At 46.8% G+C, this 249,515-nt stretch overlaps 9 protein-coding genes across 13 annotated transcripts; 8 read left to right on the top strand and 1 right to left on the bottom strand.

The window, feature by feature from the left end:
* Positions 1 to 5,869: 5,869 nt before the first annotated feature.
* Positions 5,870 to 19,955, top strand: LOC119939554 (C-type lectin domain family 2 member B-like). Its single transcript, XM_038759649.1, has 5 exons — positions 5,870 to 6,064; positions 10,130 to 10,237; positions 13,763 to 13,941; positions 17,308 to 17,411; positions 19,523 to 19,955. Exons 1-5 carry the CDS (start codon positions 6,001 to 6,003, stop codon positions 19,635 to 19,637), a joined length of 570 nt encoding a protein of 189 aa, XP_038615577.1. The 5' UTR covers positions 5,870 to 6,000; the 3' UTR covers positions 19,638 to 19,955.
* A 17,312-nt stretch (positions 19,956 to 37,267) lies between these two features.
* Positions 37,268 to 47,148, bottom strand: LOC119939510 (C-type lectin domain family 2 member B-like). Of its 4 annotated transcripts, none has more exons than XM_038759572.1 (5): positions 47,025 to 47,148; positions 43,916 to 44,008; positions 39,650 to 39,858; positions 39,024 to 39,127; positions 37,268 to 37,535 (listed from the first exon to the last, which is right to left on the bottom strand). In XM_038759572.1, exons 1-5 carry the CDS (start codon positions 47,071 to 47,073, stop codon positions 37,367 to 37,369), a joined length of 624 nt encoding a protein of 207 aa, XP_038615500.1. In that variant the 5' UTR covers positions 47,074 to 47,148; the 3' UTR covers positions 37,268 to 37,366. The 4 variants fall into 4 exon arrangements, with proteins under 4 accessions (XP_038615500.1, XP_038615501.1, XP_038615503.1 ...); XM_038759573.1 differs by having other exon boundaries at positions 39,650 to 39,846; XM_038759575.1 differs by having other exon boundaries at positions 39,650 to 39,735.
* An 18,894-nt stretch (positions 47,149 to 66,042) lies between these two features.
* Positions 66,043 to 82,192, top strand: LOC119939519 (C-type lectin domain family 12 member B-like). 2 transcript variants are annotated; one of them, XM_038759585.1, is made up of 6 exons: positions 66,043 to 66,233; positions 74,574 to 74,672; positions 75,790 to 75,969; positions 77,710 to 77,861; positions 80,136 to 80,245; positions 81,552 to 82,192. In XM_038759585.1, the coding sequence occupies exons 1-6, from the start codon at positions 66,143 to 66,145 to the stop codon at positions 81,697 to 81,699; spliced, it is 780 nt and encodes a 259-aa protein (XP_038615513.1). In that variant the 5' UTR covers positions 66,043 to 66,142; the 3' UTR covers positions 81,700 to 82,192. The 2 variants fall into 2 exon arrangements, with proteins under 2 accessions (XP_038615513.1, XP_038615512.1); XM_038759584.1 differs by having other exon boundaries at positions 75,790 to 75,981.
* Positions 82,193 to 97,845: 15,653 nt separating this feature from the next.
* Positions 97,846 to 112,498, top strand: LOC119939653 (C-type lectin domain family 12 member B-like). Its single transcript, XM_038759807.1, has 6 exons — positions 97,846 to 97,999; positions 105,984 to 106,082; positions 107,066 to 107,242; positions 108,968 to 109,116; positions 110,388 to 110,494; positions 111,846 to 112,498. Exons 1-6 carry the CDS (start codon positions 97,909 to 97,911, stop codon positions 112,021 to 112,023), a joined length of 801 nt encoding a protein of 266 aa, XP_038615735.1. The 5' UTR covers positions 97,846 to 97,908; the 3' UTR covers positions 112,024 to 112,498.
* A 17,920-nt stretch (positions 112,499 to 130,418) lies between these two features.
* LOC119939593 (C-type lectin domain family 1 member B-like) lies at positions 130,419 to 138,629 on the top strand. Its single transcript, XM_038759706.1, has 6 exons — positions 130,419 to 130,520; positions 131,069 to 131,176; positions 133,916 to 134,053; positions 135,260 to 135,411; positions 136,413 to 136,519; positions 137,916 to 138,629. Exons 1-6 carry the CDS (start codon positions 130,442 to 130,444, stop codon positions 138,061 to 138,063), a joined length of 732 nt encoding a protein of 243 aa, XP_038615634.1. The 5' UTR covers positions 130,419 to 130,441; the 3' UTR covers positions 138,064 to 138,629.
* Positions 138,630 to 144,962: 6,333 nt separating this feature from the next.
* Positions 144,963 to 159,214, top strand: LOC119939469 (C-type lectin domain family 12 member B-like). The gene is made up of 6 exons (XM_038759513.1): positions 144,963 to 145,131; positions 150,268 to 150,387; positions 151,928 to 152,041; positions 154,224 to 154,375; positions 157,282 to 157,382; positions 158,750 to 159,214. Exons 1-6 carry the CDS (start codon positions 145,041 to 145,043, stop codon positions 158,895 to 158,897), a joined length of 726 nt encoding a protein of 241 aa, XP_038615441.1. The 5' UTR covers positions 144,963 to 145,040; the 3' UTR covers positions 158,898 to 159,214.
* Positions 159,215 to 166,431: 7,217 nt separating this feature from the next.
* LOC119939389 (C-type lectin domain family 12 member B-like) lies at positions 166,432 to 181,775 on the top strand. Its single transcript, XM_038759390.1, has 6 exons — positions 166,432 to 166,511; positions 167,201 to 167,299; positions 169,143 to 169,328; positions 176,801 to 176,952; positions 179,854 to 179,954; positions 181,311 to 181,775. Exons 1-6 carry the CDS (start codon positions 166,433 to 166,435, stop codon positions 181,456 to 181,458), a joined length of 765 nt encoding a protein of 254 aa, XP_038615318.1. The 5' UTR covers position 166,432; the 3' UTR covers positions 181,459 to 181,775.
* A 7,215-nt stretch (positions 181,776 to 188,990) lies between these two features.
* Positions 188,991 to 204,066, top strand: LOC119939390 (C-type lectin domain family 1 member A-like). Its single transcript, XM_038759392.1, has 6 exons — positions 188,991 to 189,070; positions 189,760 to 189,858; positions 191,703 to 191,888; positions 199,357 to 199,508; positions 202,762 to 202,862; positions 203,919 to 204,066. Exons 1-6 carry the CDS (start codon positions 188,992 to 188,994, stop codon positions 204,064 to 204,066), a joined length of 765 nt encoding a protein of 254 aa, XP_038615320.1. The 5' UTR covers position 188,991.
* Positions 204,067 to 222,064: 17,998 nt separating this feature from the next.
* Positions 222,065 to 242,396, top strand: LOC119939392 (C-type lectin domain family 1 member B-like). Its single transcript, XM_038759394.1, has 6 exons — positions 222,065 to 222,173; positions 230,338 to 230,436; positions 235,672 to 235,776; positions 235,923 to 236,071; positions 239,039 to 239,145; positions 242,057 to 242,396. The coding sequence occupies exons 1-6, from the start codon at positions 222,065 to 222,067 to the stop codon at positions 242,196 to 242,198; spliced, it is 711 nt and encodes a 236-aa protein (XP_038615322.1). The 3' UTR covers positions 242,199 to 242,396.
* Positions 242,397 to 249,515: the final 7,119 nt, after the last annotated feature.

Here is a 249,515-nt window from a genome sequence, read left to right as displayed (position 1 = left end):
TATTTATTTATTTATTTATTTATTTATTTATTATTTTATTTATTACTCTATTTTATTAATGATGTGGCTATAGCTATAATTCTATTTATTCTGATGGCATTGAAGCCTGTCTACTTATTTTGTGTTGTTGTCTCTCCCCCTTCTAGACTGTAAGCCCATTGTTGGGTAGGGACCATCTCTATATGTTGCCAATTTGTACTTCCAAAGCGCTTAGTACAGTGCTCTGCACACAGTAAGCACTCAATAAATATGATTGAATGAATGAATGAATTTTAGAAGTGGGTATCTTTGGTTGATTCACTTTTCCTTTTTCTTCATAGAAAGGAATAAAACAATTTATCAAGTTTCCACCTTACATGGTAGTGTACGCTAAGCATATTGCGAAGACCTAATCCCTGACGCCGGCAAGGAGCTTTCAAAGCGCAATGAAGAATAGTGGTTTAGAAAGTCAAACACAGGCACCAACACAGTCTATACAAACAGCAAGACCAATATTAAAATGATTCATGTCTGCAATACATTCAAGGCTGCAACCCGGCAGCTCTCTACCCTTCCTGTTTAACTAGACACTTGTTCTCTCAGTGCAGAGAAGAAAACAGGATCAGCTCCTTTGTTGAAATATTACTTTCAGAGAACCACAAGGAACTGTGTTTCTCTGAGTCGGCCTGAGACACTGAAGTGGACTGCCAAAGCTTTAATGATTTGACCGAGTCCAGAATCAGGCTGCCAGAGGTGAATCAATCAGTGGCATTTATTGAGCAGTTATTGCAGGCAGATCCCTGTATTAAGCACTTGGGAAAGTACAGTGTAATGGAGTTGATAGATGTGATTCCTGAATGGAAATTAAATTAAATGGAAATTAAACCTCCCAGTAGCCCAGTAGAAACAATCAGTGGATGTTATCGATTGTTAGGAACTGCGACTTGGTGGATTTGTGGTATTGTGAATGAGGGCAGCTGAATAAACACTCTTGTATTCCTTTGTCTGGGTGAGACTGGTCTCTTTAACCTGGACTTCTACTGAGGGTGAAAGTTGAATCCCCAAACCCAGGTCCTAGCTACTGGTGACAGCAGTGTGAATACTCCTCCCCTCACCGCCCCCCCCCCCTTTTTTTAAAAATGGCATTTGCTAAATGATTACTATGTGCCAGGCACTCTTCTAAGTGCTAGGGTAGATGTAATATAATCAGTTTGGACACAATCCAAGTTCCTCGTGGGGCTCACAGTCTTAATCACCATTTTACAGATGAGGTAACTGAGGCACAGAGAAGTTAGGTGACTTGCCCAAAGTCACACAGCTGACAATGGGCAGAGCCAGGATTTGAACGCATGACCTCTGACTCCAAAACCCGAGCTCCTTCCACTGAGCCACACTGCTTGGGGTGGGAGGAGGGTTTGGGGAAAACTAGTCATTCATTCATTCAATCATATTTATTGAGTACTTACTGTGCAGACCATTCATTTATTCAATCATATTTATTGAGCACTTACTGTATGCAGAGCACTAGAGCACTGTACTAAGTGCTTGGAAAGTATAATTCAGCAACAGAGACAATCCCTGCCCACAATGGGCTCACAGTCCAGAAGTGAGGAGACAGACATCATAACAACTTGTAGTTTCCAAGCACTTAGTACAGTGCTCTGCACACAGTAAGTGCTCAATAAATACAATTGAATGAATGAATAAGTAAGCAGGCATCAATATAAATAGAATTATAGATCTATACACATCACTGATATAAATAAAATTATAAATATGCACATATATACACCAGTGCTGTGGGGAGAGGAGTCCTGGAGGGCTTCCTGGAGGAGGAGGTTAGGTGCAACTGGGAAAAGGAAGGGGGCTGTGAGGTGTGTCCCTCTGAGGCTGTGAAGAGGGTGGGGAGGGAGGTCCAGAAAGAAGAGGACGAAAAACTACTCGATTTCTCCCCGGTCCCAATTTGAGTCCCAAGGACCCCCGCAACCTTTCACCCTGACTCCCACCTTACTTGGTTTAGACTTGGACCTGTGCCCCATGATGATGATGGTGGAAGTGCTGTAGCACTTATTACAGTGCTTTGCACACAGTAAGTGCTCAATAAACACAATTAAATGCTGCTGCCACTACTGGCCTAGCCTTCTGGCCCACTCTCCTTTTCACTGCCAGCCTCGGTGGCCCCCACGCCCCTCCCCAAACCATGACCCAGCTGTTAACCCTCCCAGTGCCAGCCCCCAGCTGTCCACCCTGTCTGGGCCCCACCCCCTGACATTAACCCTTCCAGCTGCAAACAGCTTAAAGTTTCACTTTCTCTTCCCGGAAAAACGGCTGCTGGGGCCGGGGAATGAACCTGTAGTGAATTTGAGATGCGATTTTGATCCAACTGATTTGGAACTCTTGTTATTAATAGTAAGGATGGCCTACTGGCTACAGTATGAGCTGGGGAGTCAGAAGGACCTGGGTTCTAATCCGTACTCCCCACCTCATCTGCTGTGTGACCTTGGGCAAGTCACTTCAATTCTCTGGGCCTCAGTTCCCTCATCTGTAAAATGGGGATTAAGTCTGTGAGCCTCATGTTGGGTAAGGACTGTGTCAAACCAGATTTGTCTTTATTCACCCCAGTGCTTAGTATACAGCATAAGCACTTAACAAATGCCACAATTATTACTATTTGTTGATGGCTTACTATGTAATAATAATAATAATTTTGGTATTTGTTCAGCACTTACTATGTGCAAAGTACTGTTCTAAGCGCTGGGGAGGATACAAGGTGATCAGGTTGCCCCATGTGGAGCTCACAATCTTAATCCCCATTTTACAGATGAGGTAACTGAGGCACAGAGAAGTGAAGTGACTTGCCCAAAGTCACACAGCTGACAAGCGGCGGAGCCGGGATTTGAACCCATGAACTCTGACTCCAAAGCCCGGGCTCTTTCCACTGAGCCACGCTGCTACTAAGAGGAGCGTTAGATACAATAGAATCAGATCAGACACGGTCCCTGTCCCACATGGGGCTCATGGCCTAAGGAGGAGGGGGAACAGGCATTGTATCCCCCTTTTACAGATGAGGAAACTGAGGCCCTGAGAAGTAAATGACCGGGCCAAGGTTGCATAGCAAATGAGTGGCAGAGCTAGGATTAGAACCCAGCTCCTTGACTCCCCACCAACCCCGCCTGTCTTCCCAAAGCCCTTGTTTCACTTGGGAACAGATTTCACCTATTCAGAGAGCAAAAATAGCAGTATTTACTGAGCATCATTGGGTATGATGTACTGTACCGAGCTTTTTGAAATTACGGATTGAACAATATGTTCTCTGCCATCACAGAGCTACGTCCCCAGTGGGCAGTCCGCTCACTTCATTCATTCATTCGATCGCACTTACGAGAGCTTACTGTGTGCAGAGCACTATGCTAAGTGCTTGGGAAAGTACAATACAACAATTAACAGTGACATTCCCTGACCACAGCGAGCTCGGAGTCTAGAGTGGGGAAGATAGACATCAGCACAAATAAAATAAAATTACAGATATGTACATAAGTGCTTTGGGGCTGGGAGGGGGGAAGTTCTCCCTTCCTCCTGAATATCATGAGAAGTACCTCCTCCATCTTCTCCGGACCACTGCCAGCTTGGACGTTCAGTGACATAATGATTTAAACTGTGAGCTGACTGATGAGTAGCCATTGAAAACCACTGGTTTCTCATAGCATTATGAAGGATTTAACCCGAATACTGTTCTGTAGAGCAAAAAGTGCCACCCCCTTATGGTACCCCTATTTTCCTCTGGGTTGGGGTGAAGACTCTTCCCATATCACCAAGCCCAGTCAGCCTCTCCTCATGTGTCACTGTCTCTGTTTCAAGAGGGGAGGGGAACCCCGAATGGATCCGAGGTTACCTCCAAATCCAGGCAGGGTTCGTTCAATTGTATTTTCATTCAATTGTATTTAAGCACTTACTGTGTGCAAAGCACTATATGAAGCGTCTGAGAAAGAACAATACAACCATACAGAGTGACAATCCCTGCCCACGAGCTCACGGTCTACAGCTCAGTGTCTTCCAGGTAGATGGAAGTACTAAAGACATGCTTCTTTCTTTCTGCTGAAAGCAGGGACTTGAAGACGAGCAAGATATCCTGTGAGGAGGTTGGGGTGACCCTTCCTATGGTTTCCAGCCCACGGTTCGTAGGACATTGGCTCAGTTTGCTCATTTCTTTGGCTCAGCCCAGGCTAATCCTTTATGCTTGAGCAAAAACCAGGATTTCCCCCCTAGTGCTCACATGAAAGCACAAGTTTTACTTCCTGATGAAACACTCTGGAACAGAAATCCCTAGATGGTGATGGGTCTCTAGAGCAAGCAACCTCATTCTCCCTCATCCATCTGAAAAGGTTGGCCTACTGCCTTCATTTCCACCAACGGTGCTAAAGCAAACTGTTGGGGATGATCAAGGGCTGTGGGTTCATTCATTCAGTCAATTGCATTTATTGAGCACTTACTGTGTGCAGAACACTGTACTAAGCTCTTAGGAGAGTACATTTAGCAATAAAAAGACACATTCCCTGCCCACAAAGAACTTACAGTCTAGACGGGGACAGACATTGATAAAAAAAAGATAGGTACTTAAGTGCTTTGGGGCTGAGAGTAGGGATGAATAAAGGGAGTAAGTCAGGGCAACACAGAAGGGAGTGGGAGAAGAAGAAAGGAGGACTTAGAGAAGGCCTCTTGGAGAAGATGGGCCTTCAGTAAGGCACTGATCTAAGCACTGGGGTAGATACAAATTAGGTTGGATAAGTCCCTCTCCTATCTGATTAACTCATATCTACCCCAGTGCTTAAAACAGTACTTGGTAAGCAGCGCGGCTTAGTGGATAGAACGTAGGCCTGAGAGTCAGAAGGACCTGGGTTCTAATCCTGCTCCGCCACTTGTCTGCTATGTGACTTTGGGCAAGTCACTTCCCTATACCTCAGTTACCTCATCTCTAAAATGGGAGTTAAGACTGGGAGTCCCATTTGGATTGTGTCCAACCTGATTTCACTGTATCTATCCCAGCACTTTAGAACAGAGTCCGCACATAGTAAGCGCTTTAACAAATACCATCAAAAGACCTTTTCATCTCTACTGTACTCACCCAAGTGCTTAGTATGCTACTGTGCTCACACTAGGTGCTCAGGAAATACTATTAATTAATTTCATTCACTTGGCTCCTCATTGGCTCTTCCTCCCTTCAAAGCCCTACTGAGAGCTCACCTCCTCCAAGAGGCCTTCCCAGACTGAGCCCCCTTTTTCCTCTCCTCCTTCCCCTCCCCACAGCACCTGTATATATGTTTGTACAGATTTATTACTCTATTTTACTTGGACATATTTACTATTCTATTTATTTTGTTAATGATGTCCATTTGGCATTAATTCTACTTGTTCTGACGACTTGACACCTGTCCACATGTTTTGTTTTGTTGTCTGTCTCCCCCTACTAGACTGTGATCCCGTTGTTGGGTAGGGACCCTCTCTATATGTTGCCAACTTGTACTTCCCAAGCGGTTAGTACAGTGCTCTGCACACAGTAAGCACTCAATAAATACGATTGAATGAATGGTAAAATGATCAGGCTCAGAGTAACTTTAGGACTACAAGCAATGCTGCTGCTACTGCAGCAGAAGTGTGAGCCATTCTGCTTAGCTTCTGCTTCCAGTACTGGCAACAGGATTTTCCCTAAGTACGAGATTCCCTACGGGCTTAATTACTGTAAATTTCAAACCTACAACCGCCCCCTCTCCGGAAGTCCCTGACTGATCTCATGTGTCTGAAGCTGGCAGAAGTTTGAAAGATCAACACACGTCACCCACAGACTCTATTTCCTCATCTTCCTGCCCCGGCTCAGCTTGCCCTGGGGACCTAACAAAGGAAGTCGGCTCGAGTGTCCAGCGAGAGTTCTCTCCGGGTGGCTGGAGGGTCTCGTCAGGGAGACCGTTTCTTTCCGTCTCTGTGACACCAGGCCTGAAAAACTCACTCTGAAAGGAGGGCAGGAAGATGGTGACAGAAGATGACACTAACAAGGAGAATAATCAGACTCCATCTTCCGGACCCTCTTCAGGTACCGGGTGGGTTGGGAGAGGGCAGGGGAACAAGCTGATCACTTCTGTCTGTCACGGAGGCTATAATTGATCAGATGGTAACACAGATAGGTCCAGACACTGAGTGTGAATTTAGGGTGACAATGCGCAGACATAACAGCCTGTCTGTGTCTATGTGTGTGTGTTTGTATGTATGCATGAGAGACAGAGAGAGAGAGAGAGAGAGAGAGAGAGAGAGAGAGAGAGAGAGAGAGAGAGAGAGAGAGAGAGAGGAAGAGATAAAAAGGAAGAAACAAAGAGGTGGGGGAAGAGGGCACAGTGGCTTTGTCTTTGTGAATCCAAAACCAAGGCCAATTTAAAATACAAAAAATCCATAATGTTTCTCAATGGGGCGAATGTACCTCAGATTTTCTCCAAGGGGAAAGACGGCAGTGAGACGGGGCCGGCTGTCACCTTAGCCATGGGGTGCGGACCTGGGGTTGGGCTGTGGTGTTTGGGACTTCCTGTGAGGGGTTGTTTAGGTTGGGCTTGTGCCTTGGGATCTGGTGGTCCCCCTCATTTCTGAAGTGGCCGTGAGGCTGCCTCGGTGAGAGCTCATGCTTGTCTCCCCCTGTCCCTCCTCCCCTCGTTAGAGAAGTGGCAAGTGGGAAGTAGCCCAGAGGGAAGCATGTTTTATGTCCTTCCGGCATCTGGATCAGATCATCCTGTTTCATCCCAAACCCAGGGCAGCGCTGCTCCTCTGAGGTCTGTAACGGTGGCAAACACCAAAGTGATTTCTCTCAGTGTCCCAGGGGGCGAACTCTTCCACCCCAAGACAGAGGGTCAACATTAAAACCGACTATGACTCAGACTCTTCTGAAATTCCTTTTTGAGTTTCCCGTCTCCATTTTGAAAAATATAATGCCTTCAGTTTCATCTTCCTCTTTCCCTTTCCCCTCCTGTTCTGTAACGACAAGAGATATGGGGCAAAACGATCTCATACTGAAGCTCACCCTTCCCTGATTCCTCCACCTTCCAAACCAGCCAGAAGCCCAGGGCCTAAATAGAAGCTCTGAAGGCACGGTAAGATCATCTGCCAGTCAAAGGGGCATGCTGAGCTCGGGGTGTGGACAGCCATCTCTGTTTGGGCTTTGTGGCTTCTGACACATCTCCTCTGCCTGCATAGGCCTCCTGTAGTAGCAATAATAATAATTATGGTATTTGCTAAATGCTTACTCTGTGCCAAGCACTGTTCTAATCGCTGTAGTAGATACAGGTTAATCAGGTTGTCCCACGTGGGGCTCACAGTTTTAATTCTCACTTTGCAGATGAAGTAACTGAGGCACAGAGAAGTGGCTTGCCCAAGGTCACACAGCAGAGCTGGGATTAGAACCCAGGAACTCTGATTCCCAAGCCCCTGCTCTTTCCAGTAAGCCACGCTGCTTCTTGACTGGTTGACAATAATAATAATAATCGTGGCTTTTGTTAAGCGCTTACTATTCATTCATTTGATCGTATTTATTGAGCGCTTACTGTGTGCAGAGCACTGTACTGCGTGCCAGACACATGGCGTAGTGAATATAGCACAGGCCTGAAAGTCAGAAGGTCATGGGTTCTAATCCCTCCTCTGCCACTTGTCTGCTGTGTGACCTTGGGCAACTCACTTAACTTCTCTGTGCCTCCGTTACCTCATCTGTAAAATGGGGATCGAGACTGTCAGCTCCACTTGGGACAGGAGCTGTGTCCAGCCCAATTTGCTCGTGTGCACCCCAGTGCTTGGCACATAGTAAGCGCTTAACCAATACCATGATTATTATTATTATTACTACTAAGTGCTGGGGTCAAGCACTTAGTACAGTGCTCTCCACACAGTAAGCACTCAATAAATTGATTCAAATACAGGTTTTCAGAGGATTTGTACCCTAGAAAAATACCTCCAAAATGTACATTGTTTTGTGCCCCTGAGTCCAGTAATTGAGAGAGTCCACAGGAGGCATAGTGAGAGAGAGTTGAGAGAGAGGAGGCAAAAAACAAAACAGAGTGATGGGGGAAAAGGTGGATATTGAATGAGCTTGTGGATGTGGTGTGTGGATGGACACACCACACACTAGACTGTGAGCCCACCTTCTAGACTATGAGCCCACTGTTGGGTAGGGACCATCTCTATATGTTGTCAACTTGTACTTCCCAAGCGCTTAGTACAGCGCTCTGCACACAGTAAGCGCTCAATAAATATGAATAATAATAATAATAATAATGGGAAGGTGAAGTGAGTTCAGTCGTACTACAGCATGGGTCTGAGAACCCAAGGACCTGGGTGCTAATCCTGGCTCAACTACTTGTCTGCTGTGTGACCTGGGGAAAGTTACTTAACTTCCTTGCACCTCAGTTTCCTCATCTGTCAAATGGAGATCAAATCACTCTTCTCTATCCTTCATAGACTGTGAGTCATGTGGGACATGGACTCTCTATCTGATCTGATTATTTGGTGGCCAGGAAAGGTAAAGGAAGAAATGACAATGAATACGTTTGTACATATTTATTACTCTATTTTACTTGTACATATCTATTCTATTCATTTTACTTTGTTAATATGTTTGGTTTTGTTCTCTGCCTTCCCCTTCTAGACTGTGAGCCCACTGTTGGGTAGGGACCGTCTCTATATGTTGCCAACTTGTACTTCCCAAGCGCTTAGTACGGTGCTCTGCACACAGTAAGTGCTCAATAAATATGATTGATTGATTGATTGACAACATCTCAACATCTAGAGAAGCAGCTTAGCTCAGTGGAAAGAGCCCGGGCTTTGGAGTCAGAGGTCATGGGTTCAAACCCCAGCTCTGCCAGTTGTCAGCTGTGTAACTTTGGGCAAGTCACTTAACTTCTCTGTGCCTCAGTTACCTCATCTGTAAAATGGGGATTGACTGTGAGCCCCCTGTGCGACAGCCTGATCATCTTGTAACCTCCCCAGCGCTTAGAACAGTGCTTTGCACATAGTAAGCACTTAATAAATGCCAAAAAAACCCCAGAACTCCCCTCCCCTGCCTGCTTCACTCTTTCGTTTCAGTTCCATTTTCTTTTAATGGTATTCGTAAAGTGCTTACGATTTGCCTGGTCCCGTATTAAGCACTGGGGTAGATACAAGCTAATCAGGTTGGACACAGTTCACGTCCCATATTTATTTATTTATTTATTTTATTTGTACATATCTATTCTATTTATTTTATTTTGTTAGTATGTTTGGTTTTGTTCTCTGTCTCCCCCTTTTAGACTGTGAGCCCACAGTTGGGTAGGGACTGTCTCTATATGTTGCCAATTTGTACTTCCCCAAGCGCTTAGTACAGTGCTCTGCACATAGTAAGCGCTCAATAAATACGATTGATGATGATGATGATGATGACTCACAGTTTTCATCCCCATTTTATAGATGAGGTAACTGAGGCAGAGAGGAGTGAGGTGACTTGTCCGAGTTCACACCGAAGACTAGCAGAAAAGCCAGGATTAGAACCCAGGTCCTTTTGACTCTATACAATAGGCCACACTACCCCTCACTTCCCTTGTGTCATTTTTTCGCTTGGAGCTGTATCCTTTGAGCATCCGGCATATACCCCGCCCGAACCCCCACAACACTTATGTACAAATCCACAATTTATTTATATTAATGTCTGTTTCCCTCTCTAGATGATAAGCTCATTGTGGACAGAGAATGTTCCTGCGAGCTTGTCTTATACTGTACTCTCCCAATTGCTTAGTACAATGCTCTGCAACGGCAAGCTCTCAATGAATACCAGAAGTTGATTAACTGAAGTCAAAGAATGGACAGTTACACTCAAAGGCTTCACCTCCTTCTCCCCATCAGTCGCTAACTGCCATTTCTAAGAAGTCATAGTAACATTTGTTACATAGTAACATTTGCGACGACCTTCTTGAGCTAAGGATGAAGGGGAATAAAATTTGTCTCCTGTCAGATGGCTTTTGATTTTGCAGTCCTCTAGCCACCTCAGTGCTTCTTCCAAGATGTGTATTGAGATGAGTCGGTAAGTCAGAAAAAGAGCTGATATCAAATATCCAGGGTAAACTAGGAGAGTACTTTGGTTTGTGTTTTTCAGGCATCTGGCCCCTATCGAAAAAATATATTATCATATTAATTGTGGTGATAGCACTCATCGTTTTGGTTCTGGCGATTGTCCTGGGAGTGACTTTGGGACGTAAGGGAGGTAAGTAAGCCTTTGACTGAGTTCCTTGTGTCCCTGGTTTAGAGCTGGGCCTGACTTCATGCTGGTTCTGCCCTCCTTCATCTCCCCACGCAAGGCAGCCGATCCTGGGATCAGTAAGGATTCTCCCAGCAGCCCACGCGGTGCCTCCCTCACATCACTTTTCCCTTCAGACCTGAAGCACGGAAGGGTTTGTAGCCACATTCAAAAGGCCGAGTCCTTACAGGCCCAAGCTCCGCTCTCCCCAGGCCTCGGTTCTCCTTCTCACACCCTCTGTTCTCTCAGGACAGGTGGGCCCTGGAAGTGGGGGCGAGGAGGTCTAAATTCCTCTCTCACCCTCTCCTCTCCAGCCTCCGTAAATGCCGATTGAGCAGCCATTGAGGTAGAACTAAGTGGTACAGGCCTTTCCAATCAATCGGTAAATCAGTCGCATTTACTGAGCGTGTGCAGAGCACCAAACTAAGTACTTGGGAGAATAAAATACAACTGAGTTGGTAGCTATGTTCCTTGTCCACAAAGATTTATTTTATTTTGTTAATGTGTTTGGTTTTGTTCTCTGTCTCCCCCTTCTAGACTGTGAGCCCCCTGTTGAGTAGGGACCGCCTCTATATGTTGCCAACTTGTACTTCCCAAGCGCTTAGTAGAGTGCTCTGCACACAGTAAGTGCTCAATAAATACTATTGATTGCTTGATTGATTGATTGATCCTACAGGCTAGAGGTCTCCTTCACAGGCTCCTCCTCTGCCTCCCATTCTCTAACTGTGGGGGTCCCTCAAGGTTCAGTTCTGGGTGCCCTTCTATTCTCCATCTTCATCCACTCCCTTGGAGAACTCATTCAATCCCATGGTTCAACTACCACCTCTATGCGGATGATACCCAAATCTACATCTCCGGCCCTGGTGTCTCTCCCTCTCTGCAGTCACATTTCCTCCCGCTTTCAAGACATCTCTACTTGGATGTCCTCCCATCAACTCAAACTTAACATGTCCAAAACAGAACTCCTTATCTTCCCATTCAAATCCTGTCCTCCCCGTGACTTTCCCATCACTGTAGACAGCACCACCATTCTTTCTGTCTCACAAGCCAGTAACCTTTATGATATCCTTAACTTCTCTCTCTCTCATTCAACCCACATCTTCAAACCATCTCTAAATCCTGTCAGTCCCACTTTCACAACATTGCTAAAATCTGCCCTTTCCTCTCCAACCAAACTGCTACTACGTTAATACAATCACTCATCCTATTGTGCCCGGATTACTTTATCAGCCTCCTTGCTGACCTCCCAGCCTCCTGTTTCTCCCCACTCCAGTACATACTTCACCCTACTGCCCAGATCATTTTTCTAAAAAAAATTAAGGACATGTTGCCCCACTCCTCATGAAAGTCCAGCAGTTGTCCATCCACCTCCACATCAAACAAAAAGTCCTCATCATTGGCTTTAAATTACTCAATCACTTTGCTCCCTCCTACCTCACCTCACTATTGTCCTACTACAACTCAGCTTTCACACATCACTCTAATTCTAACCTTCTCACTGTGCCTCAGTCATGTGTATCTCACCTCCGACCACTTGCCCATATCCTGCCGCTGGCCTGGAATGCCCTTCCTCCTGAAATCCGACAGACAATTACTCCCCCCTCCTTCAAAGCTTTATTGAAGGCAAAACTCCTACAAGTGACCTTCCCCGACTAAGCCCGCATTTCCTCTTCTCCCATTCCTTTTGTGTCTTCCTGACTTACTTCTGTAATGTATTTATATTAATGTCTGTCTTCCCCTCTAGGCTGTAAGCTTGCTGTGGGCAGGGAATGTCTCTGTTTATTGTTATATTTTACACACCCCAGCGCTTAGTACAGTGCTCTGCCCACAGTGAGTGCTCAGTAAATATGATTGATTGAATTCATGCATATCTGTAACATTCATTTATATTAATGTCTGTCTCCCTCCTCTAGCTGTAAACTCGTCGTGGGCAGGGAATATGTCTGTTTACTGTTGGATTGTACTCTCCCTAGCACTTAGTACAGTGCTCTGCACACTGTAAGCACTCAATAAATATGATTGAGTGAATGAATTGGATCCCAGGTTCTCTGAATCCACACTGCTTCTCTGTGTTAGTGTGTTAGTGTTTGTGTAGTTTTCTGATTTGTCTGGACCATTTCCTTTTGGAAGCTCCTAAAATACATCCTTGTCAAATGATCTGTACATCACCATGTAAATATGGGCTTTTATAAATACTTAATTCTTTATTTCTTTGTGACAAAGTAAATTGACAGAAGGTCAAAAAATTGAATGTTAGCTAATACAGTCAATTATGTGGATAAAAATTATCCAAAATGACTGTCTACCCAAACTAAGGCTGTTCCAGAAAAGCAAAAAAAAAATAACAAAAAAATTGAGGAACTCCTGAGCAGAAATTCCTGACGATTAAACCAGTCAATCAGCTCTCTCCCTCCTACTTCTCCACTCTTTGCTTTCACTACACTCCAATTCTCAGTTCTCCACTCTTTTCTTCCACTACCCTCCATTTCTCAGTCTTCTCTGCCCCCAATCTCATCTTCTTAGTATGCCCAATATTGGAATCTCCTTTTTCCAACCCCTGACTCCTGCTCTTTATCCTGGATTTCTCTGCCACTTCCAATTTGCCGGTCCTCAATTCTCCCCATCTTCCCCAATTCTCCCCATCTTCAAAACCCTTCTGAAATCCCATCTCCTCCAGAAGAGGTTTTCCCGGGTTAATTTTTCTTAATCCCAATTTTGCATCTGAAGTAACAGAGGCACAGAGAAGTTAAATAACTTGTCCACGGTCCCACAGCAGACGAGTGGTGGAGGCAGAATTAGAACCCAGGTCCTTCTGACTCCCATGCCTGTGCTATATCTGCTAGCTTCCCAATTAGCATCCTAGGAATTTTACACCACCACCTCCCTCACGCCCTGGCAACTTCTCACAGCAAGTTTGGAAGTATCTACTGGAAGCAGCGTGGCTCAGTGGAAAGAGCCCGGGCTTTGGAGTCAGAGATCATGGGTTCGAATCCCGGCTCCACCAGTTGTCAGCTGTGTGACTTTGGGCAAGTCACTTCACTTCTCTGGGCCTCAGTTACCTCATCTGTAAAATGGGGATTAAGATTGTGAGCCCCCTGTGGGACAACCTGATCACCTTGTAACCTCCCCAGTGCTTAGAACAATGCTTTGCACATAGTAAGCACTTAATAAATGCCATTATTATTATTATATTTTACTATTTTAACCCTAGATTTCTGTGGGCAAGGAACTTATCTACCAACTCATCGTATCGTATTCTCCCAGGAGCTTAGTACGGTACTGTTCATCCATTCATTCAGTTGAGCACTTACTGTGTGCAGAGCACTGTACTAAGCGCTTGGGAAGTACAAGTCGGCCAAATATAGAGACGGTCCCTACCCAGCAATGGGATCCCCCAGGGCTGGGCTAAACACTCTTCCCTTGTCGCCGAGAGGATCAGTCCTCTTCCTCCTCCCCTCAGTCTCTCCCCATGCATCTCCGCCTCTGTTTCAGATCCATCCGTGCACCCCGGACCGACCCAGGCACCGTGTCAACCTAATTGTTCAGGCGACTGGGAGTTGGTAGAAGCGAAGTGCTTCTTTCTGTCCTCTGAAACCAGGGACTGGGACACCACCAAGGAGATCTGTGGAGAACATCAGGGGACCCTTGCTGTGGTTTCCAAAGGACAATTGGTAAGGAACGTGACTCGGTTTGATTTTCTCTCGACTTCAGTGAGAGCAAGTCCTCTAATTTTGGCCCACAGTGGAGATTTCCACCCAGTGCTCAGACAACAGTGCAGATATTTTGTCTTTGCTTCTTGTCGAAGCATCCCTTGATAGGGATGGAGACACATCACAACCCGAACCTCCTTCCTCCTCTCTTGTCAGTCAATCGTATTTACTGAGTGCTTATTGTGTGCAGAACACTGTACTACTTGGGAGAGTACAAAACAAGAATAAACACACAAATTCCCTGGCTACAACAAGCTGAAAGTCTGGTTTCTGCCCTTCCCCACTTTTCTCTTTGTATGAAGCCTCCCCCTCCTCTGTTCCCTGCCCCTTTCCCTCACCCTTTCTTCCCTCCCTAACTGGCTCTGGCTTTCTTTGCTTATTAAATTTTCTTTCCCCGCTACTGTGATTCCTCCCCTCTGCAACTCACATGCATGCCCCGTCCCGTATCTGGGCCACCCCCAGTTTGTTCTCTGCTGGGCTGGCCAATCCCTTCCTCACCCCCAGAAAAGCCAGGGCCTTGGAGCCAAGATGGGGAGGGTCAGAGGTCAACGGGCAGACCGCTGCCCTCCTCCTTCCCACCCAGTCTGACCACACGCTCTCTGGTCCCACCAGTGGGGACTGGGAGCTGGGGAAGAGGTCAGCAGTAGGGACAAAACAAGTTAAAAATCATGGACAATCTCCATTGGGTGGGTCCAGTTGTGGGCCCCCAGGGAGGGCAGGAAGGGCAATCCACGGAGATGGCGAAGGAGGTTTGGGGAAGCGGGAAGAGGAGTGGGGTAGAGAAATTCAAGGTGGTGTCAGAAAGAAAGAAGGGATGGAGAGAGAAAGAAGCCAAGGTGGAGCTGGTGATGGGCCCTGGGCCGGTCCAGCAGTGGGGGTGACCACGGGGATGGGAGGGAGCATGGAAAGAGGCACGGGGCAATGGAGCCATAGGGAGTAGGGAGGGTGGGAGAAGAGGGTCAGGAAAAGGAGGGCAGGGTTGGCATACGTGGTAGCAGGTAAATCGGAAAAAAATGTGCTCCTGTGGCCTAGCAGAAATAATTCATTTCTTGGTATTTACTGAGCATTTATTGTGTGCAGAGCACTGTACTAAGCACTTTTAAGAGTCCAATACAACAGAGCTGATTGACGTGTTCCCTGCCCGCAATGAGCTTACATTCTATAGGAGGAAACAGGCATTAATATTAATAAATAAGTCACAGGTGTGTACTTCAGTGCTCTGGGGCTAAGGGGAGGGTGAATCTCAACATCAGTCCTGGAAGGAACACAGGCCTGGGATTCTGGAGAAATGAGTTCTAGTCCTAATGTCAACACTTATCTGCTTTGTGACCTTGGACAAATCACTTAATTTCTCCATGCCTCAGCTTACTGATCTATAAAATGAGGATAAAATGCTTGTTCTCCCTCCCTCTTAGACTGTGAGCCATAGATGGGACTGTGTCTGATACTATTACTATGTATCTATCCTAGAGTTTAGTCCTGTGTTTGCCTGATAGTAAACCCTTCATGAATACCATTGTTATAATAGTTGTTGTTGCCCAGAAGTGAGATTCCCCAGGTTGTTGCAGAAACTGTCCAAAGGCCAATATCCGGCCCATTCCACATCACAAGCTCCAGGCCAGAGGCCATTTCCTTCTTCCCTATTAGGATCTCACACCCATTTCACTTCCCGGACAATGACCAAGGTGTTCATGGTGCAGTGCGGAACCCCGTCCCATCTTCCCCCCTAAATCTTACCCCTTTCAACCAGTCATCCCCGACCACCCTGACCCTCCCTCTCCCCTGGTCCTGCCTGTGGCCTGTGTTCCTGGGATCTCTCCATCTGCATTCCATGGGGCTTTCCAGGCTGCATCCTAGTGGATGAGCAATAGCTTCCTTACACCCCACTGGTCTGGCTCCATCTTCCAGCCCTTTGACTGTGTGTGTGTTTGTGTGCGTGTGTGCACATACGTGCACACTCACATGTGGAATGGGGTGTTCTGGATAGGAGGACTTGGGGAAGAAACTTCAGAGACTGTCAGAAGGAGACAGCCTTCCTTCTTCATTCATTCTTCCGTTCCTCTCTCCCTTTCAGTCTCAGGGACCTGCCTCAGTCTCATTTTGATGGCCTCTGACACTCAGTCCCCTTTGCCCTCTCCTTTTCCCACCTCTTATGTCCCTCTCTTCATCCCTTTTCTCCTGCACTTCCAACTCCCAAGCTCTTAGTACAGTGCTCTGCACACAGTAAGTGCTCACTAAATACAATTGAATGAATGAATGAATAACTCCCATATCTGAGCCACAGGGTCCTAGTGTCACTCAAACTAGCCACCTGTCAGTCTTCTAGACTGTGAGCCCGTTGTTGGGTGTGATCGTCTCTGTTATCAAATTGTACTTTCCAAGAGCTTAGTACAGTGCTCTGCACACAGTAAGCACTCACTAAATACGATTGAATGAATGAATGAATGAATGAATGAATAACTCCCGTATCTGAGCCACAGGGTCCTAGTGTCACTCAAACTAGCCACCTGTCAGTCTTCTAGATCGTGAGCCCGTTGTTGGGTAGTGATCGTCTCTGTTGTCAAATGGTGCTTTCCAAGGGCTTAGTACAGTCCTCTGCACACAGGAAGCGCTCAATAAATATGATTGAATGAATGAATGAATGAATAACTCCTGTATCTGAGCCATAGGGTCCTAGTGTCACTCAAACTAGCCACCTGTCAGTCCTCTAGATTGTGAGCCCGTTGTTGGGTAGTGATCATCTCTGTTGTCAAATGGTGCTTTCCAAGCGCTTAGTACAGTCCTCTGCACACAGGAAGTGCTCAATAAGTATGACTGACTGAATGAATGAATGAATGAATAACTCCCGTATCTGAGCCACAGGGTCCTAGTGTAACTCAAACTAGCCACCTGTCAGTCTTCTAGATTGTGAGCCCGTTGTTGGGTAGTGATCGTATCTGTTGTCAAATGGTGCTTTCCAAGCGCTTAGTACAGTCCTCTGCACACAGGAAGCCCTCAATAAATACGATTGAATGAATGAATGAATGAATACCTCCCGTATCTGAGACACAGGGTCCTAGTGTCACTCAAACTAGCCACCTGTCAGTCTTCTAGATTGTGAGCCCATTGTTGGGTGTGATCATCTCTGTTGTCAAATTGTGCTTTCCAAGTGCTTAGTATAGTCCTCTGCACACAGTAAGCACTCAATAAATATGATTGAATGAATGAATTAACTACAGCTCACCTGGTCCAGCTGGGACAGAGTGGGTGGGAGCTCAGCAGCTGGGTTGAGGGGATGGGACTAAGGGAGAACAGGCGGGAATGTGGACTCATCTGTGCTTGTCCCAGGAAATCCTGAAGAAGCGTGTGGGCAGCTCTGACTACTGGATTGGGCTGAGAAAGAAAGTTAATCAAGACTGGCAATGGGATGATAACACGCCATTCAAAAACGAGTGAGTTCTGATACTTGTCTTCCCTCCCCCAGGGCTGAGGCACCTAAGCCTCCCTCTCCTCGAGGACCCCAACCTCACTACCACCTACTGACTTGAGGTCAACCCAAGTTTGTGGTGGGCTGCGGGGTGGTAAGCGGGGTAGGGGTGCGCTCTATTCCTACAGCTAACATATTCATGACTTGCAGAGTTTGCCTCCATTGATGACTTTCCTTAATGAAATGTTGTTCTGGGAAGTTGCCATCCGGAGAACTGACCAATCAGGGTAGCAAATCTTCCCCTTAGTCTAATCAACCAGAGGAATTTATTGAGCACTTACTATGTGCAGAGCACTCTTCTAAACTGTCAGAGACTGGGGAGAACTATTCCCTCAGACCCCGAACTCTGGGATAAAACTGGGAATCTCTGCCCTCCACTGGGAGTTGGCCTGGACTACATCAGTAATAATAATAATAATAATAATAATAATAATAATAATAATAACAGCATTTATTAAGCACTTACTATGTGCAAAGCACTGTTCTAAGCACTGGGAAGGTTACAAGGTGATCAGGTTGTCCCGTGGAGGGATCAGAGTCTTAATCCCCATTTTACAGATGAGATAACTGAGGCACAGAGAAGTTAAGTGACTTGCCCAAAGTCACACAGCTGTCAATTGGGATTTGAACCCATGACCTCTGACTACAAAGCTCGTGCTCTTTCCACTGAGCCACCCTGCTTCTCCATCATGGTGTTTGAATCTCAGTCTAGGCAGAGGAGGAGGGGGTTTCCAGGTTTGGGCTGTGTGGGAAGGGCCAGAGACCCCGTAGTGGCTGGGGGCCATCCAGAATTTGGAGCAAGGGCAGGACAAGGAGGTCGAGCCCTCCCCTCTCTGGGACCACTGGGGCTCATCCTGTTTCCCTCACAGTGCAGGGGCCATTTTGGATCACCTCAGTTCCAGAAAGGAGAGGGTGGACTTTCCCCCATCTATGGATCCATCTTGTCGCCTAATGGATAGAGAATGAGCCAGAAAGACCTGGGTTCTAAACCTGCCTCCGCCTCTTGTCTGCTGTGTAACCTTGGGCAATTTACTTCATTTCTCTGTGCTTCAGTTACCTCATCTGTAAAATGAGGATTAAGACTGTGAGCCTCATATGAGAAGCAGCATGGTTCAGTGGAAAAGAGCCCGGGCTTTGGAGTCAGAGGTCATGGGTTCAAATCCCGACTCTGCCAATTGTCAGCCGTGTGATTTTGGGCAAGTCACTTAACTTCCCTGTGCCTCAGTTACCTCATCTGGAAAATGCGGATTAAGACTGTGAGCCCCCTTTGGGACAACCTGATCACCTTGTAACCTCCCCAGCGCTCAGAACAGTGCTTTGCACATAGTAAGCACTTAATAAATGCCATCATTATTATTATTCCCTGCCCACATCAGTGATTTATTTTCATATCTGTCTCTTCCATTAGATTGTAAGCTCATTTAGGGCTGGGATCATCATGTCCACTAACTCTCTAGTTCTCTCTCAGGTTCTTAAAACAGTGGTTTGCATAGAGAGAAGCACTCAGTAAAATTACATAGATTGATTAATTGGCCATAGAGTAAGCACTCAATAAATTACATTGATTGATTAATTGATTGATTGGCCCTGAACCACACCTGGAGAATAATAATAATTATGGTATTTGTTAAACGCTTACTATGTGCCAGCACTATGCTAAGCACTGGTGTGGATACAAGCAAATTGGGTTGGACATAGTCCGTATCCCACATATTCATTCATTCATTCAATCATATTTATTGAGCACTTACTGTGTGCAGAGCACTGTACTAAGCACTTCGGAAGTACAAGTTGGCAACATAGAGAGACGGTCCCTACCCAACAGTGGGCTCACAGTCTAGAATATACCACATATATCATATATATCACATATCCCACAGCCTCAATCCCCATTTTACAGATGAGGCCCAGAGAAGTGAAGTAACTTCCCCAAAGTCAAACAGCAGACAAGTGGCGGAGCTAGGATTAGAACCCATGACCTCCCAACTCACAGGCCCAGGCTCTAACCACTACACCGTGCTGCTTCTTTCACACCATCCACTGACACCTCTAGACTGACAATGTGTTCCATTTCAGGTTTGAAATCAAGGGAGCTGGGGACTGTGCCTATTTGGATTCCAGCAACGTGAACAGTGCCGGATGCAGCCAGCCCAGAAGGTGGATTTGCTCCCGGAATCCCAGTTGTCCGTAGGGCTGAGAAAATGCTCCACCGTGGGACCCGCACGTTAAACATTGTATAAGGAGGTTTCGGAAAAGCGACATAAGGCTCATCTTTGCTCCTGGACATTACGTGTTTCAGGCTGCTACGAGGCAACGTGGACATGATTCTCGTGTCTCCTCCCACGCGACAGCAACTACAGGTCTTCCCTCTCAGGTCCTGTGTCCAAGATATTCTTTCATTTGCAAAAATTTCCCCCTTCAGCTGTTTGGGGGAAGGAGAAGTCCCTTCTTCTCAGGGCCCCCCACCCCTCTGCACCAGTTCAACCCAATAGGTGAGGCAGGCTTCCATGGCTATCTGCATTTAATAATGACAGTATTTATTATGCTCTTTCTATGTGCAAAGCATGGTGCTAAACGCTAAGGGAGATACCAGATAATCAAATCAGATACAGTCCCTCTCCCACATAGGGCTCACACTCTGAGAAAGAGGGAGACCATTTATTGCACCCCCATTTTACACAAGTGAAAACTGAGGCATGGAGAAGTTGAACAAGTCAAGGTCACAGGGCAGCCACAAGTGGCCGAGCTCTGTCTACAATCCAGGTCTCCTGACTTCCAGTCTGCTGCTCTTTCCACCAGACTGTCTCTCATTCTGGTCATTTCTAGCCTCAGCTCTTCCCCTTCCTGTGGCGATCCGGGGGGCAGACAAACTAGTAACTGACCCTTTGGGTGCTGGACACGGTCACAGAGTGACAGACTCCCAGGGGCCCCGGGCAGTGCTAAAGAACCTTATTGAAAGCCTCCCACATAAGCTAAAGATGGGTAGCAAACCCCCCCGGCCGGAAGCAGGATGGTTGGGATCTGGAACCAACAAACACTTTAGTCAACTTGTTGGCAGCATCTGGCAGAGATGAAGAATTAAGTGTCAAACCGAAATTAAACTCACAAATCCTCCTCCAGCTGGAAGCACACATTTATTGGGAAATATCCACGTGCCGTATTCAGGTGCCACGGTAGATAGTGAACACAAGATGGAGGAACGGGGCCGTTCGCTTTGAGAGCTCTTATTCCTGACAGGTCGGCATGCTGACTAGCTCCGTGGGGCCACGGCGGACCCCCAAAGCCCATGTATAGAAGGAAAGGGGCTTCCCTGGAGTGGATAGACAAGGTGGAGGAGCTGGTGAGGGGGCTGGAGCCCGAGTACGGCCTCGCTCATCCAGGGCCCGGAAGTCTCCCCCGCTCCATTAAAGGACAAGATTAATTGGCTAGAAGGGCATAATGGATGCATTCCCTTTGCGGCCCGAGTCCCAGAGAATCCCGGCTCTAATGGGAGTCCGACAACCGCAGGGGATCGCCCCGGCTCAGCCAGCGGAGGTGCTGAGGGCGGGGAGATCAGTGAAGGTGGGGTGGAAAAGCTGAGGAAGGGGATGCCCAAATCGGGTACTCAATTACAGAACGTTTGTTTCGGGGAATGGAAATATTTGTACATAAGAAAGACACAACTAGAAGTCACATGGTATCCAGACACTATTTGGAAAAATGGCAGTTCTGCATGACACAGAGGAGGGCTATGGTAGCTCATTCACTCATATGGTTTCAGCACTCTCTGTGGCTGGCTCCTACCTCGCTACCTCAGCCTCTCTCCTCTCAGTCTATCAATCAGTGATATTTGTTGCGGCACCTCTGAGTGCCAAGTGCTGAGCTAAACAGGAGAGCACAGCAGCTGCAAGAAACATATTTCCTACTCAAGAGTTCACAAACTCCCGTGACAAAATCCCATATTTTCCCCGCAAAGAGGGACTCTTTGGTAAGTCACAATCAGCCCATCTAATGTCACATGTTTCTTCTTAAACGTACTCCTAACTTTTCCCTCACAATCAATAATAATAAGAATTGCAGTATTTATTAAGAGCTTACTATGTGCCAAACACTACACTAAGTGCTGGAGAAAATAGAAGATGATCAGATTAGACACAGCTCCAGTCCACATGGGGGTTATAGTCTAAGGAGTGGGGAGAACTGGAATTGAATTGCCATTCTATAAAATAGAGATTAAAATTGTGAGCCCCATGTGGGGCAGGGACTTGTATCTACCCCAATGGTGGTATAGTGCCTGGCACATAATAAGCGCCTTAATAAATACCACAATTATTATTATTATTATTGTTAATATTTTAAAGAGGAGTGAACTGAGTCCCTGCCTGACTTCAAAAGGCATTAACACTACTTTTCTCCCTTTCCATCTAAACTCCAGTCACATGTATAGTGCCGACTTCCCAAGCGCTTAGTACAGTACTCTGCACACAGTAAGCGCTCAATAAATACGATTGAATGAAATGAAGGACTTGTACTTTCCAAGCGCTTAGTACGGGACTCTGCACACGGTAACCACTCAATAAATATGATTGAATGAAGGAATGAATGTAAACTGCTATGGATTCAGTCCTGGGGAATGTTTCACTGGTTTTTATACACCAAACCACCAGTCTCCCACCTTCAAAGCCTTATTAAAGTCACACCTCTTCCAAGAGGCCTTCCTCAATTTAACCCTCAGTTTCCCTATTCCCTCTCCCTTCTGCATTGCCTACGCATTTGGATCTTAACTTTTAAGAACTTGATCCTAACTTTTAAGAACCCCACAGCATTAATGTACATAACCCAATTTATTTATTTATATTAATGGCCATTTCCCACTTTAGACTGTAAGCTCTCTGTGGGCAGGGAACATTTCTACCAACTCTACTGTATTGTACTCTCCCAATCACTTAGTACAGTGCTCTGAACACAGTAAATGCTCAATAAATTTCACTGATTGATTGGTGGATCAATCGTCCATATGCAATAATAATAATAATAATGGTATTTATTAAGCGCTTACTATGTGCAAAGCACTGTTCTAAGTGCTAGGCAATGCCATCTAGGGTCAAATCAGTCAGAATTCTGTCTTCAACGGGGACAAAGTGTAGCTTGGAGGAACTGTGTGATGGTTGCTGTGTTCAGGACACCCACGTTCATGTCTAAAGATGGACTCCTTAATATTTCTATTTTTTTTTTAAATGATTTTTGTTAAGCACTTCCTATGTGCCAGGCACTGTACTAAGTTCTGGGTAGATACGAGATAATCAGGTTGGACACAGCCCATATCTCACATGGGGCTCACAGTCTTAATCCCCATTTTACAGATGAGGGAACTAAGGCACAGAGAAGTAAAGTGACTTGACAATGGTCACACAGCAGATGAATGGCGGAGCCTGGATTAGAACCCAGGTTCTTCTGACAGAAAATTCAAGTGACTTACCCAAGGTCACAGAGCAGACAAGTGGCAGAACCAGGATTAGAATGCTGTGCACTTTTCATTAGGCGACTCTGCTTCTTTCCCTCTCCTTTCATAATTCTGCCTCTAAGAGCCCCTTATGAGTCACTTTCCCATAAACCTAACCAAACCTCCTTGAGACCTACCAAAATTTCCAATGTAGATATCCAGGCACTGGGATTATGAGCTGAGCACTGGCTAATTCTTCTGATTCATTCCAGAAGTGGGAGGACTCCGAGAGAGTGACATAAATGGGAGAATTGATCCATCAGTGGCATTTACTGTCCCTCTCAGGGTCACACCTGGAGAATCTCCAGTACTCTACCAATCTCAGCTACGGGAGGGAGAGTCGAGCGGAGGCCTACCCATTCCCTTCCTAGCTTGGGCAGTGGCTAGCGAGTGGAAGGCAATCCACTACAAGTCAGAATTCACCTGTGCTGGAAAACAGCGTAATGGGAGAGAGTCGAGGGTAGAGACTCGTGTTTACTGCATGGTAGGAGGGAATGGTAAGCCGCTTCCTGATTTTTTTTACCAAGAAAACTCTATGGATACACTACCAGAATGATTGCAGATGGAGGTGAGGTGTTCTGGGAGAGATGTGTCTGTGGTGTCACTATGAGTCGGAAACGACTCGACGGCATAGGGCAAGACAAGACAAGGTATTTATTGAGTGCCTACTCTGTCTGCAGCACTGAACTAAGCACTTGGTAGAGAACAATACAACCAAATTAGCAGACATGTTCCCTGCCCATAACGAGCTTACGGTCTTGAGAAGAATGTAATAGTGACCTGATCCCACAAGAAAAGCTTAACCGGAACCTGGTGTGGGGTTTAGCCTGCAGAAGGCTGAACTGTGGATTACTAATGTTTTTCAGAAACAACAGTTCCCAAGAGGAGGGCCCTGACAACTTCTCTATCTCCCCAGAGACCAGAAAAACAGGAAATGAGATTAAATGCCGGAAGTAGAGCAAGTGGTCAGAGGGGTGAATTGTTAAAAGGATTTTTTTTTCCCCATTCTGAGAGGTCACCTGTTTCCAATGTACAGAAAGTACTGGGAAATCCTCAAATGGGTTTGAGAGAGGACTTCTGGGAATTGTAGCTCTAGAGTGGGCTTAGGGCATGTGTTTGGGGCAATAACTCAGTGCTCGCACTTCCAGCCAAGAATTAGCCCCAAACTCGGGATCCTGGAGTTTGTTATCCATGGGGCCAGGATCTTGGGCCCCTAAATGATTGGACTGAACGTGTCTACCAGCACTGTTGTGTATTGTATCAATCAATCAATGAATCATATTTATTGAGCACTTGCTAAGTGCAGAGCACTGTACTAAGCTCTCGGGTGAATACAACAGAGTTGGTAGACATATTCCCTACTCACAATGAGTTTACATTTTAGAGGAGTGAATTTAGTCTCTCCAAGTGCTTAGTTCTGGGCTGTGCACACAGTAAGCCTTCAGCAGATGAAATTGATTGATTTCACTGGCCAAACTGGGGGCCCTGGTACTAACTGACCAATAAGATACAATGACCATGGAGGAGTTTTCCCAGTCTTCCTGGCCAATTTTCCTTCGTTTCTCTCTTTCTGCCTGCAAGGAGCCTGAGGTCTGTCTGGAGTTTGAGTGTCATATTCTGTTTTCCAATCTGGGGCCGCAGAGGATACAATTGGGCATTAGTTCTATGGCAGTGATTCTAGTAGGAAGAATTTCCGTATGAGATTATTACAAATAATTGGAGAAAGGCTAATTAAAACAGGTTCCATAAGCTTGCCGTGGGCAGGGAACGTGTCTGTTTATTGTTATATTGTAATAATAACAATTGTACTTGTTAAGTGCTTACTATATGCTAAGCACTGTTAGACACAGTCCCTGTCCCACAGGGGCTCACACTCTTAATCCCCATTTTACATAGGAGGTAACTGAGTCCTAAAGAAGTTACATGACTTGACCAAGGCCACACAGAAGATATGTGACACAGCCAGAATTAGAAAGCAGGTCCTTCTGACCCCCAGGCTCGTACTCTAACCACCAAGCCACACTGCTTCTCTATGGTACTCTCCCAAATGCTTAGTTCAGTGCTCTGCACACAGTAAGTGCTCAGTAAATACAATTGACTGACTGACTTCACAAACTGGAAACAGTTTTAATCTTCGCCTTGTTTAGTCAACGACCTTATCTAATGCCATTTCTGGGTTACGCCAATGGCCTGATCCTCAGGAAATCCTGGCTGGAAGAGATGCAGAAGATGTGACTCTTTCCCCTCCTCCCTGCCCTCCGTGATATAACTCTATCCTTCAGATGTGTGGAGTTCACTTTATCCTTTCTTGGCCTGGGCCGTACCAAGAGTTTCCCAAGTGGCCTGGCCTCACACATGGCTTGGGTGTCAGGTAAGTGAGGAGACGGGAGGCCTCCCTCTCTTTTAGGAGCCAACTACCCCTCTCAGGAAGCTCCGTGGCTGAAGAGTGGAGTTGCAGAGGAGGGGGAGGGAAGAAGGGAGGTTGGCCAGTGATGCCTCAGGCGTCTTCCCAGCTCTGACCCTACCCACAGTGTGGCATCATCTCAGAGAGTGTTCTGAGGACAAATGAGATAATTCCTTGGAAGGAAAGGGGAAGATGCTAACATCTTCTTTGAAAAGTGGATTGAGCAAGGGTGAGGAGCTTCCCAGATCCCAATCTCAACACCACACAAGCCAATGCCACAAGCCACGCATGGAAATCCACTCCCTAGTCGGTCTTGTGTTTTCTGATGATGTACACGATCTGAGACTGGTCCTATTTAATTTAGCCCTTTGGGGTTCAAACTCAAAAAAGCATCCCCGAACCAGCCTGTGAACCTCAATTTTCATGGCTCGTGTCTCCGTCAGAGCTGTAGCGCAATACAACAGGTGTGAAATTTCCTGGTTACCCATCTGCATATATCAGCCAACAACAAGATTGTTTGTTGATTTCATGGTCCGTGTTAAGTGCTTACTATGCATCAAACACTAGTCTAAGCGCTGGGGTCTGGTCTTGTCTTACGGCATCGATTCATCTCCGACCCAATTGCGACACCATGGATGTATCTTTCCCAGAACGCCCCACCTCCATCTGCAATCGTTCTGGTAGTGTATCTGTAGAGTTTTCTTTGTAAAAATAGGGAAGTGGTTTACCATTGCCTCCTTCCACGCAGTAAGCCTGAGTCTCCACCCTTGACTCTCTCCCATGCTGGGTACTTGTTAAGTGCTTTCTACGTGCCAAGCACTGTTTTAAACACTGGGGTGTATACAAGTTAATAAGGTTGGACACATCCCTGTCTCGCATGGGCTCATGCTTTTAATCCCCACTTTACAGATGAGGTAAATGAGGCCCAGAGAAGGTAAGTGACTTGCCCAAAGTCACACAGCAGGCATGTGGCAGAGCTGGCATTAGAACCCAGATCCTTCTTACTCCCAGGCCTGAGCTCTGTCCACTAAACCAAGCTGCTTCTTGGCTTCTAAATATGAAGTTGCTCTCCCTTCATATTGCTATTACATACAGAAACTAGGATCCAAGCTCTCTCAAATCATCACCCCCACCACCACCCACCTGAGTTACAGTAATAATAATGATAATTGTGGCATTTGTTAAACACTTACAATGACCAAGCACTGTACTACAGAGAAGCAGCGTGGCTCAGTGGAAAGAGCACGGGCTTTGGAGTCAGAGGTCATGGGTTCAAATTCTGGCTCTGCCAATTGTCAACTGTGTGACTTTGGGCAAGTCACTTCACTTCTCTGAGCCTCAGTTACCTCATCTGTAAAATGGGGATGAAGACTGTGAGCCCTCCGTGGGACAACCTGATCACCCTGTAACCTCCCCAGAGCTTAGAACAGTGCTTTGCACATAGTAAGCACTTAATAAATGCCATCATCATCATTATTATTATAATCAATTCAGATACTGATGAATCCCCATTTTACCGTTGAGGAAACCGAGGCACAGAGAAGTTAAGTGACTTCCTCAAGACACGGATCAGGCAGAAAAGGATAAGAACTCTGGTCTTCGGGTACCCAGGGCCACGCTATTTGCCCAAAGCCCTGGGGTAGGAAGAAGTTAATTATGTCAGACACAGTCTCTGTCTCACACAGGGCTCACAGTCTTAAGTAGGAGGGGGAACAAGTATTGAATCCCCATTTTACAGCTGAGGAAGTTTAAGGCACAGAGAGTCAAGTGACTTGCTCAAGGTCATACAGAAAACAATTGGTCAGGATTAGAACCCAGGTCCTCTGAGTTCCAGGCCTGTGTTCTTGGGTTTAGATGGGCCCGTGGGAAGGAGGCTAATTGGTGAGGTGGTGGGCAAGAGAAGCAGTGGCTCAGTGGAAAAAGCACAGGCTTGAGAGTCAGAGGTCCTGTGTTCGAATCCTGACTCCACCACTTGTCAGCTGTGTGACCTTGGGCCAGCCACTTAACTTCTCTGTGCCAGTTCCCTCATCTGTAGAATGGAGATTAAGACTGTGAGCCCCACGTGGGACAACCTGATCACCTTGTATCTCCCCAGTGCTTAGAACAGTGCTTCACACATAATAAGCCCTTAACAAATACCATGATTTTTATTATATGATGCCAACCCATGTTGAGGTGGGGGTTCTAGATTGCGGGGGTGCTACTGGAAAGGGAAGAGGTTGGGCTGTGGAAATTGCCTGCCTTCAGCTTTTCAGTTCCCCACCAGATCCCTGGCCTCATTCAGGGGTCCCACCAACCCACCAAAACTGTGGCTACCTTGGGGCTTCTGCGCATGACGATGCCTGCTCCTGAGCTTCCCTGTCCTCCAGCATCGCCTAGCGAGAAGGACCCGGGGCCTGGGAGTCAAAGGATCTATGTTCCAGTCCCGGCTCCACCATATGCCTGCCAAGTGATCTTGGGTAGGTCACTTCACTTCTTGGTACCTCATTTTCCTCCTCCATAAAACAGAAATTCAATGCCTGTTCTCCCTCCTACTTAGTCTCTGTGCCCCATGTGGGACAGGGACTGTGTCCAGTCTATCTTGTATCTGCCCCAGTGCTTAGAACAGTGTTTGACCCATAACAAGCACTGAACAAACACTATTATTATCATTGGCATCATTATTATGCAACACTTCCCCCATCAAAAGGATTCAGGAGAATAAGTCTGCCCAACACGCTCTGGAGATCAGCCAAACCAACTCCTGGCTTGGAAGCAAACACGAGCAAGTCCTGATAATAATAATGATGGTATTTGTTAAGCACTTACTATGTGCAAAGCACTGTAGTAAGATCTGGGGAGGTTACAAGGTCATCAGGCTGTCCCAGGTGGGGCTCACAGTCTTAATCCCCATTTTGCAGATGAGGTAACTGAGGCATGGAGAAGTTAAGTGACTTCCCCAAAGTCACACAGCTGACAATTGGCGGAGCTGATATTTGAACCAATGACCTCTGACTCCAAAGCCCACGCTATTTCCACTGAGCCACGCTGAGAGCTACCACCCATAACTTCAAACTTCTAAAACTCCTGGCTGCGGTCACTACTGCCTGTTTTTTTCTGTGTGAGCACAGCCTGCCACAGGCCTTGGGTCAGAGTTTCCAGTCAGAACCTGACTACTTCTCTCTGTCTCTGGGACGCCGGCCTGGCAAACCCAACCTGAGGCGGGGGGCGTCACAAGCCCCCGATTCAAACCAACCAGGACCTTCCTGGACCAGGGGCACCTTGGTGACAAGTACTAGAAGTCAAACCACACCTCTGATCACCAAGGTTACTGTGTAAAGTTTTTACTTAGTTTTACCGACATGCAAGGGAGTAACACATACACTCACTCAACCACCCGAGAGTCCAATGCCAGTCTGTAGTCAAAGGAGCCCCTTCTGCCATTTCTTCTTGCTGTTTCCACTGCAAGTACGACTCCTAAATGTCCCCCGTCTTTCTGTATGCTCCCAGGTGCCTTTTATCTACCTTAGGCATGGCAGCTGTGGCCCTACGTGGCAAGGAGAGAAAGCCACGCATCCCTCCATGCTCCACCCCCACAGGTCAGCAATCACCTGCCTCAGGAAGAAGCCCATCAGTGCCTTTACAAAGTCTCCCTTGTTGTTCTTCGTGGGATCACAAACAGGCACTAGAAAGGCACCTTGCTGCGGGCTCACCGCAGCCGGCAGGAAGATGCAGGATGAAGCAGGCTACATGGAGCTTAGTCTCCAGTTCAAGTAGAATAACTCTTTCTTCCCCCTTCCAAGTACTGTTGGTCTCTCCCACTCTGCTGGAGGCATCCCAGCTGCCCTCTAGACTGTAAACTCGTTGTGGGCAGGGAATGAGTTACATTGTACTCTCCCAAGCACTTAATACAGTGCTTTGCACACAGTGAGCACTCAAAAAATACAATTGAATGAAAGAATATTTTACTCTATCAAGTACTTAGTAGAGTGCTCTTCACACAGTGCTCAAGAAATATGATTGACTGATATTGACTGCTGTTCTACTCTATGCCTGGGCCAAGAGGAGACTCTACATTAGCACTTGGCTATTCAACTATTCCCCATCTCCCCTCCGCTAGTAACATTTACATGCATATCTTTACAGTCTACTGCTTCCTCCTACCTAAAATGAATTTTAGTATCTGTCTCCCCTACACCTAGATTTTAAAATCTTTAATGGCAGGAATCACGTCTACTCATTCTATTAAATTCTCTCGAGGGTTTTAGGCCAGAGATCTGAATGAAGTAAGTTATCAGTAAATACCATTAATTGATTAATAGGTGAGGAGAGTAATGAAGGTCTCTTCATGTGTCTGTTTCAAAGGCAGGCATGGGATTAGATGGGCGCACAAAAATCCAGGCTGAGAAAGCTGACAATGGTGAAATGTAGAAGAACATCTGTCATGATACTTCAGGTCCTAGATCTGATGCAAGGAATTGATGATAATACATGTGGTCTACTCACATTATAATGATGGCATTTGTTACATGCTTACTAAGTGCAAAGCACTGTTCTAAGCACTGGGGATGATACAAGGTGATCAGCTTGTCCCACGTGGGCCTCACAGTCTTCATCCCCATTTTACAGATGAGGTAAATGAGGCACAGAGAAGTTAAGTGACTTGCCCAAAGTCACACAGCTGACAATTGGCTGAGTAGGGATTAGAACCCACGACCTCTGACTCCCAAGCCCGGGCTCTCTCCACTGAGCCACGCTGCTTCTCTACTGCTACTCACATCCGTTCACCCTCTGTTTTCCAGACCAGTGGTGTTCCCTCCGGAGAACGCCATTGTACAGCAACTCTAGGATAATGTACTGAAACTGAGGGGTGTATCTGTGTGTGTTTGTGTATGTTTATGTGCACACCAGACATTTAGAGGATCCAGGCCACTGTTACACATACACACACACACACAGAAGCACACACAGCTCTCTTCAGTTACAAAGAGCCAGAGTGTGATTTGAACAGTGTGTTCAAATGAGAGAGAATTTCAAACAGTATTCAGAGAGAGAAAGAGCGAGAGAAGTATTGCACTCTTCCAAGCACCTAGGACAGTATTCTGAACACCGTAAGCACTCAATAAAAACCATAGATGAAGAAAATAAAAAAAAAAGTAAAGGCAATGGGGATGAATCTGTGTGAGATAAAAACCAAAGCCAGTTTTAATCGAATCCAGAACAATTCTTAGAGGAGCAGATCATCAGCCAATGGTATTAATTGAACACTTACTCTGCACAGAGCACTGTACTAAGCCCTTGGGAGAGTACAATAGACTAGACTGTGAGCCCACTGTCGGGTAGGGACCGTCTCCATATGTTGCCAACTTGTACTTCCCAAGAGCTTAGTACAGTGCTCTGCACACAGTAAGCGCTCAATAAATGTGATTGAATGAATACAATATAACAATAGCAGATACATTCCCTGCTTACAGTGAGCTTGCAGTCTACTGGGGGAGACAGACATTAACATAAATAAATACATTACAGATATATGCCTAAATGCTATTCATTCATTCAATCATATTTATTGAGCGCTTACTTGTGCAAAGCAGTGTACTAAGCGCTTGGGAAGTACAAATTGGCAACGTATCGAGACGGCCCCTACCCAACAATGGGCTATGGAGCTGGGAGGGGGGCGATGAGTAAAGGCAGCAAGTCAGGGCAATGCAGAAGGGAATGGGAGAAGAAAGGAGGGCTTAGTCAGGGAAGGCATTGGAGGAAATGGGCCTTCAATAAGGCTTTGAAGTGGGGGAGAGTAATTTTTTGTTGGATTTGAGGAGGGAGGGCATTCCAGGCCAGAGGCAGGATGTGGGCGAGGGGTTGGCGGTGAGATAGATGAGACTGAACTACAGTGAGAGGGTTAGCATTAGAAGAGCAAAGTGTGCAGGCTGGATTTTAGTAAGAGAATAATAAAGTGAGGTAGAAGGGAGCAAGGTGATTGAGTGCCTTAAAACCAATTGGGAGGAGTGTCTTGTATTTTTTGATGCGTAGGTGGATGGGCAACCACTGGAATTTCACGAGGAGTGGGGAAACAAGTCCTCAACTTTTCTGTAGAAAAATGATCCTTGTATCCTATATTTCCTCCAAGAGGAAAGATGGCAGTGAGAGGATGCTCGCTGCTAGCACAGCCGCTGGGTAGTAATCCAGGGTTGCGCTGAGATCGTTCAGACTATGCCTCTGAAGGTTGGGTTTAAGCTTTGCCCAGAATTTGTCCTGCTTCCACAGGGGACTGTAGCAGAGCTCAGGAGCTCAAGAGCTCAGTGGTAGTGGAAGCAATTCATTATTTGCTACGAGCAAAGTGCTGGGGACAGATACAATTGTATTTATTCAGATCTGCTCCCTGTCCCACTGAGGGGACCTCAATCTGACACACAGGGCAAGACTCCTTTGTTGAATTGTACCTTCCAAGCACTTAGTACAGTGCTCTGCACACAGTAAGCGCTCAATAAATATAATTGAATGAATGAATGAGTCATAGGGAACAATCAGAAAAAGAAACAATAATTCAGCTACTACTGCAGCAAAAAGAGCAGTAGCACATCATTACTTTGAAGGAACAGCCTTCAGGGTCCCTGTTGCTCCAAGCTGCACTGAATTCATTCAATCATTCAATCGTATTTATTGTTTATTGTGTGCAGAGCCCTGTACTAAGCGCTTGGGAAGTACAAGACGGTAACATATGGCTTCTGAATAGCTTCCAAGGATGTCTGTGATAAAGATGGCATTTGTTAAGCGCTTACTATGTGCCAAGCACTGCCCCTTCCTATCCCCTGACTTCCAGTAGGAGTGGGATTCATCCCTGGTAATGGGAGGAGGGTGCGGCGTGAAAGCAGGAGGCATGATGTTCTCGGTTTTTGGGTGACCCCCATGTGGAACACGGAAGTTGGATGGTGCAAGATTTACAGGCTGCATAATCCTGGCTTCTGCTTTTCCCAGGTTCCAATAGAGCCGGGCACCAGCAATAATCTTGATGTCAAGAAATCTGCCCACTTGACAGATGAAAGCTTTTTAAGGACACTTTCTCTGTGCCAGGTGCTATTCTAAGACCTGGGGTAGATCCAAGCTACAGGTTGGACACAGTCCCACCTCCTCATTGAGCTCACAGTCTTAATCCCCATTTTACAGATGAGGCAACTGAGGCACAGATAAGTTCAGTGACTGGGTCGAGGTCCCACGGCAGAGAAGCAGCATGGCCTAGTGGATTGTCTGCTGTGTGATGTGACTTTGGGCAAGTCACATAACTTCTCTGTGTCTCAGTTACCTCATCTGTAAAATGGGGATTAAGACTGCGAGCCCCACGAGGGACAACCTGATCACCTTGTAGCCTCCCCAGAGCTTAGAACAGTGCTTTGCACATAGTAAGCACTTAATAAATGCCATCATCATTATTATTATAGAGCACAGGCCTGGGAGTTAGAAAGACATGGATTCTAATCCCATCCCCATCACTTGTCTGCTGTGTGACCTGGGGAAAGTCATTTCACTTCTTTGGGCCTCAGTTACCTCAGCTGTAAAATGAGAATTAAGGCTGTGAGTCCCATGCAGGGCGTGGACCATGATCAAACCGATCAGCTTGTATCTCCTCAAGCGATTAGTACAGTGCCTGGCACCTAGAAGATGCTTAACAAACACCATGAAAAAGTGGCAGGGGCAGGATTAGAACCCATGTCCTCTGGCCCTCCGGGCTCTTTCTCCTAGGCCACACTCCTTCTCTAATTCCTCCTTGCCCTATTTCCCCATCATGCTCCACTTTTCCTCATCTCCCACTCCCTTCTGTGTTGCCCTGACTTGCTCACTTTGCTCTTCCCTCCTCTCAGCCCCACAACACTTCAGTACATATCTGTAATTTTATTTATTTGTAATGAAGTCTGTGTCCGCCCCCCAACCCCAACACAGACTGTAAGCTCGTTGTGGGCAAGGAATGTCACTCTTTATTGTTGTATTGTACTTTCCCAAGGGCTTAGTACGGTGCTCTGCCTACAGTAAGCGCTCAATAAATATGATTGAATGAATGAATGAACAGAGCTTTCCAGTGATAGATCATGATTGGAAGATTTAATCAAAGAAAACTCTCTTTCCCTGGGGCAATTGGGCACTCCGCTACCATTTGAGATATTTTATTCTGTCTAATAAGGTAAAAGAAAACGCAGCCAGGGTGAGTTTTCAAAGAGGAAGGGAAAGTGGCTTTCATTTTTGGAGCAGCCTTCAATTCGGAATTTCAATTTCGCAAGCTCCTCACTGTGGTCTCTTCCTGTCTGGGCTCAGCCTATAGCTGTTGAGCCAGATATCGGCCAGAATTTCTAGTAAAAAAGTCCACTCCCTGTAGCCAGTGAGAACATTTCTCTCCGTCTCTGTGGCCCAGGCTTGGCGAACCTACCGTGAATCGGGTCCGGGATGATGGAAGAAGGAGGCTACATGGTGCTTAATCTCCAGTCCAAACAGAGCAAGTCTTCCCACCCGACTCCAGGTACACTTGATCTCTCCCACTGTACTTACAGCATTGCAATTCCTTGCTGTCATGCTCCAGGCCTGGACTGCTGAGTGCTCCAGAGAGAGGGTGCCAAAAGTGAATGAGGGTGATCTCTTCTGTCTGTCTTCGAAGGCTGTAATGGATTAACGATTAATAATAATAACTGTGGTATTTGTTAAGCGCTTGCTGTGTGCCAGGCACTGTACTAAGCACCAGCATGGATCCAAGCAAATTGGGTTGGACACAGTCCCTGTCTCACGTGGGGCTCACAGTCTCAACCCCCATTTTACAGAGGAGGGAACTGAGGCTCAGAGAAGTGAAGGGACTTGCCCAAGATCCCACAGCAGACAGGTGGCAGAGCTGGGATTAGAACCCATGACGTCTAACTCCCAGCCCAGTGCTCTATCGCAGCATGGATGTGCATGCATGTGTGACTTTGTGTGTGTGTGTGTGTGTGTGTGTGTGTGTGTGTGTGTGTGAGATAGATGGCATTGGCTGCTGCCATAGCTGTTGTTGGGAACCCAGGTTTGCACTGAGATCTCTGAGATTTCCTGTGAGGGTTTGGCCTGGGCTCCTAGCCCTGGGATCTGGTGGTCCTCCTCTTTTCCGAACAGGTTGTGAGGCTGCCTCAGTGACAGCTCACGTTTGTCTTTCCACTCTCCTCCTCCCCTCATGAGAGGGTTGCATTGCCCCAGTGTGAAGGAGGTTGATTTGTCCTTTCTGCATCGGGATCAGATGATCCTATTTCCATCATAGGCCCAGGGCAGCTCCACGCCCTGCAGGTCTGTGGTGGCAGCAAACATTAAGGTGATTACTTTTAGGGACCCAGTGGGTAGAACTTTCCCACTCACCAGACAGAGCATCAATATCAAAACCCATCACAGCTCTGGGGCTTCACCCCAAGTAGTATGGCGTAGTGGATAGCACACTGGCCTGAGAGTTCTAATCCTGGCTCCGCCAGCTGTCTGCTGTGTGACCTTGGGCAAGTCACTTCACTTCCCTGTGCCTCAATTACATCATCTGTAAAATGGGGATTGAGACTTTGAGCACCACATGGGGCAGGGACTGTGTCCAACCCAATTTGCTTGGATCCACCCTAGCGCTTAGTACAGTGCCTGGCACATAGTAAGTGTGAAGCAAATAACATATTTATTATTCTGATGCTTCTCTCTGGACCCCCTTCCCCATGTTGGGAAATGTTACATCTTCAGTTTCACAATCCTCTTTCTCTTTCTCCTCTGTACTGTGTCAGGAAATATGGGGCAGAAAGATCTCTTACCAAGGTTGCTACCCTCATCTCTCCAAAACTGCCAGTGGGATTGGGCCCAAACAGGGATTCCAAAATCACAGTTAAACCCTCATCCAATCAAAAGGATGCGCTGAGCTCAGGATGTCCACAGGCACCTCCGGTTCTGGGATCCGTGGCTTCTGGAAAATTTACTCTTTCTGCATAAGGGCTCTCCTGGAAGGGTTGGTTTGGCACTGAATAGCAACATTTTTTTTATGGTATCTGTTAAGCGCTTACTAAGTGTCAGGCCTTGTACTAAGCACTGGAGTGGATACAGGTTAGTCAGACTGGACACAGTCCCCGTCCCACCTGGGGTTCACAGTCTTAATCCCCATTTTACAGATTGAGTTGAGGCACAGAGAAGTGAAATGACTTGCCCAAGGTCACCCAGCAGACTTGTGGCTATACCAGGATTACAACCAGGTCCTTCCCAGGCCCAGGCTCTTTCAACTAGGTCACAATGCTTCCCATGGGATTTCGGGGAACAGGGCAGACAAAAGATATTTTCTTCGAATAGAAAAGTGGATTCCCTAGTGGCAGAGATGTTGTGGATTAGTCCCTTCAGATCTGCATCCGTGATTTATAAGGTGCCTGGGGATTTGGATAGAATTCATCAAGTCTGCATTCCCCCGAAGCAGTCAGAAAGATATCTGTATACACCATCTAACCCCTTGTCATTCCTGCGGGACACAAACACCAAAGGAGCAGTCCACTCTCAGACCCCACTTTTGGAGAAGAGATTTTCGGTTCCCCTTTGCCCTCTCTGGGCCAGATCCTTGAAATTGCTGCGATATTTCAGTATCTCGAAGAGATACTTCAACCCTCCAAGGACTGCAGGGTTGAAGTTAGGACCTTGTCTGGGGTGGGGTCCTTGCCTGGGATGAGGATCTGAGAGTGGGCTCAGCCCTTGATGATGAGGGTCAGAGCTCAGTCAATCAAATATATTTATTGAGCGCTTACTGTGTGCAGAGCACTGTACTAAGCATATGGGAGAGTAAAATATAACAGAGTTGGCAGACACAATCCCTGCCTACAACAGTGTTTCGTTGATGCAAAGAGCAGAGAGAACTGAGGGACAGAGCCATCCTACTGTGGTTGGAGGAACCGTGTTGTATGAAAACCAATGATGCAGAAAGAATGGGAAACCTTTCAGAGCCAAGAAAGAGCTGTGAACTACATTCAGCTGTGAGTCTTCAGTTCAGGTGCTGAGTGGAGGAGACTTCTCAGTCTTTTTCTTACTAACTCTTCTCCCCTAGCAACAGTTCCATTGGTAATTCAGAACAGTGAAAGCATCCTGCAGCGGCTGATCTTATAACAGCCCTCTCGGAGCATCGCCGAGCCCAGATACCTCCCAGAAGTTTGCCCCAGAGCAAAAATCCTCCATTTGGTGGAACTCGATCATGTCCCTGATTTTCCCATCCCCGTACCTAACAGGAATTTATTCCAATTTCGACTCTCTTCTCCAATTCACCTTGCTACTCGTCTTTCCTCAATAACTTCTTCCCCTCCACCTACCTCCTGATGCATCCTGCTTCTGAGCCAGAAAAAACCAGTGAGTAGAACTGGTTGGTGCTAATCTGACTTCCATCCCGCAAACCCCTGTAGCCGTCCTATGCGCAGAGGGTGGCACGCAATCGTTTGGGGAGAAACCACAAAACGACGTGAGTGGGTCAGGATGGGGAGGGGGAATCAGGTCTGATAGTCCCAGCTGAAGAGGAAAGAAGGGGCCCTCGCGAGAATGTCTGTTCCATTAGATTGTAAACCCCTTGAGGACAGGAATCACGTCTACTAACTTTCTTCTGCTGTACTCTCCCAAGCACTCAGTACAGTGCTCTGCACCCAGTGACTGCTCAATAAATACCACTGATTGATGATTAAAGTTCAGGGGGCCAGTCTAGGGGAACAGCTACCAATTCTGTTTTATCCGTACTCTCTTAAATGCTTGATACAGTGCTCTGCTCACGGCAAACACTCAATAAATACAACTGATCCATAATCTACGTAAACTCAGCTCAAAATCTCAACACTCCCCACGGTTTAACCAGGTTATTGTTTTAACTGATTCATTTCCCCCGCCCGTAGCAGGCCTCCGCAGAAACCTCTCCTCCCCAGAGATAAGCCACCGAGCCCTCGGTAGACTACACCCCAAAGTACTCAGTTTTATGCTTTATTGATGCGTGATGGTCTTGTCCTTGAGCTGTTATCGTTACAAGGTCCTTCCCTGCCCGATGGAGGAAACCTGGGTGAGTTCTTCCTCAGGTCCGTTCACTTTCAACCCCGTATGTCATGTGTGGAATTCCCCCTCTCTTCTGCCTGCAGATGCCTGCTTTGCTGCAAAGATATCTTCTGGGCTGGTGGCAAGTGGTACTCTTAACGCCGGTAGTGTCTAAATAGGCACACTCCCCTCCCCCACTGATGAGGAATCTGGAAGACAACACATGCACAGAGAAGTCACCATCCTTCTCTGGGAGGGAGAGGTGGCAAGGAGCAATCCATTCCTGCATCAGGAGAGGAAGTGGGAAGACATGACAAGAGTCGCTAAACTCTTGCATTCCCCAGCAACTCATCGGAAGGCATCAGTGGGGGTCGGAAACGACAACTGCATGCCAGCGATGCCCCTCAGACCCACCTAAAATACCGCTTTCCTATGCCCAGAAAACAAAGGCCGGGGGGGTTGATGCGGTTTCATTCACCCACGTCACTGCGTTGATGTAGAGAAGGTATAGATTGGGACAGTGCAGTGTTTCAGCACATCCACACCCACATACGGCCTTGCTGTGCCCTTGTTCTCCATTTCTTAAGAATCATTTGCATCCATCTTCCCGTTAGACTCAAAGATCCTTGAGGAAACGACCGTACGTCTTGCTTCAGATGCACTGTTTTACCTCCCTAACTGATAGCAGACACATTCCCTGCCCGTAACGAGTTTACAATCTAGAAACTGTACACTCCCGAGCGCTTATTACAATGCTCTGCATACAGTAAGTGCTCAATAAATGCCATTGATTGACTGATTACACTGTCTAGACCGTAATCTCATTGCGGGCAGCGAACGTGTCTACCAACTTGGTTATACTGCATTTTTTCAAGCTCTTACTTCACTGCTCTATTATAGTAAGTGCCTAATTTTCCCCCTTCTAGGTTGTACGCTCTTTGTGGGCAGGGAATGTGTCTGCTTATGTTGTATTGCTCTCTCCCAAGTGCTTAGTACAGTGCCCCACACACAGTCAGCGCTCAATCAATCAATCAATCAATCATATTTATTGAGCGCTTACTGTGTGCAGAGCACTGTACTAAGCGCTTGGGAAGTACAAGTTGGCAACATAACTCAATAAATACAACTGCAAGAAATACCACTGCACTTCAGTCAATTATAATTGTTGAACACAATGTGTGCGGAGCACTGTACTAAGCGCTTGGGAGAGTACAATATAACTGAGTTGGTAGACATGATCCCTGCCCTCATCGAACTTACAGTCTAGAGGGGGATGATGAACGGTGGCTCTGATTTCCACCTGTGAATCCCACAGTACTGACTCTGGGAGACTCAAAAGGGGAGCGAGCCTGCCCTCAAGGAGCTTACAGTTTAATGGGGAATTCCAGGGTAGCTGTTATATCCAGGTGGAATCATCTTCACACGACAATAAGCTTTCCAGCCAATGGCTAGGTACGCTCAGGATCAAATCCGAAAACCGTTCAGCTGACACAGCTGACTTGGCGCACCCCAGGTTCAGACTAACTTTGCCCAGCTGACATGCTTGGCATCGAGAAGGCGGCACGTGGGTCAGTAAATAGTGGGGTCTGGGCTCCGACCTCCCCGGGGACCCTCTCTATCTCGCTTATCTGGGACAGTGGAGCCAGGGGGCAGCCTGGGAACAAGGGCAGGAAAAAGAAGGGGAATCTCAGACTCACAAGCTGTTGAACACATCGTCGTCTGTCCACCTCCAGATTGAGTCTTTCTTCCTGCTCAGCCCGATCCAAAAGTCAAATCGGCCCACTTCTTTCTTCAGGAGATCCTGCCCCACGACACAAGTGCATTACGGGCCTGACTCTCCCTTCTTTCCCTCCCCCTCCCTATCCTATCCCCTCATCCACCTCTTCCCACCAAGTTCCCTCTCTGCCTTGGCTTCCTGGGCTTTGGTCCTGGCACTGAGTCACTTGGCTACATAATCCCATCAGCCTGACTCCTGCGCTTCCGACTCTGTATCCACCCATCCTCGGCACTCGTGTCTCTATAGGCGTGTATTTAATCGTTTATTCTGGTCATCCTAGTTGTCAATAGCTTTATGTTGGTCTCTCTGTTTGAGGGAAGCTCCTTGAGCGGACGGGACATGCGTCGCTTCGTTATTCTGCACTTCCCAGAGTGGCTACCACAGTGCACTGCACGAAGTGGGTGCTCAATAATTCTTCCTCCTACTGGAGAGGAGACTTGGTTGGGTGCCTGCTCCCCCCTTTTCACCCCTTAGCCCCATTTAGTGCTCTGAGCACTGTCCCATCTCCTGCCTGACATTGAAGAGGCTCCAGAAGTGGTTTCTTACCAACTCCTCCTTGGTGGCGATCTTCGAAAGAGTGGCTTCGAGTGAGGCGCAGAAGTGTTTGCTGCCCTCCCAGGTCCTGGCTTCGGCTGACAAATAGAAGCATTTGTTGTGGAATCGCAGCCAGCTTTTGGGGCACCTGATTAGGTTTTCCACGCAGGTGGATCTAGGGATTGGAGGCACCGTGGGGTTTCTTCCCCCTGGATCAGCGACTCGGAGACAGAAAGGATTGGAGGGAGGGGAGGTTTCAGTAGAGCAGGAACTGATACAGGGGAGGAATTTCACCCCTCAAGACTCAGGCTCAGAGGACCAGTGGTTCAGTTGTCTTCTCCTGGTTCTTCCCCTGTGATTCCTCGGACGCCGCCTCCGAGGTCACAGCCCGAGAGAAATTAGGCTGAGCCCTGAAGGAAGTTGGGATTGGGGCAGAGGAATATTTTTAAATGCAAAAAAAATGGCAATAGAACCTGAAAAGTTAGCCCTGAATAGCTCCCGGACCCCAGGTGCATCACCACTGTGATACTCCATGTAACACTAAAGGAACCCAAGGGCTAGGATGGAAGGGTTTGGGTGGGAATGACTGCAGCCAACCTATATTGAGAAGTGGTGTGGCCTGGTTTTGGAAAGTATATGAACCTGGGAGTCTGGGGAACCTGGGTTCTAATCCCAGCTCTGCCACTTTTACTGGGTGGCCTAGGGCAAATCGTAGAACTTCTCTGTGCCTCAGTTTCCCCCTCTGCAAAATGGGGATGAAATATCTGTTCTCCCTCCCCCTTAAACTGAACAGGGATGAGTCTGACCTGCCTGTATTGTACCTACCCCAAACCTTAGTATAGCGTTCAGTACATGGTGAGCACTTAACCAATCAATCAATTATCATTATCCCTGTTTTCTCTCCGTGAAAAACAGAGACCCCAGTCCTGGGTAAAGCACAAAATCAGCTTGGATTAAGGGGCTGCAAAGGACTGGAAAAAGTCCCACTTGCAGGGGGATGGGATTCATGAAGAAAGAGCCAACTGGGGCCAAGTACCTTGGAAAAACACATAGCTTCCCAAAGATCCCGGAAGGGCCTAAAAAACATCCCACCCCAATTTCATGCTATCCGGATCAGCTGCTCCCCCACGACTCATCATCATCATCATCATCATCGATATTTAAGGAGTGTTTACTATGTTCAGAGCAGTGTATTAAGCGCTTGGGAGAGTAAAATATAGGATAGGGCTTGAGAGTCAGAAGAACATGGATTCTAATCCTGGCACTGTCACCAGTCTGCTCTATGACCTTGAGGAATTCACTTCATTTCTCTCTGCCTCAGTTACCTCATCTGTAAAACGGGGATCAAGAATGTGATCCCCATGTGGGCCAGGGCCAGGGACCTGATTAGCTTGTATATACCCTGGTGCTTAGTATAGTTCCTGGCACATAGTAAGTTCTTAAGAAACACCATTAAAAAAAGTTGATATGTGCGTTCCCTAATTCCAGTGAACTTTCTCATCGTGGAGTGCTTTCCTGAATGAATGCATCTGTCTGCTCACCATTTCCAATTCTCTGCATGGGCCTTCCACGTCTACTTTGGATTTTAAGTTTCTAGAGGTCTGGGCCTGTGTCTGCCCTAATGACTATGTTCAGGCCCCGTGCTCAGCACCTGAGGGGCCCAGGACCATGAAGAATCTTTAATAGACAGAAGGACCACAGCATGAGATGGCCACAAAGGGAGGCCAAAAGAGCAGGGTAAACTACAGCAAACTCTGCAAAAACCTCCTCTATCCAAGAATGACAATGATGATGATGATGATAATTACCATAATAATTATTATAATAGCACTCAGTATGTACCAGCAGTGTAAGTGCCAGCACTTACTAAGAGTCCCTGTCCCACATGAGGGTCACGGTCTTAATCCCCGTTTTACAGATGAGGGAAATTGGGCACAGAGAAATGAAAGCATTTGCCCAAGATCACACAGCAGGCAAGTGGCACAGCTGGGATTAGAACCCATGCTCTTTCCATTTGGCCACGCTGCTTCATTGCATCGTTTCTTCTTATTTCTTGAGCTAAGCAAGCCAGAGGAAAGGGGCACGTTAGAAAAATAAACAAAAAGTCTTCACCAATGCATCCCCCCAGGGAGTGTGAGCACAGTCCCCAGAGTTCAGGGAAGCTGGTAGTGAGGGGCAAAGATCCCCCAGTGGCAAACTTCTGGGACAATCAGGAGGTATAATAATAATAATAATTTTGGTATTTGTTAAGCGCTTACTATGTGCCAAGCACTGTTCTGTATATGTTGCCAACTTGTACTTCCCAAGCATTTAGTACAGTGCTCTGCACACAGTAAGCGCTCAATAAATACGATTGATTGATTGATTGATTGATTGTTCTAAGCGCTGGGAAGGATACAAGGTGATCAGGTTGTCCCACGTGGGGCTGACAATCAATCCCCATTTTACAGATGAGGTAACTGAGGCGCAGAGAAGTGAAGTGACTTGTCCAAAATCACACAGATGACAAGCGGCAGAGCTGGGATTTGAACCCATGACCTCTGACTCCAAAGCCCGGGCTCTTTCCACTGAACCACGCTGCTTCCCCATGCATATGGTGCCGTCTTAGCAAAAAAAATCCCCCAAACCAAAAAACAACAACAAAAAAAGCTTTCGATTTTGTCAAAATGGATGCTTCCACTCGGCATAATAATAATAATGATAGCATTTATTAAGCGCTTACTCTGTGCTTAACTGTTCTAAATGCTACGGAGGTTACAAGGTGATCAGGTTGCCCCACGGGGGGCTCACAGTCTTCATCCCCATTTTACATTTTGCATTTGGGGTTTGGGGACTTACAGAGCATTCTTCCAACAGCGTGAGGTGGTTAGGATTCGGCATGCCATGTACCAGAAGGGAAAGCTCAACTGCATGCGCAATGGTGTCCGAAAGGGTGAGGAGTTTCCTTTACTCTGGGGAAGGCAGCCCTTCCCGCTAAGGGAGACATGCACCATACGTACTTGTTCTTGGACCATGGAAGTATGGCAGGAGCAGTTTTGGCCTAGTGGATAGATCGTGCAGGGAAGCAACGTGGCTCTTTCAGAGGTCATGGGTTCGAATCCCGGCTCCGCCACATGTCTGCTGTGTGACCTTGGGCAATTCACTTAACTTCTCTGACCCTCAGTTACCTCATCTGTAAAATGGGGATTAAGACTGTGAGCCCCCTGTGGGACAACCTGATTACCTTGTAACCTCCCCAGCGCTTAGAACAGTGCTTTGCACATAGTAAGCGCTTAATAAATCCCATCATTATTATTATTATTATTATTATCATGGGGTTGGGAGTCAGAAGGACCTGGATTCTAACCCCCGGCTCTGCCACTTGTCCGCTCTGTGACCTTGGGGAAGTCATTTCTAGACTGTGAGCCCACTGTTGGGTAGGGGCCGTCTCTATAGGTTGCCAACTTGTACTTCCCAAGCGCTTAGTACAGTGCTCTGCACACAGTAAGTGCCCAATAAATACGACAATGAATGAATGAATTTCTCTGTGGTCAGATGGAGATTAAGACCGTGAGCCCCACGTGGAACAAGGACCTTGTCCATCCTGATTTGCTTGTAGCCCACCCCAGGGCTTAGTACAGTGTTTGCAAATAGTAAGTGCCTAACAAATACTATTATTATCATCATCATCATGTGGGACAGGGACCGTGTCCAACCTGACTACTACAGAGGTTAGAACAGTGCTTGACACAAAGTAAGCGCTTAACAGATCCCATCGTCATTATTGCTATTTTTAGTAAGCGCTTAATTCACACCGTAATTAGTAGCGTGGCTCAGTGGAAAAGAGCCCGGGCTTTGGAGTCAGAGGTCATGGGTTCCAATCCCGCTACAAGCGCTTAGTACAGTGCTCTGCACACAGTAAGCGCTCAATAAACACGATTGATGATGATGATTTTGGGCAAGTCACTTCACTTCTCTGGGCCTCAGTTACCTCATCTGGAAAATGGGGATTAAGATTGTGAGCCCCCCTTGGGACAACTGATCACCTTGTAACCTCCCCAGCGCTTAGAATAGTGCTTTGTACATAGTAAGTGCTTAATAAATGCTATTATTATTATTATTACGGAGGAGATTCTCCTCCCAGCCCCCCAGGGAGGGGCTTGGGTGGGCAGCAGAAGGGAGAACGGGGTATGAGGACAATCCAGCGCTGAGAACAGTGCTTTGTACATAGTAAGCGCTTAATAAATGCCATCATTCTTATTATTATCCCCAAGCTGACCGGCGACCCCACACACTCACCTCCCAGAGTGACCGCCAACACAATCAGCGTTACCAGGGCCACGGCACTAATCACGATCATGAACACAGTTGTTAACTTCTGTGGCTCACAACCTAAAATTGATTACTGTTTCTGAGGCTTCGCTAAGCGAAAAACCCTGGAAATGTTTCACCCCCCGCAACGTAGCGGTCCCCTAGGGAAAGCAGCATGGAAAGGGCACAGATCTGGGAATCAGGGGGCCTGGGTTCTTTTTCCCAGCTCCGCCCTTCCCTGCTGCGTGGAATTTCGCCAGTCACCTAGCTTCTCCGGCCCTCAGTTTGCTCATACCCGCTCACACGTACCCATTTCTATGCACATGGTCCGTTCAATTATGTGTCTGCCTTCCCCATGTAAGAGTCGAATCTCCTCACGGGCAGAGAATGTGTCGCTTCTTTGTTTTGTACATCCCAGACCCTTGTGCAGCATTCCTCTAGACTGTAAGCTCATAGTGGGCAGGGATTGTGTCTACCAACTCTGTTATACCGTTATATGGTACTCTCCCATAGTATAGTGTTCTGCATGCAGTCAGTGCTCAATAAATATCACTGATTTATGCGTTTTCCCTCCCTGCTAAACTGTGAGCCCAGTGTGGGGCAGGGACTGAGCCTGACCTGATTGTAGGCTCTTGGCACTTATCTATCAATCAATCAACCGTACCAATTGAATGCATGATAATAATAATTATAATGATGGTATTTGTTAAGTGCTTACTATGTGCAAAGCACTGTTCTAAGTGCTGGAGAGCACAACAATATAACAGACAAATTCCCTGCCATAGTGCTGGAAAGGAATCCCCCTTTTACAGACAAAGGAACCAAGGCTGAGAAAAGTAAAGTGACATGCCCAGGGTCATACAGCAGACAAGTGGCAGAGCCAGGATTTAGAAGCAATCAATCAATCAATCATATTTATTGAGCACTTACTGTGTGCAGAGCACTGTACTAAGCGCTTGGGAAGTACAAGTTGGCAACGTATAGAGGCGGTCCTTACCCAACAGTGGGCTCACAGTCTAGAAGGGGGAGACAGAGAACAAAACAAAACATATTAACAAAATAAAATAAATAGAATAGATACGTACAAGTAAAATAAATAAATAAGTAGAACACGGGCCTGGGAGTGGGAAGGCCATGGGTTCGAATCCCGGCTCCGCCACATGTCTGCTGTGACCTCAGGCAAGTCACTTCACTTTCTGGGCTTCAGTTACCTCAACTGTAAAATGGGGATTCACTTTCTTTTCTCCTTCCTACTCAGACGGTGAGCCCCAAGTTCATTCATTCAATCGCATTTAATGAGTGCTTAGTTTGTGCAGAGCACTGTACTAAGCGCTTGGGAGAGTGCCATATACTCTCAGACACATTCCCTGCCCACAGAGGTCTTACAGTCTAGAGGACTGTGGCACCTGATTATCTTGTATCTATCCCAGTGCTTAGGACAGTGTTCAGTCCCTGCCCCACGAGGGTAAAATGGGGATTAAGAGTGTGAGCCCTATGTGGGACAGGGATTGTGTCCAACCTACCAACTATTTACTCCAGCGCTTAGATCAGTGCTAGGCACATAATGACAATCATTATCATTATGAGCACGGGCTTTGGAGGCAGAGGTCATGGGTTCAAATCCCAGCTCCGCCACTTGTCAGTTGTGTGACTTTGGGCAAGTCACTTCACTTCTCTGTGTCTCAGTTACCTCATCTGTAAAATGGGGATTAAGACTGTGAGCCCCCCGTGGGACAAGCTGATTCATTCATTCAATCGTATTTATTGAGTGCTTACTGTGTGCAGAGAACTGTACTAAGTGCTTGGAAAGTACAAGTTGGCAACATACCAACATACCTGATCACCTTGTAACCTCCCCAGTGCTTAGAACAGTGCTTTGCACATAGTAAGCGCTTAATAAATGCCATTGTTATTATTATTATAACTATATTATCATTAGAGTGATCACTTAACAAGTACCCTAATAATAATAATAATAATAATAATTTTGGTGTTTGTTAAGCACTTACTATGTGCCAAGCACTGCTCTAAGCGCTGGGGGAGATACGAGGTAATCAGGTTGTCCCACATGGGGCTCACAGTCTTAATCCCCATTTTACAGATGAGGTAACTGAGGCATAGAGAAGCGAAGTGACTTGCCCAAAGTCACACAGGTGATAAGTGGCGGAGCGGGGATTAGAACCCATGAACTCTGACTCTCAAGCCCACACTCTTTCCACTGAGCCACACTGCTTCTCTAATAGTAATAATTGATTCTGACTCCCAAGCTGCTGCTCTTTCCACTAGGCCATGCTGCTTTTCCCTGGCACCTAATGAGCACTAGAATGATGATTAGGTATTAGGGGGCTTCACTGGGGGCTGCCTGGGGGTGGGCGAGGGGCCGCCCACGGGCAACGATGTGCCCGGCTGGCTCAGTCGGTAGAGCCAGAGACTCTCCATCTCAGAGTCGTGGGTTCCTGCCCTATGTACCAAGTGCGGTGCTCTGCACACAGTGAGCGCCCAAAGCCCGTCCCGCCATCGACCCCCGGCTCACGTCCTACCTCTGGCCTGGAATGCCCTCCCTCCACACATCCGCCAAACTAGCTCTCTTCCTCCCTTCAAAGCCCTACTGAGAGCTCACCTCCTCCAGGAGGCCTTCCCACACTGAGCCCCCCATCCTCCGCTCCTCCTCCCTCTGCCCTACCCCCTTCCCCTCCTGGCAGCACTTGCTTCTATTTGTACATATTCCTTACTCTATTAGTGAGGTGTATCTATCTATAATTCAATTTATGGCGCCTGTCTACTTGTTCTGCTTTGCTGTCTCCCCCTTCTCGACTGTGAGCCCGTTGGTGGGTGGGGGCTATCTGTTGCCGATTTGGGGTTTCCAAGTGTGGAGTCCAGTGTTCTGCACGCAGTAAGCGCTCAATAGATAGGAATGGATGGGTGGTTGATGGATGGATGGATGGATGATGGATGGATGGATGGATGAATGGATGGATGGATGGATGGATGGATGAATGGATGGATGGGATGGATAGATGATGGATGGATGGATGGATGAATGGATAGATGGATGGATGGATGGGATGGATAGATGGATGGATGGTGAGCCCTTTACCCGGTGTGTCTTCCGGGGCATGTAGGGTGGCATGGTCACCCTGGTCCATGGTGGTCCGGGGGGCGGTGCCCGACAGGGGGTTAGGTGGTGGCCCGCTGGGGCAAGGGCAGATTTGGCATCTCCAACCGCTGCCCTCCGCAGCCTGTCCATCACTCCCCGGGGGCGGGGCCTGTCGCCGTTCGAGCCCGCGATTGGCCGGGAGCGGCCCCTCTGCCTGTCCATCACTCCCCCGGGGGTGGGGCCTGGCGCCGTTCGAGCCCGCGATTGGCCGGGAGTTGCACCTCCGCCTGTCCATCACTCCCCGGGGGCGGGGCCTGGCACCGTTCGAGCCCGCGATTGGCCAGGAGTGGTCCCTCCGCCTGTCCACTCGGGGGCGGGGCCTGGAGCCGTTCGAGCCCGCGATTGGCTGGGGGGCGGCCCCTCCGCCAGCCCCGTTTAGAGACGACGTGGGGGGGAGGGGGGGAACGAGAGAATCGCCAGGCCTGCAATCTGATTGGGCGTCTGGGCGGCGCGTCAGCCAATCAGCTCAGAAAGGAGGGGCCACCTCGCACTCCTCCAGGAGCCGTCCTCGGTCGCCCTCTGCCGGTCCCTCTTAGGAATAATAATATGATAATAATATTAGCATTTGTTAAGCGCTTACTATGTGCAAAGCACTGTTCTAAGCGTTGAGGGAGATACCTGGTGATCAGGTTGCCCCACGTGGGGCTCACAGTCTTAATCCCATTTTACAGATGAGGGAACTGTGGCTCAGAGTCTTAATCTCCATTTTACAGATGAGGGAACTGTGGCTCAGAGAAGTTAAGTGACTTGCCCAAGGCCACACGACAGACATGTGGGGGAGCCGGGATTCGGACCCATGACCTCTGACTCCCAAGCCCGTGCTCTTTCCACTGAGCCATGCTGCCTCTCATTAAGCACTTACTATGGGCTCACAGTCTTAGTCCCCATTTTACAGATGTAACTGTGGCTCAGAGAATCAATCAATCGTATTTACTGAGCGCTTACTGTGTGCAGAGCACTGTACTAAGCGCTTGGGAAGTACAAGTTGGAAGTTAAGTGACTTGCCCAAGGTCACACAGCAGACATGTGGGGGAACCGGCATTAGAACCCATGACCTCTGACTCCCAAGCCCGGGCTCTTTCCACTGAGCCACGCTGCTTCTCATTAAGCACTTACCATGGGCTCACAGTCTTAATCCCCATTTTACAGATGAGGGAACTGTGGCTCAGAGAAGTTAAGTGACTTGCCCAAGGTCACACGGCAGACATGTGGGGGAACCGGCATTAGAACCCATGACCTCTGACTCCCAAGTCCGTGCTCTTTCCACTGAGCCACGCTGCTTCTCATTAAGCACTTACTATGTGCAAAGCACTGTTCTAAGCACTGGGGAGGTTACAAGGCGATTAGGTTGTCCCACAGGAGGCTCACAGTCCTCATCCCCATTGTACAGATGAGGGAACTGGGGCACAGAGAAGTGAAGTGACTTGCCCAAAGTCACACAGCTGACAATTGGCAGAGCGTGATTCGAACCCATGACCTCTGACTCCAAAGCCTGGGCTCTTTCCACTGAGTCACGCTGCTTCTCTACAGGAAGCGCAGAACCACCGCTTTGACAGAGACAGATTCCCCTGATGGCTCAGGGGCTGGGCTCCCTTATTTATTCATTCATTCATTCATTCATTCATTCATTCATTCATTCATTCATTCAGCGCTTACTATGTGCAGAGCACTGTACTAAGCGCTTGGAAAGTACAATTCGGCAGCAGAGACAATCCCTACCCAACAACGGGCTCACAGTCTAGAAGTGGGAGACAGACAAAAAAACCCCTATTGAGCGCTTACTGTGTGCAGAGCAGTGTACTAAACGCTTGGGAAGTACAATGCAGCAGAGTGGCTTAGTGGAAAGAGCAGGGGCTTGGGAGTCAGAGGATGTGAGTTCTAATCCTGGCTCCTCCACTTGTCTGCTGTGTGACCGCGGGCAAGCCACTTAACTTAGAGAAGCAGCGTGGCTCAGTGGAAAGAGCCCGGACTTGGAACTAGGAGGTCATGGGTTCTAATCGTGACTCCGCCACATGTGTGACCTTGGGCAAATCACTTAACTTCTCTGCGCCTCATTTCCCTCACCTGTAAAATGGGGATGAAGACTGTGAACCCCACATCGGACAACCTGATCACCTTTTATCCCCCCCCAGCGCTTAGAACAGTGCTTTGCATATAATAAGCGCTTAACAAATGCCATTATTATTATTATTATTATTCTTTGTTCCTCAGTGACCTCATCTGTGAAATGGGGATTAAGACTGGGAGCCCCAAGTGGGACAAGCTGATTACTTTGTAGAGAAGCAGCGTGGCTCAGTGGAAAGAACACGGGCTTTGGAGTCAGAGGTCATGGGTTCGAATCCCACCTCCACCACATGACTGCCATGTGACCTTGGGCAAGTCACTTCACTTCTCTGAGCCTCAGTTACCTCGTCTGTAAAATGAGGATTAAGATTGTGAGCCCCACGTGGGGCAACTTGATCACCTTGTATTCCTCCCCCAGCACTTAGGATAGTGCTCTGCACATAGTAAGTGCTTGACAAATGCCATCATTATTATTATTATTATTATTATCGACTCCAGTGCTTAGAACAGTGCTGGGCACATAGTAACCACTTAACAAATACCATCATCATTATTATTATTACTATTATTAAAGAGAGACAATCCCTGCGCACAACAAGCTCACAGTCTCTGAGAGCAAAGCTCAGTCTTCTCATCTCCAGCCCGCTGTAGCTTTTCCAGGAAGCATGAAGCAGAAACTACTGACCACTTTAAGACATTTTCTTTAAGAAAGAAGCAGAGTGGCCTAGTGGGTACAGCACAGCTCTAGGAGTCAGGGGACCTGGGTTCTAATCTTGGTTCTGCCACTTGCACTCTCCCAAGCGCTTAGTACGGTATTCTGTACACAGCTCAATAAATATCATTGTCAGTTGTGTGATCTTGGGCAACTCACTCAACTTCTCAGACCCTCAGTTTCCTCATCTGTAAAATGGGGATTAAGACTGTACAGGGACTGTGTCCAACTTGATTTAACTTGTTGCTACCCCAACCCTCAGTACAGTCCCTGGCACAGAGTAAGTGCTTAACAAATACCCTTAAAACAGAAAAACACTTCACCAGCTCTCTAACCCCTACTTATCCTCACTTCTCTCCCATTCATTCACTCATTCATTCATTCAATCAATCGCACTTGTTAAGTTTCTTTTCTTTTTCTTTTTGGCATTTGTTAAGCGCTTACTATGTGCACTGTTCTAGGCGAGGGAGCACTGTGTACAAAGCACTGTGCTAAGCGCTTGGGGGAGCACAATATAAGAACAAACTGTCTCCGCCTCTAGACTGTAAGCTCACTGTGGGCACGGAATGTGCCTCTTATGTTGTTGTATTGTGTTCTCCCAAATGCTTAGTGCAGTGCTCTGTTCATAGTAAGTGCTCATTAAATCCAACTGATTGATTGATTCCTCTAATAACAACCTGCATCCCAGCCAGAGTTAGACAGAGTTGCCTGTTTGTTTGTTTTGATGTCTGTCTACCCCCGTCTAGACTGTGAGCCCATTGTGGGCAGGGATTGCCTCTATCTTTTGCTGAATTGTACTTTCCAAGTGCTTAGTACAGTTCTCTGCACACAGTAAGTGCTCAATAAATACAATTGAATGAATGAATGAATGACACATTCCCTGCCCTCAATGAACTAACAGTCTGGAGGGGGAGACAGACATTAATATAAATTAATTAATTAATAAATGACAGATAAATACAGCTATACACATATTTGCTGTGGGGTTCGGAGGGAGGATGATTGAAGGGAGCAAGTCAGGGCAATGTCTAAGGGAGTTGGAGAAAAGAGGGTGACTCCAAGCTAAACCATGCTGCTTCACGTATGTGCTGTGGGGTTCGGAGGGAGGACGAATGAAGGAAGCAAATCAGGGCAATGTAGAAGGGGGTTGGAGAAAAGAGGGTGACTCCAAGCTCAACCATGCTGCTTCACGTATGTGCTGTGGGGTTCGGAGGGAGGATGAATGAAGGGAGCAAATCAGGGCAATGTAGAAGGGAGTTGGAGAAAAGAGGGTGACCAAGCTCAACCATGCTGCTTCCCTTCAACAGACAGAAGCTCCTTACCAGCAGCTTTAAAGCACTCAATCACCTTGCCCTCGCCCACCTCACCTCACTACTTCCTCACTACCATCCAGCGGACACACTTCGCTCCTCTAATTCTAACCCTCTTGTCTATTTCACCACTAACCTCTTGCCCACATCCTGCCTCTGGCCAGTAGCTCCCTCCAGGCCTCTCTTCTTCTCTCTCTTCACCTCCCCACCCTATTTTCCCTCCCTTCCGTGTCACTTCTGCACTTGACTCCATATTCCCTAAGCTTTTAAGTAGTCATGCAGAACCCAAACCTTATAGCACTTAAATATCTTTATATCCATGTGCTTTCTCCTTTCTGTAATTTAATTGGCTAAGTTGTAAGCTCCTTCAGAGCAGGGATCGGTTCTACTAACTTTATTGGTTTCTCCTCAGTGCTCAGGATATGCTCTGCATTCCAATAAGTGCTCGATTCATAGTATTGATTGATAGGTTGAGTTAACTGTTCCCTGCTCCCAGAACTAACCCCTTCCTTTCCCCTTGCGTTCCCAAGAGGGACCACCCAATCACCCTTGTATTAGGTTAGGAGATGGGCCCCATGTGGGTCGGCTGGCGAAACCCACCTGGAACACCCTATTTTGGGACTAACAAATTCTAGGTTATTATTATTTTAATTTGTATCTCCCCCAAAGCCTAGCTTAATTGCTCAATTATGGGTTTTGCAGCTAATTTGAGTAGTTATGAATGTACTGCAGATAAACATAAAAAAGAATTATTAAACGAGCAAATGGCTGGTAGTACCACAGTGATAACTGTGGTATTTGTTAAGCACTTACTCTGCGCCAAACACCGTACAGAGTGATGGGGTAGATACAAGATAATCAGGTCAGACACAGTCCCTATCCCAGATGGTGCTCACAGTCAAGAAGGAGAACGGGTATTGAAACCCAGGTGTGCAGATGAGGAAACTAAGTCACGGAGAATTCAAGTGACTTGCCCAAAGTCATACAGCAGGCAAGTCAATATTAGAACCCAGGTGTCCTGGTTCCAAGTCTTTATTGCTGCATTGTACTTTCCCAAGCACTTAGTCCAGTGCTTAGAACAGTGCTTGGCACGTAGTAAGCGCTAACAAATGCCATTATTACTATTATTATAATTAGTGCTCTATACACAGTAAGCACTCAATAAATACAACTGAATGAATGAATGAGGAAAGCATTATAGGAAGGTGTTTATTTCTGCACCTATCACTCTCCCCACATCCCATCTCTCCACACTCCAGTTCATTCTTCACTCTGATGCCTGGGTCATTTTTCTACAGAAATACTCAGTCCATTGTTCCCCGCTCCTCGAGAACCTCCAGTGGTTGCCCACCCACTCCTGCATCAAGCGGAAACTCGTTACCATCGGCTTTAAAGCACTGAATCATCTTGCCCCCTTCTACCTCACCTCGCTGCTTTCTTACTCCAACTGAGGCCACACACTTTCCTCCTCTAATGTCAATGTCACTGTACCTCTGTCTCCTCTATCTCGCCGCCGACCACTCGTCCATGTCCTGCCTCATCGCCCTCCTTCTTCATATCCCACAGACAATTACTCTCCCCAACTGCAAAGCCTTACTGAAGGCACATCTCCTTCAGGAAGCCTTTCTTATGCCCCCATTTCACTTCTACATCACCCTGATTTACTCCCCTTATTCACCTGTATATATGTATCTATGTTTGTATGTATTTATTATTCTATTTATTTATTTATTTATTTATTTATTTTCTTTGTACATATTTATTCTATTTATTTTATTTTGCTACTATGTTTTGTTTTGTTGTCTGTCTCCCCCTTCTAGACAGTGAGCCCACTGTTGGGTAGGGACCATCTCTATACGTTGCCAACTTGGACTTCCCAAGCGCTTAGTACAGTGCTCTGCACACAGTAAGCGCTCAATAAATACGATTGAATGAATGAATGAGCCACTCCCCCAGCCCCACAGCACTTATGTACATGCCCATTATTTATTTATTTGTATTAATGTCTGTCTCCCCTTCTAGACTATAAGCTCACAGTGGGCAAGGAAGGTGTCTACCAACTCTGTTATACTGTTATAGAAGCAGCATAGTGTAGTGGATAGGGAAGCAGCGTGGCTCAGTGGAAAGAGAATGGGCTTTGGAGTCAGAGGTCATGGGTTCAAATTCTGGCTCCGCCAACTGTCAGCTGTGTGACTTTGGGCAAGTCACCTAACTTCTCTGTGCCTCAGTTACCTCATCTGTAAAATGGGGATTAAAACTGTGAACCCCCCGTGGGACAACCTGATCACCTTGTAACCTCCCCAGAGCTTAGAACAGTGCTTTGCACATAGTAAGCGCTTAATAAATGCCATTATTATTATTATAGAGCATGGACTTGGGAGTCAGAATGTCTTGGGTTCTAATCCTGGCTCTGCCACTTGACTGTCATGCGATCTTGGACAAGTCACTTCACTTCCCTGGGCCTCAGTTGCCTCATCTGGAAAATGGGGATGGAGACTGTGAGCCCCATATGGGACAGGGACGGTGTCCAACCCAATTTGTTTGTATCCACCCCAGCGCTTAGTAGAGTGCCTCACACATAGTAATTGCTTTACAAATACCATAATTATTATTATTATTATTATTGTTATTACTATTACTCTCCCAAGCCCTTAGTACAGTGTTCTGCACACAAAAAGCCCTCAACAAATATGATCGATTGATTGATTCCTTTGCTCATTAGAATTGCAGCCTTCCTCTCCCACCCTCTAGTACTAAGGACTGTGTCTCTCAACACTAACTGCCCTGGAAGAGCTGAAGAAGGGCAGAGTCAGGGTCAGCAAGGGGTGTGCTGGGGAGAACATCTTTTCTTGTATTATTATTATTAGTAGTAGTATTAATATCATTATCATATTTGTTAAGCGCTTATTATATGCCAAACCCCGTTCTAAGCACTGGGGTAGATACAGATTATTCAGTTCGGGCACAGTCCCTGTCCCACATGGGGCTCACATTGTAAGTGGTTAATGGAGCCAGGAGAGAAGAGACCCATAAAACGTGATAACCGATCTTTACCCACACATGACATCTTTCATAAAAGGCAGCTGGATCTGGGCTTTGGCGAGAAGCTCATCACTTAGCAACTCTGTCCTCTCTCCCTCGCATCATACTTTGGTTCATCTGAGATTCTGACACCTGTCATTGGATGGAAAAGTCAGGAGAGCTCCATCTCTTACTGAGTAGCGTATTTTGGGGGGGAAAGCCATTAAGCCAAAAATCTTGGTTTGGGGTTTGCTGAACGTCTCAGAAGTCAAGATGAAGTTGTTGCTGTCTGGCACCTTTCCCATGAGTGGTTCCTTTTATGCATGATTTGCATCAAAGACCACTGAAACCCAGGAAGGCTAAATTAGTCTCAAATATATGACTAGAAACTTGATCTTCTTGGTTTCACTTCAGTATTCCTCTGGCTATCCGCATGAACAAGGTGCAGTCAGTTTTATAATGTTGGATTTACATTCTTGACAAGCCGTGCATTTTTTAATAGAATTGGACTTGTTAAGTGCTTACTATCTCCTGAGCACTGTACTGAATACTGGGGAAAAAGCAAGATAATCAGATTGGACATAGTCCCTGTCCCACATGGACCTAATAGTCTAAATAGGAACGAGTAGGATTTAATCCCGATTTTATAGATGAGGTAACTTGGGCCCAGAGAAGTTAAGTGACTTGCCCAAATTCACACAGCAGGCAACTGGCAGAAGCTGAATTAGAACCCATGTCCTCTAACTCCTAGGATGATGCTTTTACCACTTGGCCAAGTTGCTTCCCAATTATCAATCAGTGGTATTTACTGGGTGCTTGCTATGTGCAGAGCAGTATACTGAGTGGGATGGAATACAATCCCACTGAGTACACTGAGTACAATAGAATAGAGTTGGTAGACACAATATCTGCCCTCAAGGGGCTGCCAATTTAATATAAGAAAAATTCACCTACCCATAGCTTCAAGGCTGTCCACCATCCCGCCTCACCTTACAGACCTGTTCTGTTCATCCGCTGTGTCCCCAAGCCACTGCTTTCACTCCTCCCAAACCAACTTTCTAGCTGCACCTCACTCTTTACTCTCCCACCTTCACCCACTTCCTTCACGCTGTTCCCCTATCTGATGGTCTATCCATCAGATAGACCACAGTTCTCCCCACGTTCAAATCTCTTCTAAAATCCGACTTCATCCCCGATTAATTTCCCTGCACGCCGAGACAAATCATCCCTTCAATCAACTCTAGCATTTATGCACTTATTCATATCCTCTTCAGCATTCATCTATATGTCTGCTCAACTTATTTATTTGGACGGTGTTGTATATCTTTTGAATTTTTGTCTTCTCCCGTTGGAGTGTAACCTCCCTTTGGGCAGGGAATGTGTCACTTCATAGTTCTGTAATTCCTGAGCATTAACACAATGCACCACACCAAGGTGGTGTTCAATAAGTGTTAGTACTACTGATACCACCTACCTTGATTGCTACCTATGAACAATCATTTCTTCCTATATCACATCACTCTTCATGTAGATAGCTGCATACTCCCAGAAGAATATCCCCTAATTTCCAAGAAGAGTTCTATCCCCAAACAATGCTATATCCCAAAACAAATAGTCTCAGTCAGAGTCAGTGAGACTTGGGATGTAATAAAAACAGGCTATGGGAGAACTATTTTCAGTGATTTAACCAATAATCAAACCAAAGAGATGTAGCAAGTACAGCTGATCACTAATGACCATAAGTAAACCTGGAGTAAATAATAATAATAATGATTGCATTTATTAAGCACTTACTATGTGCAAAGCACTGTTCTAAGCACTGGGGAGGTTACAAGGTGATCAAGTTGTCCCACGGGGGGCCTCAGAGCTTTAATCCCCATTTTACAGATGAGGTAACTGAGGCACAGAGAAGTGAAGTGACTAGCCCAAAGTCACACAGCTGACAATTGGCGGAACAGGGATTAGAACTCATGACCTCTGACTCCAAAGCCCAAATCATGACAGTGCTAGGACCTCAAGGACTGACTTTACAACATTTACTCCCTCTCTCTCTAGTGGCAAGTCCCAAACATCTACTATTTCATCATCAATGGCATCTATCGAGCAATTACTGTGTGCAGAGCACTATACTAAGCGCTTTGGAGAGTGCAATACAATAAGGGTTAGTAGACATGGTGCCTGCTTATATTTCCTCACTGATTGTAGCCAGGTCTGACAAAATAATAATAATAATGACATTTATTAAGTGCTTACTATGTGCAAAGCACTGTTCTAAGCACTGGGGTAGATACAAGGTAACCAGGGTGTCCCACGTAGGGCTCACAGGCTTCATCCCCATTTTACAGATGAGGTAACAGGCCCAGAAAAGTGAAGTGCTTTTCCCAAAGTCACACAGATGACAAGTGGCGGGACTGGGATTAGAACCCATGACCTCTGACTCACAAGCCCGAGCTCTTTCCACTAAGCCACGCTGCTTCTCTAAAATGCATGTTTGTATTCTGCATTTTGAGAAGAAGCTTGCCCTAGTAGAAAGAGGACAGGCCTCGGAGCCAGAGGACCTGGGTTCCAATCTTTTCTCTGTCACTTGCCTGCTGTGTGATCTGGGGCAAGTCACTTCACTTTCATTCATTCATTCTATCGTATTTATTGAGCACTTACTGTGTGCAGAACACTGTACTAAGCGCTTGGGAAGTACAAATCGGCAGGTTTCCTTGCCTGTAAATTGAGGATTAAACAACAATTCTCCCTCCTATTTAGACTGTGAGCTCACGTGAGACAGGGAGTGTGTCTGATCTCCAAATAGAGCATCTAAAGTGCTTCAGATATAGTAAACACTTAATAAATACCAGTACTATTACATGCGATTGCAAGAATTAGAGACCGTTCTTCCCGTAATGTCTGCCTGTCTGGATATCAGTCAATTAATCAGTGGCATTAATTGACCATTTACTGCCTGCAAAGCACTGGATATCAGGACATGAGTTTAATAATAGTGATAATAATGAAAATAATAGTCCTTGTTAAGCACTTACTATGTGCCAAGCACTGTTCTCAGAGTTGTGGTAGATACAAGTTAATCAGGTTGGACACAGTCCCCGTCCCATATGGGACTCCCACTCTCAATCCCCATTTTACAGATGAGGTTACTCCGGCCCAGAGAAGTTAAGTGACTTGCCCAAGATCACATTGCAGACATGGGATTAGAACCCAGCTCCTTTTGACTCCCAGGACTGTGCTCTGTCTGATATTCATTCACTCATTTCATTCAGTTGTATTTATTGAACGCTTACTGTGTGCAGAGCAATGTATCACATGCAAAACGGGTGGGAGCAACTGTTTTGAGCTTGCTTGTGATGTCGGTCAAGGAATGCGTAATCGGGCAAGATATTTCTGTAACACAAGGTCCTTCCGTTCTTGAGGGTAGAACGGATGGTACTGCTGATGCTGATGCTTCTCAGACAGTTCCTTTTCCCCGAGAACTTTCTGGTTATCGGGCTCCCCTCAGTTATTTCCATAAATGTAAATACTGTGGGCCCTGGCTAAAGATAGGAGCATTTAAAAACACAGAGGCCCCTAGAAGTTCAAATCCCGGGGCCCTAATAATAATGATGATGATGATGGCATTTGGTAAGTGCTTACTATAATAATAATTATGATATTTGTTAAGCGCTTACTATGTGCCAACCACTGTTCTAAACACTGAGGTAGATACAAGGTAATCGAGTTGTCCCACGTGGGGCTCACACTCTCAATCCCCATTTTACAGATGAGGTAACTGAGGCCCAGAGAAGTGAAATGACTTGCCCAAGGTCATAGAGCAGACAAGTGACAGAGCCGGGATTAGAACCCATGACCTTCCAACTCCCAGATCTATGCTCCGTCCACTTCGCCATGCTGCTTCTCTAAAAAATACTACCTGCACCGCCATATATTTCCAGTATCACATGGTTTGCCCACAAGAAGTATAAATTACTGGGTTTGTAGTACCCTGTGTTTGAGCTCAGACCTCGTGAAATGTGCTAGAAATGGGGGTGTAGGGTGGCTAGGGTCTTGGTACCGCAAGTGAATTAGAAACACAACTTCTCTTCTGCCCCAGGTTCAAATATACTTCCTTACCACAAATGGGAGTGGAGTTCAGGTTGCTACCGTTCCAAAAATAGGAGAGAGATCCAGTGTGCTGCCGCACCACAACAGGGGAGATGTTCAGTGTGTGGCTAAACCACAAACAGGAGAGGATGAAGTCAGCGTGCTACCGTACCACAAACAGGAGGGACAATACACTCTCACACCACAAACAGGAGGGACAATACACTCTCACACCACAGACAGGAGGGACAATACACTCTCACACCACAAACAGGAGGGACAATACACTCTCACACCACAAACAGGAGAGAAGTCCAATATGTTATCATACCACAGAGAGAAGTCCAGTGAGCTACTACACTATGAACAGGAGTAGATACAAGATGATCAGTTTGGACATAGTCCCTGTCCCACATCGGGCTCACAACAGGAGGGAGTAAAATTTAACCCCCATTTTACAGATGAAGGGACTGAGGCACAGAGAAGTAAAGTGCCCGAGGTCAAAGAACAGGTAAGTAGGGGAGCTGAGATTAAAACCCAGCTCCTCTGACCTCCAACCCTGAGCTCTTTCTACTAGGCCATGGTGATTCAATCAATCAATCAATCAATCGTATTTAGATTCAGAGTTCAAATGTGTATACTGCACCCCAGCCCACCCTGGTTCTTATGGATACCTTGCTGTTCTGAAGCAACGGCGCATACTTCGTTTCAAAACGCAGGGTAGCGAAAAGTTGTGTAAGCTTAAAGCATTGGTTAAATTTCCAAATGCTTCACACAGCAATGTGCCCCAACCCGAAGCACATTTCATAACCAGCTGCTAACTACCTTGTTTTCAGTTTGTTATTCTATATTTTGGGTTACTCAAGTCTAAATAAAAGAGAGAAATCCCAGGGTGCTAAAGAGGCTGCAGAAAACCAGAGTGAAAATGCTATTAATAAGGAGATAAAAATATCACTTATCTAGGGGGGGAAAGGAGGCAAGGACAAATTAGATAAATACTGTTAAAAAAAAGGTCCCCATGTTTATGTAGTGCTTGAAAAGTAATGTGGCCTGGTGGAAAGAGCCCAAGTGCAGGTGTAGATCAGCCTGATTTCTAAGCCTAGCTTTGCCACTCACCTTCTGTATAACTTTGGGCAAGTCATTAAGTTCACTGTGCCTCAGTTTCCTCCTCTGAACAGTGGGGAGTCAAAACCTGTGCTCCGCCTCCTATAGACTGTGAGCCCCACGTGGGCCAGTGATTGTGTCTGACCTGATTATCTTGTATCTACTCCAGCTCTTTGTACAGTGCTTGGCCCATAGTAAGCACTTAACAGATACCACAATAATCATTATTATTGTTTGAGGGGAAGAAGAAGAGACATTGAAATGGTCCTTGGACAGGATGAGAGTGGGAAAATGATGTTAAAAGGGAGCAGAAAGAAGAGGGGCCTTGTCATTGGCACTCTGTATATCCGCTGTAAAAGTTGCATTTTACCTTCTGATTCAGACAGGCGATTATTAACCCAAATGTCATTATTTTGCTTTCCACCTTGTCAGAATTCTCCTCCTAATTCTGGCTCTGATGCTAGGGAAAAACTTACATCTTCCTCTTCCTATGTATATATTTCATTCCTTTCCTCAGCACTCATTTATTTCTATATATATTAGCATTCATTTATTTACATACATATTTTATGGACACTTATTTTATTTATATATTTATTGCTACATTCTATTATTCATTCAGCTATTCTATCCTGATGGATATGAACTATTTTTTTCTTTGTCCTTATTCTTCCTCATCCTTTCTTATTTCAGAAATGTTAAGATGGTTTTCCCCGATCCTATTATCAGATTAGAAACTCCAGAAGTGCAGGGACCTTGAGCCTTTCTCCTGCTGAGATAATTATCATTATAAATAATAATAATAATGATAATATTTCTTAAGAGCTTGATATTCTTAAGAAGCAGTGTTGCTCAGTGGAAAGAGCCCGAGCTTTGAAGTCAGAGGTCATGGGTTAAAATCCTGCTCCACCACTTATAAGCCGTGTGAGTTTGGGCAAGTCACTTAACTTCTCTGGGCCTCAGTTACCTCATCTGTAAAATGGGGATGAAGACTGTGAGCTTCCCGGGGGACAACCTGATCACCTTGTTAACCTCCCCAGTGCTTAGAACAGTGCTTTGCACATAGTAAGCACTTAATAAATGCTATTATTATTATTATTATTAATAAGAGTTTATTATGTGCCAAGCACCGTACTAAGCACTGGGGTAGATGTACTATAAGTAGATCAGAAACAGTCCCTGTCCCACAGGGTTCTCACAATTTGAGTGGGGAGGGAGAATCAATCAATCAATCGTATTTATTGAGCGCTTACTGTGTGCAGAGCACCGTACTAAGCGCTTGGGAAGTACAAGCTGGCAACATATATTAGTTATTAACATATTTTAGGGAGAACAGGTATTTAATTAATCTCCATCTTACAGATGAAGAAACTGAGGCCCAGAGAAGGTAAATGACTTGTCCAAAGCTGAGTGACTTCTAGGATCTACTCTGTGGATCACTTTGCCATCCTCTTCCAAATGTTTAGTACAGTATTTAGTACCAACTTTGTTCCTCTAATACACTTCGTTGCTTTAACCTTCTCACTGTAGCTCCATCTGGTCTTTAAAGCACTTAATCACCTTGCCTCCTCCTAGCTCACCTCGCTACTCTCCAACTACAACCCAGTCTGCACACTTTGTTCCTCTAAAGTTTACCTTCTCACCGTACCTCTATCTCATCTATCTCTCCGCTGACCTCTTGTCTTCATCCTACCTCTGGCCTGGAATGCCCTCCCTCCTCATATCTGCGAAACAATTCCTCTCCCTGACTTCAAACCCTTATTGAAGGCACATCTTCAAGCAGCTTGAAGCAGAGAAGCAGCATGGCTTCATGGAAAGAGCATGGGCTTGGGAGTCAGAGGTTGTGGATTCTAATCCTGCCTCCGCCGCTCATCTGCTGTGTGACCCTGGGCAAGCCAATTAACTTCTCTGTGCCTCAGTTCCCTCATCTGTAAAATGGGGATTAAAATTGTGAGCCCTCCCCCCCTCCCGGGACAATCTGATTACCTCTTATCTACCTCGTCTCTATTAGAGAAGCAGTGTGGCTTAGTGGAAAGAGCCTGGGCTTGAGAGTCAGAGGTCATGGGTTCTAATCCTGGCTCTGCCACTTGTCAGCTGTGTGACTTTGGGCAAGTCACTTCACTTTTCTGTGCCTCAGTAACCTAATCTGTAAAATGGGGATTAAGACTGTGAGCCCTATGTGGGACATCCTGATAAACTTATATATGTTTGTACGTATTCATTACTCTATTTATTTATTTATTTTACTTATACATATCTATCCTATTTATTTTATTTTGTTAATATGTTTTGTTTTGTTCTCTGTCTCCCCCTTCTAGACTGTGAGCCCACTGTTGGGTAGGGACCATCTCTATATGTTGCCAACTTCCAAGCGCTTAATACAGTGCTCTGCACACAGTAAGCACTCAATAAATATGATTGATTGATTGATTGCTTGATTGTATCTATCCCAGCACTTAGAACAGTCCTCAGCACATAGTAAATGCTTAACAAATACCATCAGTTTTATTATATTATTACCTTCTCCAAGAAGACTCCCCTACTAAGCCCTCCTCTCCTCTTCTCCACTCCCTTCTGTGTCACTGACTTGCTCCCTTCATTCATCCTTTATACCATCCCTACAGAACATATGTATAAATCTGTATATAGCTGAAATTTATTTATTTATTCATTTACCTATATTAATGTCTGTCTCCCCCTCTAGACTGTGAGCTCATTGTGGACAGGGAATGTGTCTGTTTATTGTTACATTGTACTCTCCCAAGCTTTTAATACAGTGCTTTGCACACAGTAAGTGCTCAACACATATGATGGAATGAATGAATGAATCAATCAGGTTAGACATAGTCCAACTCCCATATGCAGCGCACAGTCTTAATCCTCATTTTACAGATGACAGAGAAGTGAAGCGACTTGGCCAAAGTCACACAGAAGATAAGTGGCAGAGCCAGGATTAGAACGCAGCTATTGATGCCTGTCTACTTGTTTTGTTTTCTTGTCTCTCTTCCCACTTCTAGACTGTGAGCCCCTTGTTAGGTAGGGATTGTCTGTATTTGTTGCCAAATTGTACTTTCCAAGTGCTTAGTACAGTGCTCTGCACACAGTAAGCACTCAATAAATACAATTAAATGGATGAATGAATGAATGAAGGTCCTTCTTACTCTCAGGCCCATGCTCTATCTATTAGGCCATGCTCCTTCTCGATTGATTGATTGATGAAGATATGGCCAGAAAGGGTGCTTTGCCAGGCCAGGCTGGAGGAGCATCTGAAAAGGAAAGAGGGAAGCGAGAGTGAATGGAGGCAGTTAGGGGGAGGAAGACACCTGGTAAAGGATGCTGGACTTGAAAGATAGTAAGAAAACATCTTGGAACTTCCAGAGGGAAGTGAGAATAAACAAGGTTACGGGTCCAGAGTCGTTCAATCAATTGGATTTATTGAGTGTTTGCTGCGTGTACAGCACAATACCAAGCACTTAGAAGAGTACCGTAGAGTTGTCAGACATGATCGCTGCCCTCAAATGTCTTATAATTCCTTTCAGCGCAGCTTGTTTAGCTTCACCAGGGCTGATGGCCCACTAATTGAGTGATTGATTGATCAATTGAGCTGCCTGAGCCAATCCATCACTCATCTATTCCACACTCACTCTGAACAAAGCTCTAAGACTTGGGGACAATACACTAGAGAGAGTAGACATGATCCCTGCCCTCAAAGACCTTTATAATCTAATGGGGAAGACAGGTACTAAAATCAATTACAGGTGAGGAGAAGAGCTAGACTTTAAAGTTCTAGACCTAAGTGCTTCGATGGTGGGGAAAGAGTAGATAAGTGCTTACGTGACACAGAAATACCAAAGTGGCAATAGAGAGGAAAATAGGGTGGGGAGATGAGGGATTAATCGGGGAGACCTCCTGGAGGAAATGTGATTTCAGAAAGTCTTTGCCCATGGGGAGAGCAGTGGTCGGCCAGATGTCAATGGGGAGGGAGGACAATACAAATTTTTCTGAAGTGAAGTTTAGTGCGCTGCACCCCAGCTAGGTGGTTGCTAAAAGTAGTGTAGGGGAAATGCACACCCCCAAAGGATTGCGGGGTGCGGTTGTTCTGCCACCTCTTCTGTCTCCGCCTTTCCTCCAATCGGCCCCTTTCCTCTGAGGCAGCTGAGGCCACAGTCAGGATTCCTGACCCATAACTGCAGTTAAGTTGTTCAAATCTGTAAGGGACTTAAACGAAATCGTACTGAAGGACAGTGGGAGACAGAATTATGGGTAGGCTTTCTTTAATTCTAACCTCTGTGATCACTTCCATAGACACCTCTCACACTACAAATGTCTCAGCGATTTTCATCAGAAAGCATATACCAGCTAGGTTTTGGAGCGCTGCATTATTCTGATGGAAAAGTATTTTCCATGCTTCTCTCCATACAAGTGTGTGTGCATCTGTGTTTGCATGAGACAGAGAAAGAGAGATGGGGAGAGAGAGAGGCACTGGGGATAGAGAATAAAAGAAGGAAACTGGCTTGTGAGGTGATTGACCACCTAAGCACAATATTCACAGAAGACAGAATATCGAGAGTGGGGATGAAGGAGGGACTCCAGAAGACAGGGCTAGAATGCTTATCTTAGGAAGGAGAGTAATTTAATGAAAGCAAAACCATGTAAATACAGAAAGGGCAGCAGAAGAGAAAATGTTGGCAGCATGAAAGTTTAGAGAAATGGAAGAGGCAGAAACATTTAAATCATTAAATGAGCTGGGATGAAAGATTTACCAAAGAGGGTAAAGAGCATGCAGCTGGGGAAGCAGCATGGACTAGTGGATAGAGCGTGGCCCTGGGAGGTCCTGGGTTCTAATCCCACCTCTGCCACTTGTCTTCTGTAAGACTCTGGGCAAGTCACTTCACTTCTCTGTGCTTCAGTTACCTCATCTTTAAAATACGGATTAAGACTGTGAGCCCCATATGGGAGAGGGACTATGTTCAACATGATTCCCTTGTATTTACTCCACAGCTTAAAACAGTGCCTGGCACATGGTAAGTGCTTAAAAAATACTATAAAAATGCTATTAAAAACACTGCTGATGTCTAAATTACTTGGACTATGGAATTTCTTCTTTAATCTGTTCCCTTAGTCAACTTTCCACTCTCTTGGGTTGCTGAGGTCGGACAGAGTTCACCTCTGCTTTCCTTATGTCAATCATGTCAAACATAATACCTTCAATACCACTACTGCTACTGCTGCTACTAATTCTGCTGCTACTACTACTATTATCTTTCTATTACTACCACTGTTAGTACTATTACTACTACTATTACTACTAGTCCTTCTTTTCTTCTGTGTCTATCATGAATCCCCCCAGTCCCTTCATTTATCTTTAGAAGACGTTTTAATTCCCATATGGTTACTCTTTCCCAGGGAATTTAATAAATACATATATAGTCAACTATGAAGGACACCACTGTCTGTGAATCTCACCTTTGAGTATAAGTGTGGCTGAACAGGCCAAGGCCGGATCCAGCAAAAGGTTGTCCCTTGTTGATTTGTTGTGCTTATGTTTGTGCTTCTGGTGCTGTTTACTCTTTTGCCTCTTTACCTCTCTTTCCATGTGTAGCTTTTTCTCAGAGTGTCAATCAACTGGCTTCTTGATGGCAGAGTGTCATGCTGGTCTGTACTTAAGTCACTGACTCCCAGCTTTCACTGTTCGTGGCTTGGTTTTACCATGCCCTTAAAAATTGATGAATGAATATGATCTTGTTACTGATTCGGTATTAAGCAGCTGGGCTTCAATGACAGCAGAAACAATGGCCCAAGGGAAGGGAAGAGATGAGGCAGAGACATAGAGAAAAAAAGGGGGGGGGGAAGAGAGACAATGAGAGACAGAGAAACAGATATGTACGTAGACATACACACACCCATATTCTCACAAACTTACACAAATGCTTTTCCTTTAGGACAGACAAGAGGAGGAAAAGCAGCATAGAGCCAGGGGGAAAAACCAGGCTCCAGGCCCCTGGATGTTGCTGGGCTGATTTCTGGGACCACTAGTGTCACTACCACCCTCTCCCAGGATTCTGGTCTGAGGGCACAGGTAGAACTCCCGTGGGAGCCCCGGGAACACCAGGAATCTGCAGAAGAGGCAGCATCTGCTCCTTTCAGCCAGAGTCAGACTCTGGGTGCCCACGGGCAGAGATAATGGCCATTTCAAACACTGCTTCCGTTCCCTGATTCCCTGCTGTGCCCAACAGCTAACCCCCGGGCTGCCCAGACTTTGAGGAATTGCCTCGTGCATTTCTGAGCTTCGGGTCAGAGGAACCCACAACCGCAGGCAGCTGGCAGAGTTTGGGTATGAGTCACAGTCAGTGTGGACTCCCGGAGCCAGAAACAGAGCAGGGAGACCTTGAGAGCCTCCTGTCTTCCAGTTCACTTCTCCAGACTCCCAAGGATCAGGCTGGTCTCCCCGCGGACACAGATCAGGTGGCCTGAGGAGGCAGAGGGGAAAGAGGAGGGGGAGAACGCGGAAGACGAAAAGCACTGAACCATCTGTGTTTCTCAGAAGGGGAAGTGAGGAAAGGAAAGCTAGAGAGACGGAGGCGATTGCAGGTCCCATATCGCAGGGACACATTCTCTCCTGGACCGGCCTCGGCACCGACGCTTGAAAGACTTGAATAGCAAAATCAGGCTGCCGGAGCTTCCCTCTAGATCTCTCTCAGGAGCTGCTCTGCTCGCCCTCTCAAGCACATGCTGAGGGTATTGTCTTCCCTTGCCCAGAGATGGACAATGAAGTGACCTACGCAGACCTAAAGTTTCAGGATTCCTTCAAGCCCCAGAGGATCCAGGAGTTTGACAACAGCCGTGAAATAGGTATGGGCTCAGGGATGGGGATCATGAGTTAAATGGAAAGAAGAGAAGGACTGTGGAGTGGGCGTCTGAGATTGGGCCTTTGCCTCTCTTTAGAGCTCCCCTCTTCCCTAGAGGAAACTGTGTCCTCTTCAGCAAGGGACATCAATTGTTCAAAGGGATTTACTGAGCATTTTCTCTGCGTAGAGCACTGTATTAAGCACTTGGGAAAGAACAATACAATGGAGTTGATAGATGTGATTCCTGCCCGCAAGGAACTTACTTCTTAGGGAAGGGAGAGCAGACATTGAAACAGATTATAGATAGGTGAAATTTAGTGGAGTATAAGGATGTGAACCTGAGTGCCGTGGGGCTGGGTGAGCATCAAACTGCTTAAGGGGCACACAGCTAAGTTCATAGTTGACCGAGAGGGGAGGTGGGTTGGGGACATGAGGGCTTAGTCAGGGAAGGCTTCTTGGAGTAGATGCAATTTTAGGTGAGTTTTGAAGCTTGGGAGAGTGGTCAACCATCAAACGAGGGAGGACCTGGGCAGACATGATGGAGAGTTGGTCTAGAAGGTTCTCGAGGCTAAGAAAATAGTGATGAGGTGGGTGTGGATGTGTGGGTCTCCTGCTGTACCCCTCCTAAGGTACCCGGAGAGTCAAAGCAGGGTGTCCTTTCCTCAGAGAGTCAGGGCAGAGAGATTACCCATTTTCTTCACTGGGCTACATTAGGTGACACTGGGGTAGAAAAAAGCACAGCACACCAACCGTTCCTTAGATTGCTATTAGTACCAACAGCCTTCTGTGAGTGCAACACACTGAATGGAGTGTCTATTGGGTCCAGAGCACTGTACTGGACCCCTGACCAGTGAAGAGCACTGTAGTTGACTTTCTTTGACTGTGAGCCCCGTGTGGGACAGAGGCTGATTCCAACCTGATAAACTCGTATCTACCCCATCACTTAGAGTAGTATTTGACACACAGTAAAGGCTTATTAATAATAATAATAAGCATTTTGAGGGTCATACTGTGAAATAAGCTCCCTGAAGGCAGGGATCATGTCTGCTAATTCTATTATATTCTCCCGGGCACTTAATATCAATCAATCAATCAATCAATGGTATTTATTGGGCACTTTAATGTGTGCATGACTGTTAGGCATTTTTTTCTAGTATTCGTCAAGCACTTACTATGTGTTAAGCACTCTTCTAAGCCCTGGGATAGATACAAGTCAATTAGATTGGACACAGTCCCTGTTCCACATGAGACTCACAGTCTAAATAGGAGGGAGAATGGGAGAACTGAGGCACAGAAAAGTTAAGTGTCTCACATAGTCTCACAGCAGGCAATTGTCACAGTTGGGATGAGGGCCCCAGGACCGTGCTCTTTCCGCTAGACTAGGCTGTTTCTCATGATAAGCGATTAGTACAGTGCTCTGCACACAGTAAGTGCTCAATAAATACGATTGAATGAATGAAGAGAATACAGTACAAAATCAATCAATCAATCGTATTTATTGAGCGCTTACTATGTGCAGAGCACTGTACTAAGCGCTTGGGAAGTACAAATTGGCATCACATAGAGACAGTCCCTACCCAACAGTGGGCTCACAGTCTAAAAGAGTGGGCTCACAGTCTCTCTCTTTTAGACTGTGAGCCCAAAAGACAAAAGAGAGTAGTGCCCTGTACACTAGGAGCTTATAGTCAAGAGGGGGAGGCAGACAATGAAATAAATTACAACTAGGGGAAATAATTACAGATAGGGGAAATTATCTTAGCTTAGTTGCTCTGCACAAAGGAAGAGTGCAATAAATAGCATTGACTGAATTTAGGATGGAATCCCTGAACCAGAGCCTACAGAGTAATAAGGAGGCAGTCGATGGGAACTGATTAAAGGAATTGAGATAAACCAAAGAAGAGAGTGGGGGAGAAAGGAAACGGGTAGTGCAGCATTCGTAGATCTTGCAGCTGACAGTGATCCTCTCGGTGAAAACAAATAAGGTTTAAAAATAATCCTTATTCAACTAGTAATAACTTCCCTTTAAAAAAGCTCCCGGGTCACCCCCTTTCCTCCTGTATCACCTCTTCTCTATTTTGACCAGAGTCTCTGGGCTGAAGTCACCTGCCGTTTTGACCTCAGAATGGACAAGCATGGTTTTAGGGAGTATATAAACTCACTAAGAAGAGGAAGTTGAGGAACAGGATTGATCAGAGAGGAGAGAGGAGAAAAATGAATGCAATTCCCAAGTTGTTTTTTTTTCCTAGAACAATAACAGCAGTGAAAGCAACCACAAAAAATAATGGTGACGATGCTACCTCGCCATAGTAGAGCACTTTTATTTTTCCAAAGACTTTTCCCACCTATTAGTTCATTTTACCCTCACGGCATCAGCATCGGATAAAGATAGGAAGAGATGGGAATTGTTATCCTTGTTCTACTGATAAGAAAACTGAGGCCCAGAGAGGTTTAGATTTACCCAGCTTGCCAAAACCCAGTGGCACAAATGAATAAGAGAAACAGTGTGGCCGAGCGGAGGGAGCACGGGCCTGGGAATCAGAGGTCCTGGGTTCTAATCCTGCCTCTGCCACTTTTTTATATTTATGTTAATCTCCATCTCCTCTTCTAAACTGTAAGCTTGTTGTGGGCAGGGAACGTGCCTGCTAACTCTACTGTACTCTTCCAAGTGCTTAGTACAGTGCTGTGCACATAGTAAGTGCTCAGTGAATGCCACTGATTGATTGTCTGCTGGGTGACCTTGGACAAGTCTTTTCAATTCTCTGTGCCTCAGTTTCCTCAGCTGTAAAATGGGGCTTAAGACTGTGAAACCTATGTGGGACTTGGACTGTGTCCGACCTGATTAGCTTGTATCTTCCCCAGTGCTTAGTACGGTACCTGGAACATAGTAAGCATCTAACAATTGCCATTTTTTTTTTTCAAAAAAAGAACCTCACTGAAAAATATTGTGTGCCTCTGTGTGTGTGTGTATATGCAATTGTCTATGTTTTCCAAGGATTGCAAAATTTTGAAATATCTGGGTAAATTGGTTCTTCTTTGCCAGGATGAAAATTTACTTTTTATGTGAGATATATGCTTATATGGTGGGACATAGCCCACAGTCTTGATTTTTACTGACTGTAATAGGGAGAAAATCTTACAGAGCACCTTCACTGGCAATCTTACCACAACTGATGCAGCTTCAGGATTTCCGCGAACTTCTCAAAGCTTTCAAATCTATCTGGCAGTTGTCAGAGCCAGCTCTCAGTTGATGCTATCGGATGCTTTTGCAAGGTTACACAAACAGTACAGAAGCTTTGGCCTTGCTTTCTGTACTTCTGTTTTATGTGGTTCTGCAAGTATATCTGTTTTTGTCTTTTGACCTGGATAATGGAATTGGTACTACTGGTACTACTAACAATAATAATAATGATGATGATAATAATAATAATGGTACTTGCTAAGAACTTACTATGTGCCAAGCACTGTAGTAAGTACTGGGGTAAATGCAAGATAATCAAGTCAGACATGGTCCCCGTCCCACATGGGGCTCACAAGCCCAAGAGGTAGAAAAGGTACTTTATGCCCATTTTACAGATGAAGAAACAGAGGCACAGAGAATTTAAGGTACTGCCCATGATCACACAGGAAGCATGTGCTGGAACTGGTTCAAAGGATCCTTAGTTCTGTTCCTGAAAATGGGAATTGGGATGGTGTTTTTGAAATCCCTTGGTATTTTATTAGTGTTCTATATCATCATCTTCGAGAAGAAATGTGAAAGAGCTGACTGTGGATTCTGTCACTTACTCTGCCACTCTCCATTGCTAATCTTAATCTAATCCATGCTGCTTGTGTACATCGCTGAACTAAGCACTTGGGAAAGGATAATACACCATTCATTCATGCATTCATTCATTCAATCGTATTCATTGCTTCCTGTTTGCTGAGCACTGAACTAGTGCTTAGGAGAGTACAATTCAACAATAAACATTCCCTGACCACAGTGAGCTTACTATCTAGAGGGGGAGATAATAATAATAATAATAATAATAATAATAATAATAATAATAATAACAGCATTTGTTAAGCACTTTCTATGTGTAAAGCACGGTTCTAAGTGTAGCGTGGCTCACTGGAAAGAGTCCGGGCTTTGGGATTAACGTGTTCATTAATCTTATTCATGGGTAATAACTACCAGAATAATTAGCAGAATCCTAATGGACTAGGATGGTTTGCTCTACAGGAGTGTGAAGGGAGAGGAGAATTATTTTTATTTTCTCTCAATACCAGACTCTCAGTATTGGAGAGATTTCTGTTTTAATAGTAAACAAAACAAAACAAAAGATTTAAAATGAGATAACACAGATGTCGCTAGTGGCAGGGTTAGGGAACTCCTGTTGTTGAAGATGAGGGAGACTTCTATGTGCGACTTGTTCTCATGATTCTCAGTAATGACCTCTTGTTCACTCCCTCCTTCTTGTGGGAAATCCTTCCCCCTTCACATCTGGCGGTCTACTGCTCACCCCATCTTAAAAGCCCTTCTGAAATAGCATCTCTTCCAGGAGGCCTTCCCTGGTTCATTCCTTCATTCAGTCGCATTTATTGAGTGCTTTCAGTGTGCAGAGCACTGTACACTGCTCTAAGCACTTAGTACAGTGCTCTGCACACAGTAAGCACTCAATAAATACAATTGATTGATTGTAGTAAGCTCTTGGAAAGTATAATTTGGCAACAGAGACTATCCCTACACAACAACGGGCTCACAGTCTAGAACGGGAGAGACAGACAACAAAACAAAACAAAATGAGTAGACAGGCATCAATAGCATCAGTATAAATAAATAGAATTATATATATACATCAACGGGCTCACAGTCTAGAAGGGGTGAGACAGACGACAAAACAAAACAAAACGAGCAGACAGGCATCAAAAGCATCAATATAAATAAATAGAATTATATATATACATCATTAATAAAATAATAATAATAATGGCATTTATTAAGCGCTTACTATGTGCAAAGCACTGTTCTAAGCACTGGGGAGGTTACAAGGTGATCAGGTTGTCCTTCGTGGGGCTCACAGTCTTCATCCCCATTTTGCAGATGAGGTAACTGAGGCACAGAGAAGTTAAGCGACTTGCCCAAAATAAATAGAATAATAAATATGTACATATATACACAAGTGCTGTAGGGTGGGGCAGAGCAGAGGGAGGGAGTCGAGGTGATGGAGAGGGGAGGAGGAGTGGAGGAAAAGGGGGCCTCCAGCTGGGAAGGTCTCCTGGAGGAGGTGAGCTTTCAGTAGGGCTTTGAAGGGAGGACGAGGGCTAGCTTGGTGGATGTGCAGAGGGAGGGCATTCCAGGCCAGGGGGAGAACGTGGGCCAGGGGTCGATGGCCGGACAGGCGAGAACGAGGCCCAGTGAGGAGGTTAGCACCAGAGGAGCAGAATGTGCTTGTAGAAGGAGAGAAAGGAGTTGAGGTAGGAGGGGATGAGGTGATGGAGAGCTTTGAAGCCAACAGTGAGGAGTTAATTAATTAATTAGTTGCTTAATCTCATCTCATCCGTTTTCTTTCCCTGCTGCCAATTCAGGACTTTTGCATCACCCAAGTCCTTGGAAACTACTTCAGTTTCCTCTCAGGACTGTAGGCTCCTTAGGAGCAGGGATCATGTTTACCAGCTCTGTTGTACAGCGTGGCTCAGTGGAAAGAGCCCAGGTTTGGGAGTCAGAGGTCATGGGTTCTAATCCTGGCTCCGCCACTTGTCAGCTGTGTGACCTTGGACAAATCACCTCACTTCTCTGGGCCTCAGTTCCCTCATCTGTGAAGACTGTGAGCCCCACGTGGGACAACCTGATCACCTTGTATCCCCCCAGTACTTAGAACAGTGCTTGGCACATAGTAAGCGCTTAACAAATACCAACATTATTATTATTACTGAACTTTCCCAAGCGCTTAATGCAGTATTCCGCTCACAATAAGTGTGCAATAAATACCACTGGTTGACTGTCTGATAGATAACACTTAAGTTACTTGTCCTTATCTGTAATTGATTTTATTGATGGTCTCTCCAGGTAGATTGGAAGGTCCTTGAGAGTGGGAATCACATTTCACAACTCTCTTGTACTTGCCCAAGTGCTTAATAGAGTGCTCTGCACATAGTAAGTAGCACCGATTGATTGACTGATCTATTTTCATCTGTAAGCTCATTGTGGGCAGGGAATGTGTCTGTTATATTGTCATATTGTACTCTCCCAAGTGCTCAGTATAATGTGATGCACACAGGAAGCAGTCAATAAATATGATTGATTGACTGATTGATTGTTGGGAGGAAGGAATAATGCCCAGCGGTCTGATACAGAAGTAGGTTCTAGCTAACAAGATGAGGGAGGAAAGTAGGTATAGATGGAGGGCGTCTGCTATGGGAAATATAGGGATGAGGGGCACAGAGAGGTAAAAGTTTGGGGGGGGTCTCGTCATTTAACATTGTTATTTATTCATTCAGTCATATTTATTGAGTGCTTACTGTCTGTGGAGCACTGTAATAAGCAGAAGAGTACAATGCAACAATAAACAGACACATTCCCTGCCCACAGTGAGCATACAGGTCCAGTTTAGATGACTCAGTATGAATTCTGGTGAGGTGGGAAAGGAGGATTCTTAATGGCAAACTCTTCTGTTGGATCTGTCGTCTGATGGGGAGGGAGAGAATATAAACAGGAATGAATCAATCAATAGTATTTATTGAGTGTTTAATAATAATGATGGTATTTGTTAAATGCTTACTATGTGCAAAGCACTGTTCTAAGCGCTGGGGAGGTTACAAGATGAACAGGTTGTCCCACGGGGGAATCTCAGTTTTAATCCCCATTTTACAGATGAGGTAACTGAAGCACAGAGAAATTAAGTGACTTGCCCAAAGTCACACAGCTGACAGTTGGCAGAGCCGGGATTTGAACCCATGACCTCTGACTCCAAAGCCCGTGCTCCTTCCACTGAGCCATGCTGCTTGTGTACATCACTGAACTAAGCACTTGGGAAAGGATAATACACCATTCATTCATGCATTCATTCATTCAATCATATTCATTGCTTACTGTTTGCTGAGCACTGAACTAAGTGCTTGGGAGAGTACAATTCAACAATAAACATTCCCTGACCACAGTGAACTTACTATATAGAGGGGGAGATAATAATAATAATAATAATAATAATAATAATGATGATGGTGATAATAATAGCATTTGTTAAGCACTTACTATGTGTAAAGCACTGTTCTAAGTGCAACATGGCTCACTGGAAAGAGCCCGGGATTTGGAGTCAGAGGTTGTGGGTTCAAATCCTGGCTCTGCCAACTGTCAGCTGTGTGACTTTGGGCAAGTCACTTAACTTCTCTGGGCCTCAGTTACCTCATCTGTAAAATGGGGATTAAGACTGTGAGCCCTCTGTGGGACAACCTGATCACCTTGTAACCTCCCCAGCACTTAGAACAGTGCTTTGCACATAGTAAGTGCTTAATAAATGCCATCATTATTGTTATTATTATCAGGTTGTCCCACGTGGGGCTCACTATCCTAATTCCCATTTTACAGATGAGGTAACTGAGGCTTAGAGAGGTGAAGTGACTTGCCCAAAGCCACACAGCTGACAATTGGTGAAGCCGGGATTTGAACAGATGACCTTTGACTCCAAGGCTGAGCCACACTGCTTAGATAGACATTAATATAAGTAAAAAAATTAGAGATATGTACATAAGTGTTTGGGGCTCGGAGGGTGTCAGGGAGCTGCAGAAAGGAGAGGGAGAAGAGGGTTGTGTCAGAGAAGACCTCTTTGAGAAGATCTGCCTCCAATAAGAGGAGCAGCATGGCTCAGTGGAGAAGAGCCCCGGCTTTGGAGGCAGAGGTCATGGGTTCGAATCCCGGCTCCGCCACATGTCTGCTGTGTGACCTTGGGCAAGTCGCTTAACTTCTCTGAGCCTCAGTTCCCTCATCTATAAAATGGGGATTAAGACTGCCAGCCCAACGTGGGACAACCTGATCTCCGTGTAACCTCCCCAGCGCTTAGAACAGTGCTCTGCACATGGTAAGCGCTTAATAAATGCCATTATTATTTATTTATTATTAATAAGGCTCTGAAGTGGGGGAGAGTCATTGTCAGATATGAGGAGAAAAGGCATTCCAGGCCCGAGGCAGGATGCGAGCGATAATTTGGTGGCAAGACAGACGAGATGGAGGTACAGTGAGAGGGGCTGAGTGTGTGGGTTGGAGAGTAGCAGAATTAGCAGACACATTCCCTTCCCTTAATGAGCTTTCACTGTAGAGGGAGTCCCAGGATGTGTGTATCCACCCTCTGTCCACGCTGGTTCTCCACAGAGCACCCTGCCCCATCTCCTGCATGGCGCTGGTCTGCCCTGGGTTTGCTCACCCTCTGCCTGCTGCTGCTGATTGGGCTGGCATCCTTGGGGATCCTGTGTAAGTAACCTGGAGGTAGGAGCTAGAGGGGTCAGCTTTTCAATGTTACGGCATTTTCCATTGGTTTGCTACCAGCCCCTTGGGCTTGGGGTGGGACCTGTCTTGCCCGGAGAAGCAGAACCAGAGCAGCTCAACCCGGGTCCTCGGGAACGAAGCAGGCATCCAAACCCAATCCGAATTTCTTGGAGACTCCAACCTCGGGAGACTAGGTTTATTACCAAGCCGACTCGCTACCGGCCTTGAGTTAACTGTGAGGCCTATCAATCAATCAATCAATCAATCGTATTTATTGAGCGCTTACTATGTGCAGAGCACTGTACTAAGCGCTTGGGAAGTACAAATTGGCAACACATAGAGACAGTCCCTACCCAACAGTGGGCTCACAGTCTAAAAGGGGGAGACAGAGAACAGAACCAAACATACCAACAAAATAAAATAAATAGGATAGAAATGTACAAGTAAGATAAATAAATAAATAAATAGAGTAATAAATATGTACAACCATATATACATATATACAGGTGCTGTGGGGAAGGGAAGGAGGTAAGATGGGGGGATGGAGAGGGGGACGAGGGGGAGAGGAAGGAAGGGGCTCAGTCTGGGAAGGCCTCCTGGAGGAGGTGAGCTCTCAGCAGGGCCTTGAAGGGAGGAAGAGAGCTAGCTTAGGGGCTTGAGAAGAGAGAAACTACGCAACAGAAGGGAAGGACCCCGGTTGAGACCATTACAGGAATGTGCGGTGAGCAGTGAGGGAATCCTGAACTCTTTCCCTCCCTTGCCCTTAACCCCTCCAGTAGGGCGAAGCCCCTGGGAAATTAACCGGTCAAAAATAAGGATGTTCAGAAGACCTGTGTTGCTCAGAACAGGTCAGCGGCTGTTAGGCCCGGAGGCCGTGAGCGTTAGTAGAGAAAGGTGGGGAGTGAGTGGTGTGGGGACTGTAGAATTCAGAGTCCTGTCTGGGAGCCAGGAGCCGGGGGCTCTGGGGGTCAGCCTGGTCCAAAGGTCCACCTAGAAGCCGCGGGCCACTGATTTCCACTCTGCGGCCTGTGGCTTCCACTGAGGCCTTCCACGCGGCCGCTAAGGGGCTCCGCTGTGACTCGGCCTCTTCTGCGGACTTGAGTTTTCCAGGCCCAGAAAACAAATATACGGCAGTTGAATGGATTGGAGAAAAATCTGTCACTTCAGCTGGAAGCCATTGCGGTTATCTCAAAGGAGAAAGAAACGATCCAGTCCAATCTAACACATGCCCTGCAGGAAATGGCCACCCAACTCTGCCGAGAACTGACCAGAAGCAAGCCAGGTAACCAGATTTGTGAGTTCAGCTGTCTGTTAAGGCGTCCTCTATGTCAATTTGCCCCTTCTTGGGTTTTCCATGGGTTACAGATACTCCCCTTCGCTGAAAATGCAGCCACCTCTTGGGTGGAACATGGTAGCTTCTAGATCCCCTGACATTCAATTGGCAATTACACAGGATGTGGAAGGAGATGGATGCATTGGATTGAAACTGCAAGGACCGGGAAGAAAATGAAGGAGACCAATAAAGTATTGAAGAATGCTACAGTCTAGCCCCTAGTTACCTCAGGAAACAGTTTCTCGCATACATGGGTTGAGGAGCAGCACGGCCTAGTAGAAAAAACACATGGGCTGGGGAATCAGAGGGCTCGTGTTCCAATCCCTGCTCCGTCACTGGTCTGCTGTGTGACCATGGGCAAGTCACTTCACTTTTCAGTGCCTCAGTTCCCTCATCTGCAAAATGGGGGTTAAGACGGTGAGCCCTATGTGGGTCATGGACCGGGTATCTACCCCAGGGCTTAGAACGGTACCTGGCACATAATAAACATCTAACAAATACCTTAGTTATCGTTATTAATATTAGGAGAGACTCAGAAGACAGAGGACTTTCCTCTGTATCTCCCAAGTCCTGCTCCACAGTCCCCCCGGGATTGTCGCAGTGCACGGGAAACATTGTGCTCTAGTGGACAGAGGAGGGGCCTGGGAGTTAGAAGGAACTGAGTTCTAATCCCAATTCACACAGTTGTCTTCTGTGTGACCTTGGGCAAGTCACTTAACTTCTCTCAGCCTCAGTAACCTCCATCTGTAAAATGGGGAATAAGATTGTGAGCCCTATGTGGGGCAGAGACCGTCCTCCCTAATTATCTTGTATGGCGCCCAGAGCTTAATGCAGTGCCTCGCACAGAGTAAGTGCTCAACAAATACCACACACACACACAAATAAAGGACAGAGCGCCTCGGGGGCCCAGTCCCTTACTCTGTCCCACAGTTTCCAGTAGTCTTTATCTGCCCCAGGGCTCGCTCCAACTGCAGGATACCAGGGAAAAAGGACACGCCACAAGTCTCAGGCCGGAAAGGGCCTGGGTGTCTCCCCCACCTCCCTGCACCTTTTGAGAAAACCGAACTGCACATTCCTAGGGAGACAGAGATGTGCTTGTTGCAGAAGACTCCCAGGGAGGATATACTGAGCCGCTGTGGGCTTTTTTTGGGCTTGCATCCTGGACGTTGAAGGAGCACAGGGCAGGGAGGGGAGAGTGAGAACCAGGAGTGGCAGATCCCTTTTAGACTGGGAGCTCTCTGGGAGACAGGGTTCATTTTCAATCTGCATATATCATATCTTCCCCGGGACTTAATAAAGTGTGTGGCATAAAGTAAGCACTTAGCACATATCATCATACTTTTTTCTGTGAGATGATGATTGGTTATATGTTGCCAACTTGCACTTCCCAAGCGCTTAGTACAGGGCTCTGCACACAGTAAGCGCTCAATAAATACGACTGAATGAATGAATGGTTGATCGACTGACTGCAAGTGAGTGTGCAGTGTGCTATGAGACGGAAGACAACATGCATCTCTCTGAATTGACTCAGGATTTAGGAACAACTGGAGAGAGGGAAGAATGTGGAAACAGAGGCAGTGAGGCTCCCTGTGTTCCCCAAAACAGGTGGGACGGATAACGGAGGTCAGAGAGGAGCGTTAGGGGGACTCCACACTTGTACAGGTCCCATACAGAGCGATCTTGTTTCAGACCATGCCTGCAAGCCCTGTCCGGAGACCTGGTTTTGGCATGAGAAGAGCTGCTATGGTGCATCAATAGTTAAACAAACCTGGGAAGATAGCAGGGAGGCCTGTGCTGCTGTAAACTCCAGCCTGGTGAAGATTGACAACAAGGAAGAGTGGGTGAGAACATGTGCGCGTGTGTGTTTGTGTTGTTGGGGTAGCAGGGCGGTGTCTGTCTCCCTGTCCATAGCTGTTTCTCCTCTCTCGTACCTTGGGGATGGACCACAGAGCACTGCCAGACACCCATTCCCCACCCATTCCCTTCTCTCCTTCTCCAGCCCAGCCCGCACCCTCCGCTCCTCTGCTGCTAACCTCTTCACTGTGCCTCGTTTTCGCCTGCCCCGCCGTCGACCCCCGGCCCATGTCCTCCCCCTAGCTTGGAATGCCCTCCCTCCGCACATTCATTCATTCAATCATATTTATTGAGCACTTACTGTGTGCAGAACACTGTATAAGCGCTGGGGAAGTACAAGTTGGCACATCCGCCAAGCTAGCTCTCTTCTTCCCTTCAAAGCCCTACTGAGAGCTCACCTCCTCCAGGAGGCCTTCCCACACTGACCCCCCTCCTTCCTCTCTCCCCACCCCCCAGCCCTACCTCTTTCCCCTCCCCACAGCACCTGTATATATGTTTGTACAGATTTATTACTCTATTTAATTGTACATATTTACTATTCTATTTATTTTGTTAATGATCTAGCTTTAATTCTATTTGTCCTGACGACTTGACACCTGTCCACATGTTTTGTTTTATTGTCTGTCTCTCCCTTCTAGCCCGTTGTGAGCCTGTTGTTGGGTAGGGACCGTTTCTCTATGTTGCCAACTTGTACTTCCCAAGCACTTAGTACAGTGCTCTACACACAGTAATCGCTCAATAAATATGATTGAATGAATGAACTGAATTGGAGAGACACCCAGTGCTGTCCTCCTGCTCCCTCCCTCAGTAATAACAACTGTCCTGGAGGTGATGGGCCAGGACTGTTCACTCCTCTTTGACTGGGGAAGAGAGAGAGAGAGAGAGAAAGAGAGAGACAGAGAGAGAAAGAGAGAGACTGTAAGCTTGTCGTGGACAGGGAATGTTTTTAATATTATTGCATTGTACTCTCCAAGTGCTTAGTACAGTGCTATGCATACAGTAGCAGCGTGGCTCTGTGGAAAGAGCCCGGGCTTTGGAGTCAGAGGTCATGGGTTCAAATCCTGGCTCTGCCAATTGTCAGCTGTGTGACTTTGGGCAAGTCACTTGACTTCTCTGTGCCTCAGTTACCTCATCTGTAAAGTGGGGATGAAGACTGTGAGCCCCCCGTGGGACAACCTGATCACCTTGTAACCTCCCCAGTGCTTAGAACAGTGCTTTGCACATAGTAAGTGCTTAATAAATGCCATAAAAAATACAAGAGAGAGAGAGAGAGAGAGAGAGACTCCAGTCAGCTCTGGTCCATCCCCGAGGAGCCTATTGCACCCTACAGCACTGGGGATGAGACACTTTCTGCCTGTGACCATGCCCCCTGCATAGGGGAACAGATACAGACTGAGAGTGCCTCCACAGACTGAGCAGAAAGGTTCAGGGGAATTTCAGTTTTTTGCCAGGGAGAGGGACTTTGGAGGAGAACGCAAACCAGTGGACAGCGGAATGGCCAGAAGGAGAGGAGGACGTGAATGGCAGTGAGGAGCTGGACATGTTTCTGGAAGGGCCGGGGGAAGACTCTTCTGCTGCAAAGAAACTGCCCAGAGCTCAGGAGATGCTTGGGGAAGAGGGCTTGGAGTGGGGAGGGGAGTGATGATGCTAACAATGATGATCATCACCATTCAGGGATGCACTGAGGGGTGTCCATCTGGGAAATCCAGGACTATTAGGGTGGTCAGAAGGCTCTTGGACCAGATGCCCAGGGCAGGGAGAGGCACAGCTGGCACACAAAGATCCAGCTCTAGCTCCCATTAAAGGGTATCAGGCCGTAGCAGTGTTTCTCCTACCACCCCACATCGCCACTGGTCAGAAAAATCTCAGCCTCGGTATGGCCTTCCACATTGCAGACCCAGCCATGCCGCCCTCGGTGATAAGAGAATGGGAGAGGGCAGCATTTGAGGTGGGGTCAGGGTCAGGAGATGGGGAGTCAGGGAAGCAATTCACAGTTCCCTCCTGTGACCCAAACTGCTCCCCAGGGGGCCCCTACCCCAAATGCCCCCACCTCAGCTCACTCTCCTATCCCTGTCTTCAGGCAGGCTGAAGGTGAAATTGGCCCCTGGCCCTTGGGTAGTTTCAAGCATCCATCACCCTCCTGGTGATTCTCATGCTGCTGTGTCCAAAGATCCCAAGACAGGGCGGCCTCTGCTTTAGATTCCCTGCTGAGACATCAGGGTCTGCTGTCAGATATAACCCACAGTGTCTTTTCCCTGCAGGATTTCATAGCATCCCTTCAAAATCGTCAATACCATTGGGTAGGTTTATACCAAAACCCCAACGGCAGGCAGTGGGAGTGGGAAGATGGCTCAGCACTCTCTCGTGACCTGTGAGTATGTAACTCTGGAGACATTCTGGGGAATTAAGCTGACTCTGCCCTGGGGATCACCTGGAATTTCTCAGGATCTCATCGGACCAATGGAGGCAAGCTATGAGCCCTGCAGCTGGGGAGGAGCTGGAATTCGAGCTGCCCTGAGTTTCATCAACTTTTCCCATCCCTCAGAGAAATGGAATCATTCACCCACTGATGTTGGCATCATTTCCCACCTTGATTACCACATTTCTCTCCTTCCTGACTTAATGCCTCCTTTATCTCCCCTCTCCAGTCCTTATTCCACCCTGCTGCTTGGATTATTATTCTCAAAAATCTTACTCTGTGTCTCCCCACTCTTCAATACCCTTTAATAGTTGCCAATCCACATCCACATGAAAGACAAGCTTTATACCATCAGCTCTCTCTTTCCTACCTTACCTCACTGATTTCCTATTACAGTGCAGCCCACATACTCTACTGCCCACTTACTAAGCTTACCTTGATCTCATCTATCTCGCCGTCAACTCTTGGCCCACATCTTCCCTCTATCTGGCCTGGGGCTCCCGCTTCCTTCAACCCTTACAGAATATCACTCTTCTCATCTTCAAAGCCAACGTAAATCACATCTGTCCAAGAGGCCTTCTCTGAGTTCTCCATTCCCCTACTTTCTTTCTCTCTATTCTCCATCGCCAATGCACTTGGATCCGTATCCATTGGATGGTCAACCCAAATCCAGTGTAAGGATTTACATACAGATCTTTATGCCCTGACATTTTCCGTATTTGAAATTTATAACAATGCTGGTCTCCCCCACTACACTGTAAGCTTCTTGCAGGCAGAGACCACGTCTACCAAATCTGTTGTACTGAGCTCATGCAAGCACTTAGTCCAATGCTCTGCATACAGTAAGTGCTCAATAAATACCACTGTTGGATTGATCGACTGATTGATGAACTTAGCCCAGCATAGTGCAGTGATAAAAAGGACTTTGATTTCACCTCTGATTGTCACTCTCTTGCTGTATGACTTTGACACACAGCAGGGCGGGGGGTGGGGGGTCAGGTGGCTCACCCTCCTATTCTCCCAGCCCAACCCACCCAGGGAGCAGAGGGAGAGACAGGCTGAGGAACTGAGTTACTGGGAGATTGTGGGGGTCAGGAAGACAGTGGGCCAAGAGGGAGAGTTGGGGGTTCAGAGGAACAGGCTGCAGAGGGAGGCCATGAGAGGAGATGGAGCAAAGCTTCACCGTCCCAGGTTCTGGGGTCAGTATCTGGGGATGGCGAACCCCCTCACTGATGTAATACGGAATTTTCTCTTTCAGGAATTCACTTGTCAGTGGTGATAGAACTGGAGGAAAGATGTGTGCTTACACCTATGGATCTTACTTCTACATTGATCCTTGCACAGATAAGCATTATTATATTTGCGAGAAAGTCGCTGGTCTCGTGAAGAAGCTTATAGCAGGCTGAGCTGGAGAGCAATGAAGACCCGCAAGATTTCTGTGGGCACCTGAGGTCCGAGACTCAGGGCAGACATGGAGGAGCTGAGGGACTTGTTGGTTTTGTCCTTTTCCAGACCAAATTGTCACTGCTGTACCATCTGGTCAGGACTGAGACCCATCCTGATTGGTGGTTCCCTGCTGCTCCCCAAAGCCCTTCCCTTCTCCCCATTTCAGATTTCACCTTCCAGCCTTCCTGCCCACTATACCCAAAGGGATATGTCCAGTTCCAGTCTTCCATTCCCGACACACAAACACACACACGCGCAAATACAAAAAAACACCCATAATCACAAATATTCCGTTGATCCAGGCTTCCCACCTCTACAGGCCATGTTCTCCGAAAGTCATTCGTCCATCCCTCAGGATCCTGCCCCAAAAGAAGGCTATTTTTTACAGGATTAATTAATGATTAATGATGGCATTTATTAAGTGCTTACTATGTGCAGAGCACTGTTCTAAGCACTGGGGAGGTTACAAGGTGATCAGGTTGTCCCACAGGGGGCTCACAATCTTTATCCCCATTTTACAGATGAGGTAACTGAGGCCCAGAGAAGTGAAGTGACTTGCCCAAAGTCACACAGCTGACAAGTGGCGGAGCCGGGATTCAAACCCATGAACTCCAACTCCAAAGCCCGGGCTTTTTCCACCGAGCCACGCTGCTTCCCCAAAGCATTGTTCTAAGTGTTGGGGGGAATACAAGGTGATCAGGTTGTCCCACGTGGGGCTCACAGTCCTAATCCCCATTTTACAGATGAGGTAACTGAGGCACAGAGAAGTGAAGTGACTTGCCCAGGGTCACACAGCTGACAGTGGGTGTAGATGGGATTTGAACCCATGACTTTTGACTCCCAAGCCCGAGCTCTTTCCATTGAGCCACGAGGATGTCAAACACTCTCTTGTTGACATCATTTGGAGGACAGTCCATTACAGGGAAGAAATTAGGCAAGGAGGGAAGAGCTTGGAAAAGCAGTCAAACCATTATGATACAAAGTAAAGTTCAGACGCTCTCAGAAAACAAAGAACTGTGGGAAATGCTGTTCATCGGTGGGTGGAGTTTCCTCAGGCTGAGCTACCAAGGAAGGACTGTGGATGGTGGGACCACAGGGTATGTGCTAGGGAAGGGAGCAAGGCTTCATGGGCTGGGGAAGCCAAAGGCTTAGAAAAAGTATGACTGCAAGATGATGGATAATGTGGTTTTCCCAAAATCTGATTTTTGGTTCCAGTATGCAATTTCTGCTAGTGTTGAAATCTCTATAACTAGCAAGTACCGGTAGTTGGTTTATAACCAGAATTCCAAAGTCGTTAATACTAGAGGAACCTGCTTCTTTGGATGGACTGGACATGCGAGAGAGGAGACTCGGCATTTTTCCTCCAGCCCAGATTCAGCTGCTCAACCTTCCGGGAGCAGGACTAGTTGTGGAAGCCAAGTTACTTCCCAAATTATTAGAGGGATTGGATTTAAGTGATGTTGGATGGGGACAGAAGCCTCTGGGCATCAGTAGAGCTCATCGGGGAGACCCCAAATCCCCCCGCCAAGCAAAGGGTTTGATAAAATACTGGCCAACTGGCATGTGGTGCTCCAGCTGGGAGGAATCCCTCAAAAAGTGACCAGTATGTCACAAACACCAAACACCACTCCCAATACCTAACACACGCACACACATAAAATCACCAACACACACACCCAAACACTCACCATCTTCTTGAATTAAAGAAGAAGGAATTCCACTCTTCAGGCCCTAGTTAATCAGAATAGAACACTATTCTATTCTTTTCTATTCTAGTCTGTGATGGACTAAAATTGGCAATCAGTGAGCCAACACTGGGGTCCCACTGACCAGTCACAGAGGGCCTGAATGGGGCCAGAATCTGAACCTGGGGTCTCATTGCATTGTCCATTCTCTGCCTAGTCTTGGGGTCACTGCCCAGTTCAACGACCCTGTTGCTGTCCCAGAGTGAGGCACATCAGAAGCACGGAAACAACATGACTCTGAAGTCTAGTCTAGGTCATAGGTCAACAGAGATAATCCCACATGCTAAGAAAATGACTCCGACATCAGGGAACCTCTCTCCGGGTGAATAAAAATATCTGTTGTGTTCAGGAGCTGGTGACTGTGTTGTTTGTGTGGAGAGGAGGTGGGAAATGTGGAAATGGTCTGAAGGTGGGGGCTGGCAGAGATCACATACTCACTAGCAGTGACTGGGGAGTGGAATGATTGGGAGGAGCTGTTTCAGTGAATCTGTCACCGGTTGGGGAGGTGGAGATTGGAAGCAGGAGGAGGGAATTCCTGGCACTGAGTGTAGCCTGGAAAAAAGCTATCTGTCTCCACAGCCCATAAGAGAGAATCTCCTAGATCCCTCCCTCCCCTGTACGTTAATGGATAGAACATGGGATTGGGACTCAGGAAACATGAGTTTTAATTCTGACTCCGCCATTTGCCTGTTCTTCTACATTGACTAAGTCATGGAAATTCTGTTACTCTTTCCTACTCTATCAGGGGGAAGTTAAATCCCTGCTTTCCATCACACTAGGGTGCTAGGTTCCAGGCCTCTATCTATATCCGGAAGGAGTTCTTCAGAGGCTTGTGTTGAGGAGAGATTCAGAAAGCAGAGCACTGTCCCCTCTATATCCCAGGCCCCGCTTCACAATCCATCCAGGGCTGTCCCAATGCAGGCCAAGGGGAGGGGCAGGCCCAGATCCCTGCTTTGTCCCATGGTTTGGGTGAATGTGGAGCTTCTCCAGTGTTCACTCCCATTACAGGGTACCACCAGTAAAAGCCATGGCCCCAGTCAGCAGGCCAGAAAAGGCCCCGATATCTCCTCCACCACCTGCTCCCAGCGAGGAAACTGAACTGGACATTCCCAGGGAGACACGGTTGTTGCAGAAGACTCCAGGGAATTTATATTGAGCTGCTGTGGGTTTGCTTTGAGTTTGTTCCCCAGGACAATGGAGGGCCATGGGTCAGGGAGAGGAAAGAGAGAATGAGAAAGACAGATCTCCTTTCAACAGGGAGCCCCCTGTGAGACATCCTCTGGGTTCAGTCTGCGTATATCACATCTTTCCCAGTGTTTAGTAATCTGAGTGGCACAAAGTAAGCACACAACAAATATTGCAGTATTTTTTTCTGTGAGACAGATTGATTGATTGATTGACAGCAAGTGATTGTGTGGTTTGCTATGAGATGGAGGACAAGATACATCTATGTGAAATGTCTCAGGATCTAGGAAGGACTGGAGGGAGGGAAGAATGAGGAAACAGAGGCAGCGAGGCCCCCTGGGCTCCCCAACATGAGCATGAGGGACAGTGGAGGTCAGAGAGGAGGGGGACTCCACACTTGTACAGCCCCCACACTGAACTTTGACTTAGATTCCCAACTCATGACAGGCTCAGCAATCTTGTTTCAGAGGACCCCCGCAAGCCCTGTCTGGAGAAGTGGCACTATAGCAAGAGCTGCTATAGTGTATCGACTGATAAATGAATCTGGGATGAAATCAGGAAGATCTGGGATGCTTAAAACTCCAGCCTGGTGAAGACTGACAGCAAGGAAGAGCGGATGAGGATACGTGTATGTTGGTGTTGGGGGAGAAAGTGCCTGTCTCCCTATCCATAGCTGTTTCTCCTCTCTCATGCTCTGCAGACTAAGCAAAGAGCACAGCTAGATGCCCACACCAAGACTGAAGAGGGGAGGCACCCAATGCAGGCCTCCTCCTTCCTCCCGCAGAAATAACGAGTATTCTGGAAGGCAATGAGCTTGCAGCCTGTTCACTCCTCTTCTGCTGGGGAAGAAAGAGAGAGAGAGAGAGAGAGAGAGAGAGAGAAAGAGAGAAAGAAACTCCCTACAGCTCTGGTCCATCTCAGAGGAACCCAAAGTTCCCTGCAGCCTTGGGGATGAGTAACCTCTTACCTGTGAATGTGCCCCCTGCAAAGAGGAATGGACCGAGAGTGAGCGTCCCCACGGACTGAGCAGAAACAGTCAGGGGCAGCCGGGTCCTTGGCCAGGGAGGGGACATTTGGAGGAAAACACAAGCCAGTGGATAGTAGAATGGACAGAAGAGAAAGAGGACAAAGATGGCAGTGAGGAGCTGGGCAGAGCAGAAGGAAGAATCTTCAGCTGCAATGTGAACTGCCCAGAGCTCTGGAGATACTTGGGAAGAGGGGATTGAGGGAGGCGGGGATGATGATGGGTGATCATGATGATGGTGGTGATGATAATGAAGATTCAGGGAGGCCACTGAGGGGCTCCCATCTGGGAAAGCTAGTTCTAATCCCAACTCCGCCACCTGTCTTCTGTGTGACCTTAGGCAAGTCATTTAACTTCTCTGTGCCTTAGTTCCAAATCTGTAAAATGGGGATTAAAATTGTGAGCCCTATGTGGTACAGGGACTGTGTCCATGCCACGTTCATTCATTCATTCAACAGTATTTATTGAGCGCTTACTGTGTGCAGAGCACTGTATTAAGTGCTTGGGAAGTACAAGTTGGCAACATATAGAGACGGTCCCTACCCAACAGTGGGCTCACAGTCTAGAAGGGGGACAGGAGGGGAAGGAGCATATGTCTCCCTTTTCAGACTGGTTTCTCCTTTCTCGCACTCTGGGGACAGAGCAGAGACCATCAATGGCTGAGGACATGTTTGTGGGTGGGTGGGGGCAGGGGTGAGTGTCTGTCTTCCTGTTCAGAGCTATTTCTCTTCCCTCACGCTCTGGGGATAATAATAATAATAATAATAATGGTGGTACTTGTTAAGCCCTTACTATGTACAAAGCACTGTTCTAAGTGCTGGGGGGATACAAGGTGATCAGGTCATCCCTCATGGGGCTCAGAGTCTTAATCCCCATTTTACAGATGAGGGAACTGAGGCCCAGAGAAGTGAAGTGACTTGCCCAAAGTCACAAAGCCGACAATTGGTGGAGCCGGCATTTGAACCCATGACCTCTGGCTCCAAAGCCCGGGCTCTTTCCACTGAACCACACTGCTTCTCCATCCCTGGGGGATGGATCAGAAACCAGCGCCAGTTGGCCATGCTCTGACTGTAGATGAGAGACACCCAACGTTGGGCTCCTGCTCCCTCCCCCAGGACCAGCAAGTGTCCTGGGATAAAGCCCCTGGGGTGACGGGCTTGGAGCCTGTTCACTCCCTTGGGTTGTTGAGGAGGGGGAGAGAGACAGAGAGAAAGAGAGAGAGAGATTCCCCACAGTTCCAGCCCATCGTAGAGCATCCCACTGTCCCCTACAAGATAGGGAAATAGAGACACTTTCTTCCTGCAAACTTGACCCCCAAGAAAAAGGCCACAGATGGAGAGTCAGTTTTCCCACAGACTGAGAAGAAATTGTCAGGGGCATCTGGGGTTTTGGTCAGAAAGAGGGCCTTTGAAGGAGATCATAAGTAGGGGACAGACGACTGGCCAGAAGGGGAAGAGGATGAGGGCAGTAACAGTGAGGAGCTTGGGAGGTTTCTATCAGGGCAGAGGGAAGACTCTTCTTCTGCAAAAGGGACCTGCCCAGAGCTTGGGAAATACTTGGGGAACAGGGGCTGGGGAAGGGTGAAGGCAATGAGTGCTGCCCATCTGGGGAAGTCAGGATCATTAGTGGGTCAGAAGGCTCTAGTCAGGGGAGTGAGTGGCAGACATGGAACACGGAGATCTCAGTGCTGGCTCCCGTTGAGGGCCGTCAGTAGAAGCAATGCTTTTCCTGCCACCCCGCATCCCCATAAGTCAGAAAAACCTCAATCTCAGCCAGTCTATGGCCAACCACACAGTGGCCCCACTCATGTCTTCCTCGGAGATGTGAGATGGCGCCAGGGTAAAGAGGCAAGAATTTATACATTCCCCCCACCCTTCGTTTCTCAGCCTGATCCTCCAGGGATCCCCCACCCAAAATGCCCCAACCTCAGCTCACGCTCCCATCTCTGACTTGAGGCTGGCTGAACATGAAATCAGTCCCCTGGCCCCCCGGAAGTCTCGAGCATCGATCACCTTCCTGGCGATTCCCACGCTGTGCCCAGTGGCACAGGATCTGCTGGCAAATAATAATAATAATGGCATTTATTAAGTGCTTACTATGTACAAAACACTGTTTGCAAAACACTGCAAAACACTGGGGAGGTTACAAGGTGATCAGGTTGTCCCATGGGGGGCTCACAGTCTTAATCCCCATTTTCCAGATGAGGTAACTGAAGCACAGAGAAGTGAAATGGCTTGCCCAAAGTCACACAGCTGACAATTGGCAGAGCCGGGATTTGAACCCATGTCCTCTGACTCCAAAGCCTGTGCTCCTTCCACTGGCAAACACAACCCATGGTGTCTCTTCCTGCAGGACCTTACAACATCCGAGCTATAAAATTACCACTGGGTGGGTTTATCCCGAAGCACAAACATGGGAATACAGCTCAGCTCTCCCTCCGACCTGTGAGTGTGTGTCTCTGTGGAGACATGCCTGGGGTTTTTTGGTGAATTCCGCCCTGTGGAGCACCTGGAAGCTGGGAGGATTTCCTAAGGCAAAGGAAACAAACTGTACCTTGCAGCTGGGGAAGAGAGAGAAGCAGTGAGACCCCATGAGAAACAGCTTGGCTTAGTGAGATGCACCGTGGAGATGGGAATAGAAAACTGGCCTGGGAGTCAAAAGAACCTGGGTTCTCATCCAGATCCTGCCATGAGCCTGCTGTGTGACCCTGAGCAAGTCACTTAACTTCTCTGAGCCTCAGTTACCTCATCTGTAAAAATGGAGATTAAGGCTGTGGGACATGGACTGCGTCCAACCTGATTAGTTTGCATCTACCCCAGTGCTTGCTATGTGCCAGGCAGCATAGTAAACACTTAACAAGTACCATTAAGAGAAAAAGTAAATGCCCTCATCTGGATCAGTGTCCCAATCTGTAAAATGGAAATAATGAGACATGCCCCCGCCTTCTTCCTAAAGATAATAATAATAATGACAGCATTTATTAAGCGCTTACTATGTGTGAAGCACTGTTCTAGACCGTGAGCCCACTGTTGGGCAGGGGCCGTCTCTATATGTTGCCAACTAGTACTTCCTAAGCGCTTAGTACAGTACTCTGCACACACTAAGTGCTCAATAAATACGATTGAATGAATGAATGTTCTAAGCGCTGGGGAGGTTACAGTGAGGACAAAATTGTAAGGTCCTAGAGGAAAGGGAGTGTGTTTACCAGCAACTATATTGCACTCACTCAGATGCACACTACAGTATATGTTCAATAAATACCACTGATTGGCTTAATCAGTGAGATAACGGAGGAGAGAGCACTTGGGGAAGGAAAGTAGAAGGTGAACTCCGCATTGACATCAGGGAAGGGACTGGGGCCCCTGGGCCCCTCTCTTAATAGACTGTGGAGAAATTAGCACCTCCTGCCCAAGCCAGTTCTGACCCTGTACCTCAGTGGGTCGGTGGGGTCAGGAGCTCCAGCTACTCCTCCTTCAGCCAGGCTCTTGGGGAGCAGAGTGAGAGATAGGCTAAGGAACAGACTAGCTAGGGGAGTGTGGGGCTATGGAGGTGGGGGGGTGTTGGGGGAGAGTTGGGAATGGGGGTTCAAAGGAGCAGGCTGCAGAGGGAAGTTCAGGAAGGAGGGCACAGGGGTGAGACTGTTGGATGAGGAGGAGAAAATCTTTACCATTCTAGGCCCTGGGGTCAGCATCTGGGAATGGTGAACTCGCTGACATAACACGGAATTTTCACTTTCAGGTATTCATTTTTCTCCGGTGATCGGACTGAAGGCAGGATATGTGCTTATAACTTCAGATATCTCATTTATTCGATGTCTTGCAAGAATACTAATATGTCATTTGTGAGATGGCAGGTGGTCTGGTGAGAACGGAGCTGAAAATTCGGGCATCGAATAAGAAACTGAGGAGAGTGCTTCGGTTGCTACTTGAACGCAATGAGGACTCCTCACCACAGCTTTGTAGACCTTCATTCATTAATTCAATTCATTCAATTGTAATTATTGAGTGCTTACTGTGTGCAGAGCACTGTACTAAGCGCTTGGAAGTACAAGTTGGCAACATATTGAGATGGTCCCTACCCAACAGCGGGCTCACAGTCTAGGGGGATCTACCCTCCCTTCAATAAACTGCTCTCCTCCAGTTCGTTCTTCGAAAGTCCAACCTCCCCTGCAATGGAGAAAGTGGACCACAAATCCCACATGATTCCGGCGTTTCTCACCCTTGCAACCTTCTCTGGCTAATGCGAGCTTAGGTCACTCTGTTAGTTTCTCTGTGTGTGTGTAGCCGGAGAGCCTGACACTCAAATAATTCAGAGGAGAATGGGACATAGTGGAATGCATGGAGATCTGTTCTTAAGTATGACAGGGATTGTGGTCACCTGTGGCTGTGGCTGGCAAAGCAATTATGGATGGGAAGTGGGAAGAACTAGAGCTTGCTCAGGGCCGTCTTTTCGGAGGTCATTAGACCTCAGAAGGGCTTTAAACACAGGGAGAGATGTTTTCTGTTGGATATTAGGAGTTCCCAATTGAGTCAGGAGGATGTGGGCTAGAGGTTGACAGTGACAGAAACAACCCACTCCCTTTACTCTATCCCACTTCCCCTCCCCACAGCACTTATGTATATATGTACATGGCTATAATTGTAATTGTATCTATTTTTATTAATGATGTGCATAGATCTATAATTCTATTTATTTATAATGATGCAACTGATGCCTGTTTACTTGTTTTGATGTCTGTCTCCCCCTTTCTAGACGGTGAGCCCATTGTGGGCAGGGATTATCTCTGTTGCTGAACTGTACTTCCCAAGTGCTTAGTACAGCGCTCTGCACACAGTAAGGGCTCAATAAATATGATTGAATGAATGAATGACCGTCGATCCTAGTGAGTAGGTTTACTGGAGAGGAATGAATTATGTGAGCTGGGAGGGAGTAGGAGAAAAGAGAGGATAAATGACTGGCAAAGAGTTGACAGGGTGTTTTAAATCTGATGATGAGGAATGTCTGCTTGATGAGGAGAGGAAGGAGTAACTATTGCCAGATTTGGTGAGGAAAAGGACAGTTTAGAAAATGATTGAGGCAACAGAATGAAGTGTAGACTGCAGAGGGGAGAGACCGGAGGCAGAGAAGTCAGTGAGAGTGTCGATGCAGGAGTCAAGGACTGTGACATGAGTAATGAACTCTGTGCCTGAGAGCATACACTATAAGTTAAAAGTCATAACTCCACTCTCAAGAAAGTGACATTTGAATGGACTAAAATAGGCAGACTTGAAAAGTGTACATTCAGGGGGAGCAACTCCTAATGACAAAGGATGTGGGTAATTGAAATGAACGAGCAAGTAAGTTTCCGGCATATGTAAATCGACCAGGACTGAATAGGCAACAGAGTCTGTTGGCAAAGCACCAGAGGAGGTGGAAATGGATTGGGAAATTAATCCTGATGGAGATTAATTTTCTGGAAGGATTTGAACGTGGTGAGGGCAGTGGTCTGGCAGATTTGAAGGAGGAGGAGTGGAGATGGAGAGATTGAGAGCTGTTCCACACTAATTCACGCATTGGGCAGGGGGAGTGGAGGAGTCTCTTTCACTTGGATCCGTTAAAGGCAGCTCCTTGAGAGCAGGGGTCATGTCTCCAGCAACTGTATAGCGGACTTCTTGGGCATTGCATGCAGCAAAGGCTCAATAAAGAACAGAGACTGATTGATGGGTCACTGAGGGATGGGTTTTTGTGCCCTGCTCTGGAATCAGGCTTGTGGGTGCTTTGAGGTCTCCCGGTCTTGCTGGGGTGGGATTGCACAATTGAGTTTGAGCTGAGGTCGCGCTGGCGCCTGAAGGAGAGAAACTGATCATCCGTCTCTGTGAACTGCAGTTTTCTAGGCACAGAGTCAGGAAAATGGAGAAACATCATCGGCCAGTGGCAAGCCAGGAGACCTACATCCAGACATTGGCGGGAACTGTTTCAAACAGCAGGAATTTCTCTTGTCCCCAAACTCTAGCCTGTCAGCTGGCCTGTGGAAAATGGCCACAAAACTCCTTCTGACACCGAGGGCCCATGCTGAATCTACTAGGCCATGCTGCTTCTGGATTGATTGATGAGGGGATGGACAGGGGTCAGAAAGGACAAAATTTTCAGGCCAGGTTGGGAGGAACTTCTGAGAAGGAAAAGGAGAAGAGAGAGTGAATGGAGGCAGTTAAGGGGCAGAAGACACCTGGACAAGGACCCTAGACTTGAAAGACAGCAAGAAAACGTCTCAGAACTTTCAGAGGGAAGTGAGAATAAGTAAGGTTTTTTAATCTCATGCTGTCGAGTCATCTCCTACTCATAGATGTGCCATGCACACATCTCTCCCAGAACGCCCACCTTTATCTGCAATCATTCTGTCAGTGTGTCCACAGTTTTCTGAGTAAAAACATGGAAGTGGTTTACCTTTGCCTCCTTCCACGCAGTAAACTTGTTTCTCCACCCTCGACTCTCTCCCGTGCTCCTGCTGCCCTGCACAGGTGAGTTTTGAATTGTAGCAGATTGTCTTCCACTCGCCAGCCACTGCCCAAATCAGGAACGGAATGGTTATCAATCAATCAATCAATCAATCAATCGTATTTATTGAGCACTTACTATGTGCAGAGCACTGTACTAAGCGCTTGGGAAGTACAAATTGGCATCACATAGAGACAGTCCCTACCCAACAGTGGGCTCACAGTCTAAAAGGGGGAGACAGAGAACAGAACCAAACATACCAACAAAATAAAATAAGTAGGATAGAAATGTACAAGTAAAATAAATAAATAAATAGATAAATAGAGTAATAAATATGTACAACCATATATACATATATACAGGTGCTGTGGGGAAGGGAAGGAGGTAAGACGGGAGGATGGAGAGGGGGACGAGGGGGAGAGGAAAGAAGGGGCTCAGTCTGGGAAGGCCTCCTGGAGGAGGTGAGCTCTCAGCAGGGCCTTGAAGGGAGGAAGAGAGCTAGCTTGGCGGATGGGCAGAGGGAGGGCATTCCAGGCCCGGGGGATGACGTGGGCCGGGGGGGCGATGGCGGGACAGGCGAGAGCGAGGTACAGTGAGGAGATTAGTGGTGGAGGAGCGGAGGGTGCGGGCTGGGCAGTAGAAGGAGAGAAGGGAGGTGAGGTAGGAGGGGGCGAGGTGATGGAGAGCCTTGAAGCCCAGGGTGAGGAGTTTCTGCTTGATGCGCAGATTGATCGGTAGCCATTGGAGGTTTTTGAGGAGGGGAGTAATATGTCCAGAGCGTTTCTGGACAAAGATAATCCGGGCAGCAGCATGAAGTATGGATTGAAGTGGAGAGAGACACGAGGATGGGAGATCAGAGAGAAGGCTAGTGCAGTAGTCCAGACGGGATAGGATGAGAGCTTGAATTAGCAGGGTAGCGGTTTGGATGGAGAGGAAAGGGCGGATCTTGGCAATGTTGCGGAGCTGAGACCGGCAGGTTTTGGTGACGGCTTGGATGTGAGGGGTGAATGAGAGAGCGGAGTCGAGGATGACACCAAGGTTGCGGGCTTGTGAGACGGGAAGGATGGTAGTGCCGTCAACAGAGATGGGAAAGTCAGGGAGAGGACAAGGTTTGGGAGGGAAGACAAGGAGCTCAGTCTTCGACATGTTGAGCTTTAGGTGGCGGGCGGACATCCAGATGGAGATGTCCTGAAGGCAGGAGGAGATGTGAGCCTGGAGGGAGGGGGAGAGAGCAGGGGCAGAGATGTAGATCTGGGTGTCATCAGCGTAGAGATGATAGTTGAAGCCGTGGGAGCGAATGAGGTCACCAAGGGAGTGAGTGTATATTGAGAACAGAAGGGGACCAAGCACTGAACCTTGGGGAACCCCCACAGTAAGAGGATGGGAGGGGGAGGAGGAGCCTGCAAAAGAGACTGAGAAAGAACGACCGGAGAGATAAGAGGAGAACCAGGAGAGGACGGAGTCTGTGAAGCCAAGGTCAGATAACGTGTTGAGGAGAAGGGGGTGGTCCACAGTGTCAAAGGCAGCTGAGCTGGTTATGCCTCTTCGTGACTCTCCCTCCCATAGTCGGGACTGGTAGAGTACTGGAAACTCTCCAGGTGTGACCCTGAAAGGGAAGTAAGGTTACAGGCTCAGAACCATAGTCGAGACTGGTAGAGTACTGGAAACTCTCCAGGTGCGACCCTGAAAGGGAAGTAAGTTTACAGGCTCAGAATCATTTAATCATTTGGATTTATTGAGCGTTTGCTGTGTGTAGAGTATACTTGTGAGAGTATACTAGAGTTAGACAAAATCTCTGTCTTCAGAGGGCTTACAATTCTGTTCAGTGCAGCTGGATTAGCTTCACCAGGGCTGTTGGCCTACCGATTGAGTGTTTGAGTGACTGACTGAGCTGTCTGAGTCAATGAATCATTCTCATTTATTCCACACTCACTCTGAGCAGAGCTCTAAACATTTGGGATAATACACTAGAGATAGCAGAAATGATCCCTGTCCTCAAAGACCTTTATAATCTAATGGGGGAGACAGGTACTAAACTAGGTTACAGGTGAGGAGATATGTACTTTGAAATTCTATAGATAAATCCTTCGGTGGTGGGGAGAGAGTATATAAGTGCTTACATGACACAGAAATGCTGAAATAGCAGAAGGAAGGGAAATAAAGTGGGGTGATGAGCCATTAATCAGAGAAGACTTTGTGGAGAAGATGTGATTTCAAAAGGACTTTGCAAGTGGGGAGAGCAATGGTGGGCCAGAGGTGAATGGGAAGGGAGGACAGTCCGTAGTTTTCTGAAGTGAAGTTTAGTGTGCTGTACCCCAGCTAGATGGTTGCTTAAAATTATGTGGGGGAAAGACACAGCCCCAGAAGACTGGGGCTGTTCTGCCCTCATTTCCTCCACCTCCACTCCTCCAATCAGCCGCTTCCCTCTGAGGAAGCTGAAGCCACTATCAGGAGTCCTGCTCCACATCTGTGGTTAAATTGTTCAAATCTGTAAGGGATTTTAATAAAACCATACTGAGGGATAGTGGGAGACAGAATTATGGGCAGGTTTTCTTTAATTCTAACCTCTCTGTTCAATTCCATAGGGACCTCTCATTCTATAAATTTCCAAATGATTTTCATCGGAAAGCATATGCAAGCTAGGTTTTAGACCGCTGTATTGTTTTGGCGGAAAGCATATTTCCCCTGCATCTTCCCATACACGTGTACGTTGTGTGTGTGTCTTTGCATGAGACAGAGAAAGAGAGATGGGGGAGAGAGGCATTGGGAATAGAGAACGCAGAGAGAAACAATAAATGAAGGAAACTGGCATATGAAGCGATTGACCATCTAAGCACAAAATTCACAGAAGACAGAATATTAAGAGTGGGGACAAAGGAAGGACTCCAGAAGGCAGGGCTAGAATGGATATTTTAGGAAGAAGAACAATTTAATGAAAGCAAATCCATGCCAATACCAGAAGGGTAGCAGAAGAGAAAACGTTGGTAACATGTAAGTTCAGAGAAATGGAAGAGGCAGAAACAGCTAAAGCATTAAATGAGTTGAGATGAAAGATTAACCAAGGAGGGTAAAGAGAATGCAGAAATCCATACTGGGGAAGCAGCATGGCCTAGTGGTTAGAACACCAGGCTGGGAGTCTGGAGGACCTGGGTTCTAATCCCAGCTCTGCCACTTGCCTGCTGTGTGACCTTGGGCAAATCACCTCATTTCTCTATGCCTCAGTTACCTTAACTGTAAAATGGGGATTAAGACTGTGAGCCCCATATGGGACGTGGACTGTGTCCATCCTGATTACCTTGTACCTAGCCCTACACTTAGAACAGTGCCTGGCATATAGTTAGCACTTAACAAATACCATAAAAATGCTATTAAAATACTGCTTATGTCTAAATTACTTAGACTATGGAATTTGTTCTCTAAGCTCTTCCCTTACTCAACTTTCCACTCTCTATGTTGCTCAGATCAGAGTTCACCTCCCTTTCCTTTCATTCATTCATTCAATCGTATTTATTGAGCACTTACTGTGTGCAGAGCACTGTACTAAGCGCTTGGGAAGTACAAGTTGACAACATATAGAGACGGTCCCTACCCAACAGTGGGCTCACAGTCTAGAAAGGGGAGACAGAGAACAAAACACATTAACAAAATGAAATAAATAGAATAAATATGCACAAATAAAATAAAGAGTAATAAATTCATACAATTTCCTTCATGTCAAGCATGCAAACTTAATACCTTCAATACTATTATTACGTCTATTACCACTGCTGCTACTACTGCTGCTACTACTGTTGCTACAACCACCACTACCATTTATATTACTACCACTATTACAATTATTACTACTAATAATGAGGGTATTTGCTAAGCGCTTACTATGTGCCAAACACTGTACTAAGTGCTGGGGTAGATACAAGGTCATCAGGTTGTCCTACATGGGGCTCACAGTCTTAATCCCCATTTTACAGGTGAGGTAACTGAGGCACAGAGAAGTTAAGTGACTTGCCCAAAGTCACACAGCTGACAGGTGATGGAGCCGGGATTAGAACCCAGGACCTCTGACTTCCAAGGCCGTGCTCTTTCCACTAAGCCATGCTGCTTCACTACTACTACTGCTACTACTAGTAGTTCTTCTTTCCTTATGTCTATCATTAATCCCTGCCTCATTTCATTTATCCTTAGACTGTACCACTATTGGTACTTCTTCCTTCCTTATGTGTATATCACCGATCCACCCCTCACTTTATTTATTCTTAGACTGTGTGGCCCTTGAGACCCTTGAAAGATGTTTCAATTCCCATCTGGTTACTCTTTCCCAGCAAACTCAATAAATACATATGTATATGTCCTTTGTATTTGAAGAAGACGCTACTGATGGTGAAGTTCACCTTTGAGTCTGAGTGTGGCTAAAAAGTCCAATTCCAGATCCACAAAAAGGGTGTCCCTTGTTGTTTTGTTGTGCTTACGTTTGCAGCTCCTGCTCTTGTGCCTCTTTTTACCTGTCTTTCCTCATGCCTCTTTTGCTCAGAGTGCCACTCAACACTGGCTTCCTGGTGGCAACTTGCTATGCTGGTCTGTACTCAGCCATTGATTCCCATTTTTTGGTAGGATGTGATATGGTCTGTGACTTTGTTTTACCTTGTCCTTAAAAATGAATGGATGAATACTGTTTTGGTATTGATTATGTATTAAGCAGCTGGGCTTCAGTGGGGGGTGGAGCCAGTGGTCCAGGGGAAGGGAAGAGATCAGGAAGAGACACAGAGAAGAAACACGGGGGAGAGAAACATAAATTGACACTGAGAGACAGAGAGACAGGTATGTACATATAAAATATACTGACATGCATACATACAGCCACATAGGTGATTTTCCTTTAGTACAAACAAGAGGAGGAGAAGCAGCATAGCAGCAGAGGGAGAAAGCAGCCTCCAGGTCCTAGGATGTTTCTGGAATTGGTTCTGGGACCATTACCACTGCTACCCCCCTCCCTCCCAGGTTTCCAGTCTGAGAGCATCAGAGGAGACACTCGTGGCAATGCCCAGGGAACACCTGGAATCTGCAATAGAGGTAGCACTGACCCCTTTCAGCCAGATTCAGGCTCTGGATGCCCAAAGACAGATAGAATTGCTCTTTCAAGCAGAGTTTCTGTTTCCTGCTTTCCTGCTGTGGCCAACAGCTAACCCCTGGGCTACCCAGACCTCACTCAAGGCTGCAGACTTTGAGGAAGTGCCTGGTGCATTTTTGAGCTTCGGGCTGGAGGAACCTGAAGCAACCACAGGAAGCTGGTCAAGTATGGGTGTGAGTCACAATCAGTGGGGTCTACTGGGGTACCCTGGGTATAGAAAAAGAGCAAACAGAGCAGGAGGACTTCAGAGCCTCCTTATGTTCCAGCTCACTTCTCCAGACTCTCCAGGATCAGGCCGGTCTCCCTGCGGACAAGGATCAGGCGGCCTGAAAGGAGGAGGAGGAGAAGAAGGTAGAAGAGAGGAAGGCGGAAGAAGAGGAGGACCAGTGAACCACTTGCATTTCTCAGATGGGGAAGTGAGGAAAGGGAAACTAGAGAGACGGAGGCAATCACAATCACAGGGACACATTCTCTCCCGGACCAGCCTCGGCATCAATGCTTGACAGACTGGAATAGCAAAATAAGGCTGTCGGAGCTTCCCGCTAGATCTCTCTCAGCAGTGGCTCCGCTCACCCTCTCGGGCACATGCTGAGGGTGTGTCTTCCCTTGCCCAGAGATGGCCAACGAAGTGACCTACGCCAACCTGAAGTTTCAGGATTCCTCCATGGCCCAGAGGATCCAGAAGTTTGACACCATCCAAGAAATAGGTATGGGATCTCCAAGGAGTGGGGGGCTCAGGGAACGGGATCATGAGTTAAACGGAGAGAAGAGAGGGAGTTCCCCCTCAGCTTGCAAGGCTGTGGACTGGGCGTCTGAGGTTGGGCCCTTGCCTCTCTTTTGAGCTCACCCCTTCCCCAGCAGAAGCTATGTCCTTCTCAGAAAGGGACATCAATCGACCACTGGGATTTATCGAGAAGCAGCGTAGCTCAGTGGAAAGAGCCCGGGCTTTGGAGTCAGAGGTCAGGGGTTCAAATCCCAGCTCCACCAATTGCCAGCTGTGTGACTTTGGGCAAGTCACTTCACTTCTCTGGGCCTCAGTTACCTCATCTGTAAAATGGGGATTAAGACTGTGAGCCCCCGTGGGACAACCTGATCACCTTGTAACCTCCCCAGAGTTTAGAACAGTGCTTTGCACATAGTAAGCGCGTAATAAATGCTATCATTATTATTATTATCGAGCATTTGCTGTGTGTAAATCACTGTATTAAGCACTTGGGAAAGTATAATCCAACATAGTTGATAATTATGATCCCCGCCCACAAGGAAGGGCAGAGAATCAGCGAGGCTTAGCAGAAAGAGCATAGGCGTGGGAGTCGGAGAATGTGGGTTCTAATCCTGGCTCTGCCACTTGTCTGCTGGGTGGCCTTGGGTCAAGTCACTTAACTTCTCTATGCCTCAGTTACCTCATCTGTAAAATGGGGATTAAGACTGTGAGCAGCACCTGGGACAACCTGATTACCTCCAGCGCTCAGAACAGTGCTGGCACATAGTAAGCGCTTAACAAATACCATAATTATTATTATTATTGTTATTTAAGGAGCTTACTGTCTTCATAGGGAGGGGGGAGCAGACTTTAAAATATATTATAAAGAGGGGAAATAGTAAAGTATAAGGAAATGCACTCAAGTGTCATAAAACAGGGTGAGCATCAAAGTTTTAAAGGGGCACACTGGTTCAGTGGAAAGAGCCCGGGCTTGGGAATCAGAGGTCATGGGTTCGAATCCCGGCTACACCGCTTGTCAGCTGTGTGGCTTTGGGCAAGTCACTTAACTTCTCTGTGCCTCGGTTACCTCCTCTGTAAAATGGAGATTAAGACTGTGAGCCTCACCGTGGGACAACCTGATCACCTTGTATCCTCCCCAATGCTTAGAACAGTGCTTTGCACATAGAAAGCGCTTAACAAATGTCATCATTATTATTACACAGCCAAGTGCGTAGATGATGCAGAGGGGAAGGGGGTGGGGGAGATGAGAGCTTATTCAGGAAAGGCCTCTTGGAAGAGATGCTATCTTAGAGGACTTTGTAATCTGGGGAGAGGGGTGGACTGTCAAACGTGGGGAGACCTGGGCAGACATGATGGAGAGTTGGTCTAGAAGGTTCTTGAACCTACAAAAATGTTGACGAGGTAGGTGTGATGTGTGGGTCCCATGTTGGGCACCTCCTGAAGCTCCCAGAGAGTCAGGGCAGGGTGCCTCTTTCCTAGTCACGGCAGGGTGCCTTTACCCAGAGAATCAGGGCACGGTACCTTTTCCACCGAGCATCAGGGCAGGTGCTTTTTCCCAGAGAATCAGGTCAGGATGCCTTTCCCTCAGCAAGTCAGGGCAGGGTGCCTTTTCTCAGAGAGATGGCCCATTTTCTTCTCTTGGCTACATTCAGTGACACCAGAGCACTGCATACTAACCGTTCCTAAGATTGACATTAGTGCCAACAGCACTGCAAGCCTTCTGGGAGTGTAGCACCCTGAATAAAGTGTCTACCGGGACACCTGATCAGTGAAAGCACTGTAGTTTACTGTCTTCGACAGTGAGACCCTTGTGGGACAGGGACTGATTCCAACCTGATAAACTTGTATCTACCCAAGCACTTAGAGCAGATTTGACACACAGTAAATGCTTAATAATAATAATAACATAAAAATAATAATAAACATTAGGAAGGTCATACTATGAAGTAAGTTCCCTGAAGGCAAGGATCATTAGATCTATTAGACTCTCCCAAACACTTAATATCAACCAATCAATCAATAGTATTTATTGATCATTAGATCCATTAGACTCTCCCAAACACTTAATATCAACCAATCAATCAATAGTATTTATTGAACACTTTAATGTGTACATGACTGTGCTAAGCATTTTTATAGTATTTGTATAGTATAGTATAGTATTTGTTAAGCATACTGTGTGTTAAACACTGCTCTAAGCTCTGGGATAGATACAAGTCAATCAGGTTGGAAACAGTTCCTGTCCCACATGAGGCTCACAGTCTAAATAGGAAGGAGAACAGGAGAACTGAGGCAGAGAAAAATTAAGTGATTTGCCCAAGGTTACACAGCAAACAACTGGCACAGCTAAGATGAGGACTGAGATTCTCTCACTCTTAAGCCAATGCTCTTTCTACTAGGCTATACCGTTTCTCTTTAGGAGAGTACAGTACAAAAGAGAGTAGTTCCCTGTAAGTACGGAGCCTACAGTGAAAAGTGGGGGCAGACAGCGAAATAAGTTACAGCTAGGGGAAATAATTACACATGGGAGAAATCATCTTAGCTTAGTTGCTCTGCATAGAGTATGTGAACAATGAATAATATTGACTGAAGTCGAGATGGAGTCCCTGCCCCAGAACCTACAAAGTAATACAGAGCCAGTCAGTGGGAACCGCTGAAAGGAATTGAGAGAAATTAAAGACGAGAATGAGGGTGGAAGGAAACAAGTGGTGCGACATTCATAGATTCTGCAGCTGACAGGGATCCTCTCTACGAAAACAAATCAGGTTTAAAAATAATCCTTCATCAACTAGTAATAACTTCTCTTTCAAAAGTCACCCCGGTCACCCCCTTTCCTCCTGTATCACCTCTTCTCTATTTTGATCACAGACTCTTGAGCTGATGTCAGCTGCAGCTTTGACCCCAGAAAGGCCAAGCATAATCTGGGGAGTTTGTGAATTTACTCAGAGGAAGTTGAGGAACAGGAATGATCGGAGAGAAGGGAGGAGAAAAATGAATACAATTTCCAACTTCTTTTCTCTTAAAATAAGGAAATGAAAACCACAATAACAAACAATAATGATGATGATAATACCTTGCCATAGGACAGCGCTTCTGTTTTTCTGAAGAACTTTCCCATCAATTAGCTCATTTTAAACTCACGACATCAGCATAGGGTAAAGATAGGAAGAGGTAGGAATTGCTATCCCCAGTTTACTGATAAGAAAACTGAGGCACAGAGAGGTTATGATTCACCCAGCTTGCCAAACCCAGTGGCACAAATGAATAAGAGAAGCAGTGTGGACTAGTGGAAAGAGCACGGGCCTATGAGTCAGAGGACTTGGGTTCTAATCCTCCTCTGCCACTTTTTTATATTTACATTAATGTCCCTCTCCTCTTCTAAACTGTCATCTTGTTGTGGGCAGGGAACATGTCTGCCAACTCTGTGCTTACTACAGTGCTCTGCACATATTAAGCGCTCGATGAATACCATTGATTGATTGTCTGTAGTGCAACATTGGGCAAGGCCTTTTCACTTCTCTGTGCCTCAGTTACCTTAGCTATAAAATGAGGATTAAGACTGTGAGCCCTATGTAGGACATGGACTGTGTCCCACCTGATTAGCTGGTATAGTAATAATAATAATAATGATAATGGCATTTGTTAAGCACCTACTATGTGAAAAGCACTGTTCTAAGTGCTGGGGGGATACAAGGTGATCAGGTTGTCCCACGGGGGGCTCACAGTCTTAATCCCCATTTTACAGATGAGGTAACTGAGGCTCAGAGAAGTTAAGTGACTTGCCCAAGGTCACACAGCAGACATGTGGCAGAGCCAGAATTCGAACCCATGACATCTGACTCTAAAGCCCGGGCTCTTTCCACTGAGCCACGCTGCTTCTCGGTATCTTCCCTAGTGCTTAGTATGGTGCCTGGAACACAGAAAAACTTAATACCAATTTTTTAAAAAACAGAACCTCATTGAAAAATATTTTGGGTGGGTGTCTGTGAGTGCGCGCACAATTGTCTGTGTTTGCTACAGGTTCTATTTGCTTTAGGATTTTGAAATTCCTGGGTAAATTGGTTCTTCTTTGGCAGGATGAAGGGTTGTGATTTATGTGAGATATGTGTCTATATGTGGGACTTAGCCCACAGTCCTGATTTATGGTGATTGTAAGAGGGAAAGGGTCTTAGAGACCACCTTCAGTGGCGATCTTACCACAAGTGAGGCAGTTTAAGGATTTCCAAGACCTTCTCAAAGCTGTCAAATCTATCTGGCAGTTGTCAGAGGAAGCTCTCTGTTGATGCGATCACAAGCTTTTGCAAGGTTATTCAAACAGTACAGAAGTCTTGGCCTTGCTTTCTGTAGTTTTGTTTCTCTGGTTCTGCAAGTATCATATCTGTTTTTGTGTTTTGGCCTGGATAATAAAATTGGTACTACTATTACTAATAACAATAATGGTAATAATAATATTAATGGTACTTTCTAAACACTATGCGTCATGCACTGTAATAAGTGCTGGGAAAATACAAGATAATCAAGTCTTATCATAAGTCCTATCAAGTCTTATGGGGCTCACAGCCTAAGAAGGAGAAAAGGTACTTAATGCCCATTTTTCAGAAGAGGAAACTGAGGTGCAGAGAAATTAAAGGTCTTGCCCATGATAACACAGTAATAATGATAACAATTATGGTATTTGTTAAGCACTTACTATGTACCAAGCACAGTAGACACATGGCATAGCTGGTTCAAAGGATCCTTAACTCATTCATTCATTCAATCATATGTTTTGAGCGCTTACTGGGTGCAGAGCACCATCCTAAGCGCTTGGGAAGTACAAGTTGGCAACATATAGAGACGGTCCCTACCCAACAGAGGGCTCACAGTCTAGAAACTCTCTTCCTGAATCTAGCTTCTATTTATTCTGATGACTTGACACCTGTCCACATGTTTTGTTCTGTTGTCTGTCTCCCCCTTCTAGACTGTGAGCCCATTGTTGGGCAGGGACTGTCTCTATATGTTGCCAACTTGTACTTCCCAAGCACTTAGTACAGTGCTCTGCACACAGTAAGCGCTCAATAAATACGATGGAATGAATGAAGGAAAGATGGTAGTTGGATTGGTGTTTGTGAATTCCTTTAGTATTTTATTAGTGTTCCACATTTATCATCTTCAAAAAGAAATGTGAAAGAGCTGACTCTGGTCTCTATCACTTACTCTGCCAATCTCTACCGTTGGCAAGTTCCTTACTTGGTTAATCTCAATCATGGGCAATAACTATGATCATTAGCCGAATCCTGATGGAATAGGTTGGCTTCCTCTAAGGAAATGTGAAGGAAGCGGAGAATTCTTTTATTTTTTCCTTCTCCTTGATACCAGGTTCTCTCCATATTTCAACACTGGAGAGATTTCTCTATTGACAGTAAACAAAACAAAACATTTAAAATGAGATAGCACAGGTGTTGCTAGTGCCAGGGCTAGGGAACTCCTGCTGTTGAAAATGAGGGAGATTTCTATGTGCGACTTGTTCTCATGTTTCTCACCGACTTCCAGCTCTTGCCTTCCCTCCTGTGTGGAAATCCTTCCCCATTTCACATCCAGCTGTCCACTGCTCTCCCCATCTTAAAAGCCCCTCTGAATTCATATCTGTTCCAGGAGGCATTTCCTGATTAATCTCATCTCCCCATCCTCTTTTTCCCCCTACCGTCATTTCAGAGAAGCAGTGTGGCTCAGTGGAAAAGAGCCTGGGCTTTGGAGTCAGAGGTCATGGGTTCAAATCCTGACTCCACCACTTGTTAGCTATGTGACTTTGGGCAAGTCACTTCACTTCTCTGGGCCTCAGTTCCCTCATCTGTAAAATGGGGATGAAGACTGTGAGCCCCACGTGGGACAACCTCATGACCTTGTATCCCCCCAGCGCTTAGAACAGTGCTTTGCACATAGTAAGCGCTTAATAAATGCCATCATTATTATTATTGAGAAGCAGCGTGGCTCAGTGGAAAAGAGCATGGGCTTTGGAGCCAGAGGTCATGGGTTCGAATCCCAGCTCTGCCACATGTCTGCTGTGTGACCTTGGGCAAGTCACTTAACTTCTCAGAGCCTCAGTTCCCTCATCTGTAAAATGGGGATTAAGACTGTGAGCCCCACGTGGGACAACCTGATCACCTTGTATCCCCCCCCAGCGCTTAGAACAGTGCTTTGCAGATAGTAAGCGCTTAACAAATACCATTATTATAATTATAATACAATATTATAATATAATAATAATAATAATAATAATAATATTATTTCGGGACTACTTCTTCACACCCAGCTGTCCACTACTCTCCCCATCTTAAAAGCCCCTCTGAATTAATATCTGTTCCAGGAGGCATTTCCTGATGAATCTCATCTCCCCATCCTCTTTCTCCCCCTACTGTCATTTCAGGACTACTTCTGTTTCCTCTGGAGACTGTGGGCACCTAGCAAGCAGAGAGGATGTTTTCTAATTCTGTTGTATTGTACTTTCCCAAGCACTTAATACAGTGCTCACAATAAGTGCTCAGTAAACACCACTGTTTGATTGTTTGATGGATAACACTTATGAACCAGTCCTTAAATTCCATTACTTGCCTTTACCTGTAATTGATTTTAGTCATGGTCTCCCCGGGTAGATTGTAAGCTCCTTGAAGGCAGGAATCACATCTACCAACTCTCTTGTGCTTGCCCAAGTGCTCAATAGAGTGCTCTGCACATCGTAAGTAACATGGATTAACTGTAGATTGTAAACTCATTGTGGGCAGGGAATACATCTGTTATACTGTACTCTCCCAAGTGTTCAGTATAGCGTGCTGCACATGGGAAGCACTCAATAAATATGATTGATTGATTGATTGTTGGGAGAAAGGATTGGTGTCCAGTGGTCTGAGACAGAAGTAGGCTCTAGCCAACAAAATGAGGCAGGAAAGTAGGTATAGATGGAGAATGTCTGCTCTGGGAAATATAGAAATGAGGGGGAGAGAGGCAGAAGTTTGGGGGGGGGTCACATCATTAACACTCCAAGTCATTCATTCATTCATACAATCGTATTTACTGAGCGCTTACTGTATGCGGAGCACCTTACTAAGCACTTGGGAGAGCACAATACAACAATAAACAGACACATTCCCTGCCCACAACAAGTTTACAGGCCCAGGTTAGATGACTCGATCTTCACACTGGTGAGGTGGGAAAGGAGGACTCTTCGGGGCAAGCTCTCCTGCTGGATTTGTCCCCTGGGGTGGGAGGGAGATAATATAAACAGGAATCAATCAATGAATGGTATCGATTGAGTGCTTACTATGTGCAGAGCACTGTACTGAGCGTTTGGGAGAGTATAATACACCATTAATTCATTCAATTGTATTTACTGAGCACTTATTGTATGCAGAACACTGACTAAGCACGTGGGTGAGTACAATACAGCAATAAACAAACTCATTCCCTGCCCATAAAGAGCTTAAGGTCTAGAAGGGGAGACAGACATTAGCATCAGTACATAATTTATAGATATGTATGAAAGTGCACTGGGGCTGGGAGCAGGGATAAATAAAGGGAGCAAGTCTGGGTGAAGCAGAAGGGAAAGGGCTAAATCAGGGAAGGCGTTTTGGAAGAGATGTGTCTTCAATAAGGCTCTGAAGGTGGGCAGACTCACTGCCTGTCGGATATTAAGCACTTAGTACAGTGCTCTGCACACAGTAAGCGCTCAATAAATACGATTGAATGAATGACTATTAAGAGGGAGGGCAATCGAGGTCAGAGGCAGGATGTGGATGAAAAGTCGGTGGCAATATAGATGAGATGGAGGTACAGCGAGAAAGCTGACATTAGATTAGCTAAGTGTGTGGACTGGGATGTAGTAGGAGAGTAGAAGAATTAGCAGGCACATTCCCTTCCCATAATAAGCGTTCACTGTAGAAGGAGCCCCTGGAGGTGTGTATCCACCCTCTGTCTACGTTGGTTCTCCACAGAGCACCCTGCCCCATCTCCTGCGTGGCGCTGGTCTGCGCTGGGTTTGCTCACCCTCTGCTTGCTGCTGCTGATTGGACTGACATCCTTGGGGATCCTGTGTAAGTACCCACAGGGGCACGGGAGGGGCTGGCAGAGAGGCTCACTGATGTTATGGTTTTCTTGGTTGGCTTGGCAGCATCCCCTTGGGCTTGGGGTGGGACCTGTCTTTCCCGGGGAAGCAGATCCAGAACTGCTGAACCCGGATCCTGGGGAACAAAACAAGTGTCCAAATCCAATAAGAATTTCTTGGAGCCTCCAAACTTGGGAGACTTGCTTTATTACCAAGATAACTTGAGTTAATTGGGAGGCCTAGGGGCTTGAGAAGGAGAAGAGCGAAGCTACGTAAGAGAAGGGAAGCAGTGTGGCTCAGTGGAAAGAACCCGGGCCTTGGAATCAGAGGTAAGGAGTTCAAATCCCGGCTCCGCCAATTGTCAGCTGTGTGACTTTGGGCAAGTCACTTCACTTCTCTGGGCCTCAGTTACCTCATCTGTAAAATGAGGATTAAGACTGTGAGCCCCCTGTGGGACAGCCTGATCACCTTTTATCCTTCCCAGTGCTTAGAAAAGTGCTTTGCACGTAGTAAGCGCTTAATAAATGCCATTATTATTATTATTAAGGGAAGGACCCTGATTGAGACCATTACTGGAATGTAAGATGAGGAATGAGGGCAGGAATCATTAACTCCTGAGCTCTACCTCTCCCTTCCCCTTAACTCCTCTAGTAGGGCTCAGCCCCTGGGATATTAATTAGCCAAAATCAAATATAATAACTGTTCAAAAGACCTGTAAGAGGAGCCCTGTATGTGGGACACAGCTGCTGTTGGACCCAGACTCTGTGAGGGTTTGTAAGAGAAGGGTAGGAGTGATATTCAGAGATCTGACTGGGAGCCAGGCGATTGGGACTCTGATGGCCTGCACTGTCCAAAGCCCCACCAAGAAGCCGTGGGCCACGGATTTTCTAACTGCGGCCTGCGAATTCCACTGTGGCCTCCCTGGGACGGCCAGGGGCGCCGCAGTGATTCGGCCTTTTCTGTGGACTCGAGTTTTCCAGGAAAAGAAAAATATCCAGCAGTTGAATGGGGTGAAGGAAAACTTGTCACTTCAGCTGGACATCAGTGCAAATATCTCTAAGGAGAAGGACTTGATCCAGTCCGATCTTTCAGATGCCCTGAAGAAGATGGCCACCAAACTCTGCAGAGAACTGACCAGAAACAAGCAAGGTAACCAGATTTGTGAGTTCGGCTGTCTGCTCAGACATTCTCCATGGCAGTTTGCACCTTCTTGTGTTTTCCATTGGTCGTAGTTATTCCCCTTCCCTGGTAATGCAGCCAACTCTCTGGAGGATCGTGAGAGCTTTTGGTTACCCTGACGCCCAAGTGGAGATTACAGAGGTTATGGAAGGACATTGATGTAGTGAATTGAAATTGCAGGGACCAGAAAGGAAATGAAGGAAACTCGTAAAGTACTGAAGGATGTTATGGTCCAGTCCTTAACTACTTCAAGAAACAGTTCCTTGTAGGCTTGGGTTGACAAGCACTTACTACAGTGCTCTGAACACAATAAGCGCTCAATAAATACGATTGAATGAATGAATGAACTCAGGATGTGCTCTGTGTCTCCCAAGCCATGCTCCACAGTCCACTTGGGGCTTTCACAATGCACAAGAGGTAGTGTTGTCTAGTGGATAGCACATGGGCCTAGGAGACGGAGGACCTGAGTTCTAATCCTGGCTCCCCTACTTGTCTGCTCTGTGACTTTGGGCAAGTCACATAACTGCTCTATGCCTCAGTTCCCTCATCTGTAAAATGGGGATTAAGATGGTCCCCATCTTATGTGGCTCACGGACTGATTAGCTTGTCTTACTAAGCATTACCCAGTGCTTAGTACTGTGCTTGGTGCATAGTAAGTGCTTAATAAATATCATTAAAAAAAAGGACTGAAGGGCTGAGTCCAGTTCCCTGCTCTGTCCTGTGGTTTCAGAGGGTCTGTAGCTGACCCAGGGCTTACTCTCACTACAGGGCACTGGGGAAAAAAACATGCCCCCAGTCAGTTGGGTAGAAAGGGCCCCAATGTTTCCTCCACCTCCCCACACTTGGTGAGGAAACCAAGCTAAACAATCCTGGGGAAAAAGGGATGAGCAAGTCTTCAGGAAGATTATACTGAGCTGCTGTGGGTTTAATCTTAGCTTGCTCCCCTGGATGTTGGGAGGGGCATGGAGCAGGGAGGGGAATGAGAGAATGAGGAGGGTAGCTCTCCCATAATAATAATAATAATAATAATAATGGCATTTATTAAGCACTTACTATGTGCAAAGCACTGTTCTAAGTGCTGGGGAGGGTACAAAGTGATCAAGTTTTCCCACATGGGGCTCACAGTCTTTATCCCCATTTTACAGATGAGGTAACTGAGGCACAGAGAAGTGAAGTGACTTGTCCAAAGTCACACAGCTGACAATTGGTGGAGTTGGGATTTGAACCTATGACCTCTGACTCCAAAGCCCGGGCTCTTTCCACTGAGCCACTCTGCTTCTCTGAAGACCTGAAGCCTACTGTGAGACAGACACTGTGTTCAATTTGCACATATCATATCTTCCCCAGGGCTTAATGCAGTGTGTGACACAAAGTAAGAACTATGTATCACATTTTCTGGGAGATAATGATTGGTTGATTGAGTGATTGATTGACTGACAGCAAGTGAGTGTGCGGTTTTCTATGAGATGGAGGACAAATGTGCATCTCTATGAATTGACTCAGGGTCTTGGAAGGACTGAAGGGAGGGAAGAATGAGGAAACAGAGGCAGCAAAGACCTCTGGGCTCACCATCAGTGTTATGAGGGACATTGGAGGTCAGAGAGGAGTGTTAGAGGACTCCACACTTTCACAGGCCTCACTCTGAACTGTGACCTCCATCTCCAGCTCCAGACTGCCTTAGCAATCTTGTTTCAGAACACGCCTGCAAGCCCTGTCCAGAGAAGTGGCAATGGCACAGGGATAGCTGCTATTGGATAGCTCGTAAACTCAACTTGGAGAAGAGCAGGAAGGTCTGTGCTGAAAACAACTCCAGCCTGGTGAAGATTGATAACAAGGAAGAGTTGGTGAGAACATATGCGTGCGTGTTTTGGGCTGGGGGGGAGATGGGGTGTCTATCACCCTGTCCAGAGTCAGTTCTCCTCTCTCACGCTCTGGGGATGGAGCAGAGGCCAGGGGTGGATATTCGTGCCCTGACTGTGGATGAGAGACACCCAACACTGGATTCCAGCTCCCTTCTGCAGGGCCAGCAAGTGACTCGGGGTGAAGTTCCCGGTATGATGGGCTTGGAGCCTGTTCACTCCTCTTTGGCTGGGGAGGAAAGACACAGTTGAATGTGTCTGTGTGTTTTAGGGTGGCAGAGGAGAGGGAAGAGAGAGGGAGAAAGGGAGAGAGGGAGAGAATGGGAGACTCCCCGAAGTTCCAGCCCAACCCAGAGGATCCCAATACCCCCGGGGATGAGATCCTGCCTTTGAATGTTCCCCCGAAACAATGGAACGGGCAGAGTGAATGTCTCCACAGACTGAACAGAAACAGTTAGGGGCATCACATTCTTGGCCAGGGAGAGGGAATTTGGAGGTAAATACAAGCTGGGGGATAGCAGAATGGCCGGATGGGGAAGAGGATGAAAAAGACGGTAGTCAGAGACTGGGGAGGTTGCTGAAAGGGTGGAAGGAAGACTCTTCTTCTGCATGTGTCACCTGCCCAGAGCTCGGAAGATGATTGATGAACAGGGGCTTGGAGATGGTGATGATGATTGTGATGATTCAGGGAGGGAACTGAGTGGTGTCTGTCTGGGGAAACTGGGATCATTAGGGGGGTCAGAAGACTCTTTGTTCAGATGCCCAGGAAAAGGAATGGCACAGGTGGCACACAGAGCGCTCAACCCTGGCTCCCACTGAGGGGTGTTGGGCAGTGCCAGTATTTCTCCCACCGCCCCACATCACCACTGGTTAGAATAACCTCAGGCTCAGCCAGTCTATGGCCAGCCACGGAGTGGTCCCATCCGTACCACTCTCTGTTGTAGGAGAATGGGAGAGGCTGAGGGTGGAAGGGGATGGAGATGGAGGGAAGCATGTATAGCACGTCCCCAATTCTCTGTCTGATCCCCCAGGAAGCCCCCACTCAGGATGCCCCAGCCACAGTTGCCGATCACATCTCTTACTTGAGGCAGGCTGAACGTGAAATTCACCTCTAGTCCCTGGGGATTTTCAAGCATCTATCACCTTCCTGGTGATTCCCGTTCTGTGTCCAGGGTCGAGTCAGTCTCTGCCTGAGACTCCCAGAAGGGAGTCAGCAGTGTCTGCTGATGGGCATAACTCAGTGTCTCCTATTGCAGGTCTTTGTAGCATCCAAGCTAAACCCATACTACTGGGTGGGTTTATCCCGAAACATAAGCAGCGGCCAGTGGGTGTGGGAAGACGGCTCAACTCTATCTCCTGATCTGTGAGTATCTCTCTCTGAGGAAATGTGTCAGGGTGTTTTTGTTGAATTCTACCCTGTGGAGCAGCCGGAAGCTGGGAGGGTTTCCTAGAGCAAAGGAAACAAGCTGTTTTCTGCAGCAGGGAAGGAGCTGGAAGTAGCTTGGCCTAGTGAGATAATAGTAATAATAATAATAATGGCATTTATTAAGCGCTTACTATGTGCAAAGCACTGTTCTAAGTGCTCAGGAGGTTACAAGGTGATCAGGTTGTCCCACAGGGGGCTCACAGTCTTCATCCCCATTTTACAGATGAGGTAACTGAGGCCCAGAGAAGTGAAGTGACTTGCTAAAAGTCACACAGCTGACAACTGGCAGAGCCGGGATTTGAACCCCTGACCCCTGACTCCAAAGCCCGTGCTCTTTCTATTGAGCCACGCTGCTTCTCCATTCACCATGATCTAGGGGATAGACCGCCGGCCTGGGAATCAGGAGGACTTGGGTTCTAATTCAGCTTCTGACACTAGTCTGCTATGCCCTGCACAAGTCACTTAAAAACACTGTGCCTCAGTTACCTCACCTGTAAAAATGGGGATTAAGGCTGTGAACCCCATGTGGGACATGGATTGGGTCTGACCTGATTAGCTTGTATCTACCCCAGTGCTACAAAAGTGCCTGGCATATAAGAAAGCACTTAACAAGTACCTTATAAAAACCACAACCGTAGATGCCCTGAATTTGACCAGTGTCCCAATCTGTAAAATGGCAATAATGAAACCTGCCCCTGCCTTCCTCCCAGGGACAGAGAAAGGAAAAAACCTTAAGGTCCTGGAGGAAAGACATTGTGTTTACCAGCGTCTGCATTGCACTCAGGTGCTTATTACAGTGGTTTGCACACAATAGGTGTTCAATAAATATTGATTTAGTAGGTGAGATAACTGAGGAGAGAATACTCAGGGAAGGAAAGTAGAAGGTAAATTCCAGTCCTTGGAATTAGGGAAGGGGCTAGTCCTGGGGCCCCTCAGCTAATAGACTGTGGTAGAAATTGCAGGTTCTGGGATGGCCAGTTCTGATCTTGTAACACAGTGGGTGGGAGGGATCCGGTGTCTCCCTCTACTCCTCCTCCAGGGAGCAGAGGAAGAGACAGGCTGAGGAACAGAGTATTTGGGATGTGTGGGGGCCATGGAGAGGGTGGGCCATGTGGGAGAGTAGGGGAATGGGGGTTCAGAGGAGAAGGCTTCAGAGGGAGACCCAGGATGGAGGAGATTGGAGTGAAGCAGTTGGAGGAAAAGGAGAAAATCTTCACTATCCACAGCACGGGGGTCAGTATCTGGAGATGGTAAACTCACTGACGTGACATGGAATTTACTCTTTCAGAATTGAAATATTCCTTGAGAGGAATGAAAGAGACTGGAAGTGTGCTTATGCCTATTTTCATGAATTTCTTCTGGATAATTGTGCTGGAAGTCATCCCCTTATCTGTGAGAAGGCAGCTGGTCCTGTGAAGATGGAACTGGTGAATTACGCAGTGAATATGAAAGCAGGGGCAAGCTAAGCTGGACACGGAAGATCTCGGTGGGAATCTGAAGGCCAGGATTCATTCAATCGTATTTATTGAGAGCTTACTGTGTGCAGTGCACTGTACTAAGCGCTTGGGCAGAGATGGTTGCTGGGGGTTTTGCTGGCTTTATCCCCTCTCAGCCAGAACTGTCACTGTTAAGGCACTTCCTGATTGGTGGTTCCTTGCCTTTCTCCCAAAACATCTCATTTCTCCCTGTCCCAGGTATCACCTTCCAAGCCTTCCTGCCTACTCCACTCCAGGGGCCTTATCCAAATGCTGGCTTTTTCCTCCCTCCCAAAACACACACACACATACAAAAAAAACCCCACACACAAACACACAAGCATCCTGATGGTCCAGGCTTCTCACCTTCTTAGGACAAATTCCTGGATAGTCACCTCTCCACTCCTTAGGTCCCTTCCTTGAGGGAAACCTACATTCCATAGGACACTATTTACTCTCACTCTCCATCAGCTGTAATAACTAATTGCAAAAGAAGGAATTAGTCAATGAGACAGGAGCTAAGAATGGTATTTAACCATTATGACAGGAAGTGAGATGCAGACATTAATCTGGGTTCCGGAAAGCAAATAAACTATGGGAAATACTGTTTGTCTGAGGGTGGAGTTTCATCAGTCTGGACTACCAAGGAAGGGCTGTGGATGGCGGGATCACCGAGCATCTCCTAAGGGAAGTGGAGCAGGGTTTCAGAGGATTGGTAGAAAAAAGAATGACTGCAGGACGATGGACAATGTGATTTTCTCCAAATCTGATTTAAGTTTCCAGTATGCAATTGCTGCTACTGTTTGCTGGCTTCATCCTCTTTCAGCCAGAACTGTCACTGTTAAGACACCTCCTGATTGGTGGTTCCTTGCCTTTCTCCCAAAACATCTCATTTCTCCCCATCCCAGGTATCACTAGCAAGTACTGCTCATTAGTTAATGACCAAAGTGAGTTCCAAAGTCGTTGCTATTAGAGGAATGTTGCTACTTTGAATGGACTGGCCATCCAGGAGAGAAGGCTCGACATTTGTCATTTGGCCTCAGATCCAGCTGCCAGACCTTCAGGGGGCAGGACTAGTTTTGGAAGCCCAGTTGCTTCCCAAACCATTGGAGGGACCAGGTTTAAAGGATGTTGGATGGGGGCAGAAAGCCCCCAGACAACTCTGGGGGTTATCAGTGGGACCCCCCCCCAAGCCCTTCCCAGCAACAGCTCTGACAAAGTACTGGACAATTGGAGAGTGGTGCTACAGCTGAGAATAATCTCTCAAAGAGTGTTCAGTACCTCACAAACAACACAAACACACATGCGCTCTTCATGAAGGAAAGAAGAAGAAATCCCACTCTTCAGGTTCTAGTTAACTCACACTGCGTTTACTTGCAAAGGACTACATTGGCCATCGGTGGGTCTGACACTGAGCAGAAAATGGGATACCATTGGCCAGTCATTGGGGATCCCAGTGGGGCCAGAAACTGACCCTGGGTTCCCATCTCATTGTCCATTCTCTGCCTAGAATTGATGGTCACTGCTCAGGTCAACGACCTTGTTGCTATCCCAGAGTGAAGCACGGGAGGGGCACAATCCTGAAGTCGAGGGTAGATCGTAGGTCAGCAGAAATAATCCTGCCTGCTATGGAAGTAACTCTGACAATGGTGCACCTCACTTAGTGTGATCAAAATTTCTGTTGTGTCCAGGAGCTGGCGATTGTGCTGTTGGTGTGGGGAGGAGGAGGAAACTCCTTACAAAAACTCTTCACCATTGGCCTTAAAACATCACCTCGCCCCATTCTACCTTACCAAGATTCTCTCCTACAACCCAGCCCACATACTTAGCTCCTCCATTGCTAACCTTCTCACTGTGCCTCGATTTCACCAGTCTCGCTGCTGACCCCTGGCCCGCATCCTATCTCTGGCCTAGAGTGCCCTCCCTCCTCAAATCTGCCAGACAATCACTCTCCCCTGCTTCAAAGCCTTACTGAAGGCACATCTCCAAGAGGCCTTCCTAGACTAAGCTCCACTTTTTCTCATATTCCACTCCCTTCTATGTTGCCCTAAATTGCTCCCTTTGATCCTCCCTCCCAGCCCCACAGCACTTATGTATATATCTGTAATTTTATTTATTTGTATTGATGTCTGTTTCCCCCCTCTAGACTGTGAGCTCATTGTGGGTAGAGATTGTCATTCTTCATTGTTTTTTGTACTTTCCCTAGCACTTAGTACAGGGCTTTGCACACAGTAAGCGCTTAATAAATACAGTTGAATGAATCAATGAATGGATGATAGAGTAGGCAAAATCCGTACCACATGGAGTTTAGCAATCTACCTGAGGGATTTACAGTCTGACTAGCCAGTCAGTGAGTGGGTTTCAGATTTTAACGTATACTTGAATGGAAGTAGCCAATATAAAGGAATTCTCCATTGCAAAACATTATTTTTATTAATGGTAAAACATACATTTTGATATATATTTGAGTGGGAAATTGTCATTTGAGAGAATTTCAGTGTGCTTTTGGCTTGTCTGCCCCTCAACTCCCCCCGCCTCCACCCAAAATCGGGTAGCCCTGGTTCTTGCTCTGTAAATAGAAACACACATTGAGTGTAAATTATATTTCTTAAGCACTTGCTTTGTGCCATGCTTCATCAGTTTGGACATCTCCTGAATACATCTTTTTTTGCTTAACAAACTTGTTCATGAAAAGTGCATACAGTTGTCTTTTTGTGGCTCTCTGTAATAGTGATGTCCCCTTCTTGAAGCAAATAGTTAAAATGAAGTGATGTTTCTTTTTTTGCCTGTGAATGTCATAATATTATTACATCAGTGAAGAGTATAAATTAATGCATCAGCAGCATCTGGTGATCTTGGTAAGTGAGAGGGTCTTATCTAGCCTTGTGAAATACAAATCATTTTAAGGAGTAGTGGTAGCAGTATTTATCAGGCACTTTCTGCATTCAGAGCACTGTACTAGACACTGGGAAAGAGTACCCAGTTGGGAATTGGGCACAGACCTTGTTCCTTGAGGGACTCACAGTCTTTGAACATGCATGACAAGTGGTAATAGGCCAAGGCTGCGGAGATCCAATCTGCCAGTAAACCAAGTCTTTGCATGCATCATCACTGAACAAGCTATATGGGCTCAGTGAGGAGTGAAGATGAAGATGGCCCCATTCCAGTCCATACTTCACTCTACTGCCCTGATCATTTTTCTACAAAAATATTCTGTACATGTCGCCCCACTCCTCAAAAAAACTCCAGTGGCTGCCCATCCATCCCCATATCAAACAAAAATTCCTCAGCAGCATGGCTCTGTGGAAAAAGCACAGACTTGGGAGTCAGAAGTCATGAGTTCTAATCCCGGCTCCACCACGTGTCAACTGTGTGACTTTGGGTAAGTCACTTAACTTCTCTGTACTTCATCTGAAAAATCTGGATTAAGACTGTGAGCTCCATATGGGGCAACCTGATTACCTTGTATCCCTCCCCCCCCCCCACCCAGTGCTTAGAACAGTGCTTGGCACATAGTAAGAGCTTAACAAATGCAATCTTTTTTTAAAGCACTCCATCACCTTGCCCCCTCCTACCTCACCTCACTACTCTCCTTCTGCAACCCAGCCAATTCACTTCGCTCCTCTAATGTTGGCCTTCTCAGGGTGCCTCCATCTAACCTCTCTCTCTACCAACCCCTCACCTAGGTCCTGTCTCAGGCCTGGAATGCCCTCTCTCCTCAAATCGGACAATTACTCTCCCCTGCTTCAAAGCCTCATTGAAGGCACACCTCTTACAGGAGACCTACCCTGGTAGAGAAGCAGCATGGCTCAGTGGAAAGAGCATGGGCTTTGGACTCAGAGGTCATTGGTTCAAATCCCACTCTGCCACATGTCTGCTGTGTGACCTTGGGCAAGTCACTTAACTTCTCTGAGCCTCAGTTACCTCATCTGTAAAATGGGGATTAGGACTGTGAGCCTCACATGGGACAACCTGATCACCCTGTATCCCCCCCAGTGCTTAGAACAGTGCTTTGCACATAGTAAGCCCTTATCAAATGCCAACATTATTATTATTATTAAGTCACGACTTTTGTCTTCTCTCATTCCCTTCTGCATCACCCTGACTTGTTTCTGTTGTTTTCCCCCATTTTCAGCCCGATTCTAGAGTGTAAGTTTGTTGCGGGCAGGGAATGTATCTGTTTATTGCTGTACTGTATTCTCCCAGTTTTCTTCACACATTAAGCCCTCAGTAAATACAATTGAATGAATGAAAATCAATCAAGAAAGGATGGCTCCTTTGCAGGTGAAGCTTTGAGAGGATTATGATACTTAGACAAATACTGAAAACCGGAATAAGCCCAGAAAACCCCTTAGCCCCCCACCCCTCACCCCCGGAGAGATGATTTGTGTATGAAGTAATGTTGATCTCACAGTGAACATTTCAGTTGATTTTGCCCAGAGGTCAGTTTCACTAGCAGTGACACCCTCTTCCAGAGAAGTGGAGAAGCCTAGTGGAAAAAGCAGCACGGCTTAAGTGCATAGAGCCCAGGCTTGGGACACAGAAGGACCTGGGTTCTAATCTTGGTTCCTCCACATGTCTGCAGTGGGACCTTGGGCAAGTCACTGCATTTTTCTGTGCCTCAGTTCCCTCATCTGTAAAATGGGGATAGGAGTATGAGCCCCATGTGGGACAGGGATTGTGTCCGACCTGACTGACTTGTATCTACCCCAGTGCTTATAACAGAGCTTGGCACATAGTAAGTGCTAAACAAGAACCATAATCATCATCATCATCAGAGAGTCTTGCCCAAGGTCATCCAGCAGGGATAGGTGGCAGAGTTGGGATTAGAAGCCAGCTCTCCATCGCACATTCTAAGATTCCATTTGCTCCTATGCTTTTAATCCTCATCTACAAGCAAATAAATTTGGGATTAAAACCTCCCCAGACTCTCACCAATTCAACAGACCTAAATTTCCTGCGATTTGAATTCTTTACCATTTTGGTGTTCTGTGGCCATTTCAAAGTGAAAATTGAAAACCAGAATCATTTTTCAGACTGGCAGTGGCACGCACCAAGGTACAGCAGAGATGGCAGAGGAATGAGTAACAGAGCTGTGGCACACTGAGTACCCCGAGGACAACGACTGTGGATACCAACGGCTTTGCACTCTCCTGAGGACTTAGTACAGTGCTCTGCACACAGTTATTACTCCAGAAATACCACATTTAGATGGAGTAGATTTTGCTACTTGAACATAATGAGAACTCCTCATTATGGGCTTGTAGACCCTCAGCATCCCGGGAGATCTTCCCTCCTCCTTCAAGTGGTTCACCTACAGTCTGACCTGCGACCCCCACTGAAATGGAGAAAATGGACCATGGCACTCATTTGATTCTGGTGGTCCTTATCCGTGCAGCCTAAATGCCAGCTGTCCTCAAATATGACAGGGATTGCGGTCACCTGTGGCCTCATGTGGCATGGAAGTTCTGACGAAGCAATTAGGGATAAAAAGTGGGAAGAATGAGAGCTTGCTCAAGAACAACTCCTTGAAGGTTATTAGACCACAGAAGGGCTTTGAACATGGCAATATTGGATATTAGGAGTTCCCAACTGAGATAAGAGGGTGTGGGTGAGAAAAACTGCAATAATTCATAGTGAGTTTGTTTACTAGAGAGGAACAAATTACATGGGCTGGCAGTTAGTAGAAGAAAGAGAATAAATGACTGGCAAAGAGTTGATTGAGTGCTTTAAATCTGAGAGTGAGGAGTATCTGTATGATGAGAAGAGGAAGCGGTAACCATTGCAGGCTTTGGAGAAATGGGGAGAGGTGAAGAAACAGATGGCTTAGAAAAATGATTGAGGCAACAGAATGAAATGTGGATTGCAGATGGGGGGAGACTGGAGGTGCAGGAGTCAGTGAGGGTGCTACTGTGGGAGTCAAGTACTGTGACACGAGCAATGAACTACGTGCTTGAGAGTGTATGTTAAATGTTGAAGTCGTAATGTCACTCTTGAGAAACTGACAATCTAGTAAGCGAAACAGGCAGGCATAAAAGGTATACATGTATGGGGAGCAACTCCTAAAAACAAAGATGTGGGTAATTGAAATGTAAGAACAAGTAAATTTCCAGCATATGAAAATCAATAGGAACGGAAGAGCAAAGCACCAGAAGAGGTGGAATGACTTGAAGAATTCATCCTGGTGAAGATGAATTTCCAGAGGGATTTGAAGGTGGAGAGGGTCTGGCAGATTTGAAGGAGGAAGAGTGTTGAGTTGGAGATGAAGAGACAGAGCTGTTCCACATAATTCATTTGTTGAGGGCAATGGTGAAGGAGACTCTCTGTGGTCTGTTAAGGGCAGCTCCTTGAGGGTAGGAATAATGTCTCTCAACTGTTTTGCACTCTCCTTATGTTCTGCACACAATACAAGCTCAATGAAGAGCAGTGATTGATCGAGTCATTCAATCATATTAATTTAATCTTATTGATAGGTCGGTAAGGGATGAGTTTTTGTGCCCTGGTATGGAACCGGCTTGTGGGTGCTCTGTGGTCTCACAGTCTTGCGAGGATGGGATTGCATGATTTGGTTTGGGCTTAGGCCATGCTGGCACATGAAGTGGAGGAACTGATCACCCATCTCCGTGAACTGCAGTTTCCCTGGCACAGAGTCAGGAAAATGGGGAATCATCATCGGCCAACAACAAGCCAGCAAACCTACTTCCAGATATCTGGGGAAGCTGCTTTAAATGGCAAGAATTTCTCTTGTCCCAAACCCCAAACTGTCAGCTGACCTGCAGGAAATGACCACAAAACTCTGCCAAGAACCATCCAGGCAACCAGATCTGTGAGCTTCACTGTCAGCCCAGACTTCTGGCTGGATCTCATTGAAACAGGTACATAGAATTTGATATGCAGGGACCAACAAGGAGATAGAGGTGACTCAGAAATGAAAGAATGAAGAACTACATCAGGAAACAGTTCCTTGGAGGTCTTCAGTGTTGGGAGACTCAGGGGGCAGAGCACTCTCTTCTGACTCTCTCAGGCCCTGCTCCACAATCCACCCGGGGCCATCACGGTGCACGGTCAAGGGGCTGGGCAGATCCAGTCCCCCGCTCTGTCCCATGGTTTGGAGGAGTCTGCAGCTGCCCCAGGACTCATTCCAACTGCAGGGCACCAGAGGAAAAGCTGTGCTCCCATCAGCAGGGCAGAAAAGGCTCCGGTGTCTCCTGCGCTTCCCTGCACCCTCTGAGAAAATTGAACTGCACATTCCTCGGCTGACAAGGACTAGCTTGTTGCAGAAAGCTTCAGAGAGGCTATACTGAGCTGCCATGCGTTTGCTCTAGGCTTGCTTCCCAGGACATTGGAAGGGGTCTAGGGAAGGGAATGAAGTGAGAGAATGAGGAGGACAGTTTCCCCTTTTGACTGGAAGCCCCATCTGAACATATATCTTCAGTAGGGCTCAGTACAGTGTGTGGCTCAAAGTAAGCACTTTACACATAGCATGGTAATTTTTTCTCAGAGAGAAAGATCGACAACAAGTGACTGTGCCATTTTCTGTGAGGTGGAGGACAACCTGCATCTCTGTGAAATAAATCAGGATCTAGAAAGGACTGGATGGAAGGAAGAACAAGGAAACCGTGGCAGTGAGGCTCCCTAGCCTCTCCATGATGGGTGTGAGGGACAGCGGAGGTCAGAGAGGAGCATTAGGGGAAAATCACATTTGTAAAGGCCCAGCTCCAGATGTACTCAGCAGTTCCTGTTTCAGAGCATACCTGCAAACCCCGTCCAGAGAGATGGCATTTACGTGGGGATAGCTGCTGTGTCATATCAAAGAATATACAAACTTGGGGGGCGGGGGGAGAGCAGGAAGGCCTGTGCTGTTCTAAACCTCAGCCTGGTGAAGATTGACAACAAGAAAGAGTTGGTGAGGGACGCGTGTGTGTTGGAGTTGTGTGTGTATGTTGGTAGGTGTCTGCCTCTCTGTCCACACCCGTTTCTCCTCTCTCACGCTCTGGGGACCGAGCAGAGACCAACTCCAGCCTCACATGCCGGACTGTAGATGAAAGACACTCAACACTGGGATTCCACTCCCTTGCCAGGTTTGACAAGTGTCCTGGAGTGTGATGGGCCCGGAACCCATTCACTCCTCTTCAACTGGGGAAAAGAGGGAGTGAAAGAGACAGAGAGAGACAGAGAGAGAGAGAGTGAGCGAGAGAGAGAGACTCCCTGCAGCTCCAGCCCAACCAACTGGATCCCAACGGCCCCTGTAGCACTGGGGTTGAGACACTTAACTACCTACAAATATTTCCCCTGCAAAGGGGAACATATGGAGAGTAAGTGTCCCCACAGATTGAACTGAAACAGAGTCAGGGGCAGCCAGGTTCTTGCCCAGGGAGAGGGACTGTGGAGGAGAACACAAGCCAGTGGGTAGCAGAATGGCCAGGTGGAGAAGAGGATAACGATGGCAGTGATGGGCTGCGGAAGGTTTCTGGAAAGATGGAAGGAAGGCTCTTCTGCCGCACAAGAGACCTGCCCAGAGCTCAGGAGATGCTTGGTGAATGGGGGCTTGGAGAAGGAAAGGGGAATAATAATAATAATTATGACATTTATTAAGCGCTTACTATATGCAAAGCACTGTTCTAAGCACTGGAGAGGTTACAAGGTGATCAGGTTGCCCCATGGGGGGTTCACAGTCTTAATCCCCATTTTCCAGATGAGGTAACTGAGGCACAGAGAACTTAAGTGACTTGTTCAAAGTCACACAGCTGATAATTGGCAGATCCGGGATTTGAACCCATGACCTCTGACTCCATAGCCCGTGCTCTTTCCACTGAGCCACGCTGCTTCTCTGGGATGATGATGATGATGACAATCATTCAGGGAAGCCCTGGGGAAGCCAGTATTAATAGAGGATCAGAAGGCTCATATTCCAGGTGCCCAGGGTAGGGAATAGCATAGGTAGCATACAGAGATCTCAGTGCTGGGTCCTTTTAAGGGGTATCGGGCAGTATCAGTATCACTGGTCATAAAAAACCTCAGCCTCGGCCAGTCTACAGCCATTCTCACAGCTGCCCCACCCGGGCAGCCCTCGGCGATAGAGAATAGGAGTCGGTAGGCGTCAGGGTGGGACCCACATTGTCTTTTCCCTGCAGGCTTTAATAATGTCCGTTCAAAATCGTTACAGTCACTGGGTAGGTTTAACCAGAAACATGAACAACAGCCAGTGGGTGTGGGAAGACACCTCAGCTCTCTCTCCTGACCCATGAGTGTATGTGTCTAGAGATATGTCACGGGGGGTTAACCTGAGTTCTGTCTTGTGAAACACCTAAAATTTCTCAGGGTTTCATGGGACCAAGGGAGGTAAGCCATGGGCCCTGCAGCTGGGGAGGAGCTGGAATTCGAGCTGTCCTGGATTTTAGCTGCTGTTCCCATCCCCCAGAGAAACTGAATTATCCACCAACTTATATCAGGGTCATTTTCCACCTTGATTGCTGCATTGGCCTCCTCGCTGACTTCTTGACTACTATGCCTCCCCTCTCCAGTCTATACATCACTGTACTGCCTGGAGTCTTTTTCACAAAAGTCATAGCCTACATGTCTCCCTGTTCTTCAAAAACCTCCAATGGTGCCCCAACCACATTTGAATCAAAGAGGAGCTTCATATAATCAGCTCTCCATATTTCTCTCCCTCCTGCCTTACTTCTCTGATTTCCCACTACAACCCAGCCCTCATACTTCACTCCTCTACTGCCCACTTACTGTATTTTGATCTCAACTATCTCACCACTAACTCTTTGCCCACATCTTCTCTCTAGCCTGGAACCCTCCTTCTCTTTCATACCCTACAAAATACTACTCTTTCTGTTTTCAAAGCCATCCTGAAATCACATCTTCTCCAAGAGAACATCTCTAAGCTCTCATTTCCCCTTCTCTCTCTCTCCTCTATTGCCAATGCACTTTGATCTGTATCCATTTGATATTCAACACAAATCTAGTAGAAATGGATTTACATACACATCCTTATACCCCTTTCCATAACTGAACTTTATTTCAGTATCAGTCTCCTCCACTACACTGTAAGCTTCCTTTGAGCAGGGCCATATCTACCAAGTCTATTGTACTGAACCCTCCCAAACAGTACAGTGTGCTGTACACAGTAAATGCTCAATAAATACCACTGATCGGTTGACTGACTGATGGATGAACTTAGGCCAGGATGGTCCAGTGAAAAAATAGACTATGATTGCACTCCCAACTCTGTCACTCTCTTGCTGTGTGACTTTGACAAGTCTAAACTTCTCTGGGCCCCAGTGTCTGAAACTGAGACATGGTAATAATTAAACATGCCCCTTCCTTCCTTCTAGGGATGAAATGGGGAAAAAATTCTTGCCATGAGCCTATCACAGGGGAATTGTCTCCTTTTTAGTTTCAGGCGCTCGACCCAAGGGCCTTTCGTGGGGAGTTCGCCTCACCCTTAGTTTCAGGTGCTCAATGTATGAGCCCTTCCCCGGTGATTTGTTTCCCCCTAATGTCAGGGGCTCAGTGAAAAGTTCAAAAGTGAAACCACTCAACCACTGCATATAGCGGAAAGCTTTATTCTGTACTTAATCTTCTAGAAATAGGAGTAGATGTGTACACAGACACACATACAGAATAGCTACCTATCCGACTAATTTCCCCAGGAGTCAAGGAGTCGGGCTGCCTGCACCACATCCTCATGGTTCAAGTCTTAGGAGCTTTGACTGTGGCTACAGTAGTTGTCTCAGTGCATGGCTTAGATTTTTTTTGCTGTGGCCATACGGTCCATGTCTTGACTTGGGTGGTTTCGCCACGGCCTGGGGGACCAGTTCTTTCCCACTTTTATCAGTTGTTTTGGAGTGTGGGTTGGGGAAGACTGCAGTGGGGACTGCTTAGGATTTTTTTTGCTGTTTTTCTGTTCATTACTAGGTGAAGCCAGGGGAGAAGGTGACCCTCCCCCTCCCTGCCCAACATGCTTTCCCCATGACCAAACCCCATCTGGCAACTTTGTCCTACTCAGAAGAGAAATTTATCTCAAAATCTTCTGCAAAACAATTCTGTTTCTCCTCAGCCTCTCCACTTGGTTTCAGGTCCTCCTCCAACTTCTCAGAAAAAGAATTCAGTTTCTCCTAAGCAAGTCAATTCCTCCTCAAACTTCTCAGCAAGATAATCCACTTTCTCTTCCAATTCCTCCTTTGCCCTTGTTGCTGTCAGGGTCATAGAATAGTCTCTTAGGAAATGGCTTCTGCGTTACAACATGGAGTCACTCTTGCTCACCCCAATTTTAAGGTCCTTGAAGGCAGAGATTTTTTTTACAAACAACTGCTTTGCACTCTCCCAGATGCTTACTGAAGTAGATGTTCAATAAATACCATTGATTGATTGACAAAGTGAGTTCCTGAGGGATGGGAAAGTAGAAAGTAGAATATCAATTGCAAATTAGCACCAGGGAAGGAGTTGGGGACCCTTGGCTAACAGACTGTGACAGAAATTGGCAGGTACCGGGATGGCCAATTCTGACCTTGTAACACGGTGGGTGGGAAGGATCAGATGGGTTCCCCTAATATTCCCCCAACCTGACTCCTCCGGGAGGGCGGGAGAGCCAGCCTGATGAATAGAGCAGCTGGCGGAGGATGGTCAGGGAGGGGGTGGGCCATGAGGGAGAGTGGGGGGATGTGGGTTCAGAAAAGCAGACTGCAGAAGGAATCCCAAGAAAGAGGAGATGGTAAGGTTGTCAGAGGAGATGGGGAAAACCTTCACCACCCCAGGAGGCAGCCCTGGGGTCAGTAGCTGGGGATGGTCAACTCACTCACTGGCGTAACATGAAATTTTCTCTCACAGGATTGAAACATTGCCAGGAAAGTCTAATTCACTTAGGAAGTGTGTATACCTATTGTAAAGAATTTCATCTGGGTTATTGCAGTAGTAGTCATCCCTGTATCTATGAGGAGGGAGCTAGTCCTGTGAAGATGGAGCTGGCAATTTGTGCATTGAATACGAAACCAGGGGCAGGCGGACCTGGACACCAGTGAAGGCCTAGAAGATCTCCTGATGGTCCAGCCTTCTTAGGACACACTCCTGGAAAGTCATCTGTCCACTCCTTAGGACCCTTCCCTGAAGGAAGACTATTTTCTGGAGGAAACCAATCACTCATGCTCTCCATCAGCTGTAATACAGCTAATTGCAAAGGAAGGAATTAGTCAAGGAGAAAGGAGCTAGAAAAGGTATTTAATCATTCTGAAAAGAAGTGAGATGCAGACCTCATATGGCTTCCAGAAAGCAAAGAGCTGTGGGAAAATGCCGTTCGTTGGAAAGTGGAGTTTCTTCAGGCTGAACTACAAAGGAAGAACTGTGGATGGTATGACTACAGGGAATCTGCTACGGGAAATGAAGTAGGGCTTCAGGGGATTGGGAAGCCAGAGGCTTAGGAGAAAGAGCAACTGCAAGATGATGGATAATAAAAGTTTCCCAAGATCTGATTTGTGGTTCTGGTATACAATTCCTGTGGCTGTTAAAATCTCCATACCCAGCAGGTGCTTGTTGTCGGTTTATGACCAGAGCAAGTTCCAAAGTCATTAATACCATAGGAACATGCTTTTTGGATGGACTGGACATCACAAAGAGGAAGCCTGGCATTTGTCCTTTTACCTCAAATCCAGCTGCTAGAACTTCAGGGAGCAGAGAAACAGCGTGGCTTAGGGGAAATAGCACCGGCTTGGGAGTCAGAGGTTGTGGGTTGTAATCCCACCTCCACCACTTGTCAGCTGTGTGACTTTGGGCAAGTCACTTACCTTCTCTGTGCCTCAGTTACCACATCTGGAAAATGGGGATTAAGACTGTGAGCCCCGCATGGGACAACCTGATCACCTTGTAACCTCCCCAGTGCTTAGAACAGTGCTTGGCACGTAGTAAGCACTTAACAAAAACCATCATTATTATTATCATTATTATTACAGTGCTCTGCACACAGTAAGTGCTCAATAAATACGAGTGAATGAATTACTTGTGGAAGGCCAGTTGCTTCCCAAATCATTGGAGGGACTGGATTCAAAGGACATTGGGTGGGGACAGGAAGCCCCTGAAGACTAGTGGGGTTCATCGGGGTGAGCCCAAAGTCCCCCGCAGCAATGACTCTGATAAACTGGAGCTGCTCCAAACAGCGGGACTTTCTCTTGTCCCAGAACTCCAACCTGTCAGCTGACCTGCAAGAAATGGCTACAAACTCTGTCAAGAACAGACCAGGAACCTGCCAGATAACCAGATCAGTGAGCTCCACTGTCAGCTCAGACCGTGCCTGGATCTCCTTGATGCAGGCACACAGAATTAAATATGTTGGGACCAGCAAGGAGAAAGCAGTGACACCGAAATGAAAGAATGATGGATGCTATGGTCCAGGACCGTAACTCCATCAACAACCAGTTCCTCGGAGGCCTGCGCTGAGGGGAGAGAGGGCAGAGTGCTCCATGTGGCGAGCAAGAGTGAATCCATCTTGTAACATAAAAGCCATTTTTTAAGAGACTGCTCTTTCCCGCAGTTTCCAGGAGTCTGTAGCTGCCCAAGGGCTCTCTCCCACTGCAGGGCACCAAGTCAGCAGGCCAGAAATGGCCCCGACGGCTCCTCTGCCTTCCGGCCCCCTGTGGAAACTGAACTGCACATACCTGGGGAAATGAGGATGAGTTTGTTGTAGAAGTCTCCAGTGAGGTTATCCTGAGCCGCTGTGGGTTTGCCCTGGGCTTGCTCCTGCCAGATGATGGGAGGGGCGTGAGGCAGGGAGGGGAGAGAGAGAATGAGGAGGGCAGTTCTCCCTTAGACTGGGAGCCCTATGTGAGACAGGAACTGTGCTCAATCTGCTCATATATCTTCCCCAGGGCTTAGTACAGTGTCTGGCACAAAGTAAGCGCTTAAGACATAGCACAGTAATTTCTCTGTGAGGTAGTGATTGGTTGATTCACTGACTGAAAGGAAGTAAGTGTGTGGTTTTCTATGAGATGGAGGACAACATGAATTTCTGTGAAATGGCACAGGATCTAGGAAAGACAGGGAAGGGAAGAATGAGAAAACGGAGGCAGCAAGGTCCCCTGAGCTCCCTAACACAGATATGACAGACAAACGTAGGTCATGGAGCGTTAGGAGGACTCCACACTTGTTCAAGTCTCACACTGAGCTGTGACCTCGTTCCCCTTTTCCAGGCAGACTGGGCGAACTTGTTTCAGAGCTGGCCTGCAGGCCCTGCCTGGAGAGGTGGTATTCACACAAGGACAGCTGTGTGAGGATTTTGAGGGTAAACAAACCCGGGATGAGAGCAGGGATTCTTGTGCTACTCAAAACTCCAGCCTGCTGAATATTGACAACAAGAAAGAGTGGGTGAGGCTGTGTGCACGTGCCTGTGTTTGTGTGTGTTGATGATGGCATTTGTTAAGTGCTTACTATGTGCGAAGCACTGTTCTAAGCACTGGGGGAATACAAGGTGATCAGGTTGTCCCACGTGGGGCTCACAGTCTTCATCCCCATTTTCCAGATGAGGTAACTGAGGCACAGAGAAGTTAAGTGACTTGCCCAATGTCACACAGCTGACAAGGGGCACAGTTGGGATTAGAACCCATGACCTCCAGCTCCCAAGCCTGTGCTCTTTCCACTGAGCCATGCTGCGTTAGTTGCGGAGTATCTGTCTCCCTTTCCAGAACCGTTTCTTCTCCCTCACACTCTGGGGACAAATCAGAGATCAAGAGTGGGTAAGGAGTGTGAGTGTGCGAGTGTTCGGGGAGGGTGTCTCTCTCCCTTTCCAGGGCCATTTTTTCTTGTTCACACTGGTGACGGAGTAGAGATCAAGAGTGGGTAAAGACACTTTGTGTGCCGCTGGGGATGGAGGAGAGGCAGCTGTTTGTCTCCTTGTCCAGAGCCATTTCTCCTTTCTCACACTTTGGAGCGGAGATCAAGAGTGGAAGAGAACATATTTGTGTGGGGGTGAGGGCAGGGTGGTAGGTGTCTGTCTCCCTGTTCAGAGCCGTTTCTCCTCCCTCGTGCTCGGAGATGGAGCAGAGAGCAGCATTGGCCATCCATGCCACGACTATAGGTGAGAGACACCCAACGCTGGGCTACCGCTCACTCCTGCAGGGCTACCAAGTGTTCTGGGGTGAAGCCCCTGGTGTGACTGGCCTGGAACCTGTTCACTCTCCTTGGGCTGTTGAGGAGTGGTGGGGGGAAAAGAGGGAGAGAGACAGAGACAAAGAGAGAGAGACTCCATGCAGCTCCAGCCCAGAGGACCCCTCCTTATCAGAGTTTCCTTAGCCTAAACTACCAAGGAAGGACTACGGATGGCAAGACCACAGGATATTTCCTAGGGGAAGGGGAGCAGAGTTTCAGGGGACTGGGAAGCCAGGGGCTTAGATTAAAGAATGACTGCAAGATCATGGAAAATATGGTTTTCTCAAGATCTCTTTTCAGGTTCCAATACGCAATTGCTGCTGCTGTTGAAATCTGTGCAACTAGTAAGTGCTTGTTGTTGATTCACAACCAAAGTGAGTTCCAAAGTCATTGTTGTTAGAGGAGCTTGCTACTTTGAGTAGAGTGGATATCACAGAGAGGAAGTTTGGCATTTGTCCTTTAGCCCCAAGTCCACCTACAGACATTCAGGGAACAGGAAAAGCCTAGTCACTTCCCAAGCCTTTGCAGGGAGCAGATTTAAAGGATGTTGGATGGTGGCAAGAAGCCCCCGGTGCACCTGTGGGTATCATCAGGGGTTTACTTCAGGTCGCCCCCAGCAACGGTGCTGATAATGTTCTGGCCATTCGGATTCTGATGTTCCAGCTGGGAGGAATCCTTCAAAATGTGATTGGTATGTCGCAAACACCAAAAACCTCTTCCACTAACACACACAGGCACACACAAACAGTCTTCAGGAAGAAAAGAACTAAGAAGAAATCCCACCCTTCAGGTCCTAGTTAACCAGCGCGGTGTCAACTTGTGATTGACTAGATTGGCAATCAGTTGAGCAGACAATAGCATCCCACTGACCAGTCACTGGGGGTCCCAACGGGGCCAGAGTCTGACCCTGGGGTCCCATCCCTTTGTCCATTCTCTACCTAGTGCTGGTGGTCACTGCCCAGCTCAACACTGTTGTTGTTGCAGAGTGCACAACAGAAGCACTGGAGTGACATGACCCTGAAATCTAGGCTAAGTCATAGTCCAACAGAGGTAATCCTATATGTTCGGGAAATGACCCTGACATTGGCGCACCTTACTCAAGGTGAATAAAAATTTCTGACTGTGCTGTTTGTGTGGGGAGGAGGTGAGAAATGTAGAAAGCGTCCACTGATGGGGTCCAGTGGAGATCATAGAGTCACTGGCAGTAACTCAGGAGTAGAATGATGGGGAGAAGCGATCAGTCAGTCAATTGTATTTATTAAATACTTACTAATGTACTAATCGCTTGGGAGAATAGAAAATAAAAATATAGCAGGCACATTTCCTGCCCACAATGAGCTTGCAAACTAGAGGGGGAGATAAATATTAATATAAGTAAATAAAATTTCAGCAATGTGCAAACATGCTGTGGAGCTAGAAGGGGGGATTAATACAGGGAGAAAGTCGAGGTGCTACACGAGAAAGTGGGGGAAGAGGTAAGGAAGGCCTTTTGGGGGAGATGTGCCTTCAGTAAGGCTTCGAAGTTGGAGAGGGTAACTGCCTGTCAGATATCAAGTGGGAGGGCCTTTCAGGTCACAAGCAGGATGCAGGCAACATATCAGCAGTGAGATAGAGGAGATCAAGGTACAGTGAGAGAGTTGGCTTAAGAGGAGTGAAGTTTGTGTGCTGGGTTGTTGTAGGAGAGTAGCAAAGTGAGGTAGGAGAGGTCAAGGTGATTGAAGGCTTTAAAAGCCACTAATGGTAAGGAGTTTCTGTCTGATGCAGGGGTGGACGGGCAACCACTGAAGGTTCTTGTGGAGAGGGGGAAACATGGCCTGAACTTTCTGTACAGCAATGTGCGGCAGGGTGAAGTATGGATTGGAGTGGGGAGAGACAGGAGGCAGGAAGGTCAGCAAAGAGACTGATGAATAATCAAAGCGGAATAGGATAACCACTTGGATTAACCTGGTAGCAGTTTAGATGAAGAGGAAAAGTGTGGGTTTTAGTGATGCTGTAAGGGTCAAATCAACAGGATTTAGTTATGGATCAAATATGGGGGTTGAATGAGAGAGAGGAGTCAAGGACAACCCTAAGGTTATGGGCTTGTGAGATAGGAAGGGTGGTGGTAATGGGAAAGACAGGGGAAGGGCAGGGTTTGAGTGTAAAGATAAAGATTTCTGTTTTTCACATGTTAAGTTTGTGGTGACAACGGGACATCCAAGCAGAGATATCAGGAAGGTAGGAGGAAATGCGAGACTGCAGAGAAGTTTCAGTGGATCTGTCACTGATAAGGGAGATGGAGCTTGAAAGCTGGTGGAGGGAACTCCTGACACTGAACGGGCAAAGGCTCCACGGCCCTTACCTGAGCTCTCTTCTAGATGCTTCCCTCTTCATAGGACTGGGACTCAGGAGACATGAGTTTTAGTTCTCACTCCACCACTTGCCTGTTCTGTTACTGTTTTGTTACACTGGTTAAGTCTGAAAAGTTCTGTGTTTCTCACTTCTAATCTGCCAAAGGGGAATTAAATCTCTGCTCTCCATCTCACTAGACCATATGTCCCTTGGGGGTCAGTCGCTGTATCTGATCAAATTATTCTCCATCTTTCTTGGTTTTAGGAGGGTGTTTAGCACATAGTAAATACTTAAACACCTCAGTTTTCAAAATGATCATCATTATTATTAGGGGCTTTAAGACACTCCATTTATTATTTCCCTCTTCTCTATTGCCCTAAGAAGGTTCAGCTCCCACACTCCTAGTCTTTCCCAGCTCATCTTCAAGTATTCCTCATTCCTGACAATCCCATCTCTGACCTTTGACTCATGGCCTTATTCCTGGCCAGAACTCCTTTTCCCTTTAAATACACCAGCTCATGGCTCTACCCATCTTCAACGACCTTCTGAATTTCCACTTCCTCCTCCAGGAAACCTTCCCCAATTACTTTTTCTTCTTCCTCTATCAAGTCATCCCAATGATCATTTCAGCATCTATCTCCCACCTTGCCTCTACTGCCCTTTGGGGACTATCAGCTGGGGACCCTTCCTCCAGAGCTCATAAAACCCAGATGTTTTGAGGAAGTGAGAGAAAGGGGAAATGTCACAATTTGACCTTATTACAGCTCCTTCCTAACCAATGGTCTGCTTGGATTGGCAAGTATCATGTTGCAAGACTCCTATCTTATATAATAGCTAGTTGATTCTATCTCTCCCACTTGTCTATCAAGGCATGGCAGGGAAGTTCTCTCAGATCCACCCTGACCTCGGCGGGGAATTGAGCAGAGCAGCTTCTATGCAGAAAGAGGAGGGGTACACCATGCAAAACACCCCTCGGAAACCCTCCTCCAAGGGATCTGCACCCATAGACAAAGGTATCTAATCCCCCCTTCCCCAGCCCTTGGGCTATGCTTTTGGAATGGGAGTAGAGCTCACAGCTCAAGCAATCGCGTAGAGAAGCCAGGAGACTGGGGTGGAGAAACCAGGCAGACACCGGGCTTCCTTTGAGCACTGAGGCAGTGTATCCAAAAGGGCCGGATGACTGTGTTGCTTGGGAGCCTCCAGAAAAAATGGCCCAGGCGATACCCTCAGATACCCACAGGGATTGGTCTGCTGTCGCTGTCCACAGCAATTTTACTCACTTCAACGAGACAGCTCTGGGATGATTCTCCCTGCTCCCACGTTTGGATTGGGTAGGAAGCAACCCGCAGTGACAGGGGCATTGGATCTGGGCATTAAGATGCTTGAACAGACCTGTGAAATGACACAAATGGTCTGAGAGAGGAAAAGCCAAGGAGGAAGATGGCAGAGGAGAAGGGTTTTTCTGTGTTTAGAGCTAGTTCTCTTGACAACTTGACTGTACTTGGGATAACCCTCCTACTATCTTCACTGATCCAAGATGAAATGTCCTTTCTCTTCCCAGCATCCTCAGATCTTCCTGTTCACTTCCACGTGTGGCGTCTGCTGTCTTTGCTGCTGCTCACTCTTTGCGTCCTGCAGCTGATCGGAGTAGTGGGATTCGGGATCAGGTGTAAGTTCCCACCCTGACACCGGGACTCAGCTGGAAAAACAACTCTCTGTCTCCTGATATCCGGGGTTCCTGAGCTCACCTTTCCCCTGGGGGCCTCAGTCATCAGAGAGCACGTAGGCAGCTTCTTTTCTCAGAGAATTTGTTAAGCACTTACTATGTGCAAAGCACTGTTTTAAGTGCTGGATAATAATGATGGTATTTGTTAAGCGCTTACTATATGCAAAGCACTGTTCTAAGCACTGGGGAGGTTACAAGGTGATCAGGTTGTCCCACGGGGGGCTCACAGTCAATCCCCATTTTACAGATGAGGTAACTGAGGCACAGAGAAGTTAAGTGACTTGCCCAAAGTCAGACGGCTGACAATTGGTGGATTTGAACCCATGACCTCTGACTCCAAAGCCCGTGTTCTTTCCACTGAGCCATGCTGCTTCTCATGGAAGCATTCGTGGTCAGGTACTAGGTACTATGCGACACTGAGCGACACATAAGTATATTCCTCCCGAGAGGAAAGTTCAATTTGCCCTAGAGGAATGTCTAAAATAAGTGTAATCCTTCCAAAAGAGAAGTTCATTTAGCCATATAGAATAAACTGTGCTTGGCTCAGCCTTTCTCTGACCAGTCTCTCCCTCTCACCACACAGATCCTCAAACTCATTTCCGCACGGTGGGTGAAAGGCGCAGAAAACTGAAGTGATTTGCCCAAGGTCACTCAGCAGATTCTTCCTCAAGTGGTTTTTGCAGTACACTGTACACAGTAAGCATTCAATAAATACCATTGATTCTGTTGTACTGTACTCTTCCAAGCTCTGCACGTAGTCAGTGCCCATTAAATCCGATTAAGGCCTCCAGAGATTCTCATCAATTTAACATGCCTAAATATCCTGTTCTTTGATTTCTTTGCCACTTCAGTGCTCAACAGCCTTTTAACAGTGAAAAGGGAAAACTGGTGTCATTGTAACTGGCACTAGCCCTGCCATGCACCAATGTGAAGCCCGGGCTTTGGAGTCAGAGGTCATGGGTTCAAATCCCGCTCCGCCAATTGTCAGCTGTGTGACTTTGGGCAAGTCGCTTCACTTCTCTGTGCCTCAGTTACCTCATCTGTAAAATGGGGATTAAGACTGTGAGCCCCACGTGGGCCAACCTGATCACCTTGTATCCCCCCAGTGCTTAGAACAGTGCTTTGCACATAGTAAGTGCTTAACAAGTACCATCATTATTATTATCATATGCTGAAGAGATGGCTGAGGAACAGGTAACATAGCTGTGGCACACTGAGTACCCCGAGGGCAGGGATCATGGCTACCAACTGGTATTCTCCCAAGCATTTAATACGGTGCTCCCCATGCAATAACTACTCCAGAAATATCACATTTAGATGTAGTAGATTCTCTTGTAGTCCTTTGAAATCTAGGGGGAATCTACCCTCCCTTCAACTAACTGCTCTCCTTCAGTCTGTTCATCTACAGTCTGACCTATGGCCTACAATGGAGAAAATGTGGACCATAGCCCTCACACAATTCCAGCAGTCCTCACAGATGTGGTCTTCTCTGACTAATGGCAGCTAGTATCACTCAAAATCCCTCCAGCTCCCACTGGTCTTTTCGTTTGAATCTCTGGGCATGTTTAGCCGGACAGCCTGAAATTCAAATAATTCAGAGGAGAACAGGTGGTAAGGGAATGTATGAAGATCTGTTCTTAAATATGTCAGGGATTGTGGTCACCTGTGGCTTCAGATGGCATGGAAATGCTGATGAAGCAATTACAAATAGGTAGTGGGAAGAATTAGGGCTTGCTCAGGACCATCTTCTTGGATGTCATTAGACCTCAGAAGGGCTTTGAACATGGGGACAGCTGTTTCCTGTTGAATATTAGGAGTGTAGGGGAAAGGTCAATGGTGAGAGAAAGAACAGTCAGTCCTGATGAGTAGGTTTACTGGAGAGGGACAAATTAGGTGAGCTGGGAGTAGGAGAAGAGGGGATGAATAAGAGTTGACAGAGTGCTTTGAATCTGATGGTGTGGAGTGTTTGCTTGATGATGAGAGGAAGGAGAAACCATTGCAGGGTTTAGGGAAGTGGAGAGAGGTGAACAAAAGTTTGCTTTAGCCAAATGATTAATGAACAAAGCATGGACTGCAGATGAGAGAGATTGGGGGCCAGAGAAGTCAGTGAGGGTACGGATGAGGGAATCAAGCACTGGGACATGAGCAATAAACTATGTGCTTGACAGTGTACACTAAAACTTAAAGTCATAACCATACTCTCGAGAAATTGACAATCTGATAGGTGAAAAAGGCAGACATAAAAAGTGACACATGTCAGGGGGGGCAACTCATAATAAGGAGGATGTGGGTAATTGAAATTAATGAACAAGTAAGATTCCAGTGTACGTAAACCAGTAGGAACTGAAGAGGCAACAGTGCCTGTTGGCAAAGTACGAGAGGTGGTGGAAATGACTTGGGGAACTCGTCCTGGTAAAGGTGAACTTTCGGGAGAGATTTAAGGGTGGTGAGGGCAGTGATCTGGCAGATTTGAAGGAGGAGAGATTGAGAGCTGTTCCACACTAATTCATGCTTTGAGGAGGGTGGTGGAGGAATCTCTTGAATTGTTCCTTCCAAGTGCTTAGTACGGTGCTCTGCACACAGTAAGCGCTCAATAAATATGATTGAATGAGTGAATGAATGGGATCTGTTAATGGCAGCTCCTGGAGGGCAGGGGTCATGTCTCTGTTAACTGTTTTACAGACTCCATCCTATTTCGAGGCATCTGCAGGGACTGTTTCAAACAGAAGGAATTTCTCTTGTCCCAAAACTCCAACCTGTCTGCCGACCTGCGGGAAGTAACCACAAAATTATGCCAAGAACTGATCATGAAGCAGCCAGGTAATCGTATCTGTGACCTCCTCTGTCAGCTCAGAACCCTGCCTGGATCTTATTGACACAGGCACATAGAATTCAAGATTTAGGGACCAACAAGGGATTAGAGGTGACTCAGAAATCAAAGAATGAAGGATGCTACAGTCAAGACCCCTAACTACATCAGGAAAAAATTCCTCGGAGGCACGCACTAAAGGGAGACTCCAAGGGTACAGCGCTCTCCTCTGTGTTTCCCAGGACCTGCTCCACAATCCATCTGGGGCCGTCACAGTGCAGGGCCAAGGGGCGGTGCAATTCCAGTCCCCTGCTCTGTCCTGCGGTTTTGGGGAGTCTTAAAGTGCCTTATTCCTACTGCAGGGCACCAGAAAAATAAGCTGTGCCCTCAGTCAGCAGGCCGGAAAGGACCCCGGTAACTCATCTGCCTCCCTGCACACTCCGAGGAAACTGAACATATTCCTAGGGAGACAGGGATGAGTTTATTGCAGAAGACTCCAGGGAGGATAATAATAATAATAATGGTGGTATTTGTTAAGCACTTACTATGTGCAAAGCACTGTTCTAAGCGCTGGGGGGGGCTACAAGGTGATCAGGTTGTCCCACTTGGGCTCACAGTCTTAATCCCCATTTTACAGATGAGGTAACTGAGGCACAGAGAAGTTAAGTGGCTTGCCCAAGGTCACACAGCTGACAAGTGGTGGAGCTGGGATTCGAACCCATGACCTCTGACTCCCAAGCCCACGCTCTTTCCACTGAGCACTGAGCCACTGTGGGTTTGCACTCCTGTATGATGGGAGGGGCCTGGGGCAGGGAGGGGAAAGAGAGAACGAGGAGGGCAGTTCCCCCTTAGATTGGGAGCCCTATGTGAGAGAGGGAATGTGTTCAATCTGAATATTTATATCTTTCCCAGGGCTTAGTACAGTTTGTGGCACAAAGTAGACACTTAACACATAGCAAGGTAATTTTTCTGTGAGATAATCATTGGTTGATTGAGTGACTGACTGACAGCAAGTGACTGTGCAGTATGCTATGAGATGGAGGATCTAGGAAGGATTGGAGAAGGATGAAGAAACAGAGGCTGGGCTCCCCAACACAGGTGTGTTGGGAAGCGGAGGTCAGAGGGGAACGTTAGGGGGACTCCACACTTTTTCAGGCTGCACAATTAGCTGTGACCTTGATCCCCAGCTCCAGACAGACTTTGTGATCTTGTTTCAGATCACGCCTGCAGGCCCTGTCCAGAAGGGTGGCATTGGCATGGGTACAACTGCTTTAAGATATTAATGGATAAACGAACCTGGTATGAGAGCAGGGAGGCCTGTGCTTTCCAAAACTCCAGCCTGATGAAAATCGACAACAAGGAAGAGTGGGTAAGGACGTGTATATGTGTTTATATGAGTGTGTTTGGAGGGGGGGGAGGGTTTCCTAGGAAGTGTCTACACCCTGTCCAGTGCTGTTTCTCCTTTCTCACACTCTGGGGATGGAGCAGAGACCAAGAGTGTGGACGTGTGTGTGTGTGTTTTCATGGGGGTGAGGTGCGTATCTGTCTTCCTGCTCAGAGCTGTTTCTCCTCTCACGTTCTGGGGATGGAATAGAGATTAAGAATTGGGGAGGACACTGTGTGTGTGTCTGTATTGCGAGGGTGGGAGGAGAGAGGGGTGTCTTTCTCTCTGGCCAGAACCATTTCTCCTTTCTCATGCTCTGGGGACAAAGCAGAGACCAAAAATGTTTGAGGATGTTTTTGTGCGGTTGTGTTGCCCGGGGCAAGGGAGGGCGGTGTCTGTCTCCCTGTTCAGAGCCGTTTCTCTTCCCTCATGCTCTGGGAACAGAACAGAGACCAGTGCCGGTTGCCCCTGCCCTGACTGTGGATGAGAGGCATACAATGCTACGCACACGGAGATCTCAGCTTTGGCTCCCACTGAGGGCTGTCAGGCAGTAGCGGTGTTTCACCTGACAGTCCACATCACCACTGGTCAGAAAAACCTCAGCCAGTCTATAGCCATCCACACAGAGGCCGTAGCCCTGCCGCCCTCCATGATGGGAGAATGGAGAGGGTGGGGGTGGAAGTGGGGCCAGGATGAGGGGCTGGAGATGGAGGGAAGAATTTATAGCACCCCCTCATTTCTCAGCCAGCTCCCCCAAGAACTCTCCACCCAAAATGCTCCAGCCCCAGCTCACTCTCACCTCTCTGACCTGAGGCAGGCTAATGTGAAATTGTCCCCTGGTCCCTGGGAAGTTTCAAGCATTGGTCACCTTCCTGGTGATTCCCATGCCGTGTCCAGCAGCCCTGGACACAGCTCTGCCTGAGACTCCCAGAAGGAAGTCATCAAGGTCTGCTGGAAGACATAACCCACTGTATTTCTTCCTCCAGAACCTTCTAACACCCAAGATACAAAGTTACCACTGGGTGGGTTTATCCCGAAATGCAAGCGACCTCTCACTGAAGTGGGAAGATGGCTCAGAAATCAATCCTAAAGTGTGAGTATGTGTCTCTGTGGAGACATGGCTGGGGGATTTCATTGAATTCTGCCCTGCAGAGGCCTCAGAAGCTGGCAGAGTTTCCTAGGGCAAAGGAAACAAGCTGTACCCTGCAGCTGGGGAAGAGGAGGAAGGAGAATCTAATGAGAAGCAGCTTGGATAGACCACCAGCCTGGGACTCAGAAAGACCTAGGTTCTAACCCTGCTTCTGTCACTAACCTGCTGTGTGACCCTGGGCAGGCCACTTAACTTCTCTGAGCCACAGTTACCTCATCTGTAAAAGTGGGGATTAAGACTATGAACCCTAGGTGGGACATCGATTGGGTCTGACCTGATTAAATTGTATCTACCCCAGAGCTTACATGACACATAGTAAGCACTTAACAAGTACCATTAATAGAAAACATATATACCCTGATTTGGACCAGTGTCCCAGTGGGTAAAATGGCAATAATGAGACGTGCCCCTGCCTTCTTCCCAGGGTTCAATCAATCCATCAATCAGTCGTATTTATCGAGTGCTTACTGTGTGCAGAGCACTGTACTAAGCGCTTGGGAAGTACAAGTCGGCAACGTATAGAGACAGTCCCTACCCAACAGCGGGCTCACAGAGTAAGCACAAAATTGTAAGGTCCTTCTGGAAAGAGAGGGTATTTACCAGCAACTGCATTGCACTCACTCAGATGCTTACTGCTGTGCATTGTGCATTGTAGATGTTCAATAAATACCATTAATAATAATAATGGTATTTGTTTAGCACTTACTATGTGCCAAGCACTGGGGTAGATACAAGGTAATCAACATGGGCAGAGTCCCTGTCCCACATGGGGCTCACCATCTCCATCTCCATTTTACAGATGAGGTAACTGAGGCACAGAGAAGCTAAGTGATTTGCCCAAGATGACATGGCAGACAGGTGGCGGAGCTAGGAATAGAACTCACAACCTCCGACTCCAAAGCCCGGGCTCTTGCCAATAGGCCATGCTGTTTTTCATTGATTGCTTGAGTGAGATAAATGAGGAAAGAGCGCTTGGGGAGGGAAAGCAGAAGGGGAATTGTACGTTGGCAACAGGGAAGACTGGGCCTGGGGCTTCTCATCTGATAGTCTGTGGCAGAAATTAGTGGGTCTTGCCATGGCCAGTTATGATCTTGCAAGCTTGTGGACGGCAGGCGTCAAATGGCTCCTCTACTGCTCCTATAGGCCGGGGCCCATGGGGCAGAGGGAGAGAAAGGCTAAGGCACAGAGTAGCAGGCAGCAGAGAGGGTTCCAAGAATGAGAGGACAAGGGTCAGGCTGTTGGAGGAGATGGAGAAAATCTTCACCATCCCAGGCCCTGAAGTCAGTATCTGGGAATGGTGAGTGAGCTCACTAACATAACATGAAATTTTCTCTTTCAGGCTTTTGTTGCTCTCAGACGCTAAGACGAAAGGCAGGCTGTGCGCTGTTGTATATAGAAATGACTTAAGTTTGGATTTTTGCAACAACACTTATCCCTTCATCTGTGAGAAAGCAGCTGAACCTGTGAAGAAGGAGCTGCTGACTTAATGCATCGAATATACATCTGGAGGCAGTCTCAGCTGGAGATCAGTGATGGTCCTAATGATCTCTGCGGGAGCCTAAGGGCCAGGAGGCAGGACAGAGACAGTGGGGCTGGAGACCTTGATGGCTTTGTCCTCTACCAGCCTGAACTGTCACTGCTAAGACCTCTACTGATTGGTGGTGCCCTGCCATTCTCCCATAGCCCCTCATTTCCCCTTGTCTCAGGCCTCGCCTTCCAGCCCACTCCACTCCCAGGGCCTTGTCCAACTCCTGGCTTTTGACAGACAAACAGACAGACCCCCTCTTCATGAAGGAAAAAAGAAATCCCACTCTTCAGGTCTCAAGGACAATTCAACCATCTCCTCGGGGTTCTCCCAAACATTGGCCTGTTCACCCTCAAGGACCCAAGGACTATTCAACCATTTCCTCAGGGTATCACCGGATTGAGTAGTTATTGCTGTCTTTTACCTCAACTATAAAGCTTAAACTTCACCGACCCCAGCATGACTCTTCAATATCCTCCCCATAGCCAGCCCATCTCAGTCCTCCCCTCTCACCAGAACTCAGCTGCCTCCTCCATAAGTCAATTCCTCCCCTCCTCCCTGCCCCATCCCTGTAATCCTGCCCCAGTGCCTCCCCCCCATGCCCCTGCACCGGCCTCCATCAACTAACTCCCATCCATCCCCTTCCCTGCCATCCCCTCCACACTTTCGGCCGAGTGTGGTCTGTGGAACTTCAGCTCCATCATGGGGAAGCCTCATTTCATCCTTGAACTGTTTCTGACCCAGTCATTCCTCCTCCTTGCCATTGCTGAAACTTGGCTCTCCCCAGATGACACAGTCTTCTCTGCTTCTCTCTCCAGAGGGGGCTTCATCTTCTCCCACTCCCTCAGACTTCTTGCCAAAACCAATGGCCTCTACTCCTTCCTGATTCTCCTCAACTTCTCGGCTGCCTTTGACACTGCGTACTTACCCCTTCCTCCTGGAAACACTAATCCCACTCCCTCCCAGGGAAGGCTCAGCCCATGACTGCCATTCCAGGCATGGAGCGAACCATGGACAAAGTGGTCAGTGGAATGAGCGGTCTACATACTGAGCACAGGCCTCTTACATGGGTGGGGTTTTAACACATCCTTTCCCCTTGGAACTCTCAAAGATGCTCCCACAGGAGCGAAACTTCATTAGTCCCCGAGCTGTCCATCAAGTTCCAGGGCCTCTCAGTGATGGGTGAGCACAAATTTCGCATCCCTTCTTCTCCAGTGGTTCACTGATCTCTACTTCGTAGCCCGATCTGCCATCTTAGAGCCATGTGGCCTGGTGGAGGGGTGGAAGAGTTGCCTCTTTGTTCTATGGGGCCACCTTGCACAGTGTGGGGAAACAAGGCAGCTTGAATCTCCCTCCCCTCACCTCAGGGAAGCTCAACCTAGATGGCTGTTTGGAGCCAGGGAGGGGAAGGAACAATTGAGGAAGAATCTTTTTGCCTTTAGGTGGGGCTCTGTGTTAGAAGCTGCCTGGGGATGCCCAGAGGCAGAAAAGGCTCTATGCATGGGCCTCTGGGCTAGAGACCTGGGGGGGTTAACCTCTGACCCAGATCACAAGCCTGAGGAAGGGAAGGGTAACATCTCTTTCCCCACCCCCCTAGACTGTGACTGTTTATTGTTGCACTCTCCCAAGTGCTTAGTACAGTGCTCTGCCCACAGTAAGGGCTCAATAAATACGACTGAAGAAAATGGAGGGAGTTGGAGGGATGCGACACGCCGGGGTGTTGGACTCAGATGGATCCATTTTATGATGAAAATGATGATGATGGGCAAGTCCTTTATCAAATATTGGGGTCGATACAATATAAGCTGATTGGACACAGTTCCTGTCCCACATGGGACTGACAACCTAAGGAACAGATTTTGTTAATACAGACCCCAAGCCACTCCGACCCCATTTCCCATATGCCAGCGAGGGACTCGGGACTCGGTTGGAGCAGCTGTACTTTATCTGATGGTAAGCGACACTTGTTATGTGAACAGAATTGAGCTCATTGTCTGGGTCTTCCAGCAGAAGGCCACTCTCTGCCAACGGACCGACCATAGTCAAGATTCTTGGCCTGCTTACATTTTATCCTCTGCAGTTGGCATGACCACCCTCCAGAGGGAAGAGCAAGCTTGGCTACTTCCATCTCCACCCACACAATCTACCGCATGGGCTTAAAGTGTTACACATGCTTGGCATGAGCATCCCAATGAGTTTCTCACCTCCTAAAACTCATCGTCTTTGCCCTTGGGAATGTTCAGTGGTCACTGTGAGGGCACACATCTGATAGCACGTGCTCAGCCACACCTACATCTCGGCAGTGTTCCTTGTCAATTGTCAGTTGGCACTAGCCATTCTCAGTTTTGTCTCCAGGTGTCCCTAGTACTTTATGCCCAATCCTGCCATTATAATAATAATAATAATTATAATGATGGTATTTTTAAGTGCTTACTATGGGGTCAAGCACTGTTCTAAGCGATGGGTTAGATACAAGAAAATCAGCCCAGATATTGTTCCTGTTCCACGTGGGACTCACGGTCTTCCTCCCCACTTAACAGATGGGAGAATGGAGGCACATTGAAGTGACTTTCCCTAGGTCACACAGTTGAGAAGTGGAGAGTCAGGATTAGAACCCAGGTCCTTCCGAATCCCAGACCACTAAGCCACGCTGCTTCACCGAAAATCCTTTGCCCCTGCAGACTGTAGTTTCCCTGGGAGCAAGGATTATGTCTACCAACTATATTGTATTATAATTTCCCAAGCACTTAGTACAGTGCTCTGCCCACAGTAAGTGCTCAATAAATACCTACGTTGATTGTTGCGGTATGTCTCATGTTTTCAGTGCCCGGTTCTGCTTTTTTTTTGTTGCTTTCATTTTTACTGGTATCTGTTAAGTGCTCACTATGTGCCAGGCATTGTACCAAACACTGGAGTAGATAGAAGATAATCACGTTGGACACGGTCCCTGTCCCTCATAGGGCGCACAGTCTTAATCCCTATTTTACAGATCAGCTAAGTGAGGCACAGAGAAGTTAAGTCCCAGGTTACACAGCACACAGTTGGCAGAGCAGAGATTAGCACCCAGGTCCTCTGATTCCCAAATCTGTGCTCTTTACCTTAGGCTACACTGCTTCTCCAGGAAAGATGAAATCCATCAGTACAAAATCATATCAAGGACAGTTAAATCCAGTAAATCCCGTGGCAAAGGGGACTTGTAGGAGATAAGGGCATTCAAAAACCAGTCACAAACACAGCTTCCCAAACTTGTAAAATGTGTAAATGCTTGCGAGGTTCTGCCACTTAAATTTCCCCTTCCCCGCCTCACTGCCCCAAATAAGTAGGACACCACTGCAGTCTTCCTTCCACCAGCCTTCCCTTCTGAGACTGTAAACTCATTCTCGGCAGGAAACAGCTCTGCTAATTCTGTTGTATTGTACTCTCCCCAGTGCTTAGTGCAGTGCTCTGCACATAGTAAGCACTCTATGAATACCACAGATAGATTGATATGAAGGAAGCAGGGGGTTCGGGGTCATGTGAAAGAGGCACAGCCTATCCAACTGCATCAACTTATTTGGGCTATCAATTCAAGATTAGTGTGCTTGAAAGAATTATACATGGAGATGATGAATGAGTCACTAACTAGAGTCCCTGGCCATTGGTGTCGATTGGATATGAATAAAAATTGACCCCCTTTTGAGTGATTCTCCCTTTGGCAATCCTGTGAAACCCTATTTCCCAATATGATTTCAACACTGAATTTGCTATTTCATGGAAATCGTCAGCTTCACGCTTAATCATCGCTTGTCTGAAAAACTCTTTCAAAATATTTTGCTGACACTGTTGATTATTCTCAAGGCCTCAGTAGTAAGCCTCGGTCTTGAGGAATAATAATAATAATGAAAGTAATTGTGGTATTTTGTTAAGCACTGAATTTAGCATTGAGGGTAGATACAAGATAATCAGGTTGGACACAGTACCTGTCCCACATGGGGCTCATGGTCTAAGAAAAATACAACCATTCTCCAGACTCGTGTCAAACCCATAGTTAATTTTGCAGAGGTAAGGCTACAGTGGCACAGTGAGGCTACTCCTGTAGTCCTGTGGCTATTTTTATTCTGGACAATGGCCCAATAAGATTGTACTATTATAGGAAGCGTTCAAGCAGAGCCTTTTCTTGTAATCTGTAGCACCCTATCAGGATGAGTAATTGTCAGCAGTTTAATTTTCTTCCTATCTGTAACTGACAGCAGATTGTAATCCCCTTGAGTGGAGGGAATCATGTCTACCAACTCATATAGTACTCTCCCAAGCACTTAATACAGTGCTCTTCTCACTGTAAGTGCTCAATAACACTGATTGATTGATTGAGCAGAGAAATGGAGGTGATGTGTGGTTATCAGCCAGTATTGTTCTATATTTTAGTTTATCCAATCTGGCTTCCATCCCCTTCACTCCAGAGAAACCACCCATTCAAAGGCCACCAACGATTTCCTTTCTTGCCAAATCGAATGGCCTCTATCCATCCTAATCCTCCTCAACCTCTCAGCTGCCTTCCATTATCCAGCCTTGGCTTGACGGGCACTGTCTCCTCCCTCTCCTCCTATCTCTCTGGTCGCTTATTCTCAGTCTCACTTGCGGGCTCCTCCTCTGCCTCCCACCCACTAACTGTGGGCTTCTCTCAAGGTTTAGTCTTGGGTCCCCTGCTATTCTCCATCTAAACCCACTCCCTTGGAAAACTCATTCACACAGATGGCTTCAACTACCGCCTTTATGAGGATGATACCCAAATCGACACTTCTAGTCCTGATCTCTCTCCCTCTCTGAAGTTTCACATTTCCTCCTGCCTTCAGGACACCTTTCCTTGGATGTTCTCCCATCACAAACTTAAAATGGCTAAAACAGAACTTCTTATCTTCCCACCTGTCCTCCTTCTGACTTTCCCATCACCGTAGAAGACATCATCATCCTTTCTTTCTTACAAGTCCGTAAACTTGGCATTATCCCTGACTCTCTCCCACCACCCCCATCCTCCCTCCACACACTGAATGTGTGTCTCCTTGGGGGATTTTTCCTCTTTTTTGGGTTCAAGACTTGGGTCTTGGCTTTAGTCACACAGTGCCTGGCTTTCCCCAAGAGTATATTCAATCCATCAATAAATCTTGATGGTCCCACCTTCACAACATCTCTAAAATTCACCCTTTCCTCTCCATCTAAATTGCTATCACATTAATACAAACATTCATCCTATCCTGCCTGGATTACTGCATCAGCCTCCTGCCTCTCCCCACTCCAGTCCATACTTCACTTGGCTTCCCAGATCATTTCTATACAAAAACATTCAGGACATAATAATAATAATAATAATTATGATTATAATGGTATTTGTTAAGCACTTACCGTGTGCAACACACTGTTCTAAGTGCTTGGGGGATACAAGGTGATCAGGTTGTCCCACATGGGACTCACAGTTTTAATCCCCATTTTACAGATGAGGGAACTGAGGCCCAGATAAGTTAAATGACATGCCCAAAGTCACACAGCTGACAAGTGGCAGAGCAGGGATTAGAACCCAGGACTTCTGACTCCCAAGCCCGGGCTTTTTCCACTAAGCCACGCTGGCTGCTTCTCTCACATGTCATCCCACTCCTCAAAGACCTCCAGTGGTTGCCGATCCACCTTCACATCAAACAAAACTCCTCACCACTGGCTTTAAAACACTCCATCACCTTTCTCCCACCTACCTCACCATGCTTCTCTTCTACTACAAAGCAGCCTGCACACTCAGCTCCTCTAAGGCTAACCTTCTCACTGTGTCTCCATCTCGCCAATCTCCCAGCCTTCGCCCACACCCTACCCCTGTTCTAGCACCCTCACTCTTCAAATCCGACAGGCAATTACTCTCCCCCGCTTCAAAGCCTTATTGGAAGCACATCTCCACCAGACCACCTTCCCTGACCAAGCCCGTCCTTTTCTCTTCTCCAACGTCCTTCTGCATCTCCCTGACTTGCTTCCTTTGTTCTTCCAATAACTTATGTTGCCAACTTGTACTTCCCAAGCGCTTAGTACAGTGCTCTGCACACAGTAAGTGCTCAATAAATACGACTGAATGAATGAATGATTCCCTCTTCCCAGCTCCACAACACTTATGTACATATCTAGAATTTATTTATATTAATGCCCGTCTCCTCCCTCTGCACTATAAATTCATTGTGGGTGGGGAATTTGAGAAGCAGACTGGCTTTGTGGAAAGAGCCGGAGGCTTGGGAGTCAGAGGTCATGGGTTCTAATCCTGACTCCACCATTTATCACCTGTGTGGCTTTGGGCAAGTCACTTAACTTCTCTGTGCCTTAGTTACCTTATCTGTAAAATGGGGATTAAGAATGTGAGCCCCATGTGGGACAACCTGATTACCTTGTATCTTCCCCAGTGTTTAGAACAGTGCTTGGCACACAGTAAGCACTTAAATACCATTATTATTATTATTGTTGTATTGTACTCTCCCAAGTGCTCTGTACAAAACTCTGCATGCAGTAAGCACTCAATAGGATTGAATGAATGAATGAATTCATTAGACACCTTTTGTTTGAAGAAAAAAGTGTAATGGGTGAGAGTTGATCAGTAACCTTCCCTAGATCCCCTGGACTAGCTCTCTGGTCTCCTCTCTTAAAGTCCCTTCCTGAACTGCTCTGCTCTTTCACCCACACTCTCCTGCTTCGTAGCTTCAATGTTCATGGAATCAGATGTACCACTGAGAACAGAGTTGCTTAATCTGTCACCAAGAAAAAGGGAAGATGAGGGGCGGAACATACTGGTAATGATGAGGAAGTTACTAAGAGCTCAAGAGGACATTTCCCTCCATCTTGCACTCAGTGTTCCTCCTGCTTCCTGAACGGTTCTGTGTGTGAGCGTAGCTGAGCAGTGATCTTCATGTCAAGTCCCACCTTCTCTCTCCCAAGATGAAGGAGGAAGTGACATACGCGGACCTGAGTTTCCAGAGAACAGACGATGTGGAGAAAGTACCGCAGATGGATTTAATTGAAAAACCAGGTACAGAATTCAGCATCTTGCTAGAAGAGGTGGTTTGGGGGAGTTTTAAAAGGGGCTTGGACTAAGACAGTAGGTAAACACTTTCTGGAGTTTGGAAATCTGCACAAGCATGGCTGATTTCTCCAACGAAGCCTTCTGATCTGGTGCAGTTGCTCTCATAATCAATACCTCCATTATTATTATAGTTATAGTTATTATTGCTACTACAGTTATCACAATTATGCTTATTATGTGCCAAGAACTTGTATTAAGCACTGAGTAGGTACAATCCAAGCAAACACTTTCACCCTCCCACATAGAGCGCATAGTTTTAAGGGGAAAGACTAACAGGCATTTAAAATATAGACATCCGTAAAAGGCTTTGAAGATGGAGAGAATGTGGTCTGGCGTACTTGGAGGGTGAGGAAGTTCCTGGCTAGGGGGAGGATGTAGAAAAGGGGTTGGCGGTGAGATTGGAGCACAGAAAATAAGCTGGAGCTAGAAGAATGGAGTGTGTGGGCTGGGCTGTAGTAGGGAGATTGGCGAGGTAGAATGGGGCAAGCTAATTGAATGCTTTAAAGTCAAGGAGTTTCTGTTTGATATCGTGGTGAATGGGCAGCAAATTGAGGTTCTTGAGGAGACGGGAGACATAGCCAGAATGTTTTTGTTGAAAAATGATCCATGCAGCAGGGTGAAGTATGGACTGGGGTAGGAAGAGACAGGAGGCAAAGTGGCAGATGTATAGTCAAGGAGGGATGGATAAATGTTTGGATCAGCATGGTAATAGTTTGGATAGAGAGGGAAGAGAGGATTTATAGCAATGTTCAGAAGACAGAACAGGCGGAATTTGATGACAGATTGAATATATGGATGGAAGAAGCCACCTGGGGCGTCTTGTATCGTGGACAGGCTCAGCAGGAATCCTGAAAATAGCTGGTAGGTGACAGAACCAGTAGTCAGGGCAACAATTATCTGATTTGTACTTCCCAAGCGATCAGTACAGTGCTCTGCACACAGTAAATGCTCAATAAATACGAGTGAATGAATTATAAATTGGGAATTGATTCCTAAAGCAAACCTGCATGCATTAGTTTTACCCAAATTATCCAGAATTTTGTGGGCGATTTTGCTGGAGTAGTAGCTGCATGCATTTTCTGTCGTAAACAATTCATATAGCCATAAAGATACAGTGAAAGGTATAGTACTTAGAGAAATGTGCACTGAGTAATGGGTGCTAAGTCTTCCTTGAGTACCATGGGCTGAAATGGATGCACATCTGATGGATAAAGTCTGCTCGATTGTAAGCTCAGATGGCAGGGATCATCTCTATTACTCCATTGCACTCGCCTGATGGGCTTACTGTAATCAGCTCCAAAAGCAGACATAATTAATCTTGGGAAACTTCAGTGCCAGAGCAGGCTGGGAAACCTAAAGAAAAGTGATGGGATCATGTAGAATTACCAAGCCAAATAAAAGCAGTTTCCTTCTGCTCAGGGAATGTGCCAGGAAGCAGCTAGTAACCATTTCCCCAAAAAGACCTAACAGATGCACTCAGTGTCTGAAAGGCGGCATCTCAGACTCTTGGTCCAGGCCACAGCAGCCACAAGTGATTGAGCACCGGATTGATCTTCCAAACCATATAACTGGAAGTACCAATGCTACATAGGGGAGTGGCAAACTATCAACAAGGCTAGAAAATGGAGCTTCTAGAAAATCAAAAAATCATCAAGGCTCTCAATAGTAACATTAGAGCAGTCCTACTGAAACCGGGCATTCCAACTATAAGTAATAAAAAGTGAGAAGCACTGATAAAAAGTGAGAAGCACTGTGGCTCTGGGGACAGAGCATTGGCCTAGGAGTCAAAAGCACCTGGGTTCTTATCCTAGTTTTGACAGCTGTCTGCTGTGTGACCTTGGCCAAGTCACTTAACTTCTCTGTGCCTCAGTCACCTCATCTGTAAATGGGGATTAAGACTGTGAGCCTTATGTAGAACAGGGACTCTGTTTAACCTGATTAATTTGTGTTTACCCCAGTGTTTAGTTCAGTGCCTGGCACATGATGTTTAACAAATGCCACTAAAAAAAATGAGCGCTTTTATGCACCGCCTCTACCTTCACATCTGATCCCATTGTTTTGCACCTTACTGAAGCAATATCCACTCCCTTCTTTCCTCGCTGACTGGGTTCTTCAACTGTTTGCTCTCCAGTGGCTTTTTCCCCCACAGTTTTCAAACATGCTCATGCTTCACTTATCTCAAAAAAAAGCCCTCCCTTCCAAGGCTCCCTCCAGTTATCCCTCCATCTCAGCACTTAGAACAGTGCTTTACACATAGTAAGAGCTTAACAAATACCATTATTATTATTATTATTATTATCTCCCTCCTACCATTCCTCTTTGGAGTCCATGAGGGTGTTGTCTACACCTGCTGCCTCAAATTCCTCTCCTCCACTTTTCTCCTTGACCTCCTCCAATCTGGTTTTTGCCCTCAGAGAAACCACCCTCCCAAAGGTCACAAATGATCTCCTTCTTGCCAAATCTAATGGCCTCTACTCCATCCTAATCCTCCTCAACCTCTCAGCTGACTTGAATCACTGCCCAGCACTACCTTCCCCTGGAAACATTATCCAACCTTGGCCTCACTGACACTATCCTTCCCTGGTTTTCCTCCTATCTTCCTGGCTGCCCACTCTCAGTCTCTTTTACGGGCTACCCCTCTGCCTCCTACCCATTAAATATGGGAATCCCTCAAGGATCAGTTCTGGGTCCCCTTCTATTCACCATCTACATCCACTCCCTTGGAGAACTCATTTGATCCCATGGCATCTCTCTGGGGATGATTCACAAGTCTGCATCACCAGCCCTGATCTCTCTGTCAACCATCTCACATTTTCTCCTGCCTTCAGGACATCTTTACTTGGATGTCCCAAAGACACCTCAAGCTTACATGTCCAAAACAGAATTCCTTATCTTCCCACACAAATCCTGTCCTCCCCACTGATTTCCCCAGCTATAGTCTACAGCTATCCACAATCCTTCCTGTCTCACAACCCTGTAACCTCAGCAGTACCCTTGACTCATCTCTCTAATTCAACCCACATATTGTCAATAAATGCTGTCAGTTCAAACTTCATATCACCGCTGAAATCTGCCCTTTACTGTCCATCCAAACTGCTGCCAATTAATCCAAGCACGTCACCTATTCATTCAATCGTATTTATTGAGCGCTTACTGTGTGCAGAGCACTGTACTAAGTGCTTGGGAAGTACAAGTTGGCAACAATGGGCTCACAGTCTAGAAGGGGGAGATAGACAACAAAACAAAACATGTGGACAGGTGTCAAGTCACCAGAATAAATAAAAACAAAGCTAGATACACATAATTAACAAAATAAATAGAATAGTAAATATGTACAAGTAAAATAAATAGAGTAATAATAATAATAATAATAATGTCATTTGTTAAGCGCTTACTATGTGCAAAGCACTGTTCTAAGTGCTGGAGGGATACAATGGGATCAAGTTGTCCCACGTGGGGCTCACAGTCTTAATCCTCATTTTACAGATGAGGAAACTGAGGCTCAGAGAAGTGAAGTGACTTGCCCAAGGTCACACAGCAGACATGTGGCGGAGCCGGGATTCGAACCCATGACCTCTGACTCCAAAGCCCGGGCTCTTTCCACTGAGCCAAGCTGCTTCTCTGCACAAACATATATACAGGTGCTGTGGGGAGGGGAAGGAGGTAGGGCGGGGGGATGGGGAGGATTGATTTTTGCATCAACCTCCTTGCTGCCCTCCATGTCTCCTGTCTCTCCTCACTCCAGTCCATACTTCATTCTGCTGCCCAGATCATTTTTCTACAAAAAGGTTCAATCCACATTTCCCTATTCTTCAAGAATCTCCACTGTTGCCCATCCGCCTCCCTATCGAACGGAAACTCTTTACCATCAACTTTCAAATGCTCAAACAACTTTCCCCCTCATACCTTACCTCCCTGATTTCCTATACAACCCAGCCAGCCCACTGTGCCTCTCTAATGTCAAGCTGCTCACTGTACCGCAATCCCATCTACTTCAGCTCTCACTTCTTGCCCATGTCCTGCCTCTGGCCTGGAATGCCATCCCTCTTCATATCCGACAATCATTTTCCCCATCTTCAAAACCTTATTGAAGGCACAACATCTCCAAGAGTCTTTTCCTAAGATAAGGAGTTTTGTTTTGGGCTTGTTAAGTTTGTGTTGTCAGTGGGACATCCAAATGGAGATGCCCGGAGCCACCTTTGCACGAGGATTTTTCCCTTTATTCACAACTCCCTTAGTCCCACAGCATTTACGTACGTATCTGTAATTTACACTTAGCAATTGGGAGACCACAATACAACAGAGTTGGTAGACACATTCCCTGTCCACACTGAGCTCACAGTCTAGAGGGGGAGACAGACAATATAAATCAATTACAGATATGGACATAAGTGCTGTGGGGCTGAGAAAGAGATGAATAAAGGGAGTAAATCAGGGTGATTGCAGAAGGGAGTGGGAAAAGAGGAAATGTGGGCTTCATCAGGGAAGGCCTCTTGGAGATAAATCTTCAATCAGGCTTTGAAGGAGGGGAGAGTAACTGTCTGCCACATATGATGAGGGAGGGACTTCCAGACCAGAGGCAGGACATGGGAAAGCAGTTGGCAATGAGACAGAGATCAAGGTACAGTGAGTAGGTTTGCATTACGGAAGTGAAGTGTGCTGGCTAGTAGGAAGTCAAGGTGGTAAAGTAACAGGCGGTAAAGTGATTGAGTGCTTTAAAGTCTACAGTAAGGAGTTTATGTTTGATGTGGAGGTGGTTGGGCAGCTACTGGAGGTTCTTGAGGAGTGGGGTATCATTCCCTGAAATGGTTTGTAGAAAAATGATCTGGGCAGCAGAGTGAAGTATGGACTGGAGTGGGGAGATCACCAAGAGAGTTTAATGGGATTCAGCTGATCAATTGTCCCTCTCCACTGCTGCCCCATAGTCAGCTCACTGCCGCAGCTTGGAAGCAGCTCAAAGGGCTCCCGAGGAAATTGGCCAATCTTTAGATGTTTTGGTGTTTGGGCTGGTGGACTCAAGCCAGGCGGTTTGGACTTGGGAAATACTGCTTATTCGGAGTTCTGCCTTTCGGTTCTCGACAGAACAATCTGCTCCCCTGTCTGTGAGGAGATCTGTTCCCCCGGGTCAGCTGACACTGTGTTTGCTGCTACTGCTGCTGCTGTTGCTGCTGCTGAGCGGACTCGTGGTCCTAGGGATCCTCTGTAAGTTCTTGGGCTGACTGTGGTTATTTTTCTGCTGAGGGATCCTGGGGGCTCAAGCAGGAGGAACCCCTTGTGTTTATTGTCACTACCTCATGACATTTAAGACTTACACTACCAGATGGCGTGGGAAGGACTTGGCTCCAACTAGCCAGCACTTCCCCCTGAAGTCTACTTGCCAAGGCTTGGAGAAAGCACATGTTCCCTCTCAACTATACCCCTACAGTAATAATAATAATAATGATGGCATTTTTAAAGTGATTACTATGTGCAAAGCACTTTTCTAAGCGCTGGGGAGGTTACAAGGTCATCAGGTCGTCCCACGGGGGGCTCACAGTTTTCATCCCCATTTTACAGATGAGGTAACAGGCACAGAGAAGTGAAGTGAGTTGCCCAAAGTCACACAGCTGACACGTGGCGGAGCCGGGATTTGAACCCATGACCTCTGACTCCAAAGCCCGTGCTCTTTCCACTGAGCCATGCTGCTTCTCTGTAATAGTAATTATGATGGCATTGGTTAAGCTCTTACTATGTGCCAAGCACTGTCCTAAGCGCTGAGTGGATACAAGGTAATCAGGTTGTCCCTTGTGGGCTCACAGTCTTTATCCCCATTTTACCAATGAGGGAACTGAAGCCCAGAGAAGTTAAGTGACTTACAGTATGTCTAAAGTCCATGCATCCACAACACTACAAGTCATGGACAGACAACCTAGATGGCACGGGATCTGGATTCTAATCCTGACTCTGCCACTTACCTGCTGAGTGACCTTGGGTGAGTCACTTAAATTCTTCACGCCTCAGTTTTCTCATCTGTAAAATAGGAATTCAATACAACCTTTCCTTCCTAGAGTGGGAGCCCACCGAGGGACAGGAATTGTGCCTGATATGATTGTCTTGTATTATCTCTAGCGCTTAGTAGAGTGCTTGGCACATAGGAAGCAATTAAATATTTCATTATTACTATTATCTTTTACTTATATAAGGACATAAATAGATTTAGTTTTAAATTAAATCTGGCATTTAAACAGTTCTCTCTGAAGCAAATCTTTTCCTAAGGAGTGACTACCTTCAGGATCCTTGCCATTCCCTATGTTTCTTCTGGGAGCCACTCCAGCAACGGGACTCTGGGTCAGTTTCCCTTGCTGACCATAGCCCTCTCAGTACCACCCAGCTTCAAATTCAAGCTCTCCATCACAACCACTTGAACACTCTCTAAAGACTGAGTCAACATAATGAGACATGGGGGAGAACCCCTCCTCTTCCCAAACCCTTCCCTGAAATTGACCATGATCCAATAGATATCACCAGATAAGTGACTGGAGCCATACGTAGATGAGCTTTCTCTTTGGAAAGCTACCAGAGGAGCGATTTCCTGCTTCGGAAACCTCCGAGCCTCCCCCCTACCCCATCTCTAGGAATAGGGTAAGCTTTCCTTTCCCTCCCACCGGGCTTGTGAAATCACAAGGCAAGGATGGCCACCAAAAGTGGCTTGGAGGCGGGCTTTGAGGGACAAATGTGATTGATTCTGATTTCCTAACTGAAGTTTCCCAGGAGCAGGCTGAGAGGAAAAACCTACACTCCAGGAATACAAATCTCACCCAGAGTCTTCAGCGCATGACCACTGAGTTATGTCGCCAACTCGTCGCCGGAAATACAGGTAATTCTCTTCCTGAGCCTGAACTGTGAGCACCCCACTTAGGTGAACTGCCTCCTCAACCCCTGTTTGTCCTTCCAGGATTGGGCTTAAACTAGGGGCATTTCTGTCCTGTAAGGGGTGATCCACTGCATGGGACAAAGGCACCTTTGACAGGTGTTTGAAGAGGGTCCACAGTGCCAGGTTTGAAATCTCAGGGATTATTAGCAGAACTGCATCATGGAGACTACCACTTGGGCCAAGTGCTGACCAAGTGAGGCAGGTTCCGGGGCCATGAATGGCAGTGTCGGGAACAAGTCCAGCCGCGGTGGCTCAAATTCTTCCTTCCTTCCACTGGGGCAGGGGAAGAGACATAACTTCGATAGGCAGGACTGGATTAACGGCATGGGCTCTCAGGGCTTCAGACCAGGGCCTCAGGTTTTCAAAGTCTTCGGCCAACCCTACAAAATGGAGACCCTTTTGACCTTGTGGTATGGTTTTGGTTAAGCACTCAGAATGTGACAGGCACTGTACTAATCACTGGAGGAGATACAAAGTAATCAGGCCAGACGCAGTCAGTGTCCCACATGGGGCTTACCGACAAGGTAATTGAGGCACAGAAGTTACATGACTCATCCGAGATCACGCAACAGACATGTGGTAGAGCTGGGTTTAGAACCCAGGACCTTCTGACTTCCAGGACCATGCTTTATCATCAGCTGCCCTATCAATCTAGTCACTGACCTTACCAATATATTCACTGCTTGGAGCACTCTGAAAATGGTGTTCTTAAAAGGGCCAGTACAAGGCAGGCTGTGCCAGTCTGTGTGGCTCTTTCGAGGGATGCTGCCCTTAATTAGTAGGCAATAAGGAAGCATGAAAGTGGAGCCTGCATTTCTCCAGGATTTCATCTCAGGAGGTTTAAGGTCCCGGCAACTTCAGCCTCCTCCTCAGTTAGTCCACTCCTGTTGGAGCCTTTGGGGGAGAGGAGGAGTAATGAGTAAAGCAAATAGGGACAAATCATCACCATCCCCCTTAGCTCTTCATGTCTGTGTACCCAGGAAGAATCTCGTTGATTTTTTAGTTGGGAGAGATGACTAAGTTGATGGGGAATACAGCTGTGGGGAAAAACAAGTCACAGGGTCAGGCGAGAAGAGTGAGTGGTGAAGAGAGGAGCATCAAGAAATACTACTTGGTAATAGTTGGGGTCCTAAAATAATAAGCATGATAATTCTTATTGGAATGATAGTAAAATAATGGTATTTGTTAAGTGCTTCCTATGAGCCAAACACTGTACTAACTACTGGGGAAAATGCAAGATAATCAGGACCCACACAAGGCTCACAGTCTTAAGAGGAAGCACACAGTGTTTCCACCCTTCTCCTTCCCCTTTCCCATAAAGACAAAAGGCCTTCTGCCCCCAGCTGCAGAAGTATCCCATGACTTTCCTTCATCTCTTATCAATTTATTTATTCAAATTAATGCCTGTCTCCCACTGTACACTGTAGCTTGTTCGTTCATTCAGCCATAATTATTAAGCACTTACTGTGTGCACAGCCCTGTTCTAAGCGCTTGGGAAAGTACAATACAACAATAATGAGTGACGATGCCTGCCCACAACGAGCTCACAGTCTAGGGAGGGGAACGTGGCCAACTTAGGGGAGCTCCTGTCCAGTGTGGAAGACACGTAGAGGTCAGAGGAATGCATGACCCTGTTCTTCCCTTCCATGCGCACCTCCCCGCCTCCCCCCCAAGTCCAACTCCTGTGACAAACCCAGGGAAGCTCCTCCAGCTCTGGCCTGGGCCCTTCATGGGGGCCTGGGCCATGGTCACCCCGAGTAACCAGGGTCCAGAAAAAGAGTGCAATGGTCTGTGGCCCTGCCAGCCTGCTGGTCCGCCTGGCATCCTGGTCTGGATTGTGTCTTCTAATGCCACTGTTTTGTACCCTCCCAAGTGTTTAGTACAGTGCTATGAACTGAATATGTTTTCAATGAATATGATTGACTGATCGATCTCTGTCCCCACTGGGTTGTGGTGCTACATCATCAAGGGTCATTCAGAGGGACCCCACTAGCTAGCTCAGCTCCTGCCCCAAGTTTTGACTAATGAGGACCTGGCGGAATAGGCAAACCCATGGGCCTGGACAACTGGCTTAATCTCTTCTGGACTATCCCTTATAGATGTTTCAATGGGTTTCTTTTCCCAGAATCAAAATGTTCCCCTTGTGAAAAGGGCTGGCAATGGTCTGGAGACAGCTGTTATAGAAAATTTGATATTTGGAATACCTGGCCAAAAGGAAAAAAGTTTTGCCACGACAACAACTCCACGCTGGTGAAGGTAGACAGCCGGGAAGAGCTGGTAAAGAATCAACTAATTTCCCTCTTCTATTACAGCACCTGCATTTTGTTTTTGTTTTCCTCATTCAGATGCTTAGTACAGTGCTCGGTACATTGTTGGCACTTGACAAATGCCAAAAATTGACACAAATTGCCCCGGGGATTGGACAAACAGAGGATTGCCAGTTTCGGCCTGGCCAGATTATCGCAAGGGAGCGGTGCCCTTCAGGCACTGGGCTGGCCATCATCTTGGGGTCTAGGGGAGGGGAGGGAAGAAAAGGGGAAAGGAGAAACCAAGCACCTAATGATTTTTCCTAAATTACAAGTATCTTTCTGTGATTTTTCCATTATTTGAACTTTCTCCTTGGGAGTTTCCCCATGGAGTAGTGTTCTTAAAGCAAATATCCTCAAGATATTGAAAATAAGCCTCTGCCTGGAAAAAATAGTGCTCTATTCTTATTGACCCTCATGCCTATCACCCTCACCAGTTGTTCCAGTTGTTTAACTCTTTCCTCAAACCCCCTATCTCCTCACCTCCCCCATCCCTTTTCCCTAATGACCTGGCCACCTACTCTATTGAGAAAATTGGCACTTTTAGGGGAGATGTCCCTAAAAGCTCCCCTGCCCTTCCCAAATACCACCTCCTCTCCCCCGGCCACCCCTTCTTCAATTCTCTGAGGTCCCCGAGCAGTATCTTGGAAAGCCCCTACTCCATCCTAATCCTCCTCAACCTCTCAGCTGCCTTCAAAACTCTCCAAACACCCACTTCTCCTGGAAACATTATCCAACCTTGGTTTCACCAACACTGTCCTCTCCTAGCTCTCCTGATATCTCTTGGGCCACTTATAATAATAATGACGTTATTGTGTCAAACACTGTTTTAAGTACTGGGGTAGATACAAACTAATCTGGTTGGACAATCCCTGTCATTCATTCAATTGTACTTGAGTGCTTAATGTGTGCAGAGCACTGTACTAAGCGCTTCCCACGTAGGACCGACAGTCTTAATTCCCACTTTGCAGATGAGGTAACAGGCACAGGGAAGTAAAGTGATCTGTCTGAGGTGTCACAGCATGCAAGTGACAAAGACAGGACTGGAACGCAGGTCCTTCTGATTTCCAGGCCCAAGCTCTACCTTGGCCTCCCACTGCTTAACTGTGTGCCCCCCCTCTCTAGGTTCAGTTCTGGTTCCCCTTCAATTCTCCATCTACACCCACTGCCTTGGAGTATGCATTCAGTCACATGGCTTCAAATATCACCTCAATATGGATGATACCCAAATCTCCATCTCCATCCATGATCCCTCTCCCTCTCTGCAGTTTCCCATTTTCCTCCTGCCTTCAAGGCATTTCTACTTAAATGTCCTCCCATCACCTCAAACCTGACATGCCTAAAACCGAACTTCTTACCTTCCCACCCAAACCCTGTCCTTCCCTGACTTTCGCCTCACTTTAGACACCACCACCATTCTTCCTCTTTCACAAAACCATAACCTTGGTATTATCCTTGACTCCTCTCTCTCATTTAACCCACATATTCAATTCATCATTTAATCCTGTTGGTTCCACCTTCACAACATCACTAAAATCCACCCTTTCCTCTCTATTCAAACCGCTGCCACATTAATCCAATCACTTATCCTTTCCTACCTTGATTATTGTATCAGCCTCCTTACTGACCTCCCAATATTCTTTGTCCCCTCCACTCTGGTCCATACTTCACTCTGTTGCCCGGATCATTTTTTCCGCAAAAACGTTCAGAACATTTCACCCCAGTCCTCAGAGAACTCCAGTGGTTGCCCATCCACCCCTCTCATCAAACAGAAACTCCTCATTATTGGCTTTAAAGCACTCAATCACCTTGCCCCCTCCCACCTCACTGTCCACACACTTCACTCCTCTACTGTTAACCTCCTTGTTGTACCTCGATCTCACCTATCTACCTCTGACCATTCACCTACATGCTGCCTCTGGCCTGGAATGCTCTCCCTCCTCAAATCCGACAGACAATTACTGTCCCCCACTTCAAAGCTTTATTAAAGGCACATCTCTTCCATAAGGCCTAAGTCCTTCTTTCCTCTTCTCCCAGTCCCTTCTTCCCTGACTTGCTCCCGTCATTCATCGCCCTCCCAGCCCCACAGCATTTATGTACATATCTATAATTTATTTTGTCTGTCCCCGCCTCTAGAATGCAAGCTTGTGGTGGGCAGGGAATGTGTCCATTATATTGTATAATCCCAAGCATTTACACAGTAATGACTTCATAAATAAGACTGATTTACTGGTTAGACCGTCCCTCCTCCCCATCTCCCTCCCCACCATTGTTCTACAGAGGTGGGCAGAGAGGAGAGGTCTGGATCAGGACAACGTTGTTAGAGTCTTTCTATCTCCTTCTACCACACAACCAGACACCCTTCAGAGGGGCCAGAACGGGGACGATTGTCATTTCAAGGGGTGCATTTGCTAGCCACAGTCCAAGAGCAAGTCAACGGTCAACGGTGGGTCTGGAGGAATGGAGTGGTGAGATGGAAGGCAGGAGAGCTCATCGTGGGCGGGGAATGTATCTACCAACTTAGTTATATTGTACTCTGCCAAGCGCTTAGTACAGTGCTCTGCACACAGTAAATGCTCAATAAATACCATGGACTGATTCAGTGTGGGGCGGTGGTAGGGGGATATTACTGGTGGGAGAGACAACTATGGAAAAATTCCAGGGGAAGGGGTGGGTCCCAGATAGGCTCCTGCTCCCACGAGTTATGAAGGGCCCATGTTGTGTAGTTGGGAGACAGCGAGGGGCCCCAGCTCCTGGTGACCAACCATGACCCAGGGTGATGGGCCATCGAAGAAGGCAGCTACGCCTGGGAGTGGAGGCAGGAAGGCTTTGCAGAGCAGTTTTAGAGGAAAAGGTAATCCGTTATGTTCCCTGCAGAACTTCATATCAGCGTTTAAAGATGTGTGGCTGGGATTGTCATTCAACGTGTCCAGAAGGAGTTGGCTGTGGGAGGATGGCTCGGCTCTCCGCGGCGACCTGTGAGTCCCTGGTTCTTTGGGAAAGCTCGGTACCCTGGGGCCTGGCTGTCAATTTTCCCACTGTGCTAATGGACGGAGCGCCCATCTCTTTCCCCTGTTCCTGTCCATTCTTCCCAAACAGATCAGACTGCCGACGAGGTTCCAGGCCTTTCGGAGGTAGCTGGGGAGGGAGGGGTGATAATGATGGAAATGGCTGACAGCCGGCTCTTCCGTCAGTCTGCTCAGAGCTGAGCCCAGGGCTATCTACTGCAGCTCCCCTCCTAGTTACAAACTATGCTGACAAAGCACATTCAGGATGGTTTTTTAATAGTATTTGTTGAGTACTTACCATGTGCCAGGCACTGTTCTGAACAGTAGTTGTAGATACAAGGTAATCAGGTTGGACACAGTCTTAATTCCCTTTTTTTTTTGAGGAAACCGAGACCCAGAAAAATGAAGTGACCTGCCCAAGGTCACATAGCAGACAAGTGGTGGAGCTGGGATAGACTCTACCTTCTGTGAGCTGCAATAGTTGTTGAACTAGTCCTAGGGACACTCAGGGCCAAGGCTAGACATGATCCACTGCACAGAGGGAGGCAGTGAGCTATTTATTCAGCCACCAATTTCCCTTCCTGGCACCTGTTATTTGTCTTTCATATCCCTTTAGCCGCTCTCTGTTACCATGTCAGTGACTTCCCGCCTCTCATTGCCTCTCTGAGCCTCATTTGAATGTTCCCAACTCCTTTGGTGTCAAACTCTTCACATTCAATCACCCCACCCTGAGTCCCACGGCATCAATGTACACACAATTTATTTTAATGTCTCCCACCCCCATCTTGACTGTGAGCTTCTTCTGTGCAGGGAGCAAGTCTAACAATAGTAATAACTGTGGTATTTGTTAACCACTTACTAGGTGCCGGGCACCGTACTAAGTTCTGGCAGGGAATATAAGGCAAATCTGGTTGGACACACTCCCTGTCCCACATGGGGCTCAGAGTCTTAACCCCTTTTTACGGATGAGGTATCTTGCATCTTCCCCAGTGCTGAATACATTGCCTGGCACAGAGTAAGCACTTAAATTGAACTTCAACACTAGCCTGCCCAGGCCCGCCCCAACGGGGGGAGGGAAAGAGTGTTGTGGCAGTCGCAAGTTTTTGCCTACCAGAAGGCATACATAGTTGTCAACCATCATTTTTCCACTACCACTACCCCCAATCCCCTCTCTTCACCTGCTGGCAAGGGCCCTAGGCGTGATGGGTAATGGACGGGCCAGTTCCATGTCTGCTATATCTGCTCCTCACTTCTATGACGGGGCCCTGCATTTCCTCTACTTATCCTCTGTCCGCAAAGCATTCTCGCTGATTCTCACTGTGTGATTTCATTTTCAGGATCTCGATTACGGAACCATATTCAGACCATGGGATCAATTTCTGTGCTTTTCAACAAAATCATGTTAGGTCTGCAGATTGCCTTGATTACAAGTATTTTTTATGTGAGACTGTTGCAGGTCCAGTGAGAGCAGAATCCCTGTATTGATCCTCCCAAGAGTTGGGGCCCATTGTCCCATCCCATGGGTGGCACAGCCCTGCCATAAGATCCACTCTGAATTGCTGACTGTACGATCACGGTGCTGGACTAAAGGGAAGGGATCTTCACCGGAAAATGGCAGTGAGCTAACGAATGAGATTTCAGCTTGGGAAGACCACGCTCGTGGACCATCACTTCTTCTAACAATTTAAATAGACATTTCTCCTGGCCCTTTCTTGGGCTCCTGCTGGACCGTCTTTCAACTGTGACACTATAATTGATGTAAAAGTGCTATAAAAACTGTATTAAACAAATCAGACAATTTTCGACTATTGAGTTAAATCACCACAACACAGTGTTTGTGCAAAGTCACCTCATCCTGGCTCATCGATGTGAAATGGAATCAATCCATCAACAGCATGCATTGAGGGCATGCAGACTATGTGCAGAATGCTCAACTAAGCTCTTGGGAGAATATGAGAGTTGAGAGAGAGTCATTCATTTAATCGTATTTTTTGAGCGCTTACGGTGTGCAGGGCACTGTACTAAACACTTTGGAGTGTACAAGCTGTTTGATTCTCAAGTTCTCGTTTGTCACCAGGACTACTGATAGAATGAAAAAAGAAATCAAGATTTTGCTGATTCCACAGTTCAGTTATGTACGCATTCCATCAGCTTCTCCAGGCTGCTCATACTCTATTTATTCAGTCTACTACTGCACCATGGGGACTAGATGATAATTTCAGTCTCTGTTCTGATAATCTTAATTAAACTTTTTCTGCAAATAGTCTTGTCCTGAAGGATCCAACCTGCCATCTAATAATTATTAATAATAATAATTGTGGTATTTGTTAAGCACTCACTTTGGGCCAGGCACTGTTCTAAGCAGTGGGGTAGATCCAAGCTAATCAAGTTGATCACTGTCCCTGTCCCACAAAGGGCTCACAGTCTTAACCCCCACTTTCAGAGTTGGGGGAACTGAGGCACAGAGAAGTTAATTGATTGGCCCAAGGTCACAGAGCAGACAAGTGACAGTGCCAGGATTAGAACCCATGTCCTCCTGACTCCCAGGCCTGGGCTCTAGCCCCTAGGCTGTCATGAGCCCGTCGCTGGGGATCCACCACCCCGTAATATCAGGCGCTCAATCTATAAGCCTGTTGCTGGGGATTTGTCTCCCCCCAGTATCTGGCACTCAGTGACAAGTTCCAAGTGAACCATAACCTCAAATGTATGCAGCGGAAGACTTTATTCAATTCTCAAAAGTCAAATTGAAGGAGTAAGCACATACATGCATGCGTGCGTGCAGACACACATCACATGTAGCTATCTGACTGGTTTCCCCAAGTTCGTGCACATGATCCCACTTTGCAGGAATTCAGAGAGTCCAGTCGTCACAGCACATCTTCCTCTTTGAGTCTTAGGTGTTTCCCAGAGGCTGCCATAGGCGTCTCAGTGCATTTCTTGGGTGGTCTGCCACGGCCCAGGGGCCGGCTCTTTCTCCTTTTTATCCACTCATGGGATAAAAGTTTCAGGGCGGGAGGGCAGCCAATGGGGGTCCTGATTTGCTGCTCCGATTGCAAACTGTCTCAGGCTCTTTACAGTTAAAAGCCAGTGGGGATGGCTACCCCTCCTCCCATGCTCACCCCATGGGCTACCTTTGCAAGAAACACCCCGTTGCATTTCTCCTCCAGACAGCAAGGAATTCAGCTTCTCCTCAATTCAGTTCTTCCTCAAATTCCTCCGTTGATATTTTTGTTCACTGGGTCAAAGAACTATCACCTATGACATGGTTTCTGTGTTACAAAATAGATTCACTCTTGCTCACCACAGAGACCGTGATGTTTCTCAATTTTAATAATTGTAATGTTTATAACTGTGGTATTTGTTAAGTGCTTCTTATGTGCCGGGCACTGTACTAAGCACTGGGGTGGATACAAGCAAATCAGGTTGGACACACTCCCTGTCCCTCATGGGTCTCACAGTCTCAATCCCTAATTTCCAGATGAGGTGGCTGAGGCACAGAGAAGTGACATGACTTGCCCAAGTTCACACAACAGACATGTGACAGAGTCAGAATTAGAACCCATGACCTTCTGATTCCCAGGCCTATGCTCTATCCACTACATGATGCTGCTTTTAAGGGCTCCCTCGGGGCTGCTTGCTTTCAACCACAACTGGTGGTGGATTGGCTGGGTCAAATCTCTGCATCACAAACAGCTCTGGGACCAAGTACTGGGACTGATTCTTCCTTGTGAGAAGAAGGTTCTTTAGAAACCCAGCACAGGGCTCTCAGATTGGCTGGCACACAGTAAGTGCTTGCCAAATATCAAAATTATTATTATTTTGGACTGCCAACTTCCTAAATTGAATTCCATAGAGTTACCAGGCACTGGGGGCCTGGTAATTTCTGTGAATTCTGGTAAATTCTGTTAATTTTGGTTCTTACCATTAACAAAGGGAGTTAGGAAATTTGGGATGTCATCAGAATCCTTCTCACCCACCCTAGATCGGTATTTATTGAGCGCTTACTGAATACAGAGTATTGTACTAAGCATTTTGGAGTACAATAGAGAACGTAGACGAGCTCTAGGTGCTCACGATCTTATAATCTCGTCAGGGAGGCAGGCATTAAAATAAATTAGAGTTAGGGAAAGCAACCAAGTATAAGGGTATGTATGTAATTACTGTGGGGGCAGAGTGGGCATCAAAATACTTAGTGGGTGATGATGATAATAGTAATAATAATCATAATAATTAAGCATTTACTATATGCCAACCACTGCAGTAATTGTGGTATTTGTTAAGTGTTCACTATGTGCTGAGCATTGTGTTGAGCATCGGAATGGATACGAGATAATCAGGTCCCACATGAGGCTCACAGTCTAAGGGGGGCGGGGAGGAGGTATTGAATCCCCATTTTACAGATGAGGGAACTGAGGCACAGAGAAGTCCAGTGACTTGACCAAGGTCACAAAGCAGGTTAGTGGTAGAGCTGGGTTTACCATCCAGGTCCTCTGACTCTCAAGCCTCTGCTCTTTCCACCACGCCATACTTCAAGTGCATAGATGATGCAGAAGGAAGGGAGAATAAGGTGGGGAGATGAGACATAAGTCAGGAAAGGTTTTCTGGAGAAAATGTCATTTTAGTAAGGTTTTGAAAGTGGCAAAAAGTGGTGGTTTATTGGATATGAAGTTGGAGAAAGTTCCAGGCGGGAGGGAGAGAGTAGGTGAGGAAAGGGTCACCTGCAGAATTTTTCCATTCACCCCATTTAGAATTTGAGGCGTTGAGGTATGGGTCTCCGTAGGCTTGTGAAAGGAGTTGGGAAGCAAAGCTGGAGGAAAATGAAGCCATAGTTTCTGGACGTTCTGGAGAACTTGCTTCCCTGAAAGATAAGGAACCGGTTCCTTCCGGGGACCGTAAGCCCTTCTAGACCATAAACTCACTGTGGGCAGGGAATGTGTCTGTTATTTTGTTGTGTTGTACTCTCCAAAGAACTTTAGATTGTAAGAGCCTTGTTGGCAGGGAATGATAATAACATTTTGATAATAATAATAATAGTACTTGTTATGTGCTTACTATGTGCCAAGCACTGTTCTAAGCACTGAGGTAGATACAAGGTGATCAGATTAGACACAGTCCCTGTCCCACATGGGGCTCACTCTCTTAATCCCCATTTTACAGATGAAGTAACTGAGGCCCAGAGAAATTAAGTGACTTGCCTAAGGTCACACTGCAGACATTTGGCAGAGCAGGGATTGAAACTCAAGTCCTTCTGACTCCCAGGCTTCTGCTCCATCCACTAGGAACTACTGTTATATTGTACTCTTCCAAGTGCTCAATACAATACCCTGCTCACAAGCACTCAATAAAAACCATAGACTGGTCTAGTACAGTGCTCGCACCCAGTAAGTGCTCAATAAATATGATCAATTGAGGGTGTGTGCCCGCAGTGGCGTCATCCACACTCTCATGACAAGGAAGAGTGAGACAAGTGTGTGCGCTGGTGGGGGCATAGGACGACTCGTGGATTCTGCTGGATTTTATGTCTAGCATCACATATCCCACTTCATCCTCCATGGTGGCTTTACTCCTGGCTAGAGGTGGGGGGAAGGCCCCCCAAAAATGTCACACAAACCCACCACACACTCACCCGCAACCCACTGTCCCTGTCCGTGTCCCTTCAACTCTCCTCTGAAGGAGAGGCTGATGAGTGACTCATGAGAGGCTGATGAGTGGCTTGTTCAGGAAGTTCTCTCCCTGCTGCTCAGATATAATCTAACCCTTGGAACTAAAAGAGGACTTTGTGGTGTGGTGACAGCAGAAAGGAAACTTCCTTTCTCCTCATTATCTCCCGGCTAACATCAGAGGGGAGTCCTCATTTGTTCCATTGGATTTGATAAGAAGGAGATCATTGGTGACCTCTAAGAGAGCAGTTTCTGTAGAGGGAAGGAGATGAAAGGCAGATTGGAGGGGGTCCCGGAGAGAATTGGAGGAGAGGACTCTGAGGCTGTGGGTGTAGACAACTGGCTCAAGAAATTTGGAGAGGAACGGTACAAGGGAGGTGGAGCGATACCTGAAGAGAGCCATGGGGTCAAAGGAGGGCTTTTTTAGGATAGGGGAGGATATAGGCATATGGGAAAGCAGTGGAAAACAAGCCATTGGGGAGCAAACTATTGAAGATGGCAGTTGGGGAAGGAAGAAGAGAATAGGCAAGAGTTTTGGTAAGATGTGAAGGAATGGGGTCAGATGTGCAGGTTGAGGAGGTGGATTCTGAGAGGAGGCAGGAGATCGCCCCTTGAGATACTGATGGGAAGAATGGGAGCCTTAAAGAAGCGGGAGGAGGTGGGAGGGATTGAGGAGGGGCAGGGGAGATTTTAGGGAGCTCAAACCTGATAATGCCAATTGTCCATTCTCTACCTAATCCTGGTGGTCACTGCCCAGCTCAACGACCTTCTTGCTATTCCAGAGTGAAGCACAGGAGTGACATGACCCTGAACTCTAGGCTAGGTCATTGGTCAGCAGAGATAATCCTTCATGCTAAGGAAATGACTCTAATATCGGGGCACCTCACTCAGTGTGAATAAAAATTTCTGTTGTGTCCGGGAGCTGGTGACTGCTCTGTTTGTACCGGGAAGGGGAGGGAAATTTGGAAATGGTCCATTGGTAGGGGCCCGTGGAGATCACAGAGTCACTGACAGTTACTCGGGAGTGGAATGACGGGGAGGAGTGGTTAGTCAGTCAGGCAGTATTTACTGAGCACTTACTGTGTGCAGAACACTGTATTAAGAGCTTGGGAGAGTAGAATATAACAATATAAGCAGACACATTCACCGCACACGTGAGCTGACAGTCTGGAGCTGGAGGTGGACCTTGATATAAAAAAGTAGAAACATAGATATGTACATACATGCTGTGGGGCTGGGAGGGGGGATGAATAAAGAGTAAATCAAGGCAGCGCAGAAGGGAGCAGGAGAAGAAGAAAGGAGGGTTGTGTCAGGTAACGCCTCTTGGAGGAGATGTGTCTTGAATAAGGCTTTGAAGGTGCATAGAGTAATTGTCTGTTGGGCATGAAAGAGGGAGGGTGTTCCAGGTCAGAAACAGGATGTGGGCAAGAGGTTGGTGGGGAGATAGACGAGACTGAGGTACAGTGAGAAGGCTGGCATTGGAGGAGTGAAGTGTGCAGGCTGGGTTGTCGTAGGGGAGTACTGAGCTGAAGTCGGAGGGGTCAAGGTCACTGAAGGCTTTAAAGCCGACGGTAAGGAGTGTTTGTTTGATGTGGAGGTGGATGGGCAACCAGTGGAGGTTCTCGCGGAGAAGGGAAACACGGCCTGATCATTTTTGTACAGAAATGATCCGGGCAGCAGAGTGGGTAGAAACAGGAGGCAAGGAGGCCGGATAAAGTAATCAGGGCAGGATAGGATAAGGACTTGGATTAATGTGGCAGCAGCTTGGATGGAGAGAAGAGGGTGGATTTCAGAGATGTTGGGAAGGTCAAACTGACAGGATTTAGTCATGGATTGAATATGTGGGCTGAATGAGAAGAATCAAGGATAATGCCAAGGTTATGGGCTTGTGAGACAGGAAGGGTGGTGGTGCCATCTACAGTGATAGAAAAGTCAGGGAAAAGGCAGGGTTTTGGTGGGAAGATGAGGAATTCTATTTTAGACCTGTTAAGTGTGAGTGACAGCAGGACTTCCAAGAAGTTCCAAGGACTTCTGGGAATGCTGGAGGAAATGCGAGACTGCAGAGAGGTTTCAGTGGATCTGTTGCTGATGGGGGAGATGGAGCTGGAGGAGGGAATTCGTGGCAATGAGTGTAGCCTGGGAGAAGGCCATCTGTCTCCACAGCCTTTACCTGAGCACTCTCCTAGAGCCCTCTCTCTTCATTTTCCTGTGGATTGCTGGATAGGACATAGGACTGGGACTCAGGAGACCTGAGTTTTAATTCTGATTCCACCACTTGCCTGCTCTGTTACACTGGGCAAGTCATTTCACTTCTCTGTGTTTCTTTCTCCTAATCTGTCAAAGGAATCCGTCCTTGTTCTCCATCCACACTAGATCTTCCATCCCATTGTGGGCAGACACTGTGCCTGATCCAATTATTCTTTACCTACCTTGGTCTTAGGTCTGGGTTGCCTACCAGATGTTGCCTACCTAAATGTTCAAAGTGATCATTATCATCATCATCATCATCATTAGGGGCTTTAAGACACCATTAATTAGCTCCCTTTTTTCTATTGACCCAGGGGAGCCCAGCTCACACTCTTGTCTTTCCAAGCTCAGCTACTGACTGTTTCTCATTCTCAATAATCCCATTTCTGACCTTTGACTCATGACTTTATTCCTACCTGGAACTCCTTTTCCCTTTAAATAGTGAGTGCATGGATCTAGAAGCAGCACGGTTCAGCGGAAAGAGCACGGGCCTGAGAGTCAGAAGATGTGGGCTCTAATCCCAGTTCCGCAACTTGCCTGCTGTGTGACCTTGGGCAAGCCACTCAACTTCTCTGGGCTTCAGTTACCTCATCTGGAAAATGGAGGTTAAGACTGTGAGCCCCATGTGGGACAACCTGATTAGCTTGTATCTACCCCAGTGCTTAGAATAGTGCTTGGCACATAGTAAGTGCTTAAATTCCATTATTATTAGTATTAATAATTATTATTAGCTCCCCATATTTAAAATCCTTCTGGATTTCCACTTCCTCCTCCAGGAAGTCTTCCCCTATTGACGTTTTTTAATCCCTTGTCAAATCATCCCTACGATTCCACCTCAGCTGTCAACACTTACAACCGCCCTTTGCTCCTTATCAGCGGCCGGCCCCTTCTCCAGAGCTCAGGAAACTCAGATATTTTGAAAAACTGAGAGAATGGGGAAGTGTCACAATTGAATCTTCTTGTTCCTTCCTAACCAAGGGGCTGCCAGGATTGACATGCAGCATGATGCAAGACTCTTCCCACGTGTCAGAGCTAGTTGATCCCATCTTCCCTTTTTCAAACACAGTACGACTGGGCAGGATTCTCTGAGGGGAACTGAGCGGAGCAACTGCCATGCAGGACGAGGACGGGTATACCGTGCTGAACATCTCAAAGAGACCTTTCTCCCAGGGATCTGCACTCACAGGCAAAGGTATCTAACACCCCCGATCCCCTGGGCTCTGCTCTTAAAAAAAAAAATCAATAAATCAGTCAGTGATATTTATTGAGTGCTAATGATGTGACGAGCACCTTACTTGGAGAGTACAATACAGTGAATTTTTGGGAATATTCCCTGCCCCTAAGAGGTTTTACGGTCTAGAGGGGAATGAGATGGGAGCAGAGCTCATGGCTCTATCGATTGCTGAGCCTCTTACCAGGCAGGCCTCAGGCATTCATTGGGCAGTGAGGCAGTAGATCAGAAAGGGTCAGGGGACTGGTGCTGCTTGGGAGCCTCCGGGAAAAGTGGCCCCGAGAGCTATCTTCAGGGGCTTGTTTGCTATCATTATCCAAAGCAATTTTGCCCTCTGTAATGAGACAGGTCCAGTATGAATCCACTATTCTCTCGGATTCTCCCTGCTCCCGGTTTTGGATTGGGTAGGAAACAATCCATGGTGACTCGGTTATTTTGTCTGGACATTAGCACACTGAGATGCTGGAGCACAATTGAGAAGTTTCTCAAATAGCCTCAGTGAGGAAATAGAAAGAATGAACAGGGCAGAGAAGAAGGTTTGTCTGTGTTTAGTGCTTTTTCCTCTTGACAACTTGCTGGGCCTGGGATGCACTTCCCACTATCTCCACTGATCCATTAGGACTCATCTTTTGTCTTCTTAACATCCTCAGATCCCCCTGTTCACTCCCATGTGTGGCGTCCGCTGTCTCTGCTGCTGCTCACTCTTTGCCTCCTGCAGCTCATTGGATTAGTGGTGCTCGGAATCAAGTGTGAGTACCCACCTTGACACCGAGACTCGGCGGGGACAAACAGCTCTCCGTCTCCAGATGACTGGAGTGCCTGAGCTCACCCTTCCCCTTGGAGCCTCGGTCACCAGACAGAACATAAAGAGCTTCTCTGCTCCGGGAACAGGGCTCCCAGAAGAGGTGTCCCTTCTCTCACACCATTACCTCCAGGCACCATGACCTAATAATGATAATGGCTATGGCATTTATTAAGCCCTTACTATGTGCCAGTCACTGTACTACGTGCTGGGGTGAATACAAGCAAATGGAGCTGGATACAGGCCCTGTCCCATGTGGGCTCACGGTCTCAATCCCCATTTTACACATGTGGTAACAGACAGAGAAGTGATTTACCCAAGGTCACGCAGCAAACGAGTGGCCTAGAGTAGCAGCATGGCCTAGTGGATGATGGACTTGGGAGTCAAAAGGTCATGGGTTCTGATGTGGCTCTGCCACATGTCTTCTGTGTGACCTTGGGTAGGTCACTTAACTTCTTTTGGCCTCAATTCTCTCATCTATAAAATGGGGATTAAGACTGTGAGCCCTATGTGGGACAGGGAGTGTGTCCAAACTGATTATCTTGTATCTACTCCCGGGGATTAGAACAGTGCTTGTCCCACAGTAAGCACTTCACAAAATTATTCCCCCTCCTAATAATAATAAATGATGGTATTTGTTAAGTGCTTACTATGTGCCAAGCACTGTTCTAAGTGCTGGGGTAGATGCAGGTTAATCAGGTTGTCCCACGCAGGGCTCACAGTCTTTAATCCCCATTTTACAGATGGGGTAACAGACACAGAGAAGTTAAGTGACTCATCCAAAGTCACACAGCTGATAAATGGTGGAGCCAGAATTAAAACCCACGTCCTCTGACTCCCAAACCCGCCCTCTTTCCACTAAGCCACGCTGCTTCTAGACTGTGAGCCCGTTGTTGGGTAGGGACCGTCTCTATATGTTGCCAACTTGTACTTCCCAAGTGCTTAGTACAGTGCTCTGCACACAGTAAGCACTCAGTAAGTACGACAATGAATGAATGAGGGCAATTGAATGAACAAATAAGTTCCCAGCAGAGGTAAATCAATAGGAACTGAAGAGCCAACAGTGTCAGTTGGCAAAACACCAGAGGAGGTGGAAATGGCTTCAGGAATTCAGCATGGTGAAGGTGAATTTTCTGGAGAGATTTGGAGGTGAGGGGGGCCTTGGTCTGGCAGATTTGAAGGAGGAGGAGTGTTGAATTGGAGAGATTGAGAGCTGTTCCACACTAATTAATACTGATGGCATTTGTTTAGCATTTACCATGTGTGAAGCACTGTTCTAAGCACTGGGGGGGGGGGGTGCGGTGGATACAAGGCGATCATGTTGTCCCGTGTGGGGTTTACGCTCTTAATCCCCATTTTACAGATGAGATAACTAAGGCACAGAGAAGTGAAGTGACTTGCCCAAAGTCACACAGCTGATAAGTGGCAGAGCCAGGATTAGAACCCAGGACCTCTGGCTCCCAAGCCCGGGCTCTCCACACTGAGCCACGCTACTTCTCTGCACTGAGGAGGAGTTTCTTTCTTTGGGGTCTGTTAAAGGTAGTTCCTCGAGGGCAGGGGTCGTGTCTCTATTAACTTGGGCTCTGCACAATGGATAAGCGCCATAAAGAGCAGCGATTTATTTATGGGTCAGTGAGGAATGGGTTTGGATACCCTGAAGTGGAATCAGGCTTGTGGGTGCTCTGAGGTCGCAGGGTCTTGCTGGGATGGGATTGCGTGATTCGGTTTGGGCTCGGGCCATGCTGGCACATGAAGGAGGAAAACGGATTATCAATCTCTGTGAACTGCAGTTTCCCAGGCACGGAGTCAGGAAATTGGAGGAACATCGTCGCCCAACGACAAGCCAGAAAACCTCGACATCAATGGGAGCTGTTCTAAACAGCAGGAATTTCTCTTGTCCCAAAACTCCAAACTGTCAGCTGGCCTGCGGAAAATGGCCATAGAATTATGCCGAGAAGTGACCAGAAATAAGCCAGGTAACCAGATCTGTGTGCTCTGCTGTCAGCTCAGATCCCCAGATGGATTTCATTGACACAGGTACACTAAATTGAATATTCAGTGTCCAGCAAAGAGATAGAGGTGACTCAGAAATGAAAGAATGAAGGAGACTACAGTCCAGACCCCTAATTACATCAGAAAACGGTTCCTTGAAGAACTGCACTGAGGGGAGACTCAGAGGGCAGATCGCTCTCCTCTGCATCTCCCAGGCCCTGTTCCACAATCCATCCGGAACCATCACAGCGCAGGTCTTTCAGGAAGACAGGGATGGGCTTGTTGCAGAAAGCTCCAGGGAAGTTATACTGAATTGCTGTGGATTTCCTCTGGGCTTGCTTCCCTGGACAGTGGAAGGAGCGGGGAGCAGGGAGGGGAGAGAGAACACGAGGAGGGCAGTTCCCAGTGAGTTCCCCCTTAGACTGGAAGCCCCATGAAAGAGGGGGACTGATATAGGTACATACATCAATCTGTACAGATATCTTCCCCAGGGCTTAGTACAGTACAAAGTAAGGACTTAACACATAGAACAGTAATTTTTCTGTGACATAATGAGTGGTGGAAAGTGACTGTGCAGTTTGCTCTAAGATGGAGGACAACGTGACGTGACTCAAGAGCTAGGAAGGACTGCAGGGAGGGAAGAATGAGGAAGCAGAGGCCTCGGTTTTCATACCTGCCACCCTGCTTGTCTTGGACTGGAGATGAATCACAATCCTTGAGGGGTTCTTCTCTCTTTCTCCTCCCCCTTAAGAGTGCTGAGCTTGGCCCCAAGCAGCTGAGCTACATAGCATAATGAAAGGAGCAAGGAGCTGGGAATAAGAGGACCTGAGTTCTAATCCTGCCTCTGTCAAGTGCCTCCTGCAGGACCCTGGGCAAGTCACTTAAGGTCTCGTAACCTCAGTTTCCTCGTCCGGAAAATGGAGATTCAGAACACGTTTGCCCCCTTAAACCCTGAGCCCCATGTCCCACTTGACCACACTGACTACCCCAGCACTTACTACAGTTCTTGGCACACAGTGAGCCTAATACCACAGTTATTATAATTATGGGTGGGACCAGACTCATGAAGACATGAAGAAGCACCATGCCATAACAGTAAAAAAATCCCCGGGAAGCTTAGCTAATCACCGAGGTCTGTCAGGAGTGTCAGAAACACAGGTACCAGAAACAGACAAGTGGTGGAGATGGGAAGTCCTTCTAATTTCTGGGCCCATGCTTTATCCATTCAGTACCACTCTGCTTCCCTACCACTAAAGTCATTAACCTTACCAACATAGTCACTCCTTGGTACATTATGAAGATGGTGTTCTTAAAAGGGGCACCACAAGGTGGCCCTTAATTAGTAGGCAATAAGGAAGTGGGAGTAAGACTGTTGTGGGTAGGGATTGTCTCTCTCTATTGCTGTATTGTACTTTCCAAGCGCTTAATGTGGTGCTCTGCACAACAGTACGCGCTCAGTGGAATACGATTAAATGAATTTATGAATGAAAGGAACCTGTTTTTCCTCCCGGATTTCACCCCAGGAGGGTACTGAAAAGCATTCCTTTAAGGTCCTGGCAGCCTCGGCCTCCTCCTCAGTCCACTCCTGTTGGAGCCTTTGGGGTAGAGGGGGAATAATGAGTAACACAAATTAGTGCTAGTCATCACCTTCCCCCTTAGCTCATCTTCTCTGTGTACCCAAGAGGAATCTTGTTGATTTTCTAATTGGGAGAGATGACTAGGTTCATGAGGAATACAGGTGTGGGGAAAAACAAATCACAGGGTCAGGCGAGAAGAGGGAGTGGGGAAGAGAGGTGCATCAAGAAATACTACTTGGTAATAGTGGCAGTGGGGGGTCCTAAAATAATAACACTCATGATCATTCTTATTATCATGATAGTAGTAATGGTATTTGTTAAGTGCTTCCTGTGAGCCAAATACCATACTAACTACTGGGGAAAATACAAGATAATCAGGTCCCACACAGGGCTCACAGTCTTGAAGCACACAGGGTTTCCACTCTCCTCCTTCCCCTTTCCCATACAGACAAAAGGCCTCTGCTCCCAGACAGAAGCCAACTATGGCTTTCCTTCATCTCTTATCAATTTCTTATTTATTCATATTAATGTCTGTCTCCCACTGTAAACTGTAGCTTGTCCATTCATCCATTCAATCTTATTTATTAAGCACTTATCACGCACAGAGCACTGTTCTAAGCATTTGGGAAAGTACAATACAACAGGTAAGAGTGACAATCCCTGCCCACAAGGAGCTCACAGTCTAGGGAGGGGAAGTGGCCAATTTAAAGGAGCTCCCATCCAGTGGGGAAGACACATAGGGGTCAGAGGGATGCTAGGGATCGTCTCTATATGTTGCCGACTTGTACATCCCAAGCGCTTAGTACAGTGTTCTGTCCACAGTAGGTGCTCAATAAATGCGATTGAATGAATGATCCGGTTCTTCCCTCCCATGCACACCATTCATTCATTTGTATTTATTGAGCGCTTACTGTGTGCAGAGCACTGTACTAAGCGCTTGGGAAATACAAGTTGGTAACATATAGAGATGGTCCCTGCCCAATAGTGGGCTCACAGTCTAGAAGAGGGAGACAGACAACAAAACAACACATATTAACAAAATAAAATAAATAGAATAGTAAATATGTACAAGTGAAATAAAGAGTAATATATCCATACAGACATATATACGGGTGCTGTGGGGAGGGGAAGGAGGTAGGGCAGGGGGAGAGGGGGAGAGGAAAGAGGGGGCTCAGTCTGGGGAGGACTCCTGGAGGAGGTGAGCTCTCAGTAGGGCTTCGAAGGGAGGAAGAGAGTGCTAACTTGGTGGATGTGCAGAAGAAGGGCGTTCCAGGCCAGGGGGAGGACGTGGGCTGGTGGTCGACGGCAGGACAGGTGAGAACGAAGCACAGTGAGGAGTTTAGCAGCAGAGGAGCGGAGGGTGCGGGCTGGGCTGTAGAAGGAAAGAAGGGAGGTGAGGTAGGAGCGGGTGAGGTGATGGACAGCCTTGAAGCCGAGAGTGAGGAGTTTTTGCCTGATGCATAGGTTGACTGGTAGCCACTCGAGATTTTTGAGGAGGGGAGTAACGTGCTCAGAGCGTTTCTGTGCAAAGACGATCCGGGCGGCAGCGTGAAGTATAGATTGAAGTGGGGAGAGACAGGAGGATGGGAGATCGGAGAGGAGGCTGATGCAATAATCCAGTTGGGATAGGATAGAGCTTGAACCAGCAGGGTAGCGGTTTGGATGGAGAGGAAAGGGCGGATCTTGGCGATGTTGCGGAGGTGAGACCGGCAGGTTTTGGTGATGGATTGGATGTGAGGGGGGAATGAGAGAGCGGAGTCGAGGATGACACCAAGGTTATGGGCTTGTGAGACGGGAAGGATGGTAGTGCCGTCAACAATGATGGGAAAGTCAGGGAGGGGGCAGGGTTTGGGAGGGAAGATAAGGAGTTCAGTCTTGGGCATATTGAGTTTTAGATGGTGGGCAGACATCCAGATGGAGATGTCTTGAAGGCAGGAGGAGACACGAGCCTGAAGGGAGGGAGAGAGAGCAAGGGCAGAGATATAGATTTGGGTCTTATCAGCGTAGAGATGATAGTTGAAGCCATGGGAGCGAATGAGTTCACCAAGGGAATGAGTGTAGATAGAGAACAGAAGGGGACCAAGAACTGACCCTTGAGGAACCCCTACAGTAAGGGGATGGGAGGGGGAGGAGGAGCCCCCAAAAGAGACCTAGAATGAACAGCCAGAGAGATAGGAGGAGAACCGGGAGAGGATGGAGTCTGTGAAGGCAAGGTTGGATAGCATGTTGAGGAGAAGGGGGTGGTCCATAGGGTCAAAGGCAGCTGAGAGGTCGAGGAGGATTAGGATAGAGTAGGAACCGTTGGATTTGGCAAGCAGGAGGTCATTGATGACCTTTGAGAGGGCAGTTTCAGTGGAACGTAAGGGACGGAAGCCAGATTTGAGGGGGTTGAGGAGATCCCCTCCCCGTTACAGCATGGCTGTAGAGTGTGGAGCTCTACACAGCGTAGAGAAGCTGCATGGCTCAGTGGAAAGAGCCCGGGCTTTGGAGGCAGAGGTCATGGGTTCAAATCTTGGCTCTGCCACTTGTCAGCTGTGTGACTTTGGACAAGTCACTTCACTTCTCTGGGCCTTAGTCACCTCATCTGGAAAATGGGGATTACAACTGTGAGCCCCCCGTGGGAAAACCTGATCACCCTGTAATCTCCCCAGCGCTTAGAACAGTGCTTTGCACATAGTAAATGCTATTATTATCATTATTATTATTATTATTATGAACAATCCAGCTTCTGCATACTAGCCCAGGGAAGCTTCTCCAGCTCTGGGTGGGAGCTCTTACGACTCTGGCCTGGGCCTCCACAGCCACAGGCCTTCAAGGGAGCCTGGGCCCTGCTCACCCCGAGTAACCAGGGGCCAGAAGAGTGGACCAAGTATGTGGTGGGCCTGGTCCATCCCTTCCCTGGCCTGAAATGAGTTGTGCCTGATCTGATTGTATTGTTTTGTCTCTAGCCCTTTGTACAGTGCCTGGCACATAGGTAGTAATTCAATATTACTATCATTGCTACTATGATCTTTTACTTATTTAAGGATTTAATTCAATTTAGTTTTAAATCCAATCGGGGATTTAAACAGTTCTCTCTGAAGCAAATCTTTTCCTAAGGAGTGACTACTTTCAGGATCCTTGCCCTTCCCTGTGTTTCTTCTGGGGTCCATCCCATCAACGGGACTCTGGGTCGGTTTCCCTTGCTGACCACAGCCATCTTGGCACTGTCCGGCCTCAAATTCATTATCTAGTCCCAAGCTCTCCATCCCAACCCCTTGAATACTCTCTGCAGACTGACTCAACATATTGAGACATAGGGGAGAACCCCTGCTTTTCCCAAAGGCTTGCCTGAAATTGGCCATGATCCAATTGATATCACCAGATATCAAGTGACTGGAGCCATCCGTAGATGAGATTTCCCTCTGGAAGGCTACCAGGGGAGCGATTTCCTGCTCCAGAAACCTCTGAGCCTCTCCCCTACCCCATCTCTAGGAATAGGGGAAGCCTTCCTTTTTCTCCCACCGGGCTTGTGAAATCACAAGGATGGCCACCAAAAGTGGCTTGCAGGCGGGCTCTGAGGAACAGATGTGGTTGATTCTGATTCCCAGACGGAAGTTTCCCAGGAGCAGGCTGAGAGGAAAAGCCTCCACTCCAGGAATACAGATCTCACCCAGAGTCTTCAGCGCATGCCCACTGAGTTATGTCGCCAACTTGTCATCAGAAATAAAGGTAATTCTGTTCCGGAGCCTGAACTGCGAGCACCCCACTTAGGAGAGCTGCCTCCTCAACCCCTGTTTGTCCCTCCAGGGTTGGGCTTAAATTAGTGGCATTTCTGTCCTCTGTGGGGTGATCCACTGCATGGGACAAAGGCACCTTTGACAGGTGTTTGAAGAGGGTCCACAGTGCCAGGTTTGAAATCTCAGGGATTATTAGCAGAACTGCATCATGGAGACCACCACTTGGGCCAATTGCATTGACCAAGTGAGGCAGGTCTGGGACCATGAATGGCAGTGTCAGGAAGCAGTCGAGCTGCGGTGGCTCAAATTCTTCCTTCCTTCCACTGGGGCAGGGGAAGAGACGTAACTTCGAGAGGCAGGACAGGATTAATGGCAGGGGCTCTCAAGGCTTCAGTCCAGGGCCTCAGGTTTTCAAAGGCTTCGGCCAACCCTACAAAATGGAGACCCTTTTGACCTTGTGGTATGGTTTTGGTTAAGCACTCAGGATGTGACAGGCACTGTACTAATTGCCGGAGGAGATACAAAGTAATCAGGCCAAATGCAGTCCGTGTCCCACAGGGGGCTTACCGACAAGGTAATTGAGGCACAGAGAAGTTACGTGACTCGTCCAAGATCACACAACAGACATGTGGTGGAGCTGAGTTTAGAACCCAGGACTGTGCTTTATCACTCAGCTTCCCTATCAATATAGTCACTGACCTTACCAATATATTCACTGCTTGGGGCACTCTGAAAATGGTGTTCCTAAAAAGGCCAGTACAAGGCAGGCTGTGCCAGTGTGTCTGGATCTTATGGGGGATGCTGCCCTTAATTACTAGGCAATAAGGAAGCATGACAGTGGAGCCTGCATTTCTCCAGGATTTCATCCCAGGAGGCTTAAAGTCCTGGCAACTTCAGCCTCCTCCTCAGTTAGTCAACTCCTGTTGGAGCTTTTGGGGGAGAGGAGGAGTAATTAGTAATGCAAATAGGGACAAATCATCACCGTCCCCCTTAGCTCTTCATGTCTGTGTACCCAGGAGGAATCTCGTTGATTTTTTAGTTGGGAGAGATGACTAAGCTGATGGGGAATACAGCTGTGGGGAAAAACGAGTCACAGGGTCAGGCAAGAAGAGGGAGTGGGGAACAGAGGAGCATCAAGAAATACTACTTGGTAATAGTTGGGGTCCTAAAATAATAAACATGATAATTCTTATTGGAACGATAGTAAAATAATGGTATTTAAGTGCTTCCTATGAGCCAAACACTGTACTAATTACTGGGGAAAATGCAAGATAATCAGGACCCACACAAGGCTCACAGTCTTAAGAGGAAGCACACAGTGTTTCCACCCTCCTCCTTCCCCTTTCCCATACAGACAAAAGGCCTCCTGCCCCCAGCTGCAGAAGTATCCCATGACTTTCCTTCATCTCTTATCAATTTATTTATTCAAATTAATGCCTGTCTCCCACTGTACACTGTAGCTTGTTCGTTCATTCAGCCATAATTATTAAGCACTTACTGTGTGCACAGCCCTGTTCTAAGCGCTTGGGAAAGTACAATACAACAATAATGAGTGACGATGCCTGCCCACAACGAGCTCACAGTCTAGGGAGGGGAACGTGGCCAACTTAGGGGAGCTCCTGTCCAGTGTGGAAGACACGTAGAGGTCAGAGGAATGCATGATCCTGTTCTTCCCTTCCATGCGCACCTCCCCGCCTCCCCCCCCCAGTCCAACTCCTGTGCACAAACCCAGGGAAGCTCCTCCAGCTCTGGCCTGGGCCCTTCATGGGGGCCTGGGCCATGGTCACCCCAAGTAACCAGGGTCCAGAAAAAGAGTGCGATGGTCTGTGGCCCTGCCAGCCTGCTGGTCCGCCTGGCATCCTGGTCTGGATTGTGTCTTCTAATTCCACTGTTTTGTACTCTCCCAAGTGTTTACTACAGTGCTATGAACTGAATATGTTTTCAATGAATATGATTGACTGATCGATCTCTGTCCCCACTGGGTTGTGGTGCTACATCATCAAGGGTCATTCAGAGGGACCCCACTAGCTAGCTCAGCTCCTGCCCCAAGTTTTGACTAATGAGGACCTGGCGGAATAGGCAAACCCATGGGCCTGGACAACTGGCTTAATCTCTTCTGGACTATCCCTTATAGATGTTTCAATGGGTTTCTTTTCCCAGAATCAAAATGTTCCCCTTGTGAAAAGGGCTGGCAATGGTCTGGAGACAGCTGTTATAGAAAATTTGATATTTGGAATACCTGGCCAAAAGGAAAAAAGTTTTGCCACGACAACAACTCCACGCTGGTGAAGGTAGACAGCCGGGAAGAGCTGGTAAAGAATCAACTAATTTCCCTCTTCTATTACAGCACCTGCATTTTGTTTTTGTTTTCCTCATTCAGATGCTTAGTACAGTGCTCGGTACATTGTTGGCACTTGACAAATGCCAAAAATTGACACAAATTGCCCCGGGGATTGGACAAACAGAGGATTGCCAGTTTCGGCCTGGCCAGATTATCGCAAGGGAGCGGTGCCCTTCAGGCACTGGGCTGGCCATCATCTTGGGGTCTAGGGGAGGGGAGGGAAGAAAAGGGGAAAGGAGAAACCAAGCACCTAATGATTTTTCCTAAATTACAAGTATCTTTCTGTGATTTTTCCATTATTTGAACTTTCTCCTTGGGAGTTTCCCCATGGAGTAGTGTTCTTAAAGCAAATATCCTCAAGATATTGAAAATAAGCCTCTGCCTGGAAAAAATAGTGCTCTATTCTTATTGACCCTCATGCCTATCACCCTCACCAGTTGTTCCAGTTGTTTAACTCTTTCCTCAAACCCCCTATCTCCTCACCTCCCCCATCCCTTTTCCCTAATGACCTGGCCACCTACTCTATTGAGAAAATTGGCACTTTTAGGGGAGATGTCCCTAAAAGCTCCCCTGCCCTTCCCAAATACCACCTCCTCTCCCCTGACCACCCCTTCTTCAATTCTCTGAGGTCCCCGAGCAGTATCTTGGAAAGCCCCTACTCCATCCTAATCCTCCTCAACCTCTCAGCTGCCTTCAAAACTCTCCAAACACCCACTTCTCCTGGAAACATTATCCAACCTTGGTTTCACCAACACTGTCCTCTCCTAGCTCTCCTGATATCTCTTGGGCCACTTATAATAATAATGACGTTATTGTGTCAAACACTGTTTTAAGTACTGGGGTAGATACAAACTAATCTGGTTGGACAATCCCTGTCATTCATTCAATTGTACTTGAGTGCTTAATGTGTGCAGAGCACTGTACTAAGCGCTTCCCACGTGGGACCGACAGTCTTAATTCCCACTTTGCAGATGAGGTAACAGGCACAGGGAAGTAAAGTGATCTGTCTGAGGTGTCACAGCATGCAAGTGACAAAGACAGGACTGGAACGCAGGTCCTTCTGATTTCCAGGCCCAAGCTCTACCTTGGCCTCCCACTGCTTAACTGTGTGCCCCCCCCTCTCTAGGTTCAGTTCTGGTTCCCCTTCAATTCTCCATCTACACCCACTGCCTTGGAGTATGCATTCAGTCACATGGCTTCAAATATCACCTCAATATGGATGATACCCAAATCTCCATCCATGATCCCTCTCCCTCTCTGCAGTTTCCCATTTTCCTCCTGCCTTCAAGGCATTTCTACTTAAATGTCCTCCCATCACCTCAAACCTGACATGCCTAAAACCGAACTTCTTACCTTCCCACCCAAACCCTGTCCTTCCTTGACTTTCGCCTCACTTTAGACACCACCACCATTCTTCCTCTTTCACAAAAGCATAACCTTGGTATTATCCTTGACTCCTCTCTCTCATTTAACCCACATATTCAATTCATCATTTAATCCTGTTGGTTCCACCTTCACAACATCACTAAAATCCACCCTTTCCTCTCTATTCAAACCGCTGCCACATTAATCCAATCACTTATCCTTTCCTACCTTGATTATTGTATCAGCCTCCTTACTGACCTCCCAATATTCTTTGTCCCCTCCACTCTGGTCCATACTTCACTCTGTTGCCAGGATCATTTTTTCTGCAAAAACGTTCAGAACATGTCACCCCAGTCCTCAGAGAACTCCAGTGGTTGCCCATCCACCCCTCTCATCAAACAGAAACTCCTCATTATTGACTTTAAAGCACTCAATCACCTTGCCCCCTCCCACCTCACTGTCCACACACTTCACTCCTCTACTGTTAACCTCCTTGTTGTACCTCGATCTCACCTATCTACCTCTGACCATTCACCTACATGCTGCCTCTGGCCTGGAATGCTCTCCCTCCTCAAATCTGACAGACAATTACTGTCCCCCACTTCAAAGCTTTATTAAAGGCACATCTCTTCCATAAGGCCTAAGTCCTTCTTTCCTCTTCTCCCAGTCCCTTCTTCCCTGACTTGCTCCCGTCATTCATCGCCCTCCCAGCCCCACAGCATTTATGTACGTATCTATAATTTATTTTGTCTGTCCCCGCCTCTAGAATGCAAGCTCGTGGTGGGCAGGGAATGTGTCCATTATATTGTATAATCCCAAGCATTTACACAGTAATGACTTCATAAATAAGACTGATTTACTGGTTAGACCGTCCCTCCTCCCCATCTCCCTCCCCACCATTGTTCTGCAGAGGTGGGCAGAGAGGAGAGGTCTGGATCAGGACAACGTTGTTAGAGTCTTTCTATCTCCTTCTACCACACAACCAGACACCCTCCAGAGGGGCCAGAACTGGGACGATTGTCATTTCAAGGGGTGCATTTGCTAGCCACAGTCCAAGAGCAAGTCAACGGTCAACGGTGGGTCTGGAGGAATGGAGTGGTGAGATGGAAGGCAGGAGAGCTCATCGTGGGCGGGGAATGTATCTACCAACTTAGTTATATTGTACTCTGCCAAGCGCTTAGTACAGTGCTCTGCACACAGTAAATGCTCAATAAATACCATGGATTGATTCAGTGTGGGGCGGTGGTAGGGGGATATTACTGGTGGGAGAGACAACTATGGAAAAATTCCAGGGGAAGGGGTGGGTCCCAGATAGGCTCCTGCTCCCACGAGTTATGAAGGGCCCATGTTGTGTAGTTGGGAGACAGCGAGGGGCCCCAGCTCCTGGTGACCAACCATGACCCAGGGTGATGGGCCATCCAAGAAGGCAGCTACGCCTGGGAGTGGAGGCAGGAAGGCTTTGCAGAGCAGTTTTAGAGGAAAAGGTAATCCGTTATGTTCCCTGCAGAACTTCATATCAGCGTTTAAAGATGTGTGGCTGGGATTGTCATTCAACGTGTCCAGAAGGAGTTGGCTGTGGGAGGATGGCTCGGCTCTCCGCGGCGACCTGTGAGTCCCTGGTTCTTTGGGAAAGCTCGGTACCCTGGGGCCTGGCTGTCAATTTTCTCACTGTGCTAATGGATGGAGCGCCCATCTCTTTCCCCTGTTCCTGTCCATTCTTCCCAAACAGATCAGACTGCCGACGAGGTTCCAGGCCTTTCGGAGGTAGCTGGGGAGGGAGGGGTGATAATGATGGAAATGGCTGACAGCCGGCTCTTCCGTCAGTCTGCTCAGAGCTGAGCCCAGGGCTATCTACTGCAGCTCCCCTCCTAGTTACAAACTATGCTGACAAAGCACATTCAGGATGGTTTTTTAATAGTATTTGTTGAGTACTTACCATGTGCCAGGCACTGTTCTGAACAGTAGTTGTAGATACAAGGTAATCAGGTTGGACACAGTCTTAATTCCCTTTTTTTTGAGGAAAACGAGACCCAGAAAAATGAAGTGACCTGCCCAAGGTCACATAGCAGACAAGTGGTGGAGCTGAGATAGACTCTACCTTCTGTGAGCTGCAATAGTTGTTGAACTAGTCCTAGGGACACTCAGGGCCAAGGCTAGACATGATGCACTGCACAGAGGGAGGCAGTGAGCTATTTATTCAGCCACCAATTTCCCTTCCTGGCACCTGTTATTGTCTTTCATATCCCTTTAGCCGCTCTCTGTTACCATGTCAGTGACTTCCCGCCTCTTACTGCCTCTGTGAGCCTCATTTGAATGTTCCCAACTCCTTTGGTGTCAAACTCTTCACATTCAATCACCCCACCCTGAGTCCCACGGCATCAATGTACACACAATTTATTTTAATGTCTCCCACCCCCTCTTGACTGTGAGCTTCTTCTGTGCAGGGAGCAAGTCTAACAATAATAATAACTGTGGTATTTGTTAACCACTTACTAGGTGCCGGGCAGCGTACTAAGTGCTGGCAGGGAATATAAGGCAAATCTGGTTGGACACACTCCACATGGGGCTCAGAGTCTTAAACCCTTTTTACGGATGAGGTATCTTGCATCTTCCCCAGGGCTGAATGCATTGCCTGGCACAGAGTAAGCACTTAAATTGAACTTCAGCACTAGCCTGCCCAGGCCTGCCCCAACAGGGGGAGGGAAAGAGTGTTGTAGCAGTCGCAAGTTTTTGCCTACCAGAAGGCAACCGTAGTTGTCAACCATCATTTTTCCACTACCACTACCCCCAATCCCCTCTCTTCACCTGCTGGCAAGGGCCCTAGGCGTGATGGGTAATGGACGGGCCAGTTCCATGTCTGCTATATCTGCTCCTCACTTCTATGACGGGGCCCTGCATTTCCTCTACTTATCCTCTGTCCGCAAAGCATTCTCGCTGATTCTCACTGTGTGATTTCATTTTCAGGATCTCGATTACGGAACCATATTCAGACCATGGGACCAATTTCTGTGCTTTTCAACAAAATCGTGTTAGGTCTGCAGATTGTCTTGATTACAAGTATTTTTTATGTGAGACAGTTGCAGGTCCAGTGAGAGCTGAATCCCTGTATTGATCCTCCCAAGAGTTGGGACCCATTGTCCCATCCCACGGGTGACAGAGCCCTGCCATAAGATCCACTCTGAATTGCTGACTGTAGGATCACAGTGCTGGACTAAAGGGAAGGGATCTTCACCGGAAAATGGCAGTGAGCTAACGAATGAGATTTCAGCTTGGGAAGACCACGCTCATGGACCATCACTTCTTCTAACAATTTAAATAGACATTTCTCCTGGCCCTTTCTTGGGCTCCTGCTGGACCGTCTTTCAACTGTGACACTATAATTGATGTAAAAGTGCTATAAAAACTGTATTAAACAAATCAGACAATTTTCGACTATTGAGTTAAATCACCACAACACAGTGTTTGTGCAAAGTCACCTCATCCTGGCTCATCGATGTGAAATGGAATCAATCCATCAACAGCATGCATTGAGGGCATGCAGACTATGTGCAGAATGCTCAACTAAGCTCTTGGGAGAATATGAGAGTTGAGAGAGAGTCATTCATTTAATCGTATTTTTTGAGCGCTTACGGTGTGCAGGGCACTGTACTAAACACTTTGGAGTGTACAAGCTGTTTGATTCTCAAGTTCTCGTTTGTCACCAGGACTACTGATAGAATGAAGAAAGAAATCAAGATTTTGCTGATTCCACAGTTCAGTTATGTACGCATTCCATCAGCTTCTCCAGGCTGCTCATACTCTATTTATTCAGTCTACTACTGCACCATGGGGACTAGATGATAATTTCAGTCTCTGTTCTGATAATCTTAATTAAACTTTTTCTGCAAATAGTCTTGTCCTGAAGGATCCAACCTGCCATCTAATAATTATTAATAATAATAATTGTGGTATTTGTTAAGCACTCACTTTGGGCCAGGCACTGTTCTAAGCAGTGGGGTAGATCCAAGCTAATCAAGTTGATCACTGTCCCTGTCCCACAAAGGGCTCACAGTCTTAACCCCCACTTTCAGAGTTGGGGGAACTGAGGCACAGAGAAGTTAATTGATTGGCCCAAGGTCACAGAGCAGACAAGTGACAGTGCCAGGATTAGAACCCATGTCCTCCTGACTCCCAGGCCTGGGCTCTAGCCCCTAGGCTGTCATGAGCCCGTCGCTGGGGATCCACCACCCCGTAATATCAGGCGCTCAATCTATAAGCCTGTTGCTGGGGATTTGTCTCCCCCCAGTATCTGGCACTCACTGACAAGTTCCAAGTGAAACATAACCTCAACTGTTTGCAGCGGAAATCTTTATTCAATTCTCAAAAGTCAAATTGAAGGAGTAAGCACATACATGCATGCGTGCGTGCAGACACACATCACATGTAGCTATCTAACTGACTGGTTTCCCCAAGTTCGTGCACACGATCCCACTTTGCCAGAGTTCAGAGAGTCCAGCCGTCACAGCACATCTTCCTCTTTGAGTCTTAGGTGTTTCCCAGAGGCCGCCATAGGCATCTCAGTGCATTTTTTAGGTGGTCTGCCATAGCCCGGGGGCCGGCTCTTTCCCCTTTTTATCCACTCATGGGGTAAAAGTTTCAGGGTGGGGGGCAGCCAATGGGAGTCCTGATTTGCTGCTCCGATTGCAAACTGTCTCAGGCTCTTTACAGTTAAAAGCCAGTGGGAATGGCTACCCCTCCTCCCATGCTCACCCCATGGGCTACGTTTGCAAGAAACACCCCGTTGCATTTCTCCTCCAGACAGCAAGGAATTCAGCTTCTCCTCAATTCAGTTCTTCCTCAAATTCCTCCGTTGATATTTCTGTTCACTGGGTCAAAGAACTATCACCTATGACATGGTTTCTGTGTTACAAAATAGATTCACTCTTGTTCACCACAGAGACCGTGATGTTTCTCCATCTTAATAATTGTAATGTTTATAACTGTGGTATTTGTTAAGTGCTTCTTATGTGCCGGGCACTGAACTAAGCACTGGGGGGGATACAAGCAAATCGGGTTGGACACAATCCCTGTCCCTCATGGGTCTCACGGTCTCAATCCCTAATTTCCAGATGAGGTGACTGAGGCACAGAGAAGTGAAATGGCTTGCTCAAGGTCACACAACAGACATGTGACAGAGTCAGGATTAGAACCTATGACCTTCTGATTCCCAGGCCTGTGCTCTATCCACTACATGATGCTGCTTTTAGGGGCTCCCTCGGGGCTGTTTGTTTTCAACCACAACTGGTGGCGGATTGGCTGGGTCAAATCTCTGCATCACAAACAGCTCTGGGACCAAGTCCTGGGACTGATTCTTCCTTGTGAGAAGAAGGTTCTTTAGAAACCCAGCCCAGGGCTCTCAGATTGGCTGGCACACAGTAAGTGCTTGCCAAATATCAAAATTATTATTATTTTGGACTGCCAACTTCCTAAATTGAATTCCATAGAGTTACCAGGCTCTGGGGGCCTGGTAATTTCTGTGAATTCTGGTAAGTTCTGCTAATTTTGGTTCTGACCATTAACAAAGGGAGTTAGGAAATTTGGGATGTCATCAGAATCCTTCTCACCCACCCCAGATCGGTATTTATTGAGCGCTTACTGAATACAGAGTATTGTACTAAGCATTTTGGAGTACAATAGAGAACGTAGATGAGCTCTAGGTGCTCACGATCTTATAATCTCGTCAGGGAGGCAGGCATTAAAATAAATTAGAGTTAGGGAAAGCAACCAAATATAAGGGTATGTATGTAATTACTGTGCGGGCAGAGTGGGCATCAAAATACTTAGTGGGTGATGATGATAATAGTAATAATAATCATAATAATTAAGCATTTACTATATGCCAATCACTGCAGTAATTGTGGTATCTGTTAAGTGTTCACTATGTGCTGAGCATTGTGTTGAGCATCGGAATGGATACGAGATAATCAGGTCCCACATGAGGCTCACAGTCTAAGGGGGACGGGGGCGAGGTATTGAATCCCCATTTTACAGATGAGGGAACTGAGGCACGGAGAAGTCCAGTGACTTGACCAAGGTCACAAAGTAGGTTAGTGGTAGAGCTGGGTTTACCATCCAGGTCCTGACTCTCAAGCCTCTGTTCTTTCCACACGCCATACTTCAAGTGCATAGATGATGCAGAAGGAAGGGAGAATAGGGTGGGGAGATGAGACATAAGTCAGGAAAGGTTTTCTGGAGAAAATGTCATTTTAGTAAGGTTTTGAAAGTGGCAAAAAGTGGTGGTTTATTGGATATGAAGTTGGAGGAAGTTCCAGGCGGGAGGGAGAGAGTAGGTGAGGAAAGGGTCACCTGCAGAATTTTTCCATTCACCCCATTTAGAATTTGAGGCGTTGAGGTATGGGTCTCCGTAGGCTTGTGAAAGGAGTTGGGAAGCAAAGCTGGAGGAAAATGAAGCCATAGTTTCTGGAAGTTCTGGAGAACTTGCTTCCCTGAAAGATCAGGAACCGGTTACTTCCGGGGACCGTAAGCCCTTCTAGACCATAAACTCACTGTGGGCAGGGAATGTGTCTGTTATTTTGTTGTGTTGTACTCTCCAAAGCACTTTAGATTGTAAGAACCTTGTTGGCAGGGAATGATAATAATATTATCATAATAATAATAATAGTACTTGTTATGTGCTTACTATGTGCCAAGCACTGTTCTAAGCACTGAGGTAGATACAAGGTAATCAGATTAGACACAGTCCCTGTCCCACATGGGGCTCACTCTCTTAATCCCCATTTTACAGATGAAGTAACTGAGGCCCAGAGAAATTAAGTGACTTGCCTAAGATTACACTGCAGACATTTGGCAGAGCAGGGATTGCAACTCAAGTTCTTCTGACACCCAGGCTTCTGCTCCATCCACTAGGAACTACTGTTATATTGTACTCTTCCAAGTGCTCAGTACAATACCCTGCTCACAAGTACTCAATAAAAACCATAGACTGGTCTAGTACAGTGCTCGCACCCAGTAAGTGCTCAATAAATATGATCGATTGAGGGTGTGTGCCCACAGGGGCGTCATTCACACTCTCGTGACATGGAAGAGTGGGACAAGTGTGTGCGCTGGTGGGGGCATAGGACGACTCGTGGATTCTGCTGGATTTTATGTCTAGCATCACGTATTCCACTTCGCCCTCCATGGTGGCTTTACTCCTGGCTGAAGGTGGGGGCAAGGCCCCCCACAGATGGGCACACAAACCCACCACACAATCACCCGCAACCCACTGTCCCTGTCCCTTCGACTCTCCTCTGAAGGAGAGGCTGACGAGTGACTCATGAGAGGCTGATGAGTGGCTTGTTCCGGAAGTTCTCTCCCTGCTGCTCAGATATAATCTAACCCTTGGAACTAAAAAAGGACTTTGTGGTGTGGTGACAGCAGAAAGGAAACTTCCTTTCTCCTCATTATCTCCCGGCTAACATCAGAGGGGAGTCCTCATTTGTTCCATTGGATTTGATAAGAAGGAGATCATTGGTGACCTCTAAGAGAGCAGTTTCTGTAGAGGGAAGGAGATGAAAGGCAGATTGGAGGCGGTCCAGGAGAGAATTGGAGGAGAGGACTCTGAGGCTGTGGGTGTAGACAACTGGCTCAAGAAATTTGGAGAGGAACGGTACAAGGGAGGTGGAGCGATACCTGAAGAGAGCCATGGGGTCAAAGGAGGGCTTTTTTAGGATAGGGGAGGATATAGGCATATGGGAAAGCAGTGGAAAACAAGCCATTGGGGAGCAAACTATTGAAGATGGCAGTTGGGGAAGGAAGAAGAGAATAGGCAAGAGTTTTGGTAAGATGTGAAGGAATGGGGTCAGATGTGCAGGTTGAGGAGGTGGATTCTGAGAGGAGGCAGGAGATCGCCCCTTGAGATACTGCTGGAAAGAATGGGAGCCTTAAAGAAGCGGGAGGAGGTGGGAGGGATTGAGGAGGGGCAGGGGAGATTTTAGGGAGCTCAAACCTGATAATGCCAATTGTCCATTCTCTACCTAATCCTGGTGGTCACTGCCCAGCTCAACGACCTTATTGCTATTCCAGAGTGAAGCACAGGAGTGACATGACCCTGAACTCGAGGCTAGGTCATTGGTCAGCAGAGATAATCCTTCATGCTAAGGAAAGGACTCTAATATCGGGGCACCTCACTCAGTGTGAATAAAAATTTCTGTTGTGTCCGGGAGCTGGTGACTGCTCTGTTTGTACCGGGAAGGGGAGGGAAATTTGGAAATGGTCCATTGGTAGGGGCCCGTGGAGATCACAGAGTCACTGACAGTTACTCGGGAGTGGAATGACGGGGAGGAGTGGTTAGTCAGTCAGGCAGCATTTACTGAGCACTTACTGTGTGCAGAACACTGTATTAAGAGCTTGGGAGAGTAGAATATAACAATATAAGCAGACACATTCACCGCACACGTGAGCTGACAGTCTGGAGCTGGAGGTGGACCTTGATATAAAAAAGTAGAAACATAGATATGTACATACATGCTGTGGGGCTGGGAGGGGGGATGAATAAAGAGTAAATCAAGGCAGCGCAGAAGGGAGCAGGAGAAGAAGAAAGGAGGGTTGTGTCAGGTAACGCCTCTTGGAGGAGATGTGTCTTGAATAAGGCTTTGAAGGTGCATAGAGTAATTGTCTGTTGGGCATGAAAGAGGGAGGGTGTTCCAGGTCAGAAACAGGATGTGGGCAAGAGGTTGGTGGGGAGATAGACGAGACTGAGGTACAGTGAGAAGGCTGGCATTGGAGGAGTGAAGTGTGCAGGCTGGGTTGTCGTAGGGGAGTACTGAGCTGAAGTCGGAGGGGTCAAGGTCACTGAAGGCTTTAAAGCCGACGGTAAGGAGTGTTTGTTTGATGTGGAGGTGGATGGGCAACCAGTGGAGGTTCTCGCGGAGAAGGGAAACACGGCCTGATCATTTTTGTACAGAAATGATCCGGGCAGCAGAGTGGGTAGAAACAGGAGGCAAGGAGGCCGGATAAAGTAATCAGGGCAGGATAGGATAAGGACTTGGATTAATGTGGCAGCAGCTTGGATGGAGAGAAGAGGGTGGATTTCAGAGATGTTGGGAAGGTCAAACTGACAGGATTTAGTCATGGATTGAATATGTGGGCTGAATGAGAAGAATCAAGGATAATGCCAAGGTTATGGGCTTGTGAGACAGGAAGGGTGGTGGTGCCATCTACAGTGATAGAAAAGTCAGGGAAAAGGCAGGGTTTTGGTGGGAAGATGAGGAATTCTATTTTAGACCTGTTAAGTGTGAGTGACAGCAGGACTTCCAAGAAGTTCCAAGGACTTCTGGGAATGCTGGAGGAAATGCGAGACTGCAGAGAGGTTTCAGTGGATCTGTTGCTGATGGGGGAGATGGAGCTGGAGGAGGGAATTCGTGGCAATGAGTGTAGCCTGGGAGAAGGCCATCTGTCTCCACAGCCTTTACCTGAGCACTCTCCTAGAGCCCTCTCTCTTCATTTTCCTGTGGATTGCTGGATAGGACATAGGACTGGGACTCAGGAGACCTGAGTTTTAATTCTGATTCCACCACTTGCCTGCTCTGTTACACTGGGCAAGTCATTTCACTTCTCTGTGTTTCTTTCTCCTAATCTGTCAAAGGAATCCGTCCTTGTTCTCCATCCACACTAGATCTTCCATCCCATTGTGGGCAGACACTGTGCCTGATCCAATTATTCTTTACCTACCTTGGTCTTAGGTCTGGGTTGCCTACCAGATGTTGCCTACCTAAATGTTCAAAGTGATCATTATCATCATCATCATCATCATCATTAGGGGCTTTAAGACACCATTAATTAGCTCCCTTTTTTCTATTGACCCAGGGGAGCCCAGCTCACACTCTTGTCTTTCCAAGCTCAGCTACTGACTGTTTCTCATTCTCAATAATCCCATTTCTGACCTTTGACTCATGACTTTATTCCTACCTGGAACTCCTTTTCCCTTTAAATAGTGAGTGCATGGATCTAGAAGCAGCACGGTTCAGCGGAAAGAGCACGGGCCTGAGAGTCAGAAGATGTGGGCTCTAATCCCAGTTCCGCAACTTGCCTGCTGTGTGACCTTGGGCAAGCCACTCAACTTCTCTGGGCTTCAGTTACCTCATCTGGAAAATGGAGGTTAAGACTGTGAGCCCCATGTGGGACAACCTGATTAGCTTGTATCTACCCCAGTGCTTAGAATAGTGCTTGGCACATAGTAAGTGCTTAAATTCCATTATTATTAGTATTAATAATTATTATTAGCTCCCCATATTTAAAGCCCTTCTGGATTTCCACTTCCTCCTCCAGGAAGTCTTCCCCTATTGACGTTTTTTAATCCCTTGTCAAATCATCCCTACGATTCCACCTCAGCTGTCAACACTTACAACCGCCCTTTGCTCCTTATCAGCGGCCGGCCCCTTCTCCAGAGCTCAGGAAACTCAGATATTTTGAAAAACTGAGAGAATGGGGAAGTGTCACAATTGAATCTTCTTGTTCCTTCCTAACCAAGGGGCTGCCAGGATTGACATGCAGCATGATGCAAGACTCTTCCCACGTGTCAGAGCTAGTTGATCCCATCTTCCCTTTTTCAAACACAGTACGACTGGGCAGGATTCTCTGAGGGGAACTGAGCGGAGCAACTGCCATGCAGGACGAGGACGGGTATACCGTGCTGAACATCTCAAAGAGACCTTTCTCCCAGGGATCTGCACTCACAGGCAAAGGTATCTAACACCCCCGATCCCCTGGGCTCTGCTCTTAAAAAAAAAAATCAATAAATCAGTCAGTGATATTTATTGAGTGCTAATGATGTGACGAGCACCTTACTTGGAGAGTACAATACAGTGAATTTTTGGGAATATTCCCTGCCCCTAAGAGGTTTTACGGTCTAGAGGGGAATGAGATGGGAGCAGAGCTCATGGCTCTATCGATTGCTGAGCCTCTTACCAGGCAGGCCTCAGGCATTCATTGGGCAGTGAGGCAGTAGATCAGAAAGGGTCAGGGGACTGGTGCTGCTTGGGAGCCTCCGGGAAAAGTGGCCCCGAGAGCTATCTTCAGGGGCTTGTTTGCTATCATTATCCAAAGCAATTTTGCCCTCTGTAATGAGACAGGTCCAGTATGAATCCACTATTCTCTCGGATTCTCCCTGCTCCCGGTTTTGGATTGGGTAGGAAACAATCCATGGTGACTCGGTTATTTTGTCTGGACATTAGCACACTGAGATGCTGGAGCACAATTGAGAAGTTTCTCAAATAGCCTCAGTGAGGAAATAGAAAGAATGAACAGGTCAGAGAAGAAGGTTTGTCTGTGTTTAGTGCTTTTTCCTCTTGACAACTTGCTGGGCCTGGGATGCACTTCCCACTATCTCCACTGATCCATTAGGACTCATCTTTTGTCTTCTTAACATCCTCAGATCCCCCTGTTCACTCCCATGTGTGGCGTCCGCTGTCTCTGCTGCTGCTCACTCTTTGCCTCCTGCAGCTCATTGGATTAGTGGTGCTCGGAATCAAGTGTGAGTACCCACCCTTGACACCGAGACTCGGCAGGGGACAAACAGCTCTCCGTCTCCAGATGACTGGAGTGCCTGAGCTCACCCTTCCCCTTGGAGCCTCGGTCACCAGACAGAACATAGAGAGCTTCTCTGCTCCGGGAACAGGGCTCCCAGAAGAGGTGTCCCTTCTCTCACACCATTACCTCCAGGCACCATGACCTAATAATGATAATGGCTATGGCATTTATTAAGCCCTTACTATGTGCCAGTCACTGTACTACGTGCTGGGGTGAATACAAGCAAATGGAGCTGGATACAGGCCCTGTCCCATGTGGGCTCACGGTCTCAATCCCCATTTTACACATGTGGTAACAGACAGAGAAGTGATTTACCCAAGGTCACGCAGCAAACGAGTGGCCTAGAGTAGCAGCATGGCCTAGTGGATGATGGACTTGGGAGTCAAAAGGTCATGGGTTCTGATCCTGGCTCTGCCACATGTCTTCTGTGTGACCTTGGGTAAGTCACTTAACTTCTTTTGGCCTCAATTCTCTCATCTATAAAATGGGGATTAAGACTGTGAGCCCTATGTGGGACAGGGAGTGTGTCCAAACTGATTATCTTGTATCTACTCCCGGGGATTAGAACAGTGCTTGTCCCACAGTAAGCACTTCACAAAATTATTCCCCCTCCTAATAATAATAAATGATGGTATTTGTTAAGTGCTTACTATGTGCCAAGCACTGTTCTAAGTGCTGGGGTAGATGCAGGTTAATCAGGTTGTCCCACGCAGGGCTCACAGTCTTTAATCCCCATTTTACAGATGGGGTAACAGACACAGAGAAGTTAAGTGACTCATCCAAAGTCACACAGCTGATAAATGGCGGAGCCAGGATTAAAACCCACGTCCTCTGACTCCCAAACCCGCCCTCTTTCCACTAAGCCACGCTGCTTCTAGACTGTGAGCCCGTTGTTGGGTAGGGACCGTCTCTATATGTTGCCAACTTGTACTTCCCAAGTGCTTAGTACAGTGCTCTGCACACAGTAAGCGCTCAGTAAGTACGACAATGAATGAATGAGGGCAATTGAATGAACAAATAAGTTCCCAGCAGAGGTAAATCAATAGGAACTGAAGAGCCAACAGTGTCAGTTGGCAAAACACCAGAGGAGGTGGAAATGGCTTCAGGAATTCAGCATGGTGAAGGTGAATTTTCTGGAGAGATTTGGAGGTGAGGGGGGCCTTGGTCTGGCAGATTTGAAGGAGGAGGAGTGTTGAATTGGAGAGATTGAGAGCTGTTCCACACTAATTAATACTGATGGCATTTGTTTAGCATTTACCATGTGTGAAGCACTGTTCTAAGCACTGGGGGGGGGGTGCGGTGGATACAAGGCGATCATGTTGTCCCGTGTGGGGTTTACGCTCTTAATCCCCATTTTACAGATGAGGTAACTAAGGCACAGAGAAGTGAAGTGACTTGCCCAAAGTCACACAGCTGATAAGTGGCAGAGCCAGGATTAGAACCCAGGACCTCCGGCTCCCAAGCCCGGGCTCTCCACACTGAGCCACGCTACTTCTCTGCACTGAGGAGGAGTTTCTTTCTTTGGGGTCTGTTAAAGGTAGTTCCTCGAGGGCAGGGGTCGTGTCTCTATTAACTTGGGCTCTGCACAATGGATAAGCACCATAAAGAGCAACGATTTATTTATGGGTCAGTGAGGAATGGGTTTGGATACCCTGAAGTGGAATCAGGCTTGTGGGTGCTCTGAGGTCGCAGGGTCTTGCTGGGATGGGATTGCGTGATTCGGTTTGGGCTCGGGCCATGCTGGCACATGAAGGAGGAAAACGGATTATCAATCTCTGTGAACTGCAGTTTCCCAGGCACGGAGTCAGGAAATTGGAGGAACATCGTCGCCCAACGACAAGCCAGAAAACCTCGACATCAATGGGAGCTGTTCTAAACAGCAGGAATTTCTCTTGTCCCAAAACTCCAAACTGTCAGCTGGCCTGCGGAAAATGGCCATAGAATTATGCCGAGAAGTGACCAGAAATAAGCCAGGTAACCAGATCTGTGTGCTCTGCTGTCAGCTCAGATCCCCAGATGGATTTCATTGACACAGGTACACTAAATTGAATATTCAGTGTCCAGCAAAGAGATAGAGGTGACTCAGAAATGAAAGAATGAAGGAGACTACAGTCCAGACCCCTAATTACATCAGAAAACGGTTCCTTGAAGAACTGCACTGAGGGGAGACTCAGAGGGCAGATCGCTCTCCTCTGCATCTCCCAGGCCCTGTTCCACAATCCATCCGGAACCATCACAGCGCAGGTCTTTCAGGAAGACAGGGATGGGCTTGTTGCAGAAAGCTCCAGGGAAGTTATACTGAATTGCTGTGGATTTCCTCTGGGCTTGCTTCCCTGGACAGTGGAAGGAGCGGGGAGCAGGGAGGGGAGAGAGAACACGAGGAGGGCAGTTCCCAGTGAGTTCCCCCTTAGACTGGAAGCCCCATGAAAGAGGGGGACTGATATAGGTACATATATCAATCTGTACAGATATCTTCCCCAGGGCTTAGTACAGTACAAAGTAAGCACTTAACACATAGCACAGTAATTTTTCTGTGACATAATGAGTGGTGGAAAGTGACTGTGCAGTTTGCTCTAAGATGGAGGACAACGTGACGTGACTCAAGAGCTAGGAAGGACTGCAGGGAGGGAAGAATGAGGAAGCAGAGGCCTCGGTTTTCATACCTGCCACCCTGCTTATCTTGGACTGGAGATGAATCACAATCCTTGAGGGGTTCTTCTCTCTTTCTCCTCCCACTTAAGAGTGCTGAGCTTGGCCCCAAGCAGCTGAGCTACATAGCACAATGAAAGGAGCAAGGAGCTGGGAATAAGAGGACCTGAGTTCTAATCCTGCCTCTGTCAAGTGCCTCCTGCAGTACCCTGGGCAAGTCACTTAAGGTCTCGTAACCTCAGTTTCCTCGTCCGGAAAATGGAGATTCAGAACACGTTTGCCCCCTTAAACCCTGAGCCCCATGTCCCACTTGACCACACTGACTACCCCAGCACTTACTACAGTTCTTGGCACACAGTGAGCCTAATACCACAGTTATTATAATTATGGGTGGGACCAGACTCATGAAGACATGAAGAAGCACCATGCCATAACAGTAAAAAAATCCCTGGGAAGCTTAGCTAATCACCGAGGTCTGTCAGGAGTGTCAGAAACACAGGTACCAGAAACAGACAAGTGGTGGAGATGGGAAGTCCTTCTAATTTCTGGGCCCATGCTTTATCCATTCAGTACCACTCTGCTTCCCTACCACTAAAGTCATTAACCTTATCAACATAGTCACTCCTTGGTACATTATGAAGATGGTGTTCTTAAAAGGGGCACCACGAGGTGGCCCTTAATTAGTAGGCAATAAGGAAGTGGGAGTAAGACTGTTGTGGGTAGGGATTGTCTCTCTCTATTGCTGTATTGTACTTTCCAAGCGCTTAATGTGGTGCTCTGCACAACAGTACGCGCTCAGTGGAATACGATTAAATGAATTTATGAATGAAAGGAACCTGTTTTTCCTCCAGGATTTCACCCCAGGAGGGTACTGAAAAGCATTCCTTTAAGGTCCTGGCAGCCTCGGCCTCCTCCTCAGTCCACTCCTGTTGGAGCCTTTGGGGGGAGAGGGGGAATAATGAGTAACACAAATTAGTGCTAGTCATCACCTTCCCCCTTAGCTCATCTTCTCTGTGTACCCAAGAGGAATCTTGTTGATTTTCTAATTGGGAGAGATGACTAGGTTCATGGGGAATACAGGTGTGGGGAAAAACAAATCACAGGGTCAGGCGAGAAGAGGGAGTGGGGAAGAGAGGTGCATCAAGAAATACTACTTGGTAATAGTGGCAGTGGGGGGTCCTAAAATAATAACACTCATGATCATTCTTATTATCATGATAGTAGTAATGGTATTTGTTAAGTGCTTCCTGTGAGCCAAATACCATACTAACTACTGGGGAAAATACAAGATAATCAGGTCCCACACAGGGCTCACAGTCTTGAAGCACACAGGGTTTCCACTCTCCTCCTTCCCCTTCCCCATACAGACAAAAGGCCTCTGCCCCAAGACAGAAGCCAACTATGGCTTTCCTTCATCTCTTATCAATTTCTTATTTATTCGTATTAATGTCTGTCTCCCACTGTAGACTGTAGCTTGTCCATTCATCCATTCAATCTTATTTATTAAGCACTTATCACGCACAGAGCACTGTTCTAAGCATTTGGGAAAGTACAATACAACAATTAAGAGTGACAATCCCTGCCCACAAGGAGCTCACAGTCTAGGGAGGGGAAGTGGCCAATTTAAAGGAGCTCCCATCCAGTGGGGAAGACACATAGGGGTCAGAGGGATGCTAGGGATCGTCTCTATATGTTGCAGACTTGTACATCCCAAGCGCTTAGTACAGTGCTCTGTCCACAGTAGGTGCTCAATAAATGCGACTGAATGAATGATCCGGTTCTTCCCTCCTACGCACACCATTCATTCATTTGTATTTATTGAGCGCTTACTGTGTGCAGAGCACTGTACTAAGCGCTTGGGAAATACAAGCTGGTAACATATAGAGATGGTCCCTGCCCAATAGCGGGCTCACAGTCTAGAAGAGGGAGACAGACAACAAAACAACACATATTAACAAAATAAAATAAATAGAATAGTAAATATGTACAAGTGAAATAAAGAGTAATATATCCATACAGACATATATACGGGTGCTGTGGGGAGGGGAAGGAGGTAGGGCAGGGGGAGAGGGGGAGAGAAAAGAGGGGGCTCAGTCTGGGGAGGCCTCCTGGAGGAGGTGAGCTCTCAATAGGGCTTTGAAGGGAGGAAGAGAGGTAGCTTGGTGGATGTGCGGTAGCAGGGCGTTCCAGGCCAGGGGGAGGACGTGGGCCGGGGGTCGACAGCAGGACAGGCGAGAACAAAGCACAGTGAGGAGTTTAGCGGCAGAGGAGCAGAGGGTGTGGGCTGGGCTGTAGAAGGAAAGAAGGGAGGTGAGGTAGGAGGGGGCAAGGTGATGGACAGCCTTGAAGCCGAGAGTGAGGAGTTTTTGCCTGATGCGTAGGTTGACTGGTAGCCACTCGAGATTTTTGAGGAGGGGAGTAACATGCTCAGAGCGTTTCTGCACAAATATGATCCAGGCAGCAACGTGAAGTATAGATTGAAGTGGGGAGAGGCAGGAGGATGAGAGATCAGAGAGGAGGCTGATGCAATAATCCAGTCGGGATAGGATAGAGCTTGAACCAGTAGGGTAGCGGTTTGGATGTAGAGGAAAGGGTGGATCTTGGCGATGTTGCGGAGATGAGACTGGCAGGTTTTGGTGATGGATTGGATGTGAGGGGTGAACGAGAGAGCGCAGTCGAGGATGACATCAAGATTACCGGCTTGTGAGGTGGGAAGGATGGTAGTGCGGTGAACAGTGATGGGAAAGTCAGGGACGGGGCAGGGTTTGGGAGGGAAGATAAGGTGTTCAGCCTTGGACATATTGAGTTTTAGATGGCGGGCAGACATCCCGATGGAGATGTCTTGAAGGCAGGAGGAGACACGAGCCTGAAGGGAGGGAGAGAGAGCAAGGGCAGAGATATAGATTTGGGTGTTATCAGCGTAGAGATGATACTTGAAGCCATGGGAGCGAATGAGTTCACCAAGGGAATGAGAACAAGGGAATGAGTGTATATAGAGAACAGAAGGGGACCAAGAACTGACCCTTGAGGAACCCCTACAGTAAGGGGATGGGAGGGGGAGGAGGAGCCCGCAAAAGAGACAGAGAATGAACGGCCGGAAAGGTAGGAGGAGAACCGGGAGAGGATGGAGTCTGTGAAGCCAAGGTTGGATAGCATGTTGAGGAGAAGGGGGTGGTCCATAGGGTCAAAGGCAGCTGAGAGGTCGAGGAGGATTAGGATAGAGTAGGAACCGTTGGATTTGGCAAGCAGGAGGTCATTGATGACCTTTGAGAGGGCAGTTTCAGTGGAACGTAAGGGACGGAAGCCAGATTTGAGGGGGTTGAGGAGATCCCCTCCCCGTTACAGCATGGCTGTAGAGTGTGGAGCTCTACACAGCGTAGAGAAGCTGCATGGCTCAGTGGAAAGAGCCCGGGCTTTGGAGGCAGAAGTCATGGGTTCAAATCTTGGCTCTGCCACTTGTCAGCTGTGTGACTTTGGACAAGTCACTTCACTTCTCTGGGCCTTAGTCACCTCATCTGGAAAATGGGGATTATGACTGTGAGCCCCCCGTGGGAAAACCTGATCACCCTGTAATCTCCCCAGCGCTTAGAACAGTGCTTTGCACATAGTAAATGCTATTATTATCAGTATTATTATTATTATTATGAACAATCCAGCTTCTGCATACTAGCCCAGGGAAGCTTCTCCAGCTCTGGGTGGGAGCTCTTACGACTCTGGCCTGGGCCTCCACAGCCACAGGCCTTCAAGGGAGCCTGGGCCCTGCTCACCCCGAGTAACCAGGGGCCAGAAGAGTGGACCAAGTATGTGGTGGTCCTGGTCCATCCCTTCCCTGGCCTGAAATGAGTTGTGCCTGATCTGATTGTATTGTTTTGTCTCTAGCCCTTTGTACAGTGCTTGGCACATAGGAAGTAATTCAATATTACTATCATTGCTACTATGATCTTTTACTTATTTAAGGATTTAATTCAATTTAGTTTTAAATCCAATCGGGGATTTAAACAGTTCTCTCTGAAGCAAATCTTTTCCTAAGGAGAGGCTTCTTTCAGGATCCTTGTCCTTGCCTGTGTTTCTTCTGGGGTCCATCCCATCAACGGGACTCTGGGTCGGTTTCCCTTGCTGACCACAGCCATCTTGGCACTGTCCGGCCTCAAATTCATTATCTAGTCCCAAGCTCTCCATCCCAACCCCTTGAATACTCTCTGCAGACTGACTCAACATATTGAGACATAGGGGAGAACCCCTGCTTTTCCCAAAGGCTTGCCTGAAATTGGCCATGATCCAATTGATATCACCAGATATCAAGTGACTGGAGCCATCCGTAGATGAGATTTCCCTCTGGAAGGCTACCAGGGGAGCGATTTCCTGCTCCAGAAACCTCTGAGCCTCTCCCCTACCCCATCTCTAGGAATAGGGGAAGCCTTCCTTTTTCTCCCACCGGGCTTGTGAAATCACAAGGATGGCCACCAAAAGTGGCTTGCAGGCGGGCTCTGAGGGACAGATGTGGTTGATTCTGATTCCCAGACGGAAGTTTCCCAGGAGCAGGCTGAGAGGAAAAGCCTCCACTCCAGGAATACAGATCTCACCCAGAGTCTTCAGCGCATGCCCACTGAGTTATGTCGCCAACTTGTCACCAGAAATAAAGGTAATTCTGTTCCTGAGCCGGAACTGCGAGCACCCCACTTAGGAGAGCTGCCTCCTCAACCCCTGTTTGTCCCTCCAGGGTTGGGCTTAAATTAGTGGCATTTCTGTCCTCTGTGGGGTGATCCACTGCATGGGACAAAGGCACCTTTGACAGGTGTTTGAAGAGGGTCCACAGTGCCAGGTTTGAAATCTCAGGGATTATTAGCAGAACTGCATCATGGAGACCACCACTTGGGCCAATTGCATTGACCAAGTGAGGCAGGTTCTGGGACCATGAATGGCAGTGTCAGGAAGCAGTCGAGCTGCGGTGACTCAAATTCTTCCTTCCTTCCACTGGGGCAGGGGAAGAGACGTAACTTCGAGAGGCAGGACAGGATTAATAGCAGGGGCTCTCAAGGCTTCAGTCCAGGGCCTCAGGTTTTCAAAGGCTTCGGCCAACCCTACAAAATGGAGACCCTTTTGACCTTGTGGTATGGTTTTGGTTAAGCACTCAGGATGTGACAGGCACTGTACTAATTGCCGGAGGAGATACAAAGTAATCAGGCCAAATGCAGTCCGTGTCCCACAGGGGGCTTACCGACAAGGTAATTGAGGCACAGAGAAGTTACATGACTCGTCCAAGATCACACAACAGACATGTGGTGGAGCTGGGTTTAGAACCCAGGACTGTGCTTTATCACTCAGCTTCCCTATCAATATAGTCACTGACCTTACCAATATATTCACTGCTTGGGGCACTCTGAAAATGGTGTTCCTAAAAAGGCCAGTACAAGGCAGGCTGTGCCAGTGTGTCTGGATCTTATGGGGGATGCTGCCCTTAATTACTAGGCAATAAGGAAGCATGACAGTGGAGCCTGCATTTCTCCAGGATTTCATCCCAGGAGGCTTAAAGTCCTGGCAACTTCAGCCTCCTCCTCAGTTAGTCAACTCCTGTTGGAGCTTTTGGGGGAGAGGAGGAGTAATTAGTAATGCAAATAGGGACAAATCATCACCGTCCCCCTTAGCTCTTCATGTCTGTGTACCCAGGAGGAATCTCGTTGATTTTTTAGTTGGGTGAGATGACTAAGCTGATGGGGAATACAGCTGTGGGGAAAAACGAGTCACAGGGTCAGGCAAGAAGAGGGAGTGGGGAACAGAGGAGCATCAAGAAATACTACTTGGTAATAGTTGGGGTCCTAAAATAATAAACATGATAATTATTATTGGAACGATAGTAAAATAATGGTATTTAAGTGCTTCCTATGAGCCAAACACTGTACTAATTACTGGGGAAAATGCAAGATAATCAGGACCCACACAAGGCTCACAGTCTTAAGAGGAAGCACACAGTGTTTCCACCCTCCTCCTTCCCCTTTCCCATACAGACAAAAGGCCTCCTGCCCCCAGCTGCAGAAGTATCCCATGACTTACCTTCATCTCATCAATTTATTTATTCAAATTAATGCCTGTCTCCCACTGTACACTGTAGCTTGTTCGTTCATTCAACCATAATTATTAAGCACTTACTGTGTGCACAGCCCTGTTCTAAGCACTTGGAAAAGTACAATACAACAATAAAGAGTGATGATGCCTGCCCAAAGTCTAGGGAGGGGAAGTGGCCAACTTAGGGGAGCTCCTGTCCAGTGTAGAAGACACATAGGGGTCAGAGGAATGCATGATCCTGTTCTTCCCTCCCATGCGCACCTCCCCGCCTCCCCCCCCAATCCAACTCCTGTGTACAAACCCAGGGAAGCTCCTCCACCTCTGGCCTGGGCCCTTCATGGGGGACTGGGCCATGTTCACCCTGAGTAACCAGGGTCCAGAAAAAGTGCGTGATGGTCTGTGGCCCTGTCAGCCTGCTGGTCCGCCCGGCATCCTGGTCCAGATTGTATCTTCTAATTCCAGTTTTGTACTCTCCCAAGTGTTTAGTACAGTGCTATGAACTGAATACGTGTTCAATGAATATGATCGACTGATCGATCTCTGTCCCCACTGGGTTGTGGTGCTACATCATCAAGGGTCACTCAGAGGGACCCCACTAGCTAGCTCAGCTCCTGCCCCAAATTTCGGCTAACGAGGACATGGATGAATAGGTAAACCCATGGGGCGGGACAACTGGCTTAATCTCTTCTGGACTCTCCCTTGTAGATGTTTCAATGGTTTCTTTTCCCAGAATCAAAATGTTCCCCTTGTGGAAAGGGCTGGCAATGGTCTGGAGACAGCTGTTATAGAAAATTTGATATTTGGACTACCTGGCCAAAAGGAAAAAAGATTTGCCACGACAACAACTCCACACTGGTGAAGGTAGACAGCCGGGAAGAGCTGGTAAAGAATCAACTAATTTCCCCCTTCTATTACAGCACCTGCATTTTGTTTTTGTTTTCCTCATTCAGATGCTTAGTACAGTGCTCGGTACATTGTTGGCACTTGATAAATGCCAAAAATTGACACAAATTGTCCCGGGGATTGGACAGAGAGAAACAGAGGAATGCCAATTTTTGGCCTGCCCAGATTGTCGCAAGGGAGGCAAAGGAAGAAAAGGGGAAAGGAGAAACCAAGCACCTTATGATTTTTCCTAAATTACAAGTATCTTTCTGTGATTTTTCTATTTGAACTTTCTCCTTGGGAGTTTCCCCATGGAGTAGTGTTCTTAAAGCAAATAATCTCAAGATATTGAAAATAAGCCTCTGCCTGGAAAAAAATATTGCTCTATTCTTATTGACCCCCTGGCTTATCACCCTCACCAGTTGTTCAACTCTTTCCTCAAACCCCCTATCTCCTCACCTCCCCCATCCCTTGTCTCTAATGACCTGGCCACCTACTCTATGGAGAAAATTGGCACTTTTAGGGGAGATGTCCCTAAAAGCTCCCCTGGCCTTCCCAAATACCACCTCCTCTCCCCGACCACCCCTTCTTCAATTCTCTTATGTCTCCGAGTAGTATCTTGGAAAGCCCCTACTCCATCCTAATCCTCCTCGACCTTTCAGCTGCCTTCAAAACTCTCCAACACCCGCTTCTCCTGGAAACACTATCCAACCTTGGTTTCACCAACACTGTCCTCTCCTACCTCTCCTGATATCTCTTGGGCCACTTATAATAATAATAATGTTATTGTGTCAAACACTGTTCTAAGCACTGGGGTAGATACAAACTAATCTGTTTGGACAATCCCTGTCATTCATTCAATTGTATTTGAGTGCTTAATTTGTGCAGAGCACTGTACTAAGCACTTCCCAAGTGGGACCGACAGTCTTAATCTCCATTTTGCAGATGAGGTAACAGGCACAGAGAAGTAAAGTGATCTGTCCGAGGTGTCAGAGCATGCAAGTGACAGAGACAGGACTGGAACCCAGGTCCTTCTGATTCCCATGCCCAAGTTCTACCTCGGCCTCCCACTGCTTAACTGTGTGTCTCTCAAGGTTCAGTTCTGGTTCCCCTTCTATTCTCCATCTACACCCACTTCCTTGGAGTACGCATTCGGTCACATGGCTTCAAATATCATCTATATAGAGTTGATACCCAAATCACCATCCATGATCCCTCACCCACTCTGCAGTTTTCCATTTTCCTCCTGCCTTCAAGGCATTTCTACTTGAATGTCCTCCCATCACCTCAAACCTAACATGCCTAAAACCGAACTTCTTATCTTCCCACCCAAACCCTGTCCTTCCCCAACTTTCCCCTCACTTTAGACAACACCACCATTCTTCCTCTTTCACAAGCCCATAACCTTGGTATTATCCTTGACTCCTCTCTCTCATTTAACCCACATATTCAATTCACCATTTAATCCTGTTGGTTCCACCTTCACAACATCACTAAAATCCACGCTTTCTTCTCTATTCAAACTGCTGCCACATTAATCCGATCACTTATCCTTTCCTACCTTGATTACTGTATCAGCCTCCTTACTGACCTCCCAGTATTCTTTGTCCCCTCCACTCTGGTCCATACTTCACTCTGCTGCCCGGATCATTTTTTCTGCAAAAACGTTCAGAACATGTCATCTCAGTCCTCAGAAAACTCCAGTGGTTGCCCATCCACCCCTCTCATCAAACAGAAGCTCCTCATTATTGGCTTTAAAGCACTCAATCACCTTGCCCCCTCCCACCTCACTGCCACACACTTCACTCCTTGACTGCTAACCTCCTTGTTATACCTCGATCTCCCCTATCTACCTCTGACCATTCACCTACATGCTGCCTCTGGCATGGAACACTCTCCCTCCTCAAATCTGACAGACAATTACTGTCCCCCACTTCAAAGCTTTATTAAAGCCACATCTCTTCCATAAGCCCTTCCCTAAGTCCTTCTTTCCTCTTCTCCTGGTCCCTTCTTCCCTGACTTGCTTCCTTCATTCATCGCCCTCCCAGCTCCACAGCATTTGTGTACATATCTATAATTTATTTTGTCTGTCCCCGCCTCTAGAATGCAAGCTCGTGGTGGGCAGGGAATGTGTCCATTATATTGTATAATCCCAAGCATTTACACAGTAAGGACTCCATAAGTAAGATTGATTTACTGGTTAGACGGTCCCTCCTCCCCATCTCCCTCCCCACCATTGTTCTGCAGAGGTGGGCAGAGAGGAGAGGTCTGGATCAGGACAATGTTGTTAGAGTCTTTCTATCTCCTTCGACCACACAACCAGACGCCCTCCAGAGGGGCCAGAACTGGGACGATTGCCATTTCCAGGGGCTCATTCGCTAGCCTTAGTCCAAGAGCAAGTCAATGGTCAACGGAGGGTCTGGAGGAATGGATTGGTGAGATAGAAGGCAGGAGAGCTCATCGTAGGCATTCATTCTTTCAATCGTATTTATTGAGAGCTTACTGTGTGCAGAGCACTGTATTAAGCGCTTGGAAAGTACAATTCAGCAACAAATAGAGATGGTCCCTACCCAACAATGGGCTCACAGTCTAGAAGGCGGAGACAGACAACAAAACAAGTAGCCAGGCATTAATAGCGTCAACATAAATAAATAAAATTATACAACTGTTTGAAGGCCCAAGTCGGGCCCACAAACATGGAAACCAGGCACATCAAAATGAAGCCACTCAGCCTTGGATGACAAGCACAACTTCGGTGGAAGTGAGGGGATTCAAATAAAATAAAGGAATGAAGATGGACAAGGTGGGCCGGGGGGGTGAGGGGGAACCAACCCACCCAGAAGCAGACATGTTTTTTTTCCCTCAACTCGTATGTTTTGTAGGGAATGTCTACCAACTTAGTTATATTGTACTCTCCCAAGCACTTAGTACAGTGCTCTTCACACAGTAAATGCTCAATAAATACCATGAATTGATTCAGTGTGGGATGGTGGTGGGGGATATTACTGGTGGGAGAGACAACCATGGAAAACTTCCAGGGGAAGGGGTGGGTCCCAGATAGGCTCTTGCTCCCATACGTTATGAAGTGCTTATGTTGTGTTGTTGGGAGACAGTGAGGGTCCCCAGCTCCTGGTGCCCAAACACGACCCAGGGTGATAGGCCATCCAAGGCAGCAGCTGCATCTAAGAGTGGAGGCAGAAAGGCTCTGAGGAGCAGTTTTAGAGGAAAAGGTAATCCTTTATATTCCCTGCAGAACTTCATATCAGAGTTTAAAGATGCGTGGCTGGGATTGTCGTTCAACGGGTCCAGAAGGAGCTGGCTATGGGAGGATGGCTCGGCTCTCCGCAGCGACCTGTGAGTCCCTGGTTCTTTGGGAAAGCTCGGTACCCTGGGGGCTGGCTGTTAATTCTGCCACTGTGCTAATGGACGGAGCGCCCAACTCCTTTCCCCTGTTCCTGTCCATTCTCCCCAAACAGATCTGACCGCCGATGAGGTTCCAGGCCCTTCGGAAGTGCCTGGGGAGGGAGAGATGATAAATGATGGAAATGGCTGACAGCCAGCTCTTCCGTCTTAGTCTGCTCAGAGCTGAGCCCAGGGCTTTCTACTCCATCTCCCCTCCCAGTGGGCTATTTATTCAGCCATCATTTTCCCTTCCTGGCACCTGTTATTTCTCTTTTATGTCCCTTTAGCCGCTCTCTGTTACCATGTCAGTGACTTCCCACCTCTCATTGCCTCTGTGAGCCTCATTTGAATGTTCCCAACTCCTTTGGTGTCAAACTCTTCACATTCAATCACCCCACCCTGAGTCCCACGGCATCAATGTACACACAATTTATTTTAATGTCTCCCACCCCCTCGTGACTGTGAGCTTCATCTGTGCAGGGAGCAAGTCTAATAATAATAATAACTGTGGTATTTGTTAACCACTTACTAGGTGCTAGGCACTGTACTAAGTGCTGGCAGGGAATATAAGGCAAATCTGGTTGGACACACTACCTGTCCCACATGGGGCTCAGAGGCTTTACCCGTTTTTACGGACGAGGTATCTTGCATCTTCCCCAGTGCTGAATACACTGCCTGGCACAGAGTAAGCACTTAAATTGCACTTCTGCGCTAGCCTGCCCAGGCCCGCCCCAACAGGGGGAGGGAAAGAGTGTTGTGGCAGTCGCAAGTGTTTGCCTACCAAAAGGCAACCATAGTTGACAACCATAGTTTTTCTACCAAAACTACCCCTAATCTCCTCTCTTCACCTGCTGGCAAGGGCCCTAGGCGTGATGGGTAATGGGTGAGCCAGTTCCATGTCTGCTATATCTGCTCCTCACGTCTAATGACGGGGCCCTGCATTTCCTCTACTTATCCTCTGTCCCCAAGGCATTCTCGCTGATTCTCACTGTGTGATTTCATTTTCAGGATCTCGATTACGGAACCATATTCAGGCTATGGGAACAATTTCTGTGCTTTTCAACATAGTCAGATTAGGTCTGCAGATTGCCTTGATTACAAGTATTCTTTATGTGAGACAGTTGCAGGTCCAGTGAGAGCTGAATCCCTGTATTGATCCTCCCAAGAGTTGGGGTCCATTGTTCCATCCCACGGGTGACACAGCCCTGCCATAAGATCCACTCTGAATTGCTGACTGTAGGATCATGGTGCTGGACTAAAGGGAAGGGATCTTCACCGGAAAATGGCAGTGAGCTAACAAATGAAATTTCAGCTTGGGAAGACCACGCTCATGGACCATCACTTCTTCTAACAATTTAAATAAACATTTCTCCTGGCCCTTTCTTGGGCTCCTGCTGGACCATCTTTCAACTGTGACACTATAATTGATGTAAAAGTGCTATACAAACTGTATTAAACAAACCAGAGAATTTTCAACTATTGAGTTATATCACCACAACAGTGGTTGTGCAAAGTCACCTCATCCTGGCTCCTCGATGTGAAATGGAATCAATACATCAAATCTAGACTGTGAGCCCGTTGTTGGGTAGGGACCGTCTCCATATGTTGCCAACTTGTTCTTCCCAAGCACTTAGTACAGTACTCTGCACACAGTAAGCACTCAATAAATATGATTGAATGAATGAATAGCATGTACTGAGCGCAGAACACTGTACTAAGCTCTTGGGAGAATACGAGAGAGCTGAGAGAGAGTCATTCAGTCAATCTTATTTTTTGAGCACTTACCGTATGCAGGGCACTGTACTAAACCCCTGGGAGTGTACAAGCTGTTAGAATCTCAAGTTCTTGTTTTTCACCAGAACTACTGATAAGATGAAGAAAGAAATCAAGATTTTGCCATGACCACTACATACCCGTTACACGGTTCTGCTATGTTCTCATTCCATCTCTCTCCAGGCTGCTCACACTCATTTTATTCCCCCTACTGTTGCCCTGGGGACTAGATGACAGTTTCAATCTCTGTCCTGGTAATCAAACTTTCTCTGTAAATGGTCTTGTCTTCAAGGATCCATTCTGCCATATAATTGCAATAATAACAATATTCATTAATCGCTTACTATGTGCTTAACACTGTACTAAGCACTGGAGCAGATACAAGATAATCAGATCCCACGTGGGGCTCACAGTCTAAATAGGAAGGAGAACAGGTTTTGAATACCCATTTTACAGATGAGGAAACTAAGGCACAGAGAAGTTCACTGACTTGCCCAAGATCACACAGCAGGTGAGTGGAAGAGCTGGAATTACAACCCAAGCCCTCTGCTCTTTCCACCAAGCCATGGTACAAATGCATAGGTGAGGCAGAAGGGAGGGAGACTAGGGTGGGGAGATGAGATTAGTCAGGGAAGGTTTTCTGGAGGAAAATGTCATTTTAGTAGGGCTTCGAAGATGAAGTGGTGGTGTGTAGGATATGAAGTTGGAGGGAGCTCCAGGAGGAGGGAGAGAGTGAGCAGAAGTTTCCATTCAGCCCATTTAGACTCTGAGGTTGAGGCGTGCGGCTCCGTGGGCTTGTGAAAGGAGTCGGGAAGCAAAGCCAGAGGAGCATGAAACCATCGTTTCTGGAAGTTCTGGAAAACTTGTTTCGCTGAAAGATCTGGAACCTGTTCTTTATCAGGACTGCAATCTAGACTGTAAACTCACCGTGAGCAGGGAATGTTTCTGTGATATTGTTTTGTTGTATTCATTCATTCAATTGTATTTATTGAGTGCTTACTGTGTGCAGAGCACTGTACTAAGCACTTGGGAAGTATAATCTTCCAAGCACTCTAAACTGGAAGCTCACTGTGGTCAGGGAATGTGTCTTTCTATTGCTATAATGAGCTCTCCCAAGTGTTTAGTAAAGTATTCTACACACAGTAGGCACTCAATAAATACAACTGACATTTAATACAGAGCTGTGCCCACAGTAAGCGCTCAATAAATATAATTGATGGATCTGTGGCTACGGGAGGGGGTGGGGGGGAGGTCATACACGTCTTCACAGGCTGGTGCCCGTCCTTGAAATTGGGATCCGTGGGACAGCTCCTCCTCCCCAGCTGCACTGATAGGACCTGCCTCCAGTAACAGGCTGGATCAATGTGGCATATACACTGCCAGGACTGTGTTTATGGTACTTATGGAATTTGTTTATGGTACTACCTCATTGTGGGCAAGAAGTGTGTCTGTTTATTGCTATATTGTACACTCCCAAGCACTTAGTATAGTGCTCTGCACATAGTGAGAGCACAATAAGTACCACTGAATGAATGAGTTACGTGCTTACTATGCACCAGGCACTGTTGCTGAGCACTGGGGGAGATACAGGCTAATCAGGTTAGACGTGATCCACGTCCTACACGGGGCTCACAGTTTTAATCCCATTTTACAGATGCGGGAACTGAGGCCTAGAGAAGTTAAGTGACTTGCCCAAGGTCACACTGCAGGTTGGGGATTAGAACCCAGGTCCTTCTGCCTCCCAGATTTGTGCTGCTGAGACAACCAGGCCAACGACAGGGAGCAGCCTGACACAACCTTTCCTATCAGCGGTAACACTGTTGGGAAGTAACTTGGCCTAGTGAATTAGAGCCTGGGCTTAGGAGGCCGAAGGACCTACGTTCTTATCCTGGCTCCACCATTTGTCTGCATTGAGAACTTGGGCAAGTCACTTAGCTTCTCGGTGCCTCAGTTACCTCATCTGTAAAGTGAGGATTAAGACTGTGAGGTCCTTGTGGGACAGGGACTGTGTCCAACCTGATTAACTTGTATGTAATACAGTGCCTGGCACCTAGTAACCACAAAACAAATACCACCAAAAAGAAAAAATGACAAATCACTAAAGCAGTTTCCAGGAAATCTGATGCTTCTGAGGCATGTTTTCCTTCTGCAAAAAAAATGCACTCCGCTAGGTCTGTGTCTATGTTGTTATTATTATAATAGTGTTTTTCATCTTATTTGCCACATCCTTATGGTAAAGCACGACACTAAGTGGTGGGTTTATTAGTGAGGACATTAATTCATCTTACCTCCTTCCCTTCCCCACAGCACCTGTATATATGTTTGTACATATTTATTACTCTATTTTACTTGTACATATCTATTCATTTTATTTTTTTAATATGTTTTGTTCTCTGTCTCCCCCTTCTAGACTGAGCCCACTGTTGGGTAGGGACTGTCTCTATATGTTGCCAATTTGTACTTCCCAAGTGCTTAGTACAGTGCTCTGCACACAGTAAGAGCTCAATAACTATGATTGATTGATTGATTCAGATACTGCCGCCGACCCACTAGAGGCTCTCAGTTTCAAACAGGCACAGTTGGAAAGAATTAACAGGGTGTATGCGTGTATATATAGCATCTTTCATCTGGAAAATGAGATGACGATGCTTTTGTGAGTGGGAGAGTCAGAGGGGTAATACCAGTAACAGTGACAGCTGTGATATAATGATGTTGGTGTTTGTTAAGTGTTCTTGGGGGAAGTGTGTCTTCAGTAAGGCTTTGAAGTAGGGGAGAGCAATTATCTGTCCAATATGAGGAGGAAGGGCATTTCAGGCTAGAGGCAGGATGTGGGTGAGAGATCAGGGGCATGATAGATGAGATTGAGGTACACTGAGGTTAGCATTAGAGGAGCAAAGTGATCAGGCTGTTGTAGTAAGATCATGATGGTATTTGTTAAGCACTTACAATGTGCCAAGCACTGCTCAAAGTGCTGGGGTAGATACAAGGTAATCAGGTTGTCCCGTGTGGGATTCAGTCTTCATTCTCATTTTACAGACTAGGTAACAGGCACAGAGAAGTTAAGTTACTTGCCCAAAGTCACACAGGTAACAAGTGGCGGAGGTGAGATTATAACCCACGACCTCTGACTCCCAAACCGAGCTGTTTTCACCAAGCCACACTGGTGAGGTAGAAGGGGGCAGGGTGATTGAGTGCTTTGAAGCCAATGGTGAGGAGCTTTTATTTGATGTGGAGATGGACGGGCAGCCACTGGAGTTTCTTGAGCAGTGGGGAAACAGGATCTGAACGTTTTTGTAGGAAAAAGATCTGGGCAGCAGAATAGAGTATGGACTGGAGTGGAGAGAGATGGGGAGGTCAGTAAGGAGGCTGTTTGAAACTACAGAAAGGGAGAGAGATCAGAGCTGGAGATGCCAAGTTGGGTATCATTAGCACAGAGGTGGTAGTTGAAACCATGTGAGTGAATGAGTTCTCCAAGGGAGTGAGTGTCGATGGAGAATAGAAGTGTACTGCACTGCTGCTTGGGATATTACAATAGAGTAAGTAGACATGATCCTTGCCAACACAGAGCTTACAATCTAGCAGGGGAGAATGACATTAAAATAAATTACAAATAGGGAAAAAGACAGAGCAGTAGGGAGAGGGGTTTTGGTGACTACCTGAGGATTTAGGGGATGAAGATTCAAATACATAATTGACACAGCAGGGTAGCAGAAGGAAAGGGGATCACTGAGAAGACAAGTGGCCCAGTGGAAAGAACATGGGCTTGTGAGTCAGAGAACCTGGGTTCTAATCCCAGCTGTGTGACCTTGGGCAAGTCACTTAGCTTCTCTGTTCCTAAGTTTCCTCAACTGTAAAATGGACACAATACTTGTTCTCCCTCCTACTTAAACTCTGAGCCCCATGTGGGACAGGGACTGTGTCCAATTTGATTAACTTGTATGTATTTAGAACAGTGCTTCACATAGTAAGAATTTAACCAATGCAATAATGACGATGATGATGGTCATGATAATAATATTATGAATTAATTGGAGGCCTAGCCCACCATCCCCTTTACAGAGGTGGCTACAGGAAGCTCTGGGAGAAAAGATCCCCTCCAAAACTTTCGAAGTGCCTGAGTACTGTGCCTGGATAAATTGTTTAAAATGACCAAACCTGAAAGCAAGTCATCCTGTTCTTTTCCAAAAGTATCTTTAAATCAGTAGCCTGATTGGGTAGAAAGGGTGGAGCTTCAGTAGACCTCTTTCTTTTCCTCACTTGTCTTACGTGAGACCTTGAGCAACTCATCTAGCCTTTTTATGCCTCGGTTTCTTCATCTGTAAAATGGGGATAAAGTACCTGTTCTCCCCCAACCTTTGACTGTGAGGCCACATGGGATAGGGACTGTGTCTCATCTGATTATCTTGTATATTTCCAGGCACTTATCCCAGTGCTTGATACGTAGTTAGTGCTTAAGAAACACCTCGATTATTATTATTGTTATTGGGATTCTTCTGTGATGAACTCTAATTTTAATAATAATGGCATTTATTAAGCGCTTACTACGTGCAAAGCACTCTTCTAAGTGCTGGGGAGGTTACAAGGTGATCAGATTGTCCCACAGGGGGCTCACAGTCTGAATCCCCATTTTACAGATGAGGTAACTGAGGCACAAAGTTAAGTGACTTGCCCAAAGCCACACAGCTGACAATTGGCGGAGCTGGGATTTGAACCTTTGACTCCAAAGCCCATGCTATTTACACTGAGCCACACTGCTTCCCTGGCTTTTCTGCCGGCTTTTCTTAGGCTCTGCTGACACCAGGTGGCTGTTGTCAATTTCTTATCTAGTTCTGTCTAAGTCATCCTCCCCATCTGGTTCCTTCCCCCTTCTATCACCAGCGAGCATTTGTGGTTCAATCAATAGTATTATTGAGTGCTTTCTGTGCGCAGAGCACTGTACTAAATGTTTGCAAGAATACAATATGACAATAAACAGACATTCCCAGCCCACAACTAATACAGTATACTATTAGTAATACAGTATACTAAGTTCTGGGGTAGTTCCAGTATATTCAGATTACAGTCTCTGCCCACCCAGATCTCACAGTCTAAGTAAGAGGGAGACAGAGAGTGTGGCATAGCTCAGAGGTGGGCTTAGGAGGACCAAAAAGGGCCAGCATGGAATTGCAGGGAGGAGAGTCACTGAGTAAGGAGGACCTCTATACCTCCTGTACCTCCTCATTTCAGTCCACATTTCACTCTGCTGCCTGGTTCATTTGTCCTCAATATGATTCCACATCCACCTCGACATCAACAGAAACTCCTTACCACTAGCTTTAAAGCACTCAATCACCTTGCCTCTCTGATTTCCTTCTACAACCCAGCCCACACATATCCCTCCTCTAATAATAATGATGGTATTTGTTAAGCGCTTACTACGTGCCAAGCACTGTTCTAAGCACTGGGGTAGATGCAAAGTACTTAGGTTGTCCCACATGGGGCTCACAGTCAATCCCATTATGTTAATGTCAATCTCCCCCTCTAGACTATAATCTACTTCTGAACAGGGAACAAGTGTACCAACTCTGTTCTACTGTACACTCCAAAGCACAAGCAGTCTGATCTGATGGACAGAGTGTGGGCCTGGGATTAGGACCTTGGTTCTAATCCCAAATCTGCCATTTTTCTGCAGTGGAATCTTGGGCAAGTCACTTAACATCTCTGTGCCTCAATTACCTCATCTGTAACATGGGAATTAAGACTGGGAGCCCCATATGGGACAGGGACTGTGGCCAACCTGATCAGCTCCCCAGCATCTGGAACAGTGTCTGACACATAAGTGCTTAACAAATACCATAAAAAGAAATCACTTAGTACAGTGACCTGCACCCAGTAAGTCCTCAATAAATATGTCTGATTGATGGACTGAACGAGGCTCAGGGGGAGCCTGGGTGCCAATCGTCAGAAGTCTTGACTTGGTGCTGAGGGACTTGGCAAGCACCAGAGAGAATAAATATCATCATCAATCGTATTTATTGACTGACTGATTTCAGGAGAAGGGAAATGTGTGCTAAGTGAGCTTTCACGAGGAAAGGAATAAATACAAATAAATCAATCACATTTATTGAGCACTTAACTATGAGCAGAGCACTGCATTAAGCACTTGGGAGAGTACAACAGAATTAGCCGACAGGTTCCCTGCCCAAAATACATTTACAGTCTGGAGGGGGAGACAGATTAATTTGAATAAGTAATATATAATAATTAATTTGTAATATATAAAGAAGTGCTTATATTAAGAGAAGCAGCGTGGCTCAGTGGAAAGAGCATGGACTTTGGAATCAGAGGTCATGGGTTCAAATCCCGGCTCTCTCAGCTGTGTGACTTTGGGCAAGTCACTTAACTTCTCTGGGCCTCAGTTCCCTCATCAGTAAAATGAGGATGAAAACTGTGAGCCCCCTGTGGGACAACCTGATTACCTTGTAACCTCCCCAGTGCTTAGAACAGTGCTTTGCACATAGTAAGCGCTTAACAAATGCCATTATTATTATTATATAATGAGTGATTTATAATGTTACTTATAGTAACAAGTAATTGTTCAAGGTTTCCCTTAGAGTTCTGACAGTTAAGCCAGGGGCCACCAGGAGGTTAAGGGGTGACACACAGCACCCCAGAAAGTTGAAAACAAGAAGCCCAAAAGGGGTGACATCACCTCCCTCTCTCTGTGGTTTAGTTCTGAGACAGTTGGCCAAGGTCTTCTGGGTGGCCACTCTTGAGGGGGCAGTGGAGCTGGGCCAATGAATGCCCCATCAAACCTCCAGACCAGGGCCCTTGGGAGATCAGTTAGTTCTGGGTCCCCAAGGGAGAGGGTCTTTTCTTCCCTGTGACTAGGTGGGAGTCTAGTTCAATCTGACACCCCCTAGGATGGCTCCAGACCTATAGTACAGAACCCTGACGCCCTGGGGTTCAAAACTAAGAGTCTCATGAGCAAACGTGCCTGTTAATTGTTATATTGTACCCTCCCAAGTGCTTAGTACAGTGCTCTGCACACAGTAAGTGCTCAGTAAATTCGATTGACTAACAGACCTGGCTGATCTCTACAAAAAAAAAGCAGCATAGCCGGGTGGATAAAATGTGGGTTTCTGAGAGCCAGAGGACCTGGGTTCTAATCTCAGCTCCACCACTTGCTTGCTGTGTTACCCTGGGCAAACCAGTTTACTTCTCTGTGCCTCAGTTTCCTCAACTGCAAAATGACTACTTGACTGAGTCCCACGTGGGACAGAGTCAGTATTCAGCATAGCTTTTATCTACCCCAGTGCTCAGCAGTTGACACATAGTAAATGCTTAATAAATACCCAAACGTCTTTGGGTTTTCTGCCAAGGGATTCCCCAGTCTGGACTAGTTCTGAGTCTCGTCCACAGCTTTGGGTTCTAATCCTAGTTCTTCTGTGAGACCTTGGGCAAGTCACTTCACTGTGCCTCAGTTCCCTCATCAATAAAATGGGGATTAAATCCTATGCCCTCCGTATTAGACTGAGCTCAATGTGGGACAGGAACTATAAGTGCTAAACAAATACTATCATTATTACTGAATACTTACTGTCTACTAAAGCTTGGGTGAGTACAATGCAGTAAGCAGACCTGACCCCACTCCCAACCATTTTGTGGCCTGTTTACATATCTTAGGCAGAGAGAATGTGTTTGCTTGATTAGAGAACTTAGAACATGTGTAGTGAAATCTTTGTGAGCTGAGAGAACATGTATTATTTTAAGTGACTTAGAGCATGTGCATGGAAAGCTTTGTGGGCTCACTGCCCATGCACTGGCATCCTAGGGGCTCAGAACATGTGCAGTGACAGTTTAAGGGACTCAGGGCAAATGAAATAACATCTTAGGCAGCGTGGCTCAGTAGAAAGAACTTTGGAGTCAGAGGTCATGGGTTCAAATCCCTGCTCCGCCAATTGCCAGCTGTGTGACTCTGGGCAAGTCACTTAACTTCTCTGTGCCTCAGTTACCTCATCTGTAAAATGGGGATTAAGACCGTGAGCCCTCCATGGGACAACCTGATCATCTTGTAACCTCCCCAGAACTTAGAACAGTGCTTTGGACACAGTAAGTGCTTAATAAATGCTGTCATTATTATTACCTTAAGGGGTTCTGAGCACGTGCACTGAAAGTTTGATAACGTGTGCATGCTCTAAATCTTATGATGACAATCCAGGACTACGAGGATAAAACCTCTGCCACCCTTTCAATACATGATGTCCAGGAGAGGAGCCCAGAACTCTTCCAGGCAGGAAGCAATATCTCCCTGTGAAGGGAGGACATTTCAAAAGCAACTCTTTCTCTGTTAAGATCAGTGTTTAGTTTTGCCTGCCAGTGTTACCAGGAAGCTTTGTTGTTTAGCTCCTCCCTATCACCAAACCTTCCTTCAGGAACACACAAGCAAGGCCAAGTTTTCTTTCTGTGGACAGTCAATGCGGTATGGCGGGGAGGCCTCTAGTTATTCTAGCTATTCAGACAAAACAACTCATTTCTTTCATTCATTCAATTGTATTTGAGCACTTACTGTGTGCAGAGCACTGTACTAACTGCTTGGGAAGTACAAATCCACAACAGAGACGGTCCCTACCCAAAGGGCTCACAGTCTAGAAGGAGGTGTTGGTGGAAAGCTATTCAAAGTAAATGCATTTAACAATCTTTGTACAAAGAAAATGACTGAAATAAGCTCTGGTTTCCTTATCTCTGCAACCAGGCATCTCCTCCATCTCAGAAGTTCCTTAGCAGCCCAAACACCTTCTTTACAATAGGTTTCCTCAGTCTTAACTGTGCCACTAAGAGCTAAATATCAAAAGCTTATAAGAGCTCAATAAATGCTATTAACTCCCTGCCACAATACGCACTAGATTTTAAGCTCCTGAGGGAAAAGATCATATCTATCTCCTCTATTATATTCTTTCAAGAGCTTAATAGAGTGCTCTGCATACAGTAAGCACCTAATAAATATGACTGATGGATGGATGGATGGATTGAGGTGTTGTTGTTATGTTGTTGTTATTTTCCATCTCTCTGCTGCAGGGCTAACAGATAAGGAAGAATTGACAGAGCATTTTGCAACATTCAGCGGTCAGCTGACTGTGCCCCAGATACTTCCCATTTCTTTAGGGGGGGGTCCTAATTTGAGAGTATAATATGGGGCAACCCTAGGGTGTACTAGCATGGAACCCCAAAAAACTCCCAACCCACCTGTGAGTTGCTTTAGGAGCTTAAAAATGTCCAATAAGACAAGTTCAAAAGTAACTAAGAACATGGCAGAGGACAGCTTTGCATGCCCTGAATGGTGACTGAAGAACCCATTCGTACCATCACAGTTCAATCCCTTAAACTGTTCGTCTGCTCTTTTGGCACCAAGAAAACTTGATCAGCTGTTCACAGAAACTCCACAGAAACCACAGCATCAAGGATCCTTCTTGCCAAATCCAACGGCCTCTTTTCGAAAGCCCACTCGGCTCATGCCACTCAGGGCCTTCCTGGACCACGGGAGCCTCAATGATACATCGTAGAAGTCAACCATCACCTCTGATCACCAAGAGTATTGGGAAATCCTTTTGCTTAGTTTTACCACCGTGTAAGGGAGTAACACATATACACTTACTTCTTTCCACCAAGTGTCCAATACGCCTCCTTTCTTCTTCCAAGTGCTGCTCTCCTACTGCTGCAGATAATTCCCCCTGGGCCTCCGGCAAAAGACTGCTTCAAAACAATCGTCTTTAACTGCCTTAGGTGTGGCAGCTGAACTCTATGCAACAATCATTGATTGGTCCCGGCCTTCATTCATTCATTCAGTCGTATTTATTTAGCACTTACTGTATGTAGGGCACTGTACTAAGCGCTTGGGAAATACATGTCGGCAACAAAGAGAGGCAATCCCTACCCAACAATGGGCTCATTCAGTCATTTTTCATTCAATCGTATTTATTGAGCGCTTACTGTGTGCAGAGCACTGGACTAAGCGCTTGGGAAGTCCAAGTTGGCAACATAAGAGACGGTCCCTACCCAACAGCAGGCTCACAGTCTAGAAAGGGGAGACAGACAACAAAACAAAACATATTAACAAAATAAAATAAACAGAATAGTAAATATGTACAAGTAAAATAGAGTAATAAATCTGTTATTGGGTAAACAGGGACAGAACGTCTGCCTCACCTGCCTTGAGTAAAATCAATCAGTGCCTTTGTCAGTCTCTTCCTTGTTGTTTCTGTTTGCGGTTGTTTCTGTTTGTGGGATCACAAACAGTCATTACTAAGGCAGCTTGTTGTGGGCTCACCACACCTCTACTCCATCCTAAATCTTCTCCATCTCTCAGCTGCCTTTACCATTGCAGACCTGAAAATATTATCCAAGCTTGGCTTCACTGACTGTCCTCTCCTGGTTCCCCTCTTACCTCTCTGGCAGTTCATTCTCTGCCTCCTTCGCTTCCCACCCCCTAACTGTGGGGGTCCCCCAAGGTTTAGTTCTGGGCCCCCTTCCGTTCTGCATCTACATCCATTCCCTTGGAGAATCATTCACACCCAGGGCCTGAACTACCAGCTCTATGCAGATGATACCAAAAATCAACATTTCCAGCCCTGATATCTCTCCCTCGCCCCACTCTGGCATTTCCTCTTGCATATATATGTATATATATTTGTACATATTTATTACTCTATTTATTTTACTTGTACATATCTATTCTATTTATTTTATTTTGTTAGTATGTTTGGTTTTGTTCTCTGTCTCCCCCCTTTTAGACTGTGAGCCCACTGTTGGGTAGGGACTGTCTCTATATGTTGCCAATTTGTACTTCCCAAGTGCTTAGTGCAGTGCTCTGCACATAGTAAGCGCTCAATAAATACAATTGATGATGATGATGATGATTTCCTCTTGCTTTCAAGACATCTCTCCTTGGATGTCGTCCCATCACCTCAAGCTTAATATGTCCGAAACAGAACTCCTTATCTTCCCACCAAAACCCTGTCCTCCCCTTGATAATAATAATAATATTAATGGCTTTTATTAAGCGCTTACTATATGCAAAGCACTGTTCTAAACGCTGGGGAGGTTACAAGGTGATCAGGTTGTCCCACAGGGGGCTCACAGTTTTAATCCCCATTTTAGAGATGAGGTAACTGAGGCACAGAGAAGTTAAGTGACTTGCCCAAAGTCACACGGCTGACAGTTGGCGGAGTCGGAATTTGAACCCATGACCTCTGAATCCCAAGACCGGGCTCTTTCCACTGAGCCATGCTGCTTCCCTTGACTTTCCCATCACTGTATATGAGAAGCAGCGTGGCTTAGTGGCAAGGGCCTATGGCACGTACTAGGGAAGCAGTGTGGCTCAGTGGAAACAGCCCGGGCTTTGGAGTCAGAGGTCATGGATTCAAATCCCTGCTCCTCCAATTGTCAGCTGTGTGACTTTGGGCAAGTCACTTAACTTCTCTGTGCCTCAGTTACCTCATCTGGAAAATGGGGATTAAGACTGTGAGCCCCCAGTGGGTCAACCTCATCATTTTGTAACCTCCTCAGTGCTTAGAACAGTGCTTTGCACATAGTAAGTGCTTAATAAATGCCATTATTATATAAGGGCACGGGTTTGGGAGTCAGAGGTCATGGGTTCTAATCCTGACTCTGCCACTTATCAGCTGTGTGGCTTTGGGCAAGTCACTTAACTTCTCTGTGCCTCAGTTACCTCATCTGTAAAATGGGGAATGAAACTGTGAGCCCCATGTGGGACAACCTGATTACCCTGCATCTACCCCAGTGCTTACAGCAGTGCTTGGCATATAGTAAGCGTTTAACGAATACCATTATTATTATTATTATTGTTGTTGTTATTATTATTCTCCCCCTTCTAGACAGTGAGCCCACTGTTGGGTAGGGACCGTCTCTATATGTTGCCAACTTGTACTTCCCAAGTGCTTAGTACAGTTCTCTGCACACAGTAAGCGGTCAATAAATACGATTCAATGAATATGATACCTCCACCTTTTCTGTCTCACAAGCCCGGAACCTAGGTGTTACCCTTGACTCTTCTCTCTCATTCAACCCACATATTCAATCCATCACTAACTTCTGTCAGGCCCACCTTCCCAACATCACTAAAATCTACCCTTTCCTCTCAATCCAAACTGCTACCATGTTAATACAATCACTCATCCTATCCTGCCTGGATTACTGCATCAGTTCCTTGCTGACCTGACCTGACAGTCTCTTGCCTCTCTCACTCTGCTCCCCAGATCACTTTTCTACAAAAGCATTCAGGACATTTCACCCGACTACACAAAAACCTCCAGTGGTTGCCCACCCGCCTCCACATCAAACAAAACCTCCTCACCATGGGTTTTAAAGCACTTCTGCACCTTGCTCCTCTCCTGCTCCAACCCAGCCCTCACACTTTGCTTCTCTAATACTAACCTTCTTACTGTGCCTCTAACTCACCTATCTCACCGCTGACTCCCAGCCCACAACCTGCCTCTGGCCTGGAATGCCCTCCCTCCTCAAATCTGACAGATAATTATGCTCCCTACCTTCAAAGCCTTATTAAAGGCACATCTCTTCCAGGAGGCCTTCCCCGACTAAGCCCCTACTTCCTCTTCTTCCACTCCCTCCTGACTCACTCTGACTTATTCCCATTGTTCCTTCCCCCGCCCTACCCCACAGCACTAATTTACATATCTGTAATTTATTTATTTATATTTATGTCTGTCTCCCCTCCTCTAGATTGTAAGTTCACTGAGGGCAGGGAATGTGTCTGCTTATTGTTGTATTGTACTCTCCCAAGTGCTTAGTATAATGCTCTGCACATAGTCTCTATATGTTGCCAACTTGTACTTCCCAAGCGCTTAGTACAGTGCTCTGCACACAGTAAGTGCTCAATAAATACGATTGAATGAATGAATAGTAGGTGTTCAATAAATATGATTGAATGAGTGCTTACTGTCCTTAACACAGTCCTAAGAACAAGTGTGAATGCAAGACAAGAAGTTGGATACAGTCCCTGTCCCACCTGGGGCTCACATTCTAAGCAGGAAAGAAAAGAAGTATTGAATCCCCTTTTTACAGATAAGGAGGCTGAGGCCTAGAGAAGAGACGTTACTTTCCAAAAGTCAAAATGAAGGTAAACGGTGGAGACAGGATTAAAACCCCAATCTCCTGACTCCAAGGCCCAAGCTCTTTCTAGGAGGCCCTGCTGTCATGGCAGCAATAACCCTCGTGGTCTGGCACTGCTATTAGCTTCCCCTCCATAGCTTTTTGGGGAGGAAGGAGAGCCGCAACTTATCCATCCCATCCAGATTGGGTAAACTGAGGCTGGAAGCTGGAATGACTTAGGAACACAGGTATTAAATATCTGCGGCCTCTGACCTTCTGGATAGCAGATTGAGAGTTGCAACAGCCAGCTGCGGGTCACCTCTGCCCAGAGCATGGGATGCCCACTCTGCCTGCCCCAAGTGAGGAGCTGCAGGATGGGTGAGTGTCCCACTGAATGATCTTGGGGCCGGAAGGTAGGGCCAAGCCATGGGTGTGTAATGCATAAATGGATTCTTCCCGGGTGGGACGCGCTCATGGGTGGTAGCTAGCTAGCTACCTTGACATGGGCCAACAAGTCCTAAGTAAATTTCTCCCATGAGGGAAGCATTCGTGGGTGAGAGCTAGGTGTTTTGCCAAGGGCGAGTAACACATAAATTTATTCCTCCCAATAGGGAAGCTCCAATATCATTAAATAATCATATTTATTCCAAAAGGGGCCTCCTGAAAGGGAAGTTCAATTCCCTGCATCTAAAATAATCAAATAATTCAATTCGCCTCGCGGAATACATTTTGTAGAAAACTCAGCCTTTCTGTCTCCAATCTCTCTCGCCCTGAGAATTCCTGAATGAACCTGCCCCCGGGCGACGGGTGACACCTGCCCAGCTCACATTCACTGCCACCATCTGCATACGCCTCCCCTCCTTACTCTTCCTCTTCAAATCCTTGCCCCACTGTGACCTCTGGATTCTCTCCTGACCTGTCACATCCCTCCTGAACCCTCCTAAGCCTCCCATCCCTTGATCCTCAAAACACTGAACACCTTCCTCTTCCACTTTCAACTCCCACCCACCTTGTTTTATGTTAGAACGAACCCACCTCCAGAGCCCAAACCACTAAGGCTACTTCCTCTATTCCAGTCACCAGAATAATGTCACATCGAATTCACTCAGACCTGATATAATCTCTTCTGCTCGGTGCTTTTTCTAGTCCTCCTTCACCCACAGGTCCCCACCAACCTTTTATTTCCTTCTGAAATCCCCAGTTCTTCTGCCTCCACCCTGACCTGCTGACCACCTTGCACGCCTCATCTTTGCTTTGTGTGTAAAATAGAAAGCATCCTGCATGAACTTCCCTGAGTCCCTCCTTCCTTTCTCCCTGCTTGACTCCTCCCCTCTCACCTCCTTCCCAGTTGTCTCTCAAAAGATCTGTGGCCTGCTTTCTAACTCTGCCTTGCTTTTGTGCCTCTGATTCTTTCCCTTCTGTTCTCCCACTCTCCTCCTCTCTCTTTTCCTTTTGTCTTCCACCTCGCAAACTCTGAATCACTCTCAGATTAAGTCCTTTCCAGCCTCAGTCTAACAACCTCAAGTCTCTGCTGTATTCGTGAAGTCATCTCTTGATTCCTGTCTGAGGAGTCTGCAACCTTGATGCCATCTTTGACTGCTCAGTGTTTTCCAACTGCTAAACCTTAATGCTTTTTCCTCCAACACACTTCCCAGGTCCATCCCTTCTTTTCCTTTTCAAGGTGTCCCTCCTGGCTTCAAGAACCCCAGAAATCCAATCCAGGAAGAACTCAACCTCTGAGTTCATGAGAGAGAACTCCTCCTCACCCTGGGTCTCTGTGACATCTGGATGCCCTGCCCTCCTGATGCTGCTTCATCTCATCCTACCTGGACCGGTGACCCTGGGGTCCATATGAGAGTTCCCTTCATGACTGTGTGGCAAGCAGCATGGCCTAGTGGGTAAAGCACGGGCCTGGGAGCTAGAGGACCTGGGTTCCAAACCCAACTCTGCCACTTGTCTTCTGTGAGCAAGTCACTTCACTTCTCTGTGCCTCAGTTTCCTCAACTGCAAAATGGGGATTCAATCCCTGCTCTCTGACCTACTTAGATCATGAGCCCCAAGGGAGACAGTGACTGTAATCCCCCTGATTAATTTGCACGTATCTCAGCACTTAGAACAGTGCTTAACACATAGCACTTAACAAATACCATTAAAACCAAAAAAGATTGCAGGCTAATGCTGAACCAGAAGTCCCCGGGTTGGGATTTACCTTCCAGCAAGTATAGGATGTTCCCTGCTTCCTGCTCTGAGAAACGCCTGCAATCAATCACATTTATTGACCATTTTCTATGGGCAGAGCACTGAATTAAGCACTTGGGAAAGTGCAATGCAACAAAGCTAGTAAACACAGTCCCTGCCTTCAAGGGGCTGTCAGTTTAGAGTGGGAGGTAGACCTTGTTAAGGGCAAGTCACTTAACTTCTCTATGTCTCAGTTACCTCATCTGTAAAATGGGGATTAAGACTGTGAGCCCCCCGTGGGACAACCTTATCACCTTGTAACCTCCCCAGAGTTTAGAACAGTGATTTACACATAGTAAATGCTGAATAAATGCCATTATTATTATTACCTGAAAATAAAATCCAAATAAAATAAAGACACTTTGATTTTCCTCACTCTATAGCCCCACATCACTCTTAAGTACTTTGATACCCATTCTAGTCCCATAGCACTTACGTACATATCCTAATACTCTGCCATTTTTCCTATCTGTAATTTATTTTAAGGTCTGTCTCCCCTTCTAGATTATTAGCTCCTTGTGGGTAGCAATCATGTTTACCAACTCTGTTGTATTGTACTCTCCCATGTGCCAAGTACAGTCCTCTGTGTACATTAAGCAGTCAATAAATGCAATTGATGGAGTTTTTTGATTGACTAAATACTATTGATTGATTGATTTTGTAGTCTAAACAACCCAAACTCCCAAATTCTCCCAATCCTCCCCTTAGTTCCCAGTTAATTAACTGATTAAGGTATTTGTTAGGTGCTGTGTGCCAAGCTCTCTTCTAAACCCAGGGGTAGATCGAAGTTGATCAGATTGGACACAGTCCCTGTCCTACATGGGAGTCCCAGTCTAAATAGGTGGGAGTAGGATTTAATCCCCATTTTGTACATGAGGTAACTGAGACACAGAGAAGTTAAGTGACGTGCCCAAGGACACACAGCAGATAGGTAGCAGAGCCGGGATTGGAACCCAGGGCTCTCTGATGAATGCTTTTAAGCAGCAGCATGGCTTAGTGAATACAGCACAGGCCTGAAAGTCAAAGAGTCCTGCATAAGGAGTCAGTTCCTCCTTTCTTTTGATGACAGTCTACACGAAAATGGAGATGCAGTTTCTCCTTTCGCTGAGGTGCAGAATTAGCTGCCGGCGGCTCTGCCTCCAAAAATCAGCAGTTCCAGAGATGACTGAACCATTCGATCAGGCCTGATGCAGCCCCAGTCAGTTGATCAATCAATGATATGATTTGAGCACTTATTGTGTGCAGAGAACTGTACTAAGCACTTGGGAGAGAATAACATAATAGAGTTGGTATACACAATCCTTGCCCACGAGGTGCTTACAGTCTACGAGAAGCAGCGTGGTTCAGTGAAAAGAGCCCAGGCTTGAGAGTCAGAGGTAATGGGTTCTAATCCCGGCTCCGCCAATTATCAGCTGTGTGACTATGGGCAACTCACTTCACTTCTCTGGGCCTCAGTTACCTCATCTGTAAAATGGGGATTAAGACTGTGAGCCCCACGTGGGACAATCTGATCACCTTGTATCCTCCCCAGCGTTTAGAACAGTGCTTTGCACATAGTAAGAGCTTAACAAATGCCATCATTGTTATTATTATTATTACTACAGGGGGAGATAGTTATTGAAGGAAGTTGCAGATAGGGGAAATAGACTGTGAGATTATGTACATAAATGCTGTGGGGTTATATGTTTGTGCGTATTTATTACTCTATTTATTTATTTTATTTGTGCATATTTATTCTATTTATTTTATTTTGTTAATATGTTTTGTTTTGTTCTCTGTCTCCCCCTTCTAGACTGTGAGCCCACTGTTTGGTAGGGACCGTCTCTATATGTTGCCAACTTGTACTTTCCAAGTGCTTAGAACAGTGCTCTGCACACAGTAAGTGCTCAATAAATACGATTGAATGAATAAATGAATGAATGGGGTGAGGACCCAACTTGCCTAAGGGGAACCCAGATGCCAGGCTACATCTGTCGTGTGAAGCCATTCCTCTTCTCTTTGGAAACTTCCTTTTCTGAAAGGTCAGATCTATCTCCATGGAGCTCACAGGCCTGAAAGCAGAGAACGTGGAGGATGAGGGCGGATACACCATGATGAGCATCTATCGACAAACCTCCATCAGGGGATTGGCAGGATCAGAACCAGGTACTCCCACCCCTTTTCCAGCATTTTCACCGGACCCCAGCCCGTCCCCTTTCTGACTGACAGGGCATTAGACAGTAGAGACTGCTCAGGAATGCGGAGATGAATGGATTTGGCTCCAAAATGTTGGTCTGGAAGAGTGGCGGTTTAGTGGTGGTGCATGAAAGGAGAAGGAAGAGAGATCCAGGTCGGCCAAGGTCAGCCCATCAGCCAATCATATTTACTGAGTGTGGAGGCCCTTGCTCTATCCACTAGGCCTCACTGCTTCTCATAATTTATTTTTTCTATGCATCATTATCCTTATCCTTTTTGTTGTTTTGTTGTCTTTATCCTTTTGGATCTGCTGCCGGTCCTTTCTTTCCTCTGATTGTTAGTTTGTGAGCCCTTTGGAAGGCTAGAGACCCTGGCTAATTTTCAAACTTGCACTTTTTCCCCAGTATTTAGTGCAGTCTTTTGCATAGAGTAAGTTCTTAAGATATATATATATATATATATATATATATATATATATATATATATTATTCAATGATTCCTTCCTATTCCCATGGGATCCCTTTGTCCCCCCCCACCACCAAATTGTTCTGACTGCAGAGAGAAACATTCAAGAGTTAGTGAAAACGTTCTGATTTTGTGCCATCAATCAAGTTTTCAGCCAATATGTCTGTCCACTGAATGATACTAAACATCTTTATGCCAAATGTAATTTATTTTTGTACCTAGCTTCTCCCATCTCAAGAACTACCATTTAGCTCCGTGGCTCAGAAGGAGGATCTGGGTTTACAGACATCTGGGTAGAGAACACAATCAATTATTAATTGATCAATCAATATTTATTGAGCATTATGTGCACTCTACTTCAGGAGAAACAGTGTGGCCTAGGGGAAAGAGCATGGGCTTGTGAGTCAGAGGACCTGGGTTCTAATCCCGGCTCTGCCATTTGCTCTGCCAACTGCTTGCTGGCAAGTCACTTCTCTGTGCCTCAGTTTCCACTGCTGTAAAATGTAGATTCAATACCTGTCTCCCTCCTACTTGAGACTGTGAATCCCACGCAGGACAGGGACTGTATCTGATGTAATTGACTTGCATCTACCCAGTGCTTAGACTAGTGTTCGATACATAGTAAGTGCTTACCACTCTTCTCAGTGTTGCACCTGGAGAGTTTCCAGTACCCTACCAATCTCAGCTTATGAGAAGGAGAGTAAAGCAGAGGCCTACCCATTCCATTTCTATATTGAGCAGTGACTAGCGAGCGGCAGGCAATCTGCTACAGGTCAAAACTCACCTGTGATGGGCAGCCGAGGTATGGGAGAGAACTGAGTGCGGAGACCCCCGTTTACTACGCAGAAGAAGGCAGTGCCAAACCATTTCCATAGTTTTGCCCAGAAAACTTTATGGCTACACTACCAAAATGTTTGCAAATGGAGGTGGGGTGCTCTGGGAGAGATTACTGTCTACAGGATTCATTCATTCATTCATTCACTTAATTGTATTTATTGAGCACTTACTGTGTGCAGAGCACTGGACTAAGCGCTTGGGAAGGACATGTCGGCAACAATGATGAGCACTTTTAACACGTTCTTCATTCATTCATGCATTCAGTCATATTTATTGAGCGCTTACTGTGTGCAGCGCACTGTACTAAGCACTTGGGAAGGACAAGTCAGCAACAATGATGAGCACTTTTAACACATTCTTCATTCATTCATTCATTCAATCATATTTATTGAGCGCTTACTGTGTGCAGAGCACTGTACTAAGCGCTTGAGAAGGACAAGTCAGCAACAATGATGAGCATTTTTAACACGTTCTTCATTCATTCATTCATTCAATTTTATTTATTGAGCACTTACTGTGTGCAGAGCACTGTACTAAGCGCTTGAGGAGGACAAGTCAGCAACAATGATGAGCACTTTTCACATCATTACAGGCAGTACAGTACAGGCACTGTACTAAATCCTGTGATCGATACAAGCAAATCGGGTTGGACACAGTCCCTGTCCCACATGGGACTCGCGGTCTTAATCTCCATTTGGCAGGTGATTGAGCCACAGAGAAGTGAAGTCACTTGCACATAGTAAGAACTTAACAAATGCCATCATTATTATTATTAAAGGAACGGGCAGAGGAAGAACAATGAACTGGAGGGATTCATGGGGTCAAGAGAGAGGTGATTTTTAGGATCGGGGATACGTGGGCATGCTTGAAAGCAGTAGGGAAGGAGCCATTGGAAGCAAGGTGTGGTTCCCACTGTCCTTTAACAGAGAGCACTGAACAAATATCAAAACTGCTACTACTTCTACTACTGAAGTGAGGGAGAGGCTGATCGATACATTCTATAATTTATGGAATTCCTGGCCTAGTAGATAGAACACAGGCCTGGGAGCCAGAAGGATCTGGGTTCCAATCCCACTGCCACCACGGGTCTGCTGTGTGACCTTGGGCAAGTCACTTGACTTCTCTCTGCCTCATTTACCTCATTTGCAAATTGGGAATTAAGATTGTGAGCCCCGTATGGAACATGGACTGTGACCAAGCTGCTAAACTTGTATCAACCACAGAGTATAGTACAGTGCCTGGCACGAAGTAAGTGCTTAACAAATACTATAAAATAAAATGACATCATACTCTATTTCCATAACCTGTATAGTGCATGTAATGTGTTGTCTGTCTGTTATTTCCAGGTCAGGAAAAGGACATCTGATATTTGCATCAGTGACCACTCTCCCAGGAGCGCTAGGAATTCGTAGCAAGGAATCCTGTTCCCCAACCAGAGGAGTTTAGTCCATAAACTGTCGCCATTGCCTGGGATAACCTACGCCAAACCCTACTTCCTCCCCACAGGTCCCGGCGCCCGGTGTGGGCAGGGATTGCCCCTCTTTATTGCTAAATTGTACTTTCCAAGTGCTTAGTACAGTGCTCTGCACACAGTAAGTGCTCAATAAATACGATTGAATGATTGAATGATCTCTGTCTTCCAAGTGGTGTCCGGTCGCTCTGGTTTTTCTGATCCTGTGTCTGCTATTGCTGGCTCTGCTGGTGGCCTTGGAGACCATGAGGAAGTATCCACCTCTCCCCCGCTGAGTAGTAGTAGTAATGGAAGTAGTTGCTGTGACTATAAGCTTGTTGTGGGAAGAGAATGTGTCTGCTATATTGTACTGTCCCAAGCGATTAGTACAGGGCTCTACATACAGGAAGCACTCAGTAAATATGACTGACAAACTGGTTGAAGTAGTAGTAGTAGTAGTAGTAGTAATACTTGCGTTATTTGTTAAGTGCCAGGCACTGTACTAAATCCTGTGATCGATACAAGCAAATCGGGTTGGACACAGTCCCTGTCCCACATGGGACTTGCGGTCTTAATCTCCATTTGGCAGGTGATTGAGCCACAGAGAAGTGAAGTCACTTGCCCAAGGTCGCACAGCAGAGAAGTGGTGGAGTCAGGATTAGAACCTATGTCTTTCTTTAAATAGAGTGTCTGTCCCTAAGGGGCTCACAGGTTGCCTAAGCTCTATCCTAAGACACGCTTCTTAGAGAGAATGTGTGGGCATAATGGTTGCCATGGAACAAGTATTATATAAGAAAGAGGGGTAAGGGGGACAAGAGTAGGGTAATGGGTGATAAAGAATTCAGCTAACCAAGGTAAAGAAGGTCGCTATTCCTGCTGCATGAGAACAGATAATAAAGGAGGCTTCCCAGAACATTCAAGGTTGGCCACGTTTGTTTTGCGATGGGCCGATCGTGCTATCGCTCAATGAGGTGGGTACCATCTCTGGCCCCACATTCAGGGTCCTCACCTTTGCCCTATTACCGAGGATGGAGGTTCTGCGTATAGCCGTCGAATGTAAAACGTGACAGGTCAGACAATCAGACAACACAGTGGAAAAGTCCGGGGCTCTGGAGGGGGCTTCACCTGCCTGGAGGCTCCTGGATCCATGTCAGACCAGGGGAAATGGAGGGCTGAGGAAGAGACAAGGAGGAGTTGGAGAGATTCACCCAGGCTCAAGGACTCTTGTTACTAAGGAGATTGTGCTAACACCCCTGAGCCCTGGGAAAAGGGGCCCTTTATATTGAACTTCATCACATCCCCAGAGATGTGATAGTTGAGCCATGTCATTCAATCAATCATATTTATCAAGCATTTATTGTGTGTGCAGAGTACTGTACTAAGTGTTTGTACAGTGTAACACAGTTAATAGACAAGTTCTCTGCCCACAGTAAGGTTATAGTCTAGAGGGGGAATGTCAGAATGTAGTAGCGCTGTCCTCTTGTTCAGGAGTGATGCTGCCAACAGTAGGATTCATTCATGAGCATAAGTGTCTTTGAGAGAGAATCTCTTGTACACCTTGCCCGTGAAAACACAGAGGCGCCATTCTACTGCCCCCCTTGCCTGTGGGTGGATTATTCTCAGACACTGATGGTTTTGAAGGGGAAGTGTACCTTTCTGCTAACGGGTCATAAAATTTAGTTGCTTTTGCTGCATGCAGTTCTAATGACCAGGATAAACTATAGAAACTTACCGGAGACTAAAGCAGCAAGGGTCTTGGTTCGGGGGTAGATTTGGAACAACGGACAAGGGGGTGGTTAAATCTGACTTGGGGTATATGGTCTTAGCACTACAGCAGGGCAAAAGTGGCATAGAATTGAGGAATGCCGTCAAACCCTGGTGGTTTGTATCATGGCCTGGATCTGGGAAGGCGTGTGATCCACTGAGGCTGGAATGATTTCCCCATGTCCAGAGGGGATGGACATTTTGTTGGGGGGAGAACGACTCAAGGAAGCGCCGTCTGATTTAATTGACCCATCCTGATTCAGGAGTGAGAAATACAAGCTGGACACCTAGGGGTCGACTGAATGAAGAGCTAGGCTTGGTAAGGGAAAGGCATTTCTGAACTGGCCACCATGGGTAGGTTCAGCTGAGGAGGAAAACACCTAGGAGAACTAATGCCAAACTCCAATCGACATTAACCAAACAGTCCCAGTCACAGGCCCCGAAAAGTTCTCCCAGAGGACTCCGTCACTTGACAGCAAAGGAGCCCCGAACGCTAAAAGTCTGCCATCATAGGTGGGTTGTGGACAAGGAGAATGGACTCCTCCTTCCTTAGTCTGTTCTAAATATGAACATCTCTCTCGAAAGTCTCACTTCCTGCCCAATCGCATTCCAGCCTCTGCCACTCACACCTCGGCCATTCACATTTGATCTCTTCCTCCAAAATTTTTAACTGCTGGCTCCTCTAAGAGACAGTAAGGGAGGGCCCCAATTTGAGTCTTCTCTGCTCCTCTCAGATGTTCTCAAGTCTTGTTGGAGACCGCAGTGAAGGAAGCTGGGAAATCAGCACAAGTAGCTTTGTGGAGATTAATTGGCTTTAATTGGTTTTATTGTCTGATTTACTGAAGACAGAACTGGCTGTCTCCTCAGAGAGGGATCCCAGGGTGCAGCAGGATTATTGCCACCAGCAAGGAGACTTTGGATTACTGATTTTGTCCCAAGGGCTAGGAAGAGGAATGACAAAACCGGTGTCCTTGGTCTAATCTCTCACTTCTCCATATTTTAAGGCAAATCCGATACTTGCAGAGTTTCAGAATTTCTGTTTCAGACAGGTTGAATCAATCAGTCAGTGCTACTTACTGATTATTTATAATAAATGTGTGCAGAGCACTGTACCTAGCCCTTAGGATAGTGCAATAAATTAGACACAACTTCTGCCCTCAAGCAGTTACAATCTAATAGGGAAGAGAGTCATTATAATAAATAAATTCTCCCAGGTGCCCTTGGAGGCTGGTTCAAGAGTTAGGACTGGGCTGGGATTCCACGGTTCAAATTGAACCCCAAGTCAACCTGAAATGGTGGTGCCGGGATGCTACCTCCCTCCACCTCCCATCCCCACTTCTTTTCTGGGGACTGTAATGGACTCCTCTCACTCCTTGCAGTCCCAGCTCCAACCCAGACGGATCTAGAACAGACAGTCCTTCATGGTTGGCTGTGTGGACTCCCATTGCATAAGAAACTGAAACCTGTTGAGATTGTGTAGTGTCAGTCATACCAACCTGGGTTTAGACAGTCTATCGGAAACAGCCTACCCCTGCCCCTGGGGGCTTGGGAAAGATGTAATGATAATAATGATTGTGATCTTTGTTAGACACTTACTACATGCCAAGCACTTTACTAAACACTGATGCAGATACGAGATAATTGGATCCCTCATGGAGCTCACAGTCCAAGTGGGAGGGAGAGCAGGTATGGAATCCCCATTTGGCACAGAGAAGTGAAGTGACTTGCCTGAGGTCACACAGAAGACATGGAGCAGAGCGGGGATTAGAACCCAGGTGCTTTGATTCCCAGGCCTGTGCTTTTTCCACAAGGCCACACTACCTTCCCATGGAACCAATGAAGAGTCCCTCGTGATCTTAGCTGGAGATAACGTGGAGAAAAAAGTTTCCTTTCTGCTGTCACCACACCACAAATTCCTCTTTTAGTTCCAAGGGTTACATTATATCTGAGCAGCAGGGAGAGAACTTCCTGAACAAGACACAAGTCACCCTTTCACAAGCCACTCATCAGAGGAGAGTCAAAGGGACAGGGACAGTGGGTTGCGGATGAGTGTGTGGTGACTTTGAGTGTACATTTGTGGAGGCCTTCCACCCACCTCCAGCTAGGAGTAAAGCCAGCATGGAGGATGAAGATGGATACACGATGCTAAACCTAAAATCCAGCCGAATCCACGACTTCTCCAAGGGCCTTTCAGGTAGGAAGATCAATCCTCCAGCCTCTGAATCTCCAGAGGAGAACGGTGGGGTGTCATCTTTGCTCCCTCAGACTATTTCTTTCTGCTCCCTCAAGATCTCTTTCCCCTCTGTCAGATAGTTTGAACAACAGGTGTTCAGGTGTCCATTCATCAGGTTTCAAACTGGACAATCTGGCCTGTTCTGAAGTGGTGTAAGGCACAAATCCACCCTGTATTTCTGCTCCAATTCCTGCAGCTGAGTTCCAGAGTTCAGAACCTGCATCTGTTTTTGGAATCAAAAGCAACCTAGATCTTGGATAATCTCATGGCCGATCCCTTTCCTACATCTGGCCTCTGGCCTGGAATTCCCTCCCCCGTCATATCCAACAGATGATCACTCTCCTCACCTGCAAAACCTTATTAAAATCACATCTCTTTCAATAGGCCTTCCCTAAGCTCTCATTTCTTCTTCTCCCATTCCCTTCTGTGTCACCCTTGCACTGGGATTTGTACCCTTTATTCACCACTTTCCTCATCCCCACAGCACATAACCATAATTTATTTATTTCTTCCCCTCTATACTGTAAGCTCCTTGTGGGCAAGGAATCTATTATATTGTACTCTCCCTAGCACTTAGTACAGTGCTCTACACTCAGTAAATACTCAAATATATTCAACTGATTGGCTGTTTCCTAATGTACTTTCCCCTGCATTTACTAGAGGGAATTATACCTTGTGGGCTTTCGATGAATACTGATACTACCGCTACCCCTAACGCTGCTAGAGTGAGGGAAAAGATGATCCACTCAAAAACTGGGAATGTCCACAGAAGGTTCTGTATGATGTCATTACAATGTTTGACCCGCAGAGTATGTGTAACCTGTCATGTGTCTATTACTTCTGAGGTGAGGAGGAGACATCTGGTAACTGGGAAGTAGAGTGGCCCAAACGAAAGAGCCCAGGCCTGGGAGCCGGGGGACCTGGGTTCTAAATTCAGCTCTGCCAGTTACTGTGTAACCTTGGGCAAATCACTTCATTCCCTGTGATTCAGTTACTTTATCTATAAAATGGGAATTTAATTAGCACTTAGATTAGCGCTTGAGCAAGGATGATGTGCAAATTTGGGGAGCTTCCATACTTTTTCTCTCTAGAACCATGGACCATGTCTATAAACTTTGTTGTACTGTACTCTCCCAAACTTTTAGTACAGTACTCTATGCATAGCAAGTGGTCAGTAAGTATCAATGATTTATTGATTGCTTGACAAATAGTAAGCACTTAACAAAGTACTATAATGAATTTCATAATAATGATCAGTAACCATCTTCCCGGAAGCACTAGGGATTTTTTAGCAAGGATTCCTTTACCCCAACCAGAGGAGTTTACTCCATGACTGCTGCCAATGCCTGCAGTAACCCACACCAAATCTTGTTTCCTCTCCACAGGTCCCCAGGCTCCATCTTCCTTGTGGCGTCCAGTCGCTCTGGCTTTGCTGGTTCTGTGTCTGCTGTCTCTGTCTGGGGTGGTGACCTTGGGGACCATGAGTAAGAATCCACCTCTCCCTACCCCATGAGAAGGGATCAACAACTCTCGTCTAGTTGCCTGGACCTGAGAGAGAATACCAGAAAGTCTTCCCAGCCTAGCAAAAATTCACATTCAACCCCAGCATTTGTGACATGACATTAAATTAAGCATATTCCCCCGGCTTTCCCGCTGGCTCACATAAAGACTTATTTAACCCAATAATATTGGACAAGCTGTCCTTCTTAGGAACCCTAACCGTACTCAGGGAAGAGCACTGTATTGGGTGGTTGGGAAAATTTAATCAAACTATAAGAGAGTCAGTCAGTCAGTCAGTCATATATTGAATGCTTACTATGTGAAAAACACTGCAGTAAGAGCTTGGGAGAGTACAATATAACAATAAGCAGACACATTCCCTTCCCACAACGTTTAGACTCTAAAGGGGGAGACAGATATTAATATAAATGAATTACAGCTCTGTATATAAATGTTGTGGGCCTGATTGAGGGTGGTTAAATAAAGGGGGAGAGTCAGGACAACCCAGATGGGAGCGGGAGAAAAGGAAAGAAGGGTTTGGTCAGGGAAGGCCTCTTGGAGGAGATGTTCATTCAATAAGGCTTTGAAGAGGTGGAGAGTAATTGTCAGAGATGAGGAGGGAGGATGTTCCAGGACAGAAGCAGGACATGGGAGAGATGTCGGTGGTAAGATAGATCAGATGGAGGCACAGTGCGAAGCTTAGCACTAGCGGGGTGAAGTGTGCGGGCTGGGTTCTAGTCAGAAAGCAGCGAGGTGAGGTAGGAGGGGACAAGGCGATCGAGCTCTTTAAAGCCAATGGTGAGGAGTTTCTGTTTGAGGCAGAGGTGGTGGGCAACTACTGGAGTTTCTTGAGGAGTGAGGAAACATGGCCTGAACATTTTTGTAGAAAACCATCTCGGCAGCGGAGTGAAGTATGGACTGGAGTGGGGAGAGACAGGAGGCTGGGAGGTCAGCAAGGAGGCAGACACAGTAATCGAGGTGGCATAGGATGGGGAATTGGATTAATGCGGTAAGAGTTTAGATGGAGAGAAAAGAGCTGATTTTACCAGAGCTATAAAGGTGGAACCAACAACATTTAGTGATGGGTTGAATGAGAGAGAGTAGTCAAGGATAAGGCCAAGGTTATAGGCTTGTGAGACAGGAAGGATGGTGGTGCCTATATAAAGTGAAACTTCAAAGAAGGTAACTGGGAGAATATTTGAAATTTCTCTCCCAGGCCAGAAATGCCTATAGGGGTGGTGATTTAATCACTATTTCTGAAATTCTACTCTATTAGATTTTTCTAAATTATTAAAAGCCAGTTGAATACAAAATACATGACGTCGCATGGCCTAGTGGAAAGAACCTGGGCCTGAGACTCAGAGGACCTGGGTTCTAATCCCATCTCCACCACGTGTCTGCTGTTTGGCCTTGGACCAGTCACTTGACTTCTCTGTGCCTTAGTTACCTTATTCGTGAATGGGGATTATGACTGCAGGCTCCATATAGGACAGGGACTGTGTCCAACCTGATCTGCTTGTATCCACCCTGCACTTAGTATAGCACCTGGCCCACAGTAAGTGCTAAACAAATAACAGAATTATTGTTATTATTATCATCATTATTATCACAGTGATGGGAAAGTCATGGGTAGGACATGGTTTGGGTGGAAAGATAAGGAGTTCTCTTTTGGACATGTTGTGCTTGAGGTGCGGGGAGGACATCCAAGTAGAGATGTCTTGAAGGCAGGAAGAAATGTAAGAATGTAGACAAGGAGAGAGAGAGATCAAGGCTGGATGTAGATTTGGGTATCGTCTGGGTAGACATGATAATTGAAGCCATTTGAGTGAATGAGTTCTCCAAGAAGGGAGCGGGTATAGATGGAGAATAGAAGAGGACCCAGAACTGAACTTTGAGCAACACCCACAATTAGCAGGTGGGAGGAAGAAGAGGAGCCCATGAAAGAGACAGAGAATGAGTGTCGAGAGAGATAAGAGAAGGATGAGGAGGGGATAGTGTTAGTGAAGTGGAGTTTGGATAATGTTTCCAGGAGAAGTGGGTGGTCGACAGTGTTAAAGGTTGCTGAGAGGTTGAGGAGGATTAGGATGGAGTAGAGCCCATTGGATTGGCAAGAAGGGGATCTTGGTGATCTTTGAAAGAGCAGTCTCTCTGGAATGAAGGGGACAGAAGCCAAGCTGGAGTGAGTCAAGGAGAGAATTGGAGGAGAGGAACTTGAGACAGCAGGTGTAGACAATTCATTCAAGGAATTTGCAAAGGAATGGTAGGAGAGAGGTGGGACAATAACTGGAGGGGGCTGTGGCATCGAGAGGGTTTTTTTCAGGATGGGGAGACATGGGGGTACTTGAAAGCGGTGGGGAAAAAATCACTGAAGAGCAAACAGTTGAAATTGGAAGTTAGGGAAGGAAGAAGGGAGCAAGTTGCTTTGATAAGGTATGAAGGAATGGGGACAGATGTGCCAGTGGAGAGGGTGGATTTTGAGAGAAGGCAGGAGATCTCTAGAGATACTGATGGGAGAGATGGGAGATTTGAAGAAGGGGCGGGAGAAGGGAGGGACTGGGAATGGGAAGGGGAGATTTTAGGGAGATCAGACCTGAGAGTGTCAATTTTCTCAATAAAGTAGGTGACCAGGTTATTAGGGGAGAGGGGCAGAGGGTTGGGGGAGGGCGTTGGATGTCTGGAACAACAGTCAAGAGAGATGGGCATAGATGTTAAAAGGATGGAGAAATCATTTTGCCAGGCAGAGGAGAGGACAGAGTTAAACCATGCAAGGATAAACTTGAAGTGGAGGAAGTCGGCCTGATACCTAGATTTCCTCTCGCAGCACTGTGCGGCTCGCGCTCAAGAGCAAAGTAGGTGGACTGGAGAGGCAATTGAGGGCTGTGGGTTAGTGGTATGAGATCACTGAAGGGATAGTGAGCCAGTGAGTTGATTTCAGTAGAGAGGGTTGTGTTGAGAGCATCACTTTGGTCATTGAAGGGAGGTAGTTTGGGCATGGAGGCTAAATAGAATAGGATGGCTTGAGAAAATTGGATGGGGTTAAAGAATGGGTTAAAGAAAACAGCATGGCTCAAGGGAAAGAGCACGGGCTGGAGGGCCAGAGGTCATGGGTTCTAATCCCGGCTCCGCCACTTGTCAGCTGTGTGACCTAGGGCAACTCGCTTCACTTCTGTGGGCCTCAGTTCCCTCATCTGTCAAATGGGGATGAAGACTGGGAGCCCCACGTGGGGCAACCTGATTAACTTGTATCTACCCCAGAGCTTGGAACAGTGCTTGGCACATAGTAAGCACTTAACAAATATCACCATTATTATTAGTAGTAGTAACAGTCATCCTTGAGTCCCAGCTCCAACTTTTAAAATCATTTTGATCCCCTTCTCACATTACTTCTCTCTTTCTCCGTGCCTACACTGATCCTTGGGGACTTCAATAGATGTTCCTCAAGACCGTTCGGCTGCCCGCCTATCACTTCTCAACTCCACCGATCTCCCACGCCACCCCACATCACCCACTCGTCAACTCGGACTCGATCTCATCATCTTCTAGACTCTGAGCCCGTTGTTAGGTAGGGGCCGTCCCTATATGTTGCCAATCTGTACTTCCCAAGCGCTTAGTACAGTGCTGTGCACACAGTAAGTGCTCAATAAATATGACTGAATGAATGAATCATCTCTGGCCACTGCACAGTCTCTACCCTCACTGACTCTGACATCCCTCTATCTGACCACAACCTCCTAACCTGCCATCTCTCCCATAAACCTCCCCCTGGCTTATTTTTGGTGTTCCCCCCATTGAGTTCTCCCACCTTTTGACCCCATTCAATTTTCTCAAGGCATTATGCCCTATTTCACCTCCATGCCCAAACTACCTTCCCTTGATGACAAAATTGACACTCTCAACACCACTCTCTCTTACTTCTGAAAGTAAGAAGAACAGGGGGCATGGTTTAAGGCTTGAAACTACATGCTGGCAGATTTGTTTCATTGGTTCTCTTCCCCCCACCCTCACTCTACCCAATTAGAAGCACTATGGTCGTACCGGTGGAAAGAGCATGGACTGGTAGCCAAAGGACCTGGGTTCTAATCCTGTCTCTGCCACCGTCTGCTATGTGGTCTTGGGTATATCACTTAACTTCTCTGGGCCTCAGTTCCCTCATCTGTAAAATGGGGATTAAGAGTGTGAGCCCCAGGTGGGACAGGGATTGTGTCCAACCCGCTTAACGTGTATCTACCCCAGTGCTTACAACAGTGCTTGACACACATTAAGCTCTTAACGGTGACCATAATTATTATTATTATTATTATTAAATCTGGGGTTGATGAAGGCCCTTCTTTTTAGAATTCAGGTCCTCTAACTTCCAGGACTATGCTTTTTCCTATAGGCCACAATACTCACACAACCTTCTGAGCCAGTTAAACAGGTGGTTCTAGACTGTGAGCCCACTGTTGGGTAGGGACCGTCTCTATATATTGCCAACTTCCCAAGCGCTTAGTACAGTGCTCTGCACACAGTAATTGCTCAATAAATATAATTGAATGAATGAATGTGGTTAGAAGAGATTCTGAATTAGATGGGTTCAGTCAATCCTGCACATGAGAACTTGTGCTTGCTGGCTTCTCAGCCAAATTGTTTCTCCTGGTTTGACCCTGTAGTTCTTGTAGGATTGAGCAGAGTAGCCACAGCAACTTCACATCGTCAGGAGGGAAAAACGAAATGTTTTCCTGCCTTCTTCCCGGTGTGGCTGCCTCCCTAGACCTATAATAATTATGATGATGATAATAATAATAACAGTGATATTTGTTAAGCACTTGCTATGTGCCAGGCACTGTTCTAAGCGCTTGGGTAGATAAGGTAATCGGGGTGGATACAGTCCCTGTCCCACATCAGACTCAGTCATCATTTCATTTTAGAGATGAGGTAACTGAGGCACATGGAAGTTAAATGACTTGCCCAAGGTCCCATAACAGACAGGTGGTGGAACTGGGATTAGAACCTAGGTCCTTTTGACGCCTAGGCCCGTTCTGTATCCACTGACAACACTGCTTCCCCTACTAGTAGAGGCAGGGATAAGTGACTACCAGGGAAGACATCTGTGGATCTTCACACCATCTCTCAGCCACCACCCGTCCAGATACACCTTGCCCCAAGAGTGTCAGTTAGGGGAGAGATGTTTCACCAAATCATCGGTAGTAATCTCCTACCTGTTCCCACTGGCCCCGCAGTCATCATGCAACAAAACCACTCATCAATCCAGGATGGAAATGTCTCTCAGACTCTACAGCAACTGGCCAGAAGATTCTGCCAAGAGCTAGTCGCCAAGCCCAGAGGTAAATATGCCAGCTGCCAACCACACTCGGGAGTCCAGGACGGAGAGCCGGGTGGAGCCCAAGGTGGTCAGGATTGCTTGGGAGGAGGAAGATCAGGAATGGGACGTACCTTGACATTTAATCAGATGCTCTGGTTCCTTCTCCAGGCCACAAATGCAACCCTTGCTCCTCTTCAAAATATCACCAAGGAAACTGCTACCACCTTTACCTGAGAAACAGGACCTGGGAGGAGAACAGGATCTATTGTGCCAGTAAGAACTACACTTTGGTGAAGGTTGATAACCAGGAAGAACTGGTGAGGCCCTGGATCTTATTAATAATGATGATGGTGATAATAATAATAAGGTATTTGCTAAATGCTTACTATCTGTCAAGTAACATAGCCTAATGGAGAGAGAACGGGCCTGGGAGTACCAGAGGACCTGGGTGCTAATCCCAGCTCTGCCACTTGTCTGCTGTGTGACCTTGCGCAAGTCACTTCACTGTTCTGTGCCTCAGTTTCCTCCTCTGTTAAATGGGGATTAAAACTGTGTGCCCCACGTGGGACATGGACGGTGTCCAACCTGATTCTCTGTATCTACCCCAGTGCTTAGCATTCATTAATTAACTCATTCAATCAATCATATTTATTGAGCGCTTACCGTGTGCAGGGCACTGTATTAAGCACTTGGGAAGTACAAGTTGGCAACAAGTTAGCAGAGTGCCTGGCACATAGTAAGGACTTAAAATATATTCTTAATTTAAAAAACACTGTTCTAACCACTGGGATAGGTATAATCAATCATATTGATTGAGCGCTTACTGTGTTCAGAGTATTAGACTAAGTGCTTGGGAGAGTACAATATAACAATACAACAGACACATTCCCTGCTCATAAAGAGCTTACAGTCTAGAGGGGGAAGCAGCCATTACGATCAGTACAAAAAATTACAGATACGAACATAAGTGCTGTAGGGCTGAAGGTAAATAAATAAATGTCATTATGAAAAAAAAGGTAGGTTGAATAAAGGGAGTAAATCAGGGTTTGCTAAGGGGACCAGTCGTGGGACAAGAGCAGCTCTGATGCCCAGTGCCATAGGCACTGGAAGCAGTCCCCCATAATAGAGGAAGGAGCTAATGCCTCAGTCTTGGGTCCCCATCTGCATGGAAATGAATTAATTACTTAATGCCTCTCCTGCCGCTGCTTCCAGCTGCCCAGAGGGCCGCTAAGCCAGGGTGTGAAAGGGTTGGAGGACTGACAGCAGAGGCGGAGTGATGCAGAACTCGTGCAGTGAGGGTACAGAAGCCTTCACCTCCCACCCGACGCAACCTCCTCCTCTAGACTGTAAGCTCCTTGTGATCACGAAATGTGCTTACCAACTCTGTTATAGCGTACTCTCCCCAGCACTTAATAAAATGATCTAAACACAATAGGCACTCAAAAAATCTTATTGTTTGATGGGCAAGCAAACCTGTTTTGCTGTGTTTCTGATCCACAGGTTCCTTTCCACCTGTGAGCCTGGGTCCTCCCATGTCCGACTTTCTCTGTCCCCATGCTAACATCTCTTCCCCCTCCCACCACCCACCACAGTTGAAGGCCAGCAAGATGTCACCTCTGCAATTTTCATCAAGAAAAATCCCTTTTTAGAATTCCTGCTTAATCTGTAAATACGGTGCCTGTAACATCTGGGAAGCCATCATCATCCCAGATTGTCCTGAATTTCTGCTTCCCACAAGATGGGAGTCCAGAGATCCTTGTATCCTGAATAATAATAATTGTACTTGTTAAGCACTTACTATGTGCTGGGGTAGATACAAGTTAATCAGGTTGGAAACAGTCCCTGTCCCACATGGGGATCATGTTCTTATCTCCATTTTACAGATGAGAAAACTGAGGTCCAGAGAAGTTAAGTGATGTGCCCATGGGAGGGAAAATGGTTCAGGAATGCACAAAACAGAGATGAGATTCAGATTGGTCCCTGGACAGGCTCAGGAAGCTAGGCTTAGCTGCCATTTTGGTTCTAAGAGAGTATGTCCAAAGTTCATCTTGAAGCATAACTTGATGTATTTTGCCAGTATAGGGAGTGTTCCCACAGAGAGCTTTTCCTTTCACATTCCAGAGTGAACACCGTCAGGGAATTACACAGACATGTATCTGTCTAGATAAATTATATGATATCAAAAGACATGGTTGTATATATGCCTTTGCCATTGTTCAGGATTTGGGGGCGGGGGGCACATTAAAGTTGTTTATTATAGAACTGGCTGTATTTTTCTCTGTCCCTCTTCCTCCCTTCTCTTCTCCCCTTCGTCTCCTCCTTCCCTGCCCCCGTCCCCAGCAAAAGCTTTTTTTTTTTAAATGGTATTCGTTAAATACTTGTGTGCCACGCTCTGGGGAGACACAAGCTTATTAAGAGGGACCCAGTCGATGTCCCCCCTGGAGCTCACAGTCATAATCTCCATTTTACAAATGAGGTAACTGATGCCCAGGGAAGTGAAGTCAATTTCCCCAGGTCACACAGCAGTCAAGTGGTGGAGTCACTTGGGTTCTCTGATTTCCAGAACCCTGCTCTTTCCAGTAGTCTCCACTGCTTCTCTTCCGGCCCTGATGCAAGACTCCTTTGGGGCCCCCACATCAACCACAGGCACATTGCTTTAGGTGGCTGCAGTTGAGTTGAGAGCAATGGTTCCTGTTGTGAAGGTGGGAAGGGGTGAAGGGAAAAACAAATCCTGGGATTAGAGGCTGGAAGAAAGATGGAGAATTTGGGGGTGGACTACAAAGGGAAGGAGTCTTGCTTGAGAAAAGGGAGGTTTTAAGCCATTTCTTGAAGGTGGAAAATGTTTGGGTTCAAGTGGCCACTGGAGAGAGACTAGTGAGAAGCAGCATGGCCTAGTGGATCGAGCACAGGGTAGGAGTCAGAAGGACCTGGGTTCTCATCTCGGCTTTGCCACTTGTCTACTGTGTGACCTTGGGTAAGTCACTTCACTTTCTGTACCTCCGTTCCCTCATCTGTAAACTGGGGATTAAGGCTGTGAGCCCCATGTGGGACAAGGACTCTGTTAAGCCTGATCAGCTTGAGTCTACGCTAGTGCTTAGAACAGTGCTTGACACATAGTAAGTGCTTAACGAAAACCATCATTATTATCATTAAATATCATCATTGGAGAGGCCTGGCACCTCATTATCTTTACTGGTTTGGTTCCCGGGAGCGGTAGAGGGATTGTAGACCCCCACATCCTCTCCCTGCCAGTTTATCTCCTCAATCTCCCCATCTTCCCACAGGCATACCTCACCAGGAGCACCCACAAGATTCGGTGGATCGGATTGTCCCGCACGGCCAACGACGCTCCATGGACGTGGGAGGATGGCTCAGTGCCGGCCGTGGATCTGTGAGTGCTGGAACAGACGGTCACCCCAGCCCACCATGAGAGGATGGAGAGCTCAGTTCTCCCCACAGGCTCTAGGCAGACTGATAAAGAGACTTATAGAGGCTCAGAGAGTCACTGTCCAGGAGGTCTCTAAGAGGAGGTGGCAATGGGGAGGCAGAAGGTTGGAGTGGAGGTAGAACTGGATCAAGAGTACAGTAGACAGAGCACATAATCTTAATAATAATGGCATTTATTAAGCGCTTACTATGTGCAGAGTGCTGCACTATGTTCTAAGCTGTTACTATGTTCTAAGCGCTGGGGAGGTTACAAGGCAATCAGGTTGTCCCACAGGGGGCTCAGAGTCTTAATCCCCATTTTCCAGTTGTGGTAACTGAGGCCCAGAGAAGTGAAGTCACTTGCCCAAAGTCACATAGCTGACAATTGGCAGAGCTGAGATTTGAACCCATGACCTCTGACTCCAAAGCCCGGGCTCTTTCCACTGAGCCACACTGCTTCCAATCAATAAACTGTGAGCCCACTGTTAGGTAGGGACCGTCTCTATATGTTGCCAACTTGTACTTCCCAAGCGCTTAGTACAGTGCTCTGAACACAGTAAGCGCTCAGTAACTACGATTGAATGAATGAATGAATAAATCATTAGTAATACGATAGTAATAATTTGTGATATTTGTTAAGTGCTTATTATGCACCAGGCACTCTAAGCACCAAGCAAACTGGATTGGACACAGTCCCTGTCCCAATAAGGCTCACAGTTTCAATCCCCATTTTATAGATGAGGGAACTGAGGCACAGAGAAGTGAAGTGACTTGCCCAAGATCACACAGCAGACAGGTGGCGGAGTCAGAATTAGAACCCATGACCTTCTGACTCTGAGGCTTATGCTCTATGCACCCTACTATTCTCTGAGTAATCATGAATAGAGAACTTGATTAGGGGTAGGGAGAGTACATTAGAGTTAGTACACATGAGGCCTGTCAACAGGGAATTTGCAATCTAGTGGGAAAAGATACACTAAAATAAATGATAGATAGGATGGAGTCGTCAAGCGTAAGGATATGTATGTGAATTCAATGCAGTGAGTGAATACACAAATGCATAAGGGATTCAGAAGACTTGAAATTGTATTGCACTATTCCAAGCATTTATTGTAGTGCTTTGCACATGACAAGTGCTTAATGAATATCATTGACTGATTGAAATGGAGGCTTGGGAATGGACGGGTCTGGGGGATAGAACAGTCCAGCGCTTAGAACAGTGCTTTGCACCTAGTAAGCACTTAATAAATGCCATCATTATTAATAATAATTTGGTATTTGTTAAGCGCTTATAATAATAATAATGATGGCATTTTTAAAATGCTTACTAGGTGCAAAGCACTGTTCTAAGTGCTGGGGGAGATACAAGGTAATCAGGTTGTCCCGCATGGGGTTCACAGTCTTAATCCTCATTTTCCAGATGAGGTAACTGAGGCCCAGAGAAGTTAAGTGACGTGCCCAAAGTCACACAGCTGATAAGTGGCAGAGCAGGATTAGAACCCATGACCTCTGACTCCCAAGCTCTTTACATTGAGCCATGCTGCTTGTCTATGAGATTAATAGATCTGTCCTGTGAACACTCATCATCTTTTTAAAGTTGGTGCTGCTACTGAAGATTAATTTTGCAGACAGTTTTGTGCAACACAACACGATAATGTGCATTTAAGCAGTGACTGCTTCATGGAGAAAGTGATGCTGATGGCTATGATGGTAGTGGCTACCATAATCAAAATCATAATTGTTATGATGGTAGCATTTTTTAAGCGTTTACTATGTGCCAAGTGCTGTGTTAAGCACTGGGGTAGATACAAGCTAATCAGGTCCCACATGGGGCTCACAGTCTCAGTAGGAGGGAGAATAGGTATTGAATCCCCATTGTGTGGTTGAGAGAACTGAGGCACAGAGTAGTTAAATGACTTGCACAAGGTCACACAGCTGGTAACTGAAGGAGCAGGGATTAGAGCAGCGTGGCTCCATGGAAAGAGCCTGGGCTTTGGTGTCAGAGGTCATGGGTTCAAATCCCAGCTCCACCAATTGTCAGCTGTGTGACTTTGGGCTAGTCACTTCTCTTTACCTCAGTTACCTCATCTGTAAAATGGGGATTAAGACTGTGAGCCCCCCGTGGGACAACCTGATTACCTTGTAACCTCCCCAGCACTTAGAACAGTGCTTTGTACATAGTAGGTGCTTAATAAAAGTCATTATTATTATTATAATTTCCAATAAGCCACACTGCTTCGCTATAGTAATGATGAAGATGGTGATTCTGATGGTGATGGTGATAATGATATTAATGATTATGATGATGATAAGGAAAATGATAGTTGATGAGGATAACGTGTTGATGTGGACCTCCTTTCTCAACAAATTACCACCTGGCTGTTTTATCAAAACTAAGGGGTGAGTGGATTCTAGGGAATTAATATGGAATCACCTGGGGATGAGCCAAACCCAATAATGTCCAAACACTGCTGGGCCAGCACTGGCTGGAAGGCAACAATTTTCATCCAATATGGCTGCTGGAGAGAAACTAGCATCTTTTGAGATCTAGTACCTCAGTTCTAGGACCACAGGTGGATGGTTCCTCCCTCCAGCATTATCTGAAACACAAAAATAAATGAGATATAGGCTACTTTTAAACAATATGTAGTTTGGCTCTCTGACTTACAGCAATCACATAAAGTCTCACCACAGGTGTCCTAGTGCATCCCAGAGGAACATAAAAATCAGCCAACCTGTCCCCCAGCATCCCATCACTGACAGGGAGGCTGAATCCATCCCATCCCAGAAATTAAAGTCAATGGTGGGCAAGGAGCAACAGGGTGTCCACAGTATGTGGCAGATCAGAACTCACCCTCTCACCTTTCCTTCTGCAGGTTCCAATTGTCAGGAGATGAAGAAGCCAAACACTGTGCCTTGTTCCACAATGGGAAGATAGAAGCTGCAGGCTGCCAGGAAAATTATCCCAGTTTGTGTGAGAGTGTAGGAGGGAACATTAAGATTGACCTACTGCTTTGACCCCGGTCCCAGAGGGACATATGGATGGACAGAGGGTGAAGGCTCCTGGGGCACCAATCCATCACTAATGAGCATTTACTGTGTGCAGAGCACTGTACTAAGTGCTTGTGCTATCTTGTCTTCTGATGTCGAGTTGTTTCTGACCAATAGCTTCTTCTGGGGACATGCGTCTCCCAGAATGTCCCACCTCCATCTCCAATACTTCTGGCAGTGTATCCAGAGAACTTTCTTGGTAAAAAAAAGCCAGAAGCAGTTTAGCTCTACCTTCTTCCACACAGTAAACTTGAGTCTCCACCCTCGACTCTCTCCCATTCCGCTGCTGCCCAGCACAGGGGAGTTTTGACTCGAAACAGATTGCTTTCCACTCGCTAGTCATTGCCCAAGCTAGGAATGGAATGAATATGCCTCTGCTTGACTTTCCCTCCCACAGTTGAGACTGGGAGAGTACTGGAAATTCCCCAAGTGCCATCCTGAGAGGGGACTAAATGCTTGGGTACCCTCAAAATGTGTGTCAAACCAGATCGCTTTGGACTAAGGAGACAGAGGATCTGGATGGACAATCATAGAGCCTGTGAGCAGTGACACCAAGTAACCACAAGTTCCCTAAAATGTATCCTCGGAGAAGTTTGGCAAAGAGGATTTATATAAATAACAGTTATCATGGGGACAAGGGTTATGTAACGGGATGGAGCGGAGTGTGTGAAGGGGCAATAATACAGTATGTCAAAGCAAGGTAAGGGAGGTTTCTATTCCTGTTGCAATCCCTGCACTGAATTTAGCCCTCTTGGGATGAGAATGGGTAATAAAAGAGCCTTTAAACAACTCTGTTTATTGTTATTGTTAATAAGAACAACAACATTAATAATTATGGTATTTGTTAAGCATTTACTATGCTCCAGGCCCTGTACTAAGCACTGGAGTCGATACAGGACAATCGGGTTGAACACAGTCCCTGTCCCACATGGGTCTCACAGCTTTAATCCCCACTTTACAGATGAGGAAACTGAGACACAGAAAATGTACAGAAGGTCCTCTAATACCCAGACCTATCCAAACATTTTCCCCCCACTAAGCCATGCTACTTCTCTGTACTTTCTCGAGAGCTTAGTACAGTGACCACTCAATGCATAACATTAATTGATTGATTGAGTCAGAGCACAGTGAGAAGTTGACCTCATTTGTTCGGCAACCAGACCGATTGTGCCATCCCTCAATGGGATGGGTACCATTTTGTAGCTCTGCGATAAGGGTCCTCACCCTCTGCCTATCTCTGAGGATGGAGGTTTGGGGACTGGGATTCAGGATCATGAAACATCTGACCAGCTCCATCCAAAGGGTTGGAAGAAGCCTCCTGTCAGCCTCCTCTCTCCCTGGCTTAGTTTGCTCTTTAGGAGTGGGCAGAGAAAGTCTACAACCTGTAAAATCTGGAAAATCTGGGCTGGGACAAGCACAGTGTGAGGAATTCAGTCTCTGAGGAAGGAGATCCAAGGGTATCAGGCCCACATTCCGGGATTAGGGAATGCGATGGAACAGCAGAGGCTGCTAGTGTGGTGTTCGGTCCTGATGAAACAGGGATGACTAAGCTTATAGGGAAAGGGGGCTTGAGATTGTTAGTCCAAAACTGAGGAAACACATCCAAATACTTCAAGCCTAGAAAAGAGCCCAGGACATGAGGCAAGGAAGAGACTCTGCCTACCCACCTGGGAGAAGGACATTCAGGTTTCCACCCATCTGTGGCAGATAGTGAATGTAAAATTTGACAGGTCATACAACATGGGAGAAACATGGGAGGAGAGAAGGAGGGGTGGCTGACAGATTGACACTTCAATGCCTGGAGGCTCATAGATCTGTACTAGGCTGTGAGAAGTGATCACTTCGGGGAGAGGTAACGATAATGATTGTGGCATTAGTTAAGTACTTACTATGTTCTAAGCACTATACGGTGGATATAAACGCTATGCAAGTCGTAAGTGCTCAATAAATCCCAATGATTGATTGATGGATGATTAGGTCATCACAGTAGCTATCACAAATGGGGCTCACAATCTGAGTAGGAGGGAGAACGGGTGTTGAATCCCCTTTTGACAGGTGAGAAAAGCGAAGCGCGGAAGACCATGCAGCCAGCAAGTGGGTTTAGAACTCACGTCCTCTGATTCCCAGGCCGGTGCTCTTTCCATGAGGAGGAGTGGGAGAGAATCTCCAAGGAAGAGGATAGATATGGGGCAGGGACTGTGTCCAACCTGATAAACCTGTACCTACCCCAGATCTTAGTACAGTTCCTGTCACATAGTAAGCACTTAAATAACATTAAACATAAAAGAACAAAATAAAACAAAACAAAAATACCAAAAGCTCTTGTTCCTGAGGAGATTGCTGTAAGGGCCCTGAGCCCTGGGGAGAGGGATGCCCTTTCTAAGGAACTTGAGCAGGTCCCCAGTGGTGGGGAGATCTTCACTACTTGATTAGGTGGGGTGGAATGGGCCATGACAGAATGAGGTAACGTTGTCCTCTTGTTTGAGGATGATGCTGCCAAGAGTGGGCTTCATCCTTGAGAAGCAGCATGGCCTAGTGGAAAGAGCATGGGCCTCTGCACACAGTAGGTACTCAATAAATGTGACTGAAGTCAGAGAAAGTGGGTTCTAATACTAGCTCCAACACGTCTGCTGTGTGACGTTGGGCAAGTCACTTAACTTCTCTGTGCCTTGGCTCCCTCATCTGTAAAATGGGGATTACGACTGTGAGCCCCATTTGGGACAGGGATTGTGTCCGACTTAGTTACCTCGTATCTACCCCAGTGCTTGGAACAAAGCCTTTAACAAATACCACGATTATTAATTTTTATTATCATCCAGGAGGATTAGTGCCTTTGAGAGTGAATCTCTTGTACATTTGATTCATGAAAATACAGCCCTGGCTCCGGCCGGGAGCGGTGGGGCTCAGACACCAACAGCTGGGAGGGGAAAGCAAGTCCTTTCCACCAGATAATTCGAGTGATAGTGGGTTTTCAGAAACCGGAGTGGCCATGAGCAAATCAAATTGAGGCTTGTGTGGCTGCCAAAGCAGAAGAGATGCAGGGCTATGCAGGCCACCCCAAAACCAGAAACTTCCCTACTTCTATCAAGACTCTCTATGGCTCTTAACATGCCATCATGGTTTCTCTGAAGAATGAAGATGACCCTTGGATTTGCCCCCCTCCCCAGCCCCACATATCTCAAATTTACTTATTTATATAAATGTCCATCCCTCCCTCTAGGATGTAAACTCATCGTGGGCAGGGAACAGGTCTATCAACTCATTATCATCATCAATCGTATTTATTGAGCTCTTACTGTGTGCAGAGCACTGTACTAAGCACTTGGGAAGTACAAGTTGGCAACATATGGAGACAGTCCCTACCCAACAGTGGGCTCACAGTCTAAAAGAAAACTCTGTTGTAAAAAAACCTCTGTTGTACTGTCCTCTCCCAAGTGCTTAGTACAGTGCTCTGCACACAGTAAGTGCTCAATAAATATGATTGTTTGGCTTCCAGCCTATCACAGACTACGAGGGAATGCTAAACACGTAGCAAGGACATTTTAATACTGTCCTGAAGCAGCATAGCCTAGTGGAAAGAGCACAGGTCAGGGAATCAGAGAACCTGGGTTCTAATTCCGACTCTGCCACTTTTCAGTTGTGTACCCTTGGACAACTCACTTAACTTGTTCCCTCCTTGGCAGAAGAGGGTTTCAAAGCCTGTTCTCCCTCCTCAGACTGTGAGCCCCATGTGGGATCTGATTATCTTGGATCTGCCTCAGCGCTTCGTAGAGTGCTTGGCACACAGCAAATGCTGAACAAATACCACAATCATTATCATCATCATTATTATTATTACTGTCCCTCAACACTCCTAGTATTGAACATGAGGTGTTGCAAAACATACAGAACCTCCCAACGTATGATGCCATGGCACTTTTGCCAGGGTGGTCTAGTGGAAAGCACACAGACTTTGAAGTCAGAGGACCCGGGTTCTAATCCCAGCTCTGCCATTTGTCTGCTGTGTGACCTTGGGCAAGTCACTTAACTTCTCTGAGCCTCAGTTACCTCATCTATAAAGTGGGGATTAAGACTTTGAACTTTAAGTGGGACAGGGATACTGTCCAACCCAATTATCATCATCATCAATCGTATTTATTGAGCGCTTACTGTGTGCAGAGCGCTGTACTAAGCGCTTGGGAAGTAGAAATTGGCAACATATAGAGACAGTCCCTGCCCCACAGTGGGCTCACAGTCTAAAAGGGGGAGACCTGGGGCTCATTATCATTATCTTGTATTTACCAAAGTGCTTAGTACATAAGTACTTAACATAAGCCATTTGAAAAACAAGCCCCCCCAAATCCCCCCCAAAACAAAAAGCAGCATGGCCTAGTGCAAGGGGCCTGAGAATGAGAGGACTTTGTGCCTCTCACTCTGTAAGAAGCAGCGTGGCTCTGTGGAAAGAGCACGGGCTTTGGAGTCAGAGGTCATGGGTTCGAATCCCTGCTCCGCCACATGTCTGCTGTGTGACCTTTGGCAAGTCACTTCACTTCTCTGAGCCTCAGTTACCTCATGTGTAAAATGGGGATTAAGACTGTGAGCCCCCCTTGGGACAACCTGATCACTTTGTATCCCCCCAGTGCTTAGAACAGTGCTTTATACATAGTAAGCGCTTAACAAATGCCATCATTATTAGTAGTAGTATATAAACACCTTTTAAAACATTATCAGACTATTGGAGAGGTCATTGCACCAATCAGAGCCATGTAAAATGGAAAACCACCTGGACCCAATGACATACCTGCAGTGGTTTACAAAGATGAAGGGAACACCTTGCTTAAACATACAATTTTTTTTCTCAACACATGGACCACTGAGGAAGATCAATCATATTTACTGAGCCACTAGACAGTAAACTCATCGTGGGCAGGGAATGTCAGTTGCATTCTTCTGTTTTACTGTCCCAAACATTAAGTACAGTTTCTTGAGTATAGTAAGTACTCAATAAACATGACTGATAGATTGACTGAACATTTATTGTGTACAGAGCACTGTAATAAGCACTTGGGAGAGTACAATATAACAGAGTTGGTAGATACATCCCCTGCCCACAACGAGCCGGGGGAGTCAGACATTAAATTGTCATGAGTTCCTGGTTCATACCAACCAGGATCTTCCTGGACTAGGGAGCCACAGTGACATGTAGTAGAGCTCAAACCACAACTTATATGTTGCCATCTTGTACTTTCAAAGCGCTTAGTACAGTGCTCTGCACACAGTAAGCACTCAATAAATACGACTGAATGAATGAATGAATGAACTCTGATCGCCGAGAATTATGTGAAAAGCCTTTTACTTAGTTTTACCTAAATGCAAAGGAGTGACACATACATACACTCATTCCACCAAGAGTTCAGTACCAGTCTGTGGACAAAGGAGCCCATTCTGCCAGTGGTTTTTTTCTGCTTTCAAGTGCTGCTCACCAGCACACTCCTGTGCCACCTCCCTTCCTCATATATGCTTCCTTCTCGCATACCCTCTCCTGTGCTGCTTCCAGGTGTCCCCAGCCATTTCAAATGAGCACTTTTAATCTGTTTTAGATTAACACATGGCAATCATTGATTGATCCAGGCCTATTATCGGGTAGAACAGGGAGAGAAAGCCCCGCCTCCCTCCGTGCTCTGCCTCCACGGGCCCTCAATCACCTGTCTCAGGTAGAGCCCATTAGTGGCTTCACAAAGTCTCTTCCTTGTTGGGATCACAAAAAGGCAGCTTGTGGGCTCACCGCAAAAATAAATAAATGAATAAATAAATAAATTACAGATATGCATATATATGGTTTAAGACTGTGAGCCCCAGGTCGCCCCCTTCTAGACTGTGAGCCCTCTGTTGGGTAGGGACCGTCTCTATATGTTGCCAACTTGAACTTCCCAAGCGCTTAGTACAGTGCTCTGCACACAGTAAGTGCTCAATAAATACGATTGAATGAATAAATGAATGACAACCTGATCACCTTGTATCCCCCCCCCCCCAGCACTTAGAACAGTGCTTCACACATAGCGCTTAACAAATACCACCATTATTATTATTATTATGCTGTGGGGCTGAGGAAGGGTTGAATAAAGGGAGCATCTCAAAAGTGCTTTCATCGTCTTCATCATTGTGAAGAAGGCAAAAGATCAAATTGCAGTAATTTCTGAGCCTCTCTATTACCAGCAAGAATCTAGCCAGTGTGTGCCTAGATGAGCTACTAAAGAACTGTGTTGACTAAGTTCTCCCAGGGTCCTTAAATATGCAAATGCTAAGCGTACATAGTTTCAGGTAATAATAATTTAATAATAATTTTGGTATTTGTTAAGTGCTTACCATGTGCAAAGCACTGTTCTAAGTGCTGGGGAGGATACAAGCTGATCAGGTTGTCCCATGTGGGGCTCACAATCTTAATCCCCATTTTACAGATGAGGTAACTGAGGCCCAGAGAAGTTAAGTGACTTGCCCAAAGTCACACAGCTGACAAGCGGCGGAGCCGGGATAGGAAGCAGCATTAAATAGTGGAAAGAGCACAGGTCTGGGATCAGAGGGTCTGGGTTCTGATCCCGGCTCTGCCTGATTACCTTGTATAATAATGATGGTATATGGCAAGTGCTTACTATGTGCCAAGCACGTTCTAAGCACTGGGGGTGATACAAGGTAGTCAGGCTGTCCCACGGGGGGCTCACAGTCTTAATCCCCATTTTACAGATGAGGGAACTGAGGCACAGAGAGGTTAAGTGACTTGCCCTAAGTCACACAGCAGACAAGTGGCAAAGGCGGGATTAGAAACCATGACCTCTGATTCCCAAACCCGTGCTCTTTCCACTGAGCCACGCTGCTTCTCATCTACCCCAGCACATAGAACAGTGCTTGGCACATAGTAAGCGCTTAAGAAATGCCATTATTATTATTATTGCGTACCTCCTCAACCCTTTTTCCAGAAGGCCGAGAGTGAACTGGAAGATTCAAAAGTTACTGCAGGCTAGGGTAGAGAGTTTTGTGACCCCACTCCCTTCAGAAGTAGCGTGGCTCAATGCAAAGACTATGGGCTGTGGAGTGAGAGGTCATGGGTTCAAATCCCGGCTCCACCAATTGTCAGCTGTGTGACCCTGGGCAAGTCACTTAACTTCTCTGGGCCTCAGTTCCCTCATCTGGAAAATGGGGATTAAGACTGTGAGCACCCCCGGGGGACAACCTGATCACCTTATAACCTCCCTAGCGCTTAGAACAGTGCTCTGCACATAGTAAACACTTATTAAATGCCATTATTAT

Source organism: Tachyglossus aculeatus, chromosome 17 (genome assembly GCF_015852505.1).
Source record: "Tachyglossus aculeatus isolate mTacAcu1 chromosome 17, mTacAcu1.pri, whole genome shotgun sequence".
Classification (NCBI taxonomy): domain Eukaryota; kingdom Metazoa; phylum Chordata; class Mammalia; order Monotremata; family Tachyglossidae; genus Tachyglossus; species Tachyglossus aculeatus.
The sequence above is the reverse complement of the archived record's forward strand: the minus strand, read 5'-3'. Positions and strand labels throughout refer to the sequence as shown.

Bases quoted from the DNA above. Each gene is read 5' to 3' on its own strand.
- LOC119939469 (XM_038759513.1), top strand. From the start codon at position 145,041: ATGAAGGAGGAAGTGACATACGCGGACCTGAGTTTCCAGAGAACAGAC. The intron at 145,132-150,267 runs GTACAGAATTCA...GGTTCTCGACAG, and splicing joins GGATTTAATTGAAAAACCAG to AACAATCTGCTCCCCTGTCT. The intron at 154,376-157,281 runs GTAAAGAATCAA...TGTTCCCTGCAG, and splicing joins TAGACAGCCGGGAAGAGCTG to AACTTCATATCAGCGTTTAA.
- LOC119939510 (XM_038759572.1), bottom strand. From the start codon at position 47,073: ATGGACCAGGGTGACCATGCCACCCTACATGCCCCGGAAGACACACCG. The intron at 44,009-47,024 runs GTAAAGGGCTCA...AATCAATTTTAG, and splicing joins TGCCCCGGAAGACACACCGG to GTTGTGAGCCACAGAAGTTA. The intron at 39,128-39,649 runs GTAAGAAACCAC...GTCGTGGGGCAG, and splicing joins TCGCCACCAAGGAGGAGTTG to GATCTCCTGAAGAAAGAAGT.
- LOC119939653 (XM_038759807.1), top strand. From the start codon at position 97,909: ATGGCCAACGAAGTGACCTACGCCAACCTGAAGTTTCAGGATTCCTCC. The intron at 98,000-105,983 runs GTATGGGATCTC...GGTTCTCCACAG, and splicing joins TGACACCATCCAAGAAATAG to AGCACCCTGCCCCATCTCCT. The intron at 106,083-107,065 runs GTAAGTACCCAC...TGTGGACTCGAG, and splicing joins GACATCCTTGGGGATCCTGT to TTTTCCAGGAAAAGAAAAAT.
- LOC119939392 (XM_038759394.1), top strand. From the start codon at position 222,065: ATGGAGCTCACAGGCCTGAAAGCAGAGAACGTGGAGGATGAGGGCGGA. The intron at 230,437-235,671 runs GTAAGAATCCAC...CTGGCCCCGCAG, and splicing joins GGTGACCTTGGGGACCATGA to TCATCATGCAACAAAACCAC. The intron at 236,072-239,038 runs GTGAGGCCCTGG...ATCTTCCCACAG, and splicing joins TTGATAACCAGGAAGAACTG to GCATACCTCACCAGGAGCAC.
- LOC119939554 (XM_038759649.1), top strand. From the start codon at position 6,001: ATGGTGACAGAAGATGACACTAACAAGGAGAATAATCAGACTCCATCT. The intron at 6,065-10,129 runs GTACCGGGTGGG...TGTGTTTTTCAG, and splicing joins ATCTTCCGGACCCTCTTCAG to GCATCTGGCCCCTATCGAAA. The intron at 10,238-13,762 runs GTAAGTAAGCCT...CCTCTGTTTCAG, and splicing joins GACTTTGGGACGTAAGGGAG to ATCCATCCGTGCACCCCGGA.
- LOC119939389 (XM_038759390.1), top strand. From the start codon at position 166,433: ATGCAGGACGAGGACGGGTATACCGTGCTGAACATCTCAAAGAGACCT. The intron at 167,300-169,142 runs GTGAGTACCCAC...TGTGAACTGCAG, and splicing joins AGTGGTGCTCGGAATCAAGT to TTTCCCAGGCACGGAGTCAG. The intron at 169,329-176,800 runs GTAACCAGATCT...TTCTTTTCCCAG, and splicing joins AGTGACCAGAAATAAGCCAG to AATCAAAATGTTCCCCTTGT.
- LOC119939519 (XM_038759584.1), top strand. From the start codon at position 66,143: ATGGACAATGAAGTGACCTACGCAGACCTAAAGTTTCAGGATTCCTTC. The intron at 74,673-75,789 runs GTAAGTAACCTG...TGCGGACTTGAG, and splicing joins GGCATCCTTGGGGATCCTGT to TTTTCCAGGCCCAGAAAACA. The intron at 77,862-80,135 runs GTGAGAACATGT...TTTTCCCTGCAG, and splicing joins TTGACAACAAGGAAGAGTGG to GATTTCATAGCATCCCTTCA.
- LOC119939390 (XM_038759392.1), top strand. From the start codon at position 188,992: ATGCAGGACGAGGACGGGTATACCGTGCTGAACATCTCAAAGAGACCT. The intron at 189,859-191,702 runs GTGAGTACCCAC...TGTGAACTGCAG, and splicing joins AGTGGTGCTCGGAATCAAGT to TTTCCCAGGCACGGAGTCAG. The intron at 202,863-203,918 runs GTGAGTCCCTGG...TTTCATTTTCAG, and splicing joins TCGGCTCTCCGCAGCGACCT to GATCTCGATTACGGAACCAT.
- LOC119939593 (XM_038759706.1), top strand. From the start codon at position 130,442: ATGCAGAAAGAGGAGGGGTACACCATGCAAAACACCCCTCGGAAACCC. The intron at 130,521-131,068 runs GTATCTAATCCC...TTCTCTTCCCAG, and splicing joins ATCTGCACCCATAGACAAAG to CATCCTCAGATCTTCCTGTT. The intron at 135,412-136,412 runs GTAAGGACGTGT...TTCTTCCTCCAG, and splicing joins TCGACAACAAGGAAGAGTGG to AACCTTCTAACACCCAAGAT.